General features: G+C 37.6%; 1 protein-coding gene and 1 pseudogene across 2 annotated transcripts; one reads left to right on the top strand and one right to left on the bottom strand.

Moving 5' to 3' along the window:
- Window positions 1-141,998: 141,998 nt before the first annotated feature.
- On the bottom strand, window positions 141,999-275,703 carry OXCT1 (3-oxoacid CoA-transferase 1). The gene is made up of 17 exons (XM_079145079.1): window positions 275,582-275,703; window positions 266,769-266,877; window positions 265,414-265,504; window positions 257,620-257,755; window positions 253,579-253,728; window positions 249,432-249,538; window positions 247,185-247,245; window positions 217,145-217,252; window positions 215,757-215,871; window positions 213,118-213,212; window positions 211,204-211,252; window positions 204,393-204,465; window positions 203,564-203,639; window positions 176,187-176,276; window positions 158,323-158,403; window positions 154,887-154,988; window positions 141,999-143,759 (listed from the first exon to the last, which is right to left on the bottom strand). Exons 1-17 carry the CDS (start codon window positions 275,657-275,659, stop codon window positions 143,718-143,720), a joined length of 1,563 nt encoding a protein of 520 aa, XP_079001205.1. The 5' UTR covers window positions 275,660-275,703; the 3' UTR covers window positions 141,999-143,717.
- On the top strand, window positions 211,259-212,373 carry LOC306664246 (large ribosomal subunit protein eL21-like; annotated as a pseudogene). The gene has a single exon. The product of its transcript is annotated as a large ribosomal subunit protein eL21-like (transcript).
- Window positions 275,704-288,358: the final 12,655 nt, after the last annotated feature.

Here is a 288,358-nt window from a genome sequence, read left to right as displayed (position 1 = left end):
CAAAACTCTCCACTAGAAAACTTCTAGGACTCAAACAAAAGTAACACCCATAAATCAATCACTTTCCTATTCTCCAATGATTGATCTGCTGAATGAGAAATTAGGAAAACTATCCCATTCACAATAGCTTCAAAAGAAATAAAATACTTGGTAATCAATCTAATAAAAGAGGTGAAGGATTTCTACAATGAAAACTAAAGAAAGAAATTGAACACCTTAGAAGATAGAAAGACCTCCCATGTTCTTGGATAGGCAGAATTAATATTGTCAAAATGATCATACTACTAAAAGCACTAACTATACAGATTCAAGGCAATTACCATCAAAATTTTAATGATGTTCTTCACAGAAATAGAAAAAGCAGTCATGAAATCATCTAGAAAATTAAGGATACCAGAATAGCCAAAGCAATCCTTAGCAAGAAATGAAAAGCAGGAGGCATAACAATACCAGACCTTAAATTATACTACAGAGTGAGAGTAACAAAAACAGCATGATTTTGGCACCAAAACAGGCATGAAGACCAACAGAATAGAATTGGAAGACACAGAGACAAACCCACATAAATACAGTTATCTCACAGTAGACAAAGATACCAAAAACATACATTGAAGAAAATACAGCTTTTTTAAACAAATGGGGCTGGAGAAACTGGAAATCCATATGTGGGAGGATGAAATTTAACCACTTTCTCTCACCATACACAAAACTCAATTAAAAGTGGATCAAAGACCTAGGAATTAGACCAGAAACCCCACACCTGCTACAAGAAAGTGTAGCCCCAACACTCAACATAGGGGCATAGGAACTAACTTCCTTAACAAGACTCCTAAAACACAAGAGGTAAAATCAAAAATCAATAAATGAGATGTCATCAAATTAAAAAAGTTTCTTCACAGCAAAGAAAATAATCAAGAGCATGAAGAGAGAATCTCCAGAAGGGGAAAACAATCTTTTCCTCCTGCACTTCAGGAAGGGCATTAATAGCCAAGATATTCAAAAATGCCACACCAAAATAAAAAAAATTAATAATCCAATAAACAAATAGGCAAGTAACTAAACATACTCTTCTCAAAAGAAGAAATATGAATGGTCAACAAATATATGAAAAAAAATGTTCAACATCTCTAGCAATTAGAAAAAGACAAAACTACACTGAGATTTCTCACTCCAGTAAGAATGGTAATTACCAAGAAAACAAATAACAATAAATGTTGACAAGGATGTGGGGAAAAGGGTACATTCTTACCTTGCTGGTTGGACTGCAAATTGGTGTGGCCTCTCTGGAAAGCAGTATGGAGATTCCTTAAAAACTAGGAATGGAACCACCATTTGACTCAGTTATCCCACTTCTTGGTATATATCCAAAGGGTTTAGAATCAGCATACTACAATGACATAGTCACATCAATGTTCATAGCAGCACAATTCAGAATAGCTAAACTATGAAGCCAACCTATATGCCCTTCAACAGATGGATAAAGAAAATGTTGTAAATATACACAGCTGATATATATATATATATATATATATATATATGTAAATGCACTCAGCCATAACAAAGAACGACTTTATGACTTTCACTGGTAAATAGATGGACCTGGAGACTATCATGGTAAGTGAAATAAGCTAATCCCCCAAAACCAAAGCTCGGATATTTTCACTGATATGTAGAAGCTAACCCACAATAAGGGTTGGGGGTTAGGGACAGAAGTTCAACAGAGTAGACAATGGGGATTGACGGGAAGGAAGGTATGAGAAAAGGAAAGAGTATGGAATGAATCTGATGTAAACTTCCTATGTACATACATGAATATACCACAGTGAGTCTCACCATCAAGTACATCCATAAGAAATTAATTTTAAAAAACAACTATAGGTAAATGACAGAAAGATCAATAGAGAGAAGGAAGCAGGGGGTGGGTAAAGGGGAGGGGAAGCAGAGGTACTGTGATCTGAACTAGAACATGATATATTCCATGGTTTTATTATTATGTCCAAACAGATTCTGCCATCATGTTTAACTAAAAAGATCCAATACAAAAAAGAAAATAAATTACTAGTAAGTATAAAAAAAGTAAGAATAAAATATAGTGCTTGACCACTTTTAAGTTCAAGAATTCAAACTGATACTCTATCTTTGAAGAGATATAAAGTTGCAATGGTCAAAGTATAAAAAGAGAATTTTAAGTGTAAAAGGGTGATTTGTTTTCTAAATACAATAATGAAACATGGTTGCATTAGTCAGCTTTCTGCTGCTGTGCCAAATATCTGATAAAGTCAATTTAAAAGAAGAAAGACTTATTTGGTCTCATGGTCTCGGAAGTTTCAGGCCATGGTCACTTGGCTCTGTCGTTTCTGGGACTGTGATGAGACAGAGCATCATTGCAGAAAGCATGTGGCAGAGAAGAACAGACCATGTTTTCTAAAAAATATTTTTAATTTTTAACTTTTTTTAGTTATTGATGGACCTTCTAATTAATTTATTTATATGCAGTGCTAAGAATTGAACCCAGTGCCTCACACATGCTGGGCAAGCTTTCTACCACTGAGCTATAATCCCACCCCAGAACTGCTCATCTTATGGAGGCTGGGTAGTGGAGCTAGAAAGAGTGTGTACACACACATGAGCCACAACAAGTTGGACAAAACACACACTTCAAAGGCACACCCCCATGACATACTTCCTCCAATGAGGCCCCACCTTCTGGAGTTTCTACCACCACCCTATGGAGATGGGGACCAAGCTCTCAGCATGTGAATTTTTGAGGGACATTTAAGATCCAAACCATAACAACAGTCTATTAAAATTTTGAATCCAGATCATGGGACCTATTGATCTCTCTTTCCCCTATGTAGTTCAGTCTGATTAGTCTACTCTGCTTGCAAAGTTATAAGAGGTTTACTTACTTCTCATAGGGGAAATGGAATGTGGTACTGGTTTCAGGCAATTGTGTCTCATTAAAATGAATGCAAAACCTGGCATTATTTATCCTGGAGATGAAAATTAAATGTACAGTAACTTATATTAATTGCTTATTCCTTCTCAATTCTCTTACATCTTATTGCTAATTGGTCACAGCATTCAATTCTTTGTTCTTCTCTCTTTTCCATCTTTCCTATCTTCAATGGTCATTATATGTGGTCTTGTGGCTTTAAATAACATCTGTATATGCTGGCAACTATCACACACGTATCACCAACTCTTACCTCTCTCAAGAACAGTAGCATCTCATATACTAATTTATCTCTCCATGTGAAAGTGTAATTGATGTTTCAAACATAATAACTAAACTTCTTTTCTGACAACCTTCATCCTCTTCCTTTAAAACTAGCTTCTTGTGTTTTCATCCCCATCTAAGTTAAAGGCAACTCCATCCTTCATTTGCTTAGGTCAAGGCTATTGGAGTCATGCTTGACTCCACTGCTTCTCTGATAATTGCAAGGGGGACATGATGCCTGACAGATGTGTGGGTGGGAGATGGAGGACGTGCTTTGACTGAAGAAGGATCCTTTCTTGCTTCAGCACATCATAGGAAGTCTTAGAAAGTCTGTGATTGGAGGAGATGATTGACAGTGAAGACTCATCACATCACGTGAGTGTGCCTTTCAAGCAGAGCTCCGGTAGTTCTGGACACCTGCTGCTCTCGTCAGGTCTGTGGATGAGGGAGAGAAAGGCTTGATAAAAGTTTCAATCTAAAATGGGTAGCCTCCTCCAGGAAAGGTTGTTTTGAGATATTTGAGAGAATCTGACTCTCTGAATACACTCAAGTGTTGGCAACTGTGAAGCACACAGTGATGCCTGGTTTTGGTGACACAGAGAACAAAGCTTTTAATGATGGTTTCACCCACAGTTTGCAATGTAAAACTCAACACCTGTGACTGTTCAGTCTTCTGTTATTGTCGAAGTAATTATACTCTTCACGGAACACAATAATATGCAATATTTCTCAGAGGAAAAAGAACAATTTCTGCCTCTCTTGGTTCAATTTCCAGAGCAAAATTCAACATCTTTACTGTTCTGCAGGAAAAATAAAAGCAAAATCAAAAGCACACTGACAACTAAAATGAACAGAAGATGGCTACAGATCTCACTGAATATATTTATTTTTAATTTTTCTTCATTTGTCTTTTGTATAAAAACAGTGTGTTTTGAAAGCTGGTATTTAACCTACTATAATTCTCTATTGTTCCATGTATAAAAGAAGATTATCCATTTCCTGTATACTGACAGTGCCCTTGTGTGGCTATACTATAATCAATGGGGAGAAAATTGGGGATTTTCATTTGCTCTAAAATTTAGTATTCCAGTGAGTATTAGTCCTCACTGGAATACAAGATTGCCACAATTTACTTAGGGCTAAATAAACAAAAATGTGGTTAAATATCAAGGATGAAGATGTTCTGCCGCCCTCCTCACAGTCTCTACCACACCAGTGGACTTGCCAGTGGGGCCCTGGAAGAACAAAGGCAGCTCTGCTTCAGGAAGTCAGTTAATAACAAGGACTGGAGCACAAGACCAGGGATGTACAGCTGGGAAAAAATTCTGACTTGCCTCAGTGGACTGAGTGAAATACATTTTTGTCCTGGTGTTGTTGAAGATCTGACTGCAATAATTGCCTTCCAGTTCTTTGAAGTTTGGTTGGACTGAAAAGGAATAAAAGCCCCAAAGTTTTGCAATTAATTAATATGGCAAAGTACTTTGATGACATGTTTCTCTCTGACTTTTAAGGTCAAAATTCTTCTTTTCTTATTATTGCCCGAAGGGTCCATTAGATAAGAGAGAATATCAAAGTTAATAGAAGGTCATGGACATATTAGTTATGAGTTTCTTATAATTCATTAAAAATGAAATATAAGTAAATGGCGAAGTCAAAAAATGATTTATTTGTCTCTGTCTCCTTGAACAAATAATACATTTCATTGTCTTTGTGGGCTGTAAATAGAGAAATACGTAAGTGCATTCTCAGTTTTAATGCTTAAGGAATTACATAAGAATCTGATGCAAAGCTTTAAAAAAGCTTAGTTCAAAAAAAAATCATTAAGTTTTATAATGATTAGGAATCATTCATTCAGAACCAGGAGATAGATTTGTGTTAATATTTGTTTCACTGTCACTTCTGTGAAAGTGAGAAATTTTCTTAAACAAAGAGGCCTATTTGCCCAGATAACGTGGACGCCATCCATATAAGAAAGAAACAATTATTTTAATGGATTTTTTAACATTCAAGATTGTATTAGCTCCCCAAAGTTGATATAACATATTTCCACAAACTGGTGGCTTAAAACAGAATTCATTCTTTCACAGTTTTGAAAGCTGGAAGTCTGACATCAGGCTATCACAGGACAGTGCTCTCTGGAGATTGTCAGGGAAGATTCTTCATAGCCCCCTCAATTTTTCTTCTCCTTATAAGGACATTCATCACTGTATGGGGGCTCTGATCCAGCACAGCCTCATCCTAACATGATTCATCTTCAAAAATTCTCTTTTTTTTCCTCACTTTTAATCGGTGCATTACAGTTGTACATATCGATGGATTTGTTATTACATATTCATACAAGCACACGACCTAACAATATAATTTGCCAATTTCACTCCCCGGCATTTCCCCCCCTTTTTCCCTGCCTCCCATTGTTTTTTCTTTCCCCTACTGATCTCCCTTTGATTTTTAGAAGATCCACCCCCACCTGTTTTTCTTTTTCCTATCTAGCTTCCACATATAAGAGAAAACATATGACCCTTAACCTTCTGAGTTTGCCTATTTCACGTAACATGATGGTCTCTATTTCCATCCATTTTCCTGAAAATGCCATAATTTTATTTTTATTTATGGCTAAATAAGACTCCATTGTGTATATAGATTGCATTTTCTTTATCCTTTCATCCATTGATGGACGCCTGGCTAGTCCCATAGTTTGGATACTGTACATTGTGCTGCTGTAAGTATGGGTTTGCTTTTGCATATATCACCATAGTAAGATGACTTTCATTCTTCAGGGTAAACACTGACAAGTGATATAGCTAGATCATATGGTGGTGAAGCCAGAATTAAGGACAGGAAGTTAGTGTAGAAATAGGGGATCGGGTCAAATCGAGGAAATGAAGCCATGAAGCCATCTGCCTCTGGAAGTTGGAGACTGTCCCTGGGAGAATGGAATGTCAAGGATCTCCGGAGCTCATTGATTACCAAATTTACCTGCCTTTATCAAGGAACTGCTAACTAATGCCCCCTGGACCCTTGCCTGCCTGAATCACTTTGGCCCTCCCCCTGCCCATGGCTTCTCACTTAATGCAAAACCAGGCCTAGTCACATAGGCAGGAAGGAGAGATAAGTGGGGAGAGAACTGGAGAACAAGAGACCTTAACCTACAAAAGATGTAGGGTGCGCTCACTTCTTAGGACTTTAGAACATCAGCCATGGCCCTCTTCTTCCTCCCGGAGAAGTCTGTATTATTACCTTTAAATAAAACCTGCTTAATATGCTTGCCTTGGCGTGCTTCTCTAGTGTTCAGACTTCAACATTAGAGGGAGCAGAACTCGTCACTGCTAAATGGCGGTATCAGTGGTTCCATTCCTAGCTTTTGGAGGAACCCCCATACTTATATTTCCATAGTAGTTGTGCTAATTTAGAGTCCCACCAACAGTGTGAAAGTGTTTCTTTTTCTCCACATCAAAGATCCTATTTCTAAATAGTATCATATCCACAGTTACCAGGAGTTAGGATCTGAACATATATTTTTTGGGGGAGACACAATTCAACCCAGTACAGAAATTAAGTAGAAGTGTTGTATTATAAATTATGGAAATAATTATATGGTCTAGTTCTCAAACTATGATTCTGCTCCTTTCTTGTGTATTTGCTTCTTATCAGCTATCCCTCGAATGCCCTGAAGGCTGATGATCCTTCCCCTTCAATATTTACAAAACAAAGAGAAAGAATCAAAGAGATAATAGAGCATATTAGCATTTGAAGCCTCCTATCAAGTTAGGAAAACAGAAACCCATGAGTTATTTTAATATAGAGAATTAAATATGAGGAATTGGGAATGAAAAGGCAAAAAAGAAGCCCTGAGGCAACACAGATCTAAGTATCTGTAGGAGGAGCCAAGCAAAGTGGTTGGAACTGAAGCTCAGCAGAAGGGCTAAGGGGCCCAACTGAGCAGGGTGTCTCTGAAGTGTATAATGAGGATAATTCTGTGAGGGTGGGAAAAACTAGAAACCAGGACCAACTACCTCTGCCCAAGTGAAGGACCGTTGCCGAGATGTCAAGCAGAAGCATCAAACCTGCAGGCTGCTGTAGGGCCCTTCTCCCTCTGCCTTCCATCAGCTTCCCAGAACATACCCTCTAAAAGCTATTCAGTAAAAAGCAAAAAGAAGCAATCAGAGAGGTGAGATGTGGTTGGACCAGTCCCAGCCCAGCATCATGAAGTAGAGTATGGAAAGTTTGCTTTGGAGCTGAGATAGAGTTGAATAACCAGCAGATGCAGATTTGAAGAATGAGATTTTCAGATTTGAAAGATCAGTTAATACTGATAGAAAACAAGAGAAAAGGTAAGTCAGTGAGAACTAGAAAGAAGTGTGCAGAGGAAGGGAGAAAAGGAAGAAAGACATTTTGTTTCCAAGACCAGCAAGTGATATAGTATGAAGTCTGTTGAATACCCACCACTATCCTATATTTTTAACCTCTGAGCTGAGAGTTTGGAACTTGAAACACTTCGGTTGAAGATAAAAACATGGTGAGAAGTCCTCTTCTTCTAATCAGGGAAAGTCAGGTGGAAAATGCTCTATGACCTGAGGCTGCTGCAGACCCTGTATCACTGTACAAATTCCACAAATTGAGAACAACTATTACCTATTATATGCTACCTTGCCACACTGAGGGAAATAGAAAGTATGATCACAGGCACAGTTAACTGATACAGCTATCAATGCAGTAGGACTTTAGAGAAGAAATAACATTTCTCAAGCTCTTTGTTTTTTTTAATTATTGTCCCTCAAAGGAAGCATTTAGGTATTTTCCCCCTCCCACAAAATTTTAATGAATATGTACACTGTATACATGTTCACATACTGAGGCCATTTGGAGAACCACAAAACATCATAATGTCTAAGATTTCCTCCTTCCATACCTTCCAAAAAAAAACTTTCGACCCCAGTGACAATTCATGTCGTCGTGGTGGCTTCCTCAGATCTTTCTCACTGTTCACTTTGTCTTCTGAGTTAGTGCTCTATCACTTTGACCAAAATACCTGACTAGAAAAGGCAGAGGAGGAACAGTTTATTTTGACTCACCCTTTCAGAGATTCAGTCCATGGTTGGCAGGTTCCTTTGCTCTGAGCCCAAATAACGCAGAACCTCATAGCCAAAGGGTGCTTCGGAGAAAAACTTGAAGCTCACGGAGGCTAAAAAAAGAGAGAGGGGGGAAAGGGCCACAGGGAAAATGCACCCTTTCAGGGCATGCCCCCAGCAACCCACCTCCTCCAGCCATGCCCCGCCTACCTAGCAGGACCACCCAGTCAGCACCCTTCAAACTAGAATGGACTGATTAGGTTGCGGCTCTCATGATTTAATTTACCTCTAAATATTCCTGCATCAACACAGGAGTTTCTAGGGGATACCTCACATCCAAACTAAATATCCTGCAGTTGTTCTGAAAATTGCTCTAGGAGAATTCTCTGGAGAATTGCCCTAGGCCAGAGGAAACTTTCCCAAGAACAGCTTTTACTCACTGACTCCTATCAAAGTCAAATGACACCTGACAGTGATCCCCAGCCCTCACAAAGGGAGACCAATTGTTGTGGAATTTGTACTCCAGAGATCTCTGTGGAACCAGAAGGAAGCGAATCTCTAGCCAGGATGACATCTCTGCTTACTTTTCCTCTCCCAACCTGCTTCCATAAATCCTCTTAAGAGAACACACTCTCAATAAATGTTTTGCAAGAATCTCCATCTCAAATGCTGCATTTGGAAACCTGATTTAAGACACACCTTTGTGACAGACTAGTCAAGAAGGCTTCATTAATAGGTTCCATTTTTACAAAAAGGTAAAGAAGGAGTGGATAAAGCATGTTTGTGGGTATCATAATCAGCAAAAATATGGAGGATTTTAAAGATGGTGTAAAAGTTGGCTTGGCTACAGCATGAGATGCAGATTAAGGGGTAAATTTCTAACAGCTTAATACAGTAGCCCTGGGGCTCTTTCAGAGAAGGACTTTTCTGTGTCTTGCCAGGAGATTAGGTAATCAGGGAGTTTTCTGTAGAAAGCAAGGCAATTCAATCTGTTATCTTTGGGGAACGATTTGCTGTGAGCGTGCTTGCTCACTTCAGCATGGGACAGTCAGGCAGACACCCACATGGAAGGTCCAGGGGTGATTTAGAATAGTCCCACAAAATACAAGGTTAAATGGTTTCTCTACACTGGTCATAGAATTGGAGAAAAGGGTATGATTGTGGTGAACTTCATGCAGATCCTGAGTGATAAAGCAGAGCAAGTGGAGATACATAATTTGGTATTTGATACCATTTGTAATTATAAATGACATTACCCCATTAAAGCTGCTTCATTGTAGTGGGATAAGGAGCAGGTAAAAAGAGATACCTATGGAAGGCAACCTTTTCAATAGTTCTTTATTCTCAGAGAACTGCAATTTCCAGAAAAGCAAATCCAGAGTTCCTGAGATGCTCTGCTTTTAGACAAAGGAGATTCCTGCTGAGTTTCCTTCTCCTTTTTTTGGCGGAAAAATCAACCTGTATCTCACAGGTTTAAAGCAGGTCAATGAAGACTCTTTATTGAGGAATCCTATGGCTAATGGTCCTAAACATTTGAGGAACACATCCACTAAAGTGCAGCAGAGACCAAAAGGAGACTGGTGGGAATCAGAATGACCAGAGGACATGGGATTCAAGAGAAGAAACTACGGCATCCAGGAGGGAAGGGGTGAGAATTACATGGTCAAAGAAGCAGAAAATGATGGTTGGCCGAGAGTTTTTGACTTGGTCCAGATGAAGATCCAGTGATTCTTGTTGGTTTCATGTTTTTACCACTTCGCACAATTGTCCCCATTTCTCAATACTCATTGTCCTTTTTGGATGAAGCATTTACCAGTCAGACTGTGACAACACTCTCCCCTTCTCTGCTTCATGCCTTGCCACCCCTCTCCATCGCAATTGATTTCCCACTCTGCTGCCTGTCTTCTTTCTAAAACATTAAACCAATCATTCCACAAATATTGGTGAAGCACATATTATCAGCAAGGCCCTCTGCTGGGTGCTGGGCACTATATACATCAATAGAGGAAAGAAAGAGCAAGAGAGATTTATTGTAAAGAATTGGCTCATTTGACTAAGAAGACAGTTCCAAAATCTGATGATGAGTTAGGAACCTGAAGGTCCTGGCTGACAGCACAGTTCCAGCCCAAGGGCCTGCAGAATTGGGATCCAGAAAGAACTGATGTCTTAGTTCAAGTTCACAGGCATGTAAAAAACACTGTCTCTGCTCATAAGCAGTGGAACGAGAAATTCCCTCTTGCTAAGGGGACTATCAATTGTTTGATTCAGGCCTCCAAGAAATAGGACAAGGCCCACACTCAGGAGGGCAATCAGTTTTATTGTACCAAATAAAGATGAATGTCATCTAAAAACATGCCCATAGAAACACTCAAAAGTGTTCGACCAAATGCCTGAACATCTCATGACCCAGCCAAGTTGATACATAAAATTAACCCTCAGTCTAGGTGGAAGGTTTGAGGAAAAAAAGAAAGATCATGAGCAGATAGATAGGGATCTAATCAAATGTTCATTTTAATAATAAGAAAATAATTATATAAGAAAATTATTACAGAAATTAATTCACTAGTTGATGAAAAAGAAAGTCAAGCAAAACACTGGGTTAACATTTGTGCTGGGAGGGCAAGAAAGCAAGTGACTGGAATCAGAACACTCTTCCTTGGATTATTTCTGTGGATATAAAACATATTGATTACATCTGAACTGGATTAAATGCAAATTTTAAAATATAGAGCATAGTTATGAAGCTGTAGACAGAGATTTTTATTTGCTAGTTTATGAACCTGAAACTCCCCAATATAACTCTACTAAATTAGAGTTCTGCTAAAGTAGAATTGTTCTACTTCTCCTGTGCCCCCAGAAAGAGGAACACAAGATGAAAGCTGAACACTAGACATCATCTGTGCAACACATCTTACACCTGTCCCATGAACAGAGGAGGAGAAACAGCACAGGGATAAAAAAAACTTAATCAAAAAAAGGCAAGAAATTGGGGAGAGGAGCAGAGCAAAATCATAGAACAAAAAAAAATGATAGAAATGAATAAAATGTGTCTGTTATCACAATAAATATAAATACATTCAACATTTGTTAAAAGACATCGACACACAAAAAGACAAATATAAACTGAATTTTTAAAAAGGACAGTTACTAACTCAAAAAAAGACAAGAAATAGGTATATATGTAGTGGACAGGAGAATGCAAAACAATAAAATTCCTCCCTCCAAGTGGAAAGACAGTAACATAGCCACATCAATGTTTATAGCAACTTAATTCACAATAGCTAGATTGTGGAACCAGTCTAGATGCCCTAGGGTGGGTGGGGGTGATGGGGGATGAGAGAAGAATGGAGGAACTTTAGATTATGTAGAGGGAAATGAAGGTGGGGAGAGGCAGGGGTATGAAAGATGGTGTAATGAGACAAACAACATTACCTTATGTATGATTGTATGATTGCTCAAATAGTGTGAATCTTCACTGTGCACAACCATAGAAATGAAATTTCTATGGTGTAACCATTTGTGTACAATGAATCAAAATGCAGTCTGTAAAAATAAAAATAAATAAATAACCCCCCAAAAAGTGAAAAAAATCAGGAAGAGTCAGTATAAGCAATTTCTTCAGAAAAATAAGTGAAGGATAACCCAAGTTCAAAGTGGTTGAGTCTGGGGAGCAGCGGTCACCATAACAATGGGATCTATAGGCTTGTTTGCAAGGCCTCTTAGAGTAAAACTACTGTTTTTATTTTTAAACTATGTACATGTATGAATCTAATTTTTTTAACTTAGTTGCTTTTAAAGTAGAGTGTCTTGTTTCTGACCAAACTTATGCTACCTTCCATTCAGTTTCTTTTGTTTTATTGCAGGGCATGTTTAAACTAAGGTTATGTTTAAGCTTATTCCTTAAAACAAGAGTTTAGGACTCAATTCTACATATTTCCTGATAATGAGAATATATATACAGGGATTCAATAAATATACACAGGAAAATAGGTAAGTGATGAATGAATGAAAACTGAAATGTTTATTTTGCATTGAACACAAAATGTCTCTCTAAGCTCATGTAATTATAAACAGGAAAACACAAGGCCAACTTGCTGGAATTTTCTGTCAAATTTATTGTTTGTCAACATTAGAAATTAATTATCTGGGTATATAATATATACATTTAATTGAAAAAAACCTCGGATACACTATAAATCATATATTTAAGAACTTAGATAAAGATGCAAAGACCTATAAATGAATAAAATCCAGAGGAGGACAATCTCTTTCTGGATGGGCACAGTCTAGAAATTTCTTTCATCCTGGAAGTGAGGAGATAGGGATTAAATAGTAAGCATGGTCTGCATGGATAAATTGCAGTAACCTGAAAAACTGCAGTTAAGATGCAATTGACCTTGTGGGATAATGTTAAAGATTCTTCCAGAGAAGCACCAGGCAGAATTAGTTCTCATTGTTCATGGTTTCTCCAAGGGAATTTTACTCAGTTTATAGCTGCTTTCAGGAACCTGTAAACAAAGGGAAAGACTTGATGAAGCTGGTTCACACCAATGTGAGAACGGATTATGTATGTCTCTTCCCAAGTCTGAATTCAGTAACTTCTGTAGCTCAGACCCGTCCATGGAGGAAATAATTTTGCCATGGAAATCAGAAAATGCTCGAATCAGACTTCCTTTTTTAGTCTAGTGTATGAAGCACTTACCAGCCCACCACCACCATATTCCATGGCACAGAACTCAGTCTCTTGTTTCATCAGAACCCTCAAACCACTTAAATTTATAGTGAGTTTACCAAGCTGTATTGAACAGAAATTGAGAACTCTGTGAAACTACATACATAAACTTCTAATATTTTCTATTGGCAACATTATAAAGATTGCCTAGTTATTTCTATGCACTATTTTTATTGACTCATTCACAGAAATTTCTATTGGCAATTGATTTCTTTGTTACATGAACTTGGGAATGATGCTCCATTTGTGTCTGCTATCCAGGAAGGTGCTACTTGTATCCTCTTAGATATGAGAAGAGGCATGTCTGTGTCCATCCTTATTCCTAGCAAAATTACTTTCAACTTAATTTAATCATATTCAAGTGAAAGTCACTAGTTTCCAATCCCTTTTTTCATGAATGACGGTGGTGGCAATCACAAGCCCCAAAGTACCTCATTCTTCCCACAAGATATGTTCTGGAAAAAATGGTCTATAATTGAAACTTTTGGGTAGAGACTATCATATTGTCATGGACCAAAATAATTTTGAGATGAATCTTTTATCAAAGTGAAGAGTCCTTCTGAAATGAAAAGGTATATGTATTTCCAAGGTGACTCTGAGCATGGAGAGGAAGCATATGCACAGGTGTATTCTCATGACAGTGATGCTTCTTTCCACGGTTGTACCAATTGAATTCCCCAACTCTTTATTGCCAGTCCAGTGGTATCTGTGTTTAGGATGATCAGATTCTTACATATATACGTGGAACCTACCAATTTCTCCTCTCTCTCACTAAGATATCATTGACATGTGAAGGATGAGGTCCTATCCGTCTTCATTCCAGATAGCAGCTGGTTCTGTTGATCATTCAAGCTATTGTATCTATTCTTTATTTAAATATTCAGCAGCAGTTAGCCCAAGTAAAGTCTCCATCTCTCTTTGGGGTCACATTCCTAATGTAAGGTACAAAGAAATATTGCCTCCTATTGATGACTTATCTTTTGATAAGTCATTGAGATAGTTAGCTTGGAGATGATAACTTGTTAATTTTCTTTTAACTACAATCTCCTTAACTTCTAGACTGGGGTCAACCTTTTTGGGACAGAGAGTGTTCTGGGTAGGAGGACAACTTTGATGGGAGACTCTATGTTTTACTCGAATCACTTCTTTCCCTCTAATCCTGAGGTGTTCTTTTTATAATCTTTTGAGTCTCCAGCCCTTTCCTTAGGATGGGTGCCTTCCCAAGGGGCTCCAGTGTCCTTGATGCAAATGAATACCTAGCAAGTCATTCCTACAGAGTTCCAGATGTAGGCAGAATGTCCAGAGAAGACATTAGACTTAAGTTGGGACCCCAAGTATACAACAAGTTATCTCTTGCTTAAACAACATGAGATTTTTACCTTTTTTAAAGACATACACCTAGAGGGGTGTGTGTGTGTGCGCGTGTGTGTGTGTGTGTGTGTGTGTGTGTGTGTGTGTGTTTAAATTCATTTCTATATGTATAAGTGTTGAGGGTACCAGATTATAAATATCAGCATTTTGTATTTCAAATGCTGCTTTATAGCTTCATTTTTTTTCCTGAACTGGATTTTTATACTCAGAAAATAACCTTGAGCCTTCAATTGAGAGTGCCTCATTGCTCACAAAGGATAAATCAGGGTAGTTTTAATCATGCTGAGAAAAACTCTTAGAAATTCTAAGAATTCTGTGTGACTCCATTAACAATCACAAATGAAAGTGGTCTTCACACACTAGTGGACTGTCTATCATCCTAACTGGGGCACATTTAGCACTAAGGGAATACATGTTCCTATATTTTTCTACTAGCAAGTTTTTAGTGTTTGTATTTTGTTATTTTATCTTCATTTGCTTTTTGCTTTAAACCACAAATAACAAAGAAGAGGTAAAATGTTACATAAATTCCACAAATTTTCTGGATATGAGTGTCAACTGTCCTTTGCTATTTCTTTCCCCTAAAATTGAGTTTCATGTTAATATTAAAGAAAGTTAGACATGGTGGCTCAGAGGGAGTTTCAGGTTATCAGGGAAAATTGTTTCATGGAAGAAAACTGATGGCAAAATGGTATTTATGCAGTATTCTAAAATGATTGTGACATTTGAGAAAAGTAGTTAAACATGACCTCCACCAGAAGCCATAAGATTATATAATTTTCATGAAACATAAAAAGACATTAATTATATTGAGACATCTTTTGGGTTGCATTTTCAAATTTTATCCATGACTAGCATTTCAATTTATGAGATAGTTGGACTTTGTGCCATGAAATGTTAGTTAGTGTTCTGCCAAGGTACAGAAATTGCAAGAGTCATTTCTTCTACAGACACTAAAATGATACAGCTGACATTCCAAGGAAATGAAAAGCTATTTTCCTGATGAATAGCAAGACAATAGGTGAACCAGGATACCTAATTCCACTTTTCTACAAGTTTCCCTTGGGGTCTATAGTATGAAGCTAATTTAAAACTGAACATGTCTCCTAACCATGTCCTTCGTGTTTAAGGAGCTGAACATTCAAGAAAAGAGTAAAAGCAGGATGCTTAATGTGGTAGCTAATATCATACTGTTCTCCGTATTCCTTGCAACAATAACGTGATTTTTTTCAAAACGAGTGTAGAGAATAAAGGTAGTTTTCATTCTGTGATTACATGGAGTACTTAGCACTTCATTTCAGAAACATTCATGACCTCATGAAACTAGGCATCTATTGGGAAAAGGCACAAAGGAGAACCTTCCAGACACATGACAACCCAGGAAAATGCTTAGATTAATCCATCTGGCTTATTTCAAAACATAATGAGTTCAAAACATAATACATTAGTCAATTGCTTCTCGTCTTCTAAGTCCAAATAGCTTTTAGTGACTGAAGCCATTTGCTCCTTAATTCTTTGGGCATTTAACCAGGCACAAGTAGAAGCTGAGAAGAATGAGACTGTTGAGAAATGACCATAGACCATCATCTCATAGAGAACAAATTCTCTTCTCAAATTTATCTGACTCTTACTTGCTTGTCTTCCTGCAAAGGAAGTGAGATCCTGAGGATGGAAATTTCCTGAGTTAATATACCAAAAAGGCTGCCTGAGAAGATGACAATGCGTGGCCTAGAATGAGGAGAGCATCAGCACCACGTAGACAGAAGTCCAACCTGTAGGTAGCAGCCCCTCAGCTGGAAGTCACAGAAAACCCAGCTCAATTTACCCAACAAATGAGGACCACAGGACCACATGAACAACAATCAAAGAGGCTGGACCAGTGGAGTGAGCACAGGGCAGAACAGGTGTCTGTCTGTATCCCCTCTCCATGCCTCTCTGTTGCTTCCCTTTCAGAGGCCTTCCTCACCTTGGAAAGACATCCAGAAGAATCTGTTTGGTTAGATATTCCCAGTGCAAATACAGAAGAAACAAGAATGACTCAATTTCATGAAGTAAAAGTCCTGGAATTAATGCTGCTTGAAAAAAAAATCACCTTGATTTAGGTCCTATGCCATCCCTAACCCCATTTTTTTTTCATTTTTTTCATTTTTTACAGACTGCATTTTGATTCATGGTACACAAATGGGGTACATCATTTCGTTTCTATGGTTGTGCACCAGGTAGATTAATACCATTCGTGTAATCATACGTGTACCTAGGGTAGTGATGTCTGCCTCATTCCACCATTTTTCCTACCTTGCTCCCTCTCATTTCCCTAACCCCATTTTTGTGGGAAGGGGAGCTGTGATTGTCAAATCACCTAGGTTTGGATAGCCTACTATTCTGACAGCCAGGTATAGCACTAGTTCTACTGAGAGTACCTAGACCTAGACCTGGAGTGAGTTAAGGATGATGTCTCAGGTAAGGTCACCATGATCAAGATGAAGTTATGGATACAGACAGGCAAAAACAATAACTGCTCACTGAACACTATTTCAATGGCTTTTTAATTCTGGCAGTACATTATCCAAGAACCTTTATGTAAATATTTAAACATGCCTGGGCTTCATACCTCAAAAATTCTGAAACATTAGATTCAGAGTAAGAACTAGAGACTGGTATGTTGAAAAGGCTCTGTAGAGATTCAGTGATGATCCAGGTCTAAATCATTAAGTGGTCTCAATGAACTCACTTGTCAATGAGTGTGGTAAAATAATCTAGCAATTCTCAAACTTTTCCAGTGTGAACCACTTAACACAATGCCAAGAACCCTGCTCGCCCACTCATACTTCACCTGCACTAAACACACCTCCCTCATTGATACTGTTTCAATAGAGTACTACTCAAAAGAATCTTCTTTTTTACAAATTCTAACTAGGACTCTGAGCTCTGCCCTACTTACAATAATGTGCTTGCCAAGGTTACCAGTGTTCCTTAGGACTCATTTTGAAAGTGAATTGTTAATGGAAAATTTCAGCCTAACTACATATTGAAATATAATATGTCGAATTCAGGCAACACTTTGTCTCTTTTTTCCTTGTCCTTCCCACTTAGCCACTCTCACCTATCAATACACCATGGGCCTCAGCATTGCATGAAGCTGCACTAGCCCTAAAATAATAAAATCAACAGAATGAAAAAGCAACCTATGAAAAGGGATAAAATATTGGCAAATCATATATCCAAGAGAAACTGATATTCAGAACATATAAAGAACTCCCACAACCCCACAACACAAGATGAAGAAATCTGACTTTTCAAATGGACAAAGAAAAAATCAAAATGGGCAAAGACTTTAAATAGATATTTCTCCTAAGATGATATGCACATCAACAACAAGCATATGAAAAGATGCTCAACATCACAAGTCTACAGAGAAGTGTCAAAATCAAAATGAACAAAACCTCACAATGAAATTGCACCTCATACATCCCCACCCCAGCCATAGTCTCCCTTCCTTTTTGTTATCAGTTTCCTTGTCCTCACAGAGCTCAAAATCCTTGATAACTCTATCCCATTCCTGTCCATTGGTCTCTATCTGTATTTATGTCCTTTACCCAAATTATATTCTAAAATCAACAAGTTCAGTAATTTGCTCAATATCTCTCTGGCTTTTCTTTGCATTTCTGATACAACTCCACCACCTTCTCCAACTTTGCATTTAGGCAGCTGAGTTTTTCTAGAGGAAAAAAAATCCCAGTGGGCAAAACTTGTGTCACTCCTATGCTTAAAATCCACCGATGTTTTTTCCTCTTATCAAATTTAAAGTCAAATTCCTTTCCATGTTCTAGAATACTCTGTCCTAAAGTTTCCACTGTGATTTCATCTCCTCTTAATGTCACTCCAGCCATACTGATCATAATTGCTGAATCTAAAACAAATCAAGCATCTTCCTGCCTCAGGACATTTGCATTTACCGTTTTCCTTACTCAGAATACTTTTTCTCCAGGTGTCCACAAGTCTTGCTTTGTCATTGCATTCAGGTGTCTGGCTCAAAGTTCTCCTTCCCTGACTGTCCTGTGTAATAAAAATCATCTCAGGACTCAATGATTTCTCTTTGTAACACCTATCACCAAGTAAACTAATATGCATGAGAAACTTATTTAGTTGATCTTTGCCTGTCTTCCTCTCCAGAAATGGGAGTTCCACAATGACATAAAATTTGCTTTTGTTTTCTCCATATCCTCAGTACTTCAAACAATGATATAATAATGTTCAACAAATATTTGTTGTTAACAAGTAAGTCAATAAAGCAGAACTATTTTTACCATTGTAATTTATGGTTAATATATCAACTGGGCCTCAAGACTACCCGGCAATTCTATAGTTTTTACTACTGACTCAATTTCCCACTCTCCATAATGACTATTTCAAAACTCCACTATCTTTAAAAACCTGATTCTTTCTTCAACACACACCTACACACACACACACACACCCTACAGTCCACAGCAGACACTACTTTCTTGCTACTTTACAAAACACAGATGCTCACAGATAAGAAATGCCTGTCCACCCACGACAATACCTACATACCATACTGTATGCATTCTCCTACTTTTCTAACTGCTCATGTTATAAAAGAAAGGGCAAGTACCATCCTGTCTAAGCATTAGACTTCATTTTATTAGTCCCCTATTTTCTCTTATCTTATCTTTTCAGGAACTGATATATCACCCTTCAGGATCTTCCACTAGTGTCAAGTCTTCCCAACCTTAAAACATAAATGAAAATACTCCACTCCATTCAGCCACAAAACCCTACACACTCTCTTCTCCCCTTCACTGTTAAACTTTTTAAAGTAATTTTCCTCCTTTGTTGTCTCTCTCCCCTCTTCCTACCCACTCCTCGGTCCTCTCTCACCTGATAATACACCAGAACAGCTTCTGCAAAGCTTACCATTGGCCTACTTCTGTATTGCCAGAACATGTGGATTCATCTTAGGTGAATTGTGGTCCAAATGTTGCACTATTGTGAATGCCTTCTTTTAAAAATGTGTGCTATCTTCTTCAAACTTCCATGACACAACCCCCTCCTAGCTTGCCTCCTGCCTCTTCAGCCTCCCTGTCTCCATTGTGTGCACAGCCTCCTCCAGCTGGTTTTTAGTACTAGCATGCCTCAGAACTCAGCCCTGGTCTCATCTCTTCCTACTCTATACCTATTTTTTGGCAGTGGTAGGCCACACATGGCTTTAATGATCCCCTCTGAACCACTCATATTCAGATTGATACCTCTAACCCTAACTTCTCTGAGCATCTAAATTGCCTCTAAATGTTTTATGTGTCTTCTCTAATTGAACATCTTAAAGACACCTTACAATCAACCTATCCAAAACTGAATTAACCTGCTTTCTCTTCTAACCTAATTTTTCCCTTATTTCCAGTGTTCTTGAGTCCCACCCCCCCATACATTGATCTGCAAGCTCTATCAATTCTACTTCTAATGTGTCCTCTTCCACTTCATCTTTTCTCTCTAATCCTCTAGCTACATCTCAGTTTAAGATAGTAGCATCTATCAACTTTCTTCCATCTGGCCTCTCCATTTTTCTTTTGTCCACTCAAGTCTATTCTCCAGAGAAGCAACAAGGAGATCTCAAAATGCAGTCTTGTCATTTCACATCTCTGCCTAAAATTTTTTAATGACTCTAGTTGCTCTTAGATAAAGACCAAAATACTTAACATGCCTTGGTAAGCGTGAAGGAGTTGGCCCCTCCCAAGCTCTACTGACCCTCCGCTCCTACCCTGGCCTGGTCTGCAGTGGAAGAAGGAGTTTTGCTCTTCACTGTCCCATAACCTTTACTCACACGAAGATTTTTGCACCGTTTCCTTTGTATCCAAGACCTTTTCTTACCTGCCTTTGCCTAACTCATTCCTACCCTTTCCTCATTTTCTGAATCTCAATTCTTCAACTCAATGATTTATTCACTTCTTTTTTTAGGTGCCAGGCTGGAAAATGTTCTCTTGCTACATATTTTAATAGTTCCCACCATATTCTTTTCAGCCCTTGTCACAGTAAATAATTACAAATGTACGCAATTATATGGTCAATATTAGCCAATTAAGGAAAACTTTCAAAGAATGACTGTACATATACTTTACCTAACCATTACTTTCTAATTGATATTTTGGTGGTCTATGGTTTGGGGATATTATTTTCAAAAACTGTACAGGGAAGAATAACAAAGAGAAAATTATTTTTAAAGTACAAATTTGCTGATTAAACAGGGGAATGGTAATATTTGTTTTTCATCAACAAAAATATAGACACTGTCATTATCAAAGACATCACAGCTTTAAAATAACAGCTGAGGTCTGCCTCTAGGATTTTCTGATTTAACTGGTCTGGAATAAGGTTTGAGTATTGAGGGTCTTTAAAATTCCCCAGATGACTCCGATGTGCAAATAAGTTTGAAAACCACTGTAAAGGAAGATGCTCATAAAATACTTATCAATGCAATTTTTGCAAGTTGGGTACCACCATAATTGAGATACAATGGGTATGAATACCGGTCACATGGCTTTCCAAAACTAAGGCCATGTCCATTAACAACTTTCTGTAGCCCTCAACAGAGCACCACATCATCACAAACTTACGGAGATTAATATCCAAGTGGGGAATCATTGTGTGAAGTGACTTAAGGTGTACTTCTTCATATTGATTTGGAATGTGACTAACTTCTGAAAGAGACATTGCACAGATGCTGAGCCCAAGCAGCAGTGTTGGATCCCTTCAATCAAGGAGCCAGCTCAGTCACAGATAATCAGGGCAACAGACGGTCTCATGCTGCAACAAGGGCAAGAACCCAGCTCTACTCTCAGAATGGCTGGGTTCTAATTTTGACTTTGCCACTTGCTTGGTTTATGATCTTGATCAATTTATTTAACTTTCTAAACCTCAGCCTCTGTTTTTAATTCCAGGAAAAGTATAAGTATATAATGAAATATTTCACATCATTTCAGAGGTGTGGTTTGAGGGTATGTGAACCATCAAGCATAGCAACCAGTGAACACACATAAGCTGTTATTATCTCCTGAAGTTAGAGCTAGAAATTTCTACCAAAGGATGGGAACTTGTCCATTGTGTTTGTTGAAAGCTTATTTGTAGATCAAACAAAATAAAAACTGAAATTACAGAATGCCTAAAATGTAATAATGCCAGTAACAAAACTAAAGAAGACTTCTAAAGCAGTATTCGTTTTCCTAAATCCTTATGCTAAGGAAGACAAAAGACTACATTTGGTGAAATAACTATCCAAAACCAAAAATAAAAACTAATATAGTATCATAAATTAAAGAAGTAAATAACAAAAATTATGGAAAGAATCAATAAGTTCAAGATCTAGTGCTTTAACAATAAAGAATGAAATGGACAAAATCTTAGGTGACCTAATTCCTAAAAGTGGAAGAAGTGGAGGGACCAAGCACAAATTTAGGACTTGGATGGAGAATTTATGTTTATGTTTACCTTTTTATTCCCAATACTGGGAATTGAACCTAAGTGCTCTACCTCTGAGCTACACCCCCAGCCCTTTGTAAATTTTGTTTTGAGACAAGGTCTTCCCAAGCTGCCCAGGCTGGCCTTGAACTTGGACTTCTCCTGCATCAGTCTACATAGTCACTAAGATTATAGGCATGCATCACCGTTCCTGTCAGTCTTTTTTATATTAAACATTGCATCCTGGGCATGGTTTGAACTTGTAGCACAAGATTTACATTTTAGGAGTTTTACATTTACTTTTACTTTTGTTCCTAATAGTCCATTAGTGGTTTGGAACAAGCAATAGTGGTTCTTGGCATCTGTGAGACCCTGGGAGAAAATTGAGTTCTACAATTTTTTTTTTTTTTTTTTTTTTTTTTTGGTATTTTAAGAACTAGTTGCTAAAGCATCCAGTGAATTATTAATTGTAGAATTTTTGCACCAGGTTATGGCTTACATGAATAAGTTTGTCTTTTGGTGTCTGTTACTGAGGAAATCTCAGTGACACACTCTGTAAGCATAAGCACAAAACCTCTAGAGAGGCCGGATGCACTAAAAGCCACAGGGAGAAATATAATTGAAAGGCATCTTTACTGTGACAGCAAAGCAATGGAGAGGCTCAATTTCAAGTTGCAACAGGCTTAAAATATCAGCACTTAAGTTAAACCACTAGTACTGGGGTTGGGGAGAAACTTTTGAGAACACATTTTCAAGTTGAAAATTATAAGTATTACTGTTTCTTTGATATCTGGAAAACTTCCCATTCCCTTAAGGAGCAAAGCACTGTTTTTGTGTGATAAACTTACACCTCACTGGGATCCATAATGAGGCAAGAGAAAGTTGGGATATTTTCCAAATTCTTCCATGCAGATTGGTATTATAACCTTCTAGTTGTCAGAACATGTTATCATCTGAGCAAAACTGTCCCTTCCAGACTCACCACCAAGTAAATTGAATTCAGGGACTTAGGTATTTTTGTCCATAATATTTGGAAATGCACAGGTCACTGGAAAGTGGAATTTTTATTTTTAATTTTTTTTTATTATTTAGATTTGCAATTATATACTTTATAAGAACCAATTGAACTGTGATTTATGTTTCAGGATTTGCATTACTGAATTTTTGCATTTTTATAAGCTTATTTACAAGCTTTTTCTTCTATAAAGTCAGGGTGCATACCCCTCTTCCTTCACCTAGTTTTTGATAAGCATACACAAAAATGCATATTATGCCAGGAACTTAGTGAATCAGTGGGTAAACTGTCTTTATAGGGGAGGGGAAAGCACTGATGTGTACTGTTTGCCAATTTTCATGGTTTAAATAGTCCCACTGTGACCGACTTTAAGCTAATATTTAAAATAAATTCTCATGAGCCTATACCATTGATTGCACCTCTTCTATATACTCTTCCTTACCCTCCAGCATTTAATGGTCAGGAAATATATGAGCTGAACACACACATGCATACTTAAAGTGTGTAACATAAATAGATATGAGTAGCATCACCCTGCTGGATTGATTCCACTAGGATGGTTTTGTTTGGTGTGGAATTAGAATGAAATAGATTCAAATAAGGAGTCTTCTCAAATTTGGAGGTACCCATGGCTGCTGGCTCCAACAAAGTGAGCAATAACCAGGAGGTGTTAGTATAGCAGTAGCTGGACAAGCCAGTGTTAACCTACAAAGGCCTAGAAGGTATAAGCTTTCTCAGAGTTCCTGAACATATCGTGGCAACCATCAAGATCTAAAGAAAGAGTGTAAGAGATGGAATACAAAAGCATCCCACATAACTGTTACATAACTCAACATGGGACTCACATGGGACAGAGAAACAACCCAGAATCAGCTATGGGTAAAAAGGCTGTTGTGAATAGTTCAGACACTTCTGGTGTCTGAGGACACCAGTAGTAAATTCCAATCTGTAGATGGTAAGTAAACACTAAGTTCTAAAACAGGGTACCATGGATCCAGAGGAGTGCACTCCAGTTAGGGCACTAGTAATGTTGCAGTAATGTTTATTCTTCAAGTCCACATTCACCATGAATCATTATACACAGCTGAATCTTTTTTTTTTTATTTATCTTTAAATTTTTTACAGACTGCATTTTGACTCATTGAACAAAAATGGGGTACATCATTTCATTTCTATGCTTGTACATGATGTAGATTCACACCATTCGTGCAATCACACATGGACATAGGGTAATGATGTCTGTCTCATTTCACCATTTTCATACCTCCTCCCTCTCATTTCCCTCTACATAATACAATGTTCCCCCATTCTTCTCTGTGGTCACAAATGGGGGCAAGAGGACAAAGAGCAGGCGAAGGGGTTTGGGGCCATCTCTCTGCAATAATCTTGCTTTGATTCTTTTAGATATGTCTCCTGAGGACTTTTCAATCCACAAAATACAAAATTAACAGCTATTCTCTAATTTCTACAGATGCTAAAATGGTTTAGTCTGGCACTTCAATACCTATACCTATAACCCAGAGACCCAGATCTCTGTTGCATGGTAACAGGGAATGTTAGCTGAAGGTTAGATGGGCATATGGCATCTATGGTTGTTCTGTTGGTCAGTGTTTGTTCCTTTGAGTTCCTGACAGTTTTTTTTCTCTTATATTCATATAATTGTTTAACACATAGATATAAAGGATTAGTTATACTATTCCCAGAATCATTAGAAGTTAGTAGAAGTTCTACTTCTTTTTTTTAATTAAAATATTTTTTATTTTTACAGACATTTTGATTCATTGTACACAAATGGGGTACAACTTTTCATTTCTATGGTTGTACACAATGTAGATTCACACTATTCATGTAATCATACATATACATAGGATAATACTGTCTGTTTCATTCTACTGTTTTTCTACTTCTTTTCATCATTTTCAGACATGGAGATTAAGGCATAAATCATACACAAATGCTGGGTGGGTCAACACACACCAGTAGTTATTGTGCAAAATTTGGGAGTTGGGATTGTCATTAACCCATGTTAGTGAAAATGTTGCAATAAGAATTTGTAAATTGAAACTTAACAGAAATTACATAATACAAAAGCCCTCGCGTGGGAATGGAATTCAGTTAAGAGAAGCTTGGTGATTTTTCCTAAATTTGAAGGCGAGCCCACTTTGTGGCCATCTCTACTCCTCTTTTCCAGTTTAAACTAGCTCACTTCCTATCCTCCTCACTTCCCACACTTTCTCAACTTCATTGCTTCTTTTTAATTTCCTTTTCCATTCTTTCCCAAATGCACCCTATCTGACTTTGGTTCAGAATTTCCTTTGGAGTAGTGCACTTTAAAGCCACTTGGATATAAGGTAACTATGGTAACCACTTGTCAGGTTTGTCCATGAACAGGAAGTAATGTGAAGACTAGATGCCCATGATCTAATTGAGATCTACAGACATGCAGAACTTGGGAATTCTGGGCATCATCCCAGAAACCCAGAACTCCCAAGTCAAGGGAGAAATGGCTACCCATGAAACCCACCTGCAGAAGAAAATCACAGCAAAAGAAACCTGTTTAAAAGTCAACACCAAAGTCAGGCATAGGAAGAAATCACCTCAGCTCTATACAACACTGTGTCTATAGTTAACCATATTATACTGTGCACTTAGAAATCTGTTAAGTGGGTAGGTCTCATATTATATATTTTATCACAATAAAGAAGGAAATAAATTGCCTAATGATGCTAAATATTTATCATTCTTAGAGCCCGAGATTAAGAAAAAATAATTCTAATCCAAAAACTGGTCCTGAGTAAAATTTTAGAACAAACTACTTATAGTTTTATTAATTTCTATTTTTATCAATGTAGCATGCCTAAAATTTATGAGTGAAATTAATTAGTAAAGGCAGTATTGTTTTGTGGGTAAGAGCATGGATTCTGAATTAGACTTCCTGGTTCAAATCATGATTGAAATATTTCTAGCTTTGTGATCCTGGGCAAATTACTTAACTGCCTCATGCCCCCATTTTTCTATCTGTAAAATTTTTAGAAATTATGTATCACCTTCACAAGATTTTGTGAAGTTGGGCTTCACAGACAGGTGGGCTCAATTCTGCCCCCTAAAATTCACTGTTAAGTCTTAACAATCCCCAATACCTCCGAATATGACTATTGTAACATAGGGTCTTTAAGAGGTAAAACAAGGCCATATGGTGGAATCTAATCCTATATGACTGGGGTCCTTATAAAAAGAGGAAATTAGGACACATGCAACTGAGGGAAGATCAGGCAAAGACAATGGAAGAACACAGCCATCCACAAGCCAATGAGAGAGGCTTTCAGAATAATACAACCCTGCTGATGCCTTGATCTTGTATTTTAAGCCTCCAATACTGAGTGAAAAATAAATTTTTGTTATTTAGGCCGCTGGTTTAAAGTACATGTTACAGCAGGTCTAGCAGACTAATACAGAACCATATCTTACATGGTATGGGCTCTACGAGAGTTTATTATTACCACTAAAAGATTTACATTAACTATAAATAATAGTCAATGCTATTGAAGACATGGAGTAAAAGGAACACTTATACCACTTGTACACGGTTAGTGAAACTGTAAATTCATACAACTACTATGGAAATCAGTATGGAGTTTCTTCAAAAAGCCAAGGAATCAAACAACCGTATGACCCAACTATTATTATCCAAAAGAATTAAAGTCATCCTACTGTAGAGATATTATAACAATGATATTCACAATAGCCAATTCATGAAACCAGCCTCAGTGTCCATCAGCAGATGAATAGATAGAGAAAATGTAGCATACATACACAACGGAGTTTTATTCGGCCATAAGGCAGAATGAAATTATGTTATCTGAAGGGAAATGGACAAAACGTGAGAGCATTATGTTAAGTGAAATAACAAACTCAGAAAGTCAAGGGTTATATGTTTTCTCTCACTTATGGAAGTTAGAGGGGAAAAAGAAAAAAGCAGGGAGGCAGGTACTTTCTCATGAAATTAGGAGGGAGACCAGTAGAATAGAGAAAGAAGATTAGGTGGAAAGGGGAAGGGCTGGGAAATTAAATTGAGCAAATTTTGTTACATGCATGTATGAATGTGTCACAATGAGTTCCACTAAAATGTATAGTTATTACACACCAATTAAAAATTTTAAAAGATTTACATTAACAAAAGTAGCAACCATCTGTTCCATTTTTCCTACCTCTTAATCCCTTTCCTTTCAGACAAAAATCTCTCAAATATTGGGCTCTTTATTTTCATATTTATTCTCATCTTTTTATTGAGTTAAAATACCTGCACATATATCTTTATGGAATACATTATAATAATTAGATACCTATGTTCATTTTTATAATAATCAAGTAAGGGTAATAAGCACCTCCATCTCTTCAAAATTACTCATTTTTATATTTGGGAATTTCATACTCTTCTAGTTATTTCAAAATATGACTTTGAACCAAGTTTTACTCCACTGTATTCAAGAAAAACCAGAAGTAACTCTTTCACTTTATTGTAGCCTCATATTTCTAAATTACATGTTTATACTGATATTTCTTGACTCACCACATTTAGACAGTAACTATTTACGTTCTGTTATGGTAAGTGGGACCTTTATGTCTCAGTGCAACTGACCCCCACCAACCTACCCAACAAGAGTATATCACTATTCTTGGTTAATTCAGTACTCAATGGATGTATTACTTTGAGTATGTAAATAGTATCTCTTACTGAGTCAGGTAGTAGACTATGATTGCATTTCTTCTTCCATGTACCTTTTGTTTTTCCTGGAGATAATAATTCCATTTTTCCTTAACCAGTTTACTCTTCTCTATACCTATACCTAAGCAATAGATCTATCGAACTCTTAGCAATAATTTTCATACCAGTCAGAGGAGTTAATTTTCCGCTGCAGCTCTCTGCCCCACAGCCCTCCACCCTTCTGCTCCAATCAGAACTGGTTGGTCTCAAGTTCTGATACACCAAGGGGATTTGCCTTCCCTATTTTCTCATAACAGATCCCTTGTTTCCTGTATCCTATGACTGTTTCCATTTTGATTTAATATCCCCTCCTTCTTTTTTTTTATTACAGAACTTCTTTTGGTGACTTTCAAAACTAGGATGTATTAGAGATGAGGTTTTGCATCTCAACATTACTGAAAGCATTCTTGGGCTAGCTTCATGCTTTGCTGACTATAAAGTCCTAGTTTGGAAAATAATTTTCCTTCAGATTCTGAAGGCATTCTCCAATCCTTCTAGCATCTAGAGTCAGCATGGAAAATCATGATGCTGTTTCAATCCCAGCTTTCATGCTTTTATCCCAGATTTCCTCTCTAGAAGAATTGGGGGATCTTATTTTCAGCTCTCTGAAGTTTTATAATGATGTTCCCTGGTAATCTTTTCTCATAAATTAAGCTGGACATTCACAGCGACCCCCAATCTTAACAGTCCAGTTCAATACCTGGAGACTTGTCCTCAGACCATTCCTCTGAGTACTCTCCTTTCCCCAACTTCCACTTCGTTTCTCCTTTGGGTTTCATATATTGGACCTTCTAGATTCATCTCCTATTTTCAAGAACATTTCCTCAACCTCTTCTTCCAAGATTTGTGTAGACCTTTTTTAAAAAGTTCTTTTACCATAATTTTAATTCCAAAGGAATTTTAAGTTTCCAAAGGAGCTTATTTTCATCCTTCAAATGTTACTCTCCATGGCATCTGATCCTTCTTTGATGAGCATTTTATCTTCTCATGTGAATTGTTTTATATGTCTTTGGTGCACCTTCTGAATTAATGCTATAATACAAATGTTTAAAAGTCCAAGGCCTTGTGATCCAGGACAATAGCACATTGTTTAAATCAAGCTTTATAGTTCATTTATAGTTCATTCATTCATTTATTTATTCTTCATTCTCTTCTTCAATCAGCAAGTCAGAATTTAATGAACATCTAATATGTGTCAGGTTCCATGTTAAGCATTGGGTTTTAAACTAATAAACAATATAAGAATCTTCCCTGGAAGAGCTCACAATCTAGAAACAGAAGAAATAGTTGACAAAAATATTAAAATGAATGCTCATTTGTTTGATGCAAATTCACAGTCTTGACTTCATTCCCATTGTGGAACATGACTCTTATGCTATTTTTTGTATAAAACCTTCCTTAATTATTGCCCCCATAATGCATTCTCTGAATATCTTGATTTTCACAGGAGTAAGTTTTAGTGCCCTGACTAAACTGCGAGCTCTTTATGAACCAGTGTTCACATTTTAAATTTATTTTCTATGCTCTGTAACATCAGACACTCAAACATAATAAACAAGCATTTGTATTTGCAAAACATTTTCATAGATAGTATCTCATATAATCTTCACAGCCACCTAGTGGGGTGAGTAAGGTGGATATTATTATAACTATTCTCTAATTTTGCTTTATAACCAAAGAAACTGAAGTCTAAAAGGTCAGAGTTCTGACCAAGATCTTATGAACCAGAACAAAAACTCCCATGTTAGAACTCTAAATCCCATCTCCCTCCATGGCACCGTAGTCTTGTGAATACTTACTGATTTACAAGTTGCATATAAATATGTAATGGCCCTCAATAGAATACTGATGAAGTTCTTGTTACCGATGACTCTAAAATGTCTGGAATAAGAGAACTTCCCTGCCCTAAGGACCTGTCTACCCCAACCAGCTTGCAAGAGTCAAAAGCAGCGAAGGACCCATTGCCCTACACCACCTATCTTAAGTCATAGACTGATCATTCCTTAATTCATTGTTTCCAGAGATCCACTCCTTACTCTGACAATAACCTAAAGAAATAAAATCCACTGAGTCCTTTAAGACTTATGTTTCTCATAATCCATTCTGGCAGGCCCTATTTTTAAAATTGTGTATCTCTATGAAAAATACAATTGTACATCTGTACAAGAGTTGGATATCTATATAAGAAATGTGAAATAGTAGCTTATTCCTTTCCCTGTCTTCTCTCACTGGCATGTCCAGAACCCAGATGTCACACTGCCCAGTTGCTCCAGGGATTTTTAGAACTGTTCTGAAAGTCAGAGGCAAGCTGACACAATGTGTCTGCTTCAACAGATGCTGGTGATTTTCCTCTGGCTTTTAGATGCACCTAGAGCCTCATTCTACTTCCACCAAAGACCTTGCAGGAGATTTCCATCTGGATATCAACTCTTCATGCTGTCATGATAGAGGAGGTTCTGCCCCCAGACACCTGTCCTGTGCCCTCCCAGCTTCAGGAGCTCCAGCTGGAGGCTGTTGACTACAGGAGCAGACTGTGTGCTAGTCTTAACTTAACCTCTGAAGAGAACAGAAAATTGTCCAACCCCTAAAGTGTATCTGTAACCTGAATGTCCAGGCCTTGTTAATTTGCAAGTATCAGCAAGTATATACAAGCACAGAACAAGTATGAAGTACCTAATATGAAAATAGATTCTCATTAGGAATTTATTGAATAAACATATTATCTGGGCATGCATGCTCATGTACATGTATGTGGAGACAACTTACCTATTTATGTGTGTCCCTTTCCTATTAGACTCTAAGCTACTTGAGTGAAAGGACGATAGCTTGTTGTTGTCCTTAACCTAATTTGGCACAGTGGTTACCCAATGCAAGTGTGAAATTAGCAAAGGAGTTCAGTTCAGTTCACATTAGCATCATTTAAATCTTGCTCTGAGTGTGTTCCTGCTTATACATTAATTTGTGGCCTTTGTAGAAACATCATCATACACATCTATAAAATTATCTGGGCTGCTGCTCCCCTTCTTCTATTATTCAGCCAAGGAACTGTTGTTTCATATAAATATTGTCCCTGCTGCTGTGAAAGTGACTCTGGGTCCCCACTGCCCCAGAGATAATAACATTACATATTTTCTGATGTCTCCACTTTCGCAGACATCTGATCCAGGAGTCCAAGGCCATAATTCTCAATGGCACGTCAGATTTGTTGCTCTAAGAAAAGACATATCAGCCCCACTGATTACTCACAGTCATCACAACCAAAATTCGGTATTTCACAAAACTTGGTACTGACTTCATCACTCCCTACCTAACCAAGATTCCAATCTCTGCCCCTTTACTCAGAATGTAGAAATACTTGAAAACTGAGAATAGTTCCATTCTATGTTGCACTCTGTGACAGGAATCTGACCATGGAATCTCTTGAACATCAAAATGTTACAAGATCAATGTATATATGCCCCATTTTTACCCTGGGCATATCCATGCACAGGCTAGCTGGCTAAAACAGGATCAAGTAACAATTAGACACTCTACTCAGAACCAAGACACCTCTGCAGAACTGAAGTCCTATTATTAAGACTCTCCCCTTATGCAAACTTCTTTCATTTTATTGTAACTCTTCTATTTGCATTCTGAAGGCTGATTTTCATTGTCTCTCTAATTCTCAGTATGACTGTTTAGTCATGTCTGTTTATCTCTAAATCCCTCTTCCAAATTTCCTGTATAACTGTTTCTCGGATTCCCCTGAGAATCAATGCACACAAATAGGTACTTGGGGTTGAGGTGGAAGAAGGGTGTGCTCTTCCTCACAGTTGACTAATTCAACTACACCTCAGCTCCAGCCATCACAGTCTCCACTGAAACACATAGAGTATAGTTCTGGAATTTTTAAAGTGAGGTCCTTCCTTCCAAAAATGATAAAGAGACAAAATAAAGGAAATAGAGCCCCTTCATCTCCAAGCAAAAACTCCACAATTCTACTAGCATGCATCTGACAGGCATGGTTAACAGGATATGATACACCCTGATAAGGTGATTGAAGTGGTCCACTTTTCAGAGTCCCAAGCTAAGTGGGTCATTCAATCCTAGAACAAGAAGCGCTTGCAGCTGGACCTTCCAAAGTAACATCTGGGTACAGGAGATGACTTATACTGACTGGAGCAATCAGGATTTAGACCAATAAATCTCAAACTTCATAGAAATTCTAAGTATCCATTGATGTTCTGAAAACTTATTTTTTGACATGTGTTTTTTAGACATCACATGTTATCATTTGAAGAGTGGGGATGTTGGGGAAAGTGAATAATATCCTGTTTGTTTCATTCATTATATAATCCATTATATCCGGAGGGAGCTACAAGCAGTACCTAAAGAAACTGGGTGAGTGACTCATGCAGGAGAACACTCATGATCAGGTTCACACATATTTCCCTGTATGCTGATATCATTCTCTTCCACTCCATTGACCTGTACACCAGACTTACCTCATCCAGGACAAGCTAATTTGTGTACTTGAAGGAGAGGATTGGGAGGATTCCTACTTTATCATTTCAAAACATAATACAAATCTACAGTAATCAAAATAATGTGGTCTTGGTATAAAGACAGACAAATAAAACATAGAGTAGAATAGAAAGTCCAGAAATAAATCCAAACATAGAAAGTCAAATGATTTTCAACGAAGATGCCACTCAATGGGAAAAGAAGTGTCCCTTCCAAAACAATGCTGGAAAAACTGGATTTCCACATGCAATAGAATGATGCTGGACCCTTATTTTACACTGCATACAAAAATTAACTGAAAAGTGATTAATGACCCAAATTAAGATATAAAACTCTAAAAACTCCTATAAGAAAACGTAAGGGGAAAATCCCATGACATTGAAATTTGCAATGATTCTTGAATATATGGTAAAAGCACAAGCAGCAAAATAAAAGACAAATGCTACTACATCAACTTTAAAAATGTTGTGCATCAAAAGATATTATAAACAGAATAAAAAAGCAACCAATGAAATGGAATAAAATATTTGCAAATCATGTATCAGTGAGACTGATATTTCTCCAAAGAGAATATGCACATTATCAACAAGCATATGAAAAGATGCTCAACATCACAAGTCATCAGATAAGTGTCAATCAAAAACCACAATGAAAAAACAAGAAACCCAAGAATGAAATGGCACCTCATACCTATTGGAATGGCTACTATTAAAAGCAAACTAAACAGCAAAACAGAAAATGGTAGTGAGGATATGGAGAAATGGAAACCCTTATATATTGTCGGGAGACAAAGTGTTATATTCACTATAAAAAACTGTATGGTGAATCCTCAAAAAATTAAAAATAGAACTACCATATTGTCCAGGAAACCCACTTTGGGAACCCACTTTTCCAAAATTGAAAGTGAGACCTCAGAGATATTTGTACTTCCGTTCTCAAAGCATCTCTATTCACAATAGCCAAGAGGTAAAAGTAACCCTAATGTCCACCAACAAATGGATAAATAAAATGTGTTATACATATGGAATGGAATATTACTCAGCCTTAAAAGGGAAAAAAATTCTGTCACCTGATACCACGTGGATAAACTTTGATGGTTCTAAACCAGATACAAAAATATAAATACAGCCTGATTCCCCCTTGTAGTGGTACCTAAAGTAATCTAAGTCATAGAAACAGAAAGTAGAAGGGTGGTTGCCAGTGACTGGAAATAGGGGGAAAGAGTTGTTTAATGGCCATAGAGTTTCAGTTTTTCAGGATGAAAATGTTCTAGAGATCTGGTTCACAACAATGTGAAAATAGTTAATATTCATCTTCTATTTTTAAGAATACAGGCACTTAAAAATATTTAAGATGGTAAATTTTATGTAGTGTTTTTAACCACAATTAAACAAGCAAACAAACAAATGAATAAACAATGACATGTACACACTAAAAGAATGAAGCAGGTCTGCAGTAGGATACCCCCTGGACAGGCCACAGGCAACAGAGAGCCACCTGGAAGTTCTGTAAGCTTGAAAGTGTTGTGAACAGCTGGAAGGCCTTAAATGATTTGTTGTGTGTAAGTGCTAAAGAAAATTTACCAGTTTCGTGGTTGTGCCTCAGGCCAGCCTGAAGCATGGTTTTGCTTCTCTGGAGAAACCAATATTCTGAGTGGGGACTTCCAAGCATTTACAGCTCACTCATCCATTCAGCAAACATTTCCTTCTGCTCTGCTACACCCGCCACTATATAGGACCCAGGGATATACAAAGAAGACAAGGCCCAGACTCCACATTCCCAGCTAAGACTTGAGATTGGTGACCTGAACAATTAATGCGCAAACTAAAAGCAGCACCACAATACTAAATTGATAGAAACCCAGAAATCTGCTAATTCACTTCTTCCCTGCTGCTTCCCCCACTCCCTAGTCTAAATGAACAAGACTTGCTACATCTGTAAACCTTTCAAGAAGTATCAAAATTCATTAACAGAAATTGGTTCTAGTGTCATGCAGCTTCAAGAAGCAGTTTCTACAAAGCCTCTGCAACTGTGGCAACCTGACCTTCTGAAAGTTCTTGCCAAAGAAATGGGTCCTCTGCCTCCATCCTGAAGTTTGATTTTCAGATGGTTCACTCATGAAGATTCACACCCACCCTCCCACTGGCGTGTCAATACTAATAAAAGTGACCAAAACCTTTAATTAGTAGATTAAGAGAACTGACTAGTTCTGTGAGGCAAATTTATCAGAAACTACCGTTTGAAAAGAAGTGGAGAGTTAAGTTTATTATTGACTAACCAAGTAATCTGGATTATACTTGCCTTTTCTAGAATTTTTATTCATTGATCTCTGCCATTCTTAGATTCTACAGAAGGTCCTAGAAAAATTATCCATGGAATCAATTAGTTGGAATTCTGATTTCAGAGATTCTGTCTGCCTCTAAAGCAGTGATTCTCCAAGTGTGGTCCTTGCATCAACATCACCTGGCAGCTTATAGAAATATACCCAGACTTAAATTTCAGAGTTGCTAAAGATGGAGGCCAAGGATCCATGTTTCTACAAGTCCCTAGGTAATTCACATGTGCACTGAAATCTGATAAAGACAGCTGTGAAACTGATAGCTGAATTTAAAACTCTTGCTTGGGCTTTAAACCTCATGGACTGCTATACTTCCAAGATATAATGTACCTTCTATAGTTAAATGCCCCCCCCCCCCAGAATTAACCATTTCTGCATTTTTATTTACTATACTACTCCCTATACAACCATTTGTTACAAAATCTGCTTCATTTTTAAGAACCTATTAATATGTCCATATCCAGTAGAATGTAAGACCCTTGATAGCAAGCAATATAAAAAAAATTTATTTTTTTTTCAACGTTTTAGCTTTAGGACCTAGAAGGATAACTATATTTGCTTTGTTGGTATGGATATCTGGATGGATGGGTAGATGGATGGATGAACATATGCATGGATGACACAGTCCTTCAAAACCTAGAAAGGAAGGGTTAGTACCTGGCTGCAAGAAACTGTTAATTCATATTTTAACAATATAAACCTATTAATGTTCTTAAGCCCAGATAATTTTTTTCCAGTTTTAAAAAATAATCAGTATGGAAGAAAGGACTGATTCTGAGTAAACAACTGAGATTTGCTCCTGAATCACCCAGTTCCCCTCTGAACAGCCTGGAAGCAACACACTGGCTTCCAGTTCTCTCGAATGAAAAAGGCGGATAACACCACCTGTCCTGTGCTTGCCTCATGAGGACACTGAGCATATTAACTAATAATAACTATGAATTGCTTTTGAGGTTCTGGGAGAAGGCTGCTATATAGACATAGAAAATATTAATAAAAAGATCAAATATGTGATAGTATTTAAAACATACTTCACCATCTTTGCCAAGGTCAGACAGAAAGCAGAAAGACTACCTTCCCCTGAATTAGGAATCACCAATAATCCACATTCTGTTTGCTTCATTCATGACAGACTTCAATGTACAGCTCATAGAAATCTTTCCTTCAAAATGGAAATGGAAATGGAACACAGAAAACCTTGTAGGAACAGAATTTAAAACAAAATTTCCAGAAAGAAATCATTTTTATGGTATGATGTGGTAGAGGAGAAAAATAAATTCAAATATTCTCTCCAAGTACTTATGATCATTCTCAAAGGTGATGACATAAAATCGACCTATGCCTGCCTATGATTTTACTTCCTCAATAAAACTGGTAAAATTAAGCTCATCTCCTAAAGATGTTAGGAAGATAAGATGACATAACAAAAAGGATTGCTTTGGTGGCAAAGGAGGTCCTTTGCCAAACACCTGGCTTTTACCTTATATCTGTTGACATGTCACTGTGATGGGCAACTCCTCAGCATAGTAAAAGTCCCCTGAAAATGTCAAATATGAATATTTATTCTTGATTAGTCTATCCAGTAATGCTTTAAAGTAGGCATTATCATTCCCATTTTATACATATGATGGAACATCAAAGTTTACTAAATAGCTCTAGGACATGGTTAAAAGTGGCAGAGCTAAAACATCCCCCACAACTTCTGACTGGACTTCCAAGTCAACTACTCTCTCTACTAGTTTAAGGAATATTCTGGAGGAAGAGAGGGAAAGATAATGAGATAATTTCATGAACTTGCATTTATCTAGAGCAATATTGTCAGCTCTCAGATTGTATTACTCTAAATCCAATTATTTTGGAAAATGTTGTAGTCATCTTTATTTGCTGCTGTGACTAAAGGACCCAACCAGAACAACCTTAGAGGAGGAAAGGTTTATTTGGGTCTCACAGTTTCAGAGGTCTTAGTCCATAGAAGGCCAACTCCATTCCTCAGAGCTTGAGGTGAGACAGAACATCATGGTGGAAGAGTGTGGCAGAGAGAAGCAGTTCACATAATAGTCAGAAAGCACAGACAGAGAGACTCCACTAGCCAGATACAAATATATATACCCCAAAGCCACACCCCAATTCCTACCTCCTCCAGCCACACTCTACCACTTCAGTTGCCGCTCAGTTAATCCCTATCAGAGGATTAATTCACGGATAGGGTTAAGACTCTTATAATCCAATCATTTCTGCTCTGAACATTCTTGCATTGTCTCACATGTGAAGTTTTTTGGGGCCCCCCTCACATCCAAACCATATAAGAAAATCATTTTAAATCCTCATATTTTCAACTTTGGTATAATTCAGAAATAAAGGTTTTAAATGCCATCTTGTTAACCAGATGACACTATGTAAAATCTCAATAAAGGCTCATTGGAATCCTGAAGTCTCATGGTCAAAAGTTATTTTGATAATTGGCAAGTTCAGTTTTCTCATTTTACAGATATGGAAAATGAGGTTAAATGATGTCAAATGATGTGTTCAAGGTGGTTCAGTTTTCAGTCCTTTCTTCAATCTACTTTCTCATGGTGCCACTAATCAACATCTATTTTGGTGGATTTTGAGAGAGGATAAATATAGATGACTCAGGAAATTTATGAAAATACAATTACAAATTATCAAAGCATTAGCACCAAAAAGAAAAAAAAAATCCAGGTTAAACTGGTTTCCTTTCTCCTGAGGAGGAATTATCTCTAATCATATTTATATTCTGCATTATAGGACTGGGATGGGAACATGAAAGACATATAATTAGACCTCTTTTTATATTTGATTGTCTGACCTCCAAGAGGATTGCCACTCTCCAGCATTGGAAGGTCAAACATCTGTAGAAAACTTATAAAATGTGAAAGAAGAAAAGATACCCCTTCCTCAAGATTCTTTGCTGACATCTGCTAGAAAACTATCCAAGACAACATAAAGCCTATGTCCGTAGTGGAAAAGCCACCCACTAGCACTGGGCAATGTTCAGCGTGCATAGTCATCCACAGTGGCCTTATACCTGGACAGGTGAAGTGCTTCTTCCTTCCTTAATGGGAACTGTGATTCCCTTCAGGTCATTCTACTCAGGAGCGCTTGGTCCTGATAGTAACACTAATTGCTGAGGTCTGAATGTTCGTTCCCATCCTAAATTTGTATTTTGGAAATCAATCTCTGAAGTAATAGTATTAGGAGGTATGGTCTTCAGGAAATAATTACCTGATGAGGGCTTCATCCTCATGAATGGCATTAGTACCCTGATAAGAGAAGACTGAAGGAGAGTGTCAGCCCCTTTGCTCTTCTACCCCATATGAGGACACTTACGAAGTACCATCTGTACCGAGTTTGGTGGCACCTGCCTCTAATCCCAGCAGCAAGAGAGACTGAGGCAGGTGGATCACAAGTTCAAAGCCAGCCTCAGCAACTTGTTGAGGTCCTAAGCAACTTAACAAGACTTTATCTCAAAATAAAAAAACAAATAGGGCTGAGATGTGGCTTAGTGGTCAAGGGTCCCTGGATTCAATCCTTGGTCATCACCCCACTCCCCAGAAAGGTACCATCTATAAGAACTTTAAGACTTCAGAACTGTGAGCAAAAAAATGCTGTTGTTTATAAATGTCCCACATCAAGATATTTGTTATAGGAGCCCTAACAGACTAAGCCATTAACCTGTTCTTAACTTTGCCTAAAAGATACATAAGCCTTTTTCTTTTTGAGATTGATCACAGCCTCTCTTTGACTCAATCTTATTCAGGTAGTCAACTCACTAAAATTGCATTAAAAACACACACAATTTTCATGGAAAAACATGTCACTGTTATCTCGAAATCCAGATTATAAAGAACCATGTGAGTTCAGTAAGTGGCATGTGGCATTCAAAGAACCAGCAAGCTATGTAGTGAATTGACAAATTAGGCCATTTTAAGTTTTTTCTTCTTTGTATAGATTCTTCCTTCCTAGGAGACCACATTTTATTCCACAGCTTTAAATACTATCCATACACAAACAACCCCAATATTTTTATCTCCTGAGCCAAACTCTTCCCCAAGTGCACTCCCCTATATAGAATGCCTACTCCAAGTTTCTAATCATATGTTCAAAAGCAGCTCAAACTCACTGAACACACACTCAGTGAAAACTAAATGCTTGACTTCCCCTTGCAAACCTCTTCATCATAAAGTCTGCCATTTCTCAGTAAATAGAAATTTCGACCTCACAGCACTTGAGACAAAACATTAAAGATCATCTTTGTCCCCTATATCGATCTTCCACCATGCATCTAAATCATCAGCAAATCCTACCATCTCTATTTCAAAACACGTCTAGAAAATTTGTCTCTATCATACTCACCTCAAAATATATTTATTTCAAAATATATTACTACTCCTTAATCCTTTTGATTCTAACACTCTGAGTAGCACCTGACATCTGCTGGAAAACTGTCCAAAACAACATAAGGCCTATGTCCATAGTGGGAAATGCACCTGCTAGTGCTGTGCAAGGCTCAGTGTGCATAGACATCCACAGTGGCCCTGTGCCCGGACAAGTGAGGTGCTTCTTCCTTCCTTAATGTGCTCTGTGGTTCCCTTCAGGTCATCCTACGCAGGAGCACCTAACTGCAATAGATACCCTATCTCCCCCTAAATTGTTACAAGAACATCCTAACTGATTTTTCTCTGTGCTTGATCAGTGAACTCCCTTAATATTTGAATGTGGCATAAATATGGATCAGAGTTTATTTTTCACATAACAGCAAGAGTAATACTTTTTAAAATATAAATCATGTTACTTCTCTGCTCAACACACAGTGTGGCTCCTCATTTTCTCAGAATAAATTTCATGGCCTACAAAGGCTCACATGATCTGGCTTCCTACTGCTTCTATAATGTTGTCTCCTATCATTTTCCCTTCATATCAGCCTATTTCATTCACACTGACCTCCTCTGTATTTCCTGAGTGTATTCAACATGCAACTCCAATCAGGGATTTTGCAATTAAAATTCCCTCTGCAGAATTTCTTTTCATCCCTATAAGTACTGGTCTTACTCACTTATTTTTGGCAGTATGTTACACATATGCACCATTTTAGGGAGACTTTCCCAGAATACATCTACAAGAAAACACCACAATTTTTCTTACCACGTTTTAATTCCTTCGTTACCTTTAAAATCACTAGATTTCTTAAAATCTATTTGCTTACTGTCTGTTTTCGCCATCCACATTGGCACTATCGAATATGTAAGCCACTAGCCATATAAATTTAGATATTCATTGAAATTGAATAAAATTAAAAATTTGAAGCTTTCAGTTATCCTATCTATACTTTTGGTGCTTAACAGCAACAGTGAAGCTATGATAAGCTTCAAACATCTTAAATTTTATATGTAATAGAATTTCTTGTGATAGAGTCCAAAAAATAGACCCTTACATTTATAATTAATTAATTTTTGAAAAATGTGCCAATCCAATCAGGAGAAGAAAATGGTCCTTTCAACAAATGGTTCTAGCACAACTGGATATACAGAGGCAAACCAATAAACAAATAGAACCTGGATACATTTTTATACCACATTCAAATATTAAAGAAGTTCATAGACCTAAATCCAAACTTTGAATTACCAAATCTGATAGAAAATAGGAGGAAATCATTGTGATTTTGAGCTAAACAAAAAATACAGCACCAGAAATATGATCCAGAAGAGGAAAAAAATTGATAAATCAAAACTCACAATTAAAAACATGCTCAATAGAAGATACTAAGAGAATGAAAAAGCATGTCACATATTTGAATGTTACATATCAAAGGGCCTTGTGTATAGAATATATAAAGAATTCTCAAAAATTCAATAATAAGAAAAAGAATGATCCAATTTTTAAAAGAGGAAAGAGTTTTGAACTGGCATGTAACCAAAGAAGACATTCAAATGGCAAAAAAGACATCAAAAAATATTCAAACTCACTAGTTATTAGGAAAGGTTCATTTAAACTACAAGGCAACACTGCTATACATATCTTTAAATGTCTAATATTATAAAAGATTGGCAGTATTAAGACCTGATGAGGATGTGGAGCAACTGAAATTCTCATACACTACCATGTTCCTACCATTTTGAGAAAATTATGGAAATCTCTTAAAAATTTAGTATACCTATTATTGGTCTAGTTAATCCACTCCTAAGGCTACAGAGGCAGTGAAATGAAATAACATGTCTATACAAATAATTATTACAAATACTTTTAATAGCTTTAGTTATAATGGGTAAAAAGTAGAAACAATACAATTGTCCATGAACAAGTGAATGGGTAAAACAATTGTGGTACAATCATACTATGGAATACTATTTCTCAACAAAAGAGAAAGTTATACGTGGATAATTGGTGAAATATGATGAATTTCAAGAGTATTTTCCTGAGTTAAATAAGCCAGACAAAAAGGAGTACATACTATGTGATTCCCCTCATATAGGGTTAGGGTTAGGGTTAGGGTTAGAGTTCTAGAAAATTCAAAACAAATTCACAATAACAAGAAACAGTTCCATGATTCCTCAGACAACTTAGAATGGAACCACCATTTGATCCAGCTATCCCACTCCTCGGTTTAAACTCAAAGGACTTAAAATCAGCATACTACAGTGACGCAGCCACATCAATGTTTATAGCAGCTCAATTCACAATAGCCAAACTATGAAACCAACCTAGGTGTCCTTCAACAGATGAATGGATAAAGCAAATGTGATACATATGCACAATGGGATATTACTCAGCCTTAAAGAAGGATGAAATTATGGCATTTGGCAGTAAATGGTTGACTGGAGAATATCATGCTAAGTGAAAGAAGCCAGGCCCTAAGAACCAAAGGCCAAATGTTTTCTTTGATACATGGATACATATCACAATAAGGGAGGGCTCAGAAAGAATAGCAGTACATTGGATTAGGTAGAGGGGAGGAGCTGTGGGGGTAGGAATGATAGTAGAAATGAATAAGACATTATTACCCTATGTGCATATATGATTACAGGACCAGTGTAACTCTACATCATGTACAACCAAAACAATGAAAAGTTATATACCACCTATGTATGATGTGTCAAAATGCATTCTACTGTGAATGTAAGACTAATTAGAAAAAAAATTTTAAATAGAAACAACTCCATGACTATCTATGAAGTGGCTAGAAGTATTTATCTTAATTGTAATGATGGTTTTTACAAGTGTGTATATATATATATACATATATATGTATACTACATATATACATACTACATATATGTATACTACTATATATGTATATATATATATACATATATATGTATACTACATATATGTATATATATGTATGTGTATATATATATATACATATACTGATACTGTACAATTTAAATACAAGAAGTTTATTATATGACAATTATATCTCAAAAAGCTATTAAAATAAATACAGACCATATGCAGCATGCAGTTGTGTCATTGATATTTGTCAAAGAGATAATTTCAGATATTTGTCAGAGATAATTTCAATGAATGGATTAAATTATCACTCCAGGTCACTTTCAATTTCTTCCACAGATGATGTTTCCCTAAATAATTTGGTGGACAGAAATGAGGGATTTTCAACACTCTAAGATTTGCTGATGGTGTTATTGAAACAGACTTATACATTATATCAGTTAGGGAAGAAATGGTAAGATGAGAACCTTAAATCTATTTTTCCTGAATCCTATCATTTATCCTCCATCATGTAGGAAGCAGCCACTAAGGAATGGAAGACGATAGTGTCTGAATCTTATGTGGATTTAAATTGTCGTTTAACTGCCTATCATCTTTGTGATTTCAGACAAGACAACTGAACTCAATTGTTTTATCCCAAAAAGTGATGATAAAAATAACACTCACCAGTAGGATTTTGATGATTAATCATGATAGTAGGTATTTAACATTCAACATGTTATTATCCTTCCTGTTTCTCCATTATCTCCATTCTCTCCTTCCTATTCTCTAGATAAGTCATTTTCATTTGTGTCTCATTTGTTCATGACTATGATTATTCATATGGGAACACATACCTGACTCTATTGGAGTAAATTTACATATACACATATATATACATATAACCAAATTTATGCACCAGCTAAATTAGGGAATTATGATTTGTCACCAAATTGGTACTCACTTTACCAGTTACCAATTACCTCAAGATATCCAAAATCCTCAGAGTATTTAAAATACCACTTTAGTGGCAAAACGTCATATTTACATGTGAAAATTTTAAGTCTAATTAACTAAGTATCTAGGAATCTCTCAACTTCTCAACCAGAATATTTTCCAAAAGTAAATTTGGTATCTCGTATGGTGAAGCAACTAATAATTTGGTATTCAAACTGTCCTCGAAAATAAACAACTCTGTGGGACTCATTCATACCTTGAATGCTGAAATCTGACCCAATGGGAGCAAATAGCTTCCTCTCTCACTGAATTAAAACAGGAAAGAGAAACACAGAAAAATAGCGATTCCGACTCAAGTACAGGAATAAAATAGAAACAAGATTTTCTGACATTCTGCATTTAGGTTGTTTTTGTTTGTTTTTAATTCTGAAATGGAAAAAATTACATAAAAGCAATGAAGCTGAAAATGAATTCAGATATTATACAATCATTGTTAACTCATCAAATTTAAAAGTAAAGGTTGAAATTGTGCTCTCAGACTATGTGTTGAGGCCCCCGTAGCAAAATTCTCTAGGTTCTTATAAAAAATGTAAAAGTTTGGACTTATTCCAGATCTCTTGATGGTCCTGAGGTCCTGAGATTAGAGATTTTTACCAAATACCCCAGGTGATTTTTCATACTGGAAATTTTGAGAACTCCTGTGCCTTAGAGCAGGCCAGTAGCTGGATCATAAAGAGAAAGAAAAGAATTGAAAGACATGTTCTGATTTACAGTCAAAAAAAAAAGAGGATGAAGCCATGCAAAGGACATTTTTTTTCCCTAACACAGTGAGATGTTAGACTGAACCCATTTTGAAAGGTCTATCAAGCTGCCTTTTAAAAAAACTGCTTCAGATGGTTTGGGGATTCAGCTCAGTTAGAGAGTTGTAGAGCACCTGCCTAGCACGTGTGTGGCCCTGGGTTTAATCCCCAGCACTGCAAAAATGAAAATAAAATAAAAATTACTCCAAAGCCTGCTGAAAACCCATTTTCAAACACTCAGCTATTGGATTAGTGTCCCTGCCCCATGGGTATATGGTGTTTAATGTCCTTCAGAAGAAGCAGGATTCCTGTAAGAGCCGTACACTATATTGGAAACTTGAGCACCTTTGTAAGGTAATTTCAGGAACCTCTGTGTCCAGAGCTTTCTGGATGGTATGGTCAGAATTAGGGCAATACAGCAATACTGGAAATGAATGGACAGTTATGCAAGGGTGATATAGTGTGGATAGATAATTGCTGGAAAAGACCATAGTCAAAATGATAGCCAGGTTCCTATGCCTAGCCTGACTGCTTTTGCTTATTTATGGTCAACCTTTGTTCACATCTAAGAATGCCACTATAAGCTACAATGCCACCATCTGTCCTCTGCATGGGAGGACAGATAGATATGAAGACCAGAACGTCCTCCCCATTAGACACCCCACTGCTTATTGCCAGCTGACAAATATTTTCTCAAACCTGAGAACCTAAATGAGCCTTCCTGCTATTCCCCTGTGCCCTCCACCCAGCCTCCATTGCCCCAGGCCACTGGAAGCCAAGGCCTCTCTCCCTGGATGCTGGTTGCCTGCTCAGTTGATGAATCGTCAGGCAAGACTGGTGCAGCAGCCCCTACAGACAGTGGTTTCCAGAGATTGATAAATGCAAATTCCCTTATAACTCATTTCTCTTCTTCCTGTTCAGGAGAGTGAAGATATAAAGCAGGCACATTAAAAAAAAAAAAAAAAAAAAAAAAAAAAGGCCTGTTTTCATGCTTGGTGCTTGCTGTGCGTGGGCAGTACTGATAACCGTTAACTTGTTCTGGGAGTGCTGTCCTTGTGATAGTGGAGGAGGAAGAGGCCACCCAAACGATACCTGAGTATGTGAGGTGATGAGAGTGTATGATGAGGATTGTGCACAAGCCCATAACTTAAGGCCTTCCTCATCAGGAACTAGGACAAGTATCGAAGGTGAAAAGGTTAGAAACCATAGAGACGTTCCCCCCTACTGCCAAGGTGCTGCGTCTCGCCTGATTTAACATCTCTAGACTAGAGTGAGTTTGAGGCACAGTCACTGCAGAAGTTGAACATTCACTGCTGTCTCAGACTGTCCTGTGTCCTCCCAAAGCTGTGAGCAAAAGGGCAGTAGTAAGAAAGAGATGTGACAACCTAAACACTGCCAAGTGTCAACACACTTCTAATCCTACTTCTAAATAAGTACAGATCATCTTGGCCTTGGCCACCCATCTTCTCACCCCCTCTTTTCTTCCTCTGCCTCTTCCTTCTCCTCCTCTTTTTCTGTTCCTTCCACAGAGGCCAAATAGCAGAGGATCATTTCTAGCCTGCAGCAAAGGGCTCCTTTTCTCACTCTTCCCAGTCGGACTGCCTAACTGCATGTGGCTCTTGACTTCCACTTCAGAACGTCTGAAGGAAGCATCTCAGTGAAGACTGAGACTGTGTATGACTTAAGAATATTTTCTTGTACAATACTCATAAGCTATCTATACCTAGAATTCAAGACAGAAATATATAAACATGAATATAGGAAGATAAATATATTTAATGGAAGTTAGATTGATTCCTATGTTAGTCCAGGTTCTCCAGAAAAATAAAAAGAACTAATAGGATGTATACATAGAGAGAAAGAGATTTATTACAAGGAATTGGCTCACAATCATGGAGATGAGTAAGTACCAAAATGTGCTGGGTGAGTCAGAACAGAGACCCAGGGAAGCTGATGGTGTAGTCTGAGTCCAAATGCCTGAGAACCAAGAGAGCTGGGGATGTAGTCCAGCCTAAGAGCCAGCAGGCTCAAGACCCAGGATGAGCCAATGTTTCAGTTCCATTATGAATGTAGGGAAAAATCATTGTTCCAATTGGAGGACAATCTGGCATGAGAAATTTTCTTACTGAGCAAAGTGTCAGTCCTGATTTTTCTACCCAGCTCTTTAACTGACTAGTTGAGACTAACTCATGTTAAAGAGCACAATCTGCTTTACTCAACCTATTTACAATCTATTTAATTATTAACTATTTACATGTTAAGCTCATCAAAAAAAAAAAAAAAAAAACAAAAAAAAAAAAACCCACAAGCACATCCAGAATAATATTTAACCCAATGTGTGGAAGCACAGTGGCCCAATCAAGTTGACACACAAAATTAACCATCACAGTTCCTAAAAACTGAGTTTCTTAAGTACGATGCTTAAGAGAAAAAAAAAATTATTCCATCATGAAAGATCACAAGTTTATTCTTCATCAGCATAAAATCTTACCTAATGGGCCGGGGATATAGCTCAGATGGTAGAGTGCTTGCCTTGCAAGCACAAGGCCCTAGGTTCAATTCCCAGCACTGCAAAAAAAAAAAAAAAAAATCTTACCTAAGGAGCTGTTCACTGGAGTTTTAAGAAAAATGGTAATCTAACACACCACTATCCAAAGGTCACATCTAGAATGATATATACGAAGAGTATTGGTGAACTGGTAAAAATTTCCCAACCATCACTCCTTGGGAGTAATAGCCCTATTTCCTTTCTACAGGTATTTGAAATTGAGAGGTTTTGCTATTAGAATGTCTTTCTAACCTCCAAAACTCCCAGCAATCTCCAAAGGTAATGAAGGTATGATTGACCCAATTTGTCCATTTAATTCTTATATTCCATGCTTTCAAATTGGTTATAGCAACCTGTGACTGTACCTCAGCTTAGGGGTATGACTGGTCTTCCAGGTTGTTTTATATGTCGAAGTCCTCAGGCTGTCCTATGAATGGTTCCATGGGGAGGATATTGACCTTCATAAGAACACTGCTTGTATCCTGATCCGTGTGAAATTTATGGTTTTATTTTTATCTAAGTCTTTGATTCCAAGACAATCAATCTTTATCATACAAGTAGAACTCTAATACCTTTCAGGTCTACCCTGAAGAATATTTTCTAGCCTTTGTGTAAACTTAAAAAAAAAGAAAAGACCCACTTTCAATGACTAAAGAGGGTATGTGGATCTCAACCACCAAGGAAGGTGAACAGGGGGAGCCACTCAGGTGCTTCCCAGGGGCTCCTCTTGACCAAGATGGTCTTGACAATTTTGGCTGAGTGTTTGTGAGTCGAGGACACTAGTGTACTGAGGATGCCAGAACACTGAGCAAAAAGAGGAGTCACAGCCGGCGGCAGAAAGAGGCATCATCACACAAGGAGGACCGCTGTGCCTCCCAAAGACCACACCCTTTATCTACCATAATCAACTCAGGAAATTGTTTAAAGCCAGCTCTGAAACTGAACTGAAATTCAAGAGACATGCGAAAGCCTAGACTTTATTACCACTACATAATAAAATGGCACAATTGATTTATTTATACATTACCTCACTGGCAATGACAAATATTCAGATATTAAAAACATTAACCTGAAGAATGGCAATAAATTCCCTGCAGAGGGACATGTTGTGGTCTCTTTATATCATCAGTAAAACCATGCCATCCGCTGTCTAATGTAATAACATACACCTGGAGTCTGCAATACACTTAAACTACTTTTAGAGGATATGAGAAGCTCTTCTTCTAGTCGATAAGATTCCACTCTGAGAACCATCAGCATCCAGAAAGAGCTGCTCGCCCCTTCTGATTCAAGTCCTAGATATTTATAGCACAAGACAAAGACTCATTGCTTAGGTAAAGAGCTGTTTTCTGTTTTTTCTTTTTTCCCATTCTTTTGTTTAACTCTTTTAAATGAAAAGCAGTCATCCTTTGGAGATGAGATGCTCTGAGATCTACAAAAATTTTGTTTCTTTTAATTTAATTAAAATAGAGTGTTAAAAGCTATAATGCTTTTAAATGTCATCCTATCATTTGACATCAGAAAAGGAAAAGGAGAACTCTGAACACAGCAGAATAATGCAAACAGAGTAGCTTTAGGCTGCATGTAAGGTGGGAGGGTAAGTGGCAAGAGTGGAGAGCACGAGAAGAGGGACCACTGTAGATGAACTAGCTAGCTGGTGTCTGTCTGTGGGTATGCAATAGGTAAGGGTAGGGACAGGGCAGAGATAGCCATAGGAGGAACAAAAGAAAAGAAACTAGAAAACAAAGAGAAGCACAAGAGGGAAAACAATTATGAGACCATCACAACAATTGCAAAGTAGAGAAAAAATGAGAATGAAAATGATAAAGCCAAGATTAATGTTCAGGCACTTCTGATAAAAAGAATTCCCTCAAAAAGTTGAGTCAATGACCATCATATTAAGATTTTGAAATAAGTCAAACTCAGAAGGTTAAGACTCATATATTTTCTCCCACATAAGGAAGGGAGAGGAAAAAGGAAAACAAAGGTGAGGTGGATGGCCTAAAAATCAAAGGGAGACAAGTAGAAGAAAGGGGCCCAGGGATGGGAAGCAAGGGGATTGGTCAGGGAGTGATAATGGTCGAATTATATTGCTGTAGTGTGTGCATGAACGAATATGTAATAACAAATCCCAGCAACATGTCAAAAAAAGAAATATTTGATGAATCGGAACAAAAAAAATCACTCAATGAAATCTAGTACTTGTTCAAACAAATCAAAATATGAAACTGACTCTGGTGGCTTATCAGAAATCAATGTATTTTTAAAAGATTCTGTTCTTTTTCAGGGACAGCACTGTAATAGAAAAGTCAATGCATTAAAAATTTTATCATCAATGAAAACTAACAGAAAATTGCATTGGCAATGAAACCAGTCAAAAATCTTAGGTTGAAAAATATTAAATATGTCTATCCTAAGAACTTATGCTCTGCTTACACATGTTTGGAAAAATAAAATATAAATAAGACTGAGGCTTTACAAAAAGTAAGTTCCATAGAAACATGTTACAGAGAAGAAAAACACTTTCTCAGTTAGAAGAATTTTCATGCAAAATAAATGTAAATCCCAGGAAGGATCTAAGATGCTCTGAAATCTACTAAAGTCATTTTAGGATTCTGTAGCATAAGTGATAATAATCTCAAAAATTATTTCCAGAACATTTATCCTTCTAAAAATTTGCACATGTTATTGGGTATGTATCATTTATTTGTTTCAGCTTAACTTTTTAAATAGTTCTATGTTCGGGGGCTGGGACTTACCATGTTCTCCCTCTGAAGTGAGTATGATATACAATGACATCTTGTGGTCATATACCTAAACTGAAGTTTCCATATTTTGATGAAACGAATACAGTATTCTACAAACTAAATAATGATAAAAGAAATAATGGTAAGTGTATTCAAAATACAAAAACCAAGTGTTTCCATAGTTAATCTTACTAAAAAGAAGGTTTTCTTTGTGTTCCATTTTGTGTGGCCCCGTCCAGAAGAAATTTCAAATTTAACACAATGTTCAGAAGTAATCCATATTAGCTGATCAAACCCTCAGAAAATGATAAGTGAAGTCCTGAGAGTCAGAAATATATATGTAAAATTTTACATATACACACATATGTAAAATTCTCTACTCCATTCACAGTGATTCATTGCCCCTTTTTAGGATGGAACAGATAATATGACACTAATTGATGGGTTGATCTTCTCAAGACTACTGTCATACCAAGGGCTTTGCAATGGTTTCTGTTGTTGAACATGTAGTGGTAGAATAGCTAGATCTGTCTTTTTGAGTGGGAGCCCATGTTCTTGGCAAGAGATAACATGAGTCCCTTCCACCATGACAAAACCATTTAGTGTCCATGAATGGAGTTGTTGAGCGACTCCTGTGTGGTCATGCTGTCTGTAGATGATTAACATAAGATACAGAGATTTCTACCCTTTTTACTCACTCTTGAGTTCATACAAATTCCCCTATTTCTGATTTCCTGTTCTCAATATTCCAATCACTGTTTTTCTAGGCCCTTTCCAATTGGTCAAGCCATTGGCTCTTCTCTTTTCATATAAAATTGTTCACCAGTTATACCACTTGAAGTTTTGCCCATTAAGATAATTTCCCTTCACTGATATTTTTCAAAGTATCACCTGAAGTCCAGTTTGCATGGTGGAAGGAAGGTTTCTATCCACATACCAAGTCAGTTCATCTGTGAGCCAAGTTTGAATGTTTTCTTTCTCCTTTAGCTGGTTATAAAAGACCCCACTTGTGATCATAGGTGAAATAATGGTGAAAGAATGAGTTGATGACATGGAATCCTGGGGAACATGCTCCAGGACTTGACCTATGATTTTTGACCCAGATTATGCCTGATGCTGAATGCATCATTTCCTTCTCACAATGCTGGGCCCAGGGAACCTTATGACATAGTGAGTCTGATACAATCCAGTTCATTATACAATTCTAGCTACATCATCACTGGATAACCCATAGTCAGGTGTACCATCTTTTCCAGAGTCCATTAGCTCATGCTAGAATGCTATAATTCTCTGTTTCAGATGTTATGGTCTTGCTTCATAAATCTAGTGTCTGTTTTGATTATCCTAATGGGTCTCATTATAAAATCCTTATGTCATGATATGTTCTCAAAGATACTTAGACCATTTGGAAATCCTGAAAAGTATTATAGTGATCCATTGCATCAAAGATATTATGTTGCTTAGACTCAATGAACCAATTATTTTGGAAGTATTGGTATGGTACAGGCAGTGGGAAAGATAAGTCCCAGGGCACGACTATAAATGAGTATTGTGCCACTGCAAGTGAATGCAAATTGCTTCTGACCCTCCTTTTTTATAGTGTTGAGAAAAAAAAACATGTTTACCAGAACAATGGCCACATCCAATGAATCTGAGGTCATATAACCTTCCCCAGAAAAGATATTTCAATATCTCATCTGGCACAACAGCCACAGGGAGAATACTTAATTGATTTTGCAGTAATACTCTGTAAATAGACTCTATTGGCTTTTATGAGAGCAAAATTAACTAATCAAGTGAGGATATAACTGGGATTATTACCTCTGCATCTTTAAATTTTTAGGGTTACCACCAATATCTACCCTTCTTGGGAAATGATGTTTCTTGTTTACTATTGTGCAGGGGGTGACAGTTTCAGGAAGATCGACCTCACCTTCTTAATAGCTCTTACCATATATTACCATATAGGTCGAGGAATCAATGAGGGATTGGGTCACTACCAAGGATATCCATTCCAACTGTACATCATTCACCTGGAAAATACGTCTCGCTCCTTTGACACAGTAGACCCACTGTGAGTCAGACCTCAACTAGACACTTATTACCCTTACTACCTGTCACCACATGGTTCTTCTTGAATAGTGTGGCAGAGGGCAATATGCCTCTATTGTTTCCCACAGATCAGCATCAATTTGGACAACTCAAACTTTTGTCCAACAGTCCTCAAAATGTTTGAGTATTCCATTTTCCTTAGCATACAGTTATCTGGGGGAAAAAAATGGTCATGGGTCTCTTTGGGTAAGAACTAAGGAACTCATTCTTGTATGTATGTAGTGTGTCTAGTCTCCTGGAGACCCTGCCTCTGCTTCAGTCAAAGGTTTCCATTGTGGTTGTTGACACAGTGTCACCGTTGCCCAGGCTAGTCTCTAACCTCCAAGGCTGGATTGATTCTCACACCTCGGCCTCCTAAGAGCTGGGGCTACAGGTATGTGCCACCATACCTGGCTAGTCAATGTGTTTTGAGTTTCCTTCTGTCATTGTCAGTTGTCTCAGATCCCAAAGTTGGGCAAGGAATGGTAACTTTTATTTGGGCAGCTGCCATCAGTTTCTCAACCATCTGTCCTTGATATAATTGGGTTAATAGATAGAAAACTAAATACCTAAATATCCTTCCCCCAGAGATGCTATGTTTCATTAACCATCCTAATAGCTTTCTGTGGGTCCAGTCCCTCGATTTACTCTTCCAACTTGCTACTCATTATAATCATTGCACCCACTTCGAATATGATACTTTAGGATTTTTCCCAGTCTCAAATTTTAGGATCTTAACATCTTTATTGTTATCATTAAATCTGGGCTTAAGTTAGAGTTTTAAACTGTTAGCATCACAGAAGAGATTCACCATTAGATTTAGAATTGGAATGGACATCCTTGGTAGTGAAACCATCTCCCATTGTTCCTCAACCTATACAGTAAGAGTTATTACAGGGAGGAAGGCTAAGTAGATATCCCTGAAACTGTGACTCCCTGAAAAGTAGTAAATAAAAAAACATCATCATGGTATCCATCTCAAAAACACATTTCTCATTGTTTTTGTAGATGGAGAATTTTCCAGGCCTTGAAGCTATGTGATGGATTTTCTAGTATCATACAGTATATTCTGTAGTCAGGTTAGTCAGGGTTCTCCAGAGAAACAAAATTAACGGTATGTGGAAAGAGATGCAAATATAATTGTGGCAATCAAGCATGTAATCCCAGTGGCTCAGGAGACTGAGGTAGGAGAATCACAAGTTCAAAGTCAGCCTTGACAACTTAGTGAGAACCTAAGCAACTTAGTGAGACCTTGTCTCAAAATTTACAAAAAAAAAAAAAAAATTTTTTTTTTTTTTTTTTTTTAATTAAAAAGGGCTGGCTATGTGGCTCAGTAGTGAAGCACTGGGTTCAGTCCCTGGTACAAATATATACACACATACACACACACAGTTGTGGAAACTAGCAAACTCAAGTCCAGATTTTGCAGGACAGGCCAGTAGGTTGGAGAACTAGGGAAGAGCTAGTGTTGCAGCTCAAATCCAAAGGGAGTTTGCTGGTAAAATTTCCTCTGCCCCAGGAAACATCAGTCATTTTCCTTTTAAGGTCTTCAATTAATTAGATGAGGCACATCCACATTATTCAGGGAAAGCTGTTTTTACCCAAATGTTAATTTTATCTGTAAATGGCTTCACAGATACATTTGGACTAGTGTGGATACATACAATTAACCACCATACGTAGTGAATCCAGCATAACATGCTCATTTCTCTGAGCCAGTGGATTCCTTCTACCATCATCCACCACAGCAATTATGGCATTTCTCCTTCACTTGATGTCAGCTATAAGCTTCTAAGATTTGCCTTACAGTGTCCTGAGTACAGTCTTCTGGTTCCCAACAAGTGTGTTCCATCTTGAATCCCTGGAGAGTACTTCTATATCAATAAAGTCTCCTATTTCTAATACTATGTTTTGTTCCTCCTTCAATTGTCACTCTCAGACTTGGGTCCTGTAAAGCAGATCCTCCTGCTTTCTGGGAGTGCATTCTGGCTCAATTCTACAGCTCTTTCTGAGTTTGATTCCTTTCATCCTCTACCCAATCCCAGGACATTGCCAGCTAGGTCTGGTTGTTATTCTCATCCTTGTTATTTATCTCATAGCCACAAGGGGAATTGGAGACATTTCTGCAAATTCAGAAAGTTCAGGAAAATATAGGACTTGATCTCTAAAATGCATGATGTTAGAAATAATAAATTTGATGTCAGGATTCCATTCTTTCTCAATCAGAGGCCTAATCTTGGCTAAGCAAATGTGCGGATTGAGAATTCAAACTTCCTTGAAGGTATGCTGATTTTATGCGTAAGTACAGGGTCTATTCTCAGTTTCTATTTGAGAAATTTTATTATTTGTTTGTTTGCTTGTTTTCGTTTTATGTTCCAGTGCAAGATATGAAAGTCCTTTAATTTGCCACCAAGAAGTTCTTCTGGTTTTCACACTTAGACTTTCATTACTAATTAATCACTCCCTCTTTTGTTGTTTTTCCAAAACATCAATCGTTCCAGCAACAATCATCCAATTCCATTGTGCTTACAATAATTTCCTCTTTATTTTTCAAACATTTGGTACACTGCACTAGAGTACTTACATCCAACAGTTAACCTTCTCAGTTCAACACTGATGTAAGTTAATATTTACATCTCTGCTTTACACCAATAACAATTAGAGTTCATCTACTACCATGTATGGGGTTCTATTGCTAGGTGTTTGGCAGTGTGTCCAATTCCAAAATCTATTGTCTACTTTCTGGGACTACACTTGATACCAACTGTTGCAGGTTGAGTTCTCCAAGAGGCAGAATTTAAACATGTGATTAACATGGAGGGAGGACTCTTGAGATCAACGCCTATAGAAGAAAGAGAAGAAAGAGGATTTAGCAAAGAAAAAAATTGGGGTATGATACAGGCTAACAGAAGGTCTCAACCAAATATATAAAGCTAATAATGGCCTTTCAGAATTGTCCTAAGTTTGGGAAAGGAGGCTAAGCCTTCCCTCTGCATTAGATATGTACCAGAAAGGAAATATGAATTTGGAAGGGTCACTTTCTTCACCTTAGGGCAATGGACTGTAGCTAAAAATATTTCCAACAAATAGAGAAATAACTTCTTTATTCCTTAAGGAAAATCTAGACAGCTCATCACAGAATCCACCACAAATACCCTTGTTTACCCATACCCTTAAGATTTCCAAGTGCTGGCCATATTCTTTTTCAACAAAACCCAAGCAACACTTATTAAAAGCATGCTGTATGTAAGGTACTGTACTGGAATGCAGAGGTCATTTTAATGTTGGGTGAAGCATCTGTATAGCACAGCACAAAGTTGAGCAGTTAAAACTGAGTAGAGAATTAAGTAAAGCTTCATGGAAAAGAGTTCATTGGATTGAATTTTAAAAGTCAGTCTCCCTGGCAAAGATAGCACACACCTGTAATCTCAGTAACTTGGGAAGAAACAGCAGGAGAATCACAAGTTCAAGGATGGTCCCAACAAACTTATTGAGATCCTGTCTCAAAATAAAAAATCTTTTTTAAAAGGAGTTGCAGTGTACCCCAGTGGTATAGCACCCAGGTTCACACCCTACTCTTGCCAAAAATAATAGTCTAATTATGACTAATGAAGTTAGAAGAGAAAATGCTTCAGTAAAGCAATGACAAGAAGCTTGGAGAATGGAAATAAACATTAACATTTGTTTAGTCCTAGACTTCTTACATTAATCCAGTTACTCCTGTTTAATTTCCAGAATTAAACTAAGAAGCATTTACTATACTATCTTAAGGACTTCAGATGTCATTTATTTTAGTATATCCAGAATCTGGTTCAAATAAATGCTTCATAAGTGCTGGGTAGATTAATGAGGAAGATGAGGCTCAAGGTGGTTACATAAGTGCCCACAGTTATTTATGAGAGTGTCAGGATTTCACTGCATGTCTGCCTGTCTCCAAAACCTAAGTTCTCTGCAATGCCACAAAGAGTGGTAGGAGATGACTAAAGCATACTTCATTAGTTTGTCTTTTCATGTGATGACCTCCATTACTTAGTCAACTTAATCTGATGTGTAAATCTCTTTCCTTGAGCTGCAGGATACGCAACTGCATGATGTATTTTTTACACAGCATTGGAGCTCCTGGAATTCTTTGGGACGCCTGTGTTCTCCTAAACTCTTTAAAAGGATAAAAGGAAGACTTCAGTAAGAAATTAGCCTGGGTCTTTTCCACATTCTCCCATGAAAATGATAAAATATTTACCTATTTATTTTCTCTAGCTACAAGTGAAATGACTATATTTAGCTTCCTGATGGAATCTTCTCTATAATTTTGTGTCTCATTATGTATTACCTGTTTCTGCCAATATTTTATACTGGGAGATTGAATTCAGTTTCCCATTTGCTTCTGCATGAGTCCACATTTGTGGCGTGAATTTTAGAGTCAATTCTCTACAGACGTATTTCGGCCTTTAGTCTGATATAAACCAGGTCTCTAGATTGTATCCAATATGATCCCTAATTGTTAGAATCTCTGCTCCGCCTCCAGTCTCCACCCTGTTTTTCCCCCATCTTCTCAACTTACCATCCTTCCAGTATGCTCTGCCCAATATTTATGAGGCATTGAAAGAGGCATATAATTTTTAAAAATAAATATTTACTAATCTCTTCTCTATACAGTTTTGCTTAGAGCAATAATAGGCTGAGATTAAAATAATTCTCACCAGCATTGACCTATCTACCTCTCTGGGCATGAGAAGTTACACCCATATTTGATAAAGCCAGTACCATTGGGGTTCCATTACCTAAATGCAATCCATCCTGGCAGATGGAGGGAGAGAAGGGGACAAAGAAAAACACCTAGAATTTGGGTTGCTGGCTGGCGGAGATGGAGTACTGAGCACACAGTTTTAAATGGGAGGGGGAAATGTAGAAGGAAGAAAGCAGAAAATCAATACAAAAAAATAGTCTTCAGGGCTGGGGAGATAGCTCAGTTGGTAGAGTGCTTGTCTTGCAAGCACAAGGCCCTGGGTTCGATCCCCAGCACCGCAAAACAAACAAACAAACAAACAAAAAAATAGTCTTGCTATGCTCGTAACTGTCCCCAGCCCTTTGGAAAGCCTCATGACCACTGACCACAGTGTAATGAACATGGGCTACACAGCCAACACCACTCTCTTCACTGCCTTCCTCCCCATAGAATAAATTTCTTGAGAAGGGTGTTCCTGGCTGCCATTTTTCTATTTTATTAGGTATAAACTCATTTCATAACTCTTTAATTTTGAGTCATTTATCACATTTGTTTCAAAAAGGCATTTTCATTTCTAATCAAGTAGAGGTTGATAAAAATGGCTGGATTCACTCGAATCTGAATGCAATGGATTTTCATTCATGTTCAGTACTAAATCAAAATATAACTTGCCTTGATTTCTGCTTAGAAAGAAAATATACTGATTTTAAATAAACCTCATGTTTAAAAATGCCCAGGAGGAGAGATTCAATGCTCAATAAAAACCAAAGACAAGGAAGTTTACTGATTTCTTACCCTCTCTCCCAGGTACTAGGGCAGGAATTGTCTGCTCCTCACCGTACGAAGGTACAGTTACCTAAATTCCATGAGCATGCATTGAAACATTAGTTTGGTCTATTGCTATTTAAATCATATCCTAGGGTGAGAAAAAGGAGGCACTCACCTCGGGCATAAAATTTAAAGGTAATTTTTAAGAATCTCAGTAATCAAGATAAATAATATTCATGCATACTTTTGAAAAAGTAATGCCCCCAAATCCATGATGAAGAAAATGTCAAAATTTTAAATAAAAGCAGAATCTGATCCTGAACTTGTATGACCCATCTCATTTATCTCTCCCTAATCTGAGCTATGACATCAGCTTAGAATCGATGTTCTCCTCTGGCTCAGATTCCATCCTGTCCTGGTCTTGTGAGATAGAATTGTTGCAAAATAAAAGCACAGAGAGAGCAGGCAACAGTCATTGGGGTGAACCTGAGGAAGGATATTCACTTCTTGGAGGCTGCAAGATCCCATGTGGGTCTTGTTAATGGGCTCCAGAGAACCATTAACTTCACCTCTCATGGCCCCAACTCCAGAACCATGTTGATGTCCACTTGTCCTCTGGGTGTTCAAGCATATCCTGGGGAATTTTTACACGAGTGTGCCCTCCCAGTGGTACATCCCTATCCTACCTATACTAAAGTTGATGTACCCCCATAGCTTTTGGGCTTGGATGATACCTAGAGGTTTCCTCTGAATACACTTTGCTCAGGTCCCACCTTGCCTTGTGCCCAAGACCTCAGGGGCATGTTTTTTTGTTGTTTTGGTTTTTTTTTCAAATTCAAGTCAGCAAGCAATGGTGTACTGACTCTAAAAAAATTTTTTTGCATTTAAAAAAAAGCTAACAACATGTTTTTCTTTTCTATATTCATAAGAATAAGCCAGTGATGTGGCTTCCTGTAAATAGATGTCCTATTCCTCCCTTAGGTGTAGCTAGAACCAGCCAGGCTGAATTGGTCTTCTTTGAAAAGCCCTCATTAGTGCAAATGGCACAAGAGGTAAAAATGGAACTCCACACCCAGTCTTTGTTTTAAATATCATTGCCATATGTGCTCATGAGTCACACATTATGCTTTTAGGCAATTCTGTCAGCAACAATGCTGGATTCAGGAAGGTGTCTGACCTGAGGCATTAACTAGAGAAAATAATTTATTCCTTCAGTTCTGTCCCAGCAGATACTACATTTTGAAAATGAAAACAACCCATGCAGATCACACAGAGCAGCATTTGTTGCTTCAAAAGCAAATGTTTCCAAAAGCTTGCAGATCACATTTGGAGATGATCTCCATGAACTTTAGGTAGTTGTTCTCAATGACATAATTTGACCATCACTAATACCATTTGGTTTAGGCAATATTAGAAGCCTCTAAATCCAAAATGATTTTCAAAGTTATTTTGTTTGAGAAACTAGACACTATAATTTTTTCATACATTCATGTTGAAATGTAATTTGTTGTTGTCCTCCAGCATCTTTTTTGGAAGGTTTTACCTTAGGTTAATCATTAAGCTATATTCATTGGTAAGAATTCTGAACACTTGCTTCTTAGCAGAGATGGTTTCAATGTTGTGATTCCCTTCATTGTTTGACAGACACAATGTCATCTATACCCTTAACTCATATTTTAATTTTTCTTGCTTCTAAAAAAATTGGACCAAATAGAGATTGAAGGTGCATCTAATTTAGTTCATTCCTTTCTTTTTCTGTTAATATGAGTGTTAGTAACCCAATCAACAAATAGGCCAAGGATATGAACAGACGCTTCACAGAAGATCTACAAGCAATCAACAAACATATGAAAAAATGTTCACCACCTTTAGTAATAAGAGAAATGCAAATCAAAACCACCCTAAGATTCCATCTCACCCCAATTAGAATGGCAATTATCAAGAATACAGGCAACAATAGGTGTTGGCAAGGATGTGGGGAAAAAGGTACACTCATACTTTGCTGGTGGGGCTGCAAATTAGTGCAGCCACTCTGGAAAGCAGTGTGGAGATTCCTTAGAAAACTTGGAATGGACCCACCATTTGACCCAGCTATCCCACTCCTTGGCCTATACCCAAAGGACTTAAAATAAGCATACTACAGAGATACAGCCACATCAATGTTCATAGCTGCTCAATTCACAATAGCCAGACTGTGGAACCAACCTAGATATCCTTCAATTTATGAATGGATAAAGAGACTGTGGTATATATATACAATGGAATATTACTCAGCTATAAAGAATAATAAAATTATGGCATTTGCAGGCAAATGGATGAAATTGGAGAATATCATGCTAAGTGAGATAAGCCAATCTCAAAAAACCAAAGGCTGAATGATCTCACTGATAAGCGGATGATGACACATAATGGGGGGTGGGAGGGGGACAAGAATGGAGGAAGGAGGGACTGTATAGAGGGAAAAGAGGGGTGGGAGGGGTAGGGGGAAGGAAAAGATAGCAGAATGAATCAAACATCATTACCCTATGTAAATGTATGATTACACAAATGGTATGCTGTTACTCCATGTACAAACAGAAACAACATGTATCCCATTTGTTTACAATAAAAATAAATTAAAATTTAAAAAAAAATGAGTGTTAGGTTTTTATTGCTGTGACCAAAATACCTGAAAAGAACAACTTTGAAGAGGAAAATTTTTGTTGGTTCATGGCTTCAGAGGTTTGGTTTATGGTTGGCTGACTCTATTGGCCTGGACCAAGGTAAAGTGGAGCATCAAGGCAGAAATGTGTCGGGGAGGAAAGCTTCTCAGCTCATGGCAACCCAGGAAACAGTGCAAGCAGGAGGAGGAGCCTGTGACAAGATATAGTTCTCAAGAGGACACCTAAAGTAACCTACTTCCTCCAGTCACACTCTACCTGCCTATTGTTACCACCCAGTAGTCCATTCAAATTATTAATCCATCAAATGAATTAGTCCACTGATGACGTTACAGTTTTCATAATTCAATCTTTTCACCTCTGAATATTGCTGCATTGCCTAACACATGAGCTTTTGGGGGAACATTCGAGCTCCAACTCATAATAATATATACATCATTATTCTTCTACTGCAGTACAAGAGAAGGAGGCAAGTTCTGATATACTGTAGAACCTCAGAGGGAGGCAGGTTTGTATATGCTATAAAGGTCACTTACTAGCACAGAAGAAGGGGAAAACAGGCCTTAAAATCTGCTGATAGATGACCACTTTGCCCTTCCACCAAGCATCCCTAAGAAGCTGATTGTCCTCAAGGATAAGATTCCCAGGAACGATAAGACTAATGTCTTGTGCATATGCTTGTGAGTGAAAGTAAAAACAAGACCAAGGGAATAGGAAAAATACAGTCACTTACTTTTTAAAATCTGGGCTACATGTGTCAGGGTCTTAAGTCCCCTTGCTCTTCTTGACCAGCGACAAGGGAAGGGGACACTCCCCAACAAGGCCAGACCGGGATAGGTAGGGCCGACTGACGGCCTGCACACAGTCCTCTGGGCAGAGGACAATCAGACGCGTCTGGGAGACCAGTCACAGCAGGAACTAGTTTATTGAGGAAATCACACAGCTTTTATGTAGGGTGGAGGCTAGGCGGGAACCAATCAGCTTAAAGGTCAACGGGTGGGGGGGGGTCACACAGGTGAGAGTCCCATAGGACTATATGGCAAGCAGGAGCTGATCATGTTCGTGGAACTGTTGTTAACCAATCCCTGACGTTGGTCCGATTTATCATCATTAACTATTGAAACTGCCTTTGAGGCCTTGATCTTGGTCACTCGCCAGGGAGTAAGGAGTCAGCCTGAGTTAGTTAACGTGTCATTAGTCCCAACATACATGCTTCTACAATTGCAAGGATGAGACTGGCTTATTTGACCAGAGTAGCTAACAACTCCTCAAAGAACTTAAATTTTAAAAATCACTCCTTCTGGGAAAGAGAAAGACCTAGGACAGAGTCATTAAGATTTGGGATATATCTAAGAATTAACTAACTTAGGGGATTTAATGAAACTAGTCCTATCAAGAGGCAAAGATGAGACAGGGAGTGTTATGGGTCAAGTTGTGGGTCCCCAAAAAAGATATGTTGGAGACAATCCATGGTACCTCCAAATATGACCCAATTCAGGACCAAACCTTTGTAATCAAGTTAAAATGAGGTCATTAGGATGGGCCTGAATACAATGTGACTAGTATCCTTATGAAAAGGAGAAATTTGAACATAAAGATAGACACAAATGGAAAGAATTTCATGAAAGTATGAAGGAAGATCAAAGGAAGCCTGCTGCAAGCTAGGGAATGCTGAAGATGGTTAGCAGGCCACCAGAAACCAGGGGAGAAGCATGGAACAGATTCCTTCAGTGTCTCATGAAGAAAGGAACACTGTGAGGACCTTGTTGTTAGACTTCCCGCTTCCAGAGCTGAGAGACAATCAACTTCCACTGTTCAAGTCAGGAGCTCTCCCAAATTAATGTATGGAGCAAAATGGATACCAACATGGTCACCTCCCTCTATGCTCTTGCAGTCCCCAGCCAGCTCCAGCATGAAACCTTCCCTCCCAAAAACCACACACACTCAAGCACACCAGTTCTTATCCAGGAGATCATCTGCCATGTTTTATTCTTTGCTGTATAAGCTAGGATCAAAGCTCAAGAAGGGACTTTTAACATAGAAATGACCTGCTAGTCAATTAAACAATCAAACTGAGGTTACATTTCTTTTTCTATTCTTATTTTCTTTTCATTTTTTTTGGTACTGGAGACAGAACCCAGGGGCATTGTACCACTGAGCTACATCTCCAACACACACACACCACCCCACCCCCGCCACTTTTATTTATTTATTTGTTTTACACAGGATCTCTCTAAATTGTGTAGGCTGTCCTCAAACTCATGATCCTCCTCTCTCAATTTCCTGAGGTGCTAGGACTTCAGGTGTCCATCACCACTTCCAGCATGCTTGTGCATCTTAAAGGGTGATTTAGAGACTACCTGAAATCCAAGCATTGAGAGTTTGGAGCACTTGACAAAACCTCAGTTTCCTAGTCTAATCTCTGATTGATGGACACTTTCTAGGGAGAAGGTCATACAGGGTACATTTTAATAAGCTTGAGACAGAGAGAGAGAGAGAGAGAGAGAGAGAGACTGAGAGAGAGAGAGAGAGAGACTGAGAGAGAGAGAGAGAGAGAAATGTGTGTGTGTGTGTGTGTGTTTATATTTTTTGTTTTGTCTTCTATACAGTTAAAAATGTGCATGGTTACAAACTCAAACAGCAAAAAATAAAGGTTAATGGTGAAAAGTTTCCCTTCTATCCTATTGGAATTCAACAGTTTCACCATCTGATGCCCTTTCCCATATTATAATTATGTACTTTTCACAATAGCTAATATGGCTTAAAGTTAGCATATATTAACAAATATATTTTTATGTAGTCTAGACATTTTATATAATTTACTTTTTTACATTTTGTACTTATTAGCATAAATAATAACTTACTTTGCACATTTATTATCTCTCCATATTAACACATAGTTTCTCAAAACCATTATTTCAAGAGTCAACATTTCTCATTTATACTTGAAATAGAGGAAACAAAATGGAAAAATTAGACTGCTGTCTGAAGAGAAAAAAGAAATCACTTTCCTTAGATTGAAACTAAGGACAGTGAGCCTAGTGGAGAGGGGCTACTTTTATCCCAGAATTTATTATTATGCCACCAATACAGATAAAAGATCATGCTGTAGAAACAGGGCAGAGCGACAGGGAGAAAAAAAAAAAAAAAAAACAGATGAGAAAGGCATTGAAGTCTTCCTTTCTTAAACCTTGCAGACTTATATTAATGTAAAGATGCAAGGGAGTCTAAGAAGAAACTATGGTTTGTTCTGAGAAATGGTTCTTACTCCTGGCTGTAATTTATAAAACTCTTGCTCAATTGAAAAAAAGATAATAAAGTCTACGTCTGACAATTTCCAAAGTGGTTGGATCCGTTTATGCTCTCACAGCACCGTATTAGGGTCCCAGTTGTTCCACATACTCGTCGTGCTTTCGTTTTTGCTGTCTTTTTCATTTTAGTCATCCAGAAGGGTAGGTGACTGGATCTTCTTGTGATTTTAATGTATATTTCATTGATCATAAAAGAAGTTGAGTTGTCCAATTAGAATGGAAATTATTAAGAATATCAGCAGATAAATGGATGGAATTGGAGAATATCTTGCTAAGTGAAAAAAGCCAATCCCAAAAAACCAAAGGCGAATGTTTTCCCTGATAAGTGGATGAAGATATATAAGGGGAGTGCTGAGTGGGGGTGAGAGAAGAATGGAGGAACTTTAGATTATGTAGAAGGAAATGAGAGGGAGGGTGTATAAGAAATGGTGGAATGAGACAGACATCATTACCCTATGTACGTGTATAATTACACGAATGGTATGAATCTACATGGTGCACAACCATAGAAATGAAATGATGTACCCCATTTGTGTACACTTAATCAAAAGGCAGTCTGTAAAAAAAATTAAAAAGTAAAGAATACAAGCAATAATAAGTGTTGGGGAGGATGTGGGGAAAAAGGTACACTCATACATTGCTGGTGGGACTGCGAATTGGTACAACCACTCTGGAAAGCAGTATGGAATTCCTCAGAAAACTTGGAACAGAACAACTATTTGATCCAGCTATCCCACTCCTTGGTCTATACTAAAACAACTTTAAATCAGCGTATTACAGCTATTCAGCCACATCAATGTTTGTAGAAGCTCAATTCACAATGGCTAAACTGTGGAACCAACCCAGAAGCCCTTCAAAGGATGAATGGATAAATAAATGTGTTATATATACACAATGATATTTCTCAGCCTTAAAGGAGAATAAAATTATGGCATTTGCAGGTAAGTGGATGGCATTGGAGAATATCATGCTAAGCAAAATAAGCCAATCACAAAAAAACAAAAGCCAAATGTTTTCTCTGATATACGGATGCTCATCCATAAGCGGGTGGCAAGGGAAGAATGGAGAAACTTTGGTTTGGGCAGAGGGGAAGGAGGGAGGGGAGGGCTCTGGGGTGGAGGAAAAATGGTGGAATGAGATGGACATAATTACCCTAGGTACTTGTATGATCGCATGAATGGTATAATTCTATATCATGTACAGAGAAATGAAAAGTTGTGCTCCATTCATGTACAATGAATCAAAATACATTCTGCTGTCATGTGTAGGCAATTAGAACAAATAAAAGAATAAAATTGAGTTCTTTGTAGATTTCTTGACTATTCAAATACCTGCCCTTTTTTTTTGTAAAATGTATATTCTTATCTTTCCCTTACTATTAGGTTGTTTTAGAACTACTAGTAGGAATTAATTCTCATGTATTCCAGCTGTGAATCCATTATAGTTTGGATCTGGAATGTCCCCAGAAGGTCATGGGCTATGGGCTTAGTTGTCACCTGCAGTGTTAATAAGAGGTAGTGCACCATTTGACCCAGCTATCCCACTCCTCAGCCTATACCCAAAGGACTTAAAATCAGCATACTACAGAGATGCAGCTACATCAATCTTCATAGCTGCTCAAGTCACAATAACCAGATTGTGGAACCAACCTAGATGTCCTTCAATTGATGAATGGATAAAGAAACTGTGGTATATATATACAATGGAATATTACTCAGCTATAAAGAATAATAAAATTATGGCATTTGCTGGCAAATGGATGAAATTGGAGAATATCATGCTAAGTGAGATTATCCAATATCAAAAATCCAAAAGACAATGATCTCGCTGATAAGCGGATGATGACACATAATGGGGGGTGGGAGGGAGGCAAGAATGGAGGAAGGAGGGATTGTATAGAGGGAAAAGAGAGGTGGGAGGGGTGGGGGGAAGGAAAAAATAATGGAATGAATCAAACATCATTACCCTAGGTAAATGGATGATTACACAAATGGTATGCTGTTACTCCATGTACAAACAGAAACAACATGTATCCCATTTGTTTACAATAAAAATAAATTTTAAAAAAATAAGAGGTGGTACAGCCTTTAGGAGGTGAGCCCTACTTGGAGGAAGCAGGTCATGGAGGTGGGTCTCTCAAGGGCATGTTTTATACCCAGCTCTTTCCTCTTTCTCCCACCTCCTCACCTCCACTTCCCAGCAGACATAGTGTGAGAATCCTTCTTCCATTCTGCCCTTCTGCTATGATGTATTGCCTCCCCATAGGTCCAGAAAAATGGAGGCAAGGAAGCATGGACTGAAATCTCTAAAACCATGATCCAAAATAAATCTTTCCTCCATTTAAGTTGTTTTGATCAGGTGTTTTGTCACAGCAATGACAAGCTGACTAACACAGAGTCCTTTCCTGGTATGTGTTATTTCACACATCACACATTCTGTAGGTTCTCTGTTTAATTTTTAATGGTGCCTTTTGATAAACAGATGGATTTAATGTTCTCTTAAGATTAGTACAATTACTTGCAAAAATTGTTAGGCAATATATACTGAACCTGAACATATGTAGGTATGCAATGAACATATGCAATTCCACTAAATATATTCTTAACAGAAACATATACATATGTTCCCCAAAAAACACATGCATAAGAATGTTCATAACAACATGATTTGTAATAACCAGAAACTGGAAACAATCCAAATGCCCATAAGCAATAGAATGAATAAATTAAACGTGGCATACCCATACAATGGACTATTAGATAGTGATGGGAATAAATGAACTACAACTACATACAACAATATGAATGGATCTCACAAACAATGTTGAAAAAAGTCTGGCTGTAAATGATGCATACTGTGTGACTATTCATACAAATCTAAAGAAAAAAATCTATGAGGTAAAAAATCAGATTAATAAAAATCCTAATGGGAGACACTGAATGAAAGATGGTACCAAAGGATTACCCAAAACACTGATAATTTTCTGTTTCTTAATTTGGGTTCTGGTTACACAGATTTGTTGAGTTTGTAAAAACTCGTTGAACTAAACACTTATGATAAATGCATTGTATGCATGTCATATCTACATACAAAATAAATATGTATCAATATAAAATTAAAACAAAATAAACAAAGCTTCTAGAAGATATTGTAAATGAATATCTTCATGACCATTGGGTAGGGAAGAACCCCATTCCTAAGATTATGACAGTTGATTTTGGATGAGCACAAGAATCTAACACCTTGAATGATTCCAATATGCAGACACAGCAGAAAACCAATGTTCTCAAGTACAGGGGTGATGCACCATGAGAGTATGCCCCAAATCCATACATATAACACATTGAACAGAGTAAAACATGATGCTGAAATTAACCCTAAATTATTAAGGACTAAAAGCTATGAACTGTGGTTTCATTATAGAAAACAGCAAGATGAGACAGATTAACAGGATGTCCTAGAATTAACATGAAAGAACAGAGAAATTTCCCAAGCCTCCCATCTGTGATTTCTATCATAGAAGAACATACCCTATCATGTGTTGCTTCATGGAAATTTTCTTAGTTAGAAATCTACACTCTTGTTAGTGCCTGGGCTTTTCTTGAGGTAAGGTTCTGTGAAGCCTCTTCTTTACCCTTATTCTAAGTTCCAAATGAAGACTCCATAACATCCCACAGATACATCTCAACACATGTACATGGCCCAGGTTTCTTTACACAAATTCAACCAGAAGAAATCCATGTAACCCAAAAGGAAACACTGAGGCAGGACTTCCACCCAGCAGCCCAGACATCACGCTTCCTCCAAGGAACACACTGAAGAGACCAAGTCACTATGCACTATGCTGTAGGCAAGGAGGGTACTGAAGGAATCTAGATTGTCTGAGGGTGAGGGTATCAAGGAAATAAGGTTAATTTAATATTCAGGTATAAAAGTCACTCAGTCACTCAGAAATTTGACTTATTTTCCATCTTTCCTTGGGCTTCCTGTGCCTTGTTTTACTTCTTTCTTCATATCCTCCATCTCTATTTCTCCTCACAATTAAAATACATAGTAGGATGGAAGGCTAGTACTGTCAGATTCTGAGAAGAGTTGGAGGGGAGGAGGATGTCTGAGATTGATGTGTTCCTGTAGTTTTATACATTGATCAGATTCAGGGGTCTACGTGTCCTTTCAGCAAGAAGCTTAAATATAGAACACAAACAATATTTCTGCTTTTGATAGCAAACCTGGCCTTATGATTGTCTTTAATTTCTGGATCAGGGAATGTACTTATTTCTGACATATCACCAGTTATTCAAGTTTTAGCCTGGGTAAACACTTGTGTTTGACTGCAGTTAGCCTGGTGGAGACTGATCCTCTCAGCATGAAACTATCTTTACAGGCAGGTGTCTGCTCTCACTGTGACCCAACTCAGAGATCAAATGCTCCCCTGGAGTTGACTTCTCATTCTGTTCTCTCATTCAGCCCTAGGATCCCTACCAATATCAAAGGGTGTTCCCATAGGGCACAATGAAAAAGGCCAGGCTGTCCCCTCTAATGGAGTTAGCAGGACCATAAGAGTGGAAGTTAGGATTCCTTTGAAATGTGCTTGTCACATGTGGGTGAGCAGGGAGGCAAGAGTCCTGACAACACTCAGTCATCTGCCCCTTGCTTTGTTAGTTTCATCCTAGAACTTCTGCTCTAAAGAAAAGACATATAAATATACTAATTCATTTCATCAGCTCTAAAATAAAGAGGGGCATGTAACATTTTTAATGTGGTATAATACACATTTGAAGGCATTTCCTGAGATTATTTCCCCTTTAATGAAAGCAGCTTAATCAGTTCATTACACATGATTGTCCTCTTAATTAGAGAGAGACTGATGCTAATCAGGTCAAAGACTTCATTGCCAGAAGGTCCAGTTACTTTTATCTCATTCCAAGTCTCTATTACTCACGAATTCCAAGCAACTTGGAAATGAATGCCATTGTCACATGAGGGACAAGAAGATGCATGGTTTTGCACCAACCTTTCATAATACCCATACCATCACCTTCACATACAAGGGAATCATTGATCTGGTGTTATGGTGTTTGCTATATCACAGCATCACAAGATACTCTGGGACAACTGACTGGCAGCAGCCAGAATTAGAATGCATGAATGACCCAGAGGCCTCAATCCATTCTTCCTGTGATAACATTTAGGTTCATGACTTGGGTAAGTCACTCTCCTACTTCTTCATCTGTAAAATAAGGATGATAAAACTAATCTCTGCACTACTTTCTCCACAAGACTGTTTTGAAGTTCACATAGTTCATGCACACAAAAGTGCTTCAAAAACTATAATGTCTTCAAAAAAATTATTCGGTTGTTATTGCCTTTGATCATTTTGTGCTATAGTCTCTCATCAATCATGCATAGAAACCATCTGGGTGCATTCTGAGGAAATACACAGTTCTTTAAGTTCATATGGTCATTGACTTGGAGTAGTGAGAATGGGATCACTCACCTCACATAAAGCCATACTAGAACTGGATTCCAGGACCTCACATCTCCCAAATTAGGTGAACCAGATATAGTAAAACAATGAGCCCTCATCAATGAAGTCAGATTTAGGAAAAGAGCTGATGCAAAGAGAAGCCATCTTGCCAGTCAAGACTTGTATCTAAAATTAATGCGCACCTACTGAATTTGTGCCACAGAGATACAAAGGAAATATAGACCTAAGACAGCAAGGAGTGGATGGAGGCATCTCTGAGTGAGAAGATCTTTGTTACATCAGGAAATCTTTGTCACAGTAATCTGAAGTATTTCTTAGAGGGACACAAGCTGCCGTCACTAACTCTCACTTTTCCTATCATGATGGATACTTTACCCTGGGCAAAGAAAGGATGCATGAAGATGATACCCAATGACGGACCCTGGGGTTCTGAATGACCTTTTCTACACTCCCCAAATTGTGAAAGACTCTGCCAAAGCCCTCCTAGCACCTCAGAGCCTCCATCATGGGCTTTGAGATTAAGAGTAAGCTCAAAACAATGTGTTAAACAGACAACATGATAATTGCCAGAAGTGAAATTTGGTAAGCAAAAGTAAATGAGAACCATTAAAGATTTCTGACTTTAGCTTAGAATAGTTTTATTTTGTTGGTCTTTGGTCCATATACTACTTCAGTATGTCCAGAAAGGATATTCAATTTGGGGAGCTTCATGAAGTACCTACTTACAACCTCACAGATAATAATTTCAAAGCTTTTACTAAGATATTTGAAAACTAAAACCATTAATCTGCTTTTCTCTGGATAATTTTAAAGCACTTATCTTCATAGTGCCCAGGAAGGAAGACAAAGACAAATCTAATAAACAGGGAAGAGAAAAATATCCTCACTGTCTCCTACAAAAAGACCAGGTGAGTATGAACAAACATGTGCTTGCATACCCTCTGGTCTGCCGTAACCTCAGAACACTGAGACATGGAGAACCGAGCTTTTAAGGATATTAAGTAAGATTTTCTCTCCTTAGTTTTAGTTATTTAAATGAGATTCTGCTATTCCACTGAATATATTTGCTAACTATTAACCAGAGTGTCTACGATTTACACAGTTTGAAGAATTTATCTTCCCAAAACTTTCTGACTGGAGGCAACTAGTCAACTGCAAGTATATTTTAGATAGTCTAAAACTCCTATTTTTGGGTAGGTATCTCTCTCCCTATCCCAAATTCCAGCCAGGCTAAAAACAGATGCAACATACTCTTATTAAGTTTAATTTGAGGAAACATCCCATGAATATTTTAACATGTCAATGAAATCAAGATTTTATTATCTGCTCTCTCTAGTGCTCACCACATAACATACCTCATTCGTTTGATTTTATCACGAAATAAGTTGATTCAAATAAATTAATTTTCTAAGTTGCATGACTTATTCATCAGAGCCTTAAAATATGTTTTATTTGAATTATTTTATTTGAAAATGTTTCTAAAATCCATGAATGCTTCTCTACCTCTTATGCAGAGGTTTCTTGTCATGATTTTGCTTCTTTATATTGCTTGACTATTTGGGCTGAATATCAGTCTATTTACTACCCTGCAGAGTTGTAATGGAGAAGTGTTTTCCAATATGAGTAGAGAGGGCAACTTTCCCAAACACAAAACAACCCTAGGCTACTGACTGCAATGTTAGTTTATTTGTTGACCTTGAGTCTGCCTTTTCTGTTTCCCTGTATCCTGCATCGTAATATGATCATCAGTTGAGACTTCTTGCTCAACTGATGTGTTTGTCCTTTGTTTCTAATATACTGTAAGTGGGGAAGACATACCCTTAAGCTAATAAAGTTTTCTATAAAGCAAGAATACACAGGCTCAAAATGAAGTTCAGAGGGACTATGTAAATAAAGCTCATGAACTGAATATGTGGATACTGAGAAATCTATTTTGTTGCTTATAGGCTTCTTAAAATATTATCTTCTGGCTGTTTCTCATCTGAATTTTGGATAAAATAAGTGACCATTGGAAAAGGGAAGTGTTTCCATATTTAAACATGTGAGGTGGCTTTGAGTCACATTTGTTCCTACCACATTTTTTATAAAAACATGGTTCACCAGCCAGATTGCAATTCTGAGTGTCAGGCAGATCTTGGAAGGGGTTTCTGTATTAGAAAAAGTGTCTTAACATTATTAACCCACTGGGTCTTATTTTTGATCATTCAGTCATTGTCATATTATTCTGGCCATTTTCCACTCCTGCACCCCTGGTATTTGTTAGGCAAGTCTTATTAAGGTCATGGGCTCTACAGTTGCCACAAGTGTCCAAAGGAGAGAGTGGCTTCCACTACATACAGCTCTCTGGTCTTCATGATCTGGAGGGGCAGGCCATATGTTCTGTGGAGGCAGGAGGAGAGAAACTACAGCCCCTAGAGTTGGAGTACTATTGTCACCACCAGGGTCACCTCAGAAATAGAGAAACTTGCCTGGAAATGGGTTAAAAGCAGCTAATTTCAAAACCATCAGAATGGGGTTTTCTGAATTCCCAGTTAAATAGATGTCTCTAAAAACAGATCTTGCCTTTTCTCCCAAACATCTGATACCGCAGGAAGCTGGAAATCGGGGCATCTGAGAATAGTTAAAGGACTCAAAGAACCTAACACAAAAGGAAGAAACATCTTGGTTTTGCTCCCCCACTGTTCTTCCTAAATAGCTGAGAAGCTTGGTACCCAAAAAGAAAAATATATATTTAACTTTTTTATTTCACCTTCAATACTGAAAAGACCTCTAATCAAAAATTTGCAGTTAAATCCATTATCTTCATAATTTTAAGCAGAGTCTGAAAAACAAAAATTCTTTTCAACCTATTATAAGCTGACAAGTTTCAAAATTTTGAAGTAATGTCCAAACCACACCCCAGCTATTATATGTTCATCTATCCCAGTCTATTTTATCATCTGATCTTATGCTGCCATCCTCTCATATTTCTCTAAATCAGAAGCAAGTTGAAGACCTATGGAGGGCTGTCACAGATCAGAGCCAACCAACTTATTTGTGAAACATGGCTCAGAAATCTTTATAAAAAATTCCTTTGATTGTATGTGGTCCCTACCTTAGACTTAAACAAAAAAAAAAAAAAAAAAAAAGGAAGATTTGAAGACTTAGTCTTTAAAATATATCACTTCCGCAACAAGGAAGAGCATTCTTGTGTAGAGTAATAGTCATTCATCCATTCTGTCAATCAACAGAACTTTATTGAGCACCGAGTGTCTACTGAGAATGTGCTTGAATATGGAACCAGGAAGAAAAACAAAACAAACCCAAAGTAGGCATTTTCAGGTCTTGCACTCCATATGGACAGAAAAGGATTAACAAAAACAGAAAAGTTAATAATTTGAACATCATTGTGAAAATTTCTGTGGATAATAAAAAAAAAAAAAAGGTCATGAGTTTTGTAACTGGAATCCACAACAAACCGGGAATTCAGCAAAGGCTTTCCAGAGGTTGACAGGTTTAATCTGAGTCCTAAGGTTAAAAGGTCAACCAGATAAAGAATTTACCAGTTAGAGAGAAGGGAAGAGACCTGCCAGGAGTTCTGTTTAATCAGACCAATCATGAGTCATGGGTAGGCATATTTAGAAACTGCATGGCCCTGAAGTACTGTTGCTTATGTCTTGTAGCCTATTCCAATCCCACCAAACCCTGAAGGCCTCCTCTACCACCCCAGCTACTCAGACTTCTCCCACCTCTAAAGCTTTTATTATATTTGTCATCTAATGTGAAGCACTGATTGCCTCGAACACTTTTTTAAAATTATTTTCTTTCTTATATTAGTCTACTTGGGCTATCATAACAAAGTGCCATAGACTAGGTGGGCTCACACAGCAGAAATTTGCTTCTCACTGTTCAGGAGGCTGGGAGTTAGGTATTGGTGAGGCAACTTCCATTGTGAGGCCTAGTCTCTTGACTGGTTTGTAGGCACCACCTGTTGGCAGTGAGCTCACATGACCATTTCCATGTGCAGGTTCTGTCATAGTGAGGGGAAGCAAGCTCTCTGGGGTCTCTTCCTATAAAAGCACTGATCTCGCTTTTTCCACGGGGTGATCCAAGATGGCGGACTAGAGGGTGACTGCATCTCCAGTCGCTCCAGAACCCAGGAATCAAGAAGGGGAGGCATTGAGAGACTTGCACTAAAATAGAGCCTCGGGGTGAGTCTCCCCCACCCGGTGAAGCGGTGAAGCACTGCCCGGACGGCAAGCCCGGATTCGGGTGGCTTATTAGAGTAAGGCAGAGCAGCTAGAGTCCTCCCCAGGTGGCCCTGTGCACTCTGGCAGTGGGCTCCTCCCACAGGGCCAAATTCTCCAGCATCTCGGAGCATGCCCCCCAGTGAGAACCTTTCTGCACAGAACCAAGCTTCAGTTCCCTGAACCAGGGCAGCGAGTTCCTGCCCGCAGGTTGCTTCAGAGACCAGGATAGGGCAGCCAGGGACTTCCCCAAGCAGGCTGCAGCGTGGCCCCCTCCGGTAGGAAGCGCCTTTCCAGGCTAGCTTCTCGGAGCAGACCCCTCAATGAGAGCGTTTCCACACAGAGCCAGCTCCAAGTCCTGGAACCAGTAGAGGACTAGGGGCAGCTTTCCTTGGAAGCACTGCATTATCAAGTAATTCCAAGATTTTAGGCTACTGAAGGCAGGAAAGTGATACACTGGAAATCTACAGGGACAATATAAGCCAATAGAAGAATTCTGAAATATCACAAAGTCCCACTGACATCTGACCAATATGAGAAAACAAGGGAACAAAATGTCCCAAACAAACCTAGATACTATATCAATAAAGCCCAATGACAGCACAGCAGAAGAAATGTCAGAAGGGGAGTTCAGAATGTACATAATTAAAACAATCAGGGAAGCAAACAAGGAGATGAAAGAGCAAATACAGGCATTGAAGGAGGAGATGAAAGAGCAAATGCAGGCATTAAATGATTGCACCAATCAACAGTTAAAAGAGCAAATATGGGAAGCAAGAGATCATTTCAATAAAGAGTTAGAGATACTGAAAAAAACCAAACAGAAATCCTTGAAATGAAGGAAACAATAAACCAAGTTAAAAACTCCATACAAAGCATAACCAATAGGATAGAACACCTGGAAGACAGAACCTCAGATATTGAAGACAAAATATTTAATCTTGAAAACAAAGTTGACCAAACAGAAAAGATGGTAAGAAATCATGAACAGAATCTATAAGAATTATGGGATATCATGAAAAAGTCAAATTTAAGAATTATTGGGATTGAGGAAGGCTTAGAGAAACAAACCAAAGGAATGAACGATCTATTCAATGAAATAATATCAGAAAATTTCCCAAATCTGAAGAATGAAATGGAAAACCAAGTACAAGAGGCTTATAGGACTCCAAATATAAAAAATTACAACAGACCCACACCAAGGCACATTATAATGAAAATACCTAACATACAAAATAAAGACAGAATTTTAAAGGCCGTGAGAGAAAAGAATCAAATTACCATCAGGGGGAAACCAATAAGAATATCAGCAGATTTTTTAATCCAGACCCTGAAAGCTAGAAGGCGTGGAACAACATTTACCAAGCCGTGAAAGAAAATGGATGCCAACCAAGAATCTTTTTTTTTTTTTTTTCTATTCAAAATCAGTCTTTTAATCTGTTTAAAACATTTCTCACTAAGTGATTTCTCATCACAATAACACAATAACATATCCAAAAATAACAAAAACACTTTGATTGTATTTTCAGCATTTTCACCATTGCCAACAACATTCTCATCAGCATTGCTAGTATTGAATGCTGCCGTGCTTTAGGGTAGACAGTTTCATATACCTCATTTATACAAACACATAACTATAGAGAGTGCAAGGACACAAGACACATGAAAAATATTTAATTGAATGGTATCATTTTATATTTATAAGTTTTATGTAAGATATGTATTAATTCATTTTTATAACTGAGGAATATGAGGCACAGAATGATTAATTAATCTCTCCAATAATACAAGTTCTTTACATGACTGAATTCAGAATTAAAATTCTTTCTAGATTTTTATTTTATTCCAACCAAGAATCTTATACCCAGCAAAATTTACTTTCAGATTTGACGATGAAATAAGATCCTTCCATGATAAACAAAAGCTAAAGGAATTTACAAAAAGAAAGCCGGCATTGCAGAACATTCTCAGCAAAATATTTCATGAGGAAGAGATGAAAAACAACGATGCAAATCAGCAACGGGAGGAAATAGCCTAAAGGAATAGCCAAGTAAAGGGGAAACCAAATGATGTCAAAAAACAAAAATGAGTCAAATGACTGGGAATACAAATCATATCACAATAATAACCGTGAATGTTAATGGCCTGAACTCATCAATCAAAAGACATAGAGTGGCAGAATGGATTAAAAAGAAAATCCAACAATTTGCTGCCTGCAAGAGACTCATCTCGTAGAAAGAGATACGCATAGACTAAAGGTGAAAGGATGGGAAAAAACATACCATGCACACGGACACAGCAAAAAAGCTGGAGTATCCATCCTCATTTCAGATAATGTGGACTTCAAGCCAAAACTAGTCAGAAGGGATAAAGAAGGACATTACATACGGCTTAAGGGAAGCATAAATCAGCAAGATATAACAATCATAAACATCTATGCCCCGAACATTGGCTCATCCATGTAAGTCAAACAAATCCTTCTCAATTCCAGAAATCAAATAGACCACAACATAATAATACTAGGTGATTTTAACACACCTCTCTCACCGCTGGATAGACTGTCCCAACAAAAATTGAATAAAGAAACCATAGATCTCAATAACACAATCAACAATTTAGACTTAACCAACTTATATAGAATATACCATCCAACAAAGAATGAATACACCTTCTTCTCAGCAGCACATGGATCCTTCTCTAAAATAGACCATGTCTTATGCCACAAAGCTACTGTTAGCAAATACAAGAAGATAGAGATACTACCTTGTACTCTATCAGATCATAATGGATTGAAATTAGAAATAAATGACAGAATAAAAAACAGAAACTTCTCCAATACCTGGAGATTAAATAATACACTATTATATGATGAATGGATAACAGAAGACATCAGGAGGGAAATAAAAAAATTCTTAGAAGTAACGAGAACAAAGACACATCATATCAAAATCTCTGGGACACTATGAAAGCAGTACTTAGAGGAAGATTTATTTCATGGGGTGCATTCAACAAAAGAAGTAGAAATCAACAAATAAACGACTTAACACTACAGCTCAAAGCCCTAGAAAAAGAAGAGCAGACCAACACCAAAAACAGTAGAAGACAGGAAATAGTTAAAATCAGAGCCGAAATCAACGAAATTGAAACAAAAGAAACAATCGGAAAAATTAACAAAATAAATAGTTGGTTCTTTGAAAAAATAAACAAAATTGATAGACCCTTAGCCACAATAACAAAGAGAAAGAGGGAGAAAACTCAAATTACTAAAATTCGGAATGAACAAGGAAATATCACAACAGACATGAGTGAAATACAAAACATAATTAGAAGCTATTTTCAAAATCTATACTCCAACAAAACAGAAAATCTCGAAGACATCAACAAGTTTCTAGAGACATATGAATTGCCTAAACTGAACGAGGAGGACATACACAACTTAAATAAATCAATTTCAAGGAATGAAATGGAAGAGGTCATCAAAAGTCTACCAACAAAGAAAAGTCCGGGACCAGATGGGTTCTTAGCCGAGTTCTACAAAACCTTTAAAGAAGAGCTCATTACAATACTTCTCAAAGTATTCCATGAAATAGAAGAGGAGGAAACCCTCCCAAACTTATTCTATGAAGCCAATATCACCCTGATACCTAAACCAGACAGAGACACATCAAGGAAAGAAAATTTCAGACCAATATCCTTAATGAACATCGATGCAAAAATTCTCAACAAAATTTTAGCAAATCGCATACAAAAACATATTAAAAAGATAGTGCACCACAATCAAGTGGGTTTTATCCCAGGGATGCAAGGTTGGTTCAACATTTGGAAATCAATAAATGTCATTCACCATATCAACAGACTAAAAGTTAAGAATCACATGATTATTTCAATAGATGCAGAAAAAGCATTTGATAAAATACAGCATCCCTTCATGCTCAAAACACTAGAGAAAATTGGGGTAGTGGGAACATTCCTTAACATTGTAAAGGCCATCTACGCTAAGCCCATGGCCAATATCATTCTAAATGGTGAAAAACTGAAAGCATCCCCCCTAAAAACTGGAACAAGACAGGGATGCCCTCTTTCACCACTTCTATTCAACATTGTTCTTGAGACTCAAGCCAGAGCAATTAGACAAACCAAAGAAATTAAAGGGATATGAATTGGAAAAGAGGAACTCAAACTATCCCTGTTCGCTGATGACATGATTATATATTTAGAGGAACCTGGAAATTCCACCAGAAAACTCTTAGAACTCATAAGTGAATTGAGTAAAGTAGCAGGTTACAAGATCAATGCTCATAAATCCAATGCATTTTTATACATAAGTGATGAATCTTCAGAAAGAGAAATTAGGAAAACTACCCCATTCACAATAGCATCAAAAAATAAAATAAAATACTTGGGAATCAATCTCACAAAAGAGGTGAAAGACCTCTACAATGAGAACTACAGAACACTAAAGAAAGAAATTAAAGAAAACCTTAGAAGATGGAAAGATCTCCCATGTTCATGGATAGGAAGAATTAATATTGTCAAAATGGCCATACTACCAAAAGTGCTATATAGATTCAATGCAATTCCAATGAAAATCCCAATGGTGTACCTTACAGAAACAGAGCAAGCAATTATGAAATTCGTCTGGAAGAATAAGAAACCCAGAATAGCTAAAGCAATCCTCAGTAGAAAGAGCGAAGCAAGGGGAATTGCAATGTCAGATCTTCAACTCTATTACAAAGCAATAGTAACAAAAACAGCATGGTATTGGTACCAAAATAGACAGTTAGATCAATGGTACAGAATAGAGGACATGGACACAAACCCAAATAAATACAATTTTCTCATACTAGATCAGGTGCCAAAAATATGCAATGGAGAAAAGATAGCCTCTTCTACAAATGGTGTTGGGAAAACTGGAAAACCATATGCAACAGAGTGAAACTAAATCCCTATCTCTCACCCTGCACAAAACTCAACTCAAAATGGATCAAGGACCTCGAAATCAGACCAGAGACCCTGCATCTTATAGAAGAAAAAGTAGGTCCAAACCTTCAACTTGTTGGCTTAGGATCAGACTTCCTTAACAGGACTCCCATAGCACAAGAAATAAAAGCTAGAATCAACCACTGGGATAGATTCAAACTAAAAAGCTTTCTCTCAGCAAAGGAAACTATCAGTAATGTGAAGAGAGAGCCTATGGAGTGGGAGAATATCTTTGCTACTCATACTTCAGATAGAGCGCTAATATCCCGAATCTATAAAGAACTCAAAAAATTCTACACCAAGAATACAAATAATCCAATCAACAAATGGGCTAAGGAAAGGAACAGACACTTCACAGAAGAAGATGTACAAGCAATGAACAGATATATGAAAAAATGTTCAACATCTCTAGTAATAAGAGAAATGCAAACCAAAACTACTGTAAGATTTCATCTCACCCCAATTAGAATGGTGATTATCAAGAACACAAGCAACAATAGGTGTTGGCAAGGACGTGAGGAACAAGGTACACTCATACATTCTGGTGGGGTTGCAAATTAGTGCAGCCACTCTGGAAAGCAGTATGGAGATTCCTCAGAAAGCTTGGAATGGAACCACCATTTGACCCAGCTATCCCACTCCTTGGCCTATACCCAAAGGACTTAAAATCAGCATACTACAGAGATACAGCCACATCAATGTTCATAGCTGCTCAATTCAGTATAGCCAGATTGTGGAACCAACCCAGATGCCCTTCAGTTGATGAATGGATAAAGAAACTGTGGCATATATATATACAATGAAATATTACTCCGCCATGAAGAATGATAAAATTATGGCATTTTCAGGCAAATGGATGAAATTGGAGAATATCATGCATAAGTGAGATAAGCCAATCTCAAAAAACTAAGGGACGAATGATCTCGTTGATAAGCGGAGGAGGACATATAAGAGGGTGTAGGAGGGGTTAGTGTTGGGGTTAGGGTTAGGTTTAGGGTTAGGGATAAGGAGGGTGGTAAGAATGGAGGAAGGAAGGACTGTATAGAGGGAAAAGAGGGGTGGGAGGGATGGGGGGGGAAGGGGAAAAAATAACAGAATAAATCAAACATTGTCCTATGTAAATTTATGATTTTTAATTAAAATAAATTTTAAAAAAGCACTGATCTCATCATAAAGGCCCCATCTTCATGATCTCATCCAAACTTAATCAAGCCTAATTATCCTCCAAAAACCTCATTTGCACATATTATCACATTAGGTATTAGAACTTCAACATATGAATTTGGGGAAATACAAACATTGCATCCATAGCATTTCTCTATGGGTATACATCTTGACTCCACAACTGTACTGCCAGCAAGACAGTTTAGCGGAATGTCTTTCCACCTCCCCTACATTTCCAAACTTTCTTGTACACATCAAATGCCCAAATCAAACTGCATATTAGCAACTAACTGATGGCCAATAAGTTATTTGTGGCCCTTTGCAATTAATCGAACACACAAAGTCAATTAAATACAATTTTTAAGTGATACATACAACTCTTCATGTCAAATGATTTAGTATGTGACTAGAAATATTATCTTTTTTTCCCCTTTGGTAGAAAGAGAGAGAGAGAGAGAGAGAGAGAGAGAGAGAGAGAGAGAGAGAGAGAGAGAGAGAGAGAGAGAGAGAGAGACTGGAAGTTAAGTTTTTTCTACCTTATTTTTTAGCAGCTTGCCCTGGCATGTTCTATTCCTTATTAAAATACTCATTTCCATACCTAGTTAGGATTAGAATGATCAAGAAAGGGAACAGACATATGAATGCATACTGAAAACATATAGTTAGATTAAAAAATGTACAGAATAGAAATGACTCCAGTTTTGCATTGTATATGTATTTAAGACTCAGTAGAGAGTAATGGCTAGGAATGGGACTCAAACAAACTTGCCTGTAGTATTTGAATATGAAGTCCACCATTCACTAAATATGGAACTCTGGACAAATTACTTAACTTCACTTATCTTTGTAGATTGTTGTAATAGCTATACATATAGGATTGTTATGAGTATTAGCTGAGTTTGCATATATAAAACACATACAACAGTGACTGGCACTTTGAAATCTTCACATAAGCTTTCATACATAAAATGAAATGGAATTGAATGAAATACAATTAAATAAAATAAAAATGTGCCATATAAAAGACCATAAACAGACTTGCACACTTGTTACTAGAGGTTATCTCTGATGATAAAGTTATTTAATTATTACTCTCTTTGGGGGGATATGAGTCTATATTTCCAGATTTTCTACAGTGAGAAAGTCATATTTTTGATGCAAAACAAAAATACAAATATATTATATAAATTTGCATATGCATATATATGTATTTGTATGTAAGCATATACAATAAATTGTTTCACTGCTCGCCAGTTTCATCTTCTAAAAGACTGGAATAATCAGTACATTGCAAGGACATTGCAAGAAGTAAATAGGTCATGTGTGCAAAGGGCTCTGTGTATCCTTCTGCACATGCTCCTACCCTTCTCTACTTTGACCTGCAGTGACAACAGCAAGAGGCAGGTGAGGTATGGACACAGACCAGTCCCAGTGCAAGGTCATCAAGAAAAAAGAATGAATTTGGTCATGGTCTGTCCAGGGACCCTCTGCTTCAAAGTCAACCTGCAGTCCAATTACATCCTAAGGTCAGATCAAAGCAACCTCTCTTCAGACCTGAATCCTGCAGGTTTTTATAGTAGCTCCTCCTGCCCTCTTCCTTTTACTCTAGGGGGGTAATAGCCCACTCTTGCTAGTCAAGGATACCAACCAATTCCTCAGGGATTCTCTCTGCTCTGTCCACACTTTTGTGATTATCCTCCTATTAGACCTTCTCATGAATTATTCTGTGTTTGCTTTCTCTTTCCTGCTGGGGAGTGCATGACATAGGGCTGTCATCAGCTGACACAGGGTGACTGCTCAGTAATTGCAAGGTAGGTATTTTTGTATGGGTGAGAAGACAAATGCACAGGCCAAATCCTCAGGGTTGGAGTCTAATGATCTGCCAATAGTGCAAGTTATTTGCTCTCACCAGAGTTAGATGCCCAGTTTTTTAAAAAAGAGAATGCATGTGTTTATACAACATACAGAGTGCTTAATATGTAGTAGGCAATGGTTGTCTTGGTTTATCCCTTCCCCAGTGTTGACCGCCTCCTTGGTAACCTGAGGTCTTAGACTTTCTATTGCCTCTGCATAAGTCTTCCCTTGGGGGCAACTTTGTAACTGTATCAGAAACTCTAACTGATTGAAATCTTATTAGTTTGCATTTTCTCATATATCCCATGAACCAACTCTTTGAGAGTTGGATCTGTTTTTAAATTCTACTGGCAACTTATCTTAGTAACCCATCTCAGCACAGCTACTTCCCCAACCCAAGTGGCTACCCCCAAATCAAAGATTCTCATCCTCTGCCCTTTCATCATTTTTTCTTTCCAAACCACCTATTTCTATGAACCAGGGTCATTCTAGCAAGTTCCACTTCTGTGGCCCCAATTCTGAAGGAGATAGGGAAAATCCCAAAGCGTTTTTCCTATTCTCATACAATAAATACGACATTTCTGGTCACCAAAATATATGGAAAAATGAGTTCCACCTACCAGCAACCAATTTTCCAGTGTCCCATAATCCATTTCAATTCTGATGTCTACCTAAAGTGAGATCCCAAAGTGTAAGCTCTCGGTCCCACAAGACATCCCCCCACACTAATTGCATATAGTCACTTGTCACCTATACGTCCGACTGACTATAAATTGGGGTTTGCACTAACCCATGCTTAGCTTCAATTAATATCCTAGGCTAGCCCACAGAACACAGGGAAACACGTTTGTAAGTTTTTTTATATAGGCAATTATGAAAGATCCAGAAAATAGCTAGATGAGGGATGGCTATGGAAAAGTAAGAGAAACACGGAGCTCTGTGCCCCCTCTGGAGTGCCATACACCCAACCCCTCCAAGAGTTCAGCAAACCAGAGCTTTCTAAACTACACACATAGGTATGATGGATTGCATCATTGGCCTTAGTGGTCAACTTAGCCTTAGTCCTTCTTCCTTCCTAGAAGTCAGGGAATAGGGCTAAATGTTCCAACCTCCCAATCACATGGTTGTTTCCCCTGGCAACCAGTCCCCATCCTTAGGCTATCCAGAGGCTTACATATGTTGCCAAATTAGAACAAAAGATACTCCTATTACCAGAAAATTTCAATGGATTTAGGAATTGTGTCAGTGGCTCCTATCACTCAGGAAACTACAAAGATCTTAGGAGTTCTGTGTCAGGAACTGGGGTCAAACACCAGATTGTCCTAATGCCCTCTCTACAAGGATTTTAGGACCTCTACCTATGTCATGAACTGTGAGCAGATACAAAATACATATATCGGTATCACGATATCATGCCAGCCAGTGAGGCATATGGTTTATAAACAAGAAAATGGATACTAGTAGGTTAATTGTCCTGGTTAATAAGGACTACTAGGTAGTGACAGGCTTGTCTGGCTGTAAAATTGAACCTCTTAACATGTACAAAAGCAGCTTTCTGAGTACAGGCCATGCAAATTCAACAGGGACTTCAGCTTCTCTGGCCACTTGAAGCAACCTTCAAGCATAGTTGGGGAAACTGAACCTCATTGGTCACAACTGGCAAGGGTAAGGGAACCCTTGATCTGCAAAGAGAGGACATGGGGAGAACCAGGTTTTTTTGCTTTCATTTTTGTTTTTCCTTTTCTTTTTTTATAGGCCAGTTTTTCTTTGCATGGTGCAGAGTGGTTAAGACCATTTCCTGGTGCAGAAAGATGACATTTTTTCATTGTTTTCCAAGCATGCTCGCTTTCACTTTTGTAGCCGACAGAGTACACTTATGCCGTTAGATTACTAACTCCCCAGGGCAGGACTGAAGCTTTGTTTGACCTAATCTCATGTATTGTGGATCTTATTGTGCAATCATGCTGTTGCAAATAAATAAACCATGTTCATTTTTAATATGATTTATTAACAATGCACAGGGAAGGCTTCCTTCCCACGTGTGCTAGCCAAGCATCCATTCTTCATGCACCCTAATTTAATGAATGGGGCAGTTTCCAAATAAATAAGTCCTGCTATAACCATTCAAGAGGCAGCTGATATAATTATTAGAAACATGCTTTCTGAAGCATGATTAGCGGGTTCCCATTCAATACAACTGTTTTACCTCCTTGTGCCTCAATTTCTTCATGTGCAACTTCAGAACAATTGCAATACCTCTTCATGAAGTGCTGGTGAGGATGAAAAGAGCAGATATATACAAAGTACTTCTAACAGTGCATGACACATATGTTCACCATAGGGGTATTAATCATAACTATATTTGATCAGGAACCAAAGGAAATGCTTCTGGAACCTTGATGAGGCAGGGAGGTGAAGGGTTTTAGGAAGTTAGATCAACTGGCTTTCCTGCATACTTCGATATAAATAGATTTTAATAGGAAGAGAATATCATGGTTTCTCAGATGACCTAATCATAAATGCTTTTGCGGGGGTCTGTTCATTTGTTTTTAAGACAGCATCTCATTGGTCTCAAACTTCTGGGTTCAAGTAATTCTGTCTCAGTCTCCTGGCTAACTTTCAATCATCAAAGTTTTTAGTACAAAATGTGTCCTAGGAATTTTTTATCAAGCATTGGAGATACAGCAACGAGTGAGCAAATCAGGTAATAGAAGATGTGGATGAAATATTCTAATGGAGGAAGATCAGAAATAGCTATATAAATACCTCACTGACTGTATTCAGTCAAGATACTGTTCCAGTCTCTGTGACTGACATACAGTCCTGCCTTACAGAAATTTAATTCTTTCTGGGCAGCCTAGGAAGGCATAGGAAAAGCCATTCACTGAAGGCCAGTGAGTATTACTATGTGTACTGGTGAAGGAACTGAAAAGGTTGAGAAAGAGCCTTCTGGATGGCCAGAAATTCACAGGGGCAACAATGAGAGGGTCAGCCTGCTCCAGGGTGTGGGCCTCTAGCTTACAGATGCAGAAGCTCAGTTTATTCATGATGGCCAGCACTATTCAGAATATGGACTCCCAGTAACCTTATTCACAAGAAAAGATGTGTAAATCAGTCTACCTAGTGTTTATGAGGGTATATTCTTTTCTTATAAATAAGCCCCCTTGAACCATGTTGGGCAGTCTCCTGCTGTTATCTCAAGGTATGTGAGGGAGTGAAGGAGGAAGAATGAGTCTGAATTCATAGTCAGGTGGGTATTTAGTGAGGTGGGATCAAGTAAAAATGGGTTATTTACAGGTCAAAAGAGTTAACCATTCCCTATAAGAGCCTGCTGTTTCCTCTGTCCATCACATTCATGTTCTCTCATCCTGGGCTGAGCTAATACACCTGCTACTAATTTTAATTCCTTCTTGTCTTTCCTCCATGAAGACCACTCTATTTGTATTAGAAGATTTGTGATTTAATAGCTTAGACTAAGCAATTTTTGCCTGATTTCTGTATTTTGTACCTTTTTCTTTTTCTTTCCAGTTCTCCCTCAAGGTAATGTCTGCTAATATCCAATTCTACGCCTTATTGGTCTTCATGACTTTAACATTCAAAGAGGATTCTGAGAATTCTGTGACCTACCCATCATGAGATAGTTTGGGGAATCACTGGCCTGGGACAGCCCTAGAAGATGCCACTAAGGACCTCTATTGAGTGGGACCTAGACATACCCTGACATGAATAAAAAGAAACTTGCATACAGGTGGAACACTTTGAGGGAAGGATGGAGACAGGAAAAGAGCATGACTCATTTCAAGAATGGAGTGAAGCAAACTTCTGGCAGAGAATGGCTCATAAGGAGAGCATGACTCAGGATGAGAGAGAAATGGAAAGAACCACAAAAGGGAGGCTTGAACTCCAAGTTGAAAAGTTCAGAACATACTTTAAATGCAGAAGGAATTTAGCAAAAATTGCTGAACAGAAATGTGATATATTAAAAAGTCCTTGGAAAATTAATCGTCCATAAGGCCTAGAGAAGTAGGGAGATAGATTTAGAGGAAAGAAGAAATGGTAGCAAATTACTCTTCTGTTGGGGTCTTAAGCCCCCTTGCTCTTCTCGACCAGCGGCAAGGGAAGGGGACACTCCCCAACAAGGTCAGACCGGGATAGGTAAGGCCGACTGACCGCCTGCTCCCAGCCCTCCAGGCGGAGGACAATCAGACGCGTCAGGGAGACCCAACACAGCAGGAACTCGTTTATTGAGGAAGTCACAGCTTTTATGTAGGGTGGGGGCTAGGCGGGAACCAATCAGCTTAAAGTCAGCAAGGCATGGGGTGTTCACGCAGGTGAGAGTCCCGTAGGACTATATGGCAAGCATGAGCTGATCACGCTCGCGGAACTGTTGTTAACCAATCCCTGATGGTGGTCCAATTCATTGTCATTAACTATTGAAACCGCCTTTGAGGCCTTGATCTTGCTCACTCGCCAGGGAGTAAGGAGTCAGCCTGAGTTAGTTAACGTGTCATTAGTCCCAACACTCTTCAGACTCAACAAAGAAGACAGGATAACAAAGTGCAAGTTCATTCTTAGTCTATATATACTTATCACCCTAAATAATTATATTGACAGAAGGTGACAGTAATAATATTGAATTTATGACTACTCCTAATTTTCACTCACCTAGAAATTATTAAAAGTCACTTAAAGTTGGTCAGTGACCAAAGTGGACCAGGCCCTCTCATTTTTAATTTCCTTTCCATAAAATCTATTTCCTACTCCCTCTAAAGGTTTCCAAACCTACACTAACTCTTTTCCTTTCAGGTAAGTCTGTGTGGAATAGACCACCATATCTGGGAGAGAAATAACTGAGTGTGAAATCTAAAAATGAATAAGGCATATTGTTTATTTCCTGCTAAACTAATATATCAGAGCTAATCAGCATCTGGGTAGACGTCATAGTCAGGAAAGTTAATTCAGTCATCAAGCTTTGAACCCCATTATGAATTCCCACATTAGTAAAATAAGAGATTGTTTTTTAAAGAATTTAAGCTTTATTTTATTTTTATTTATTTTTTATGTGGTGCTAAGGATCAAACCCAGTGCTTCACCCATACCAGGAAAGTGCTCTACCAGTAAGCTACAACCCAAGTCCCCCAAATAAGACATTTGAGATAAATTTCTGGTATGTATATTCTAGAGTCCATACATTCTAGGAATTTAGGCCATATCTTCAGATTGGGGTCAGAAATGCACATTTATTCATCTGTTTATTGAACAAATGTTTATTGAGTGTGTACTACATACCAGACATTGTGTTGAGGTTTGGGATGTATAAAGAAGACATTGTCCCTACACTCATAGGATTTATAGTCTAGTGAGTAAGAAAAAAGATAAATAAACAAAACCTGCAAAGGAAACAAACACCATGTGATTATGGTGAAGGTGGAGAAAGGAGTACCTAATTTAGATAAATAGTAATAAAATATCTCTGAGAAGATAACATTAAGTCTATGGGAGCCAGAAAAACAAATAACAAGGATAATAGCTTTTTTGACAGCAGATCAGTACTACCAATGGCTTAAATTAAAAAAAAAAAAAAAGTTAATAAAGAGGAAGACAAAAGGGGAGAAGGTAATAATGACATTTATCAGATTCTTTCCACATGCTTTGCTGTAAGGTTTATAAGCATGATCTTTTTTAGGCTCACAATTTTCCTATAGGTAGATGAAAATAATATTCCCACTTCAGAGAATTAAAAAAATCAGAAGCAAAGAAGTTGAGTTCCTGTCTCATGGTCATATAGTAAATGGTGGGGCTGGAACCGGGTCTTTGGAAGGGTGAATCTCACACTCACACTCACAACCATGATGCTTGGAGTACTTAAGGATCTGGAAGAAAGCAGTATGGCTGAAGTACAGTGCACCAGAATAATGGCAAGAGGTGAAATTAGGGAGAGAGATAAAGGCCAGGGCATGAGGAGACTGAAGGACTATGATAAATAATTCGATTTAGTTCAATGTGTAATGAGAAGCACTGAAGAGTTCTATGTGGGAGAATGATGTGGAACGTTTTGCCTATTAAAATATCATTCTGACTGTAGGGCATAGACAGAAAAAAGTCTGGCCTTGGATTAATAGCATGATCATCACCTGGAAGTGATTTATTTATTAGATATGCAGGATCACAAGCTCCAAACTAAGCATATTGAAGTGGAAGTAAGAGCTCTGTCTGAGTACATGCTGATGAAAATTTGAGAAGCACTGGATTACAGCAGTAATTCTTAATTCTGCAGATACATATTAATCAGTTCCAGGGTATTTTCCATGTTCCTCCAAGATATTTTCTATTCAAATTACTTGATTCAAAATTCTGGGAGTTGGGACCTAGACATTTATAGGTGATTCAATGTGCAATTTAGGTTGAGAGCTACTAGATTAAAGGACATAACAGGAAGAAGAAATCCCCATTAAGAGGCCCTTGCACTAGCATAGGGCTTGATTTCCTTGGAAATGGATAGGAGTACATATGCTTAAGATTTCTTTTGGAAGCAGAATCATTGGACTATGTTGCGACTACATATGAGGATCAATGAAAGAGTGGGATCAAGAATCAGAATCTTAGTCTATGATTCTGAATTGAATGGTGAGCATGATAAGGATAACCTTTGGTAAAAGAGAGAAAGGAAGAACCATAATCTTGGACTTGAGGTTCCAAGATGAATTGTGTAGGGACATGTAGATTCCAGTAACAGCATGAAGGTCCTGGTGATGGAGTAAGAATAGGTGTGATGGAGGATGGTGGCAAGATTACAATCTGACTGCACTCTTGGGCAAAGCAGAAAAGATCTCCAGGAAACAGTCAGGGATTCTGAAGGCTTCATCTCAGTTGGTATATTAAGGTCAGAAAGAGAGAAATTTAAGGAGGAAAAAAGGGAAACCCACCACATCAGGATCAGGGTCTGAAAGTGGAGTGAGAGGTGAGAGAAACAAACAAACAAAAAAAAAGCTCATTTGAAGACCTTAAGCTCCTGCTGTGGTCGCTAACTCTTTAGACCCATGTACCACACAGGGCAATGTCACCTTCTCCTCAGCAGGTACAGATTGATCAGAAAGTCATAATCATTGGGAATGACCCAAAGGATTTATTTATTCACCAACTACCTTTCTGTCTGGTTCCTGCCTTTGGTATCTTACACTGGGGGTGGGTAGAGGGAATAGGGAATGTCCAGGGGAGAAGAACAGAAAATAAGCAAATGGATATAAATAAAAGAGGTAATAACAGTACCTCCCTGTACATCAAACAAATCCTTCTCAATTTCAGGAATCACATAGACCACAACACAATAATTCTGGGTGACTTTAACACACCACTGTCACCACTAGATAAATCTTCCAAACAAAAACCAACCAAAGAAACCATAGAACTCAATAACACAATCAATAACCTAGACTTAATAGACATACATAGAATATTCCATCCATCAATGAGTAGATTCACTTTCTTCTCAGCAGCACATGGAACCTTCTTGAAAATAGACCATATGTTATGCCACAAAGCAGCCCTTAGGAAATGCAAAAAAAAAAAAAAAAAAAATAGAAATACTGCCTTGTGTTCTATCAGATCATAATGGACTGAGAGTAGAAATCAATGACAAAATAAAAAACAGAAATTACTCCAACACCTGGAGACTAAATAATATCCTATTGAATGAAACATGGATAACAGAAAACATCAGGGAGGAGATAAAAAAATTATTAGAGGTCAATGAGAATGATGATACAACATATCAAAATCTCTGGGACACTATGAAAGCAGTACTAAGAGGAAAATTCATTGCATGGAACACATTCCAGAAAAGAATGAAAAGTCAACAACTAAATGACCTAACATTACAGCTCAAAGCCCTAGAAAAAGAAGAACAGAATAACAGCAAAAGTAGTAGAAGACAGGAACTAATTAAAATCAGAGCTGAAATCAATGAAATTGAAACAAAAGAAACTATTCAAAAAATTGACAAAACAAAAAGTGGCTTCTTTGAGAAAGTAAACAAAATAGACAAACCCTTAGCCACACTAACAAAGAGAAGGAGAGAGAAAACTCAAATTACTAAAATTTGTGATGAAAAAGGAAATATCACGACAGACACCACTGAGATACATAACATAATGAGAAGCTACTTTGAAAATCTGTATTCCAACAAAATAGAAACTACCGAAGACATTGACAAATATCTAGAGACATATGCTCCTCCCAAACTGAACCAGGAGGACATACACAATTTAAACAGATCAATATCAAGCAATGAAATAGAAGAAGCCATTAAAAATCTACCATCCAAGAAAAGCCCAGAACCAGACAGATTCTCAGCTGAGTTCTACAAGACCTTCAAAGAAGAACTCACTCCAATACTTCTCAAAGTATTCCAGGAAATAGAAAAGGAGGGTATCCTACCAAACTCATTCTATGAAGCTAATATCACCCTCATACCCAAAACAGGAAAAGACACATCAAGGAAAGAAAATTTTAGACCAATATCCTCGATGAATATAGATGCAAAGATCCTTAACAAAATATTGGCAAACCGTATCCAAAACATATTAAGAAAATTGTGCACTACAATCAAGTGGGGTTCATTCCTGGAATGCAAGGATGGTTTAACATCCGTAAATCAATAAATGTCAATAGACTTAAGGATAAGAATCATATGGTTATATCAATTGATGCAGAAAAAGCATTCAACAAAATACAACACCCCTTCATGCTCAAAACACTAGAAAAAATAGGGATAGTAGGAACATACCTCAACATTGTAAAGGCTATTTATGCTAAGCCTATGGCCAACATCATTCTTAATGGAGAAAAACTGATACCATTCCCTTTAAAAACGGGAACAAGACAGGGATGTCCTCTTTCACCACTTCTATTCAACATTGTCCTCAAAACTCTAGCCAGAGCAATTAGGCAGACTACAGAAATTAAAGGAATATGAATAGGAAAAGAGGAGTTTAAGCTGTCATTATTTGCTGATGACATGATTCTATATTTAGAGGATCCAAAAAACTCCCCAGAAAACTTCTAGACCTCATCAATGAATTCAGCAAAATAGCAGGCTATAAAATCAACACACATAAATCTAAAGCATTTTTATATGCAAGTGATGAAACAGCTGAAAGAAAAATGAGGAAAACAACTCTATTTGCAATAGCCACAAAGAAAATAAAATACTTGGGAATCAATCTAACCAAAGAGGTTAAAGATCTCTACAATGAAAACTACAAAGCATTGAAGAAAGAAAGTGAGGACGATCTTAGAAGATGGAAAGATCTCCCATGTTCATGGATAGGAAGAATTAATATTGTCAAAATGGCCATACTACCAAAAGTGCTATATGGATTCAATGCAATTCCAATGAAAATCCCAATGATGTACTTTACAGAAATAGAGCAAGCAATCATGAAATTCATCTGGAAGAATGAGAAACCCAGAATAGCTAAAGCAATCCTTAGCAGGAAGAATGAAACAGGGGGTATTGCAATACCAGAACTTCAACTATACTACAAAGCAATAGTAACAAAAATGGTATGGTATTGGCACCAAAATAGACAGGTAGATCAATGGAACAGAATAGAGGGCACAGACACAAACCCAAATAAATACAATTTTCTAATACTAGACAAAGGTGCCAAAAATATGCAATGGAGAAAAGATAGCCTCTTCAACAAGTGGTGCTGGGAAAACTGGAAATCCATAGGCAACAGAATGAAACTAAACCCCTATCTCTCACCCTACACAAAACTCAACTCACAATGGATCAAGGACCTTGAAATCAGACCAGAGATCCTGCATCTTATAGAAGAAAAAGTAGGTCCAAACCTTCAACTTGTTGGCTTAGGATCAGACTTCCTTAACAGGACTCCTATAGCCCAAGAAATAAAAGCAGATTCAAACTAAATAGATTCAAACTAAAAAGCTTTCTCTCAGCAAAGGAAACTATCAGCAATGTGAAGAAAGAGCCTTCAGAGTGGGAGAATAACTTTGCCACTCATACTTCAGATAGAGCACTAATTTCCAGAATATATAAAGAACTCAAAAAAATCTACACGAAGAACACAAATCAACAAATGGGCTAAGGATAAGAACAGACGCTTCACAGAAGAAGATCTACAAGCAATCAACAAACATATGAAAAAATGTTCAACATCTCTAATAATAAGAGAAATGCAAATCAAAACCACCCTAAGATTCCATCTCACCCCAATTAGAATAGCAATTATCAAGAATACATGCAATAATAGGTGTTGGCAAGGATGTGGGGAAAAGGTACACTCATACTTTGCTGGTGGGGCTTCAAATTAGTGCAGCCACTCTGGAAAGCAGTGTGGAGATTCCTTAGAAAACTTGGAATGGAACCACCATTTGACCCAGCTATCCCACTCCTCAGCCTATACCCAAAGGACTTAAATTCAGCATACTACAGAGATACAGCCACATCAATGTTCATAGCTGCTCATTTCACTATAGCCAGATTGTGGAACCAACCTAGATGTCCTTCAATTTATGAATGGATAAAGAAACTGTAGTATATATATATATATATATATATACAATGGAATATTACTCAGCTATAAAGAATAATAAAATTATGGCATTTGCAGGCAAATGGATGAAATTGGAGAATATCATGCTAAGTGAGATAAGTCAATCTCAAAAAACCAAAGGACGAATGATCTCACTGATAAGTGAATGATGACACATAATGGGGGGTGGGAGGGGGGCATGAATGGAGGAAGGAGGGACTATATAGAGGGAAAAGAGGGGTGGGAGGGGTGGGGGAGAAGGAAAAAAAAAAGAGGTAATAACTGACACTGTCCAGTGGAGTCAATTTGGCGCGGGAGACAAACAGGCAACAAGACTCTTGAATTAGAAGCAGTTTATTGATGATTCAGGAACCCGGAACCCAGAACCCGGAACACCGGTGCTCAAGGAGAGCCGGTTTATATTCCCTCCAGGAGGCGAAGGGTAGGGCCAATGCTAGTTATGCCACGATCAGGTGAGGAGCTAGCTGTCCAATCACAGTAAAGGTCAAACAGGACGATCAGGAGTACTCGGGAACACATGTGCATGTGTTGTGTGCATGGACTTATTTTAATACGGCCAATGACAAAGCACCTGGGTGTGTCTATGTTAACTGAGTTCCTCACCATTGATGTCATCAAAACAGCTTCTGGCTGGTTGCCAGGCTCCATCTTGGCGTAGTCTGTATGGCATAGCCCCAACATCTCCCCCTTCCTTATAGGAAATGAAAATGAAGCTGGCAGGGATCGTGTCTGTCTTAGGTCCCAGGAATCAACATCCTGTCCTTAACCATCATCAAAGGATACCAAAGCGGGGTTAGCCCTTCTGTCAGGTTGGTACAGTGTTTTCCTGTGGTTACCCGTCTTTGACTACTGATCCAGCATACTAAGCCATATGTTGGGAGATTGTCCTGCTTCAAGGGCAGCCATGGCCTGTTTTATGATCACATTATGAGCCTGTTGACTGGTTTTGAGGCGTTTGTAGAATAGAATTAACACAAGCACACCCAAGCTTATTAGCGTGAGACTTGAGTCCCCCAAATTTGGTGCCAAATTGTGTTAGTTTATTTAATGCTCCTATGATAAGTTTTTCCGGTTTGACTTCCACCTTAGTGGAGTTTATGGTGAGGATTTGTTGTCGAAGCCTTGTTACTAGCTTGTCGAATCTATCTGTCCATTGTTGTGCCATCTGTGAAGATAACTGTCTAGAGAGGTTCTCATTAGAAGTCACAAAAAGGAAAGGGAGAGCTAGGCACACAGGAGCATATGAAAAAACAATTGTTTCACTCTCTCTACATATTTCAGTATTAACTCCATTAACCTTTTGATCAGTGTACTTTCCTTTAATAATTTTTGAATTATCCTTTCAGACTGATTTTGTGATATTTCTGAACCCACCTTTTGCTGCTAAGTAAGTTTGATCACTACCTGGCCAGCTATCCTGAGCACTTAACAGCCTTAGAGACAGGGGCTGCAGCTTACCTCGCTACTTACCCTTTGGGTTAGACAAACGCACAGCCAGACTCTTGAATTTGAAGACAAACACACAAGCAACACAAAATACACACACTCCGGAGCTCATTTACTATCCTATTTATTTTTGTATTTCACTACCTGGCCAGCTATCCTGAGCACCTAACTGCCTTGGAGACAGGGGCTGCAGCTTACCTTGCTAATTACCTTTTGGGTTCTCGGGAGGGGAGATGAATGCAGAGCTCCCCGTACAGGCCACCACTTGACGCCGTCCAGCGGAGTCAATTTGGCATGGGAGACAAAACGGGCAGGGAGATTCTTGAATTTGAAGCAGTTTATTTATTTTTTATTTTATTTTATTTTTTTTAATTTTAATTAAAAATCATAAATTTACATAGGGTAATGTTGTTTGATTCATTTTGTTATTTTTTCCCTTCCCCCCTCCCCTCCCACCCCTCTTTTCCCTCTATACATTCCTTTCTTCCTCCATTCTTACCACCCTCCTTATCCCTAACACTAACCCCTCCTACCCCCCCATATGTCCTCATCCACTTATCAGTGAGATCATTCGTCCTTTAGTTTTTTGAGATTGGCTTATCTCACTTAGCATGATATCCTCCAATTTCATTCATTTGCCTGCGAATGCCATAATTTTGTCATTCCTCATGGCGGAGTAATATTCCATTGTATATATATGCCACAGTTTCTTTATCCATTCATCAACTGAAGGGCATCTGGGTTGGTTCCACAATCTGGCTATACTGAATTGAGCAGCTACGAACATTGATGTGGCTGTATCTCTGTAGTATGCTGATTTTAAGTCCTTTGGGTATAGAACAAGGAGTGGGATAGCTGGGTCAAATGGTGGTTCCATTCCAAGCTTTCTGAGGAATCTCCATACTGCTTTCCAGAGTGGCTGCACCAGTTTGCAACCCCACCAGCAATGTATGAGTGTACCTTTTTCCCCACATCCTCGCCAACACCTATTGTTGCTTATGTTCTTGATAACCGCCATTCTAATTGGGGTGAGATGAAATCTTAGGGTAGTTTTGATTTGCATTTCTCTTATTACTAGAGATGTTGAACATTTTTTCATATATCTGTTGATTGCTTGTAGATCTTCTTCTGTGAAGTGTTTGTTGCTTTCCTTAGCCCATTTGTTGATTGGATTATTTCTATTCTTGGTGTAGAGTTTTTTGAGTTCTTTATAGATTCGGGATATTAGCGCTCTATCTGAAGTATGAGTGGCAAAGATATTCTCCCACTCTGCAGGCTCTCTCTTCACATTACTGATAGTTTCCTTTGCTGAGGGAAAGCTTTTTAGTTTGAATCTATCCCAGTTGTTGATTCTTGCTTTTATTTCTTGGGCTATGGGAGTCCTGTTAAGGAAGTCTGATCCTAAGCCAACAAGTTGAAGGTTTGGACCTACTTTTTCTTCTATAAGATGCAGGATCTCTGGTCTGATTCCGAGGTCCTTGATCCATTTTGAGTTGAGTTTTGTGCAGGGTGAGAGATAGGGGTTTAATTTCACTCTGTTGCATATGGTTTTCCAGCTTTCCCAGCACCATTTGTTGAAGATGCTATCTTTTCTCCATTGCATATTTTTGGCACCTTTGTCTAGTATGAGAAAATTGTATTTATTTGGGTTTGTGTCCATGTCCTCTATTCTGTACCATTGATCTACCTGTCTATTTTGGTACCAATACCATGCCGTTTTTGTTACTATTGCTTTGTAATAGAGTTGAAGATCTGACATTGCAATTCCCCCTGCTTTGCTCTTTCTACTGAGGATTGCTTTAGCTATTCTGGGTTTCTTATTCTTCCAGATGTATTTCATAATTGCTTGCTCTATTTCTGTAAGGTACATCATTGGAATTTTCATTGGAATTGCATTGAATCTATATAGCACTTTTGGTAGTATGGCCATTTTGACAATATTAATTCTTCCTATCCATGAACATGGGAGATCTTTCCATCTTCTAAGGTTTTCTTTAATTTCTTTTTTAGTGTTCTGTAGTTCTCATTATAGAGGTCTTTCACCTCTTTTGTGAGATTGATTCCCAAGTATTTTATTTTTTTTGATGCTATTGTGAATGGGGTAGTTTTCCTAATTTCTCTTTCTGAAGATTCATCACTTATGTATAAAAATGCGTTGGATTTATGAGCATTGATCTTGTAACCTGCTACTTTACTGAATTCACTTATGAGTTCTAAGAGTTTTCTGGTGGAATTTCCAGGTTCCTCTAAATATATAATCATGTCATCAGCGAACAGGGATAGTTTGAGTTCCTCTTTTCCAATTCATATCCCTTTAATTTCTTTGGTTTGTCTAATTGCTCTGGCTTGAGTCTCAAGAACAATGTTGAATAGAAGTGGTGAAAGAGGGCATCCCTGCCTTGTTCCAGTTTTTTAGGGGGAATGCTTTCAGTTTTTCACCATTTAGAATGATATTGGCCATGGGCTTAGCATAGATGGCCTTCACAATGTTGAGGAATGTTCCCACTACCCCAATTTTTTCTAGTGTTTTGAGCATGAAGGGGTGCTGCATTTTATCAAATGCTTTTTCTGCATCTATTGAAATAATCATGTGATTCTTAACTTTTAGTCTGTTGATATGGTGAATGACATTTATTGATTTCCGGATGTTGAACCAACCTTGCATCCCTGGGATAAAACCCACTTGATCGTGGTGCACTATCTTTTTAATATATTTTTGTATGCGATTTGCTAAAATTTTGTTGAGAATTTTTGCGTCGATGTTCATTAAGGATATTGATATGAAATTTTCTTTCCTTGATGTATCTCTGTCTGGTTTAGGTATCAGTGTGATATTGGCTTCATAGAATGAGTTTGGGAGGGTTCCCTCCTCTTCTATTTGAGAAGTATTGGAATGAGCTCTTCTTTAAAGGTTTTGTAGAACTCAACTGAGAACCCATCTGGTCCCGGACTTTTCTTTGTTGGTAGTCTTTTGATGACTTCTTCTATTTCATTGCTTGAAATTGATTTATTTAAGTTGTGTATGTCCTCCTCGTTCAGTTTAGGTAATTCATATGTCTCTAGAAACTTGTTGATGTCTTCGATGTTTTCTGTTTTGTTGGAGTATAGATTTTCAAAATAGCTTCTAATTATGTTTTGTATTTCACTCATGTCTGTTGTGATATTTCCTTGTTCATTCCGAATTTTAGTAATTTAGTAGTTTTCTCCCTCTTTCTCTTTGTTAGCGTGGCTAAGGGTTTATCAATTTTGTTTGTTTTTTCAAAGAACCAACTGTTTATTTTGTTAATTTTTCCGATTGTTTCTTTTGTTTCAATTTCGTTGATTTCGGCTCTGATTTTAACTATTTCCTGTCTTCTACTACTTTTGGTGTTGGTCTGCTCTTCATTTTCTAGGGCTTTGAGCTGTAATGTTAAGTTGTTTATTTGTTGATTTCTACTTCTTTTGTTGAATGCGCCCCATGAAATAAATCTTCCTCTCAGTACTGCTTTCATAGTGTCCCAGAGATTTTGATATGATGTGTCTTTGTTCTCATTTCCTTCTAAGAATTTTTTAATTTCCCTCCTGATGTCTTCTGTTATCCATTCATTGTATAATAGTGTATTATTTAATCTCCAAGTATTGGAGAAGTTTCTGTTTTTTATTCTGTCATTTATTTCTAATTTCAATCCATTATGATCTGATAGAGTACAAGGTAGTATCTCTATCTTCTTGTATTTGCTAACAGTTGCTTTGTGGCATAAAACATGGTCTATTTTAGAGAAGGATCTATGTGAAGCAATTTATTGATGATTCAGGAACCCGGAACCCAGAATACCGGCACTGGAGGAGAGCCGGCTTATATTCCCTCCAGGAGGCGAAGGGGAGGGCCAAGGCTAGTTATGCCATGATCAGGCGAGGAGCTAGCTGTCCAACCACAGTAAAGGTCAAATAGGACGATCAGGAGCACTGGGGAACACATGTGCACGCGTTGTGTGCGTGGACTTATTTGAATACCGCCAATGATAAAGCGCCTGGGTGTGTCAGTTAACCGACTTCCTCACCACCCATGTGATCAAAACAGCTTCTGGCTGGCTGCCAGGCACCATCTTGGCATAGTCCGCATGGCATAGCCCCCAACAAATAACAGTACTGTGAATCAAACTATAGCAGTCTGAAAGGATGGAGAGGAACAGGGCCTGTTGTTTTGGATAGAACAGGCTAAGAAGGCTTACCTCCCTGCGGTAGTGACATTTGAGCAGAGATCTGAGCAAAGGGAGAATTAGGACACAACAGCAACTAGGTCTGTTTTAAAACACCTATCTATGAAGGATGACCTTATACAGATTGTCTTGGAAATGCCAACTTTGTTCATTCAGCAAGCCCTCTTCCACATTGATAATTATCTATAATAAATAACTAAGGAACAGGCCTCTAAGAAATTGCAACAAGCCCTCCCAGGCAGTAGCTTAAAGCTCTATCTTTCTGTGCATGTCTGTGAGACCCAGGCAGACGAAAGGGGCTGTCTGAGCCATCAATCAGCTCAGTCTAGACATTGCTGAGTTCTGGGGTACAGAGATGCTGAAGGCACCAGCTCACTCCTACTCTCATAAACCCATTCTCTCCTTTCCCTCTAGCTCTTCATTATGCCATTTTCTCCTGGTAAGTTTTCAGAACCACAGCTCTGCCACAGCACGGGGATAGCAATTCTTCAGCAACGGCTTCCTTATCACACCATCAGCCTCCCAAAAGCACCTAACCAGGCAGAGGAAGGACATGACCCAGCTTCTTTTAGAGGCGATCAGTCTTTTTACATCTATTGAATCCATTGCAAGTTTCTCTACTAGAAGACCCAGACCTAAAAATATAAATGCCTCTATTTAATGGGAGTTGAATTTTCCTCATGGAAATGTTTTTCCACTGTTAATTTTGAGCACACCTGAAAGCTCTGTCAGAAATTAGAATTCAAAGTCAGTTGTTTCTTTCCCATCATGCTTTAGTGAAAATCTATTACAGGAAAATTTATTCCCATTTTGCAGACTTTGAAGGCCAGTAAGAAGTTTGATTTGCTAAATTACATACCTCTATTTTGGCTTTTTGAAAGCTATTCTTTTTCCTGAATTATGCCTAATTTTGAACAAGTATCCTTCATTCAGTTCATTATAACATCAGACCAAAATTGGCTAATAGATCCCTTGGTGCCCCTCTTAGAATGTAAGAGGCATACATGTCTGCCTTAATAAAGTTGAAGGTCTGCAGGTGGGTCTTTTTTCCTTGAAAAAATGCTATGCCTCTGCTGAGTGCAACACATTTACACAAAATGTCCTATTCCAGCCAGTGGAGATTTGTCATGATGTGACATGCTGTACATTTCCTTATAGCATATCAAGACCATCTGAAAAATATATCACTTCAATTAAGTGTGTCAAACCATCTGCCACAAGAAAATGCAAAGTGCCCTCGCTGCCACCTGATGGAACATAGCTGATTTATTCAGAAGGTGACTGGAAAGTTGGCAAAGACTCAGCTTTTCAGTGAGGGAGGAAGAGTTGCTGTCATGAGACACAAAAACAAAAACCTCACTCGTAATAAAAAGGGAAGGCCTGCTGAAGGCCACAGGAGAGAGAATACAACAGATGCCCTTCTTAAATTAGTTTAGTTTACAATAGATTGAAGACTCCACGTTGACTTAATATGAATGAATCTCGACATGATCCCTGGAACTTGGAAACTCAATCAGTTATTCGGCAGCTGTTTTGCTGTACCATCTGTGTATTTTGGATACAGATGATGTGCAGCACCTACAAGTTTCTCATTAAAGGTTGACATGAAAATTACATGTATATGTACCATCTACAACCCTTGTATATTTTGGGTTGAAATGCATAGCAATATCATGAGAGCATGACATGTCAGTAGTTGTTCTGATTTACTTTCTCCCTGCAGGACTATCACAATGTAATAAAGCAAATGCCAAATTCTTTATTTTAGACAAATCAGTAGTGAGGGTGTAAGAAATATATATGTAGTTTCAAGAGGAGATTGGAGTCCTTGTCTTTCTTATAACAGGAATGCTCTAAATCATATTTTATCACCACAAAATCTGACTTTTTTTTAATAACCCACCTGATATGGATCTGACCCAAGCATATAGTTCAGTCTCTGTTCCTTCTGCCAACCGTCTCTGAAATCATTCACTTCAAAGGCAGGTTTTCCTCAACCTTTGCACCTTGTATCTGATAATTCTTTGTTGCAGGAGGCTGTTTTGTGCACCGAAGGATGTTTAACAGCATCCTTGGCCTTGATCTACTAGATACAAACAGCACTTCTATTGTGACAACAAAAAATGTCTTTACACATTTTCAAATGTCTAAATTACCCCCATATGAGGACCACTCTTATAAGGGTTTTGGGAAAGTGATGCTGAAGTTCCTGATAACAAGTCACATGACAATTCTCAACCAACTACATCCAGTTGGCCCTGTCAAGATGGCAGCTGCTTCAGTTACTAAGAAGGAATCTCCACTGTTTCTTCATGCTGGAACTGGAACTGCCCAATCAATGATACCCAATTCTTGGGCTTAATGATGTGTGACTATAACATTACTAGAATCCCGTTTCCTAGTAGTCATGTTAGGATAAACACAATGTTTATGTGAGCTCGATTAAAACGATCAAGGTGATGAAGTATTTTATGGTCCTCTAAGCCAACCCATGGCAGAAGAGTTCAAGAACTCACACCCTTCACTTCTCATTATCTAGTTAACCACAACAAAAGTAAAGCATTATTCAGCACAGATAAGATAACAACTCCGACTTCAGTTACAGGAGGAGTATATCAGGAAGCTGTGAGATGCTTGAAATACATGGATTATAAATACTTTAACACTCAAGATAATAAGAAGGTAACATGGCCAAATGAAATCATAATCTGACAAGTGAAAAGAATATACTTTTAACCAAGGGATACATTACAAATAGTAAAGTTAGTTAAATATATATTAGAAGTTTTTCCTTTTTTTACAATCTTTCCCTTTTCCTTCTTCTTCTATACACACACACACACACACACACACACACACACACATACACACACAAATATGCTCCATAGAATATTTTAACTTAAGATTTAGATTCTGCTTCACCCTGTATATAATATGCTTACAGGACGTAGATCTCTGGTGACCAGTGAAGTAATCTGTTCTTTGTTATGCATAAAACTGACTGAAAAAATGTTCAGATCTCAAGAAATCTTTTCTAAAATTCCATTTTAATCTCTCTCAAGTGTAAGGTATATTTCTCCAGTGAAAAGGAGTTCATTTATTACCTGCCGATGTTTAGATGTGGTTTGTCCTGCAAGGATCTATGTGTTGGAGGCTTGGTCTTCAGTGTGGTGGTGTTGAGTTGGTATGATAGGACCCTTGAGAGTTGGGGACTACTGGGAGATCCTTAAGTCATTGGGAACATTTTCCTTGTTCTCCTGAAGTGAATTTTTGGGAAAGTGAGTTGTGATAAAAACTTGATGCCTGACTCTCTCTTTAGCTTATAGTCTGGCATGTGAACTCTTACCCTTACATGTGCTCCCACCATTGAAATTTACCATGAGGTGACACAGCCAACCTAGGAGCCCTCACCAGAGCCTATTGTTGAGACTTCCAGTCTCTAAAACTGTGAGTTAAATAAATCTTTCTTTTTAAAGTTGGCCTGCCTCAAGTATTTTGTTATTAAAAATAAAAATCTGACTTATACACATACCTATTAAAGGCTCCTTCATTCTTAGTTCTCCTAACACCACAATATAAATATTGCCAGATGATAACAGCAAAGTCCTGCATTTTTAAGCATTATTCCCTATAACACTTAGAACTTTCCCACATATCATCTCAATTGATCTTTGCAGGTACAACTACCTTCACTTCACAATTGGGAAAACTAAAACTGATTTTTTTAGGACCATCTGGGAAGAAGAGGAAAGAGGGAGATTAAACACTGCTCCTCTGGTTTTCATCAAAAACAGCTTCAACCACCTGCATTTTTTTTGGAACCTGAAAGAAACATATTGGTTGCTAAAACTGTTCAATGCTGTAAGCTTAGATGATTGGATCTGAATGATAAAAGATGAGATTTTGAAAGAAAAAAAACGGTTAAAAAATATAAAGTGCTATTATAACTGACTATTGGAGAAATTAAAATATTTGCTTGATCATGTTCTCTAAGGAAAGTAATACCAGTGGTCAAAAAGATACAGGGCCAAGACGTACCAAGTAATGGGTGTTCCTCTTCCTCCTTCCCCATAAATTTACCCAAGTAAAATCAGGTCAACATGAACACCAAAGGTAGCCCTGACATTAAAGGAAAATTATAAGAAAGACAAGAAATATATGCCATTTGGCTAAAGAAGAAAGCAGTTTCCATTATTTTATCTTGGTGCTAATAGAAGGACTGGTAGACATATTATACTAAGAAATCTCTCAGCAGTTTGTAGCACCAGCTGACAGATATCTCCTTATTTTATCCCACACTGCATGAGCAGTTTCTTTTAGCAGCATGCCCAGGCCAGTCCCTGTGCTTATCAATCCAGCCTTTCCCAAACCACTGGAGCTGAGACTAGCGCTCTTACCTTGGGATCATATTGAGATGGGGAGGCTTCCTAGTTCAGTGCCTAGGAAAGAGTGAGTGGAGTTTCATGGTGGCATACCCTCCTCTTCTGAACCAATTTACCCTAGATATATTTTCATGTTTAGTGACTTAATAAGAAAATTAAGGCACATAATATAACCCAGCCTCCCTAAGGTATTATGAATAGCTCATAACAAAATGATCTGACTCAGTCAACGATCAGCAGACAGCCATAAAGAAGAACATGATGTGAACTGCATAAATCTAACCAAACATGGTCAACAATCAAAGTATTGGGAGTTTATCAACTGTTTGCACATATTAAGGTGTGGTCTGGACAAATGGTGCTGTCTATATTTGTTGTCCTTCTTCAGTCACCATACACTAATTATCCCTGCACATTATTCCTTTTACCTTCTTTTTTAAATAATTTATTTATTTTGATTCATTGCAAACAAATGGGATACAACTTGTTTCTCTGGTTGTACATGAAGTAAAGTCGTACCATTTGTGTAATCATACATGTACATAGGGTAATGACGGTTTGTCTCATTCTGTTATTTTTCCTTCCCCCACCCCTCCCACCCCTCTTTTTCCTCTGTACAATCCATCCTTCCTCCATTCTTGCCTCCCTCCCACCCCCCATTATGTATCATCATCCACTTATCAGCAAGATCATTCGTCCTTTGGTTTCTGGGATTGACTTATCTCACTTGGCATGATATTCTCCAATTTCATCCATTTGCTGCCAGTACCATAATTTTATTATTTTTTTATAGCTGAGTTTTATTCCATTGTGTATATATACCACAGTTTCTTTATCCATTCATCAACTGAAGGGCATCTAGGTTGGTTCCACAATCTGGCTATGGTGAATTGAGCAGCTATGAACATTGACATGGCTGCCTCACTGTAGTATGCTGATTTTAAGTCCTTTAGGTATAGACCAAGGAGTGGGATAGCTGGGTCAAATGGTGGGTCCATTCCAAGTTTTCTAAGGAATCTCCACACTGCTTTCCAGAGTGGCTGCACTAATTTGCAACCCCACCAGCAATGTATGAGTGTCCCTTTTTCCTTTGATTATAATCAGAAGAATCAAAACATTCCTATGACCTTAAGTTATTTCCTGATGGTAAAGGAGGAACATTGACTCTTTCAGGTCTTTAGGATGTCATCAAGAGCACAGCAATGATATGCTGAAGGGGCCTCCTGTCCAGAAAAAATCGATCTACTCCTTTTAGAGCCTAGCACAAAACCGTGAGTTTAGTGCTGTTAAGGACAGAACCCAATAATGACTATGCCACATAAAATAGCAATTCTAATCTAAGCACTGAGTTATGATGAGAATAGCCATGGCGTTTAAGGGTCTCTTCTTGCCTACAGAAAAGATTCTAAATTCTCCTGAAGAGTGTTTTTAACACATAGTCAAGCAGAAACTGGTTTTTAAACTCAAATTTCAGGGCTTTTGCTAAAAAATAAAAGCCGTGTTTTATTACATGGTGTATCTTGACTTACATTTCTCCTAAAACACATTTTAAAGAGTTTAAGGCCTTCAAGAAACTAACCAAGAGAAGCAAAGCCACTGGAACTTAGAGACATAGGAGAATATCTTGCTGTGTCTTCTCAGTGAAAACCAAAGCTGAAATGCATCTGTCCTTCCAAAGGGATCACTTTTCTTCTCTAACCAATCCAACTTGTTTCTCTGTGCTGCAGGAATCTCAGCATCTACAAAAGCCCAGCTTTTAAGATGGAAGCCTCTGTGTTCAATGCCCAATCCCTTTAACACAAAAATGGCATTCCAACTTACCTAGAAAGCCTCTTTAAGGATTTTACTGATTTCTTTTTAAGATCCTGACACTTTGGGATGTAAATGATCACTACACTACTTAAATGTTTATGAGTGAACTGGCCCCACATTTGTCCAAAATAGGAATGTGTTCATTTTCTCCCAAACTTGATAATTATATATCAACTGATAAACTTTTAAATGACAGGATGGGGATTTTCAGCTTTTCTTCGATTCAGTTTCTGACTATATTGCTAATATAATGAATTTTATTCCCACTGTTGTTGAATAAACTTGAACAAAAATAATGTAATTTTTACTTACATCAGTGGACTTTTTCTCATTATTGCAGCATACACTTGTATTTCTCTGAATACCACCTCACATTTCACTCTTCACATTTCATAAGTTGAGATCCTCACCTATCATATGCATACAGGGTCATCTCTCCAAGAAACTTGGCTCTCTTTAATCTTTTTGGTATATCATTTTTAAATGTAAATTATCTGGTTGACTGATTGCTTAAGTGACAAACCAAAAAATGGAATTCGTTAAAAATGTGCATAACATTGTGGTTTGATGTCCCCAGAAATCAAAGAATATTCAATAAAAGTCTAGTTTTTCATTATCTTGTAGCTTTGTTCTATTCTTTCTTATAGCTTTAACCTCTGCACTGTTGCCAAAAGAAAAAAAAAAAAAATGGAACCAAAACATAACAAATACTTTAAAAGCTGAGCCTGTCATCAAGGTGGTTAGTTTCCATCCCTTTCATCTCGCCTTATTGTAGCAGCTAAAATGGGGCTCTGGAGGACTTAATAGTCCTGAAGCTGCTTCTTAGACCCTGAGAATCATCAGGTTACTTGAAAAATTCTTGACAGATTTTGATGGAGAAAAAACACTCCATGAAACATATCATGTACTTTGAATCTAGACATCCATGGAATTCCATTTCAAATCTTATTCATGTGGTGAACATCTTTTGAAAGTCACTACTCCAGGGAACTAATTCCCCTCATCTCTACTCCCACCCATGCCTCATGTCTGTGTCAGCTGTCCCCTTGTCCATCCAAGCCACAGGGGAAAAGTCCTCCTGAAGCTTTCTTCCTGGTACTCTTGTGTTATACCTATACCTACCTTCACAGGACATCTGGGAAAGCTCTGATGTAACATGACTGAGTTTCCCAAGCTCTTCTATAAAAAATAGGTTCAAAGACTCTGAAGTTCATAAACCTCTTTTGTTAGTTCCTTTCCCAGACTTGCACAAGAGTTTTTCCTGTCATGCTTTCGAGAAATCCATATATCACAACCATACATGTAAACAAAAATTTTAAAGAAAAAAATTGATTTCCGACAATAGGAATAAATTATTTGTATCACAAACATTACATTTCATCTTCTTAGGAAAAGAAATTTTTAACATAAAAGTTAAAAACTTGGGGGTACAAGTGCTCAGCTATGGTAAAGTGCACATCATTATCTTTAACATCCAGATCTGTAACACCATTCAGGCCCCAAAGAAATGCTTATTCTCAACTTTTTCCCATGTCCTAGAAAGAGAAGACCACTATATCCCAAGTATCATGAAGATTTGGGATTATGTCCCTGTTGACACTGAAGAGGGATACATTACATAGTCAGAAGAGGATTTAGATAGCGTATGTACTTAGGAAAAAGAAAGAAGGAAAGAAAGAAAGAAATAAAGTGTAAATGAATCATGGTTTGTGAGGTATTCCCCCCCAAAAATCTCAGGGTAGTGCAGGAATTTTCAGTGGTGAAATGATTGTGAGAGCTGAAACCTAATCGGTGGATTAATCCATTTGATGAATTAGTAATTTGAATGGATTAGTAATTTGGATTACTGGGTGGTAACTGTAGGCAGGTAGAGAATAGCTGGAGAAGGTAGGTCATGGAGTCATGCCCTTAGAGATTATATATCTTGTCCCTAGCTCCTGCTACTGCCTCTCAGCTTCCTGGCTGCCATGAGCTGAGAAACTTTCCTCTGCCATGCCCTTCTGCCATGACATTCTCCCCTATCTTCAACCTAGAGCAATGAGTCTGCTGACCATGCACTGAGACCTCTGACCATGAGCTTGAACTAAACTTTCCCTCCTGTAAATTACTCAGGTCAGGCATTTTAGTCACAGAAAAGGAGACTAATACAGACAGAAGGAAGGGAAAATTTGCTGAATTCTTCTACTCAGCATGAATGCAATATTCTTGGAAAATAAATCATTGTTTCCTAGTAATATGGAACTTGTTTTTTCTTTTCGTATTCCAGATATTCATAAATTTTGGAGATATACATGAATTAATGAAATACAACAGTTGCACTTGGCTGAAAAGCATTTTATAATATTGAATAATTCACATTTTCCTTAAATGTATACATCTAGCAATACACCAGGAATATGATGCCCCTCTCTTCTTTACATTGCCAAATAGGGGGCTGGAGTACCCACACGAAGCAGCACCCACACAAACAAACAAAAAGCCCCAAAACAAAAACATTGCCAATCAGTGGGAAATTAATGATATAACCATAAATACAGTTATAAGAATATTTAATAAAATTGGATTCAATTTTAAAATATATTTAATATCAGATTTACTTTAAAAATTTTAAATGTGATTTTCCTTTAAATTTAACTGACAATTGTGAATGTCGTTGTATAAAGTTATGTAAAATTAATAACTTTACATGCATTTTTTTAATTTGTCATTATAAGGTTAGATTCAAAAGTTGGAAGACAGAGGAAATTTTATTTACCCCTTTGTTAATTGATTTATAATTTATAAATACTCAGACCATACGAATGTTGGGGGTGGACCTTTTCTTTATCTTTCATCAAGAATTCCAAATTTTGTGTTCAGTTCTTTAAAGTCCATTAGCTGGGCTCTGCTCTCTAAGTTAATATTCTAGAGTTTTCTTGGATTCTCAGACAGAAATATGAATAGAACATTTTCTTCTTTCTTCAAGCATCATAGATATACAAAGCCAGAGCTTTGTCTCAAAACTTTAGGGAAATGAAAATTTGGGAAACTCCTCTTCAAATAAAATCCTAGGTTGTCCCCAATGAATAAAATGAAAGGAATTTCCTTCTTGCCCCTCATCCTGAAACTTTCTAAACCATTTGAAAACTACAAATGACTTATTTTCATTGAAGTAAGTAATGCAAACTTCTGTATGCAAAGGGAGGTTTTCTGATAAGTGAGTCATTCCCTCAGAAAAAGAAAAGAGAAAAATTACTCACGTGGGCTACAATCACTTGGTGACAGTTTTTGTAGCATTACTTTTTAACACTCCTCATTGTATTTTTAGATCTTTCTTCTTGGTCTAAATTTGAGGAGCCAAACATCCCTTTGAACTGTATTTGAAATAAACCACTAGCTAACAGGAGAGGAGGCAATTTCACCAATCATGCTATAAAATCTGCAGGGATCCATCTCTAAAGATGTGTAAAGTATGTGTAAGCTGCTATTAATAATAATTTGTCATGATTAGGGGAAAAATTAGGTAGTCCTTTGACTGTCAGGTTGTTACCCTAATGAAAAGCCGTCAAGATAATTTTATTTTACTCTGAAATGTCTCCATCAATTAACTTTAGTTGATTGCTAGGATTTTAACCTTGGTTTGCCTTTCAGATCTGCTATTCCCAGAATGGTGTTTAAATATAAACATGGTGTCTTAAAATTGATTTGCTGCATTTTTTCCTATTCCAGCTAAATAAAATCTAACATTCTAATCATGAAAAAAAAAATGAATTAAATATTTCCCTGGGAATAAAAGTATATACCTGAAAGTGCAAAATTAATTCTAAATCTTATGGAAGATAGAAGTTCTATTCAAGTTTTCAATGTCCATGGAACTACTATATGATAACATGAAATATTTAACCAAAGAAATCATGGCTATTTGTTGTTGTTATTGTTGTTGTTGTTGTTGTTGTTGTTGTTGTTTGCAGTGCCTGGGATGGAATCCAGGCCTCCTACGTGCTAACACATGCTCTACCTGGGCCACATTCCCAGCCCACATGCTTCGTTATGGTTGCCAAAAGTGACACCCACAAGCCATTCTTTAATGCTGGGGAGGGCAGCCTTCCCAGGAAGGAGAGCTTAAGGTCATACTTCACATGCAAGGAACAGGTTCAAAAAACAGAAGAGAATGGACTATATCAGATTTTTAATAGCTCCAAGAGAACAGAATATAAGCAGGTGTTAGAACTTCAGAACTTCTAGCTCTACCTACTTCTGTTTCTGAGTACCCTTCTCCTGGTATTCCAGCTAAATAAAATCTAACATTCTAATCATGAAAAAAAATGAATTAAATATTTTTCCTTACAGGAACCAAAACAAATTATGGTGTAGGTGCAAAGAATTCTTGCCGCAGACTGAATTCTCAGTTATTCCAATCATGTTTGAGGGAAACACAGCAGAGATACCATGTAATAAGCAGTATTGAACTTTGTGTTTCAATGAAATTTTAATTAAAAGAGTCTTTATGCACTTCCTCCCCTACTTGTTTGTAAGCCTCTCACAGCAGAAAGAGTGTTCAATATATAATTGTTTCTCCCAAATATCCAGCACAGTAGTAGATGTTCACTAATCATCTGTTGAATGAGAGAATATGAATGGCCTTCTGTACCTGATGAAATATTTGGACAGGTATCCAAATGGAAATGACTAGAAAAGATGGAGGAAAGTATGGCAAGCCTTCTTATTTCACTGAAGAACTTGCTAAACTATAAAGATTTGTTAGGCCAAACTCCCCCTGCCGAGGAAAATTCAGAGAACCATTGTTTTCCATGAAAGCATTTGTTGAATACAGGCAAAATTGAACTTCAGTTTTCTTGACCTTGCTGCTAAAGGAACAGAAACCAAGCAAAACTAAACTCAGAATTAGCCAAGTGAGGAGTAAAATAGGAAATCCTCCCCTTCATAAAGCTCCATTCTCAGTTTGTCATAGACCACATGAGTAATTGTTCTCTCTTTTATTTTTTTTTTTTAAGAGAATGACTCACAAACAAAAAAAAAAAAATCTTTTGCAGTTTTTGAAATGGGTCATAAAAATGAAGGGCAAGAGGAAATTTTTTGTGTTGAACACATATCCTGGGATCCATTAGAAAGGGATTTCCCCAACATTCTGGTGAGAATTTCATGGCTTTTCTTTTACTAAATCCTTCTCCCAACATGAGGGCACTTTTAATAAAGTTGCTTCAGATCTTAATAGAGGAGGGAATATCCATAGGAAATTATAAATAAAAGCTGGCCATGCAGATTTGGGAATTAAACTTAAATTCAGTAGGGGCCTATAACAAATGGACCACATGGGTACAGAAGGTTGATGGTAGGGAAGTCTTGGTCAGGGTAGGAAGATATGATAACTCTGTACATTTTGCCTAACTTCGCTGAGACTGTAAAACCACCTAAATAATAAAATCAATTAATTTTTAAAACTAATTAGTGGGCAGCCTCAAAAACCTAAGAATTTAAGAGTTCCAGATTATTGATTCTTCATCCTCTGAAAGCAAATGTAAGTACTCTCTGAAGGAATGCACCTCCATTGTAGACCTTGAGAACTTCCACAAATGCTTATGTAACCACGAAGCATGTGTTAGACATCTTTTCTTTGCTGTGACAAATATGTGAGAAAATCAACTTAGAGGAAGAAAGATTTCTTTTGTCCTATAGCCTCAGATGTTTTAGTCCATGGTCAGCTGACTCCTTGCTTTAGATCAGAAGTGAGGCAGAACAGCATGGCAGAAGGATAAAGTGGAACAAAGTTGCTCACCTCACAGCAGCTGGAAAGGAGAGAGAAAGAAAGGGGACCAAGGACAAGAAATATCTTCCAGGACATGCCCCAAGTAACCTGCTTCCTTCAACCAGGTCCCACTTGCTACAGTTTCCATCCCACTCATGTCCTGACATTATTAGTCCTCCAGTAGATTAATTCATTGATGATATCAGAGCACTTATAATCCAGTTAATTACCCAAGGCACCACCTCTGAATATTGCTGCATTGGAGACCATGTCTTCAACACCTAAATCTTTGGGGAACATTTCAAATCCAAATCATAATAATGCATAAATTCAAAAACCAAAAACAAGGACAGAAGGTTTTTTATGCAAAATCCAGCAGAAATGGACCTCTTAAAATTTCAAATAATGAAATAAGAAGACTCAGTATTTAAATTAAATCAAATACAGGTTTGAAAATATTTTCAGGGAATATGAAATACAAAATACAGTACAAGAGATTTGAACAGCAATGAAATAGTATTTTTAGAAGTCATAAATGTAATAATTGAAATAGAACGCTTAAATGGATTTATCTTCAGATTAGATGCAACTGACCAAACACATTGTAAACTTTAAAATAGGCCAAAGGAAGTGTTTCAAAATACAGCACAGAAAAAAGAAGATGGAAAGGAAGAATAAGCAGCTAAGATGATATACATATAACTGGGATTCCAGAAAGAGGAGAAAACAGCAGGGTCAGGGACAGTATTTGAGGAGATAATGGCTGATATTCCCCACAACTAATGAAAGACATTGATGCCTAACTTCAGAAATCATAATGAATCCCAAACAGAATAAAGATACAGAGACTCATACTATAAAAGAACACATGCATTATGATTCCTCTTATATGAAGTTCCAAAATAGGCAAAAGAAAACAAGACAGTCCCTGATTTATGATGGCCCAACTTAACACTTGGTTTTCTTTTACTTTAAGATGATGCAAAATCAATAAACATTCAGTAGAAATTTTGAATTTTGATCCTTTCCTGAGCTAGCAATATACCCTATTGTAGTCTGTTGAGATGCTGGGTAGGGTTAGCAAACTCCACCAGCCATGTGTTCATGAGGCAAAACCATCAGTACTCTACAATGTACTGTATAGCTAAGTTATTTATGTTCATTAGGTTGCATGTATTAAATGCATTCCCAATTATGATATTTTCAATTTATGATGAGCTTACCAAGATGTAACCCCATCATTAGCCAGTGAGCTTCTGTGGATATAGTTTGGGAATGCATGCATAGGTGACAGTGAACCAAAACTCTTGAGACTGAGAGATCTCTGGAGTGGGTTTATTGAGACTTCACAAATCCTAGTGAGACAGGTCATGATCCTAGGACAAGTTCCTAATGCAACCAGCAGCAGGGATGAATAGTGGTTTGAAAAAAATGACCACTGGCCTTAGAGCTAAAAACATTTTTATAACAGAACTTTGGGTAAAGGAAAGTGTAAGTTGTTTGTACTGAACAATAGAAAAGAGGGCTATAATTAAATAAGGGGTCTATACATTAGAGGGATAATGGAAATGCAGGGGAAATTTTGGGATAGGACAGTCCATGGCAGGAGGAATCCTTGCTTTCGTATTGTTAGGTATAAAAAGGGTGCAGTGGCACCTAGGGATCCCCATGAACTTGAGTTAAGGTTTTTAAAGTTTTTCCTTGGTTTCAGTATGACATAATTACCCTCCCCCATCTCTTCTCCTCCATCCTTAGGGACTTGTAATTACATTTAAGACATATTAGAATTTTTCTCTTTCCAGTGGGGTAAAAATAAAGTCAGGAAATAGCTAGGTAACACCTAGGGAGAAGGGGGATATACTGGGGAAGGGTTCGGGACCCACCATCTAAGGAACTAGTAGCTGTTATATTCTTTATGTTATCTGGGTGTTAGCTTTATAATCATTCTTTTAAATCACTTTATATAGTCAATGCACTCATTTGTGGAGTTCAATAATGAAGGCCATTGACTGAATGAATGATTAATGTCTGTTGACTGGCAATTGCCTTTTCCAGTCCTGCTATAGTTTGTATATGTTAGGTGTTCCCATAAAGCTCCTGTTAATGCAAGAAGTACACCCCTCAAAGTATGCCCTGGAAGTGTTTATTTTCTCCACAGTCCCTTCTCCACCCACCCACTTCTCTCTGCTTCCTGGCTACCATAGCTTTCCTCTCCCACACCCTTCTCCTCCGATGCTCCACCTCACCTTGCCAGAGCAACGGAGTCCGTCGATAATGGACTAAACCTCTGAGACTTTTGGCTCAAAATAAACTTTTCCTGCTCTAAATTGTTCCTGTCAGGTATTTTGGTCATAACAATGAAAGCCTGACTAACATACCTGTGTTTCTAAAAAGAGCCTAAAATTTGCTGGGGTTATGTCTCAGTGGTAGAGTTTTTGCCTGGTGTGTACAAGGCCCTGGGCCCAGCACTGAAGGAAAAAAAACATAATTTTTCTTTTAAAATATAACAACAGCCATCCCTTGGAAACTCATTCAATAGCATTTAAACAACCATGTGTTCCTTTTTTAAAGCTTTTTATCTTCAAAGTCCCCTCTGAAGCTTTGGATTTTGTTTGCTTTTTGTTGCTAAGCCAGGCAATCTGCATAACAACTGTATTTCATTTGAAACTTCCATGCAGTTGCTGGAAGCTGGCTGCTCATCTCTTATGGCACAGTATTGGTGCAGCTGAGGATTAGCCAACTGAGGTGATAGTTTTAATTATTAATGCTGCATTTAATTCCCGCTCCTTTCTCAAGTTGATGGACAGGCTTCAGGACTGAACATGCCTATGGTTGAATTCTACCTTCACCATTTTACTCCTTATATAACCTTGACCAAGTCTATTCACTTCTTTGAACTTTAATTTCTTTAACCCTGAATGGTTGATAAAAAAGATATAAAATAAGACTGATACATAATAGATATTCACCAATTGGAAATACTTATTACACTAAACTTCATTTAACAGATTCAAGGAGGTGAAGAATACAAGAAGGTGAGTACAAGGAAGAACCTTGGAGAAACAGTAGAGTTCATTTCTTCCTGAAAGTGCTTTCTTCAAAATATAGGTAGGAGGTAGATCATTAGCCAGCTTTTGTAGATGGCTGTGATTCATCAATGGTCACAGGCTCATGGGAGCTAAGATAGAAATGCAGGGACTGACACACAACAACAGTCTTTGAACTATGCTTCTGTAGCTCCAAAGAGAACTAGTCATATACTAGAACCTCTGAAGAAACGAGTTGTTTCTCTCAATCTCAGTTAGCAACTATACCTAGCACCTAGGGCTTCAAAAATTGCCCCATATCCCCTATGATTCTTTTCATTACTTCTTTTAGCCTAATTTCCTCATTGACTCCAATGGTCCATCGTGGTTATAGTTTCCTATAGAACCCCCAAATTTCCTCCAAGTGAGATTCTGTAACCAGGAGATTGAATCAACTGTGGAGTGATCCTTGGTCTTTGGACATAATGCCTAACAACAGGGCAATCAATTCAGTGCAGAGACAGAAGTACAGCAAAGCAGATATAGCAACTGGAGCAGGTTATTGCAAGGCAAGGGAATGCTAACAGAAAGTGACATATACACCAGAGAGAGGGGCCAGCTGATCATCCAGGGACTGAAATGCACTGAAATGATTAGGCTTTGGGCTTTTGTTAGGATAAGGGGTGGGAGTTTTTCATAGAGTAAAACCTTGGTAGCAATGTCTCTCCAAGCTACTGCCTATTTGAAGGAAGCCATTCACCTGCACTGTGTGAAAACTGAAGCTATGCTCCTATGTACTAGATTTACTCTCCCTTTTCCAACCTGGTCCACCATCAGAAGTCCATATAATGGTCAATTGACCCTCAGAGCAGCTGCGGGCATCTGTGACCTTGGAAACATGACACGTGCCCTTAAATCTATGGAGAGGGGAGTTGTGCCCACTTTACGGTAGGTAAGGGGGAGACTGGTGGTGCCATTCAGTGGCTCTGAGTAGTCTGCCCAACTTCCTAACATGAATCTCTCCTATAGTCCACCCACACAAGGGAAGGGGGTAGTGTATGTCCTATGGCATCTCTCTGGGTTAATTGACAGTCAGAGGCCCTCTCCAGTCAGCCTTCTGCTTTGTCTCCCCTTCTCCTATTTCTGCTCATTTGTAGCTAACTATCTATGCTAACAGTTCCTGAGGCTGCAGTTCTCTCTGCTACTAGAAATTCCTCAATTTTTGGTCTTACATTATTTCTTCGTTCCCTTACACACCTGTGGACTTACAAATTGATTCTGTTTGGCCCTCTTTGCCTGACCATCAATTTAACCTCAGAGCTAATACAAATTAATAAGGAAATTAATGGGATGGAGCATGATCATTTGAGATAGGTCTCTGAGTACAATTGTGCTCATAATTTTCCCTTGCTCTTAGTTTTTCCTAAGTTTCATTTTTGAAATCTCTTTTTTATATTTTGCTAGGAGGAAAAAACCATGAATTTTTTCACAGTGTGTATAGCAGATCATACCTCCTATGACTCTGTGTGTTCCTCCAACAACTTCCTCCAATGGTCCTCTTCTTCCTGTGCCCTATGCTTTGGCCTCTCATCATGGAATATTTGCTTTGCTGTTATTAAGGAGTTGGAATATTGTAATATGGCAAGGTGTGGAAAAGGCTATATACTCCTTTCATCAGAATATTGTGCTAACCAAGAATAGAACCTAATATAAACATAGTTCAGCTTGTATAAAACCCAGTAGCCTTCCACAGAAGAAAGATTAAATAATGAATTATAAGTATAGAGGAGCAAAAGCATGCTGAGCTTACCACTCAGCTTGAGGCTCTCTGGGTGTAGAAAACCAATGGTTTCCATTTGAGAGAGGAGATAGGAGTGTAGGAAAGTCAAATTTCAAGGAAGTCAAAGAAGTATAGGAACTTTATCACTGAAGATATTTTAATGCAAGTGAAGCTGTAATTTTTTAAAAAAAGTCAAACACTTCAATAATTTAACACAAAAGGAATATAAATTTTTACTCACATGCACACAAACACACTCACACAAAATTATTCCTGCAGAGTATGCTGTATTCTTCATCAAATTTAGATGTTAATTCTTTGAAGTCTCATGACCTAAGAACTCAAAGAGTTCAAGTTATCAACCTCTTTCCACCCCCAGGAAAATGGTGAAACAGGAATAGCGTATTTGCCAGTAAGAATTCCCATCTCAGAAAGGGGAGCCAGAGAAGTCTGTGTTCCATGGCACTGACGCCATCCTTCCGAGCTGGTGTCATTTAATACTCTCTGTCCTGGCTGTGGGGTCAGTTCCCTTGATTAACTTACTTTCTTTTTATCCAAGTGTTTAGACCTGACATTTTCTTTCAGGTTTGAATACTCAGTCAATGACTTTTTCAGTCTCTTTGTTTCTCTGTCAAATTAATTCCCTCAGTCGTATTGAGTCTCTGATCCATTTGCTTCTAGTGGGTTCCATGTATCAGTAGCCATGTCTGCCCAAAGTGCTTTCCTAGACATATGTCAAGTCTGCTTCATTTCTTCACATCCTCAACCTCATTGTTGTTCATGAATGAACGAACACACACTTATAGATCCTTCTCTGTAAGTCAGAAACTTCCTTGAACACTTAGTGGGTAGAATACAAACAGGTCAAAGACGTGATCTCAAACCTCAAGAAGAAATAGGGGTTGAATGGAAGAACATATATGCATAAAAAGACAAACAAAAATTCAAGATATTGTTTTGTTATTGAATGAGAAGTACAAATAGCATCTGATTCAAGGCAGAGAAGGAAATAAAGACTGAAGTGGTGAAAGATAGCACATCAGTGGCCTGGACCAAAGGCCAGGGCTCAGACATGCTAAGGGGATTTGAAAGGACCTACAGGAACTGGAAATTAGAGAAAACAGGGAGATACAAAAACACCTGGTCTGTTCAGAGACACAGAGTACACCTATTTGACTGGTGTGAAGAGTTCATTCATACAAGTATCAGAAGAGAAGTTTGGTGAAGTAAAGAGGAGCCAGGCCTGGCTAAGCAATGTTGAATAGAATGTCATATTTTACAAAATATTGTGGAGATAAAGAGTAGGCTCTGGGTGGAGGCAGACAGTTATCTACTTGAAGCACAGCTCTGTCCCTCATCAGTGCTGTGACTTCACACAAGTTGCTAAATGTGTCCAAGTTGGTTTCCTCATCTATACAAAGGGGATGATTCCACTTACCTCACAGAGTTTAGATAGGTTCAATGACATAATTCAGGTTAAGAGTCTAGCATATTTCCCTGATAGTCTTGCCAGGGAAATTGGGATGGGGGGATAAATGTGCAGATCATAGAGGAATTTTAGGGCAGTGAACTAATTGTATGATACTGTAATTGTGGACACCTGGCATTATATATTTTTCAAAACCCATAAAACTTTCAAAAAACCAAGAGTGAGCCTTAATATAAACTAAAGACTTATAGAGTGTCAATGGGCTCATCACTTTAACAAAGTTGCACTCAGGTACAGGATGTGGATAGTGAAGAAGACTGGCTTTGTGGAGACAGGATGTGCAGGTACTCTCTGTATTTCTGCTCAATTTTGCTGTGAACCTGAAACTGTTTTTTAAAAGTAAAGAGTACTAAAACTAAAACATAAATTAAAAAGGGAACTTCTTAAATTTATGAAGTAGACCAGTGAGATCAAGAGCCCAATTGTCATGTCACCTGCAAAACTATTTTCTAGACTTACAAAAAATTTCCAATAAGGAAAGTACATTTTACTTTGATTTTTAGTAAAATTGTCCATATTTTGGTTTTAGTTGGCTATGAGAGAAAATGATATATTTATGGAACTGTCTAAATTCTAATGTTCCATTGATTTTTCATCCTCATACTGCTTCATACGAAAAATATCCTGTACTGATCTTAAGGAGTGACATCCTTCCAACACCTGTTCATTCCACCAGACCAACACTCTCAACCCAATGATAGGAAGCACTATGTATTCCTTTCCTAGTCTCCTAGGGACCTGACCTTAACTCTATTGCATTAATGTCGTTTCTCTGGAATTCTCATAGAACAGATTTCTAAGTGAGCACAGATTAGGTTAGGATTATACAATTATTATACACATCAGAAGAGTATGCTTGAGAATTTAAAGGACAAAATTTCAGTTCTTAATAGGTATCCATAAGAGACTTCATTTGTCACTGGAATAATAAACAAATACATACAAGGACTCAGCAGAGGAGGACATGGCCTCCTACTTCACTGAGGGGGCTCCATTGTGCTGTCTCTTAGAGGACAGACAGGATTTAAATGAGTAGAAAAACATCCCAGATGGGAAAATAATTAAAAAGTGAGCCAAGGGTGGTAAATGGGAAGGGAAAAGCTCACATGAGTATGAGCAAGGAGTTCAATTCTCCAATAATACCTCCTCACCAAGAAAAAAACCAACATGTACTCTTAGAACAATTTTCTTTTCCCATAGATTTACCTACAACATCCAAGTCATATCACATTAGAAAATTACCATATTAGTGAAAATTACAGTTGCCTTTTCTACTGGTAAGTAGTAAAAGAAAGACTTTTCCCACTATTTCTACACATGTCCTCTACTACCCTTTGCTAATATCTTCCTTGATAAAGTAGAGAAGATCTTTCCTCATGGCTGCAATACAGCCCAATTTTCTGTGCAGGGTATTTGATTATCTGAACATTTCAGTGACTAAGAAAGCCTGAAAGGAACCAGGCACAGTGGTGCAAGCCTGTAATGGCAGCATCTTGGGAGGCTAAGGCAGGAGGATCACAAGTTCAAAGCCAGCCTCAAAATAAATTTCTCAAAATAAATTTCTTTTAAAAGGGCTGGGGATGTGGCTTAGTGTTAAGCACCCCTGAATTCAATCTCTGGTACCATAAAAACAACAAAAGAAAAAACAAACAAACAAACGAAAACTCCTGAGTCAGTCTATCACAGTATCAAGTCCACTGTACTTTAGTAGGTATGAAAATATTCAAAAAAGAAGGCAAATTGGTTATGGAAGTTCTCAGCTATCTAATATGTGTAGTTTGCATGGTCCAGCTGGCCACACTATGATATTGAAGATAATGGCTCTGCAATTCTCTAATGTATCTCCAGTTTCTAGCACATTGTCTGGTGTATTGGTTAAATTTGCCAGCCAGGTTGTCTCTTGAGGTTTCAGTCTCTGAACATGAAACATGAGGACCTAGATACCATAGGTGTGATCTTTCCTCTAATAATGTTTTTTAATGATACATTTATAAAATAGAGCTCACGTGGAGACTCACAGATAGGCTGCATTTGACCTGGAGGGTGATCTAAAGTTGTTTAAATTAAATGCCCCAAACCTGGAAATTCCTATATGAAATCCACTCGAAAAACAGCAGACATGACAACATTGTTCCAAGCAATTTGCTTGACCGATACCAGTCAGCTGGTTTAAATGGGTTGCGATCTCTCCAGATACATTCTCTACCATTCCTTTTCACTTACTACAACACATTTTATACATTTATTTTAATTCTCTACTCCCTTAGATAGTTGATCTTGTGATCTCCTAGATTTTTTCATAAAACATAATAACCCTACCATTCAATAGATAGGAATAGCGACATACAAAAAAAATTTGTGTGATTATATTTAGGTTCCTATTAAGAATAAAAATCTGAAAATTCAAGTTAGGTCTATGGACATACACCATACTAAGCCATCATATACTTCTAGCTTTGAATTTCCTGTCACTGCTCAAACTTAGCTGTCTCTGGATAAAATTCTTATCATGACTCATTTGGGAAAGAAAATATCTAAACTCCATACAACTGTAAATTAGTTTTCATAGAACCTGAAGTAGCAACCCATGATTTCAAAAAAGGATAATTTTTTCATTAAGCATTAATTAGTTTGTAATGCTATTAAATTAGACAGTATCCCTCTCCCTGACCCTGTAGAAAATTGTTTGTTGCATTGTTTGGAATCACCACTGCTGAGGCTCTGAGAAGGTCTTGTCCATCTTTACAGCCATATTCTATTGTCTATTAAAAAATAATAAGCTTCCCCCAGCACATGGTGAATATCTATATTTCACTGACAGAATAGGAAAGTAAGACTCCCAAGACATGGCCCTTGTCCAAGGCCATAGAATAGGCAAGTTGCAGACCTGAAAAAAGAACCCCCTAACCTGCTATTGAGCTCTTTTTCTAACAGCATTTTCACCTCTTTCCCTTTGATGCTGCAAAGAGAATTGTTACCCTGTGGAACAATGAGGATAATAAGTTTAATCAGGGCTCATTCCAATAAGCTTACAGATGTCAACAAATTTGTGGGATTTCACAGTTCACATGGCTTTTTGCTTATTTTTCTAGAAGCCCTCCTACCTAAAACCTGAACTGTCATTCCTTGAACAAATCACGGTTAAATGGAATTTTACTAGAAAAATCTACTTTTTTTTTAATGTTGGTCATGGGCTAAATTTGTTTCATATTTGGAGAATGGTCAAATCATCTGAGAAAATAATTATACTATCAATGTTAACCAATTAATGAAGATTAACCACCCAATTATGAACTCCTCATTGTGTGTCTACACAATGGATATAAGATATCTAAAACAAAAACAAGGACTAGGGAACAATTATATTCTGATAAGGGTGAGACTAGTGAGTTATGCAGTGGGATTCAGTGAAGAGATTGATAAAGCAGTCTGAAGTGAGTTGAGCAGCTGCTTAAAGAGATGAAATTCCACCTGGATCTTAAAGTAGAAGTAGATGCCAGGTAACTGAAGAGAAAAAAAGGTAGTGATAATGTATTATTTATGCTAAAATTAGAGCAAACATAGAGTATCTGTAGTTTTCAAAAAGTGGTTCCATGGGGTGGGGTTGTGGCTCAGTGGTATAGCGCTCGCCTAGCATTGTGAGGCACTAAGTTCAATTCTCAACACTGCATTTAAATAAAAGAAAATAATGATCCACTGACCAAAAAATTTTGTAAAGGTGATTTCACCTAAGTACTGCAGAAGGAATGTGTAGGGAATAGTGAGAAAAATGTAGCAGGTAGGGTAGGATTAGACATTAGAATGTTAGGACCAAGTACAATCAAACTGAATATAAAAATAAAAATAATAAAATTGTAAATATGTAAAAATTAAAGTATAAAAAATAATCAAGTAGCCAAAATCTAAAATAACCATTATTTGTTCATTCTGTTTAATGATGGATTTCACATTGTAAACATTGTATTTTATTTTAGGGAAACCACTCTGACATGATCACATACAAATACATGCTGTTTTTGCCATTACCCATCTCAACAACGCCCATCTGAAAGAACCTGCATCCCATAGAAATTTGATTTACTTTCCACTTGGGAAAACAGGATCCAGGGGTTTTATCTTGAGGCCTTTTCACTCTTAAATTTCCTTAAATTCCATAATAATGTTTTGTCTTCTGTAGACTAGGGAATGATGAAAGGCACCCTTCTCCCATTTTGCTTAAATTGGCTTTGCAGACTTGTTTCTGAGGAAAGTTCCCTTATTGGGTATATTTGTAAAGACTTATGATTTATTTTTATCAGCCCTGACATTTTCTAGATAGGAGAAAAATCAAATGGCATATTTGAAAAGGATAGTAATGGTAAACAGACAATATTAAGTAGCTAGTCAGCTTCCTTTCTCTTCATCTCTCCCTCCTTCCTATCTAACATATCTCTGTAGTTATCTATGTATTAACTCAATTTTGCTATTTAACCACAATTTATGATAGTTACTTCATTGATGGCTTTTGGCTTGGGCAAATAGAGTAGTCCTCCTTTACGAGTGAAAGATGCATTATGAGATCCTCAGTGGATGACTAAAACCATGAACGGTATCAAAGACTATATATACTATGCGTTTTTTCCTGTTGTGCATACTTTTGATAATATCTAATTTATCAATTAGGTACAGTAAGAATTTATACATCAGGTACAGTAATAAAACAACAGTAACCAAGAAAATAGAATAATTTCAGCAATGTTCTATTAGAAAAGTCATTTAAAACTTATGAATTATTAATTTCTAGAATTTTCCATTTAAGGTGTTATGGGCCAAACAGACTCCATTTTACCCTGAGACTCCATGTCTTGTAAGAAATGCTTCTCCCATGAGGAAACCCGCCTCTGCCATACTGATCCTGCTTAGGACACCTTATTCAGAAACCCAAATGTTTCTGTTCTTCTTATACAATGTAAAATTGTTCTCTTCTTGGTTTCCATTTTTCTTGGACAATGTACCCTGTCAGAGAATGATTTTCTAGTTGTTAGTAACCATTCTTTAACTTGTACTCAACTAGGGTCATTTTTGACCCACTTTCCTTTCTGTTTATGATTTTAGATCTCATGATGTTTGTTTGCAGTTTTGAATCATAGTGACAGTCACTTATGATTAATGTACTTACATGCTTTACTTATGATATAAAAGGTGTACTCTAACCCTTGGAGGGGGTCAAAGGGTGTAGACTTGCCACCTGCCCCTCTGTCCCACCAGCTGGTGAATAAAGATGATTCAGTCTTCTACTTTAAGATTGACTTGGTGATTTATTGCAACCTCGCCATAACAAAGGGGAGATGGCCAAATGACTTTAAAACATTGCTGAGCATCTTCCCTATCATTCCAGACTCAAGATAAATCTCAACAAATGAAAATTACTGGTACGGTGGTGATGTGAGGAAATTAAGGAAAGCAAGCTCTCCCATGACTGTACCAAGGGAGTGAAGAGAACAGGAGACTGAATAGGAGGCATGAGTGAGGTGAACAGTTTGAAAGGAAGAAAGAGGTGGAGCATAACACAACTGTGAAAATGTAAGCTCTCTAGCATTTGAAAAAATTTGGAGAGTACATTGCAATTTCCATTGGATAGAAATAGAGAGTTAAAGCAAATTCAATGTACCTCTCAGATTAAAATAATATCATCGGACTTACAGTATATCCCCACACATATCTCTACGCATCCATCTGTACTTTTTTCTGAATATAAATATCTGGATATACTATCTCTTTGCATATGCCTTTGCTCTAAATGTTTAGATCATGGTTTCAAGTACTTATGAGGAAACTTAAGTAATTAATACACAGTCTTCACTATCTATGCATTCCACATCCATGAATTCAACCAACCACAACATTCCAAAACAAATACATGACTGCAGAGCATGTACAAATGATTTTCTTGTCATTATTCCCTAAACAATACAACAATTTATACAGCACTTATATTGTATTAGGTACTATTAGTAATCCAGACAATGATTTAAAATATACTAAAGGATATGCATAGATTATATGTAAATACTAAATCATTTTATGTATGTGATTGAAGTAGCCACGGATATTGATATTTACCTTACAACTCTACTTAGTTCTGTTTCTAAACACTTATGAGTCACCTCCACCTCAGCAAATACAATTTCCCATTTTTTTTCTTCCCTCTTGCTTTCTCCCTCGTATATTTCTGTCTGGTCATTGTATTCTTTCAGTCTCCTAATTAGCAGATTGAAACCTCTCTCCACCTTAATCTTTCCCACTTCTACACGTTCTGTGTTCTTTTTACTTTGGCTCCTTTTTTCCCTTCCTTTGAACTGATCTGGAATTTCTGTTGCTAGTTTTATGCGCTTGCACTGTTTGTTTAGAGATTACACATGTGAGTCTCTAATTTACTCGAGTTTAAGGTAAGAAACATTCACACATCCTGTTGTTCCGAGGCTTTTGTGTTTAAATATGGTAATTTATTATTTAATTTCCATTTGTTCCAATGTTTTATATAACTGTTCATCCCCTTGATTATTTTCTTTTGGATTGATGCTTTTTTATTATTCCATTATCCCTTGTTTTAGCTTATTAGTCATTATTCCACTTTTCTGTTACAGCCCACATTCTTGACTTCTGAGAGTATCACATAAATTCCCAAACAACACAGGATTCTTCAACATACTGATTCCACTTACCATCCGCCCATTATCTGGGCTGTTGTCATGTTCTATCTCTATGGACATTTTAAATCCTGCAAAACATTATAATTCATCTAGATCATCCCATATATTTACTCTCTCCATTACTTTTCCTCTCTATTTGCATTTCTGTATTTTCCTTCTGCCTCAAAAGCTCTTTAGTATTTCTCTAATACAGGGCACCTGGTAAATTCTCTAAGATTTTTGTGTACCTGAAGTTGTCTTCATTTTATCCAGTTTTTAAGGGTATTTTTTACTCTTTGAGAAATTCTAGGTAAGCAGTTCAGCACTTAAAAAATGTGTCATTGTCTCCTTTTCTTTAAGATTTCATTTATTTGTTTGTTTATGTTTTATTTATTGTTAGAGCAGTTTTATGTTCACAGCAACATTGAGGAAAAAGTAAAAAGATTTCTCATATACCTTTTCTCCAATGCAAACATAGCCTCCCACATTATCAATATCCCCCACCAGAGCAATATGTATTTTTATCATTCATGAACCTATATTTTTACATCTTAATCAAAGTCCATAATCAATATTAGAGTTCATTCTTTATGCTGTACATTCTATGGGTTTGAACAAATGTATAATGACATATATCCATCATTATAGTCTCATATAGAATATTTCACTACCCTAAAAATCCTCTGTGCTCCATTTATTCATCCCTCAGTCTCTGGAAACCACTGAAGTCTGATCTTTATGGTCTGGCCTTTTCCAGAATGCCATATAGTTGGAATAATACATTATGTAGCCTTTTCATATTGACTTCTTTCACTTAGTAATATGCACTTGTCTTTATTCCATGTATTTTCATAGCATGACAACTCTTTTTTTTGTTGTTGTTCCAGGGATTGAACCCAGGGACACTTTACCACTGAGCCACATTCCCAGCCCTTTTTATTTTTTATTTATTTTTTTTTTATTTTGAGACAGGGTCTCACTTCAGGCCACACTAGTTTGTTGAGGTTGGCCTTCAACTTGCAGTCTTCCTGCCTCAGCCTCCTGAGCCTCGGAAATATGTATGTGCCACAACACCTGGCTACATTTTTCAGTTCCACCAGTAAGGCTGAGATTTGCTGTTGCTTCACATCCTCAGCAGCATTTGGTGGTGTCGGAGTTCTGGATTTTGGCCGTTCTGATAGATGTTTAGCAGTATCTCATTGTTGTTGTAATTTGCATTTTCCTAATGACATAGATGTGGAGTATCTTTTAATCTGCGAATTTGACATTTGGACATATTTGTTGGTGAGGTATCTAATAAGGTCTCTGTCCCATTTTTAATTGGGTTGCTTCCTTATTTTTCAGTTTTAAGACTTTCTTGTATATTTTGGATAACAGTTCCTTATCAAATGTGTCTTTTGCAAATATTTTCACCCAGTATGATTTGTCTTCTCGTTCTCTTAATATTGTCTATTGCAGAGCAGAAGTTTTAATTTTAATAAAGTCCAGCTTATCAGTTATTTTTCTCTATGAATCATAGTTTTGGTAGTGTATCAAAAGTTCTTGCCACACCCAAGGTCATCTAGGTTTCCCCTGTGTCATCTTCCTGGAGGTTTATAGTTTGCAAAATACATTTAAGTCATATTTTCTTCCATACAGGTGTCCAATTATCCCAACAGCATTTGTTGAAAAGACTGTTTTTGTTCCATTGCGCAGCCTTTGCTCCTTTGTCAAAGATCAGTTGACTGTGTTCTGTGCTTTGATTGATGACATTGATCTGATTCTTTCATCAGTGCCTCACTGTCTTGATTACAGTTTTATGTAAATCTCAAAATAGTGTCAGCCCTCCAACTTTGTTCTGCTCCTTCAACACTGTGTGGATTATACTGGAGTTGCTGTTTTGCTTCTCCACATGAACCTCAGAATCAGTGTTCTCAATATCCACAGAATAACTTGCTGAGATTTTGTTTGGGATTTTACTAAATCTGTGGATCAAGTTGAAATCTTGACATTAATGAATCTTCCTATCTATGAACAGAGAATATCTACCCATTTACTTAGCTTCTTTGATTTCTTGCATCAGATTTGTATAGTTTGTCTCAGATTTTCGTATATTTTGTTTGGTTTTACCTACGTATACTTCATTTTGGGGGACACTAAAAAAATGATATTATTTTTATTCCTAATTCCATTTATGCATTGCTGGTGTATAAGAAACTAATTGATGTTCATGTGATAATATTGTATCCTGTGATTTTGATGTAATCATTTATTAGTTCTAGGATGGATTTTTTTTTTTCCTGTCAGTTCTTTCTGTACACAGGTGACCTCATCATCTGCAAAGAAAGTTTTATTTCTTCCTTCCAAATCTGCATACTTTAATTTCCTTGCTTGTCTTTATCCAATTTTCATATTAGGGTAGTCCTGGTCTCATAGAATGAGTTAGAAGGTATTCCCTCTGCATTTATATTCTGAAGGATATTGAAAAAAAAAATGATACAATCTCTTTCTCATATGTTTAATAGAATTCACCAGAGAATCCATCTGGGCTTACCAGTGTTTTAGAAAGTTATTTCTGATTTTCAAATTTTAAAATAGTTATAGGCCTGTTCAGTTGGTTTATTTCTTCTTGCATGGGTTTTGGCAGACAATGTCTTTCAAGGAACTGGTTCATTTCATCTGTGTTATCAAACATGTGGGCATAGAGTTCTTCAGAGTGTTTCTTTTCTGTTTTTTTTTTTTTTTTTAGTTATTTTCTTTTATTTTTACAGAATGCATTTTGATTCATTGTACACAAATGAGGTACATCATTTCATTCCTATGGTTGTACACAATGTAGCTTCACACCATTCCTGTAATCATACATGTACATAGGGTAATAAGTCTCATTCCACCATTTTTCATACCCCCTCCCTCTCATTTCCTTCCACATAATCTAAAGTTCCTCTATTCTTCTCTCACTTCCTACCCCACCACTCCCATTATGTGTCATCATCCACTTATCAGGGAAAATATTTGGCCTTTGGTTTTTTTGGGACTGACTTATTTCACTTAGCATGATATTCTCCAATTTCATCCATTTATTTGCAAATGCCATAATATTATTCTTCTTTATGGCTGAATAATATTCCATTGTGTATATATACCAATGAATTATCCATTCATCTGTTGAAGAGCATCTAGGTTGGTTCCACAATCTAGCTATTGTGAATTGAGCTATTATAAACATTGACATGACTGTTTTACTGAGTATGGTAATTTTAAGTCCTTTGGTTATAAATCAAGGAATGGGATAACTGGATCAAAAGGTGGGTCCATCCCTAGTTTTATGAGGATTCTCCACACTGTTTTCCAGAGTGGCTGCACCAATTTTCCAGATTATTTCTTTAATATCCTTCTTAATGTCCATGGGATCTATAGTGATGTCCCTCCTCCATTTTTTATGTTAATACTTTGTGTCCTCTTTTTGTCTTCATTAGCCAAAATCAATTCTATTAATCTTTTCAAAGAATCAGCTTTTAGTTTGGTTGATTTTCTCAATTGATTCCCTGTGTTCAATTTCATTGATTTTAGCATTCTTCTTATATCTTTTTTCTTATTATTTTGGATTTAATTTGCTCTTCTTTTTCAAGTTTCTTAAAATGAAAGTTTGAATTATTGATTTTAGGTCTCTTTCTCCTAATAAACATATTTAATATTATAAATACCTCTCTATGTACTGCTCAATATGTTCTACAAATAATGTTAAATTGTTTTCATTTTCATTTAATCAAAATATGTTGTAACTTCTTTTGAGAATTCTTCTTTGATCCATTTTTATCTAAAAATATGTTGTCAAATCTTGACATATTTTGATATTTTCCTATTATCTTTCTGTTATTAATTTCTGGATAATTCTGTGGTCTGAGAGAAGACATTGTATAATTTCTAATATTTATAATTTCTGTTCTTTAAATGTTTTATGGCCCAAAATATAGTCAATCATGGTGAATGTTTCTGATGAACATGAGAAGAATACACATTCTGCTACTCTTGGATGAAGGAGTGCAGAGGTTCACTGTATACGGCTGATGTTGTTGTTGAGTTTATCTACGTCGTCACTGATTTCTGTTGGATCTGTCCATCATGACAGAGAAATATCAAAGTCTTCAACTATGATAGTGAACCAACATATTTCTCCTTGTAATTTTACCAGATTTTGTTTCATGCATTGCATTTTGATGCTTTTATTGGGTACATACATGCTAATGATTGCTATATCTTCTGAAGAATTGACTATTTTATCATTAATCCCCTTCTGTATCCTTCATAACTTTTCTTGCATTGAAGTCTGCTCTTCCTGAAATGTATATACTTATTCCTACTTTGTTTTGATTAGTGTTATCAAGGCATATCCTCCCTCATTTACTTTTAAAAATTTTTTAATTTGTTTAATTACTTATACATGACAGTAGAATGCACTTGCACTTGGATATCTCATATATAATGGACTGCAATTTCTCATTCTTCTGGTTGTACATGATGTAGAATCCTCCCGGTCGTGTAGTTATATATGTACATGGGGTAATAATGTCTGATTCATTCTACTGTCCTTCTTATACCCTTCCCTCTCTCCACTTCCCTCTACCTAATAACTATTGTCCCCTACTCCCCCTACCATTGTGAATTAGCATCCACATATCAGAGAAAACATTCAGCTTTTGTTTTTTTGGGATTGGCTTATTTCATTTAGCATGATATTCTCCAGCTCCATCCATTTACCTTCTAATCTATATGTGTGTTCATATTTAAAGTAAGTTTCTTATAGACAACATAGAGTTGGGAACCTTGATTTGGACATGCTCTGGCAATCTTTGTATTTTACTTGGTACATCTAAGCCATTGATGTTTAAAGTGATTATTGATAGAGTTGGATTAATAGTTGCCACATTTGTTACCTCTTTCACTTTTCTGTCTTTGTTCTTTGTTCGTATTTTTGTCATCTATTCGTTTCTGTCTTTTGTGGTCTTTATTGAGCAATTTATATGATACAATTTTCTCTTCTTTCTTAGCATATCATTTAAACTTTGTTTTACAATTTTTAGTAGTAGCTCTAGAGTTCATAATATACATTTTTAATTAATCCAAGGCTACTTTCAAATAGCACTGTACCACTTCACAGATAGTGTGAGTACCTTATAAATGAAATAATTTTAATTCCCCTTCTACTCCTTCTATCATTGCTGTCATTCATATTGCTTACACATAAGCATATGTATATGTATATATTATATATATATATATATATCTAAGATATATACATAGGCATGCATAGTTGAACACATCATAGTTAAATTATTTCAAGCAAACTGTAATCTGCCAGGTCATTAAGAATAAGGAAAATGTATTTCTTCTTCAATGCCTTGCTTACCTTTCTCACTTCCTTCCCTACTTCCTTCTTTCAACTAATTTTCTGATCTGTATTATTTTCCTAAAAAGAAATTACTTTCATAGTCCTTTCAAGGTAGATAGATCTATTTGCAATAAATGCCCTCAATTTTTATTCGTGAGAAAGTCTTCATTTCTTGTTTACTTCTGTAGGACAATTTCCCAGGGTACGGAATTCTCAGTCGGTGGATTTTTCCTCCGTCTTCATTTTATTTCATTCCATTTGCATCTAGAATGTGTTTTCTGAGGTAAAGTCATATGTAAGGCTTATCTTTGTTCCTCTAGAGGGAAGGTGGATTTTTCCCCCCCCTCTGGCTTCTATTGGGATTTTCTTCTTTATCTTCAATTATTTGTATTTTAGAAATTATATGCCTGGGTGCAGAGTTTCACTTTGTTGTTTTTGTTCTTGGTATTGATTCTGGGTTTGGGTTTTGGGGGTGTTCTTTGTTGTTTTGTTGGTTTGGCATTTATCCTGCTTGCTGTTCTCTGAGCTTCCTGGTTCTGATTTTGGTACTGGATATTACTCAGTCATTATTATTTCACTTATTTCTTCTGTTCCTTTCTTCTAATTCTAATATTCTCATTACGTATCTTACACTTCTGTAGTTTTGCCACAGTCCTTGGATAGTCTGTTCTGGTTTTCAGTCTTTGTTCTCTTTGATTTTCGGTCTTGGAGGTTTCTGTAGATACATTCTGAAAGTCAGATATTCTTTCCTCAGTCATATCCAGTCTACTGGTAAAACCCCCAAAGACATTCATGCTCTACGGTGTTACTAATTGCTAGCTTTCTTTATGATTCTTTCTTAGAATTTTCATTTCTGTGCTTGCATTTCCCTTTTGTGTTTGTTAGTTTGTTTGTAGTTGTTTTCTTTTTTTGTATCGGGGATTGAACTCAGGGGCACTTAACCACTGAGCCACATCCCCAGCCCTTTTAAGACACAGGGTCTCACTGAGTTGTCTAGTGCCCTGCTGCTGCTGAGACTGAGGCTGAACTCAGGATCCTCCCATCTCAGCCTCCCGAGCCACTGGGCTTACAGGTGTGTCACAGTACCAGCGCCCCTCTGTTTGGGTATGCTGTCATGTTGTCTACTTTATCCATCAGAAGCCTTAGCAAATTAATTATGTTGTTTTAAGTTCTCAGTCTGCATTGTGATATATGCATACATGCACGTAGAATGATTTGGTCAAATTCACAATGAATTCTACTTTTATATATTATTATAAGTCACCAATTAAAATAAATAAATATTCAAGACCAATAGATTAAGGGACAGGGATCAGGGGAGGAATGAAGGGAAGGAAATGGAACATACGAGGTACTAAAATGGTGCAAACTATGTTATATGCCTTTATGGATATGTCAAAATTTACCGCAGTATAACTTTAATGCACTAATGAAAACATTAAAAAATAAATCTTCAGTGTGATAATTGCAACATCTTTGTCATTCTGATCTTTGTTTTGTGACATCAAATTGCTTTTGGTTTTTAAAATGCCTTGTAATTTTTCCTTGATAGCCAGACATGATGATGTTCCAGATAAAAGAGGCTGCTGTAAACAAGCCTTTAGTTATGTGGTGGTAAGGTGTGAGGGAAGGGGAACTGTTCTATAGTCCTATTATGAGGTCTCGGTCTTTCTGTGAGCATTTGCTGCTGGACTGTGAATTTCACAGGGGCTTTTGAGTTCCTCCCCGACCACCTTAGGTGACACAGAACAGTTACAGTGAGTTGGCATTGGGTGTTTCCCTTTTGTGAGTTCAGTTAGACCCTGAGAATGCCTCAGAAGCTTTGGGTTTGGTTAGGTGGTTTCTCCAGGCCTTGTTAGGAAGGTTTGTTTTAAACCCTGCTGCCTTACCAACTTTCCTCTAGAAGAAGGAATATTTTTCTCTGATACTTGCTATGAAAATCTTGTTGACCACCTGGAGAACCCCACGGAAATGTGGGAAATCCCCTATGACTGGGTCCTATTGGAGCTTTTACCTCTCAGATTTGTTCACATTGGCTTCTTTTTAAGAAGTCATTTCTCCTTTCTGCTCTTTCTCCTTTAGCAGTAGAATGTCTTTTATTACTCTGGACACTTAAAAGATTTCTTTGACTTTTAGCAGTTGGTTCCTGATATGCCAAGGTTTTGATTTTGCTTTTATTTTTAATACTGCTTAGGTTTGGTGGAGCTTCTTTGGATCTATGGCTTAAGTTCTTTTAATTTCAAATAATCTTTGAAAATTTTTCTAGTCATTAACAGTTTTATACCCTTTCTCCTTCTTTTTCCCCTTTGACATAAATATTAAGGATTTTACCATGTTTCACAGGTTACTGAACACTTTCCTTTATTTTTAATGCTTTTACTCTTTCTGTTTTATTCTGGATATCTTATATTGTTCAACCCTCCTGTTTACAAATCATCTCTTTGTCTCATCTGCTCTTCTACACATTTATTGAGTTCTTAATTTCAATTTATTATGTTTAAATTTCTCTGGTTGGATTCTCTACCTCATCCTCTATTTTCTTGAATATACTAATCAGTTTTTGAGGCTGCATCTAATGATTTCAACATCTGGAACAATTTCATGTGGAGAATCATGACAATAATTTGATGCTCTCCCTGAAGTCCTCTTGAGAAGAGCTTTCTTCTTTCTATTGAATAGTGATTCTTTCCCTCAGGAACTGAGATGGTGTGCGGATGGGTTTCATCTTTAGTGGGTTTGCCTATTCCTATTCTCCCTTACATCTGAGGCAGGGCCCTTCTGGGGAACACACTGGAAATCTAAGGTGTTTACTTAGGAATTTTTCTTCCTGGCTGGCTCTAATGTCAGATTTTTCTCTTGCCAACTCATAAGACAGTTTATCTTTCAAGAATCTCTGACTCTTACCTGTCACTTTATGTTTACTTTCTTGCATTTTGGCTCCACTAATTTTATAAATTAGCAATGTCTTCAAAGGAGAAAATGCCATGGAATGTCAAGCTCAAGAATAACTTCATTCTCTTTTTTGCTTCAAAAAGTTTTAGCTGCATTTTATGCCCTTTGATATCCTCAAACATTGGGTGGGGAGAAGTGCGGAAAGCCGCTGCTGCTTGCCTATGGGCTGCTTCAAGCTGCTCGAGCCGCTCTTACGAAAGACCACGGCTTCTTTGCCTGGCGGCTCCAAGAGGTTCCACTTACGGAAAGCCGCTTCTCATGCTTTCCACCGACCAGTGGGACAGAAGACACGTACTCTTTAGAAGTTCATGAAGCAGCTTCCCGTTTACTCAAATAACACCCTCAATATATAAGCAGTCTCATGCATAAGCAATTGTAACCACATATGTCCATCCAATCCTGTTAAAGGTCAAGCGATCACTGGCTCGAGCATACATGTAAAGTATATCTGTCCTCGCTTTAGGCTGCTGAACCGATTATCATACAGCCAATTGTAAACACATTCTGCCTTTCTCCATGCATATTCAGAACGCCCTTTGCTCTCTGCCAGTCGCCATCTTTGGATGCACGTGGCATAACCCTGGGCCCCAGGTTTCGCCCGCCACAGAGAAGGTCAAGGAGGGCATTTTATTGAGATTTATCCATGGCAATCTACCCTACCATTACAAAAACTAGGAATTTTCCTCTTTACCTTCAAAAATGCTCATTGTCAGATTATGGAATTTGCTGGTAAATGGATGGAGTTGGAGAATATCATGCTAAGCAAAATAAGCCAAACCCAAAAAACTACAGGTCAAATGTTTTCTCTGATATGTGGATGCTAATTCTCAATGGGGGTGGGGGATAGAGAAGAATAGAGTTACTTTATATTAGGTAAAGGGGAGTGAAGGGAAGGGAAGAGGTACGGGGGTAGAAGCATAATAGGACAAAACAGACATTATTACCTCAAGTACATATATGACTGCATGACTGATGTGATCCTACAGTATGTACAGTCAGAAGAAAGAGAAATTACACTCCATTCTGCATGAGCTATCAAAATGTATAAATGCATTCTATTGGCATGTACAACTAATTAGAACAAATAAAAAAAATTTTTAAAAAGAATAAGAAAAAAATACTCATTGTCTGCCTCATAAAAGTTGATGGACTGACTGTGAGGTGTAATTTATTTTAATACAACATCTTATTACAAGGCCAGGAAAAGCTGAGTACTTTTATATTTTTAAATCAACAGGCACCTTGGGTGATAAATGAGAACCGATAGGAGAGCACCGTTAGAATTTACATTCATCTTTAAAGGCTTAATTGTTCTGCATTTAAATTTTCAAATGATTTTAATGCCATCAGTTCTTATTTTCATATGTTCCACTTAGCCAGGAAGATGACAGATAATTGAAAAACACAGATAATTCAATACCTTTTTTTTTTTCCACCGGAATTAAGCTTTCTCTCCAGACATTTTTCTCTTATCTAGAAATTTTGCTGTACATCTATATAGTCACGTTTCCAGGAACACACAAACATGTATGGAAATTCCCAAAGACAAAGGGAGAGAAGTAGAAAAACAAGGTCCCAAAAAATCTAGACATGATGGGCTAAGGAAATGAATAGACACTTCACAGAAGAAGATCTACAAGCAATCAACAAACATATGAAAAAATGTTCAACATCTCTAGTAATAAGAGAAATGCAAATCAAAACCACCCTAAGATTCCATCTCACCCCAATTAGAATGGTGATTATCAAGAATACAAGCAACAACAGGTATTGGCGAGGATGTGGGGAGAAAGGTACACTCATACATTGCTGGTGGGGCTACAAATTAGTGCAGCCACTCTGAAAAGCAGTGTGGAGATTCCTTAGAAAACTTGGAATGGAACCACCATTTGACCCAGCTATCCCACTCCATGGTCTATACCCAAAGGACTTAAAATCAGCATACTACAGAGATACAGCCACATCAATGTTCATAGCTGCTCAATTCACAATAGCCAGATTGTGGAACCAACCTAGATGTCCTTCAACTGATGAATGGATAAAGAAACTGTGATATATATATATATATATATATATATATATATATATATATACACACACAATGGAATATTACTCAGCCATAAAGAATGATAAAATTATGGCATTTGCAGGCAAATGGATGAAATTGGAGAATATCATGTTAAGTGAGAGAAGCCAATCTCAAAAAACCAAAGGACGAATGATACCGCTAATAAGTGGATGATGACACATAATGGGAGGTGGGAGGTGTTAGTGTTAGGATTAGAGTTAGGGTTAGGGAGGGGGGCAAGAATGGAGGAAGGAAGGACTGTTTAGAGGGAAAAGAGGAGTGGGAGGGGTGGGAGGAAGGGAAAAATAACAGAATGAATCAAACAACATTACCCTATGTAAATTTATAATTACACAAATGGTATGTCTTTATGCCATGTACAGAGAAACAACATGTATCCCATTTGTTTACAATAAAAAAAAAATCTAGACATGAGAAAAGTTCTCTCTAATTAGAAGGGAATTTTTTTTTAACTTTTTTTGACTTTTTCTTATAACTTTATTTTGCTTATTTATTTTTTTATGTGGTGCTGAAGATCTAACCCAGTGCCTTACACATGCAATGCAAGTGCTCCACTATTGAGCCACAACCTCAGCTCACAAAGGGAAATTTTTGAAGTAGCTACTATGGGTCAGGTACCTAATGGTATATTTTTAATCCTTACATCAGCCACATGAGAAAAGTATTATATCCATTTGCATATTATAAAACCTACCAAAGGAGGTTAGGAAGCTTCTTCAGAGACATCCAGCTAGTGGGTGGCATTCCTAGGTAAAACTAAGTAAATGACTATTTCTTTTTTTTTATTGTTTGGTTTATATTATAAACAAATGGAGTACTACTTGTTTCTCTGGTTGTACATGAAGTAGAGGCATACCATTTGTGTAATCATACATTTACATAGGGTAATGGTGTTTGATTCGTTCTGTTATTTTTTCCCTCCCCCCACCCCTCCCACCCCTCTTTTCTCTCTATACAGTCCCTCCTTCCTCCATTCTTGCCTCCCTCCCACCCCCCATTATGTATCATCATCCGCTTATCAGTGAGAACATTCGCCCTTTGGTTTTTTGACTATTTCTTATCATTAATACAAAGGTTGCAACCTCATTCTTTTCATTCCATTAAAAAAAAAAAAGCCCAAAACAAAGAATACCACTGAGGTTTTGAAGAGCTTAAGGAGTCAGTCTTTGAATGGCTTAGCTAGTTTTCAACTTGACTCCTAGTTGTAATTTTTATTGGGATAACTTTAGATTCACATGCATTTATAAGAAATAACAGAAACACCATGTATACTTCACCTATTTTCCTCCTATGATTTTGCAAAACTGTATTACCATCCCATGCTAAGTTAATGACAATCCACTAATCTTATTCGTACTTATCCAGTCTTACTTGTGCTCATGCATGTGTGTATTTAGTTCTGTACAATTTTATCACATGTGTAGGCACACATATCTACCACCATGGGTAAGATACACAACAGTTCCATCACAAGGACCCCTCGTGTGACCAGGTCATAGCTATACCTACCCCCGACCCACTCTCCCTCCCATATTCCTAACCCCTGGCAACTCTAATTTGTTCTCCATTCCTAAAATTCCATCATTTTGAAAGTTTTACATATGTGTAATCATGCAGTATATAACTGTTTGTTGTTAGGGTTTATTCACTCAGTATAATTTTGTGGGAGGGGATTCATACTAGTTTGTTGCATATTTCAGTAGGATATTCCTTTATACTGTTGAATAGTATTCCACATAGGATGAACTACAGTTTGGTTAAATATTCACCATTGAAGGGTGTTTGGGATGCTCCCAGGTTTTGAATTTTATGAGTAAAACTACAGTTTACATTTAAGGTATATAAGGTTTTGTAGAAACATAGGTTTTCAGTTTTTTTGGAATATTACCCAATGGTGCATTTTTCAGGGATAATGCCCAATACTAAATTTGCAGGGTCATGCTTAATTGCATGTTTAGTTTTATAAGAAACTAAATGCCAACTTGCATTCCCGCCTGCAATGTGTGGGTGATTGAATATCTCCATATCTCCACATCACTACCTGCATTTGGTGGTGCCACTATTTTTATTTAGTCATTCTATTAGATGTCTAGTGATATCATACTGAGGCTTTAGCTGGAATTTTCCTGAAAGTTAATAATGTTGATTGTTTCTTCATGTTCTTTGTACTTATTTTTATTCTCTTATTTAGCACTAAGGTTTGCAATATAAGTGATTGGAAAGTGAAAATATGCTTGATATAAAGGAAAAAAACCAACTCATATTCTTTCCTCCATTGAGATTTCTATTCTTGAGTAAATCTCTCACCTCAAACCCCCCAAAAATCACTAAATTTTATTATTCAAAATTGTATTTACCACAAAAATGTTATAATGGATATTGCGTTTATACCTTTCCTTTGTAAACTTAATAGGACAAATTTCAAACATACATTAAAGTGAATATTATAATAAACTTCCACATGCTCATTACCCCTAACTTCAATAATTACCAACATCTTGCAGATATTATTTTATCTCTATTTCTTGTTATTATTATTCAGAATATCTGTAAGAAAATTCTCATATCATATCACTTTGTCTTTGAATTAATACTTGTCCTAACCAGGTCAAGTCATGAGATTGCCTGAATTAGGGTACACACATTGGTTTTGGAGCAAAGGTTCAAATTACCTGTTTTTGTATCATTATAAATAAAATTAGTGCTTGCAAAACATGATCTCTGTGATAGCTGAACTTCTTAGAATATTTTAGTGAATTATTTTTGACATAATTACCTTTTCTGGACTAGATATTAGTTCTATACATATGGGTAGCTTGATCGATTCTTCTGCGCTATGGTATTGATGAAATGAAAGAACATCTCCCTATTAATGACAGTCATATGACATAAATATGTGAACCTACTCTCTGTTTAGAACAGTTGTTTTCTTGATTTATGGTCACATTTTTCCCCCTTTAACCAAAAGAAATTACTTTTAAGTTTATGCCTGAGTTAACTTTTGTAAACACGCTCAATTCTACCACCAGCTCAGATGTCCTTGGAACATTTCTGCTACTCCACAATATTATAGATGACAATGAGGTCATTTCACAATTGCCTCTTTTCTGAAAAACACAGCTGGCTCTGTTTGGTTAGCCGTATTTTCATTGCTGCATTTCCTGAGTCACCAGAATATTTCAATTGACCCCTTCAGAACAGATTGTATCTGTGCAATATCCTTCCACAATAAAACATCTATAATCAAATGACTACAATAGCCATTGAGTGGTTATGCCCCCTATTCTGGGCTAGGATCATTTTATTTCATATCCTTTCACTCACTCTATTATCTCACTGAAACTTTAATGTTTAGATTTTTCTCCACAAGCATATGTGATGTTTGATTTTTGTCCTTCAGCCATTTCCCCCTAAGAGTTTTGAGGGTTTTTTTTTTTTTCGGTGCTGGGAATCGAACCCAGGGCCTTGTGCTTGCAAGCACTCTACCAACTGAGCTATCTCCCCAGCCTGAGTTTTGAGTTGTTTGTGGCAGAATTCCTTTTGTGATTTTTGTACAGATCATAAGTCACAAGGTTCTTCATCTCTATGTTGTTTTGTGGTTTCGTTTTGTTTTTGATTGCCAAAGGTCACTTAGATTTTTCTTTTTAAATATACTTTACACATTTTATTGAACAACCTGTGGTATGTTTTAAGAATGTGCTGAAGGGCTGGAAAGTAGCTTGACAGTAGAGAACTTGCTTAGCGTGTGTGAGGCCCTGGGTTCAATCCCCAGTACCACAAAGAAAACAAACAAACAAACCAAAAAACACAGGCAAGTATAAAATATAATTTTAAGGTCATTTAAAATAATTTTTCATGGTACTCATACTTTTTCTTCATAGAAAAGGTAAACTCAACCCAATTAAGAATTAAAAGCCTAATTGTTTGATTCGAAGTTCTTTCCGTCTATGAGGCTGCGAGCTCTGTGAGGGTGGACCATGTTTTCTAACTGCCGTTTCCATAGCATCTGGCACAATGCTGACCGGTAGCAGGTGCTCGTGCCACCTTTCCGCTCTTTCATTGCCTGCTCTGAGATCATCATGATGGGCGCTCCAAATAATACTCCTTTGCCAACTGGTACAAAGTTCATCTTTGTCAACAGAAGGTGCTGGAGAGACGCTGGAGTAGATCTGGTGTGCTTCCTTGCCAGGGTCCCGCAGCTCAGTTTGTCCACAGCCTATAAAGCTTCTTCAGAACTCGGCAGTGGAATCATGATTGGCCTTTCCACTTCCTGGCTCCTGCATCGTGTTGCAATGAATGAGGCCCAGAAGCCAGAAGTTTCCCCTGGGCTCCCTCAGATGCCTGTATAATGAAGTGCCCTGATGAGACACCTCTCTGAGAATGGCTTCCTGGGAAGGTACATCTTCAGGTGGCTTTATGGCAATATCTGAAGGGTGGTAATTCCCTGCTGCCTCCACCAAGACAATTTCCTCTTGCACCTCAGAGACAGATTTCCAGAAACTTCTGTCACTGTGACACCATGGTGGCTTATCTGACATCCAGTGAGTCACAGCTAGATACTTTCTACCAGGTCTGGGTTTCAGTTCTGGAGGCCTACTCCTTGGAAGCCCTATTGTATTAGGGTATTGGCTGTTACTTATAGCTGTTATTCTTAGATTGCTTAGAATGCTCTTTTGTTCTTAACAGCCAACCCTCATAACCCTAATCCCATTAGTTAATGATTCTTTATGTTAAACCTTTGCTATAAAATTACTATGTAATTTCTGTCTCCTGACTGGAGTCTGACTGATAAAGTGCTCTATGAATACCTCTTGAAAGGATAGAAACATGAAAGGGATGTAGGTAGAGGGATACAGAAAGAGAGAGAGTTTAAATTTTAAAAAGACAAATTTTATCTGAATATGATCCTGTCATTGAATGATTTTTCATTAATTCATCCACTGTTTATTCATTTATTTGCTAAAAAATGTATTGAGTATTTATTGTTTTCCAAGCATATGCTAATAGGTTCCTTGGGATGATGAAATAGTTGATAAGCCTACAAAAACCTCCAGATTATAAAGCCAGTAGAAATATTCATGATTCAATATTCTGATTTCATGAATGCTAGATTCCAGAACATTGTTTAAAACAGACTACCCAATACCTCTCCTGTCTGCTCCCTTTCCTTCACCTCCTGCCAACATATAAACATCATATTGTATATCTTAAATATACACAATCAAATTTGTTTATAATGAAAAAGAAAGTAAATAAACAGGTCATTTAATTCCTGTCTTTAAATATCTCATTGTCAAGGAACACCTCTTAGTTTCAATTCTTCCTTCTTCTTTCATTTTAGATATGGGGCATTCTTTATGAGTTATGCATGACATTCTTTAAATTCTTACTAAATCACTTTTTCAACTTCTCATCTGAAAGTTGAATATTCCATGGCACTTTATTCTTTTCCCCCTAGTTTTATCATTTTTAATTCTTCATCTTCCTGAGCTGTATTCAAAGTGATCACATCCATCCTAAGTGGCATCGTTTACTATTTGACAATCTCATATGCAGTTTGATGCTACTGACTTAATGGAAGTATCCCTTCAAAACTTTGTTTGACCTTTTATATCTTTATGTACTTGAGTGTGTGTGATCTGTTAAACAACTTTAATTGCATTATTTAAAATTCTTCACAGAGTATACTTATATAGGACTAAGGTAGAAATCGTGTATACACAATGGCGGTGAGGGGTGAAGGATGGGAGAACACAGAGACATACCTGGAAGGCAGATCATGATGGAAAGATTCTATAATAAACACTTAGATGACTTGGGAGAGCTGTTTTAAAGCACTAACATACACACTAATAAATTTATCAACGGTTTCTTATCTGTAAAGTAGGTACCTGTGGATCTTCTGCAATCAGTACTAAAGGTATTTCGAAGTAATAATATTTTCTTTGAATTATCCTTAAATCAGACTTTATGCTATCTAGAAAGACCTTAGAAGAACCACCTCGAGTTTAGTGATTCCACGATGAACAATTTCCCTCATTTTCAAGTATTCAAAATTGAGATGCATCTCACCAATGATGGCACCTTACGATTGTCTGGGGGGCTTTCACCTTCTGACTGCCCCCTGGCTCCAGAGGAGGAGACAGGTACCTGTTCTCACCTACCCTACCACCTGTCCTCTGACCTCTTCACCACCCTTGACCCTTCTTGTCACCAAGAAGACCCTTCACAACTGGTGTATTTTCTCAGTCATTAACTACTGGTGATTCCTATCAGCTGCAGAAATCATCCATTAATGACTCTTCTTTGCTTTAAATGTGCAGGGAATACTTGGCAAATTCATCAGGGATTAAAAGGAAGTCTTGAAAAAAATCTTATGTATAGATACAATAAAATTTCAAGCTAGTAAGAAAACAAACACAATCAGAGTGCATTTTACAATTGATGGTGTCATATTCAAATAAATGGGACAGTGACACTTAAATGTTCTCATATGGTATGTGTCTTGCTGAGCCCGAATGGCTCCTCACTCGCTCCCACTCCCCTGGCTCCACAAATCTGTGATGGATTTTCTTCTTTCCACAGATACTGTCCTTCCCAATGGAGGTGATGGTACAAGATCTTACTGAGTGATCCTTTCTCCATGTCACCAGTGATATTTCAGGCTGCCAATATCAGCCTTATCTTGAGGGCTCAACTGTATGAGTCTGAGATACAACTCTGACTTTGAAAATTGATAAAGGTTAATGCCAGGGAGGCTGAATTTCAAAGTTGTTAAGCTGCAAAGATAAAACAATGCCTGTCAACCCTTCCTGCTGGGGTCACCTGAGCCTCCTTACCTGTACGTTCCTACACAAGGTCTTTCATGGGAGCAAATCTAGGTAACTACTAGTCTTTTACAAGAACATTTTCCCTGGTGGTGGGTGGCATTATCACTTTTGCTTTGATAGCTATCCATTTCCTTTTAAACTGGGTTGTGCACAAGAGCTGTGTGGACAGAGGAAACAAAATTTGAATACCTGTCCCATTAGGTTTAAAGGTTTTGGACTCTGTTTTATAGCTTACCAGAGAGCAACAAATCTAGTTCTATTCAGGGGATTTAATTCACATCTCATTAACTACCTTGGCAAAATTCACCATTAGTCCTGAAAGGCTAATTTGATTAAAGAACTGGCGGACATTACTTCTCTCAGACTAATCAAGTTAATTTTAATGGAAGTAATAACGTCTCCCTGGCAGGTTATTGTGAAAATCAAATAAGCTAGCTAGCATATTCTGGGTGTTTTATAAATTTTAAAGTGTTAAACAAATGTAGGTGATTATTGAAGGTCTCTTTTTATTTCCTTTATAACAGCCTCCTGCTTTCATCTCTTTTTTTTCCCCCTGCCTCTTCCTAAGAGATCATTTCTAACTATTTAGTTGAGGGGAATCCTCTAAGCCTGGACTCCTATAACTCAGCTTCTCAACTAGTCAGTTGATTGAATGAATATATTGAGAAATGTACCACGGGTCAGTCATGCAGTTGTCATATAAATAACATATAAAACAAAACCAAAAACATTTGTGAGTTGAGCTACTATCCACATTGATGTGGCTGCATCACTGTAATATGCTGATTTTAAGTCCTCTGGGTATAAACCGAGGAGTGGGATAGCTGGGTCAAACGGTGGTTCCATTCCAAGTTTTCTGAGGAATCTCCATATTGCTTTCCACAGTGGTTGCACCAATTTGCAATCCCATCAGCAATGTATGAGTGTACCTTTTTCTCCACATCCTCACCAACATTTATTGTTGCTTGTATTCATGATAACTGCCATTCTGATTGGAGTGAGATGAAATCTGTTTTGATTTGCATTTCTCTAATTGCTAGAGATGTTGAACATTTTTTCAGGTATTTGGTAATTAATTGTATAAACTATGGAACCAATCTAGGTGTCCTTCAACATGTGAATGGATAAAGAAAATGTGGTGTATATATATGATGGAATATTATTCAGCTTTAAAGAAGAATGAAATTATGGCATTTACTGGTAAATGGATGGGATTGGAGAATATCATGCTAAGAGAAATAAGCCAAACCCAAAAAACCAAAGGCTAAGTGTTTTCTCTGATATGCGGATGCTAATTCACAATAAGGAGGAGGGTAGGGAAGAATAGAGTTACTTTATATAAGGTAGAGGGGAGTGAAGGGAGGGTAAGGGGTATGGGGGTAGGAAGGACAATAGAGTGAAACAGACATTATTACCTCATGTACATATATGACTGCATGACTGATGTGATCCTACAATATGTACAATCAGAAAAATGAGAAATTATACTGCATTTATGTATGATTTATCAAAATGCAAAAATGTATTTTACTGTCATGTATAACTGATTAGGAAAAAAAAAATCCTTACCACTGTGCATGGTTTTGAAATATGTGGCTGAGAGTCAGTAAGACAACTGCTAAACTCTTACCCTACATTAAGTGTGCACCAGAGCTGGGTGGAAGCTGGAGATGAAAACAGCATTTGCAGAGATGTGGAGTGTTGGGCGTTCCAACCACAAGAAGACAAAGTGGGAGAAGACAAAGTGGGAAACATAACCTCTTAATCCCTAAATTAAAAAAAAAAAAAAGGAGCTTAAAGGGTAACAATGGGGTTTTACACATTTGTGGAGCTAATTACCTCCCCCAAACTTTATAAAGGGTAGAAGGTGGAATGCCCAGCTTCTAACGAATGAATCAGATACAAAATGACTTAGTTGGACACTGGCATCCCATAGTTCGTAAATACTGACATGACTATGGGTCCTGCTACAAAGAGCCAGAATGTAGTTGCCTGAGGCCCGTTCCAAGGGGGCCATCCAGAGTAAGCACCCCACTCAGGGTTATGATGATCATAATGAATCCTCATGACCAAACCTGATTTGCATTTGAACACTGATAAGGGACTGACTTATCAGTTGGTACCTAGATGGATGCAGGCATCAGTCTCCCAGGAGTTACTGTGTGATCCACAAAGTGCATCTCTGAATGATTTTAACATGGACATGACTGACTTCCTGCAGGCAGGACACTTGAAGCACATATCACACATATGTGTACTCAGATCACATTATATTTATTGGTGTTTCTACTTAAACTCTATTTGATATGCAGAATGGCCTCTCATAGGCAGGTGACATAAAACATTAAAAAATAGGAACAATGGACAATGGATGCCAAAGGAAGCCATCCATTGATTAAACCTCTGCTTATACGTCCAATGGAATACCATTCCAAACTTGTGATGCACATACTGAAATCAGAAGAAAAATTCTCTACCAACAAACTTCCTACCACTAGTAACACCCACAAATGCTCTTCTGTGTGTTCTCTGGGCCCAAGTACAATCAGCTTTGCTCATATTATGTATAACTTCTGTAGGAGACTAGGTCCCTCTCAGATCTGTGGCTGCAGGTGAAAAGAACTAGCTCAAGCACAAGGGGAGATCTGTGGGCTCATGTACAGACATGGATGGAGGGAAGAAGGTCTTAAGTATCTAAAGCTTATTTTCAGATTCTCCATCTTTAAAATGGGGAGAATATGTTGTTTTCCACTGTAGTTCTGTAAGATGTAATTAATTATTTGGTTGCAAAAAGACTGACATCTTTTGAAAATGCTATACCATAATATTGCTCGGACCAAAACATGAAACCAAAATCACCAGATGATTCCTCCCTATACCTCTGTGTATTTGTGTGTCAGCTTCTTTCTTTCCAACAATAGCTCAGCTGGCTGGTAGTGTGTATGTGCATGTAATGGATGATGAGAGTAGGTATTAGAGCCAGACATGTTCTTTTGACTTTGTGGCCAGAGAAGAATAAGAAAACTGACTTCTCTCTCACTTCCTGTTTTTAAATGCAGGAGAAATAATCTGAATGGTACATTTTGGATCATGTGACAATACCTGGGAATAAGCAGAGTGAACAGAGAGGGACCAAAAGTGGCATATCCTGGGAACCTGTACACTCTTTGGCTAGGGGTGAGTCTGTTCTAGAGAGGCATCACAGATATATGCTGGGCAAACAAGCAGGAGACACTCTGAAATGCAACAAAATTCAACAAACCACTGGGAAATTAATTCATGTATGTCTATCATAAAGGAAAATGTTGGATGAAAGCAAAAACATTAACACATGAAACCTTCAGTATTTTTACAAATATACTATTGGCTCTGATAAGGAACAAGGTGCAGACTTTATTTAAGTAATGGTTTATTTGTTTGCTTTAGAAGAACAATATCTCTTCTTTGGAAAGATAAGAAGAAAAGCAGCGACTTGATTAAAAGTGGTAACTCATACCTTTATTACTGGCTATTCTAACAACCTCTGTTGTATTATTTGCACCTTCAGCCCCACCATTTCCAAGTGAGAAACAGGACAAGGACACTGATCTCTATCAATTTGGAATCTTTATTGTATTTCTTAATGCAGTTCTTAACATCACGGTAGTCACTGATCAAGAATATTAAGTCATCTATTTAGGTTTTGCCAATGTTTAGAACATTTTTAGAATCACATTATCTTACAAAGTAACAGACTGGAATGATAAGCAAGTAAGTTTGAAGATGTAACAACCATCAATAACATAATTTTTTTCAAATTATAACTCTAATATGAACAAATATTACTCTCAATGGACCTTGTACATTCTAAGAAGGTTTCTTTTTGTAAGTACTTGTACAGTAAAACAGAAAGGCTGTATTACGTGCGAAGTGTGATACTCATTTAAAAAATCTCTCTTCTTCTTTGACTATTGTACATGACACACACAACTGTAGGCATACCTGAAGAGGAGTGAGTTTCAATAACAGTCATCACCTAAAAACTTGCATAAATTCCTGCCAGAGGAAGGATATATTGCATGTTACTCTGCCTTCATCTGTCCAGAGGCCAGCTGTCTGGACTGGTTTCAGGGTGTTTAGATTTCCTCTGATTAAATGGCCAGGATGCTTCTGAAGCAACCCCCCTGGTACTGAGGAAACATCCCTTACAAGCCTAATCCACCACGTCTATCCCCCAACACTAAAAATTCACTGACTCTTCACATCCAAGGTTTTCCATCTCTATTTCCCCAGTTTGATTAAAGCTGAATTAAAAGTACTTTATTAAAAGAAGTACCTTAGGCAGAATAAAAACCACTGCTCTGTAGAAAAGTCATTCAATATTTAGAATCTTTTCCGAGCAAAAATGAGAGCCTAAAAAGAATGTGTCGTTTAATTTTTTTTTTAATCTCTGCTGTCACTGTGATTAAGGACTTGTGATAAACTACCATCGTCCTTGACCTAAGAGGAGGTACTGTACAAGTAGCTCACTGGGCCTCAGTAATAGGGAAGTAATCTTAAAGATTCTACTGTATAAAAAGGAATACTGCACAGTTTCAAAAAGGGAAAACTATCCAAGTAGATCAGTAGGGTTCTAGCCCTCTTCCCATAGCCTTAGCACCAGGTAAAGCACAGATGATGGTTTGATATTTATTGATGCAACTTCTTGATGGGATATCAACACCAATAGATCCTACACCTTTTGGTCTTTCCCACAAACCAGTTACTTCTCCTGCCAGAGACCTTCGTGCTTGTTTTCTTGGGCAATCTATTTAGCTACAAAAAGGATGAGAGGAAGGGGAATGGTCTAGGTAGACAGGAGGCACAAAAGCAGAGGAGGTTGAAGGAAAAACAGTTGTCAAGAAAGTGTTCTTCATAATCACATATATATTATTTTTCTTTCACAAGTACTAAGTCATAATTTGGGTATAGGGAAAGCATATCAATGAAACTCTTCCTAGGGCCCATCTTAGTAAATACTGTATATAACTTAGCACAGCACAGATGAAAAAGATACATCCAATGTGAGCACCAATGGTAAAGACAACCTTCTAAGCACTTAGAAAAGAATAAGATAATCACAAATGTTTTCCTTTTGTTTTTCATTAAAGTGTCTTAGCACACTTGAGAGAATAAATCTATATGGCTGCATAAATCCTGAAATACCAAAAGAAAACTAGTCAAAAACTGCTTGTTAAATATACACTTGTGATCCTGACATCCTTTCAATTAAATCCTTTGTATTTAAACTGAAAAACTAGCAGCCTGGGGCAAATGTCTACTCCTTATTTCAAGTTGTGATCTGCTGCATTGGCATGAGTTGTGGTGAAACCTGGTAAAAGAAAGAGAAAAAGAATCAAATTATGAAAAACCACATGGTATATACAACTTTAAATCTCCAAAACTGAATGATAAAGGCAGTTATCAAACTTGCTATGGACGTTGTCTAGAATTTCCTTATTATTTTTCATTCTGAAACACCAAGACAGAAAATTCCTGTTCTGTTTGCATTGAGGTCTTTAGTGGTTCTCAACCCTCCTATATTAATTACAGTTCCATATTAAGGACAATCGGGCAAGGCAACAAAGAGCGGGCAGAAAAGGAGAAGAGAGACAGAGTCCTGATAGTCATGCCCTCCAGTGGACAGATCAGGGATCTCCAAGACTGATGGATGCTTCTGAGACTTGACTCAAGAACCAGTGCCAAGCACAAGTCTCTACATTCTCAAAACAGAGCCTGTCAATTTGCAATTTATGTAGTCTGTGGGTCACCTGGATACACAGTAACAAAAAATGTGTGACCAATGATAAATCTTATCAGAAATTCCATGGTTTGGACAGATATGATATAAAAGCATTGAAAGGACTCCAAGTCACTACAAGAAGGTGACAAGGGCACTAAAACTATTAAATGTTGATTGCAATTATGTTTAGTGTCTAGAACAGCAATCTTGAAGCAATCTGGGAATCTTGAAGTACAGAAAAATGAGAACAGGTCTACACCCACAGTAGCATGGTTGAAGCAGAAATCTAGAAATAAGGAATCTGGCTTAACTGTGATAGATCATTCAAAGTATGGTACCAGTGCCAGAGCTCTTAGTTCAGTGTGGTAAAGATCCATTAGATCCCAATCAGGAGCAGACACTGGAAAGCACAGTGGGGAACATGAAGAGGTAGGAGCTGTTCTGAGTGCCTCACGGATGTGGCAGTGGAAGTGCCAAATCAGCATTTCGCTTCCAGCATAAACAATACCTTGTAAAATTAACAAATGAGTGAGTGGATGACTAGGTCAACTTCAAAGAACTAAAAGAAGGGTTCCTCAGAAAGGTGAAGTCAGTATGAAAAATTGAAAGAGTAGGCAATTAACTGACTCCAACGAGGTTAAACATTTTTAGTTCATTTATAAATAACTTCTGTATTCATCTTCACATGTCAGGAGTTAATGCCCTTTCTTCCACTTTTCTACTAAAATGAATAATAACAATAAATAAGAATAAACAAAGTTTTTCTACTAAAAGAAAGAATAAGAATAAAAAAATAAGATCAGCATAGTTTGGCATGTAGTTTAGGATGAGAGACCATCTCTTTCCATATATATATATATACACACACACACACACACTCCACCCATTTGTAGTGTATATATATATTTATATAATTATATATGCATAGATATATTTATTTTTAAATTTAATTTAATTTTTTGGTACCAGGAATTGAACCCAGGGACACTTAACCACTGAGCTACATCCCAGACCTTCTTTAATATTTTTTTTGGTGACAGGGTCTTGCTAAGTTGCTGAGGGCCTCACTAAATGGCTGAGGCTGGTTTTAAACTTGTGATCCTTCTGCCTCAGCTTCCTGAGCTGCTGGGATTACAGTTGTGTACCACCACACTCGGTTCAGCCTTGCCATTTCTAAGAGAAAATGTGTAACACACAAAATATTGTACAGATAATAAATAGCTAAGAGTAACATCCCATATGCAGAGAGCTTCACCTCTACTGAAGAGAAGACATATGAGCTCTGAATATTTAAGGAAGTGTGTCTCACAAACAACTCCTTTTTTTTAACAACTTAGCATTTGTGGAATTGATTGAAATGAAATTGTTCTGTCTTGAAAACAGATACTCTCTAATAGACACTTAATTTTTAATACCTTAATTTTTAATTTTTTTGTTTTAATTAGTTATACATGACAGTAGAATGCACCTTTTTTTTTTTTTTTGTGGTGCTGGGGATTTGAACCCAGGGCCTTGTGCTTACAAGGCAAGCATTCTACCAACTGAGCTATATCCCCAGCTCAGTAGAATGCACTTTGATACATCATATATAATGGAGTATAATTTCTCATTCTGCCTATATATGATGCAGAATCCCACTGGTAGTATAGTTATATATGTACATGAGGTAATAATGTCTGATTCATTCTACTATCCTTCTTACCCCCATATTCCCTCCCCTCTCTTCACTCCCCTGTACCTAAAGTAACTCTATTCTTCCCTAGCACCTGCCATTTACTGTGAATTAGCATCTGCATATCAGATCAGAGAAAACATTCAGTCATTGATTTTTATTTTTAAAACTAAATATCTGATCCCTTTCCTTGTGTTGGTCCCAGTTTGAGCTCATAATATCATTCATATCCTAAATGTGGAAGCTAACTTTTATTGGAAAAGAAGATGATGAAGCTCTCTGTAGACTTGACTTGGCTGGTCTCTTTTGTAATAAAAAATATCTGCTAAACCACCATTTCTCATTTCTGTCCTCCCACAGTCTCATCAACATTGTAAGTCCATGCAAACCAAAGCACATTATCCTGCCAATGTGATCTACAGGCTAAGAAAAAGACACGATTTAAGTGTAGAAGATATGCCAATAATTTGTCTTCCCAGTCTAATGACATCCCAAGAGTATACTGTTTAATTCTGGTATGATGCCAGTTCATAACTGATATTGAGAATATAAATTTATTAAATTTGGCAAAAAATGTCTACATCTGGCTTCTTTCAGATTCCATGGTAAGCATGTAAATAAGCAATGCTCTTATTTAATTTTTTGCCACTGGTGGTTTAGGTGTGTTCTTGCCTGGAGAATATCACCAAGACCCTTGGGAGTAAGAACTATGTCAATTAGTCTTTTTTTTTTTTCCTTTACATTTCACAGCTGGGTGTGACATACACTGAATGATTAATAATAGATGGGCTGTAGTGTGCTTCATAGTAGAGTGCTGGCCTAGCATCAGGAGGCCTTGGGTTCAAGCCCCAGCACTGTGAAGGTAGAGAGATAACTCAATAGTAAGAGGTGGCGAATGACCACTAGAAGTTTATTCTCCACATATATTCTTATATGGTTTAAATTTATTTCAATAAAACAAAAACTATTCTGTTTCAGAAAAGATCCACAGGTATTTATGGTAAAGAAAGCCTATTTCATGTAACTTCAGCATTCATCGAAAAAGAAAGAAATGAGAAAGCGATTGAATCCACTATTTTAGAGATAATGGAATTTAAATGGTAGGATATCACCTTTCCTTTCCGTTTCTTTCTACTTTGACCCATCAAGTTACTGGCACAGTGAATGACGTAAGTATAGATAAGAAACAAAGGAACTTGACAATTTCATTCAATTGTCACAGTTTTAATATGAGGAAATGTGCAATATCATTTTGACTCTTTGAAAATGAATTAATACTTGATAAATATGTGGAAGACAGACTTCTTTCAAAATGTGAGGGTGATGGGAGAAAAATAAGCCAAAGGATTCCTTAGTTGTGAAAACAGTGGGTGCTAGTAGCATAAAAAGAAGTGTCAAAGGAACAATCAACAGAGTGAAGAGACGGCTTATGGAATGGGAGGAAATATTCTCAAATCATGTATCTGACAAGGGGATTAATATCCAGAATATCTAAAGAACTTCTATAACTCAACAATAAAAACAAAAGAATATCGGATAACCTGATTAAAGGATGGGCATTTTGGGCTGGGGGTGGAGCTCAGTGGTAGAGTGCCTGTCTAGGGCTGGGGTTGGAGCTCAGTGGTAGAGTGCCTGTCTAGGGCTGGGTTGGAGCTCAGTGGTACAGTGCCTGTCTAGGGCTGGGTTGGAGCTCAGTGGTACAGTGCCTGTCTAGGGCTGGGGTTGGAGCTCAGTGGTAGAGTGCCTGTCTATCAAGGTTTTATCCCAAGCACTGCAAAACAAACTCAAAACACAAGAGCAAAACAAAATTAAAAAAAAAAAAAAAAAGGCAATTGAATAGACCAAGAAAATACACTAATGTCCAACAAATGTATGAAAACATGCTGACTGTCACTGGTCATCAGAGAAATGCAAATCAAAGTCACAATGAGCTACTAACTCACATCCATGAGGATAGTCACTATTAAACAGAAAATAACAAGCATTGGTGATGATGTGAGGAAACTGGAATCCTTGTGCATCACTGGTGGGAATAGGCATTATGGAAACTGCCCCCAAAATTAAAAGTAGAATCATCCTATGATTCAGCGATTCTGCTTCTGAGTATATAACCAAAAAATTTAAAAGAGATATTTGTATATCCTTATTCTCTGCAGCATCATTCATAATAATCAAGAGGTAAAAGCAACTCAAATGTCTACCAAGAAATAAATGGATAAAGTGTGATATCTACCCACAGGGACTATTATGCAAGCTTTGAAAAAGTTAATCCTGTTACATCTACAACAGGGATGAACCTCAAGAACATGCAAAGCAAAATAAGCCAGTCAACAAAGGGCAAACTGTACTGCTTCACTCACAGGGAGTATATGAAGTAGTCAAAACCATAAAAACAAAGTAGAACAGTTTACCAAGAGCTGGAGGGAGTGAAGAGAGGGAAGAGGTTGTTCAGTGGTACAGAGTTCAGTGTTGTAAGGTGAAAAAGTTCCAGATCTGTTGCTCGAATACATTTACTACTACTGGACTGTATATTTAAACATGATTAAGATGGTAAATTTTATGTAATGTGTTTCTTCTAATCACAGTTAAAGAAAAAGAATGATAGAAAAGCATTACAGACCACCACCATAGTCAAGCATGTGTGGAGCGTGAATGGGGGCCCATGGCTCTGCCACCCAGTAGCGCTGAGGTACAGCATTTATTCCACCTGTCTCATTCCCTTGGGTGGAAGGGTACCCATTAGTGTAACACCCTGGCCTCTAGTGTGACCCCCAGGGACTTAGCTGGCAAGGAACTGCAGCCTGTGAAATTCACTCTGACTCTTCTTCCCTGGGATTATCCTTGTGAGGAACACATGCTGCTTTGCTTTTGGTCTCTTGGAAGGCAGCTCAGCAGTACATGCTCCTCCTGTGTAAGAGGCCTGTGGTTTTCCCACTCCATCTACACATGGGAGCCAAAGCTTCTCCACCACTGGGGTTCATACCTGGAAAGTCTGCTGTGGTTGTATATCTAAGCCACATCCTTCATCCTAGCCTCTATAATGACGATGCTTTTTACATCTCCCTGGCCAGCTATATTCTCTCTCTCAATGGATTCAGAACTCAACACCTAAGAAACAGAGGAGAGTCCCTTTCTTCACAGCAATTACATGTTGAGAGAGAACGATCATATGGAAGCAGATCAATGTTCATCAAGGGGTGCCTCCTCTAGCTGTGTTACCCTTTGACCAGATAAGATTATTTCTGGAATATACTGAAGGTTCTAGAAAGGGAGTCAATATTTGCATTTCTATGACTAACTTTACATGGCCTCCTTCAAAGTTCATAGTAACTGAAGATTTGGTTCTTGTTAGTTTTCTGTCACCTTGACAAAACACCTGAGATAAACAACTTAAAAGAAGGAAAGGTTTACTTTGGCTCACAGTGCCATATCACTTGGCCTTGTTGCTTTTTGAGCCTATTATGAGGCAGAAGTGCATGGCGGGGGAAAGTATGTCTCAACTCATGGCAGCCAGGAAGCAAAGAAAGTGAGATTAAAAAGGACAGGGTCTCAGTGTCCTCTTCAGGTATACACCCCCAATGAACTATGTCTCCCAACTAGGACCCACCTGCTCCCAAAAGTTCCATCAGCTGGGGACCAACGGGTTTTGTGGGGGCATTTAAGATCCTAAGAATGATAGTCATTACAGACATTTTTAGGAGAGGCTATTTCATGTGGTATTTAAAGAACTAATTACACTGTGATAAGTAGGAAAGGTTCTTTCTGTTTGTTTGTTTATTTTTAAGTTCCCAAATATTTCATTATAATCATTCATTTTTAATAACCTGAAACCATAATTTTGTCATGTCCTATCACTTGATGCTGGCATATTTCATCTTTTTCATTGAGATTCTCTATTTCGTCAATCAGCCTATATCTACATTCTGAATCCTTTGCCCTTATTGTTAGGTCTGTAGACCTTTTACAACACATTTTAAATTGTGTTGCACTAGTTTTCACTTTTTTTCTTTATTAGGCAATAACCTGACCAATCATTCCCTTCTAGAATCTTCACTGCAGGTACACATTGAAAGCTGAGTTATTGGGTCTTTTCTTAAACATAATTCTTTTCTGTATATGCTAGAGATCGAACCCAAGGCATGACTTTAGCACTAAGCTACATCCCAAGCCTTTAAAGAAAAATGAGGAACTGATACATATGCAGTGATTAGCACATCTCCTGAATTATGACATGGAATACCTTCTGGATTATCAGAAAAGAAACATTATCCTCATGTGCCTTTATTATTAAATATATCATTACTGATAATCTAGTTATTATGCTTTTTATTAATCAGAGCACTCCAGTCCCTAGCCTCATGGAGAAACCACCTGCTATCTGTGATTTCATCTACCAGGGTCTAAAGAGAAGCCAACCATCATCAGATCCTCAAAAGCTAGCTTTTCTGTCTAGATGAGTCAGCTGGTACCACACCTTTAAATTGTTGGGACAACAGTGACATACGCATTAAGACTGCATCTCAACAGCCTCATATAAGATTGCAGGTCCATGCTGAAAGGTAAGATGGGGCTGGGAGGAAGACGGTGGCTGCGGAGACACTCCAGTGACCACCTGAGGAGGTGAGACTGAGCTGACAGTTTTGCACACACCAGACTACCTTCAGAACAGCTAAGGAAGCCAGGTGAGACCACACAATGCCTAACTTTAGCATAATAAACGAGAAAAGGTGCATTGAAGAAGGCAGGAAGGAAAAAGTGGCCCTTGTTTCTGCTTCCCCAACTTCACATAGCACAGAAAGAAAAGAGATGTCTCCCCGCCCACACACCCCAGGGCGACGGGGAGGAAACTGAGTCTAGGCTTTAGACGTGAAACCCAGCAGCAGGCTCACTGTGGGGAAGCCCAGTGGTAGCCTCATGATACCTACCTAGGCTGGTACCTGCAAACTGAGCCTCTGGCCCCTCCTCTGCCGGATGGCCAAGGGGTTGTCTCCACCAGGATTCCTCTGACTGTGGGCGTGTCCAGAGAAAAGCAACACTCCTTCCCAGGGGGCAGGGCATAAGAGTGAGCACAGGACTGAATCTTGAAACAGAGTGCTGGGCTGGTTGACACCTAACATGGGGCAGATCCTAGCCATCTGTCTGTCCCCAGGCTAGTGCTCACAGACAGAGCCTTTGGTCCTACATTTCTTCATGATAAAAGCCCTGAACAAATGAAGAAGAAAGGTACCTCCACATAATACAGGCCATATATAACAAGCCAGCAGCTAACATCATACTTACAGAGGGAAAAGGCTCTCTCTCTAAGATCTGGAACAAGACAAGGATGCCCACTTACACCAGTTTTACTTAGCATAGTACTGGATGTCCCAGTGAAAGTAATCAGGCAAGACAAAGAAATAGAAGGCATCCAAACTGGAAAGGAGTAGCCAAATTGTCACTGTTTCTATAATGACATGATTTTATGCAGAAAACCCCAAAGACTTCTCAAAAAAAAAAAAAAAAAAAAAAAAACTATCAGAGCTAATAGATGATTCAGCAAAGGTGCAGGATAAGCAAATCAACATATGAAAAGCAATAGCATTGCTATAAACCAATAGTAAATTATTTGAAAAAGAAGCCAAGAAAGCAGTCCAATTTTAATAACTATACAGGAAAAAAAAATACCTAGAAATAAATTTAGCCAAAAAAGTGAAAAATCTCTAAAATGCAAACTATAAAACATTGATGAAAGGATTCAAAAGAGGATAGAAAGAAAATTTTGTTTTCATGGATTGGAAGAATCGACATTGTTAAAATGTTCATACTACCCAAAATTATCCACAGATTCAATGCAATCTCTATCAGCATACCAAACATTTTATTCACAGAATAAGGAAAAACAATTCTAAAATTCGTATGGGATCACAAACAACTCCAAGTAGCCAAACCATCTTAAGCAAAAAGAACAAAGCAACTGCAGATCATCATGTTAAGCAAAATAAGTCAAGGAGAAACAGGAACTGCACATTTTCTCTCATATGTGGAATCTGGTAGGGAGTCAAGAGGGTCAAGGGGGGTCAAGGTCAAGGGGAAGAAAACATGAAAATAGAAGGGAGACTATTAGAGAAGAGGAAGGGGATGGGGTGGGGTGAAGAGGATAGGGAGGGCCACAGGAGGTAGAAACTATTCAAGTATTGTCATATACATGTATGAACATGCCATGATGAAACCCATGGCTCTGTATTGTCAACACGTACTAATAAAAAAATAAAAGAAAGAAAAAAGCAAGAGGGATTACACAACCTGACTTCAAAATACCTTACAAAGCTATAGTAAATTAAAACAACATATGGGTATGAAAACAGGCATATGGACTGATGGAACAAAACAGAGATCCTAGAAGTAAAACCATACATCTCCAGTCAACTGATCTTTGACAAAGGTACCAAGAACATGCACCGGAGAAAGGAATCTGTTTAATAAATAATGCTGGGCAAACTGGGTAACCGTATATAGCGGAATAAAACTAGATCCCTACCTCTTATCAATTCTTAAAAAAAAAAAAAAAAACTCAACCTGGATTGAAGGCATAAAGGTTAGGATCTGAAACTATAAAACTGCTAGAAGAATACATAGGGAAATACTGCAGGACACTGGAATGGGCAAATAGTTTTTGGATAAGACCCCTAAAGCACAGGAAACAAAAGCAAAGGTACACAAACGAGATTACAAGTAAAGTAAAAAACTTTTGCACAGCAAAGGAAACAAGCAATAAATGAAAGAGACAACCTACAGAATGTGAAATAATTGTAAACGATGCAACTGACAAAGGGTTAATATTCAGAATGTGTAAGAAACTCAAAACAAGTCAATAGCAGAAAATTTCAAATAATCCAATTAAAAAGTGGTTAATAGACCTAAATAGACATTTCTTAAAGACATACAAGTGGACAACAGATATATGAAAAAATTCTTAACGTCACTAATAATCAAGGAAATGAAAATCAAAACCACAATGAGATATCACCTCACTACAGTTAGAACATCAAGTGATATCCTTCTCTTCTCAGGTAAGATTATGAGTGAATAGAAAAAAAAAAAAGTGACAGCAAGGATGTAAAGAAGAAAAATATATTAAAGGGATGTAAATTACTACCACCACCATTGTGGAAAACAGTATGGAGGCACCTCAAAAAATTAACAACAGAACTATCTTATGGTTCAACAATCCCACTACTGAACATATAGTCAAAGGAAATAAAATCTGTTGATCAAAGAGACATCTGCATATTTATTGCACCAGCAGTCACAACAGCCACGAAATGAAAACAACCTACGTGTCCATCATCTGATGAACAAATGAAGAAATGGAATGAATAATGGAATACTATTCATCCATAAAAATGGATGAAATCCTGTCATTTGAGACAACAAGGATGGAACTGGAAATAATTATGTTAAATGTAGTAAGCCAGGCACAGAAAGACAGACACTGCATGATCTCACTCATAAGAGGGATCAAAAAATTATTCTCACAGAGGTTGAGAATAGAATGCAAATTCCCAAAGGCTTGAGAGAGTAGGAGAAAGGGAGTGATAAGACAGATTGATCAATGGGTGCTTAGTTACAGTGAGACAAGAGCAAAGAGTTCTGGTGTGCCATTGCACAGTAGAATGACTACAGAGAATGATAATGTGCTCCACCTTTCAAAAAATTAGAAGAAAGGATTTTTAATGTTTCTAACACAAGAAAATGGTAAGTGTTATAAGAAGTGGATATGTTTACCCTGACTTGAACATTACATAATGTAAACATGTACTGAAACATCAAATGCTACCCCATAAACAAGTACAACTTTTATATATCAGTTAAAAATAATCATAATGAAAAGAAGGAATGGTATTGGAATACAAGAGAGAACATAGATATTTTTCAATGTATGAAGATACGGGAATTAGCACATTTTTTGCAAAATTGTAAGAATCCATTTTTTTTCATTTCTGATTTACCTGTATGAATAAAAAATAAATAACTAGGGTCTTCTATTGTATATTCTCTTTTGCAGCAGAAAAATGAAAATTGTATGGACGTTAAAATGCTACCTGACAGTTAACTCTTCCACATAGAAAAGGGGAAAAAACAAAAAACCGAAACAGAACATCAGCTGATTAAAAACTATTTGCAAATAGTTAAAGTATAAATAAATCCCACTTTTCCTCCTGTGATGAAATGGGAAAATTAATTAAAGATGTGCTTTCCAAGCAAAGCATTACTGGGAGACTTCTTTTTTCCAAAGGGAAACTCAGAAAAGGTTAATAGACAAAGACCTTGGTATAATACCAGAAACACTTATTATGTGAATAATGAATTATGCAACAAAACTCTTTTACAGAAATTCGTTATGCACTGATAAGTACAAGCCAAGCATGTAGCACACATAAAGTTACATGGAATCTATGCATGATTATCAAATAATTGTTGTTAAATTTGTATCTTCAAGATGGGTAGTTGCAACATGAATGTATTTTCTTCTCATTACAATAATATTCCATTTTAATTAGTCGATTGGTTCTTTAAAAGGTGCCTGAGCATTGACATTTTCCTCTGTTGTTTCAGAGACATATCACTTTTACTTTTGGTTAACTTTAAGTGGACCGAGTTGTCCTGTCAGAGATGGAAAAAGGAAGCATAATTTTCTCCACCTGTGGCTCACACTTTTGCGTTAATCAAGTTTAATCACAGCTGACATGTACTCAAAGAACAGAGGACCACCGGGGACTCAGCAGCAAGTAGCCTGGAGCTGAAGCCAGCCCTGTTTCCAACAGCTCCTTGCTGGCTCCTTCCTCTCCTGCTTCAGACTCTTGAGCCAAGCCCTGGCCCATGAGTCAGAGCGTGTTCCTGCTCCCACCTGCTCTCATCTGCGGGCACCCTTCCTTCTACTGTTGTACACTGCAAAGGTCAACTCCCAAAATGATCACAAATTAATGGTTCAGGTCCTGTAAACACATACTCACGGAGCCTGTGATGTAGCACAAAAGGCTGGATTAGCTCACAGAGACACTTACAGCAAAATCACACCCGGTGCTCTTTTGTATGTCGTCCACTGTCAATCCTTCCCAGAGCTCGATCAGAGTCAGCCCTTGCTTCCTGTCCACGTCAAACACAGCCTGCGGGAGACAAGAAAATGACAATTTCCACCACGATAATTATTTTACAGTACCAAACAAATAACCTCTCAAGTTTTTTAAAAGACAGACAAGATCTAGGACAAAAGACTCAGCAATGAAAAAAATGTCAACTGTAACCATATAAATGAATGTCGACTCCCTAATCAGCAATTAGATGCGGAACACTATTGGTGCTGGAGAAACAACTCTTTTGACGATTGGTGGCATTTGTTATTATTGTAACCCAAGTCTAACGCTTTTGATGAAATGATTTGAAGAAATAAAAAAAGAATGAAGAAAGGGAAGGAGGGAGGCACCGAATACTTGAAAGGAGAAAGGACAGGAATGATTAAAAAAAAATGTTGATAAATGCTGTTGAGTGAAGAATTACAGGAAATAAAAGAAGGTTTTCTGAAATGCCTAAAGGTAATTATAAAAGAAGAGTTATCCTGGCCCTGAAAAACAAGAGAACCAATCCAGGGAACTGTTAAACTGAACTGTTAAAACTCTCCCTTTACAGTCCATGAAAATACCTAGGTCCTAAAAGGAGGGCATGAGAATCGCCATCTGGAGTAAATCAAATGAAGTTGTTACGCTCAGGGCAAGAAAGAGGCACCAACCTCACCTTGAACATTCTGTTGCTGCATTCTGGTCCAAAGTCCCAGGTGATGGAAGTGACAATTGCCAGAGCCAGCCTTAGTGGAGACGAACCACGAAGGCATTCAGTATGACCTCCCTCGCCAGCATTCCTGTCGACTGATGGGAAGTTCTAACCACAAGAACGAAGCTGCTTCCCTGTGACTTTCCCCTACTTCTGCAGTCCTCCTCCTGAATGTCAGGCACTGTTCCCTCTTTCAGTTCTCATGATTAGCTTCCTCTCTCTCAGACTTGGCATGTTATGCTTCCCAGATCTTTCTTCTACTCTGGATTTAATACATTCAAACATTATTTGCAGACTTAGAATCTTTATTTTCAACTTCCTTCCAAGTCCAATTCTCAACTGTCATTTTTTAAACATGCTCCTGGCTAGAAGGCTAATAGCAAGACACGAAAACACGTACAGGAAAGAATGTTGCCTTTAGAGCTGGACAAAAATCAGCTCCGCTGCTCGACAGCTAAGCACCCCTTGGTGAACCTGTCTTTGCATCTGTAGACATGTATCATGAAAAAACCACTCCCCAAGACTGTGATACAGTCAGATACAATAAGAAAACACACTCGGAGTACCGTGCCAGGGACACTGCAGGGGCATGGTACAGGTGTGTTCTTATTCCTTAGCAGCTTAACTCATCATTTCTGTGTGAGCTAATCAAACCCTGAAATGATTACTGTCTGCAAGTTGATTGATATTTTCCCCTAGAAGCAAAACATCCTGGGATCAGAGAGGCTTGCCTTCCCTCTTTGTTTGATAACCTGGTAGATTTTATTGAAAAAGGTGGTTTATATTAAGAGGAAAATATTTTAGCAAACATTCCTTTAGTTTGCACATTTTTTAATATTCCTTAAAAAGAACTTTTTTTTTTTTTTATAGCAGAAATGTGTTTTAGTAATTTAGGAATGTCCATATATCCCATTAACTTACTTCATCTAAAATGGTTTTTATTTTTAGTTGTGGATGAACACAATGCTTTCATTTTATTTGTTTTTTTTTTTTTTTTTTTTTTTTTAATGTGGTGCTGAGAATCAAACTCAGTGCCTCACACATACTAGGTGAGTGCTCTACCACTGAGCCACAACCCCAGACTTAAAATGACTTTTTAATGGATATTTTCCTTTACAGAAAATGTATCTAGAATCCTATTCAAAATTATTTACTTTTTTCCTGAATTATGAACAACTGTAAATTTATAAAAATGGGAAAATAAGAAAAAAAGGACCTCTGGATTATGTTATTAAGAGCAAGTACAGAACTGATTTAGAGAGAGGGTAACTTAGGCATAGTGAATATAAGGTTTCAGTAGTCAGGGAGATAAAACCTACAGCAAATTGATTTACTGCTTTAAAAAAAACAACATCTTTAGCATCTTTATCAAACCTTAATTATTTCCCAAGATAATATATGTGAGAGCCAACAATCTATTATTTTTAAAAAGAGGGAAACTTACTTTTAAAATATCTAGTGCTATAAACTGTAAACAAAAACTCCATAAAAAATGAAGACTAAAGCCTAAAAGTTACAATGAATTATTCCACTATCAAAAATAATACTGAGCTGGGAGCTGGGGTGCATGCAGTAGTAATCCCAACTACTTGGGAGGCTGATGTAGGAGAATCACAAGTTCAAGGCCAGCCTGGGAAACTCAGCATGACCCTCTCTCCAAATACAAAGGGTTGGGAGTATGCTCAGTGGTCGAACACCTCAGTATTCAATCCCCAAATACTGAATCAAGAAAGGGTTAGTGTTAGGGTTAGAGTTAGGGTTAGGGAGGGGGGCAAGAATGGAGGAAGGAAGTACTGTATAGAGGGTAAAGAGGGGTGGGAGGGGTGGGGGGAAGGGAAAAAAATAACAGAATGAATCAAACAACATTACTCTATGTAAATTTATGATTACACAAATGGTATGCCTTTACGCCATGTACAAGCAGAGAAACAACATGTATCCCATTTGTTTACAATAAAAAAAAAAAAAAAGAAAGCGCCTCCTTTCCAGCTGACTTAATGGGAATTATGACATTCCAACACCTGAGATTCAAATCTGGAACAGAAAGATGACTGCAGTGCTTCTCTGGTCTGAGCAGATTTGGGTTGCACCAATGGCCAACGTTTTCTACCAAGAAGAAAATTCTACAGAGGGATTGAAATGGCAGGTGTGTTTTGACATCCCGGTGCAGAAAGCATGCAAGAAACAAATACATTTCTTAGCTCAGTGTGGGGCCTAAACTGTAATCTGCACCCAAGTGATTAAAACTGAATTTTGACAGTTTCATAAAATGAAACCCAACAATTTGTACTAGGAAGTATAAAACTGGGAAGGCAAGGAAGTAAAGTAGGAATGATAAATGTGCCCTTAACTCTATATATATCATCCAGCTTGACGTATTAATAGTCAAAATGTAAGGATCAATAAAACTCTTCTCTGATGATATACTGTCAGTTACTAAGGATAGCAGTTCGATATTGTGTGTGTATATTTCCAGAGAGTCGCACATGAAAAATTTTACAATTAAAAACATTAAATTGATGAATTTCCCTATTCATTTTACCCACAGACTCAATTAATCCTATGACTACTGACGCAAACACTTTCGGAAGGTAATAAAGAATTCTAAACATGCTTCTAAATAAAAAAGGCGATGGTGGATAGTAGAGGGAATAAAAGGACAAAGCGCCCTACCTTCTCTGTAATGATGCGGTTGACACACTGTTTGCCAGTCAGGGGCAACGTACATTTCTCCATGATTTTGTGGGCATTTCCCTGTTTAAAAGAAAGACCAAACGTCAAAACAAGAAGTTAGGTAGAAATTCTCATTTAGAACTGGTGTGACCTTGGGATATACAGGAACTATCAGAGAGACCGTCTCCTAGGGCACCGGCTGTCTTAAAATCTTTGACAGTCAAGATTTGACTTCCTTTCGGAAAGCAGCATCTGTCCCTAAAATAATTTAGGGAAGGTTCTACATGAACAGTCAAAGGCACACATGATTTCTTTGGGAGAAACTCCTGCCACACATTTGGCCTCTCAGGTCTTGGGTCTTCTGATGTGCAGTCTTACTTCTAATGTTCAGCTTATTTTTTCCTTCCAGGGACAGATCTCTATGAAAAACGTGAGCTCTATCTGCCAAGTACAGGGAGTACACATAGAACACAATGCTTAAGCTCCCTTTAAAAAAAAATACATTTCATTTCATTTGTTAAAAATGTAATACACAGAAAATAGCAGTTAGCAGTGCTTTCTACCCAACAGGAATCCATTCCTCAGTTTTTTTTTTTCATTTCTTATATCCACATTTTAAATTATATTTACCTTGCTATTTATGCCTTGACTAATTAATTTTATTTCTTTTAATTACTACCTGGTTCTAGGGGTTGAACCTGGAGTTTTGCACATGCCTGGCAAGTGCTCTACCACTGAACTACACCCTCAGTCTTTGGTTAATCAATTTTAGACATTACCTACTAATTTCTTACTGTGGCAAAAGAGGACTTAATTCTCTTACATGTGCCACTCCCACGCCTACTGTCCCCTCCATCATCTTCAATTCTCCCATCTGGACAGGTTACAATTTGTAGTTAACTCCACAGTCAAAATTTATATCATTCTGACCTTATGACCATGTAAAACTGATTGCTGCTGGGCCAGGTGGGGTAGCTTATTACGATTATCGTTACTTTTTTATAGGCTCTTCACTGTTCCTGGAGTTTGTCTGAGCTTCTGTTTGCTCATTAGTGAAATGTGAGCTGGTCTAAACGCACATTTTCCGGCTTTCATTTAGTCACAGTACCCTTTCTTCAAACATAAAACAAAAGCAGGATTAAGAGTGGAAGCCAGGCTTTCTGACTTTCAGATAATTTTCTTCTGATTGTGATTAAGCTCCTTTTTAAGTATCAAGCACCAGGAACCTAAATTAATATCTCCCTTGAGACCAAAGGCTAACTGGGCATACTCTGGATCCTCTCTTAAAAATGGCAAATGCTTCCACTGCTTCCTTCCTGATATAAACACACCACATACTATGTCACTGTCATTTTCAGTCATCTCATTTTTCAATCCATTGAAATACTCACCTGCTACCTAGTTTATACCTCTCCCCAAACTGGCATGAGGCCATGAGACCAAGTATATGATCAGAGGCAATGAATTTCTGATAATTGGGTTAAATTAAGATTTTGCTTCTTGAGATAACCTGTCAACTCTGAAACACAGCATTCATTTAAAGGTTTTGGTATACTTAAGTCAGTGCAAGGCATAGAAAGTATTCAACAGGTTTGGAATGAATGCATGAATGAACGAATGGAAAAGGAAAGTGAAGTCTACTGTGAATCAGGGATGGAGTTTTAAAAATAGACACACTCTATTATCTTAATGCAGCCAAAACAGGTGCTAAATACACACAAAATACACAGAAATGATACCTTTAAAAACAAGTTATGTATTTCTGGATCTTGCAATACAAAAAATTTTTTATAGATTTTGAGAGCCTTATTTTCACTTCATTTCTAATTATCTATTTTCCTTTGGAGATTTCAAATCTTGCACATGTCACGGAAGCTAAATTAAACAGCTGAAATTAATGATGAATATTCGAACTTCTACAGTTGTCAGGTCTTCTTACGTTTAATGTAACTCCAATAAGGCATGTCACATTGAATTCGAAGCTTGACTTCAAACAAAGTGAACAATCTGTAGGCCTCTGAAGAACATTTTCTGCAGGGAGTTCTTAACTTTGATCTCATTATGTGAGCAAGGTCTACATCTGGTGTGAAAGCAGCCACTTGGACTTTAATGAACAACCGATTTCATTTTAGGAGAAATCATGAATTTCAGCTGATAGTATTAACTGTGCCCTACTGATAGAGACCTTTTATAGATCATTTTCTTCATAAACAAAATGGCACAGTGGTAAAAAGTATGGGCTAGAGCCAAAGGATCTGTGTGTAAACCCTGGCCCTTTTCCACGCTATCTGTGTAAGATCCATGTGCCCATGCTTTCTCATCCACCTTATTTCACATAGTTATTGGTAGGATTAAATGAACTTCAACTGTCTGGTACTTTGCAAGTGCTCAATAAATGTCAAGTGGTATTGTTTACATAACTTATATTTAGCATTTTTACCCAGACAATTCAAGTTCCTATGTAAAGTCTGACATAGAATTACACAGAAAATGGCCTAAACCCAATTCCTGAGACCCACAAAACTAATCAAAACATGATACGAATTTGGAGGCAAACTGTTAAGGCTTGTCTAGGAAAATGGCGTCAATTATATTCTTATAGTTAGAACAATGTAGCTAGATGATTCCATTCACATTTAGCTCCAAGACACAACAGAGATCAAGGGAAGAGAGAAAATGAGATGCAGAAGGATTTAAAAATGTCACAATTTCAATATTCAACAACAGATTAGCTATGAAGACAAAATTCGACTGACTCCCACTTTAGCACTCTGCTCTAACCATGCTGGGCTGAGCCTTACGGTTGCTGTGTGGCAGCTGCATGTATTAGTGATTCAGAAAGAAGGAACAATTGCTGAGCTTCTAACATTTAAAAATAAACCCTAATAAAGACAGGCAGTGGAGTGTGGCAACAAAGAACACTATGTGAGGAACCCAAGGACCAGGATTTTGCCATTAGAAAGCTGGATGGTCCCTTTATTCCCTGTGCTCTAGTTTTCTCTTCAAGTGCCTCATCCTATGTGACCACTGCAGGAATCTTTCCGTGTCCTTCTTGCCTTCCTGCAGAAGAGATGTCAGAAAAGGCAGCAGAATGGCCAATGACTCCTGTGAAGACTCCTGATTTCAGCCTGCTGTTGTTAACGTCATCATAAACTTCATGAACGCTTAAATCCATTTCTTCCACCTGCTTCCCTAGTTTCTTTCTTTCCCCTTCAATATTTAGAGGCCTCATATAAGACTTGAACTTACACCATTTTAATTCTTTAGGTGTCTGTATGAAATCCTAGGCCTACACTCTGTGCTGACGTACAACTCTGGTTAAATGATAATAAATCCCCTTGCAAGCTTAACAATGTCTCATGCTATCAAGGAGAACTTGATCCCAGATAGCAAGCTCTCTTTTGCATAACAGAACGATTTTTGCATTTGATGTCAACGGTTCATTGACCTGAGGCAAGTGGGCATTTGTTTAAGATGTTGCTTTATATAAAAACTCATTTCATGCTCATCTACTGTGTTAGGTACTTCCTAAATGTGGCTGCAATGTATTTTTGTCTTTCAGGCACTTTTTTAAGGAAAATCTTAATAATCAATTCCAGAGAAGACACAAATTCTAGGAATCAGTTGTTCCTAAAAGAACTAAGCCTTGGTTAATGCTCCCTGCTACCTAGAACATACATGACCTCATGTCCCATCACCCCCGATTCAAATGGCAACACCTTCCTAATTGTCTTCAGGACCTGGCTCAGCTATTATCTTCCCTGGGGAAATCTTCTCCAGTAGCTCCTATCTGGTGTGTGTGCACCAGTGGCCCAGGGACATCGTTGGTCAGGAGCATCCCTCTTGGGTGCTTCTGTGCTTCCTTCCCCCACCACCCATGTTGTAATTGTTGACGTACAATTGACCCTGCCACAGCTCTGGAGCTCCCGGAAGGCTGAGCCCATTCATCTTTGTATCCACAGCCATCAGTAGAGCTCTGGCAAACCACAGTGATCAATAAATTCTGTCTGAACATTACATTTCTGATTCAAGGAACTCCAGAGTGTTGGAGTCATAAAATACCACATGACTACATGCCTCTGGAACACTAGAGGCTGCTTTCTAGTTTTCGGATAGTTACTTGTCCATTCTCAGCATCTCTGAACTCACCAGGAGGAGCATAGCTGACAAGCACACAAAGAGGCTCACAAGACTTTGGGGAAACAGATGAAGTCAGAATCAAGGGGAGAAGCAAAGATAAACCAGGACTGATGCAGGCAATATACAAATTTAAAAGAGTAGAGGAAAACAGAATGAATTACTCTTCTTCTTCCACCCGTTCCTTCCTAGTCTTCAAGGTTTGCCATAATCTGCTAAAAAGAGGCGACAAGGGCTGAACTACAAGGGATTATTTAAAACTTTGCCTAGCACAAGGAAGTCAAGGGAAGGTCTCTCTTAGGACTTGCCAAAACATCACAAGAGAAGCCTGCAAGTCCCCATTCCTGGGTCCTTTCCTTCTCTCCACTGATCTTAATGCTCAAATCAAGTGAAATATTTTCTACATACACAACATACCCCCCAAATATAAAATATCAAAAATACTGTATTACCAAATCCATCACTATGATGATTGATGTGGTGCACAGAAGAGAGAAATGGAATTTGCTAAATAAAGAAAATCAAGGTAAACAGAATAAAAGAACAGAATGAGATGACTCACACTGAGTTCATCCTCATGGGATATTTTTGGCCTTTATACAGCACCTACTCAGTAGAGATTCTAGCAATTCGCAAGGGACTTTGGTGGAGAGGTTCAGCTAACTCAGAGAACATTTGCTGTTACAAATGATCTTTCTATGTGCATGCAATAACTGTTTGTGGTTAGAGGGAATTCACAAGGGAAAGACTAGCCAAATGAGACAATGGATACAGCAAGCCATTTCCCTGAAAATAGTCTTCAGGGTTTTGAGGTCTTAGAATAGAAGGCCCTTTTTCTTCAGCATAACACAAAAATCATTACAGCAGCTGAGCCTTTATGTTCTCTGTAAAGGTTGCATCCTGGAATCTGGCAGAGCCCAGGAGTGACAAGAAATTATTTTCCCCTTTCAATCATGCATTGGTAAGCTACCTTAGCATTAGTTTGCTTTCCATTTTTTTTTTAAACATGGGAACCCATGCACACAAATTCAAAGTTATGGAATTTAAAGTTATGAGCTTAACTGAATTCTGGAAGACACGTTTAAGAGCCCACTGGCTGTTTGACTGTGTTATGCCTTTTTATTCCAGAGGATAACATTTGGAAGGAGGAAGAATTTCCACCAAAAAGAGAAATTCAAAGGCAAAATCATATAATAATTTTGACTTTTTACTTTTATTTTTTGGTGGTGCTAGAAATTAAACCCAAGGTCTTGTGCATGCTAAGGATGTGCTCTGTCACTGAGCCACACACCCCAGCCCACCAGAATTTTCTCCAAATGGATGGATCCTGCCTATTATATAGACTAACAAACTACAAAAGAGTAAAAAGCTTTAAGTAATGGAAAGAAATTAAACCAGTTGAAACTATTATTAATTAGGAATTATCCTAACCAAGGAATACCTTATTTACTTTGGGATGCTTTTCAGTTTAGCTGATAATTATCTCAGGAATGTTTCCCAAGAAAGGATTAAAACAATAAAATTTGCATTTTTTTTAAACTTTTGGTAACACATTTGATTCAAATAAATATAATTAATAAACTTCAGTAAGTTTTTTATGATTGCTCATCATAAAAAATAAAGAGAAAATAGTCTTCAAGATTTCTATGAGACCTGTGCTACCAGACAGTGATTGAACTAAATCAGAAAATTATTCCCTAAGATTTACTCCCACCTTCTTAACAATATAATTATGATTCTTTTATCCCTTGAGAATTCAGACCTACTACTGTAATAAAAATAAAATCTAAACCTGTTCTGGAAATGCAGGCCTTATTTATGTTCTCAAAAATAGGTGGCCAAGCTTCTCTTGTTTACAGTAAGTGACAAGTGTGACTGTTTCTTTGCTTTTTGTGTTCTGGAAGGTATACTCTTCAGAATACATTCCAGTACTCGAAACTGAGAACAAAACCCTCGCTCTATCTTGTTCGTGGTGATGATATTTGCCAGAAAAGTTTGGCAAAAGCAAAATAAGACCCAGAGTCAGGAAACACAGGCATGGTTTGATTTGGTTCACCATTTTCTGTGACACTTTTCTCAGAACATTCAATCCCTATGGAATTCAATTTATCTGTCTTTGGAAGGGAAATAATAAGACCTATGTCACAAGAGTACTATAATGAAAAATGGAAATAATAAACATGCAATAGCTTGGAAAAGTTCAAAAGTCCTCTGTATGTTCAAAATATCATTATTATCTAAAGAATTGATGGATTCAACAAGTATTTATTGAGTGCTACTGTATACCAAGCACCGCTCTGCTTAGTGCTTCTTACAGACAGAACCCCCAGCCATTTCAGGGAGCTCTTCACATTCTAGTGAAGAGGGTGGGAGAAGGAGCGTCAGAAGAGCAATGAAGGAAAGCCTCTCTGGTATTCTGAGCCTGAGTGAAGTGAGGGAGTGAAAGATACAGACATCTGGGAAAAGCATTCCCTGCATGGAGAACAAGTGCAGATGCCTCAGGGCAGGACATGCCAAGAATGTTCCAAAACTTTCTGGGACTATGGCTGGAGCTAAGTGGGTGAGAGGGAGAAGAGTAACAGATGGGACAGAGGTAGGGAATGGAGTCAAACCAGATAAGCTTTGGTGTGGCCTTGAATCTAAGCAAGATGTGCAACCACAGATTTTTGGAGCTAGGAAGAAGTGACATGGCTCCATTTATATTTTTAAGAAGCCACTCTGGCCACCGTATAAAGGACAGACACTGTGCATCTGGGCCTATACATATTTTTCCACTTAAACCTTCTCCCTTTGCTTTCTGACAACAAGGAAATGACTGTAATTCCTCAACACACTGTCCTCCGAGTCCTGCACTGCCCCAGGGTCTAGCTCTCTATCCCCTGCAACCCTGTGGTCCCTCTCAAACTCTGACCCCAAGCATCCCACTGGAAACTCGTCCTTGCTTTGCACCCTTCTAAGTGTTAATTCTTCTCTTCTATGACTTTTTCTCCAAGGGACTCTGAGATGCCTAGAGATAGGACCACATCTCACCAATTTTTATTTCCTCAAACCCTATAATATTACTGGCACATAGGAGGTCCTCAATACATGAACACATTCATACAAGGTAATTCTATCAAACTCCAAGACAAAGGAACAAAAATATTCATTTGGTCATTCATACTATCTATCTAAATGCAGTCTTCAGACAAGTGTTACAATTTTCACAGAGGCTTAGAAATCAGGGTTCTAGGGTTGGCATCTGTCTGCGAGAAGCACCAAGGAGGATGGGTGCTTGGTATACAGTGGTGCTCAATAAATACTTGTTGGTTCAATGAATGCAATGTTAACTGTGCTTGGTGTCAATAGAGCAGGGGTCAAAAGGCAGCATGGGTGTCTTCAGACAGGGACTGGGAAATCACCACTTCTCTACTGGGCAAAAAAGAGGAAGAACATACTTAGGTGAAAGGATGGGTGCATATGGAAATGTGCTGGAGCTGAGGGGGCTCTGGATCAAACCAGAGGAGCTGCCTGAAAGGGAGTAGAAATACAGTGCTAGATCTCATCAGAGAATTCTGATGTGGGGGAAAAAAAAAAAGATGATAGAGCCACTCAGTGAAAAATAATAATTGCTCCAAAAAAATTAGATGGCACCTAGGAAAGGTGCACGTGGTAAAAAGAGTAGGGGTGGAGGATGGAGTTCTTACGAACCCATAAAGGAGGAGACGAGGCACCTATGGACCCAAGCTTCTGGAGGGGAGCCAGTTTTGCAGCCCTCTGCACATGGCTTACAACTTGAAGCCCAAGGCTACTGCTCCATTTACGGCCTTTATCAGACGGACAGAACAAGGACAAAGGAAGTCTGAAAGTCACTGGCTTTATCTTTAAAGGACGTGAATCAGAAATTAGACATCAAAAATGTTCAGATGCGGTTTTCAAGATGGCAGACTAGAGGGTGGCCGCATTTCATGTTGCTCCAGGACTAGAATTCAAGAAGAGGAGATATTGAGAGACTTGGGACCAACTCAAAGCCGCCCGGTGAATCTCTCCCGTTGGGGAGGCATCCCAGATGGGGCGGTAGTCCCTGAACGCAGGGAACTTTGTGAAGTAGAGCTGCCAACGACACACCCCTCCCCGCCGCTGGAGCAGTGAACTCGGACAACTGGAAGCATCCTAGAGGAGGCCGCTCAGCATGACAGTAGGACTCGGAGCAACCACTGGGGCTCCGGCAGCTGCCCAGAGGGGAAGGAGGAGCGCGGCGGGTCGCTTCCATGCGATTAGGTGCAGAGCAGGGTCCCAGGACCTAGGCGGCTTCTTGGTGGAAGAGCTGCACAGTGACAAGCTGAGGGGCAAAGCGAAGGTTCCAGGACTGCGGACAGATTCTCTGAGGAGAGGCAGCCTAAGGAGACTCTTCTGCACAGGGCGAGGCTCCCAGGCCCAGGAGGTAGGTCAGGGCCCCTGGGAACATTGCAGAGGAAGGCTGCCCAGCGCAGGCGGTAGTTGTGGATTGAGGGGAACCTCTAGGAAGGGAACTGACCAGCGAGACCTCCCCACCGGGTGAGTATTCCCTGAGGGTGAGGTTTTCCACAAGGATGGTAAAACCAGAGATCCAGGCCCAAACAGGCCTTGCCTCAGACCGCAGCCTAGTTCCCCTTTGCATGACCATTGGTCAACAAGTGGAGGCACCTCTGTCTACCAGCAGGGAATATACCCCACCTGAAGGCCACCACCCCTAGAGAGGCAGCTTCCTTGTGGAGCACCGCACTATCAACTTCCTCCAAGACTTCAGCCCACTGAAGGCTAAGAGGGGATATACTAGAAATCTTCAGGGACATTGTAAGTCAACAGAGGAAATCTGCAATATCTCAGCGGTCCACTGATACCTGAACAAATGAGAAAACAAGGGAAGAAAATGCCCCAAACAAATCTAGATGTTGCATCAATAAAATCCAATGACAGCATGGCAGAAGAAATGACAGAAAAGGAGTTCAAAATGTCCATAATTAAAATGATCAGGGAAGCAAACGATGAGATGAAGGAGCAAATGCAGGCACTGAAGGAGGAGATGAAAGAGCAAATGCAGGCATTGAATCATCACACCAATCGACAGTTAAAAGAGCAAATACGGGAAGCAAAAGATCATATCAATAAAGAGTTAGAGATATTAAAAAAAAAAAAGAAATCCTTGAAATGAAGGAAATGAAAACCAAATTAAGAACTCCATAGACAGCATAACCAATAGGATAGAATACCTGGAAGACAGAACCTCAGATATTGAAGAAAAACTATTTCATCTTAAAAACAAAATTGAGCAAACAGAGAAGATGGTAAGAAATCATGAACAGAATCTGCAAGAATTATGGGATATCATGAAAAGGCCAAATTTCAGAATTATTGGGATTGAGAAAGGCTTAGAGAAACAAACCAAAGAATGAACAATCAATTCAATGAAATGATATCAGAAAATTTCCCAAATCTGAAGAATGAAATGGAAAATCAAGTACAAGAGGCTTATCAGACTCCAAATACACAAAATTACAACAGTCCCACACCAAGGCACATTATTATGAAAATACCTAATTTTCAAAATAAAGACAGAATTTTAAGGCTGTGAGAGAAAAGAACCAAATTACATTCAGGGGAAACCAATACAGATATCAGCAGATTTTTTAAATTGAAACCCTAAAAGCTAGAAGGGCCTGGAACAACACTTTTCAAGCCCTGAAAGAAAATGGATGCCAACCAAGAATCTTATACCCATCAAAACTTACCTTCAGATTTGACAATGAAATAAAATCCTTCCATGATAAACAAAAGCTAAAAAAATTTACAAAAAGAAAGCCAGCATTACAGAACATTCTCAGCAAAATATTCCATGAGGAAGAGATGAAAAACAATGATGCAAATCAGCAAAGGGAGGAACGATCCTAAAGGAATAGCCAAATAAAGGAGAAACCCAATCATGTCAAAAAACAAAAATGAGCCAAATGACAGGGAATACAAATCATATCTGAATAATAACCCTGAATATTAATGGCCTGAACTCATCAATCAAAAGACATGGACTGGCAGATTGGATTAAAAAGAAAGATCCAACAATATGCTGCCTGCAAGAGACTCATCCCATAGAAACAAATACCCATAGACTAAAGGTCAAAGGATGGGGAAAAACATACCACGCATACGGACACAGCAAAAAAAGCTGGAGTATCCATCCTCATTTCAGATAATGTGGACTTCAAGCCAAAGTTAGTTAGAAGGGATAAAGAAGGACATTACATACTGCTTAAGGGAAACATAAATCAGCAAGACATAACAATCATAAATATCTATTGCCCCAAACAGTGGCTCATCCATGCATGTCAAACGAATCCTTCTCAATTTCAGAAACCAAACAGACCATAACACAATAATACTAGGTGATTTTAACACACCTCTCTCACCACTAGACAGATCTTCCAAACAAAAATTGAACATAGAAACTATAGATCTCAAAAACACAATCAATAATTCAGACTTAATGGACATTTATCGAATATAGTTAAAATCAGAGCTGAAATCAACAAAAATGAAACAAAAGAAACAATTCAAAAAATTGACAAAATAAATAGTTGGTTCTTTGAAAAAAATAAACAAATTGATAAACCCTTAGCCACACTAACAAAGAGAAGAAGAGAGAAAACCCAAGTTACTAAAATTCAGAATAACAAGGAAATATCACAACAGACATGATTGAAATACGAAACATAATTAGAAGCTATTTTAAAAATCTCTACTCCAACAAAATAGAAAATTTCGAAGACATCAACAGGTTTCTAGAGACATATGAATTGCCTAAACTGAATGAGGAGGACATACACAATTTAAATAGACCAAAGTCAAGTAACGAAATAGAAAAAGTCATCAAAAGCCTACCAACAAAGAAAAGTCCAGGACCAGATGGGTTCTCAGCCGAGTTCTACAAAACCTTTAAAGAAGAGCTCATTCCATTACTTCTCAAAGTATTCCATGAAATAGAAGAGGAGGGAACCCTCCCAAACTCATTCTATGAAGCCAATATTACCCTGACACCTAAACCAGACAAAGACACATCGAGGAAAGAAAATTTCACACCAATATCCTTAATGAACATCAAAGCAAAAATTCTCAACAAAATGTTAGCAAATCACATACAAAAACATATTAAAAAGATAGTGCACCATGATCAAGTGGTTTTCATCCCAGGGATGCAAGGTTGGTTTAACATCAGGAAATCAATAAACAGACTTAAAGTCAAGAATCACATGATTATTTCAATAGATGCAGAAAAAGTATTTGATAAAATACAGCACCCCTTCATGCTCAAAACACTAGAAAAAATTGGGGTAGTGGGAACATTCCTTTACATTGTAAAGGCCATCTATGCTAAGCCCATGGCTAATATCATTCTAAATGGTGTAAAACTGAAAGCATTCCCCCTAAAAACTGGAACAAGGCAGGGATGTCCCCTTTCACCACTTCTGGTCAACATTGTCCTTGAAACTCTAGCCAGAGCAATTAGACAGACAAAGAAATTAAAGGGATACGAATTGGAAAAGAGGAACTCAAACTATCCCTATTTGCTGATGATATGATTATATATTTAGAGGAACCAGGAAATTCCACCAGAAAACTTTTAGAACTCATAAGTGAATTCAGTAAAGTTGCAGGATATAAGATCAATGCTCATAAATCTAATGCATTTTTATATATAAGTGATGAATCTTTGGATAGAAAAATTAGGAAAACTACCCCATTCACAATAGCCTCGAAAAAAATAAAATACTTGGGAATCAATCTCACAAAAGAGGTGAAAGACCTCTACAATGAGAACTACAGAACACTAAAGAAAGAAATTAAAGAAAACCTTAGAAGATGGAAAGATCTCCCATGTTCTTGGATAGGCAGAATCAATATTGTCAAAATGGACATACTACCAAAAGTGCTATACAGATTCAATGCAATTCCAATTAAAATCCCAATGATGTACCTTACAGAAATAGAGCAAGCAATCATGAAATTCATCTGGAAGAATAAGAAATCCAAAATAGCTAAAGCAATCCTTCACAGGAAAAATGAAGCTGGGGGTATCACAATACCAGATCTTCAACTCTATTTCAAAGCAATAGTAACAAAAACGGCCTGGTATTGGTACCAAAATAGACAGGTAGATCAATGGTATGGAATAGAGGACACAGACACGAACCCTAATAAATACAGTTTTCTCATAGTAGACAAAGGTGCCAAAAATATGCAATGGAGAAAAGATAGCCTCTTCAACAAATGGTGCTGGGAAAATTGGAAATCCATATGCAACAGAATGAAACTAAACCCATATCTCTCACCGTGCATGAAACTAAACTCAAAATGGATTAAGGACCTCGGAATCAGACCAGAGACCCTGCAGATTATAGAAGAAAAAGTAGGTCCAGATCTTCAACATGTCAGCTTAGGACCAGACTTCCTCAACCAGACTCCCATAGCACAAGAAATAAAAGCAAGAATCAATAACTGGGATAGATTCAAACTAAAAAGCTCTCTCTCAGCAAAGGAAACTATCAGTAATGTGTAGAGAGAGCCTACAGAGTGGGAGAAAATGTTTGCCCATCATACTTCAGATAGAGCACTAATCTCCAGAATCTATAAAGAACTCAAAAAACTCTACACCAAGAATACAACTGCTTATGTTAGCAACTCGGGGGCTCAGACTGATGGAACAGCCTCCATGTCAAACGTGCCACAGGGACGGGGTGCTTTGGGAGAATCTCCATGTTGGCAGTCACATGTTTGATGGAGAAGCAGTAAAATGAAATTAAACCCCTATCTCTCACCCTGTACAAAACTCAACTCAAAATGGATCAAGGATCTAGGAATTAGATCTGAGACCCTTCACCAAATAAAGGAATAAAGGAAAAAGGAAGCCTGAATCTCCATCATGTTGGGTTAGGACCAAACTTCCTTAAAAAGACCCCCAGAGCTCAAGAAATAAAAGCAAGTATCAATAAATGGGATGGATTCAAACTATAAAGCTTTTTCTCAGCAAAGGAAACAATCAACAATGTGAAAAGAGAACCTACAGAATGGGAGGAAATCTTTTCCACACACACTTCAGACAGAGTACTAATCTCCAAAATTTATGAAGAACTTAAAAAACTTCACACAAAAAATACGAAGAACCCAATCAATAAATGGTGTAAGGAAATGGGCAGACTCTTCACAGAAGAAGATATACAGGTGATGAACAAATACATGAAAAAGTGCTCATCATCTCTAGTAATTAAAGAAATGCAAATTAAAACCACACTAAAATTTCATCTAACTCCAATTAGAATGACTATTATCAAGAAAAGAAGCAATAAGAAGTCTTGGTGTGGATGTGGGGGAAAAGGCACACTCATACATTGCTGGTGGAGTTGCAAATTGGTGCAGCCACTCTGGAAAGCAGTATGGAGATTCCTCTGAAAACATGGAATGAACCCACCATTTGACCAGCTATCCCACTCCTTGGCCTATACCCAAAGGACTTAAAATCCGCATACTACAGTGATGCAGCCACATCAATGTTCATAGCTGCTAAATTCACAATAGCCAGATTGTGGAACCAACCTAGATGCCCTTCAATTGATAAATGGATAAAGAAACTGTGAGGTATATATATATATACACATATACATATACACACACACACAATGGAATATTACTCAGCCATAAAGAATGATAAAATTATGGCATTTACAGGCAAATGGATGAAATTTGAGAATATCATGCTAAGTGAGATAAGACAATCTCAAAAAAAACAAAGGTCGATGATCTCTCTGATAAGTGGATGATGATACATAATGAGCGGTGAGAAGGGTTAGGGTTAGGTTTAGGGTTAGGGTTGGGGATGGGGGCAGGAATGGAGGAAGGAGGGACTGTATAGTGGGAAAAGAGTGATGGGAGGGGTGGGGGGGAAGGGAAAAATAACAATGAATCAAACATTACCCTATGTAAATTTATGATTACACAAATGGTACGCCTTGACTCCATGTACAAACAGAGAAACAACATGTATAAAAAAATGTAAAATTAGGACTCTTATGCAAATATAGGATGAACACATGTCATCACATGTCTGATGAATGTTCAGATCCCACTGAACCAAGCCTTGTGGCATGGATGTATTCATATGCAGGAAAATCTGTCACTGGGCTACTGTATGCCCTGGTAAAGCTTGCAAGATTATTATAGTGGAAGAGAGAAAGATCGGTGGGCACAATTGTATTCTCTGACTGTGTTCTTTTAAGCATTTTATGGACATCTGTCTCACCAAAGCAAGAGGGGCTTTGGCCAGAGAAAGCAAGTGCAAAGAAAGGAGTTATTCTGAAACCTGCAGCTTCCTGAAAAGGGCAGAACTGGGAGCTGCGGGAAGCAGCTCTGCGAGGATGTGACACGGCTCTGCATCACGGTCACGGGTACACCAGACTGAATCAAGCTCCTAGCTCTGTTGCGTACCTAGACAAAATTCTGAGCTCTCTACATCCTGCTGGTCCTGTTGACACTTCAGAGGGTCACAGAGAAACTGAGACCAAGCTTGTGCAGCCCCAGCCCAGCACCTCCACACAGTAGGGACAGAGATGTCACTCCTTTCCATCCTTCCTTTCCCTCCCAGTTTTAGAGCACAGAAGATGAGACATATAGAGAGACAAAAAGCAGCTTAAGAAAAACAGGGGTATTAAAACAGCAACAACAAAAGAAACTGACTACTTCACAATTTTGCCTAGAACCCTGATTTCTCAGCCTCAGTGAAAATTATTACATTATCAGTTTGATGCCTATCCCTGCCATACGTCGGAAAGGTCGTCTGAAGGCAGGGTCAATTGAAAGCAGCACCAGTAGTCAGCCAGATTTGGGGTTTCAGAAGCTGCTGGCCCCTAACCTAAAGGAAAGCTATTTGCAAAGGCTTGCAAGGAAAGAATTTTGTTTCTCTGATTAGAACAATAATACAAAAGCATGCTTTTAAAGGTCAGGCAATGCTATATTTATAAATAATATGCACCTGTAACTCTACAGATGAGGAAAAAAGAGCAAAAAGAAAGCTACACCTAAAATCCAATGGACAGGTCCACCCACTTTCAGGGGAAAAAAAAAATTATCTGCCCAAGAATATAATATTGTATTTCTTTACTTGGGTTTTAAACTTGCATTGCAAATTTTTCACTCTCTTTTTAAAATTTTTATTTATTTATTTATTTTTGGTATTGGGAGATTGAACTCAGGGACACTCAACCACTGAGCCACATCCCCAGTCCTATTTTCTATTTTATTTAGAGACAAAGTTTCACTGACTTGCTTAGCGCCTCACTTTTGCTGAGGCTGGCTTTGAACTCACGATCTTCCTGCCTCAGGCTCCTGAGCTGCCAGGATTACAGGTGTGCGCCACCTTCCCCAGCAAATTTTTCACCCTCGTGTCTTACAAAACTCTAGGCATTATTAATTCCTTTGACTATGAACTGGTTACTAACTAGAGCAGTTGCCAGGATTGAAGAGCTCCTCTCTGCCTCCTTTCCAACCTGTAGCCTAGTAATAGATGCAGGATAGATATGGTACAGGGCTGGGATTGTAGCCCAGTGGGACAGCACTTGCCTGGCATGTGCAAAGCACTGGGTTTGATTCTCAGCACCACTATAAGTAAGTAAAATAAAGGTCCATTGACAATTTAAAAATATTAAAAAAAAAAAAAAAAAAAAGATGTGGTGCAGTTCCCATGTAGCCTAGAGCTGAGCCAGTCTCAATGAGTTCAGGTAGACAATACTAAACAGCAACCAAACAAGGAGACCCGCAGGTAAAATTTTGAGGGTGGTCAGAAAAGACACTGTTGGTTAGTTTTCAAGGTTACCTAACTTATGTGCACAAACCATTACGATTCTTTTAACCACAAGTACATTTTTTACTGGTTTGTTCAAATAAAAGTATCTAGGGAAAAATACTAAACTCCAATTCTACTCTAAAACTCTGGGCTAATTTCCCCACTGAGAGGAGAAAAAAGAGGAAAAGATAAAAGTATTTATTCCTTTAATAAGGGATTTCTAGTTAGAAGTATGAGGTACCATTTATTTTATAGATCAGAAATTCTATCTGAGGAGAAAGAAAAGACTGGGGGAGTGAGAGGGAAAGAGAAAGAGTGAGAAGAGAAAATGTGCTAAACACAGGCTTAATGTTTGGAAAACGAATGCACAAAAATAATCCAAAGTAAGTCAGACTTCAGTGCCTATGCGTCAACACTAAAGTAACAACAAAAGGGAAGTTGGAAAGAGTTTTCTCCAAACAGACATTAGGTTCCAGAAAAGATATAGATTTGATTTGCAAGCCTGGCATTCTTTCGCTTCTGAAATTAAGTCTTTTGGATGCTTCTGCAAGGCATCTCAGAAGTCACCTGTGTTGGTTCCATTTCTATTGTTCCATATTTCTGCACCACTGCTCATTCTCACTGTTTACTAAACAATTGATGATAATTCACATTTATTGCAGTTTTCACAACAAAGCCATCTCAAAGCACACATCATTTTGTAACAGAATTCCCCCCAGGGAACCAAGTGAAGTGTGAATCTTTCAGCTCCATGTGCTTATGCAATGCTGCATCACTAAATAAAAACAGGGCAAATGTATTATAGCTTCCACTCGGATTAGCAGGTCTCACAGCGAGAACCAGTAAATTTTAAAACTAAGGATGACCACAAATAGAGGACAATGAACAAGGGCCATAGAAACTGAAGATGGTGCCACCCAATATCAACTACAAAGAATCAGATGTCGATGGTGAAGGTCAGGAAAGTGACTAAGTTTAGTTGGGTCAAAGACACTGATTTTAGAAATAGGAAGAAAATCGTAATGATGGCACCATGGTTAGAAGGGTGGCTTTGGAGCCACACCCAGGTCTAATCTCAACTCCACTCTTACATGACCTTAGGCAAGGGACTTAAACACCCTGTTTCAGGAACCATAGAAAACACCTCTGTCAAGCTTATGGGTTTGTAAACACAAACACTTGCAGAGGAACTATACTGCCGACACATAGGAAAAGCTCATAAAGTGTAGCTCTGATTATTAGAGGATGAAAGAAGAGGAAGAAGGTTGAAAATGAGCTTTCAGGAGATCAGTGATTTTTGCTCAGTTTGGGTCACTGACAAAGCCTAACTGTGCTTAGCACATATAGGTACACAATGTATATTCAATAATTTATTAAAATAAAAGTATAATACTTTTCAGAATAAGAATACTTGATATCACTGTGTCCACCCTTTTCTGACACCTTCTGGAAAAGGCATCTGGCAGACCTGTTAAGAGGTCATACTGTTTATCTGAAAACAACTGCCATTAAAACCTACACTCTGTTGTGCTTCTCATTTTGCACACAGTGAGCAACAACTATAATCATCTTACAACAAGAATCTATACATCTGTCCTAATATTTTTTCACTGTCTTTGAAGACAGTTTACTTTCAATGCGTATAAAAGGGAGTTATTTGAAGAACACCCCTATATTTGGCTTCACTTAAAGTTCAACAACTATTTAGCCAATCAGTAATAAATAACTACCTTTATTGTCATCTTTCTCTCCAAAGTATAAGTGCTATCACCTTAAATGAGCTGAGAAAAACAATATAAAGCAGTCAGGGGACCCTGGGTACCATGTTTTAGTGTACCATGAATTTCCAAAATCAGGATTAGGAAAGAAGAGTACACAGTACCTTTGCAGAATGCTCCATTGTGACCACCACTTTGGTTTTAGCACTGGACACTAAATCCATAGCACCTCCCATTCCTTTCACCATCTTCCCCTGCAAAACAGAAACAAAATAAATAGTTCTACATCTTCTAACTTCTGTCATATGTAGGAGATTAGAATTAATTGCAGGAAGAAGCCACTAGAATAATTGATGTAAAACTCATTGAGCCTCAAGGCTCAGCATGTAAAACTTTACCATCTAATATTTTGTTAGCCTATTATTCTATGATTGAAGGACAAAGTTCAGTGTAAATATTATAACCTGACTTTTATTAAGCATGGTTAACATGATTTTGTTGATGCTTTATTAGCAACAAGACAATCAGTGGATAAGAAAAATTTTAAGACATTTTCTAGAATTCTGGAAAAAATATCAGATTAAAATCCTAATACCCCAGACATTCTCTTGTTTCTTTTTTTAAACACATAACTGATACCACTGAGTTTTTAATTATAAGACACTTTCAAAAGCACTCTTGGATTTCCCATGGATTAAAATGACATTAACTAGTAGGCTGATGCACGAATGGTGTTTCTGTAGTAGTGATTAATGTGAAACATGGATCTGTCTAACACTCGGCATATACCTTGCTCTTGGAAAAATAAAACAAACTGAAAAAAAATTCCTGTTAAGCAAAAACAGAAAATAGAAGCTGAGTTCAGGATCCTATTTTTGTCTGTCCCTTCCCTCATTCATCATACATTTATCAACCACCTTCTATGTGCCACATACTCTGAAATATTCCCACTGTCTATTCTGTCACCTGGTTACAGAGTTTTGGAAAAAGCAAATGCTTCCAGAGATGATGAAATAAATTCTTACTCAAGTATACTGAAGAGAAATGTCTTCTAACATTGAAAGTTCCTTAATATTTTATTTATTTTTAGACATATAGTCCTTTTACTGATTTGACAGTGAACACAAACGTCTCTCAGCTCTTTTCCTCTAATTTCAGAGCTCTAAAGAGATTAGGAAAGGCACTCAACACTTGAATTTAAAACAGGGTCTCAAATGCCATGATTTCAGAGACATTTTAGATGCCAATGCAACACGGTATGAACATGAATTAGAAGAATGGTCCAAAAGAAAGGAGCAAAAAGTCACATGCTTTATGATTTGGAGCCCACTACTGGAGGAGATGGGCGGCAGCTGGCAATCATTAGCTGGGAGGGAGGTGTGTAGGGTTGTTCCAGACATGTAAGTTTGGACCCAAGTAGAGTATCTGTGTGAAAATGTATAATTTTAAGCTTTTATGAGCAATACTCTCATTCTCCATCATCTGCAACTTTAATAAATTGAGCATCAGGACATGATATTTCTGCTGATCCATTTATGATATGAAATATGGGTAAGTCAGACACGCAAGTAATGACTGTCTATCACAAATTCCTATGCTAACGTTTGAGACTTTAGAGCACTGGAAGACACAAAAGCAACTTTTTAATAACAAGTCATGGTAAGAGCATCAACTGTCCCAGTGTCGTGGGCAGACTCTAAGCAGGTGAGTGCTAGAAGACAGAAACAGCATCAAAGATAACAAAACCAAGCCAGAATGTTTAAAAAATAAAAATAAAAAAATAACAACAACAACAACCAACTTGATTCCAAATATAACATACCACAGGCAAATTTTGTCTCCTGTGACACAATGTTTACATAGGTAGAATTTAAGACAGCTTCTAACAGGAAGCTGTCCAATTTAGATAAATCTAATGTACACATTTTAAATCACTGTCAATTAGTTAAGAAATACTTAGAGAGTACCTACTAGGTACAAAAACGGTGCTAGGAGGAATATCACACACTTACAAAACATGGTGGAAGAACCATCCCTATTTCTGGAAAAAAGAACACTTGTTTGACTCAAGGTAAACAAGCAGCCTCCATCACTCAAAGAGATTTAGGTCATTGGATGATTCAGCCCCCAAAGCACATACTAGTTTCAAAACCCCATTTTGATATGTAAATTAAAGGTTTGTCTCCAAGAGTGGAAAATGCACAAGATTAGGTACAGAACACCTGAAATCTATACTGTTAACGCACTACATGCCACTGGCAAAACACCAAATTTCTTTGATTCTGAGTTTACTATTTATAAACCTGAAAGGAGAGTAACTGTTGTAAGATACAGCTGGGTTGAACACTCCATAGAATAATATAGGGAAAGGTGTATAGTGAATTTTATCTAGGAATTCACTTACATCCTCATTTGGACAATTCAACTTCAGTGAGCATCTAGCGTGAGCCTGGCAATATAATATAGACCATCAAAAAAGGGTTCTTTTCTTTGAAAAGCTGATGGTCTGGGAAGGAAAATATCCATGAGTAGTAAGAGATCTGGACCTAACTTTCTTCCTCTACAAGGAGCACTTCCCTCTTCTCACTCACCACCAAGGTAGAGCTAAGTGCCATTTTCCTATGTCCTTGTATTTGATCCTATTACAGTGATTTCAAATGTTCCCTCTCCTCACTCTCTTTCATTTTAAGTAATGGATGAATGGATGAATGAATACACAGGTATGTCTGAATTCTAGCAGAACCCTGAGCATGGATCTGCTAAATGTGCCTGGGAAGCAGCAATAAAAGGAAGAGGTTCAGGGGGATTTCACCGAGGAGCGAGTGCACCAAACTAGTTTGCCAGATGGAAAGAGCAATTCTGTAAAGGAGAGGAGCAGTATCTCCCAGGACAACTCATTTCTAGGAGGTTAACAGTAAAATCATATATTTGGTTTTCCTACTCTTGTAACATGTTCATTGCTTTGGAAAAAAAAAAAAAAAAAGAAAACATCTCCCTCCATTTCAATTCCCAAAGGATTTTTGAAACAGAATCAGTTACTAAAAGGAGACAGGTTATTCTACCTACACCGGAAGAAAACACAGTTATGTAAGGTATACTCATCATTATCCTTCAAACCCAGCTTACCAGGCTTTCTTTTGTGACCCAGCTACTTGCATTTCTTAGCTTTCTATTGCAGTTAGAGGTGGGGTTGACCATGTGCCTAAGTTCTAGACAATGGAAGAAAAGGAGGTAATATTTATGATTTCCAGGCCCATAAAAATCTCTTAAATGCAATTCTTCATGCTCTTTCACCTCTGTAATCTGGATAAGGACATCCAAGGTGACCGGATGATGATTTAGTTTCTCTCATCCTGGGTCCTTAAATGACCATGTATAACAGAGCCCACTTATTCAGAACCACATTGCACTATTCAATATCAATGAAAAATAAATGTATAGAGTGCTAAGTCACTGAAATTGGAAGTTTTATTTGTTATAGCAGCTAGTGTAACTAATATAATGATGTGGTACCCAAATGAGTTAAATGAAGAGGGGAAAATTCTGTGTGGAATTAGAGCTAACTATTACAGCCGCATGGCAGAAGGGGGCCTAAGCCAGGTAGTTAGGGAGTGATTGGGTTATGAGAGCCTTAACCCAATCGGTGAATTAATCCCCTAATAGGGATTAACTGGATGGTCACTGAAGGCAAAATAGGGTATGGCTGGAGGAGGTGGGTCCTTGGGGGCATACCTTTGGGGTATATATTTTTTATTTGGCAAATGGAGTTTCTCTCTGCTCTCTGATCATCATGTGAGCCACCTCCCTCCACCACACTCTTCTGCCATGTTGTTCTGCTTCACCTAAGCCCCAAAGAATGGAGCTGGCCTTCTATGGATTGAGACCTCTAAAACCATGAGCCCCCAAAACAAACTTTTCCTCCTTAAAATTGTTCTTGTAAGGTCTTTTAGTCACAGCAGTGAAAAAGCTGGCCAAAACTGTGGGTGGGGGTACTGCTGTACGAGACAGTGACTATACCAGGTACTGTCCCAGGTACTGCAATCCAAATGTCTAACACACCACTTGACATTTACAGCGGCACAACAGACCTGTTCAGCAAATCAATGAGTGAGGGAATGAACGGAAGGAATTTTAAGAAGTTAAGGGAGCAGCCAAAAAAGGATATAGACCCCACTTCCTTCCTCATCGTCCTCCCACAAATTCAACATACTATTCAACATACACAACAAGAAGCTGATAAAACAGGGAGATTATGGAGCTAAAAATATATTTTTAAATAAATCATGAGCGGGAAAGTGATACTTGGAGAAAAATAGGTCTGTAAAGAAGAGTTTCTGGGCATGGCTGAAGCACTGGGCCAGGGTGACAAAGAGTGGCTTTCTTCAAAATCTCATCAGCAAACATACATTTTTTGAATGGTGCAACTTTAGTTCTGAAATGTATTCTGGCTTGCATAATGGGGAGATGATTGCGGGGTGCTCAGCCCATAGCCAGCTCATCCTTTCGCAGTTTAAGATTGACCCTGATATCAAGTATGAAGAGAATATTGTAATAAAATGAGCTAGAGACGCAGTACGCTCCATTATGACCCTGTCACACAACTTTCTTAAGAAGACACTGATTAAAGTATTATCCTCAATTCACAAATATTTACTCAAAGTCTGTTATAGACCAGGTTCCAAGATAGGAATTAGAAATAACAGATGAATTTGAAGCTAGGGCTATGGCACATGTCTGTAATGCCAGCTACTTGGGAGGCCGAGGTAGGAGGAAAGGTCAAGACCAGTCTCAGCAACTTAGTGAGTCTGCCTCAAAATAAATTTAAAAAGGGCCGGGGATGTAGCTCAACAGGGCACTCCTGGGTTCAATCTTCAGTACAACAACAACAAAAAAAAAAAAAAGAAAGAAAGAAAGAAAAAAAGATAAATATGATTCCTATCTTTTCTGCAGAAATAGATCTAAACCAAACTCAATATTCTCTGTATGCTTCACCTACTTTGATCCTATTTGCAAATGCCAGAATTTTAAAGAAAGTAAAACTATGAAGGCAACAACATTAAAAACCTCAACACATCAAAGGACAAATATTAAATTAGATCACCAAAGAAACAGTAATTCAAGGTCTCAACATGACCTTTATTTTCAGGTAAAATGAAGACATTTGGACAGTGCTGTGTGATGTTACTTAAAATAGAAAGCACAATGGAAATGACCACATCGCCACCTTTTTCATTAGGATATTTAGTAGCAAAGGCTCACTTCCAGATCTGTTACCTCTCAATATTTCAGTCTTAAGTGTGAAACAATTTATAATATATAGAAACAATTTTTAAAGCATTTTAAAATTAATGTTATGTGCCACAGTAGAAAATGTGAATCGATTGGAAGTAAAAGGTAAAGATAGCCATGGAGTGATTTATTAATAAAACCAGGGCTTCTTGCTCAACATTAAACACCAGAACATTAAGTTCCCATCTCAATCCAAATATAAACTTCTTTATTTCTGTCTTACCCATTACTAAAAAATGCTCTAGGAAAGAAAAGTTCCTCTTAACATGCTCCTAGCTACAGAACAGGAGAGAGGCAAACTAAGGATAATAATAACATTTGTTTAAACACACAGAAACAGTTTATAACTCCTTTCTTCAGGGAAAATAAGATTTATGATTTGCCTTAGTTTAACAAAGTTGTTACAAAGTTACATCAGACGATTTCTCTTTTAGGTTTCAGTTTGTTTCCAAAGCAAACAAACAAAAAGTGATTTTCTTTTCATAGATTAAATGTATAACCTGGATGAATAAATTGATTGTGTAAACCAACTAACGTGGAACTAGAAATATATTCTCTACTTCTAGCTAAGTTAACAAAATTGCTAATAATAAATATCAGTTATACATCATAGCATGGGTTTTTTAAAAATGTCAAAAAAGCAGAATGAAATAAACCTGACATTTCATTTCAGAGAGCTGAAATCTGGTTTCTGCCATGACTGCCCTCAAAATAAGCACACTAAATTAGCTTTCTAATAGTTAATTGCCTGATTCAGTAGACATCCTGAGAGTTCACTGTATTCCTGAGCTGATCTACTACATTTAAGAGTGTATTCCACCTACTCCCTGAATCTGCCCAGAAGGGGCTTCCAAGGCACTGTCTTGTCCTGGTTCCTCCCACCTCTCTCTTAAGGCTTTTAGGTTCCTTCCAAGTATCCTTTATCCAAATTGTATTTGTTATGTTGGCCAAATTAAGAGCTCTATCCTTGGACTAGTGCTTGTCTCTAATGTTCTCCAAGATGACGTCCTCTACCCTCAGGATAGACTTCCTCTGTCTCTAACAACTCTTAAAATCACATTTCCAGCTTAGGTCTTCCCTCAGAGTTTCAAACTTCCATGTCCAGAATGCGGTCACCCTGTGTCAATCTGTGGGCTGATTCCCAAAACCGTTCCCTCTCATTCCTGGGCTCAAGGTTAGGTTAGATTTTCTAGCTTTTCGTGAAGTTAGAGTTGGTCGGGTGAATCAATGGTGACCAATGGAAAGGAGAACACAGTGCTGGATGATACTTCCCTGGCTAGACCACTGAGCCTCGCAACACAATCCTCCGAGTTTCTCCACCTTCTAAACTACAAGTTGAAAATGGAGGCGCCCAAGGAAGTATCTCAGTCCAAATTTTCATCCAGAAGAGTATTTTATTTCTATGTGGGTGAAAAATAAAAATTGATTTAATGAATTCATATCTTCCTCACTCAGTCTGATCCAAATTAAATAAGGGATCTTTATGAAGGCAAACATCAAAGGCCCACCTATTAAACTTCCTAGCTCAGTTAACGGTCAACCTCTGCCCCAAAATCCAAATCAGAAACTTCCGGGTCTTTTGCCTCTCCCTCATCTTCACATCCAGCCAGTCATTCAATTGCTAAGAACTCCAGGATTCCCAATATTCCTTGAATTTGACCTTTCCCTGTCCTGGCTAAACCCTCGACTTCTTCCTAACAAGGTGTAATAAGCTGAGGGTATGGCTCAGTGGTAAAGCATTTGCTTAACAAATGAAAGGCCCTGGGTTAGATCCTCAGCACTGCAAAAGAAGAAATGAAGAATAAAGATTGCAATAAGCTCCCTACTGGGCAGAGTATGTTCACCCTCATTCCTCTTGAACCTGTCCAGCTCACAGCTATGAAAACAATCTCCCTAAAATGAGCTTCTGATTGTGTTGATGTACTGCTTTAAATCCCTTAGTGGTTTCTCAACACTTCAGGGTCAATTCCAAGCACCCCTGTCTAGCATACAAGGCCTATGATGACTGGCACCTTTTCCATTCCAGGAACTGTGATTGGATTGTACTATGTCATAAAATCCCACACTCTTTTTATCAAGTGAATACCACCTTATCCTTTATGTATCAAATCATAACTCTTTCCAAAGAAGTGTTCACAGACCTCTGACCCACCTCATCAGCAAGATGGTCTTAAAAAACTCTCTTGCAAATCCATGTTTTAGAATTTATCACATTACCTTCATTAAAATGAGGGCTGATGATCCACTGGCAGGTAGTGGCACAGTCTTACAGTTATTTACCATTTAAATTCTTTCTTATGACAGGAACCTTGTCCCCTCTCTAGTTAAATCACAATAGGGGGCCTCGAAGACCCCCATCCAGCTATGAGTACATCTGTTATGATTCATCAGCCTTTGTGCCTCAACATCCCTGACAGAGTTCACCTGTCACCATGGAAGGCATTATCTCATCCCATATTCTACTCCAGCCTGACCATGCAGTGACTGATACATAACAGGTCCTTTCACTATGTGTTTAAGTAAACTAATTTCTGTCTTCAAGTAAAAGTCTTATTTTCAAAAATATAGGATGAGAAATGAAAAACTAAGATGTACAAATGAGGCTAATCAAAACTTGGGGTTTTACCTACAGAGAAAAAGAACAGCAAAAAAAGTTATAGAGTTTAAGCTATGATAGGAAGAAATGAGGAAGGCACAGAGAAGGCCAGGTGGAAGACAGGCCAAGGGTCGGAATAGCCACAGCTGACTCCGACTGTGAGAGCTGAGTTGACCCTTTCCTCTCCCCCATCTACTTTCCATTTTCAGAAGAACTGCAAATGTCTAGAGCAATGATGAAGGGGGAATACGCCTGAGGAAGGATGAAAAATGAAGCATACCCCAAGAGTATACGCACTTTAATGCTTTTTAAAGGTGATGATTCAAATTATGAACACACACAAGTGCAGCAAGTCATTTGCAATTCAATCACCTGAATTCCCACCACTCAGTTCACATTTTCTTCCCATATGCAACCACCGTAGCTGGGGCTGGGAAAGACGTCTAAGGTGGCAGGCACTCTTACAGGTCACCTCCAGAGAGCCTGGAGACTGGCCCCTGAACACACTCAACCTAGGTCAAATGAACCGGTCCAGCAAGAGGTGACTAAAACAATATGTGAAATTAAAACTTCACCTTGCAACAAAGCAAAGTTAAAAAATCCAACAATTCCATGGCTTAAGTGGAGGGACCAAGGTGGGGTAGAGAATATGGTACTTTGATCTTACAGGAACATTTAACCTTTTTATGTCATTATTAGTACTAAATGCTAAATAAATGTTATTTAATAAATATCTAAGTATTTTTTCTGATGAGGAGAAATAAGTATTTTATAATATACTCAAAGGGGGAAAAAAAACAACAACAACTAATAAACCTGATGATACCTCAACTTTTAGTCATTAATTAAACATCCACTTAACACACATTACATGCTCTGGGATATCCCTGGGTATACAAACCCTCTCCTCTGAACAGCTCACAAATATTAAAAGCCCTCTTACATTCCTGAGACTGAATGAAATCAACAATGCAAATTCTAAAATACTAATACTGTCACCTCTATTTTCTTTCAAAGATTTACAAAGACTATAACCCATTCATTTCCTCTAGAAACAAAGGAATAAATTCTACTATAACATAATTATAAAAGAACCAGTACTATGTAAATGTAAAAATATTTAAATAGTTTTATATATACATACATATATATGATTATTTGATAAATATGTACATTTCCTAATTCTAGGCAGAATATTTTAAAATAAAAATTGATTCTGTAGAGAAACTGTCTCTACCAGTTTAGACCAGAAACTGCATATAACAAAACAACAGACTTTCTTCAAAACAATGTTTATTGCAATTAAACTTGAAGAAACAAAATCCTAATGTAAATGAAACTCATTTCCTTACCCTGATCAGAATCTTTATTCATTCATTTATTTTTACAGTCTAGAGCAAACACTTAAAACAGGTCAAAATGTAATAGGTTTGATTTCTAAAGAAATCAATTAACTTCAAATAAGAAAAACAAGTTCTGTTCTTAGCTATTGACTACACTGAGTTTCTCATTTCATAAAAGTGCAAATATCATTATGAAGCTATCCATAGTTCACTTAAGAAACCTCATCACTCCAACTAAAGAAAAAATACCAATATATATAAAACTGATTGCCATTAATTACACAAAGGCCTTTAAGTCACCTTTGTACAGGAAATTGATAAGCATTCATTAAGTGAATAGTTAGAATTATGAAGCTATTTTCTTTTCCTAAGGTACAATGTGTGTGAGATTTACCATTGCTGTTGTTATAAATGAGGCATGTTGCATAGGCTAAGGTCTTTGTTACAAGGTCAGACAGATGAGCTTTCTGATCTATTTGCTGAATTAATAAAATGGACAGAAGGGAAAACTGTGTTATTTCTAGCTCTGTTTTGAAGCTGTGGTTTCAGTTTTCATAGAGTCTATTCGTAATGCTGCAGAGATGAAAACAAACATCAAAAAAAAAAACACAAAAAACAAAAAACGGCTGAGTTCACCTTGTTTTCTTAGGCCTCTTACAAAAAGGCTTCCAAGGAAAGTGCTTGAGCAAGTGTTTCAGAACAGATAATAAGGGGATCTGAGTTCATTTAGAATGATTATTACACCCCAAGTAAGTTATTTAATTGAATTCATTAAATATGGCTCAGCACTGGAGCTTCTGGCTCTGTATGTTACAGAAACAGAATAAATACTGTATTTAAAAACCCAAGAATTATTTTTTCCTTCACAGAGAGAGAATTTTTTAAAAATCATATGCCACTGCCCACATATGACCATGCATGATGTACAAACACAGGAATTCCACATACTAGGTTCAACCTAATGTTCTAAAAGCAGAGGGTGGGGAATGGTGGTGGTAATAAAAGACCCCATTTACTAACAGAATTTTTTGAAAGGCTTGTTATTTTTAGGAGGTCCCTGACAGCTAAAATACAGAGGAAAGCTAACAATCATTTTTATGATCCTGCATGTACTACATCAGTCCCCTCACCAACTCATTCACGTGGAATATGGAATTACTACTATGCTATTTGCAATCAGAAAATAGCCATTCTCCGAAATTTTATTTTCTGATTTCTCAAAAAAGGTGTGGGTTTCTGATTCCTTAGAGAGGGAGTGAGAACTAGAACCATGGGCAGAAGCATATTTGCTCCATCACCTCCTCCTACCGTCTGAGAAGCTCTAAAGAGCACGATTATGGAATTACTGTAATTACACTGCCATTTCTGACAGCTGGATGGAACTTTTAGAGAGAGAGAGACACGGTGACTGAAAGAACATTAAGAAATACATCAAAATCATTACCAGTTGTTTTTAGCCACAGTAGAAAGGATCAAAAAATAATGTAGAAGATAATTTAAAAGTTAAAAAAAAAAAAAAAAAAAAAAAAAAAACCACCAGTAAGGGCAATTGTGGAGAAGCATGAAAGACATATTAAATCTAGGTGTCCTATTAAGTATTAAAAGACTGGGTGGAAGAATGCACCACCAATTTGATTTTACATGAAATTAATAATAACTACTCAGATGTCCTCTGGATTCAGTCGATAAGCCAGTTTAATGACCACTGAGACCCTACTTGGGGTTAACAGCTATGAATATTCATGGCAATCTTCCATCCCTTTTGGTCATTGTCCAAGAATCCTTTAATTTTTACCTCATGTGCAAGTCTTCTCACATGAGAAGTTAGGTCTAATCTCCGGATGCTGAGAAAGCCCTACTTTCGAGACTAGGAGAACCATGGGTACCTGGAATAACATCTTTCCACTGGGGCCAATGGAAGCCGAGTACCCAGAGGGAAGCCATTTTCACAGAAGGACCACCCAGTTGGAAGCAACAGAGGAAGCTAAAGAGCCTGAACCCTGTGGGAGGGTCCTAACATCACAGGCAGTGAATAGCGTTAGAAATTTAAACTAGTGCTTCTAGAAGATAAAAAGGGCTCCTTCTCAAACTGGGGAGTATGAGGCGAGAAGAAAGAACTTTTTCAATCAGCAAGATGGGTTAAAAGAATTGCTTTGAGCAATTTACCAAAAAGCTAATATTTTTGAAAGACATACAACAATGTAAATAGAATATTAGTTTCTACCTTCTTATCTTTTCAAGCCAAATGAATATCTTAGTGACACAGAAATAAAAATACTAAGAAGAGAATCTAACCATCAGAAAACCCAAATGAGGGACACTCAACAAAATGTCTCACCAGGACTCCTCAAAACTGTCAAAGTCATCAAAAACCAGGAAAGAATAACAAAGATGAGTTATGACAACGAAATGTAAAGTGGCACTTGGGATGAGATCCTAGAACAGAAAACAGGCACTGGTTGTAGAGCTCACAATAATGCAGTATACTTAAAAATTAAGTTAAATTTCTTACCATATGCAGGGGAGGAGAAGGAAGAAGATAACTGTTAGAGGCGACGGCTAAGTTTACAGTATTGTTTATCATGATGCTTTTGCAGGCATACACTTACCAACAAACTCATCAAGATGTATACATTAAGTATGAACCCTTTTTGTATAGCAATCTTCAAAAATTTTAAAAGGATTTAGGGAAAAACTAATAAAATTCAAGTAAGGAGTTTCATTAGTAAAAAGAATACTGAGAATGGGATGAAAATACAGAATTTTTTTTTTTTTTTCCAAAATGAAATACAAAGGAAGGTCAGTAGACATAGAGATATTTCAGGACATAAACCTTAACTCATTTTCTGATATGTCAGTGTTTCAACTCCCTGAACTTCATAGGAAACCTTTTAAGTTTTGATCTTGATGGTTTCATTAATTTTCCCTCTTCACTGTTCATAGTACCAGAAATGGATGTAAAATACATGACTAAAGAGTAATAAAAGTAATATATAAGTGAAAATCTGATCACTTTAATTTCATTTATAGACCAAAGATGAGAGGCAGGGTTCCAGTAAGCAAGAAGATTTTACTACTTGAATGTCTCAGCACAGTTGATATGCTCTCTTGGAGCTTAAGCATGACAAATATTCAAAGGTGGGGTATATTTAATAAATCAATATTTTCATTACAAAGAATGCCATTTTCTAGGCCTAATACTTGGAAGAAGACACATTCTCTTGATGCTACCTTGAGATATAGCTATATAGGAAGGAGTTATTTTTTTCCCTCTATCTTCAGTGATAGGTCTAAAGAGGAAAGTTGTTTAATATTATTCACAACTGCATAAGTCTGGGTTAGTATGAAGACATATGTTACACATCTGTCCACAGAGAAGACCTAGAAGCTATGATATCCCCCCAGCAATAAGCACACCCAGCATCCAGGTATTGGTTTCTAAATACCATTCTCCAATAAAAGAATAAAAGATCTTTGAAAAAATAGCTGATTGTAGGATTGTAGGGGCGGGAATATATTTATGTTTATATACATACATATATTTAATATATAACATTATATATATATATGCAAATGTGTATATATATATATATATATATACACACACACACTCACATATACAAATGATGAACATTTGTAGTGCCAGAAAGAAGTGCTCAACAAAATAAATAAAAAGAATGGAAGCATGCCGAAGAAGTTTAAGAGCCAAACTGAAGGAGCTCCCAAGGGCCACTGCTAGAATAATATGAGCATGAAAATAAATAACATGGTATTTCATTACAACCCAAAGTACTAAATATGCATGAGACTATATTGATACAAATAAATGACTACATCAATAAATAAATGAAAGAACAAATCTCTCCAAAAGAATTGCAAAAAATACATAATACTTCCTCAACTGTATACTCATAATAAGACTTATAGGATTGAATCCTTAACCCATGGGTGCTGTACTAACACCAGGTAGTTAAGAGTCAGAAGTTAATTGAATTCATTGACACCCAGCTGGTGTCAGGTGATGTAAAGAATTCACTGGCATGAAAAAAACCCACACATGCTGTCTTCAGAAGCCAACTGCATATCTGGAATACACATACTTCTGGTCAATTAGCTAGGAAGCCAGCAGATTCCCATGACCCCCCTCTCAGGTTTGATAATTTGTTGAACAGCTCACTGAATTCAGAAAGCTGTTTGACTTACTATTATTTGCTTATTATGAAGGATACAACAGAAGAGCAGCCAAATGGAAGAGGTAAATAGGGTAAGGTATGGGAAAAGGGGTGCAGAGCTGACATGTTCTCTCCACCTTCTGGGAACCTGGATTTAGCAACACAGAAATTCTTGAACTTAGAAACTAGTATAAACCAAAGAAGACTAGAGAATACATTATGAATATTTATGACTTTTTTTCTTCTAATTATTCTATTAAAGATGTATATGCTTTCACAATTATATCAGGGTGCGTCCTAGTGTTGTATGAATTTTAAAAACTGGATAAGAAAAAGACCACAATATGGTACCCTGAGTTGGATTTTGAACAGAGGGATGATTATTATGGAAAGACTGATGAAATCCAAATAAAGTCTGGGGATTGGCTGATAGTAATACGCCAAAATATCCTTCTTGGTTTTAAAATATACCATGTAATGTAAGATGGTAATAATGGGAGAAACTGGCAAGGGGCATATGAAAAGTCTGCATTATCTCTGGAACTTTCCTTTGATTCTAAAATTAATCTAAAATAAAAATCTTATTAAAAAAAAAAAAAAAAAACTCAGAATATGGTCTGCTTCTGTGGTTTTTGTTTCTCCATGAGAATGAAAACAACACAGAGAACGGTGCTGAGATTTCCCTCTGCAGGACTCTCCCAGTGGTGACTCTCAGATTTTTCAACTTTGCAAATCTGACTTGGAAAATAAGTAAATTTATGAAGGTTAGATATATCCTTGCTTTCCATTGAACCACGATCCATTTTCTGATAGTAGCTAAACTTTATTCCTTTACAGAATCCAACATTTAGCAATGCAGAGTGGCTAACAGAAAGGCATGAAGTAGTTTCTTGATAAAGAATCAGAAAGACAACTCTGAGAACTGCATGTGTGGACTTTTTGGGTTTTGTTTTACTTTTCCCAATAAATAAACTTTATCATCCAAATCAATACTGATTGGATCAGCCCATCCTGATGGTAGACATCTTAGATTTCTTGATAAAGATTAAAAAAAAAAACATGACAATAAGGACCTTTTAACATAAACCACATTACTGGCTTCAAAAAATTAAGAATGCGCAGTGGGTTGTATCTGCCACCTCAGTTTCAAGTGGAAACTTTTTTCCATTTGAATGCAAACTAGACATTTGTTCTATGACAAATAAAATGTTATTTCTCTTTTACTATTCTTATTTCATTTTTCCTGTTAAGATAACTTTATTCATACTTACTACCTAAACAGTACTACAAAGAGTAAGTATAACAGACAGCCTTTACAAAAAAGAAAATAGAAGGAAAAGTTAACAGAATTACCTAAAGTTATAGAAGAAGTCAGGAAAAAAAGATAATAGTTTTTTCTCCAGTTACCAGAAAGATGTAATTCAATCCCCATACAAGATGCTTCCTATTTTAAAATACCCATTATGTTGGACTCATTGCACTATCTTTCTTTCTCATTGTTCTTCTTAAGCTGTTGGATAGTGTTAATTAATTTACTTGAGAGGCAGATGGAGAGCCTAGAGATGTCCTGTGCAGCTTCAGTTTAGACAATTTCTAAAAATACAGTTAGATTCTCCCAGATTAAAATTATAAAACTTTCCAAGGTGCATATAAACAAACCATGCATCTTTCACAAACCTGAAAGTCATGATTTAAGAAAATTAAATTTCCTAAAGTATACATGGTTGTAAGCAGAAGCTACATTCTGGATGGAAATACGTTAGCTGATAAAGCTCCTAGGTGCCAGAAGAATATGTCTATTTCTCATAAAGTTCTGGCAATAAAAAAAAAAAAAAGAAAAGAAATAGAAAGGAAAGAAAAATATTGCCTTTTTTAAGGGAGCTATGTCTGTTTTATTCGTGGATTAAGTTTTCAGGTATGATTATTTAGATATGTTCTAGGCTATAGCTACAATCCAGATACAGGCAAAACAGAAGAGTAGCTAAAACATGTCATAGCTCATAAGGAGTCTGTGTCAGGCTTCATGCTAAATAATTTGCTCTTTTTATGCACAACATAACAAAACTGGGGCTCGGATATTACATCCAAAGTTATACTTAGAAATTGGTGCTTATATAGCCAAATTTTGATAATCTGAAAAAATAGGATCTTATTCTTTACTAATTCTCTTTTAATACAGTATTGTTACAAATACTCCAAAGGCCTACTGAAGTTACAAGTAATAATACAACATTGAATTGACTGGATACAACCAAGTTAAACTCTATTTGCATTTTACTTGGGGAAATTCCACTGTACTGGCTGAGGGAGAAGAGGGACAAGAGAAAGATAAATATAAAATGGTAATGATTTTGCCTCGCATTGTATTTAGACAGTAAAGGCCTAAATGGGAGGTGGAAAACCCATATTCACTCAATCTTGACCTCACATTCCTTTCATATGTAATGTGAACTTCTTATGGTTTGGATGTGAGGTGTTGCCAAAAGCTGACGTGTGAGACAATGCAGAAAGCTTAGAGGTGAAATGATAGGGATATGAGAGCCTTAACCCAATCTGTGAATTAATTCCCTGACAATTACTAACTAGTGGAAGTGAAGGTGCGTAGGGTGTGGCTAGAGGAGGTGGGCATTGGAGGGGGCATGACTTTGGGGTCATATTTTATTTGGGGTTATATTTTGTATCTGGTGAGCGGTACCACATTTCCAGTCTCTCCCCTCTGCCGTACACTTCCATGATGTTCTGCCTCATCCCAGGCGCTATGGAATGGAGTCAGCTATCTATGGACTGATACCTTGGAAACTGTGAGCCTCAAAATAAACCTTTCCGCCTCAAATTTGCTCTTGTCAGGTCTTTTGGTTACACCAATGAAAAAGCTGACTAAAACTCATCAAGAAAACTCTAGGGTTTAAAGAACATACATCAACATTTCATATGGCACCTGAATGGAAGTCAACTACTCTACCTGACCCTTCACAACAATAAGCACAATCTGATCCAGCAATGTTCTTGAGGGTCTTACTGATACACATCAAGTGCTAATATGACCCAGTGCTGGACGTCCTTCAGTCCACCATGGGCATCACACTGGTAAAGAATGCAAGTAAGCAGGAAACCAATAAGGTACCATTTCTGCAAATAATTAAAATCATTTGAGGCTCTCCATTTTTTTTTCTGAGAATAATTTTAGTTGTACTTCACAAGTTTTGACATAAAGTTCTTATTTTCATTAATTTCTAAGTAATTTATAATTTCAGTTTTGATTTCCTTTTTGATCTGCAGCCCTCAGAGGAAAGAATATGTGATAGATTTCATGGGTTTACCAACCTTTGATGAAAAAGTAAAACATACTTATAAGCATAACGTGATTTATACCTTAGGGTTAACATTTAGAAACTAACCCTCACTAAAATAACTACATTTCAAAGTCTTTAGATTATCATAGCCTCAATTCTGAAATGTAGATGATTTCTAAGTCTCAAAAATATTACAAGTTTGAGAGGTACAAAAATTTTGGAATTTTACCATCTCTCAACTACTAAGTTTTCTAACTATTCAACTTTCCCATTTTGTCAGAGTATTTTTTAAATGTTAGAAATTTCTTTATTATTATTCATTCTTATTAAGTACCAGCTTAATACTGCAGAAAATTTCAAATTATCCTTCAACAACACCCCACTCACTCCCCACCCAAGTCTTGATCAAGAGCTTTTCAAGTAAAGACATGCTCTCTTTCTCTCCTGAATAAAACTTTATGAAATAAAGGCAAAGGATTGTATACATCTTGTAAAATGCTTCCCAAGGCACTGAAGACAGTGGTTGCCCAGGATCCCCTCACTGCCCAGGTCCTGAAAGACTCTTGTTCATGAACTGTCTCTTCACAAAGCAAGTCCACCACTTGCTGGGTTTATCATTCTGAGGGTCAAAAACTCGCTCACAAAGTCTCAGTCCAGTCTCTTGCCTTAGCTGCTACAGACAGGCTTGTATGACTTCATCTTCTTGTTTGTTTGCAGGTTTGGCATGAATTGCATTAAGTGGAAAACCAGGCTTTCCAGGAATAGGAAAATTAGTGATTCGCAGGGTATACATTTCTTTTTCGCCTGGTTTTTGGAATTGCACTTTTGGAGTTTCTTTAGAAACTCAGAAATGTAGAGGGTGATATATATCAAGGTCCTATCAGCTTCATGCTTAATTTCATAGTTTTTGAAGAAGACATTGGCCTTGAAATAATAGATGGCTTTGCCACACTTTAAAAACAGGTCCTGCCGCTCTGGGTCCAAATCCCAGCACTACCAAGATGTTGGCATACCACTCTTCTCTCATGGACCCCGACACCAACCTCATTGGAAACATGGCCCTGTTACTTGTCATAGTATTTTATAAAGGTATAAAACCACAGCTTGAAAGTTAAGATTTCAGAATTGGGTTCCCTTAGGATTTATGGTGTCCAACTTTAATGTCACAGATTATATCTGTACTACCCAATCATGTAGACTAGCTATATGTGGTTATAAATCTGAATTAAGAAAAATAAAGACTCAGGTCTTTAGTCACACTACCCATATTACTTGGGCTGAAAGGCCACATCTGGCCAGTGGCTACCATATTGTACAAAGCACCTCCAGAGTATTTCACCATCACAACAAAAATTTTTGGACAGTATTATATTTGACCGAAGGAGAAAAAATAGCGTGCATAAGATCGCAGTTTACTAGTAGCAAAGCTAAACCTAGAATTTAGGTGTTTTAATTCCTATTCTTATTTGCTTTCTACTAAACCACAGTCTCTAAGAACTAATAAAGAAAGTAAAGAATCTGAGTACAACAAAGCTCAATGACAAGCTCAATCTAATACAAAACTGTTTTACACTCATGTAAAAGAGTTTAGAAAAATCAAACATGTATTTGGGCACCAAGAAAATATATTCCAAAAAGCAGCACAAGGAATTACTCCCCATACCTTTGAAATTTGGTGGGGGAGAAACTTGTAAAAAATTCTTGAATAGAAATAGAATTCAAAACTGAAATAATGAATTACCTAGGAAATAAGAATTTTACGTTAAAGTTTGTCGAAAGCAATCAGAATTATACTCAGGAAAACATGGAGACCCTTAAATGTGTCTCTAAGTTATAATAAAAAGACTGTAAATAAATCAAATATTCAGTTTATGAATCTAGAACTAGCATCACATAAGCCAGAGGAGAGAATTAATAAAAAACAAAATTAATAAATCAGATATTTCTTCAAGTAATGATTAATTTAAAAACAACAATTTCTGCAAGCCTAAGAGAGAAAATGAACACCTATAGTACAGGGGATGACAGTTTCATTATAGTAAGTTGCAAGAAAATTAAAGAAATTATACAAGAATATTACATGTTGTTCTAGGCTGGTCAATTTAAGAATCCAAAAGAAATGAATGTTTTCTAGAAAAATGCAGATGAACACATTACAGATTAAAAATTGAATTTATTAAAAGAATAACAATGATTTCACATCATCGATTTAAATAATGACATTAACAAATTAAATGTGAAGAGCTTTTGATCAATAGATGAAAATACACTTAATAAAATTCAATGTCATTCAGTTTAACTGTAAGCAAGGGTTCATGTCCCACTTGTTGTCAAAAAAAGAAGAGCCTTGTGGTGGCACACACAGATAGTTCCAGCTACCCAGGAGGCTGAGGGCTGAGCCAGGAGGATCATAAGTTCAAGTCCAGTCTCAGCAATGCAGTGAGACACTGTCTCAAAACAAAAAAATATATATAAAGGGTTCAAAGGGCTGGGGATGTAGTTCAGTGGTAAAGTGGCCCTGGGTTTAATCTCCAGTATCCCCTAAATAAATTTTAAAAAACCCACAAGCAAAAGGCCTAGAAGAAAATTTCTAGGACAGCATGAAGGACACTTACCACAATCAGAAACAGCAAGCACAATATTAAAAATTAAAATTCTAAATGAATTCTCATCAGTATCAAGAAATTCTTCAACTATTATTGTATAATCACACTGTTTACTGAGTTATATTAAAGAAAGAAAGAAAATAAATTGTATGGGTATTAGAACAGAAATAAAGCTATTATTTTGAGATAAAAGAATTGTATAGAATATCTAAGAGAATTCTGAAACCCTTACAGCTATTAAGAGAATTAAATAAAGGATAAATATGTAGAAATCAGTAGTTCTCCTTTATACTAATATTGACCATTTAGTTATTTTGTTGTTGTTGTTTTTTGGTTTGGTTTTGACCATTTAGATATCGAAATAAATTATCCAGCTTAAAATATTGACAAAAACTATAAAATGATGTAACAAATATAATGAAAAAAATGATACCAGAATAGAGAATATGGCATGCTCCTGGACAAGGAGACTTAACTATTAAAAACCCATAAGCTCTTTCCAAATCAACCTATTTAAAGTTGGGTATTCAATAAGTTTTGCATTGACAGTACTAGCTCTCATCCTTCTTTTATCATCATCACAGAAATAATATTCTCTGTAAGGAGGAGAACATATTGGGTTTGCTTACTACTCTACCTTCACCATTAATACACCACCTAATATAAAAAGAAGAAAAAAAACCTCCTAATAAATTTTATTGAATAAAATCTATCCCATCCATTACATTTCAAAAATAAAGATCAATGTTTAGGAAGGCTAAGTGATTTCACGGAGACACAGAGCTGCTTTCGGTGTACTTGAAAGAAAAACAGAAGGTTCTTTTATTGGGATGATGTATTTTAAAAGTAAACATTTCCTGGGCCATGGTGCAGGCCCATAATCCCAGTGGCTCAGGAGGCTGAGGCAGAAGGATCACAAGTTCAAAGCCAGCCTCAGCAACTTAGCAAGACCCTAGGAAACTAGCAAGACCCCCTATCTCAAAATAAAATACAAGAAAAGGGCTAGGGATGTGGCTCAATGGTTAAGTGTTCCTGGGTTCAATCCCTGGTACCAATAAAATAAAAATAAATAAAAGTAAATTTTTCCTTGTGTAGTGGAAAGAACATCCCTACAAGACTGAGACAGCAGATAAGTTCAAGCTCTGGCTTAGTTACTAATGGATTTGGGAACCTGGGCTCAGTCACTTTACTTCTCTGCATTCAGGTTTTCCATCAATTAAGTTAGGGTGCCGTATGGCTCACTATTAATCACCTGCACCTTTAATACCTTACTTACAGGTGGGATAACAGAATTGTGGTTTGTAAAAATAATCCTTTCTAGGGAAATCTAAAAGGAATCTTTCAGAGACAATGTGGAGATGTTTATGAATTGACTGATATGATGTGTGGGATTTGCTTCAAAATAGTCTCGGGTGGAGGGGAAGCTGAAGAAGAGTACAGACAAAACAAGACTGGTTGTGAGTGGACAGCTGTTTAAGCTGGATAGATGCATTCCACTCTTTCCATATATTTCTAGAATGCCACTATTCCAATATTATATATATATATATATATATAATTATTATATATATAATATATATGTTATATATATATTATATATATAACATTTTCCCTAATAAACTTTTTCAAAACTGTTGATCTAAATGGCCTCTAGACCAAAAAAATTCCCCAACTGAAAATGCCAAATTCAATGATTTAATAACACTTACTGTTCCCGAGTCATTAGCCTGTAGCTGCAGGGTCATGTTGTCACCAGCCCTTTGGTTTCATTCCCTGCTAAGTCTTCTCAGCAGCACCATTATTTGTCATATTACTAATAATGGGTTTCTAGGAGGCCTCATTTGTCATTTTTAATGTTTCTTCTCCTCCTTTTAAGTGGGCTGTTTAATGAGAAGAGGCTGCCACATTCATACAAATGCATCATTAGCCAAAGGGATATTACTGCAAATACCAACTCGCTCATTGTTCAGTCATTTTATAAAGAGAAAGAAGAGAGAGAAAGAAAGAGAGAGAGAGAGAGAGAGAGAGAGAGAGAGAGAGACTGATTCAAAGATTTACAAACTCCTAAGGTCTGCAAAGAAGTCCACCTTCTGACACCAGAGGAGATGGAAATTATTTAATCAAATTCTTACAAGAACTTCTGGGGGGCTGTGGAGCACCATGGCTTGGAATCAATCAGTTGTCCAGTGCACCATTCATTCAGTCTCTGGGTTGAATACATCAAGGCCCAGTGAATAGTCAAAGTTCTTAGAGGTAAGCAGTTGTTCACAAATATATCATATGAAACACAGGAAGAACAGAAACTCTTTCTTCCACAACAAAAACAGGCTCAAACAGCCATCAAAACGCAAAATCTCTTTCAGTCCACTGAAAATTGAGATAAAGAGGCTGTTTCCCATTCTCATATCCCTTTGCTTACCTAAAATGTTAGCATGTGTAGGGATGTGAGCTGGGTGAGCTGTCTTGCTAATGGATTTGCTTTGGTTCCTTTCTAAGTGCTAATATTTTTTTAAAAACTTGTATACGGCATTCCTTTTTGCAATTGTCTCATTTCTACAATTATGCTTCAATGTTTCCCATTTAAGTAGCACAGAAAGCTGATTTTAGGAAAATCCTAGTAGAGCCTGAATCCTTTCAAAGAATTCTATTGGTAGATTATAAAAAATAAAAATGGATAAAGCACTTCATAGACAAACTTCAGGTTAATTATATGTGATGAGTTAGTGGAGATTTAGAACTTGAATGAGAGCCTAAAGGAAACAGGATGCAGAAGGCAGAACATACAATCATTTCTTTCTAAAGCTTATATTAGGTACAAAATCCCCAGAACTCATACAAGTCTGGGAATAACTCACATTTCTATTATTCAGTGAGGAAACAAAGGGTCATAAAAGAAATAACAAGGAAGATAAAATATTTTGAAGTCAATGAAAACACGACATATTAAAAAAAAAAAACACAGGATGTCACTGGTACAGTACTTAGAAATACATAGCAATTCCTTGCTAAGGTAGGAATTGACAAACATTTTCTGTAAAGGGCCAAATGGTAAATACTTTAGGTTTTGCAAGTAATACAGCTTTGTCTTAGTCTGTTTTGTATTGCTATAACAGAATATCTCAACCTGGGTAATTTATAAAGAACAGATAGGTATTTCTTACAATTCTGGAGATTGGGAAGTCCAATAACAAACGAAGTGTCTCCCTGATGAGGACTCTCATTGCATCATGCAAGGGTGGAAGGCAGAAGAGCAAGAGAGCTCAAGCAAGAGGGAGCAAGAGAGAGGCCAAACACGTTCATGACAAATTCATTCTCAAGAAAACTAACATATTCCCACAACACGACATTAATCCATTAATGAGGACAAAACTTTCATGATCTCTTCACCTCTTGGTAGGTCCCACCTCCCAACACTGTTACCTTGGGGATTAAGTTTCCAACACATGAACTTTGGAGGCCACACTCAACCCACAGCAAGTTTTTATTCCAACTATGCATCTCTGTTGTTGCAGCACAAAAGTTGCCGTAAACAATATGTAAGTTAGTGGATATAGGTGTATTCCAATAAAACTTTATTTATTAAAAAAAGGGGGGGGGGAGTGGGCCAGATTCAATAAATGGGCTATAGTTTGCCAACCCCTGCTAGAATATAAATAGAAATGCAAGAATTTTGTCTATTTTGTTAACTGTTGAATTCAGAAAAGACCTAGAGGAGCTCATGGCCCTTTAACATATATTACAAAATACTTACTGAATAATTGAACTAATTTAATCCCCAGAACAAGCAACAAGTTAAATATTATTGTCATTTGACAAATGAGTAAATGAAGAGAAAAGGATACACCACATCACCAATAAATAAAAGAACCGGTATATAAGTACAGGTGCGCCTAATTCCAAAATTCTATGTGCTTTTCACTATATTGTACTAAAAAGGCAAAAACATTACTGAATAATGATAAAAGTTTCATTCCCTCCCTTTGATTCTCCCTGCTCTTCCTTACTCAGTTTGTACTTTCCTGAGCCTTAGGACCAAATGAACATGACATATGTTTGTATAGGTTAAAACTCTATCTAGATCTGAATTCTTTTTTTTTATTATTTTTATTTAGCTTTTAATTTTTTACAGACTGCGTTTTGATTCATTGTACACAAATGGGGTACATAATTTTGTTTCTATGGTTGTACACGATGTAGAGTCATACCATTCGTGTAATCATACATGTACATAGGGTAATGATGGCTGTCTCATTCCACCATTTTTCATACCCCCCTCCCTCTCATTTTCTTCTACATATACTAAAGATCTGCATTCTTAACTGTGATAATCTATGGATTTTTATATCTCTGGATTTAATATTTGAACTCCACAGTTGATGAAACTAACCCACCAGAATGACTCTTGAACACCAAACTTGTTTTAGGGGGTTTAATAAGAAAAACCAGAGACTTTGCTTAATTTAAACAGATGTGCAGAGGACCTGCTAGAGAACCCATTCAGCTTTATGCTCTCACACATGTAGCATACATCCATACAACATTAATTTTTATTATCCTTTTCAGATACACAGAAAATGGAAAATGTGAGGGGAAAACAAATACCCAAAATGCCCTGTTCTTCTTCATCTCAGGAACGCCTCAATTCAACCCTTTCCACAGGTAAAGAGAGGGCCCTTGCTCGGTACCACTTGTGTATGGCTGCTCTGTCCAGTGGCCTGTTATTTCACATGTTCAGTGCCATCTCCCTTACAGATCATACACATCTGCTTCCCTTCAGCAGTCAGTAATCTACGCCAGCTGTTTTCCAAAAATAGGAAATAGGAAGGCAGCAGAGCAGATCTGAATGTAGATTCTGTGGACTGCACATCTTCCCACCTTTTCTTAGCTCTTCTGGGGTTTTACCATTATCACCATCATGCTACGCAGGGAACTTGAAGGAATGAACTACTATTTTGTCAAATTTTCCTTTTTGAGATGCTCAGGAAAAAAAAAAAAAAAAAAAAAACTGTTAAAAATCTGTGTATGAGGGACCAATGCTGCACACTAAGAAGCTGTTGAAAAGTAAGATGGATAGCATCCACACCGTTTGCTTGTCTTAAAGGTTTAATGTGTATTGTAATATGACAATGTAATGATTGATGGTGATGTCAGGATGCTGAGAATCCAAGGCTTATACAACCATTGAAAAATTATTAAACTCCGTAGAAAGATAAAAGGAAATGAAAAATGATGTAATAAAGATGAACTTTCCAGCTTCTTGACTGTCAGATCTTGCAATAAAAATATATCTAAATTTTATAAATCAACATAAATCTTCAGAACAAATAGAAATAGATTGTCTGCTGAAGCTCTTTAGGGAGGGTAGGCTATATATCTTATCTATGACCAACAAAAGCAAGAGATGTATTCTCAAAGGGTTTAATTTTCAATTCCAGAATAGGAACCTAGGCTACACAGGTTGAACTGGCTCCCACAAAATCATCTCGCTCACACTGGTGCATTTTTAGGCAGACGCTCCCTCTTTAATGTTAAGCAATAAAGCATTAAAGAAGATGAAAATGATAGCCACTATTTATGGAGTGCTGCAGTGCTTCACTTTTCATTCTTTTCTCACTTAATCTCAACAAAAACATGTGTTTCAGATCATATAATTTATAAGGGGTAGAGCTGAAATTCAAATCAGATCTCTTCTAAACTGAACCTCATGGTCTTGACAGTGAAGCTTTCCTTAGTTCCAAAGAATAAAAAGATACACTGTGCATCACATGCAAAGAAGTCAGGAAGAGATTAGCAGTTACTAAAAGAAAAAAAAAAAGAAATGACAATCAGAACTGACATACCCTAACCCTCACCCCCTCCCCTTCCAGATGGAAGAATGCTTTCATCTCCATTTTTCTTGGATCATAATGATGCTCCTTCAGGATGCTCCAGAGTTCCCCATCATCACTCTACTCTTTCTGTTCCTTCAGAAACTCATGAGCTCCAAATTGCATTAAGAAAATTACAAATTAACAAACACTGATGTTTTAATCATTCATGGGAATCTTAGAAGAATATATAAAATATGATACACATAGGAAAGTCTTACAAGTGACAATCACATAGTGCATCTCACTAGAACAGCTTCTATCCACCCAGAGTGCTGAATCATAATATAGACAAATCTTACATATACCAACTTTTTAAAGATGCTCAAGTTCTCTGAAAGGAAGAGCCTGTTGAACATTTTCTATTGTACTGCCCAGGACCACTGTGCAAATTGACTTAAAACAAAACATTAGTCCAGAGAAACAGACAAATTAAAAACCCTTCTGCTTCTCTTTACAAAACCAATGCTATTCCCTTCTCTGCCAGGTATTTCAAACCTCTCCTTATCAGAATAATATCCCACTTATTAACCATATATATGTGTCAAGCTCAGCGACATGTACCCAGTATGCATTTCCCCATGTATTCTTTTATATAGTCCTATAAGCAGGTACTACTCTTTCATCCATATTTTACAGATGAGCTCAAGTTACACTGATAGGAAGTAGCAAAAATAGGATTTCTACTCAGATTTATACCACTACAGAGTCCTTGTTCTTAACCACTATCTTAGGAGAGCCAGACATGACCCAGAAAATCATCTAGTTTCAAACCTTCATTTTACAGATGAGGATGCTTTAACCCAAAGAGCTTAAGTGCTATGTTCAAGTCATACCTTGATTACTGGTAGAGTGGGGGGAAAAAACCAGCAGGGCTTGCCTTCCTACTCTCCTTCTACTAGCCCATACTGCCTTTTTCTAAAATTTGAAAAACAGAAATACATTACAATTTCCTGAAACAATAAGCAGTCCCAGAAACTATCTGTCTGACCTACTATGATGCTCAGGAGTCCCGCTCTGTTTCTTTTGAATACACCAAAAGCTGCCAACTCTTACAATCATAGCTTCATTAGAATGATCAACTTTTTTGACCAATATTTTTACAACTCAAATAGCAATATAATCCATGATTTGCTAAGAATTTGGTATTGTTGAGTCCCTGGTATTTTTCCTTTGTATTTTAAACACTAGTGAATTGTGATTATTCTGTAATGTGCTTGCTTCCAAACTTGTTCACATACCGGTGTTACCTAGGTTGTTGTAAACCACCCAGTACCCAGGCTACATCTCAGATAATTAAATTGGAAAGCCTGGGGTTGGAATCTAGGCATCAATATTTTTTAAATATCCAAGGTGATTGATTCCAATAAGCAACAAGTTTGAGAACCAGGGCTTAATAATTACTAAAACTGCAATAATATTTTAGGTCACATTAGATCTACATGACTAAACTAACATGATCACTAAAATTGTTATCAACTGTGTTAATCAACCTTCCTCAAAAAATTATTACAAAATATCAAAGAGATTTCAAAAAACAAATTGGAAAATCATAGAATGCCAACCTTGGTTATTTAACAAGATTCCTTTTAGCTGATGCTATTAAGAAACACACAGAAATCCTTAAGCACACACACAAAGAGAAACCTAAGCTACCAGCCAAAATGAGCTCATAATCATGGACACAGATCCACTGTTATTTCCATGTATATAATCAGAAAATAACAACCTGGAATATAATGAACAGCACTTATGAATTAAGTTACTGATTACAGTCCTTTTTCCAAAGGTAACTCTTAGGAGTTTTCTTCCTTGATTTAGGTCATTGTTAAATGAAAACAGTTTTTATTTCACATGCATGTTTAACTATCACAGAGTTTGCATTCCATAATAGAAGACAATGTGACTGATTCGTTATGGGGTCACAAGCCCAATCAAGAGAGGATTTTAATCACTGTGAAGAATAAAAATAGAATCAACATAAAATTAATAAATTTATTAGTTGTCCTTTCTATTATAAAATATTAGTTATAATAAATATTTGTTATTTCTTAGTCTCATCAGAATATAATGAACCTAATATTTTTAATCTTTCCCAACTCTGTTTTCTTTAAAAGAAAAAAAAAAATGACTTTGGCCCTAACCTTGCCTATTTTAAGTCTAAACTGTATAGTAAACTGGAAACACTGAATACTTCTCAGTGCTTGCTTACTAAAAATTTGATTCCAACAAGAAATATATACAAAGCATTTATTTCTTTTTAAACAATTATATTGTAGTCTCATAGCAATTTGAAATCTTTTTTCCTCAATAGTTGAAAAATAATTATTCTTACCCAAGCACAATTAAAAAGGAAAACAGAAGTGTCAACTTACAGGTATCATCCAGTTAGCCAGGTCACCATATTTGGAAACCTGCATTGCTCCCAGCATTGTGAGATTGACATGACCCCTGAGAAAGAAAAAGAGGACATATAAAGCAAACTTCGCACGTTTTTTGTCTCCTTTGTTTGAAATTGCCAGCAATTAAAATACCTCTATCCCCCCACAAAACACATTTGCTTTTCCTTTCTCCACAACTGATTTCTAAATAGATTAGCTTCCAAGTTGATGCAGAGAAATAACCATTAAGAGTTCTTTGGGAAAAAAAAAAAAAATTATAGCCTATACTGTCTCCAAAAACAAACTAAACACAGGTGTGCACAGTGAATTTGTTTCCTTTGGTGAGGGAGAATTTAACTCCATTTGAAGCCAATCGGTAGCTAGAAAGTAAATACACAATTTGAAGAAAATGTGGAGATTCTCAGAAAAGTTGATTTCAATCAAGTTGGCACAAAGATACAGTTCCATTTTGGGAGTTCTTTTCATAACAGTGGGCTGCATATTTCTTTTTTTTAAATATATTTTTTTAGTTGTCCATGGTCCTTTATTTTATTTATTTATATGAGGTGCTGAGAACTGGACCCAGTGCCTTGCACGTGCTGGGCAAGCGCTCTTCCACTGAGCTATAACCCCAACCCTGGGCTGCGTATTTCAATGCCCAACCCTCAGTGGGAATAATCTCACATCTTCTTACAGCCAAAAAAGCCTTGAGTGTTTCTCTGGCTGAGAAGTGGGGCTGTCTCAGAGCCTTGCTCACATGCTCAGGGGATGACTCAGCTCCTTCCACACTCTGTGAAACATGAGGGGCTCCGTTATTACATACCCTCTAATCATTGCGAATGACTCATCGCTGGAGAAAAATGAGGCTCCTGGAAGAACAGTAACTGTTTCCTTGCCTAAACACAAACAAAAGAAGGATTAAAAAAAAAAAAAGTAAGAAAAGACTGTATTATACTTGGAGAGTAGCATTATAGACGGAAATGTCTGAATCTTCTCTGTTTTCAAAAAGAAAAAAAATGTATGCTCCCTTTACCAAATGCAGTGGCATGGGGTGGAGGGACATAGTGCGAACTGTCCAGCCTGTGAAGAGGAGTATTTTGTCACCAGTATTGTTCAGCATTGCTCCTGCAAGGTGGTCAAAAAGTAAACCGACTTTCAGTGGTATTATTATAGGCAATGCACACTTTAATGTCTATATCAATCCAGCCTCTCACCACCCATTCCTTTCATAAGTCACTGCAAAATGTTTGTAGGAATGAGGGAATTCTGGCAAGACGCTGTCATAATTCAATGCTGCTAGAAGTCACCAGAGGAAAGAGCTGATGGAATAATTATGAATAGAAGAAGAAATATCATTTTGAAGGGAATATGAGATGCCCCTCAGCTTTTACTTTTTTTTTTAAAACCAACAAATAACTTTCAGTTTCAAGATGAATAAGTACGGGACAGTGGCTATAGCTAATAACACTGCATGCGTACATGAAACTTGCTTAGAGAGGAAATGTTCCCACCACAAAGAAAAAATATAACTGTGAGGTGACAGATATGTTAATTAACTTGATTGTGGTAATCATTTCACAAAGTATATATGCATCAAATCATCACCTGTTACACACTAAATATGTATCATCATTATTTGTAAATTATACCTCAATAATGCTGGGGAGAAAATAAATATAAAATAAATTTAAAAATCAAAGAAGAAAGAAAGAACCTGCCTAATTCCTCAAAACCATTAAATCCGAACACTCTTCTTTTCATCTGTCTCTGATCAATGTTGTTCTTATAAGTTTCTACTAAAACCACAGGATTGGATATAATCAGGCACTATGGTAATGCCAATAAATGTAATATTGACTTCTAGGAGACCCTCTAGAAAGCACTTATAAAATTTATATCATGTAATAAATAAAAGTTTGGAGCTGGAAAATAATCTTCGAGTTTATTCAGTCACCACACTACTAATAACATCACCTGACTTGTGCCTAAGCTGCTCTCATCTAGTGATCTATTTCCTGTCTGTTCAGGAGCTTCAGGTACCCAGGAACAGCTTTTGGATTCCACCAGAAGAACACACGCATGCCACTTGGCCACAGGTAAGTCAACTGCCTAAGAACCCTACACATGGCCCTGGTGTAAGAGGGCAGATAGAAAGACTGGGGAGAAAATCTGTGATTCCAAGACTGGAACACAGAAGAGGTTCTGCAGACACGAGGATTGGAGTGGTGTGATCATCCCCAGCTGTGAGACACAGCTATACCCCAGCCTCTCACCTTGCTGAAAGACAACTTTTCTATCAATATCCTCCTCCATTTTAGATGAATATGGAGAAAGAGTAAATCTCTATATTAGGCTGAAATATTTACTCCCCAAAGAAGTTTGATTCTAAATGATAAGAACAGTTTCACATTTTTTCAAAGTACCATGAAAACAAAAGCTTTGGAAAACACTTTCAGGTATGGTTAGAAAGGGCTTTTAGATGGCACATAAGACCTGGGGGATTAAATGATCTAACCCATGTGAAGACCTTACTCTAGAGTCTGGTATGGAGAAAGAGCTCCATAAACATCAGCTTGTATTATTGTCATTATCATCATTCCTCTCGACAAACCTACTTATAGAAAGGACAATGCCATTTTCCTTCCAGGTATAAATACCATAGGACCCAGCTCTGGCTTAAATGGTGGGGTTTTGTAGCTGGCCTATGGGAGCTCAGCATACAACACAGTTGGTCCTTATCCTATCACAGCTTCTATGTCCAATAAAATCAGATCCTTATCCATTTGGTGAGGTAGAGAGTTGAGGAGGAAGAATTTGTAGAATAAGAAAGGAGAAAAACATAAAATTCCGGTTCTTTGTTTTCTAGGTATTAAACTGCAATAACTTCCAAAGGGTTCCGCTGACAGATAATACATAGAAGATAGAGTTCACCAAGCATTGGAAATGTCAAGATCAAGGGGGAGACCTCTGGCTCCCCCTGTATGATTTAGGTAACATAATTTTATTAATGAGTCCAAAAAATAACTCTCAAGTAAAACAGTTATCAGGCCCTGCTAATGCATCCTAGCATCTCATAAATGTCTGTTTTTGAAGTAAAGTTAATTGTCAGGATTTTTCAATTAAAATTGATTTTTAACTGCTACATGAAAACTGTACCTTTATGTACACATTATGTACATTTATGTGATGTTTAAATGCATGCATACATTGTGAAATGTTCAAATCAAGGTATTTAAATGTCTATCTCCTCTAATACCACTTCTTTATGATAGAAATATTAAAAATCCTTCCTTTTTGAAATGTACATTATTGTGATCAACAGTCTCTGCAGTCACCCCACTGTACAATAGCACACCAGAACTTCTTGGTCCTAACTTTAACTTAGTATCCACTATCAACCTCTCCCTCCCCCACCCAAATGATTCTGGTAATCACTAATCTACTCTCCACTTCTACACATCAGCGTTTTTGTATTTCACATCTGACAGAACATGTGGTACTTGCTGTTCTGTGCCTGGCTTATTTCACTGAACATAATGATCTTCAATTCCACCCTTGTCACAAACAATAGAATTTCATCCATTCAGGCTGAATAGTATTCCACTGTACATACATATCATATTTTCTTTTTCTACTCATAAGTGTTGGATACTTAGGTTGTTTCCATTTTTATAGCTATTGTTAATAATGTTGCGACAAACATGGGAGTACAGATAGATGTCTTTGACCTATTGATTTCCTTTCCTTTGGCCATATATATATATATATTCTCAAGTGGGACTGCTGGATCATGTGTTGATTCTATTTTCAGTTTGTTTGAATTGTTGGCATCTTTAAACATCCTATATCTAAATAAAAATAAATATTATAAAGTTGAATTCATGATTTTCTAATAAAATGTTTAAATTTGGTCCAGGAAAGATATATAACAATAACCAATAAGAAAATCAATATAAATGATGATGACTTTTCTTATTTAGTTATTCCTGAATTATTTCTGACTCTTTCAATTTTTCTATAAGTAAATCTGAATATTTTCATAATATTTGGTCAATGAAGTGACTTGATTTCCTAGTTACCCCTGACCATAATTTAATGGATCTTCACTCAACAGGGAGTAAATATATACTATACGCCTTGAACAACACTATAAACACAATTCAGCTACCCTAAACTATTAATTCTCAAACTTGAGCACCCATCAGAGTCACACAAAAGGCTTATAAAAATGCAGACGAGTGTTGTACCAAATTACTAGAGTTCCTAAATCAGTAGGTGTGTGGTGGGCGCTAAGAATTTCCTTCCTAAAAAGTCCCTGGTGATGCTGAGGCTGTGGGTCTAGGGCCATGAAGAACTAATGCCCTAAGCAAAAGGAGCCTACTATCCAGCAAGAGAGGCAAACACAGACAAATAATTACAAGGAAAAACATGGTGTGCTTATGAGAAAGACACCAGATATGTTGGAGACTCAGGCTTGGGGAAGGACATTTTTGAGCTACAGAAGGATTAGAAAAGGAATATGAGCTGAAATTTGAAGGATGGATGTAATGCATTTTGATACCAAATTACTAGTAGGGAAATAGGGATGAAAAAGGAAGGTGGTAAAATAAAGTTGTCTGGTAAAGGGCACAGTAAGAGCAAAGGTATGCAAGAAGGAAAGTTATGAGACATGATAAGGACCTCCTCAGCAGTCCAGGACGAGTAGACAAGACGTCCCTGTTGAATGCAGTGAAATGGAAGGCTGCAAAGGCTGGGTGCAATCATTAGAGAAATGTAAGATGCTATGCAACTTGAGCCTGCTGGGCTATGATTCTTCAGATGTGGTCTGGATACCTCTAACCTAGTTGCTCCTTTCTGACACTACTGACCTTTGGGGCTGGATAACCTTGAGGGGTATCCACAAAGTGCTAAATAACTTGTGGAGGGGGGTAGTCTCATCATTGTAGGATGTTTAGCAGTATCTCTGGTCACTACCTACAAGATCCCATTTCTTCCCCCAAGCATGACAATCAAAAATGTCTTGACATTGCCAAAGGTCCCAAGCGGGGCAAAAACCACACTCCCGCCCCAAATTCATTAAAAACTACTACTGCAGAAGGTAGAAGGTAGGGCAGGCCATGAGATTAACATGGTTTTTGAAGGCAATTTTAATGAAAGATAAATCATTTAAAACATCAATCTCAAAATAAGAAAATAGCATTAAGAAATGGAGAAAGATGCAAAATACACATTAAGATAGAAGCAAAAACCTGAGACTTAGTAAAAATTTCAAAATACAGGACTCTTGAAATGTTCTAAGAACTGCTGTCTGCACCTCCATAAAAGTCAGGTTATCAGCAGGCAATGCTCAGTGTACAGAGACAGAGGTCAAGGAGCAGGAGCAGGAGACTGTGGGAGTTCAGTCCCTGCAATGTTAGTGGAGCACACCATTTCCCATCTGGGCTTTTTTTCTGGGCTTCAATTTCCCATCTGTGTAACAAATTTCACTTGAGGTTCAAATGGTATAACACACATGAAAGAGCCATATGGTACTAACCCAGTGTAATTCATTTTTAGATAACCATGTGAGACTATTATTTAGAAAGAGAATTGGAAATAATTCTATTATTATTTTGAAATTTTAATTTCAAAATCATAACAATTATAACCAGAAAAATATCTCTTTGTATTCATTCAAAGGGATTTATATAAAAGTAAATTAACCCAATCTAAGAGATTTATATAAAAGTAAACTAACCCAAACAATGGGTTGATCTTTCAAGTAATTTCCAGGTAATTTGGGGAGTTTAGGAAATCATCAATTTATATTCCAGGTTCTCTAACTCAAAATTTCTGCCAGGTACAGTGGCATATGCCTATAATCCCAGAGGATTAGGAGGCTGAGACAAGAGAATTGCCAATTCAAGGCCAGCCTCAGTAACTTAGCAAGACCTCAGCAACTTAGTGAGACGCTGTCTCAAATAAAAAATAAAAAAGGGCTGGAGATATGACTCAGTGGTTAAGCACCCGTGGGTTCAATCCCTGGTACCAAAACAAAAAACAAACAAACAAAAAAAAAAAACTCCTCTCTATTTTAAATAGCACCAAAATCAAAAGCAACAAAAATCCCCAAAAGGACTACAGTGAGAGAATATTATTAAACTGATTTGCAGCTGGGTTTCTCATTACCAATGAATCCTTGTTTTACAAAATAGTTTAAGATTGTATGTGGTATTTCAGAAGTTACAATATAAAACTGGTGGCTTCATTAGGACTGAGCTACTTTTAAGCTCAGTGGACTCAGAAACATCTACTGTCTACCATCCAACAATGATACTGAAAACTATTTTTCCAGGAAAAATGGGTCTTTTGAACTCGAGCCTGAAATCTGGAAAATGGAGTTGTTCATTTTGCAAATAATTCCCTAACATCATAAATTAATTAAACCAAGCAGCAAATATTTTCACAGATCAATGAACTATTGCTAAAGGGTACAGTACAATTAAATTACAGCCTTGGTTAAATGTCATTGCTTTATCACAGTGAGTCTTTCAGAGTTGAGTCGTGTTAACTAATTCAACTATTCAACCAGAAGCTGTATTACTTCCAAAAACTCCAAGAATCAAACATCAATTCTACTTGGCAGCTGGCTTTTATATTCAGATCACATTACTTTTGAGATTTACAAATACTAGTTTTAAGTGCAAAGGAAGAATGTGGGGGTAGAATAAATAAAAGAAAATAAGGCTAGAGTATAGAATTTAGCTTATAATGGGCAGTCCCAAAGATGAGCTGCAGCCCCAACACAATGGCAGTGTTGGCTCAAGCACAGGCCTGACCTGTTCTTCTTCTGGGCTGCTGAAAGATGTGGTTCTATATCCCAGTCAAATAACAGACAGATGACAGCAGGCAGCGCACCTGATTACATGAGCAAAGGAACAAAGCAGCTCTGGGGCAGAGCACATCCTTGTGCAATGCTGTCCTGTGGAGGATGCTGTCTCAATCCCACAAGGACTAGAAGACAGTGAGAATCACCTACAACAAAAGCCCCAGTGCAGTAGGCCTTTTCTTTCGGCTACTAAGAAAAGACTAAGGCTACTAAGACTTCTCCATTCAGAGAAGTCTTGCCTATTTCAACTTGGGATTTGCCAAAGGGAGGTTCAGGCAGAAGACCCAGCACAAGAGACTTTCATCCCACCAGGCTGCTGTTTGTTGATCACAGACCACAGTTCCTGTTAGGGGCCTCTTTTATTACTGCCCCTTAAGATCTAGAGGTGATAATAACTCCCTGTAGGATTTTACCATCCTTTCTGGGTTTCCCTGAATCCTGTCCATACTTGTAAATTAACATTTCTGTTAACTCTCCTCAGTTATCCCCTTGGAGAGTGTTCTTCAGTCATAGGCAAGGCCTTATGTGAACCACCAAGTTCTTCTGTTACGTGTGCTGCCTCCTGCACTTCCTCCTTTATCTTAGCCCTGGATGAGAGGTCTCAAAGAGGGACTAGAAAGGCTTAATTCCCCTGCCAGTGGTAAATGGGGTGGAGGACTCTCCAAGAAGAAACAAAGAATTGAGTACAAGTCTTTACTGTTGTTTAGCACAGAACTAAGTTAATAGCAAAGGAAAATGCTAGAAAACATGTAATAAATGAGTTTACCTGCATTAATGAGATCTGCATCAACTTCATGTTGAAATGGATATGGACCCTGTCAAATATAGCACACAGTTAGGAAAAGAAGATTTTCCGGAATCACATACTAAAACTGTAATTTAAATAACTTCCAGCCTTTTAGCCAGAACCGCCATCTTCCAGTAATTTGCCAAAATGACGAACACAAAGGGAAAGAGGAGAGGAACCCGATATATCTTCTCTAGGTCTTTTAGAAAACATGGAGTTGTTCCTTTGGCCACATATATGCAAATCTACAAGAAAGGTGATATTGTAGACATTAAGGGAATGGGTACTGTTCAAAAAGGAAAGCCCCATAAATGCTATCATGGCAAAATTGGGAAAGTCTATGATGTTACCCAGCATGCTGTTGGCATTGTTGTGAATAAGCAAGTTAAGGGCAAGATTGTTGCCAAGAGAATTAATGTGCGTATTGAGCATAAACACTCTAAGAGCCGAGACAGCTTCCTGAAACGTGTGAAGGAAAATGATCAGAAAAAGAAGGAAGCCAAAGAGAAAGGTACCTGGGTTTAGCTGAAACACCATCCTGCTCTACCCAGAGAAGCACATTTCGTGAGAACAAATGGAAAGGAGCCTGAGCTCCTGGAAACTATTTCCTATGAATTTATGGCATAATAAATGTAAAAAAAATAAAATAAAAGCCTGTGAACTTTAAAAGTGAGAAATAAATAAATAAGTAAATAAATAAATAAATAACTTCCCTAAAGCCCTAGGAGTTATCATCGAAAGATGTGAAGTGATTCTCTTAAAATAACTCCAGTGTTTTCCTGGCTCTGTTTTTCATATTGATTAGTCTTTTCTACACAATAGTTGTGACTGGGCAAATGAAAAATATTTTCTAAAAATTATCAGTTTTAAAGAAAATCTATGCTATTATATGTCAATAAAACAAAAAAAATTATTTAAAACCTATAATGCAGCCAATGTTATTCATTAAACCTTTCCGGTAGGATCAATAAACATCAACTACAGAGATACATTATTTGGCTAGAAGAATGAAGGCAGCTGCAGCCTTCTGATATGCAGCACTAAAAGAACCTGAATTGGTGGTTTTAATGTTATGTTTCTCTACATCTAAATTGAGATATCCTTATGTTCTTTTGCCCAGTTATTCTCAGCTAATTTTTTTTTTTTTTTTTTTTTTTTTTTAATGCTGGGATTGAACCCATGGCCAGGCTAGTAAAGTGTTCTAACACTGAACTACACCCCTAGCCAATTCTGTACATATTTTTATAAAGCAATTCTAATTACTCAAAAGGGGCAATTAGTTTTATAAAATAACATATATTAAACAAAAATGGAGAAAAAAGAGATAGCTATAATATAAGGTGAAGAATAAGAAATACTTGCTATGAAAGTTTTTACATACCTTCAAAAGAGGAATCAAAAATTCATACTATAAACTGAAGTGGCAACTAGTGTTTGAGACCTATGTGAATTTGCCTTTAAATGTTGGCTATGGATAATTCACATAAACTTATTTCCCCTTTCTTCAAAATGAGGAGTTAACCACTCTAGGCAAACTCTAATTACCTTAAAAATGTAAACCTTTTACTGTCATGTATATGTAAAAAGAACAACTTTTTTTAAAATGTAAGCCTTTGACTTCAAGAGGAGTCTGCTTTTATCCAGATATACAACATTCTTATGTCTTTGAAAATGGTCATGATTATTGCCTCAATCAATATCAACTAGATGCCCATGATCATTATTTAAATAAATTTTATGTACTGGATATACATGTCCCATAAGTACAATTTTTATTGCATTAATAACTAAAGTCTACAGAAAAGTAAAAGATTGGAAATATTGTAAAAATGGCAAACTATAAACAACCCCTGTAATAGTTCATAATTAAGAAAACTTTAATTTCCATCTTACCAAACCCAGGACTCCATTTTCACTTTGAAGATGAACAGTCATATTTGGGCTGATGAAGTTGCTGGCCAGAAGAGGAATTCCTATGCCCAAGTTAGCTAGAAAAGATGTTAAGGCCCAACATATCAAAGGTAGAGGGATCATGCCATAAAACTTCTGTACATATAAATCTGAACAGAATCCTTTTTAAAAGGGAACTTGCTGTGAATGTAATAACTGCATATATTCTCTAATCACCCTCTGGGCACTCGTTTGTAATTTTCCAAAAAGAAAATCTCTAATTAGTCACAGCTTTCTCAATAACAGTGATGTGCTTTCCCACAAAGATATCAAAGGGGTAATTTCAGAAGCCAGACAAGAGGTCAATTTAACAAAAGTGTGTTAGACACTTGTTATTTTCATTAATATTTTTCGTTTTTGAGGTCTTTTTGGTACTGGGAACTGAACCCAGGGTGCTCTGGACCACTGAGCTACAACCCCATTCCTTTTTCTTTGGTTATTTTGAGACAGGATCTCACTAAGTTGCTGAGGCTGGCCTTGAATTTGTAATCTTCCTGCCTCAGCCTTAGAGTAGCCAGGATTACAGGCATGTGCCATCATGATGTATCATGACTGATGTATTATTATACAAGGTTTGACCTTCATTTAAAAATTATTTTCACTCTATAAAACTATCATTAAAAATAAAGATGATTTAATATTCTAAAGAGGGGATACTAACTTTAGATTTTCAAAAAGTTTTCTGGCAAGGCCAAAATGTCTGCCTAAAGCATATCAATCCTTTGGGGCACCATGGTGACGTTCAATAGTGACTGAATTGTCTGGAAGACACAGGGGAAGGTGGAGAGGGAGGTACATTTCACAAACACACCTGAGGCCAGATAAAAAAGTAACTACAAAAAAGGGCATCAAAGAACTAAATGAGGGTGTTGAATGTTCTCCCTTAAATGATCAAAGCAGGGTCAGGCCTGACTCACAGGCCCTGGTGTGGAGGTCTGCTTCTCACAGGCAGGCAGAGCAGCTTAGAGGCAGTCACACTGCCAAGAACTGCTGTGCACTGCTGTTCACCATCACAGCACACCCAAGATCTCTCCTGAATTAGTACAAACAATAATGACACTCAGATGAGATTCCATGTACAGCAAAATCTTTATGAATCACGACTAGAAAAAATAAAATTTATAGTTGGCACTATATTATAAACTACAAAAGCCAGCAGGACAACTCGGTCACCCAGATCTCACGGGTTCAGCTCTTCCCAAATCACAATCTAAAATAATGTAATGCTATTTGTACTTTGTCATGCACAGAACACACTGAGATAGTAATTTAAGAACAGGTATTTTCAGAGAAGAGCAACCCAAATTACAAGCCTTATGCCTCAATTCCTTCATCATATTCTACTCTTTTCTTGGTTTTTAAAATACTTTTTAGTAAGCCATATACCAGGGAGAGAGAAGTCTATGTCGAAAAAGTGAGTGATATGGAAAGACCATGTAGATGAACTGACTTGCATACATTTTTCTTAGGCAATACAATAACAATGAATAAAGAATATTTATAAGTCATTATTATTAAAATTATTATCTAAAGTCAGTGTTGTAGCCTGTGCTTAAATATCAGTGGGAAGTCATTTGACCCAAAAGAAAGTTCAGTGACTAACTTTCACTACAGGTCAAGGTTGATTCCATATCTTGACTATGCAGGGTTTGGATGATTGGCAACATTCTCTCTTCCCTGATGTGAACTGTCACCATAGCAGAAGGTACAACTGGGGAAACAAAATTAAAAAGGAGGAGGTAGAAGTAAAAAGAAGGAAGAAAAAGAAAGCTCTTTCAGTCAAGATCACAATCTAAATGACTAAGTTAACAAACTCTAAATACCTTCTAAATGATGGAAGCTCGCAGGATGGAGATACTCTGTCACATTTCTAGTTCTTCCTGTCCTAGAACTTTAAGTATGGATTTACTCTATCCACAGTTCAAGCAATATTTATTTATTTAATCACATACTATTTGTGTTATACAGTTCAATGCCTTGTCTCTTGAAATACTAGCATGATGGTGAACGAACTCACTGCTATTTAAATGCATTCAAAATCTGAATGCTAATTGTACTAAATGATATTTACTCTAGCTCTTTTTTCCGAAGTAAAGCAGAATTTGAAGCAATCATTGAATACCCTTACAAAACATTAGACATAAAATGGCACACTCAGAATCTCTGTCAAGCAAAGTAGAGATTCATTAAGAAGCTGGATCTTACGTTTCAGTGAGTATGCAAATGTCACAATATGGAGAAAATAAAACCGACTATCGCTAGTAATTCTGAGATTTTAAATTCTCATCTTGGGGAACCTCTTTTCCCTACAACCTCTAAATAAATGCCACACTGTACTGAAATCTGTAGTAGAGTAGAAAGTAGCTAAGCAAATTTTTGGCTGAAAATTTGTTCCAAGAAGGCAAACAGGTCATAATCCCAATTTCATTTACCAATATCTTCATGTTAGATGCCATGTTTTATATATAAAAAAAACAAAACAAAACTGATCAATGGTTTTAAAAGTTACTGTGGACCAGAGAGGAATCTTCAGGAGGGAAGTAAGGGCTGCCTTTGGCAAGTCTTAGAAGGACAAAGGATACCGTACATGCCATCCTCAAATTCAAGAGCTGCTCGCTTGATGATACGTTCCCTTACATTATCTCCAGGTTTCCCAGATTTGGCTTTTCCATCTTCTTCCTTCCGAGTTGAGAGACGCTTTAAAATGAACAGAATACATTATTCATGGTCGAAGATATGCTGCCATACAAAATTTTACTGGGAAAGAAGTGAACTCTCTCCTTACTACCAGGAGGCAAATTTGCAATGTAATGAAGGATTTTAACACAGAATAACATGGGTGATATCTGATGACAGAAGTAATTCTTTAGGAAGTAAAATGAAAGCAGTCAGAATTATTTGAAGAGGAAGATATATACCTATTCTGTCTCTTTGATGTAAACAATGCCCCTGTTACTGTCACACTGTCACACTGGCTGCTACTACTGTTACTCACATGACTCCTACCAAGGAATTCTCCTCAGGTGTTCTGAGACTGAGCCAGAACAAAGAAAAATGAATAGACCTTAGAAATCTGTTTTTCAGGGCTGTCAGAATGTATTTATCAGGTGTTGCTGCTGCCAATTGCCTATTTCCACCTGCACCGTCTAGACTGGTTCTGCTACATGTGTATCACAGGAATCATGGAAACATTCAGAAATCTGCCAGAAAACAATTTTCGTTACTAAATCTCCTTGACACAGACTCTGGTTTCTGTTTGCAAATGTCCCATTCTTTCTCTCAAGCCCCTTGACAATCATTTTAGATTGCAGAACATCTTTCTGTTTGATGTGCACAGAGTAGTGGGTATCTCTGATTCCCTAACATCGCCTATTAAGTGTGTATTCTGTGGCTGATCCCTAGACACTTTTGAATCTTGACATCAATGCTTGCCCAGCTGGTCATTCTTTACGCTCTCACAGGCCTTGGAATACTTCCAATGCTCCTGGTACCCAATTCATGCACAACCTCATACCCACCAGCTGCTCAGAGCTCAAAGATAATTAAAAATGATATTCTTTCTACATTCCATAAAAGTACAAAGCAATTTCAAGATAGGCAGACATTTTGGAGCAATCAAACATTAAGACTCCAGCAGGGGTAAAGCCACCAAAGGCCTGATTATTCTTGGCTTCTCTCTAGGACAGCCAGCCAAAACCATGCATTATTCATTAAAACATGACAGAAGTCTAGCAGACACAGCCTGGACAGTCATGGGATGTGGTGATATGTGCCTCATGCACACAAGGCATGTCAGGCTGGACAGTAGCATAGATGATCAAGTTCCCCTTACAAAAGACACACGAGAAGTTCTTAGACTATGACCCAACGAGAGTCTTCCTGCTTAGCTCCCATCTGCTGTCTTTAGGAATAGACAAATACCTCTGGTAATCAGATGCATAAATACTAACAAAGAAGTCAAGTCAATTACCTCAATTCGTTTCTCATATTTTTCTCCCTTTATAAGGCGATGTACATAAATCTTAGGAATGTGGATATCTTCTGGAGCAAATGATCCAATATCCACAATTTCTTCAACCTAAAGGGAAAAAATTTTTAAATTAGGTAGTAAAAGCTTAGATTAAAACAATGCATCTTCGCTTCCAACTTAGGTTGGGAAAACAATGTAAGCATACATAAGAGAGAATATGTACACAGTATCTGTGTATATGCAATGTATATCATACTTCCAGACCTACAAAAGGAAGGAAATTCAAACACATGTGTCAGAACATAAAATACAGAACATAAAGCTCCAAAACTTAGTCTTTTCCTAAAAGAGCTTCAGTTACAAATTTATCAAATGGTTGTCAGTACAGCTGCTTGAACTTTCACAAATTGCAGCTCAACTATGCAAAACTTTCGAAAGCACATTTCTTAAACACAGATTTTCGAAATTAATGGAAAATTTATCATATCAAAGAAAAAATCTGTAACAACATCTGCTTGGTCAATTGGAGAACTTTTTAAATATAGATACAAATGCTATTTGCAACATTTTAAAATTATTCCTGTGGTTAGCTTCCTAGGATCACGATGGAACTGCAATTGCTGAAATAATTTAACTTAAAGATGGGTAATTAATTTTAATATGGAAATTTCAAGAAGGAAACATTAACTAATAACTGGAAATACTCAATTTAATTGGAATTAATGTTATTCACAGAACATAAAGGCATTTTATAGCAATGTGAAATGCCACAAGTTACTCTGCTATTTCAGAATTCGTAAAAGAGATAGTTTTTCTACATCAACATTTTTTAAAAACTCAGAATAACAAGGATAAAGGCAAGTTAATCTCAATACCATTATGGGCAAAGACTCAGAATTTTTGTTTTGTTTTGTTTTTGTTGTTTTGCAGTACAAAACAATGAATCCAGGGCCTCGTGCAAGCACTGTACCACTGAGCTCCAAACACAGCTTTTTGATGACGAATGTGTGTGTGCATATTTCTTTAAATTATGAATACTCAACTTAATAGATTACACACCTGTTACAATTTGGATTTTGAATGCCCCCCCAAAGCCCGTGTGTTATAAAGGTTTGATCAGGAGATGGTACTATAGGGAGGTGGCAGAATCTGAGATGTGAAGACTTGTGGGAGGTCCTTAGGTCAATGGTGGTGTGGTCCCAAAGAGCACTGTGAGACTATGGGATCACCTTTGTCTCTTCTGTTTTTCTTCCTGGCCATAAAGTGAGTGGTTTGTTCCATTATATGCTCCCCACTATTTCCATCCAGCACCCCTATAAGGGTCCTAAAAGCAATAGGCTGGAACTTATGGAACCATGAGTCAAAGTACACCTTTTCTCTTTAAAGGTGAATTATCTCAGGTATTTTGTTATAGTGACACAAAGCTGACTTAATAGCCAAACCAAATAATTATTTGCTTAAATGAACTGATGTATATAAACAAGATGAGCTGTATTGAACTTGGATCCTAAAATATTAACTGCAGAGGGATTTGTGAGGTGAATAGTCCTCCTTATGCTATCCTGTCACTATATGCCCTCACCAGGTTCCTCCTACAGTGAAGGAATATCAGAAATTATAGGAGATATTTTAGTTATTGTGCAATGCTCAAAAAATATGCAAAAAAAAATCACAGGAGATGGTAGATCAAAGCTATATTCCTTGGAAAATGCAAAGACCTGGACTAAAATCAAACAGAAACCCCAAGGAACAGTCAGTAACCATGTGGGCATCCCAGTTGAGCTAGTGGGTAGAGATGTACCTAAGGATGAATTAGGGAGAAATAAGGGGACTCCTTGCCCTGCCCTCAGTGTCTTCTTTGCAAACCGCTCTGCCCTTCTCTATCCAAAATGGGCACCAGGTAAAGAGCAGGCAGAGCCAGGAAGTGCAGAGTAGCTAAGCACTGTTGCTATGTGTGGGCTGGAACCTTCAGCCATCAAGACTTACTCACATCTTATGCTTTTCAATTTCAAGCCTTCCAAGAAGTTCTTGACTTTAAAAACATGTTTATTCAGTAATCCATTATTCTGAGGATCTACATGAAGACTTATTCATGAAGATATTGACCATAGCACTCATTATAATGAGTTGGAGACAACCTAAATGGTCAACAGTGGGGAAACAGTAAAATAAATATTGTGCCTCCACATGACGAATCAACATTCTCTCTCATAGCGTTGAATGACATCTCATAATTTCATGTTTCATAAATGCAAGATTTTGTATAATAGAGATATGTTTCATCATAATTATTTCTTTTTCCTTTTATGTTTTGATAAGCATGTGTTAACTGAACGTAGTAATGGGGTTCAGTGTGATATTTCAACACATGCATACAGTGCATGTGTACTGCTTCAATCAGGGTAATTAGCATTTCCTTTTGGCATAATTATTTCTATACCTATGAAAAACTGGAATACACTGAAATGTTAATAATCATTATCTCAAGGTAAAGTGCAAGTAGCTTTTTTTTTTTTTTTTTTTTTTTAATTTCTCTTTTAAGGGGGAAAACCTACAAATGTTTGAGTTGAGGGCTTGTGCTGAGGACTGAACCCAGGACCTCACACATGCTAAGCACTAAACCATTAATCTATATCCACAATTTCTCATAGATATTATTTTTTTGAAAAGATACAATGGTCACCAAGTGAGTGGTTTCCAAAAGTAGGAAACACATAAGTGGAGCATGTGGTATTTCACAATTATATATGTACCAAAGAAGGCATGTTAAAAATTTCTAAAAAGACTAAGAAAAAACATAGAAAGCAGTTACAGCATTATGAAATATGAAATAAACTAAGGAAACCCTTTTTGCTTAAGTGTTTTAAGATAACAATGTGAATCATTTTCCATGCCTAATGCTGCTCCAGAAAATCAGGCCCTCATATCTCTTGCTTGAATTATTACACAGAAGCTTCCTAATTAGTTCCCCTGCCTTGCTCTTCAGCAGGAGCAAGGAATGTGGTAGAGAAGAAAGAAAAAAAAAGGAAGAAGAAGTACTCCTCACTCTGGAGATGTCGATGGTAACCAGTCACTATTGATTTTTCTCACTGCCCCAAAGAAAATTCCCTCAAAAAGCACCAAATTGAGACAAAGTTTCATTATGAAGAGCAATTACATCATAATTTTCACAACAGATAGAATAAACATGTTTTTGTTTAAAAAAAAGACTAGAATTTAGTTAAATGTAATCAGTTCCACACTTTGTTATTCTCATTCGAATGATTTTCATATTGTAGAAAATGCATGTACAGCGTTTGTCAAAACAATACCAACACTCAACAGTATTGAAAATTTCTATACAAGAATCAAAGTTTTCTCTGAGTTGGTTAGCAAAGTTAACAGCAAAAGAAGAAAATATTTAAGTACAAATCAAAAGAAGAAAACATGTTTTCAGACAATCTGTGTTAAGAATTAAAAAAAAAAAAAAAACCTAAAAAGGCACAAGTTTCTTAATGGTCTCTTGGCAGTAAGGGATGGAGGGTGGTGACGATTTTGTGTAACCTTGAGAAAGAAGAGGAAGAAAGAGGCAAGGAGATGATTAAAAAAATCTCGGGGGCTCAGGTGATAACATAGGGGTCAGAGGAAATCTGAAAATGATGAATGAAATGAGCTTGTTAGGGAAAAACAAATTAAAGATCACAAGAGCGCTCACTAAAGATGGCAGAATGCACCTCCTAAAATTAGAAGAGAGAAGAAAGCACAGAGAAAAGTGGGCAGATGTCAGTGTCCTAAGACAAAATCGAGATGGAAGAAAGGTAGCAAGGAAGAACCCAGACTGGTCCTGGCACTATGAATAGTTCTCACGAGGCACCATCTGGTGCAACTAGAAATCCAGACACTTGAGGCTTCTCTAATTAGTACTTGTCTTCAGTTATTAGCAGGAAAATCGAGGCTAGCAAATGTTAATCATTATTGATTTAAACTTTGTTTTAAAAGGTTGTTTTCTCTGCCCTGCACCCTCCCTACTTTATAATTCTGGGAAGTTTTATTTAAAAGCTCAAAGAAAGATAGGTATTCATCCCTTGGTGGCAATGCCTTTGCATTTACTTGCAAACATTATTTATGTCTCAGGTAAGGGAACAGAGGAGCTGCAAGGCAATAACATTCTTATTTTTTATTTTATGTTAGTGACAACCTCAATCTGTTACAGCCACAAAAGAGGGCCCGACCCTAAAGGTTATTAGTGAAAACGGCCGCTGCACACCTGCCAAGCTCCCAGTACTGCGCTAAAGGAGGGAGGGCTCTCCGGGGAGGGAGGGAGGGGGACACTCCCATTCCAGGTTATTTTTTTTTTTTTTTCCCTGAGTCATTTTAACTTTTAAAAAGTTTAAGAGGAACATTTTTCTTTTGCCAAGAAATAAAAAAGCAGACAACAAGCAATAAAATCTAGAATCATGAGAAACACTAAGTAACCCCAAATAGCAAAAAGCTGTGGAAGACGAGAAAAATAGAAGAGGGAGTCATGAGCAATGACAGAATGTTGCAAGTCAGATGCAGAGGTGCTCTGGATGCTAATTTAACCCAGAGAATGAGTAAGAGGAAGAGGACATGTGGAGAAAAGGGGGAGGACAGCAGGTAAGACATCGGTCTCAAAAATTAAAAGGAAGGGGAAAACCACCTATGAGCAACAAGGTGATTCTTCTTAAATCTCTTGTGAAGGGACGATACAACCAGTACAGAAATATATGAGAAAGTAGAAGGGAAGCTAAAACAGCCAAGAACAAATGCATACGGCCAGAGACGTCTATACAGCAATTTACAAAGAATGAAAAGATGAGTGCCTATCATTGAATGTGCAAAACGCAGAGCTAACCAGGTTATAAGACTCATTTCCTTAAGCACAGTTCCCTGCAGCACCAGTTAAAAACGGTGACCAACAGGAGCACAAAGTCATTACCAAAGCCTGGTAGATCAGATCTCACGCCAACAGACGTTCTACAATGTCCAGGGAAAATAAGTTAACCAAAGAACATACTCTGTCAAGAAAACATGCTCATGCCCAGGAAGCCACAGACCTTGGGATGAAATGGGGCAAAGAATATTTAAAGTGAGAGAGTGTCACTGATGGCCATATAATCAGACCATTCACCCAACCAAAGATGTAGATGAGGGGCTGGGGAGATAGCTCAGTTGGTAGAGTGTTTGCCTCACAAGCACAAGGCCCTGGGTTCGATTCCCAGCACCACAAAAAAAAAAAAAAAAAAAAAAAAGATGTAGATGATATGTTCTTAATAGAAGTGACAAAACAGCTCGGAAATAAGACAGTGATGTCATGAGAGATGCAAATTATTTGAACATCTTCTGTTCATCGTATTCTGCTAATGAATTCTATATTGCCTTCTGACAAGTTCTATCTTTCAGAATGAAACAGTGACAGAAACTATGATTCTAGACTCCTCACCAGTAAGGATAAACCCCACTTGATAAAGTAGAAATGATGGGAATCTTGACAGAACATTACAATGTAAAATTGGAATTTGTAATAGACCAGGAAGTGAAAACTGGATATAGATAGAAATATATTCTGGTCTTTGAAGAAAAGCAGATTTCATCAAGTTTGGAGAAAAGACAAGCAGGATCCAGTGGGTCAGAAACTGAAAATGGCAAATGGGCTTGTGAAGCCCATTATGACAACAAGAAAATGAATCATTCTGATGACGAAGATGATCATATACGAAGAGACAAGTGTAGCTGGGCACGGGAGCACATGACTGTAATCTCAGCTACTTGGGAGGCTGTCAGGAGGATCACTAGTTTAAGAACAGACTCAGCAACTTAGTGAGACCCTGTTTCAAAGAACAAAAGGAGGTGGGCCTGCATCAGACCAGTGGTAGAGCACTCCTGGGTTCAATTCCCAGTACTGGGGGAAAAAATGGAAAGAAAAGAAAAGGAGAAGAGAGGAGAGGAGGGAAGGTAGAGAAGAGGAGAGGAGAGGAGGGGAGGGGAAGGGAGGGGAGGGGAAGGGAAGGGAGAAGAGGGGAGGGGAGGGGAGGAGAGGGAAGGGGAGGGGAGGGGAGGGGAGGATGGAAAGAAAGAGTGTGGTAAGTATAACATGGGTACCTATGTGTCTCTTCATATTTTCAAAGGATTCACACAAAAGATAGATATGTCTGACCTTGAACAAATAGAAGTCACCCTAAACCTTAAGAAGAATGTCAAAAGATATAAAATTGGAATAAAATGAGGCTTGTCCAAAATGATAAAGATGATGAAAGGGTGGCCTTTGGTAAAATTTTGTCACTGCTGCGGGAGAATTGGGAAATTAAAATCATCACTGCTTGGGCAGACAACAGGAAAAAACGAGCAACTTAATTCCATTTTGTTTTTCTCGTTGCCACCAGGGAGAAGGAAAAAGACAGAACTAGTATGGTTAAGGAGGAAGTGAATTCCAAGAAGAGCTAACCTAGATTTTCTGAAATTAGACCGTAGACCTCCCCCCAAAAAATTATCTCCCAGGATTCTCAAAGAGCATGAAGATAGGATTGCATAATTACTGTCAAGTGCAAAATGGTGGAAACATCAGCACATGGAGAGAAGCAAATATACTCCTTCTCAGAATGAGCGCTCATGCACAAGAGCATTCAGAATGGATTATTAAACAGATGGTGTGTGCAGCCATAAAAAAGAGAACAGAATATTATTGAACAGCAGTATAAGATTCTCCCCAAATCGAGTCATGCAAAAGGAACTTCATTAATTTGTGATGGGAGCAAGCACATAGGTAGGCCAGGAGAAAACTGTGTGATATCATAAAGCACTTGACCAAATTCCTGGTATAAGAGTTTTATAGACAGTGGGAAAATGGGACTCGGGTTGATCTACTTCAAGTCAACAAATAAAATTTAAGCACCCATTAGATTCAGCAAGGAAGAAAATTGGAAGCCTGCTGCTGTGATGTACAGATGCATAGATAATAACAAGTGGAAGAAGCACTTCCACTAGTTATTTGATGGTTTGACAGAGTCTTAGAAGTCTCCAGTGCTGTTTTTAACTTTTGGAGAAACATGAACTTCTTTAAAAATCTGATGAACCACAAAATCTATTCACATGCACTGAAAAAAAATTCTTTACCGATAAAATCTTTTAGGAAATAGGTCCTTATACCTCTTACCATGTCCATCATCTGGCTCCAAGGATAGAACTCAGACTAGAAGAGAAACCCCTGATCCAGAGATTTCGTGTCTTTGGTTGTACCCTTCTCAATAACTTTACCAAGGTCTTAGAAGAAGAGAGGGTGGTCCGCATTCTGGTTAAAGGCCAAAGGTTTCTGAATACAACTGGCAGTTCTGAACAGATGCATTCCTGCCTGTTAGACAAGAAAATCTCAGCCTCATGCCTCCAAATATTTACCAAAACCACCTGAGTAAGAAAAACCATATTCAGGAAGTTGGGCCAAGAAGAGTATGCCCCTAGACCAAACCAGTATCTTTATACCACGGTTAGGAAGAGTCAGTTCTTCTTTTTTACAATCAGGGCTTCTCTTGCAATTAAAAGGATGCCTGAGACAAAATTCTGTCCAGTTTTAGCAGCAAGAACAGTTGTACTTCACCTGATCATTAGGTTTCCTTTTAAATTATAGGTATGCTAACTACGTAGTTATATACTCTAATTTATGTTTGGCATTTCATGGCTCACTCACATCTGCCATCAATATTATCGTGTTTTAGTTCAATCCTGGCTCCCTGGTACAGCCCTACCATTGCCATTTCTTCTTCTTTGAAGCTATCTTGCATATTTTCTGTCTTATAAGCTACTTTATATCATCTCTTGCAACAAATTGGCTAAAAATTAGACAGAATAATTAATCAAATTGGAGAATGATAGAAAGCCAGAAAGAAATAGCTAACATAACAATGACAGAATGTGATGTCTCCTTGTAACAGGGCCATTCCTTTGGGGGTGGCAGAGTTACTTCTGCTCCCCGTCTCTTTGCCATTCTACTAGCCTATTTCTCTTCCTAATCCTTTCGAAAGAATTATGTCCTCTTTCCTTTTGCCTGGCATAAATTCTGAGATATTAACTGCTAAATAGTCTTTCTTCAGGTTTAGGGAACCCAGAACATCCGGTGGCCTTTGCAACACCCCTCTTCAGTCTTCAGTTCACTGCACGACCTAACACAAAAGTTTACTGCTGTGAGATTTAACGTGCAGAAAAGAAATATGTGTGTTTTAAGAAAATTCAGGAACTAGTTCCAAGAGATCAAGGTCAATTCTGGCCAGAGAAAAAAAGGAGACATATACTTTTTGGTGATGAAGAGCCCACTCAGCACGCAGCCTTCCTGCCCACCGTCTCACTTCCTTTCCTTCCCTAAAAACCCTTCATGCCTCAAGTTCCCCAAAATGGAACTCTGAGGTTGAAAGTCCCTCCCAGCCCTAGGACCAACCTGATTCCTGCCTACCTACTCTCCTCCTGAATATTGGCCCTTGAGCAGCGAGCAGTCAGACCTTAATCTGGTAATATAAAAAATAAAACCAGTCTAGAAAATAAAACAGGTACTGTTACTTTAACAGAATGAAATTCAGCAGGGGGTTTTAATCATGAAAATAATAATAGGCATTTTTGGAAAAGATAACAAAAGGGGTTAGTGAAGCACCAACACAAAGACATAATGAGTCAGAGATCCTCCAAAATGTCAAGGGTCTTCCTTCCTCCACCTGCTGTCCAACCTCAGAGTGGGCGATAACCATCTTCACCCATATGTCTCTCACTACAGAGCAAAACCCGTCCTTCCTCCTGACAATGTCTAGCTTAAAACATGGGCTGAGCATGAAAATAGATAATATAAGTTTAAACTCTTCAGAAGAAAATCTTTGCTTAAAATAACTCAAATTTATTAAAACTATGACTAGAAACAAAACTCATGATCTATTGATTTTTTTTTTTTTTTTTTTTTTTTTTTTTGGTACTGGGGATTGAACTAAGGAGCACTCAATGACTGAGCTACATCCCCAGCCCTATTTTCTATTTTATTTAGACACAAGGTCACTGAGTTGCTTAGCCCCTCGCTTTTGCTGAGGCTGGCTTTGACCTCACAATCCTCCTGCCTCAGCCTGCCAAGCCACTGGGATTTACAGGTGTGCACCACAGTGCCCAGCTGACATTGATTTTTTAAAAAAGGTAGAAATGTTATCATTGACCACCCCCCCCAAAATTTTTGTAACACAGAACTGCTTTCTAAAATAAATTCAAAAGTATTTATGATAAGTATTATTATCATTTCCACTGTCTCTAACAGCAAGTTCAACTGCCTAGTCCAGGCTGGTATTTTGCTTACACATTTGTTTGACCAAAAATGTGACTTAATAGCACCCAGGTAATATTCTAAATATCCAAACTTTGTCATATCTTTTTCTAAAAGAAAATTTCATTAGGACTGTGCCAATCTAGACAAATAAGTAAAATGAATACACTTTCCCAAGGGAATTAAAATACTTCTAACACATTTATTCAAAGCACCAGTCTTATCTATAATAGTAAGAAAAAATTACACCATTATCACATACCCCAAGAAAAACAGGGAAGCATGATACAATTAACAAAATTAAACAAGCAACATTTTTTTTTCAATGAAGAGAGTAATGGAGAAAAAGAATTTTGTGTTGAGTTTTATAGTCACAGAAAAACCTGACTATTAGTGTTGCCAAATAAAACTTTAAAACTTTATTCTTTAAGACTTGTTTCCTTCAATGTGGGACTGTTAATCATTCTTGGAGCTTTTTATAATGCAAGAACACAAGATTTAACACATAAACTGCAAAGCAGAAGTGAGTTAAATTGAGTATTTGCAGAACACACTAATGACTGCCTAATCTGAATGTGCCTTGAATTCGGCCTGTGAATGACTCAATAATCCCTAAATTTAAATTCATTTAGCATGTGAAGTAAAATAAGAGCTTTCTTTTTTCATTTCATCTTTTAAACATTCTCCATGTTTTCATTTCTATGGAACAGTAAGCAAAATGCAACCGTGTTTAATTCATTAAGAAAATTGAAATGTTGTATTTATTTTCCTGATTTAGTATAAGGTAGATATAAGAAGCAAAAACAAACTTCAGAAAAACATACCCTCTCTCCTCTCTCTCTATAAGTTAATTTCCAAGTCCTAGAGAAATTCATCACATTCTCAGCTGTGATTTTAGCATTAACATCAAATTGTTCTTCCTTTAGTACAAATAGCAGAGCCAGTTTTGGCTCTTCTTGGCATATATAGCTCATCCTTGAAACTCAACACAATAATTGAAAAGTTGAAAATGATGAAGTACACACTCTGATCTTTAAAGCACAATTTTTTTCATTAAAGAAAAGTGAATGTGGTTGATTGATAAAGAACAATAACTAATTGATGTTGAAACTTTGCAAAAGAGAAACTTGTCCATATGATTCTAATGTCATGTATTTCACTGACTTCTATAATTAAGAAATAAGAAGATAATAGAATCTGATATAAAGAGAGCATCAGATTTGGAGGCAGAAATATAGACTCTGGTTTCAGCCCTAAATCATTTAGGAATATTTTCTTACATGAATCAGTAAAGTTCATTTCCTCTCCAAAATGTGCAAGTTGAATTGCAATTGATATCTAATAGTCCTCCAAGCCCTTGCATGTTTTAAAGTCTACATTGGTTTCTGGATGTTCTATATAAAACATCTGTAATGTACACACATTATTGGACAGTATCTTTCCAATTATTTCTGGGTTGTTGAGCACTCTAGACCAGTACCCTCTTACTGGGCACACACTGTCAAATGCAACACGTGATTGTAATTCCATGCCACTCCATTTATAGTCCATTCCCTTTGAACTCATTACTTGCTATGCCGTTCTCTCTTGCCTAACCAGGCTGTTGCATTTACAAGGCCAGTTATTTGCCACCAATTTATAGCCCTTTGCATATCTAGTTCACTTCCATATGGCTTGTTCCACTTTAGCTGAGTAATAAAAGCCTACTGAATGAGACACACTGTCTATTCCAGCCAGCATTAAAAGGCACACCTTGAGATAAAATGATCCCAGAGAAGTCAGAGGAAGCTAGTCACAGTAATAAGGAAGGGAATTACAGAACAGCTGGTGGCAGATTATCACATCTCTCAATGCAGGACCTGACAAACATAAAGCCAACAGGAAGAACCACTGAGCAAAAGGCATTTTTGCTTTCTTAGACCAACACGGGATAATGATGTCAATCAAATAGAACGGGCAGAACATTTCTAAGTCTACAAAGTGGTGCTTATATCACAAGACTGCTGGTTTGGTGACTCATACATCATTTAATGAGCATCTATTATATGCCGGGCATTGTGCCATGTGCTAGGAATAGAGAGATAAGTAAGACAAGGTGCTCAGAGGTACCCACAGATTCACGGAGGGAACAAGTAAACAGTTAGTCATAACAACACGATAATAAATGCCATAAAAGAGGGAAAACTCAACTGAGAAAACAGAAAGGGAGCAACACAAGGGACAGGGAGTACACTCCAGGCAGCAGGACTGGTCAGGGACGACAGGGGTCAGGAAAGGACAGGCCCTACTGAGGGAATGTAGGGAGATGTTACCTGTGGAAGTTTTCAGGGTGCACAGGAATGGAAGTGCCAAAAAGAAGTTTGAGGTTTTCATTATATGGAATGAGGAATCTGATTTTGGAAAAGTTATTAGAAATGGCAAGAGCTACCTAAACCAAAAAGAAGTGTGATTTCCTTCATACTTCAAAAGACTCACAGAGAATTCACCTTAGATGATGCTGCTGGGGCAGTTCCTCTGGATTTTGGTGGCTTCTTGCCAGGAAGAAATTCTTAACACCTTGGCAGTTATCCTCTCTCACTTTTATTAATTTTTGGTTGTACACCTGGATTTTCTAGGTGTCTAGAAAAGGCCACTGGCATATTTGAATATTTTCTAATTTAGGAGGCTGCCATGTGCTGCATGCTCATAATAACGAGACATGCAGAAATGTGTTTACAAGAAATATAACCAGTAACACAAAAAAGATCAGTGAGTAATGTTTATCATTTTTGCTCTCACACATTTCTTACTAAATCATTTATGTAAGCCATGACTTTAAAATGCCTTCTTCTTTTAGCAACATTCTTGAACCAAAAAAAATGTGGAGATTAACTCCTTACCAAAAAAAAAAAAAAAAAAAAAAGCAGCTAATTTTTAAAAAGAAACAATTTTACACAAGCCCTAATTATCACTTCAGTATTTGTAGACAAGGTCTATATTTGAAGTGGAAAAAATAACATTTTTTGACAAGGTCTCTGGAAGGAGTGAGGAAAGCCACTATTATTTTTAATCAGAGTGACTTTAAAATCACAAGCTAAATTCTTAACACAAACATGGAATGAACTGATAAGCAGGCCAAAAGTTGTCATTTAAACTGAAGGGAAAAAAAAAAATCAGGAAACAGAATCTTTGTTCTTTTTTGCAACAAGATCATTTTGTAAGAGAGCATTCTCTGGATTTATGTCAGTCATACCATACCTTGTTATTTAGCAATCTTTAAGAGGAGAACATCACAGACAGAGTCCAAGACCACCATATCATGTTAAAATAGCCTCTGGTCCTTTCTACTTTTCTGTTTGTGAACACAATCTATGTCCTCATTGCAACAAGATTTTTCTGTGGGAAATCACGACCGTGAGATTTCGGGAGCTGTCTCAAAAGAGTAAAGCAAGGGAGCACTTGACTGGCACCTTATTTTAGGAACAGGTTCTGTGGATGCAGCTGTCGACCACAGTTCCCTTCTCTCTGAAAGTCTAACCCACCCTTACTTGGATAACTGGGTTGTTGCTGCAGGTTCATGATGCTCTTCCTTTTCTAGTCTAGTATCCTCGGCCTTCCAAGTTCTTGTCTTGGGTCAAGCAGCCAGAAGGATTTTCCAGGAAGGTGGTTCAAATGTCAAGTATCTGGCTCCTGAGCACATGTTTCAGCCACAGCCCTTGTATTTCTCCCTCCTAAACAACCTCTCATCTAAGTAGGGAACTCAAGAACACTTGGGAATAAAAAGCAAAAGACATTTCCAACAAAATAAAACCAATACATACAACCACACATAAAATCACTAAAGAGATACAAACAGCCAACAAATATATGACAAATATTCAACTTTCCTCCTCATCAAAGATGCAGAAATTAAAACCATAGGACAGCATCTCTCACCTAGCAAATGATCAAAATAGCTTAAAGTTCAATATTCACGTTATTGAAAGGGGTTCAAAATCATGCTTTACTATATCACTGTGGGGCATTACTGTCTTAGAGAACTATTTAGCAATATTTAGCAAAACTTTTAAAAATGATACACACCCACACATCCACATACATACAAGCAATCCACCCCTAGGACTGTGGTCAAAGAAAACAGGTACAAAAACAAGGATATTCACTAAAGCATCATGAATAAAAGTGAAAGAAGGAAAACCATGTGAAAGTGCAACAATGGAGTTGTTAACATAAATTTCATCTATTAAAATACCCTTCTTTGTGGAATATTTAGTGATCTGAAGAAACATTAAATGGTTGATATACAAAAACATATATATAATATGGTCTTAATTTTATAAAAGGAAACATATGCAAACAGGAATTAACAAAATCAAGCCAAGACTCTGACAATTCCATTTTTTCCTGTGTCTTGGTTCCATGCAGGATGTTTCTCTGTGTCCATCCACTCCATCCCCACCCAAATGTCCTTAGACCTGTGAGCCAAGAGGAAAAGTGTTAGATGCTTATTCCTGTCCTTTTTTCACAATCTTCCACATGCAAATATCTGTAGAATCAAGGCCAACAACTCAGGAGCCTCACAGCCTACAATAAACCAGATCCCACAGTAATAACTACCTTTATTATTAAACTGAGCACTAGCTGCTCTATGGACAACAGAAGGACATGATGGAGGAATGCAGCTCAGGATGTGACAATCAGGAAGCATGTCTCCTCACCATGACAAAATATAAAACCCAAAAGTATACCCCCAGTGACCCACCTCCTCTAGCCACATGAAGCCTACAGTTACCACCCATTAATCTACATCAGTGGATTGGTGTACTGTTTAGGTTAAGACTCTCCTAAGCCAGACACTTCACATCTGAACTCTTGTGTTGTCTCACATATGAGCTTTTGGAGAGCACCTCATATCTAAACCACAGTACCCAAACATCTAAAGATCAGTACTATGTATTGATTTAGAAAGAGGCAAACCTTTTTATTTTTTCAAGAAGTCATTGCATGTGTGATTATATATAGATAAAAACAATACTTCATCTAATCGTGGGAAATGCCACATTCTAGAAGAGAAGTCTGTTCTAGCTATACATTAAGTTTATAGCTTAAAAAAACTACAAATTGCCCCCACCAGAGTTGCTTGGGAATATAGTAAGACTCATGACTGTCATGACCAAAAATGGCAAAAATCTCCCACATGAGACCTAGTGACTTTCTCAGACCATCTCACGATCTAATTGATAAGACAGGACTTACTTGAAAATTAGAAGTCACCTAAATTTTTTTTTTTTTGGTTACTCTTTGTGTTTTAGGTTTGTGTTTTACTTTTAGGTCTATGTTCCATTTTGAGTTATTCTTTCATCAATTATTTTATAGAAATATTTGAAATAAGGAATCAGGAGCTGAAAGAGCACAAGGTGGAGCTGACACAGATCAGGTAACTAGCAAGTGAACAAAGACAAATGGCTGGAACTGGTGCTCGGAAAGGGGCTTCACAGAGCTAAGATGCAGTCCCCTATTCGAGGGGACCCTGAGGTGCCAATGCTGGTATTCTGAAGTGCAGAATGAGGCCTCTTTTTAGGAGGTAGGGGATTAGAAACCAGGGTCAACTGCCACAGCACACACATTAAAGATTACTGTGTCTCATTATAAAACACTCTCTTTATCCCTGACAGTTTTCTTTGCTCTAAGTCTGATTTGTATGAAATCAAGATAGCTACTCCTGCTTTCTTTTGGTTAGTGTCTGAATTGTATGTCTTTCTCCATCCCTGTGTGTTTAATCTGTGTATGTCTTTACACGGAAAGTAGTTTTCTTGTAGAAAACATAGTTGGATCTATCAGTTATCTATTGGTCATTTTTTAAATCAACTTATAAAATCTAGTCCTCACCAAAACACATATAAAATGCTATTGTGTACATTAAAAATATGTACAAATAAAGCCAGGCACAGTGGCACATACCTGCAATCCCAGCAGCTCGGGAGGCCCAGGCAAGAAGTTTGCAAGTTCAAAGCCAGCCTCAGCAACTTGGTGAAGCCCTAAGTAACAGTGTAACTTAGACTGTATATCAAAATAAAAAATAAAAATGGCTGGGGATAAAATTTACCTGGGTTCAACCCCAAGTACCTTAAAAATAAAAAAAAGATATATATTACATACACATATATGTGTGTGTGTATTTATATTTGTGTGTGCGTGTATATATATGTGTGTGTGTGTGTGTGTATATATATATATATATATATATCTCAACAAAAAAGAAAAACAAAAGAAAAAAACTTGTGGGATACAAATACATTTAGATACCAAAAGCACTGGGAAGAAAAAAAAAACAAAACTTGTATATGCATTGCTGGTGGGACTGCAAATTGGTGCAACAACTCTGGAAAGCAGTATGGAGATTACTTAGAAAATTTGGAATAGGACCACCATTTGACCCAGTTATCCCACTCCTCAGCATATACCCAAAGGACTTAAAATCAGCATACTATAGTGACACGGCCATATCAATGTTCATAACAGCTCAATTCACAATAGCTGAGTTATGGAACCAACCTAGGTGTCCTTCAATAAATAAATGGATAAAGAAAGTACGGTAAATATACACAAAGAATATTGCTCAGCCATTAAAAAGAGTGAAATTATGGCATTTGTAGGTAAATGGATGGAACTGAAGACTATCATGCTAAGTGAAATTAGCCAATACCAAAAGAACAAAGGCCGAATGTTCTCTCTAATATGCAGATGCTGATTTACAGCAGGCTGGTGGGAGGGAGGAGTGGAGGTTCAACAGATTGGATAGGAGGGAATGGGGGAAAAAAGGGAGGGTGGGCATAAGAAAGACAGTAGAATGAATTGGACATAAATTTCCTATGTTCATATATGAATACACCACCAGCATAACTCGACATCATGTACAACCACAAGAATGCGAAGTTATATTTCGTGTATGTGTGAAAATACATTCTACTGTCATGAATAACTAAGAAGAAAAAAATTTAAAAACCTATATATGAATAAAACAACAGCTAAAATACTCCTTTTTATAGTAGGAGTTGAATTATAGAACTGCCTTTAACTAGTAGTTAAACCCAAAACATACAGTCAGTTTTATCTATTTTGGGAGCCTCTATCTTTTAATGTTAATGAGTATTTAGACCATTAACATTAAAATAATTACTGATAAATAGTGAGACAATATCTACCATATTGGTTACTATTTTTTCTTCATTAGCCCTCACTTTGATTTTTTTCCATCTTTACGTTCCATTTTTTGTCTTTTCTAGTTTCAATGAGCCTTTTAATGAGATGCTATTTTCTCTTCCTTACTTTATCATATGGTGACTATGTTTCTTTTTGCCTTTTTCTAATGGTTATACTTCAATATGTAGTTCTGCTAATCTATACATTAACAACTAAGTGCTTTAGAAAATAACACTAGACTGATATATACGAGTAGCCCACACACTTAAAAGTATTCCCAGTTCTCTTTCACATTCCTCATAAAACTGTGACCATTCACTTCACCTGAGAGCAGTTCTTGTCAATGAACAGAACGCTCTGGGCATATTCAAAATGGTTACTTTCTCCCTCTCCCTGACAGAAGCACAAGGAGGTCTTTCTCCTATCTTCGCTATGAAAATCTGGTGGGGACCTAGCGGTGAAACTCATAAACTGCAGGGTCCCTCTGAACTTCTCCATGTAGGCCTCCAGCAGTTCACCGGCTTCAGCCCAGCTTTCCCCACCTGGGTCCTGTTCTCCTGGAGGTTCTGCTCCTGGGCTTCTGCTCCAGTAGGCCGTGATGCCTCTATTACCCTGTCTTTCTTGGTAGCTTCTGGGATTTAGGGGGAGGGTTGGGGGTGGTAGGCGGAGGCAGCGGCTTGCCCAGCCACATCAATTTTCTAAAGGATCTAAGAAGAACTGTTCATATGAAGTTCACTCAACTTTTTTCTCATTGTAAGGAGCAGTAATGACTTCCAAGATCCTTGCATAGTGGAACAGAAACAGAAATGCCTATTTTTTTAAGTAATAAGCATCACCAATAGTTATTATACTATTACCATTAAATTCCTATGAAATTTAGATTTCTAAAATTTCTATCTTGAATTCTAACAATTGTCTGAATACTATCTCCTTCACTTGGAGAGGGGGTGGGTGGGGTGTATTCTAGCTTCAGAAGTGTGAAGGCTCTCGTTTTGTAGCTTTTGGGAGGTTGTCCTATTTTCTAAGTTCTTAAAGGCTAACGTTACTGAATGGTTTTTAATTTTGTGTTTATGGAAGTATTAACATTGTCCCAGGGCTACACTTTGTTAATTGAAAACACTCGATTAGGTACAGCTCTCTGACCCTGCCAGTCAGGAAGCAGTAAATTATATAAAAGTGTTAACACTAAAATGTCAAGTAAAATAGACCTTAAAACAAACCAACCAGCCTTTGCTTATGCTTAAGAATAGAAGCTTTGGAGGCCAAAAACAAGGTGTTTAAATCTAAACTCTCCCCCTTACTGGCTTTATTACCTTAAAGTTTTTCCTTATCCCCTTTTACCTCTATGAAATAAGGATAATAAACCTAACTCACTGAGTTATTATAACAATGACTTAAAGCGCTTTGGACATAAGTACATGATATAAATAGCATTTGTTGCTATTTTTGCTGTTGCTGGTTTCATTATTATTAGGCTATAACTCCTACCCTGCTATTACCACTGTTGAAAATATTTCAGTTTTAGTGCCTACCACACTCTGCACAGGGCATACCTCAGCTGTATATAGCCTACTTGGCCCATTTTACTGGACCCTCCTATTTCCTGTGAATTGATCTCATAAAGAAAGTTTTCCATTCCATTTTCTTATTTCCTTATAATCCCAGTCCTCAACAATCCAGACATAAAATGTTACCTTATATGTTAAAAATATGAATCTCCAAAGAAGAAAAGTGAATGAGAAAAACTTTGGGGGTAAAATATATTTAGTTGCCAGAAGCAGTAGGAGAAAAAAAAAAAAACCCTGCATATAAATAAAACAGCAACTAAAATACTCCTTTTTATAGCAGAAGCTGAGTTATAGAACTGCCTTTAAAATTCTACTTAATGTCTCCTTTATTTCTAAGGATCTAATTCCACTTCTAAGAAGCCAATTCTCAAAATGAATGAGCTCCTTAAATTCTTCAAACTGGCAGAAATTTAGATTATACCAAAACTTTCAAACTCTTAACAGCCTTAATCCTGTAGCTTTTTATAGCCAACCTATATTCATCTGAGTTTGGTAATGATGAATATTTCTTCCCTGAGTTTTGTCTATGCCTGCAAAGCTTTTCCAAAATCTAAAATGAAATTCTAAACTGAACAGAAGTTTCTCATAATACAAGGCAAAACTCATATGCTTTCCCCCAATTATTAAGGAAACTAAAATAGATTCTTAAATAAATGACCTAGCTCCTTTTCACAGAAAGTACAGAAAAAAGCAATAGGGTTCTTCACATTCCTGTTTCACTTCTCTTGCAGGGGATTTGGATTTAGAATTCTCTTCAAAGTACTTGAAAGTGGACTTAAGTTACCAAGTGACAGAAACACTGTATATTATCCTTAAACATCAAATGCTTAATCGGGAGAAGGTGACCTATGCTCTAGGGAATGAGTGGTTTTTAGTTTCTTCATGGAATGAACCACTGAGCAGAAGACCACCACTTGTTTCTAGTCTTCCATATATTTTCCCCAAATCAACCAAATGTTCAACTATCTCATCTAAAATCAAGATACTTTCTCATGATTCCATGAAAATTCAACAAGGCAAAGCTTTCTTTGCCTTTTTCTTTTCTTTACATCTAATTTATTTACAAGTAACAGCACAGCATCCTAAGGAAAAAGGGAAAACAATCTTGAGGTTCCTCTCATGTGTGCAGGCCATAGTGTTCCATGATCGAACAGAAATCATCATTGCATCTGAGGCTTCCCCCTTCATTTGTTTCTCCTACTACCCAAAGAATAACAGGTGTTACTTTCATTCCAAAGAAATCAAAATGGATATTCAGTAGAAACACACTTTAAGAGGGAAAACACTTAAATTTTCACCCCAATCCAGAACATCTAAACCTTCTGAGCCACAGTACAGAAAGAGATGAAAGACATTGTTGGCTTAAAATACAAAGGCAGAGGGAATTCATCGATTGTGAGTGTGTGCAACTCAAGCTAATGAAAGGACAGAGTCACACGGACCTTTCTTTCTTCAAGGTGTCTGTAATTCTCCCCTCAACAGTCATCACAGTTTTTACTTGATGTAAGGAATCAACACATTTGGGCTGATTTTGAGAGACTTTAAATATTAGCTAAGTTGCTGAAGATTGAAGTCAGCAATATTTTTAAGACACAATTTAAGTTAGGTTTCTGATAATGCCCTAAGACTTTAGAAATCAGGGGCACTGTGGAATTTTCAGTCCCCTGGATCTCAAGAATTTTAGAAGACAGGAAAAGGATAAGAAGTGACGTCGTGCCAGCTGCCATTCACAGTATAGTTCAATAGTCATCATCATCCAGCCAGTGAGAAAAGCAGCAGTCACCTGAGGCTCATTAACTGCAGCAGCGGGAGGGATCGGGTGAGAATATAGCACTTTGAAGTTTCAAAACCATGTTCAAATGACCTTTCCTACTAATGCTCAAAAGAGACTCATGAAATAGGCAAGCAGACAAGAGATGCTCTAAAGCTAGAGTACTAAAGTTATTTGCCCAAGGTCACAAACCTTGTGAGAGGCACAAATGTGATTCTTAATTTTAGATTTTGTTTAAAAAAAATTAAACAATGAAAAAGAAAGGAAGGAAGGGAGAAAAAAGGAAAGAAAAGGAGGAGACACCTTGGGGATTGGTCCAGGGACTTCTTTTCCTAATTGGTCTTTTCTATTCCACAGTTCTAACTCATCAATAAAATGTGGATTATTCCCAACGCTGTAACTTCGGTCTAGACCTCTCCTCTGTGCACCATATATACACGTCCATCTACACCTGCAACATCACATGTGAATGACTAAGGGCCCAATCAATCCCAGTAGAACCCTTGATCCTTTCCCCACATCCCATGAAATCTGTTCCTCCCAGGTTTCCCCATCTCAGTAAGTGGAGCATCAGAAAGTGAGATAGTCCTCAAGAACTGGATCTCCCTCATCACCTCTCCACCCTTTCAAACCCCAAGCCCAAACCATGTACTCCTCACCTGGATCACTACAATAGTCTCCTCTCTGGTCTTCCTACCTGCCATCTCACCTTTGTGAAATCCATTCTCCACACAATACTCAAGCTAAAATCACAACCCATTCATCTGCACTTAGTATGAAATCCAAGCACCTATTAAAGCCCATATACCTACCCACTTACAGAGTTTTATATTTCTCATCTAAGTCTTGATACCCAGAAATAAAGCCTCAATATTGGTATGGCAGCTACAAAGTGACAGAGAGAGGATGGAGAGTAAGGACTTCAACCAAGTCTTCCAGGTGTCTTTTCATTGAACCATTCAACTTCCCAGTGATCTATTCCATGAAATGGTAAGTCTCAGTTTTCTCATGTGTAATACCACAATAAAACTGCTTCTCTTCCAACTTCACCTGGTAATTACAGGAGCAAATGAGATACTCTATGTGAAAGTGCTTTGAAAAGCAGAAAGCACCATGCAAACAAAGTAAAGGCGAATGCACACTACTACAGAAATGGCACTCGAGTGTGGAGTTCTCTGAGCCTTTGCTTACGAGAGAGAGAGAGGTGCTAAGTGAGTCCAGCTAAAATACCTGCCTTTTGTTGCTAGAATCTCTTCAGCTGGACAAAGCCTTTCCTACTGTTTAAGAGGATGGGTTTGAGGCAAGATAGCACACAGCTACCCTAGGTAACTTCCTGATTTAGGGCTTTACTGCAACAATAAATAAGAAATAACCAGAAAAATCTTATAAGCATGTTTCTGGCTAAAAAGAAAACAGGCAGCTAAACGCCACAGTCTGGGAAGTTGAGAAAATGAGCCTTACCGTCCTCAACGTCTCACCACCTCCTCCTTCCTGCTTCTTTTCAGGATGCAGGCGTACAGAGGGTTCAGATAAAAAACAGCTCTGTGAGGCCCTTTCGAATCCCAGGCACATAGGATGCCTCCAACCCTGGATTATTTCCATAGCTCCTGGAAACTCTACCAGCCAGCCAGAGCTGAAGCCACAAGCTGGACTCTGGTCTGCCTGGAGAAGACCCCAACCCATCATCCCAGGGTACTGACCTTCACCTGGCTGTCTACCTGTGTACATAAGAAGCTGGCCTTCAAGTGTTAGGTAGGTCAGATGTGGGGGAAAAGGCTTCTAATAAAATTATTCTATCAGTATGTGATTAACTTCTGTTTGAGTCAGATTTACTGACAGAGGCACTGAAACTTTAAAGAAACTGTAATAAAGCTGTTGTATCTCATCTTCCTCTGCCCAAAAAGCACGCCTACAAAATCGCATGACCATTTCATATTGACCCTTTTAATATTTCATTGATTCTCTTCAAACCAGTTATCGTTATTTCAACTTTGCTTAAGCTCATTGGTGTTTAAGTAATGCTAAGTGACATTTTATATATTCAGACTATAGAAATGGAAATTATGCCATGAATCGAGAGTCTGAATTTTTTTTTTTTTTCTGTAAAGGGTTGGTTAATGTTTTGGGCTTTTCCAGATATACAGTCACATGCTTTCCTTTTTATTTTTTTTTAACAATTTTTAAAAACATAAAAACATTTTTGAGTTCTTAGGCGGTACATGAATAGGCCACCTTTATTGTAAATAATAACAATTAGGAACTAATAATATAGAGAAAAATAGATACAAAATGAGTCAGCCTTTCATTTAAAACTATCACACTCCAATAAAATTAGGAACACTATATAATAGAGAAAGAAAAGGAATATTCCCTGTTTTTCATCAGGCCAGAAATTCTGCTTCAGAATTCTTTTTTTTTCCTTCTCTATATGGTCAAGGATAAAAGATGCTCAGCAAAAACTAATGAAGCATCACTTTTTTAAACTTTATTTATTTATATGTGGCACTGAGGATTGAACCCAATGCCTCACGCATGCTAGGTAAGCACTATGCCATTGAGCCATAACCCTACAGCCTGAAGCATAACTTTTAATGTACGTATTTATAATGACACTTAAAAGCTAGATTTATATAGTACAGGTTGCTAAAACACAAACTTGTGAAGCTTCAAATATTATAAATAGATGAAAAGTCAAAAATCCAAAAATAGCCAGAATAAAATTCACCAATCTGTCAAAAAAAGAAGGATATATTATTAAAATGACTTCTTCTTTCAGGATCTCTGCACTAACAATAAGAAATAGCACCAAACTTTTGTGAGGATAATGGCATACAAATGACTTGCTGTAATTGGTGTTTCTACCCCACAATGCAATGAAGTCCATTGTACCTGAGATAATGGGACTCTCTCACGAAGTTGCTGCATCGTTACCAAGCAACAAGAAATAAAATGTCAAGATTAGCACTTTGTTTAATATATTTTTATCATCAATGAACTGTATTTCTATTCTGCTCTTTTTCTGGATGTAAATGGCCATTAGGTTAAGAATTATATTCAGTAATCGACAAGAGTATACCAAAAAATAAAAATGCAGTTAAGTAAATAATAGTCATTCACCAAATCCATATCTTTCTATTTAGTGACATAATACTAATTCTGTTATTGAGAGGTTGTTTTCCAAGTTGCTCAGCTACGATAAGTCTTCATGAGCATCCAAATAGTTTCGAATCAATCTCACATTTCATGAACATTCAAGGGAATGAATGGTCTTTCAATACTTCAATACTTTGAAACAAGTAGAACCGATCAGTTCATTTAACATAGCTATGTTAGAAAACCAATATGTGTTCTGTCAAGGCATTCTACACCTGGCAAAAATCTGTAGCACAGAATTTACAGATATTACCTTTTTTGAAGTGATTTAGTAACGAATAGAAACAATGAAATCCAAATGCATGCATAAAACCTTATAACTGAAACTGTCAAGGTAAATTAAAGATATATAATTTCACAGGTCTAAAAATCAGTCCATACGAAGGATAGCCATCACTCACCATATCTATCCCAGAAGTTAACCCTGGAAAGACAACAGCATTCTGTCTTAGGAATGAGTGTTTTTGAGGCCCATAGCCTGGTAGAACAATGGCACTCCTTCTTTTTATGTTATAACAGACAGCTCTTTCCCTTCTTTTTTTCCCCTTTTCTTTGTAAGAACTTGTATTGAGCGTTTGTCACAGTGGTCCATGCAGTTGGACTCAAGAAGATTGGGATAAACTATTTCTTGCTGGCCTTCAGCAACTGAAGTCGAGAGGTTTGCCAATTTAATACTAACATGTAGTGAAGGGCGTTTAACCTATTAAGTTTCACACAGTGAATGTCAAATTTGGCATTTCAGCCAAGTTCTCATAAAGATCATGCCTCCACGTGTCAATCAGAGATATTTGTGTGTGAATGAATTCCACACAGGCGTGCGCAGCAGTTGCTTGTGATGTGATTGCTTGAAAGTAGGTCTAAAGAAGTTTCTCAGCATGGTTAGAAGTAACGTCTGAGGTGAATGGAAGCTTTATTATTTTTTTTTTCCTGAGTTATACCATTATTTTTCCCTTTTACTGTCTCTTGAAAACAATTTGAATTTCACTGCTCTTGAAACTGTAAATCAAGGCATTAGCAGTCTAAAGATTAAGAATAAAAGAAATTTAAGTGGAAAGGAATTATGTTTATCCTTTAGGCATTTTCAATTTCTTTAAAGCAGGAAGTAAGATAGCCAAAATCTCTAAAATACTGATACATTAATTGGCCTGCTTGGTGGAAATTAAATATTCACAGGATCCAATGAAGTGATTAAGTCCCCTGGTTAAAATCCACCGTGTGTTCCCACATTCTATTGTAAAGTGAAACCAATTTGATCACTTACTTTTTTTTTGTACCAGAGATTGAACCCAGGGGCACTTACCAGTGAGCCATATCCCCAACCCTATTTTTTCTTTTAATTGTTTATTTAGAGATAGGGTCTCACTAAGTTGCTTAGGGTCTTGCTAAGTCTATTCAATCACTTCTGCCAAGACAATGCATGAGGCATTATCAATGCAAACTCCTCCAAATAGGGATCAAGAGTCACAAAATTCAGGAAGCTCTAATCTCAAAAATCACATTTCTCCGCTCACCTGTTTTGACATTAGATTTAAGCATTAGGGTGTTTTCTGTTGGAATAACAAAATACCTAAAGCTGGGTACCTTAAAGAAGTTTATTTAGCTTACAGTTATAGAGCTGAAAGTCTATGATCAGGAAGCCCCATCTGTTCTGCCTCTGATAAGAGCCCCTTGGCTACATCGCACCACGGTGGAAAAGCAGAAAGGGAAACAGTCACATGCAGAAGAGGCCACGTGTGTGGGATGACCCTGTATCATTACAACCCACTCTCTAGGAACTCACTCTAAGAGACCAGCATTAATCCCTTCCAAGAGCATTGCCCCCACAACCTAACCACCTTCCACCAGACCCCATCTTTTAAAGGTCCCACCACCTCTTAATACTACCACACTGGGAGCCAAACTTCCAGCACATGAATCTCTGGGGAAACAAATCACATTCAAACCATAGCAAGGCCTAACCATTTCTTGGAAACTATTGTAAAATACATTAGGAATAAAAATCTTATTTCACATGGCGTTGAAGATGATACTGCTTTGACTCTTAAGAAAGTAACTCTCATGTAAGATTCTGGAGCATGTTCCTCTGTCTTGAAGAAAAGAGAACATACCATGCTATCCTGCAAACCCACCAGGATGCTCCCCTATGGAATATTCAGGTCTCTGCAAATCTGAGTCCTTCCATACCCCTGCCCCCAACTCCCCTGGTCAGCTGAAAATCTACCTTCCTTACTTTCTTGAGTTCTTTACTCAACAGTCATCTCAACCAGGCTTTTAACTGACCAACCTGTCTAAAAGTCAAACTTCCCTGACATTTTGTGTCCCTTCCCATGTGTTGTTTTCTTTCTCTTTAGCATTTAACAGGTATTTAATATGTGAAGCATTTTGCTCCTTTACCTTATCTTTTGTTTATGTGGACCATCAGAAGAAGGCTCTGCGAGGGCAGGGGTTTTTCTCAGTTTTGTTCACCGTTTTCTCTCCAGACACTAGAAAAGAGCCTGGCACGCTAGACTTTCTGAGTATCAGTGTACTGTACACTGATCTGGTACCTGTTTCAAGATGATATGAGCGCAGAGAGAAGGTGATGAGATGAGGCAGATGAGGCAGGAGCGATCATGGGGTGATTGTCACATGGGGTGTTGGGTTTGGCTGGGTTCATTACACTCTTCTATTTATGGTTACATAAACCTCCTAAACAGCATATACAACAAAACTTTGTAATATCATTTACACTGCAGTTTTCACCTTTCCTCACTTGCTCACCAAAAGACACAACATGCTTGCCTCATGGGAAGGCAGATGTCCCCTAATCTCTTCCTCAAATTAATCTCCTAACTAGAGATAGAATGTGCCAGGTAGGCCCTGATACAGAACATAGAAGTCACAGTTCTCAAAGCCTGGCTCTTAAAAATATATCAAAAACTCTTAGAATATCTTTTCAATAACTTTCCATGTGCCCATACCATAAGACCCAGAATTTGTTTAAAAAAACGAGACCTGACAAATATAATATTCCTGATGGTGGTTACCTCTGGAGAGGATGTGGACTCTTATTCTTACATTAATTAGGCAGGTTCATAGATGTTCAACTTATTATGCTTCATAAACCACACAGGCTACATGTCTAGAATAGCTGTGTGCATTAAACATCATACAAGCAGGTATGTATGTCAATATTCCATGCTATAAATACTGCTAAATAAAAATAATTTTATTTAAGTCATGATAATGAATATACCCATTTTAACTAAAAGCTGAAAGTAACTAAAATAGGTGAAGGGACTTTGTGTAAGCCTTTGCTGTCTTAGGACACCAGCCATGGCACAAGGCTGACGGCACAAAGAAAACCACACCAGCTAGGTTATTTCAGTCACAGGCAGCCTTGGGTGGCTGAGTCAGAAGACCTTTTCTGAAAGCACGTGCATGCCGGGCTGCTTCCAGGAGACAAAGCATCAACAGTCTCCTGAGTGAAGCACTCCTGGTCTCCTCCTAGGGTTTCTATTATAAGCTCCTAACAAAAAAAAAAAAAAAGTAGAAATAGGCCATTTGCCAGAGAAGCCCAGGATGGTGGGACTGCCAGAGGAGACTGGCAGAGGGGCTCACAGGGAGCTGAGAGATTAACATGTCTCCTTCCAAGAAAGAGCCAAATGAGTTCCCTTCGCAGTAGTCCTTGCTGCTCTCATTACACACATGTAATACAATACCCAGGAGTCATTCTTGGCTGGTTTTGCTCTTAAACTCATGAAGTTTATTAGGGAAGACTTCACCCACTCAAAGAGAGGGAGGTCCAGAAATAACACTGGCTGGGTTAAAAAGAGAAACCTCTTTCTGGCATGAGTGTCAATATGTGCACCCACTTATACTACTTTTCCCAAGTAATGACCCAGTTCTGTAAGAGGACTACATCACAACTTTGGGGAAAAAAAGCATGCAAACTGCTGCAGGCCTTGAGAAAGAAGAGTGTTAATGTTCATATTTATTTTGCTAAACACAGATATCATTGGTAACCACCTTGGTTTTTTTCACAACGCACGTTTGCTTATAACACATCAGAAAGAGACAACTTGTCCAAAAGGGAGTAATGTTTCCCATTTACAGAACCTAGAAATAATTGATATGGAAGGCAGATTTAATTTTCTTTTTCATTCAATATAAACATATTAGCTTATTTCTTGACATAAAACACATTAGAAGGGGCTGGGGAGATAGCTCAGTCGGTAGAGTGCTTGTCCTATAAGCACAAGGCCCTGGGTTCAATCCCCAGCTCCCAAAAAACAAAACAAAACAAAAAAAAAAAAAAAAAAAAAAAAAAAACACATTAGAAATTAATTACCATATAATTAGAAAAAAATGAGCAAAAATTACTTCTAAAAAGCAAGAGTTGTATTGTATGTTCCTTTGCCATGGCTACTTCTAAGTCCCACAGAATTTTAAGGTATCTGAGGTAATCATCATTTATATTTTAGACATTTATGGTTTTATCTTCCTCAAAACTCAAATTAGAACTCAAGTAAACAGAGAGAAGCACTGAGAAGATGCAGCACTATGGAGCTTCCAGAGACAGGTTATAAACCAGATGCAGTTATAAAAAGCCCTCCATTCCATATTCCATTTTGTCCACCAACAACTAACTTGTTGAGAAAAGAATCAGTAGTAATTGATACATAACAAATTCTTGATCAATACGTAGAAGAATATAGAGGTAATGCTTCTCAAGTTTCCTTTTAAATACTATACTTCAGACCAGCTCATGATCATTCATCCCACAAAGACCGTGATTTAGAGCAGAACATGGCTAGAAGAGAAGGATCGTAGACACCTGGAGACCAGAGCAGGCAATGGTACACACAGAGCACTGCACAGACCAGGGGCAGAGGTCCAGGTACTCACTCGACTCCAAATAATTCAGAAATCACAAAGTCAAAACAGAGTTTTCACACCAGAAAATGTCCAAACTAGGGCATCCCCAAATCCCAATTATTTTCCACTTTTCTATGCACATTTCACTTTTCCTCTGAGCATACAGAGAGGTTAGGCTTACAATAATCCTTTGCCTAAATAGCTGTTTTGCTTAAGTTCCTAAACTAGAATAAAATATTGATTTCACCCCAACTCTTCAACTCCAGCTCTGACCAATGTACCTTTTTGCAATGATGATAACAATGTTCTCTCTCTCTGTTGATCAACAGAGTCGGCACAAGCTACATCCAGCTTAGTGAGTCCTAGAACTGGTACTACTATGACTGAGTAGCTTTGTATTGTATTTAAATTTTAAAAGTCACATGTAGCTAGTGGCTACCATATTGGACAGTGCAGTCAGTTGGGAATGGCTGTCTACAGCACTGTATCAAAAAGGATCCTAACGTGGGTCTGGGCCCACCACGATACAGTGTGATGATAGATCAGAGATTTCTGTTCCATGAAGCAGGGAAGGATGGCTTTTATTATATTCGCAGACTCAGTTAAAGAATTTTTTTCTCCCCTTATGCCAAAAGAGAGCCTCTCTTTTCTAATACCTACAGTGACTCTTGGACACTAGAAAAATCATTCTTTTGCTCTTGCAAGAAATAAGAACAGCTGAAAAGAACCAGATTATAATAGGAAAAAATTCTAAACAGAACTTCACCCAGGATAATGCATAATGGTCCTCTGTACTCAGGGAAGAAATGTCAGTTTCTAGTAGTTTTACAGAAGTACATAAAATCAGTGGAGGGTTGACCTATCCATTATTTGAATCTATATAATAGATCTTCCTTCAGTAATGCTATAGATATGTGCCCTGGACAGGTCGTTACAATAATTGAAAAAAAGAAGAAACAGATTACACAGACAAGGTAAACCACATTATCCATCTTTAATGCAGAAAATATACTAAAGTCATTGCAAAAGAAACCACCATAGCCAGGCTGAAAATACCACATCCCCCAGCACTAAAAGTATGCACTTCACTTTCCAAGAGTAGAAAAGAACAGGAAGGTTTAACTGTTTCAAAAATATTCCTGAACTGCCTCCAGGAAACACCATCTTGACCAACTGTATGGGTAAATCAAAAGATGCCACTAATACCAGCACCATCATACAAAACACCAGGACACACAGTCTCTTTTTCGAGATCCCAAAGTGGCCATCTACAAAGTCCTTCCAAGGGAAAGCTATCTCAAACTTCCATGAACATTTGTTTTCAAGTTGATTCTCAAAGACGCAACTAAAGAATCATTTTGAAGTCTCCCTTGGAGTTCAAATATGTACATTCAAAATGGCAGGGTTTTGGTAAAAGTACCTATTTCCATTCCAGGGCCTTAACTCTGGGAAGGCTCTAGAATTCTTAATGCCTCTTCCAAACCCTGACACAAAGGAGTCAGTCAGTGACTCCTGAATTCAACTCCTCCAAATGGAAACCCATCACAGCAATTATTTGTACTACCCTCCTGCCTTAAAGAATTCACAGCTAAGGGAGGGATAGGGATGTAGTTCAATGGCACAGTGCTTGCCTAGCGTGTGCAAGGCCCTGGATTCCAGCCCCTGCTCTGCAAAAATAATCAGAGAAGACGTACTCGCAGCATTGATCTCAGAAAGATAATAAACTTCTGATATTATTTACTATTGTCCTAGAATCCTGTAAATAGTCATGTACCACATAATGTTTAAGTCAACAGTTGACTGCAATATGATAAAAGGGGTCCTATGAGATTATATGGACATCACAAACACCTTAGTATGTGAAAATACATTCTATGAGTCTGCACAATGACAAAATTGATAGTATCTCTATCTTAAAATGAAGCATGACTATATAAAAATGTATCTTCAGATTTTTACCTAATTTATTCCAGGACTAAAGGACTTTTCTAAGCTACTCAATGGTTAGATTCCAAAAGAGAACATTCTAGCAGAAAGCTGACCAGAGATCTGCCACAACACCAACTATTACATATTTAAAAAGAATCCTTCCCTATCCAAAACCAAAAGGCTGCTATTGCTTGTCCTCCAGAGAACGAACAGATTGTTATGCTTCTTCTTGAATTAATATATAACATCAAGTTTAAAAACTTATATGAGGAATTCAGAAATAACCTCTTCTCTTACCTCTACCACTGTGGTCTCTGCAGCTTTGCACATCGGAAGGTTGAAATTCCTCGCACTTTTCCTACATTAGAGAAATAAGGATGTGAAAAAAAAATCAAAAAGCATCTTTCAATTTTAAAATGTTGTAGAGTGAAAGAATCAATGAATCTTTTCCAAGAATGTATCATATGTTTCACTAATGAAATTTTATAAATTTCAACATGTGGCCACTTCATTCAATTTACACAGTTTCAGGGACTGAATGAAAGAAGGACTATTTTTCACATTCAACATATAGCTTATTCATGAAAAATAAAATGGATTTTAATCTACTCTACTGAAACACAATTCCATTAATCTTTTAACAGGAATGCTACTTTGCTTCTATAGTTAAGTATTTCACTAAACAATTTGCTGTCATTAAAATATTAAGAAAGGAAAAGTAAGTACTATGTATGAAAAGGTATAGTAATTACATTCTTTGTTAAAGAGAAACCTATTACAGAAATTAAATGAAACATTCACTGGTAATTTGTGAGTCACCTATAAAGGCTCTAGAGAATGCTTTTCTTTCTTCTTTCTTTTCTTTTTTTTTTTTTTTTTTTTTTTTTTTTTTTTGGTACAGGAGATTGAACCCAAGGTTGTCTGCCTCTAAGCAGAGTTTCACTAAGTTGCTGAAGGCCCTTGCTAAATTGCTGAGACTGGCCTCAAACTTGCAATCTTCCTCCCAAGTTGCTGGGATTATAGGCACGTGCCACTCTGCCCAGATGGAGAATCAAAATTTTCTTATGAAATTTTTGGAAGCATAACATGATGTGTAAAAAACTCAGAAAGGTGTTAATTTTGCTGATGATTTTGCTTCCCACATTCCTCAATTGTTAAACTTCCTCTAACCATAAACATTAAAATCTATTTTTGTTTCAATAGGCACTCCTGGGTGGAGGGAAATCAATCACAGTCATGTTTTACTCACTTTTTTAGGCCGCCACTCTCCCACTTTAGCAATGGCTAAACAGACCTCTGGACTAGTTGTCCTACTAAGTATCTTAAGAATCTAGGTTACTTGACCATTAGTGATGGAGAGTTTTCATTTTATACCAAAGTTCAATAACCATGAGAATAAGTCAGGGCTTAGAAGAGCCCCTGTGCAGCCCTTCGAGCCAGGCAATGGAGCACAGCACAAACTCCTGGGAATATTAAAACAAGTCATTGCTATTTGCCACTATGCAAATTCAGTAACCATTTTAAAAAAGCAGCAAGATTTGGAAACATTACACCAATGTGTCAAATAAAGTAAACATGATGCAAAATGTCCCCTGTAATTGCCAGAAGTAGTCACACTGTAAAAAACTGCATTCAGGAAATCAGCATGTTAATATCACATATATTCTTCAGGAAAAAAAAAATGAAAACAGGAGAGTGCCATTGAGAATTTAACTGTGATTGCAGCAAAGCTGCATATGCTAAGTATAAAAAAAAGTTAATTAAATGCAGCAAATGGCAATATTATAAGAAAATGATTCCTGTAACTTAACAGGTGCTGTCTTCAAGAGCACACATTTTGAAAAACTCATATGTGTAGTCAAAGGCGGCACAATTGTCAAAACACAACTATACAGTCTATAAATCTAAGATGCTAAATACTCAGAATTCAGTATGCTTGGGATAATCAAGATGCTAAAATCTATTAAGCCTGTGGCTATGCAGATAATGAGAAGGAAAGTTCAGCATTATTAAAGATAATCAACTTTTCCAATAGAATACTAAAAACATTTCCTGGGAGACACGAATAGGACTGAAAACAACTGACCTAAATTATCATTAGCAATATCTTTCCAGAATAGCAAAGGAATTTTCATGTTATAAGATAATGTACATAAATAACAGTATCAAAATTAAATTGTGTGCTCTTGTCATGCTTTCTAAAAATTGGTCTTGACAACTAAAATACATAGGGAAAAATAATTGCTCGTGATTATGTACAAGAGAACATAGATCCAAATATTTAATTTATGAGCAGTGCAACATGGACATAAGCAATCAGAACAGACTCCCACAGGTCCATTGCACCAACAAGACTGCATGGCAGTAGCCCTGCATGCACATATATGGAGATATAGACCTGGGTGTGTATGATCATAACTCATTTTCTAAATGAATGCTTAAATAAAAACTCACTGTGATACCTTTTTTTGCAGTCATAATTTAGGAAATGTAGAGTTGCTGCCATGTCTTGCATTCATATATTTTTTTAAACCATCACAATACCTGAAAATCACGTTTCCTGCTCGATCTGCTTTCCAGGCTTTCACCAAAGCAAAATCCCCAGTAATTGCTTCCTCCAAAATAAAATGCTGACCGTTAAACTCCCTCACCTGTAGGAGACAGAGAGACCAAGATCAGGTGTTTGCACATGTTTTGTTTGTGATACGTTCTCTGACAGAGGCAGACAATAGGGATACAAGCCTAGTGAAGAAGGGTCTACCAGAGGGAGAGAAATCTCAACGGAGACTTCTTAAGTAAAATTAAGCAACTAAGACTTCATCAAAAAAAAAAAAAAGACTTCATCAAAATGGTCAAGGGGAGCTTGGGGTACAGAATGTGCCAAGGTCCAATGAAAACAAAGTTAGCTGCATTTGAGGGACTGAAAGTTCTACAGGTCTGAGGGATAGACTATCGTAATACTCCTTTTATTTTTTGTGTGTACAAGTTACATATGCAACATAAAAAAGGTCCATTTTCCCACTACCCCAGAAAATACCTATTTAACACACATGAAACAGCCTAAGCATTGTTTTGAAACACAAAGTAGTTATAAAAATCCATTCCTCTCTCCTCATTTATCTGTGATCTATAATCACCTGTTGAGATTTTAATTGGGATACACAGAATTAGTAAATAGTTTTAAGAGCACTGACATATCAACATTATCCCACCCATGGATATAACATATGCCTCTTTCGAAGTTTTCATTTACCTCCTTCAATAGTTTTATCACTCTCTCCATAAAATCTTGGTGTATTTTTCTTAAGTTTATTCATAGGTATGCCATGGTTTGTGTTGCTACTATGAACATAACACCTCAATTTATTATGATTTTCTGTCATTACTGAGCTCATGAAATGCTATTGATTTTTGTATGTTTGTCGCCTTTTGATTCTGCTTTGAACTGGGAGGAGAAGAAAATAAGGTAAATCTCTGCCTCAGCAGTATGTTCCCTTCTTGTTGGGGATTTTTCTCTAGGAATTAAGACAAAGGAGAGTGGGAGAGTGGAACCAGCCACCACTGACACACTCCATCTCTGCACAGGATGGAGCCACAAGAACCTCAAACTTGCTCCTACTGCACCCCCTAGTGGAAAAATGGACTCAGTGCAGTTAAAAGAAGGCTTCAATAGGAATTTGGCAAGTATAATTTTTAACAATGGTTTAAAACAGAGATCCTTTATTAAAGAAAAGCTTCTTTAAAGATATTAAACCAGTTTCCTGCTAGAAAATACTACAGAGCTTGGAATTCATTGATGAATTAAGACCTTTTTAATATGAACTTACATAAAAGAAATATATAAGCTGCATATGGATAAACAAAGCTTTTCTTGGTATATGTACTTCAAACACCATCACCAATGATGACATTTGAGTGTTTTATACACAGATCTGGGGAAATGAAGTAAATATTTGCTAATGCAGGGCAATGTCAAGAAATTGGCTTTGCTTTTACAATTATATAACTTCCTGATGTTTGCACACTAGCTGTTGCTCAGTGTTAGTCGCTCTAAAATTTAAAAAGGGAAAGAACTAGTTTGGTTGAGCTAGTTATTATACTCACTTGGAAGAGTTGTGAAAGTCAGTCTCTACCTCTTCATCTAGGTTCTTTCTTGAATCCACTCCAATCAGATTTTCATCCCCTCTATTCTAGAAAAACCACTCCTTAAGGTTGTCAATGACTTCCACTTCTGCGAATCCACTGGTCAATTCTAGTCTTGGTATTACCCAGCCTTATCACACTCTCTGACTCAGATGATCCCTCCCTCCTTTCCAAACCATCCCTCTTCTTCCAAACCATCAGAAAGCCCTGGGTTTTCTCTTCATTTATTAGACCCTAGTCATTCTTTTCTTTATTTCCCATCCTCCTTCTCCTGACCTTTAAGTGTCAGAGAGGAGCTCTCTATTTGCATGCAGGCCTAAGCTATCCTTCTAGCCCTGAGGGTTTAAATGCTTGTGCCAATGCTTCCAAAGTTCCTATCTTGGTTCTAAACTCTTCCCTCAGTGGGAGACCATCTACCAAGCACCCTCTCTTGAGTGGACATCTCAAAAGCACCATGTCCCTGGAGAGCTCTTTGCTTTGCCCATGTCTTGTCCATTCTTAAGCTCACAATCAGCCCATCAGCAAATCCGGTTGCAGCTCCCTCATCAACTTCTATTCTGACTCCAACCACTTCACCCAAACTCCACTGTTAGCTTTTATTAAGTCACCTTCCTCTCCCATCAGGATTAATATCACTGCCTCCTAACCTCTCTCACTGTTCCTGCTCTCAGTCCCCAACAAAACAACAAAACCCATAAAACTCACCACCCAAGAGCCACAGTGATGTTTACAAGAAACAACTTAGATCACATCACATTCCTACCCTTTCAAAACTCTCACTGGTTTCTCACCACACTCCATGAACTCCAAGCTGTGTGGATCTGGCTCCTGTCTTTCCTCACTCTACATCTGTACCCCTCTCTGCCTCATGTTCTCTGCTCCAGTCTTCAATGCACTGATGATTTCCAAACAGGATAAGCCTATGGCTGTGTCAATCCCTTGTACTTACTCATTCCTCTGACTAAAGTCATTACCCTCTGAGAATCTTACTCATTCTCTTACCTGTTCAGGTCTCCATCAAAAACTACCTCCTGAGAAAGGCTTTTCCTAATCACCCAATCTGGAACATCATCTCCCTACTGATCATTCTCTTTGCCCTTAACCTCCTTGGTTTTTCTCCATGACACATACACACGTTATGTGTTCGTTCATTCACTCTCAGTGTCTTCACTAGCAGGTGGACCTGGTCTACACCCTCCATTGCCCCACAGTGCTTAGATCAGTGCCCCGCAAAGGCAAGAGCCTCAATAAACAACCTTAACCTAAGGAATGAGCTCACTTCATCTTGAAACCATAAGCCAACAATAAAGAGATGAGAAGAACTGTTTCAAAGAATAACCTGTCATATTCCTGGAGGATGCAGTCAAAATGACAAAACTACTAGATTCGTGCACCTGGCTCCAGGCATAAATGAACTCGGGGAAGAATCTAGTTTACCAAATTTTTTCAGAGTGAGTTAATGATACAATTTGTAGCAGCTACCAAAGTGTTAACCTGATTTTTCTAGGTACTTTTGTACTTGTTTTATATTACTAAGATTCATGTTTTAAATTTGGCTCTTTTTTTTTCTTTATTGAGAAATGTTTTAAATCTAATTAAGTAGCAAAGGAAAAAGCAAGATTGAATATGAAAATTATTTAATAAAAGCTTTCAAGCCATATAGGTCACTCTCAGTAGGAAGGCAAAGCTCCAGATGGAGGTCATGGTTGGAGATAAACACTGAATAGTGAGAGGCATGTTCAGTGACCCCGTACCGTCCCCCAGAAGAGGAGGAGCAGAGCCAGCATCCCCACATGTACAAAAATGGTGAGAGATGCTTTCACTGACTACTTTCACTTCCCTAGAGGTATAATCTTAGCATTTCTGCAACACCCCCTAGTAGTTAATTCCCTTGAGCCATCTGGAAAAAAAGAATGAAAAGATCATAAAAAATACAGTAATGAAATATTGACCATATAATTTTTAAAATTATCTCAGATCTGAGTAACTTAAATACCTATATCCAGAAGTCTACTCTTTCCAATTATATGACTAAAACAGACCATTATAAAGGTAGCCCATCCAACACAGCATTTTAAATCAAACTGGTTTATTAAATGAAAAGTTCACAGATGTCCAAGATACAAAATATAAGGGTGATAATATGAACTCTGTATTCCATCATTTAATTTTACTGGTCCCCTGCTTTTCAAGATTTCAGATTAACTTATGATTTACCTTTTCCTTTTAGCTCCTTCAATCACAGGATGGGTCCACGCATATTAAACAAATTTTCCATTTTTCATATAAGCAAAATCAGTAATCGTAACGTTCCTAAATTTGTTAAAACCATCCATAAAATAAACCAACTAATCTTGCGCAGTATAGTATATATGCCTCACAGCTTCTTTCTGTATGTGATTTTAATCACAGCAGACACCCAGATTTAGCTAGAAATGTCACCAAATATAATGATGAAAGTGAAATTTTTGTTTTCTTACCACAGAGATTCCACCCAGAATCCCACGTGGAAAGGGTTATTGGTATGGTCTGGATGAGCTGTTCTTACCTCTCTGGGCTTACTGGCAATAGCAATGCTGCCATCTTTGTTGTATTTGATGGGTGCTCCCCCTTCTTGAACCAGGGTCCCATACCCTGTGCTGGTGTAAAACGCAGGAACTCCAGCACCACCCGCACGAATCCGCTCTGCAAGTGTGCCCTGCAAACGAGCACCAACACTCAGTAAAAAGTTCACTAAGCACGCAGCTGTCCGAGCACCAACACTCAGTAAAACGTTCACTAAGCACGCAGCTGTCTGGGGACACAAACATTTACAGACATGATTCCCACTCTCCAGAAGCTTATAATTCTAAGAAGCGCAGAGCACTATATTTTGACGTGCATATTTCCCTAACCCCACATGCTGAAAGATCAAGTAAAAGAAGTCTCTGTGTCTCTGGACAACAACCGGTACATTCTTAATCCATACTCAAAACGTAACTGCTTATTTGTCTAGTTATGCTTTCAGCTTCTAGACCTCCCGCGGGTCTCCTGACATCATTCTACATATGCCTAGTTTTAATATTTTTAAATCAAATTTCAAATCCAAATTAAATAACTCTTATATATACTTCTAAAATAGCTTTAAAATTTGTATGTTACTGTGTGCTATGATTAATAAGCCAATACTGTGAAGTGTTCACATTTATTTTAGAATTTATTCTGAACCATAATTATAAGTGTTTTGCTAAATGGCCCAAGGAAAAATCCAAAGGTAAGCAAAGAGTACAGTATACAGGTAAATGGGGTTTTAAAAACCAAGAGTACTTCAAACTTTGTTTCATAGTACAAACAGCTGAAAGCAGTTTCTTTGTGTCTCCTTTTGGTTACCTTTCCCATAGATGACCCTTCCCTCTTCTTACTACCAGTGATTTCAAACCTGGTTTCCCTGGGTCTCTCTCACCCACAACCAACTTTCCTCCCAGATTTCCCCTAGATCTATACTGGCCCTGACCATGTCCTGACACCCTCCCTAACACTGAAACCTATGGGTGGGGTCTTGCTGCATCATGTCTTACTAGGTAACTAATGGGCTAATCATTAGTAAGAATTAATACAGTTATTAGGCACAGTCTGTTCAGATTGACCCAATTTCAGAACTGTTCTCTATACAGTAACTGAGGCCTATAAGTATTTAACTCAAAGAAGAGACTAACAGTTGGGATCAGGTCATTCAAGTAGATGGGATATTCTGGGAAAGGAGGAACTTGCAGTGTAACTGGAAATCTTCCTGATCACCGGTTCTCTATTCTGTCTAATGTACAGAGACAATTCTGCTTTGTGTTGCAGTTTAGGTTAAAAGTACGTTCAAAAAATTAAATTATTGAAACAGTCATAAAAATATTCCCTACTTCAAAATATTTATGTACACCCTCTCTGAATACTCTACTTCTCTGTACAACTGAGCAAGAGCCTGAGAGTCGAATATTTCTGCAGATGGCCCTTCTGCAGGTCTCACCGCACAAAGGAGTCCTGATCCCTACCACCATCAACACTTCCCCTTTGGGCTATTGGGCTTCAAAATAGGCAGCCAGAGCCACTGACCCATAAATGAACCACCAAGTTGAGAAGGGAAGCATCTACCTTTTTTAGCTTAAAAAAAAAAAAATAAAGAAAAATATTAAGGAAGTTCTTCCCCCTTATTATGTCCTCTGACAAAATAGGGTGTAAGATAGAAGATACAAGGAGCACCTGAAAGGTTAATTTTCAACAGCTCCACAACCCACAGGATAAAGTATCTCGTCCTATGATGTAAAAAGGTGCCAGGGTCCAGCCCTAGCAGTGGTCAGGGGTCCTAGGTGGATGGGAGGTGTTGGTGCGGTGGAGAAACAGCACGCAGAGACACCAAGTGTTGAGGCTGGATCTGAATTTTTATTGTTCACAGAATCTTTTTGTATTTTTTTTCTTTAGTATTGATTACATCATTTCATGGTTAATACACGGAAATGTTAAGTAAAAAATCTTCAAGAGTATAATTAATTATCTTATTCAAGACACATGTTCTTACTGTATGATGGCTTAAATAAAAAAAAAAAAAAAAAGCCCAGTTCCCAGCAAGGTAGAGGGTACCATGCTCGGTTTAGTTTTAATTTCCCTGGAAGAATACGTCAGTAAGTTTCTATAGAAGTTACCCCTTCCAAGAACTCTAAAGTTAGTTATTAACAGTGGAAAGTTTTTGTTATTACTAACAGAGAAGAGAGGAATCAGCTTATAGTTAATATTTATTCTATTTCATATACTCAATGGCAGACTAAAACCCTATTTTGATCTTTAAAGAACTAGACATAGGAAGAATACAAATTGTACTTATGATTAACCTATTTATTTTTTATTAGGTGGGAAAAATATCCTTAAACTTAATCATACACTAAGAAAGCAATGAAGACCAAACACCACATCAAAGCTCAGAGGAATACATTCTCATATACCTATATATAACTTTTAGAGAATTTGTAGACTAAAGAAATCACAGGCTCCTTACAGATTTGAAAAAATCATAATTGCTTATTTATGATTTCATCTAAGTATTAATATTAAACTTTATTGTATGTTATTTTGTGTCCCAGCACCATGAAATCGCCCCAGTATTCTCTATAATCTGAATCTAAGGATATATTGATTATTAGTATTAAAAGCAACTGCACATGGAGACATGCCACGCCTATGGCCCCCAAGAGGGAGGATGATCTTTAACAGAACCATGTCAAGTGCTGATTCCTCTACCCCAAAAGAACCGTGTCAAGTGTCGGAGTGGTAGGAAATAGATGAGGCAAAAAGGAGAATATGCCACAGACTGCACTGAGACCCTCTTAAACTCCTAAGTTGAAGCCCTCACCCTCCCATTGTGACTGTCTAGAGAATGTGCCCAGGAGGAGATAATTAAGGTTGAAAGAGACATAAATGATCTTACAAGAAGAGACACCAGTGAGCTTGCTTACACTCTTGCTCGCCCCCCTCAGCTCTTCACCCTTCATGTGAGAACTCAGCCAGAAGTCAGCCATCACAAGCCAGGAAGAGAGTCCCCACCAGGAAATGAACTGACTGGCACCTTCGTCTTGAACTCCCCAGCCTCCCAAACTATAGGAAATAAACTTCTGGTGTTCAAGTCACTCAGTCTATGCTGTTTGGTTATAGTAGCCTAAACAGACTAGGGAAGCACATCTTTGCCTTTTCACAAAATTTTAAATGGAAACTGAGTAAGTACCATGTAGTGAAGTGCTATGATAAATACAGTCCAATGTTGTAGGGTGACCAGGTGTAACTGTAATTCTGTGAAACGTCAATTAGAAAGAACAGCCCCCTGTGCTCTCTCTAGGCCAGTGTATGCCTGATTTAATTACTGAAATATATTTTTCAATATTCTGCTACATTATTAGCATCTTGGTGAAGTTGGAGGTAAGGTCTTTCAAGCAGAGCAGTGGGTTCCATATCAGAGGCAGAAGCAGAACATGTCCAGGTGGAAGACCAGCACATGGAAACTCACTTCACCCAAATGGCTTCCAAAGACTGACTTCCTTTACGTCAAATTCTTCAATGGATTAAGAGATGAGTCAGCAAACAAGTGGACAATTGTTAGATAAACTGGAGTAACTGCTTGCTTCATAATAACATCAGTCCCCAGGGGCCTGGGCTCTGATCTCCACACTTACTCTGTGATATAGTCAGTTTCACCCTCTGTGGGCTTCATGCTCCTATGTCTCAGCAAGACCTGATCACTCACAAATTCTAACTCTGTGATTTGTAGAAACTGACTTTCAGGACAATTCCTGACCGTTTCAAGACATTTTGCTGGCTTCAGGCACAATGTATACTATTGTATCGAACTTGGAATTTACCCTGCAACAAAGATATTTCTACTATACCTCATTCTTCAGTACACAGGGGCATAAAATATTCATTCTCTAGCAATCAACAGATCTGATTTATAAACAAAATTCCTTGGTTTGGCAAATAGCATCCCCTCTGTCTCATACAAAGAAATTTTTAAGGAGAAAGAGCAAATGTTTCAATAAGCTAGTATTGTGAAAAGCAAGTAGAAAAATCTTCTCACCTGAGGTGTCAGCTCCACTTCTAATTCACCAGATAAAAACTGCCGTTCAAATTCCGCATTTTCTCCTACGTACGAAGAGACCATGCGTTTTATTTGCTTGGATCGAAGTAAAAGACCCAAGCCGAAGTTATCAACCCTAGAATGAAAACAAAGAAAAAAGGTAGCTTAAACTCACAGGAACATCTGACAGGACATTGTTATCGCATACATTTATTTATTCGTTCATTCATTCATTTATTTTTGCAGTGCAGGGGATTGAACCCAGGGCCCTGGGCTTACGAGGCAAGCACTCCACCAACTGAGCTATATCCCCAGCCTTATTATCACATTTTTGTAAAAAGATGGAATTTCATTTATTTGGAGAAAAAGAAATTCTCCTCTGCTAAGGAATTTCTTCCAAATTCTCTTTCTAACCCCCACCACTCAAAGAAATATGCAAGGTGGCTATTCTTATTTTACAGTTGAGGAAACTAAAGCTCAAAAGGTTTAAGTGAACTTTTTTCCCTAAAATCTCAGACAGTAAAGGACATAGTCAATATTTAAACCCACATCCATCTTCCAATTCTAGTCTATATTTTGTTCTTTACATTACCACAAAGTGATCCTGAATTGGAACCAAAGCAAATTGGTTTTTGTCATGTGCTTTGGGGTGGTGATATACTGATCCCAAAGGAAGATTTGAATGGAGAAACTGTGCAAAAAAAAGGGAGAGGGCTACTCTTGTATTAAAGAAAGAGAAGAATGACATACTCATTGAAATATGATCCCAAATCATAAGTTAGCTATGACCATTTTTACTGTTTCACAGTTATTTTGCTCAATGACATTTACATACTTGTATATTCTTTCCCCCCAAAATCAGCATATTAATAATAAACAATGAAAATATAATAGTAGCAAAATTAATCCTGTATCTATTAAATATAATCCTGTATCTATTAAATCATATATACTTTGGGTTAATATCTTCTATTATTTTAAAGTTGGAGTTCAATTTATTCTTAGACATGGTACAGGTATTTTGGCTTTTTTTTTTTTTATATTAGGTAAAGGATGAGCACAGTGATGAGAATGAATGCTTCGTAACCACCAGCCATGCATCCTGGACAAAATGCTGAGCAAAATATTGTCAGACACGAAAGGGAACATAGTGCATTATTTCTTTTATATGAACTTCAAAATCAGACAAAACTAATGCATGAGATCAGAAGAAAGGATAAAGATTAACCCTGGAAGTAGGAAATGAGAGGAAATTGGCTTTCTGGAGAACTAGTCATACCCCATTTCTTCATCTGGGTGTTGGTTACAAGGGTGTGTAACTTGTAAAACTTCATCTATAGTTGTGATATGTTCACTTTTCCATATTACTACCTACTAACTTCAATAGAGGGTTTCTTAAAAGACAGAAATGTAACCAAGTACAGCAGCACATGCCTCTACTTCCAGTGACTTGGGAGGCTAAGGCAGGAGGATCACTGGTTGGAGGCCAGCCTGTGCAACTTAGGAAGACCCTGTCTCAAAAAGAAAAAAGAGCTGGGGATATATCTCAGTGGTAGAGCACCCCTGGGTTCAATTCCCAGGATTTTAGAGAGAGAGAGACAGAGACAGAGAGACAGAGACAGAGAGAATGAATAAAGGCCCGAACATCTCCTAGAAACAAAAGCCTTTACTTACTTTTCTTCCCAGTTCCTTCAGTCCTCTGATGGTTCCATCCCTGTGAATCTTATATTGCCTACACATTTCATTTACCTAACAATCAGGGTTGGATGTCAGGCTCTGGGGCTACAACCATGAATAAGTCCTGGTCTTGTACCCTGAATAGCTCTGAGAGTACAGAGGACATAAACATGCAAACCCATCATGAGAGCAGAGGGAGACATGCTAAGAGAAAAGTGCACAGAGCAGGATGAGCACACTGCAGACTGAGAACCCCAGACTGGAGGAGAAACGGCAGAAAAGGCCTAAGTGAAGGAAAAGGCCTTAGAGAAGAAGATAGCACGTGAGCAATGGAAGCAAAAAACACATTTTGAGAGTAGAGTGGAAGATGGAGTCTGAGGGAGAGAGGCAACCAGGCACCCTTGCCAAGACACACAGGGGGCACCAAGCTGAACATGACTGGGATATTGCTATGGTTTGGATGTGAGGGGTCCCCCAAAAGCTCACAGGTGAGACAATGCAGGAAGGTTCAGAGGAGAAATGACTGAGTTGTGAAAGTCTTAACCCAATTAGTGAATTAATCCCTGATAGGATTAATTGAAGTGGTAGGGTGTGGCTGGAGGAGACTGGAATTTGGGCGTGGCTCTTGGGTATATATTTTTTATCTGGAGAATGGAGTCTCTCTCCTTCCTGATCACCATGAGGTAAGCTGCTTCCCTCTGCCACTCTCTCCCTCCATGATATTCAGCCTCATCTTGAGCCCCAAGGAATGGATGGAGCCAGCATTCTATGGACTAAGACCTCTGAAAATATAAGCCCTCAAACAAACCTTTCCTCCTCTATAATTGTGCTGGTTGGGTCATTGAGTCACAGCAGCGAAAAAAAGGACTGAAACTGATATGAACTGGAGGCAGAAGTGAGGCAGAAGTAGGGCAGGAGGGGTGAAAGAAAGACCAGGTTGGGGTCTGCCTCATGGGACTTCATCCAGAAGGATATGGAGGGCCTGTGAATAACTTGAAGCAGAAGAGTAACAGGTTATAGTATTAATTGAAGAGATTCAGAAACAAAAGACAGGGAGAACAGTTAAAAGGTTTGATATAGCTCAAACAAGCAATGACGAGCATCTAAACTAAGGTAGAGGTAACTTGTGGGAATGAAAAAGAGACAAATCAAGAAATATCTAGGGGAAATTATTCATTCATAAGACTTGTTGCACATCCTAATACAGAATTCTGGCTTTGGCAATAAAACAACAGTGGGACGGTGGACTGGGGGAATTTAATCTAATAGTCACTGGTGATATCCACTTGTTGGACCAGCAAAGGTGCTAAGTGTGGCAGGCAGTGTGTCAAATCACTGACATTTCTTCAAACAATCAATTTCTCCACTTTCACCCCACTCTCTAGCCTTGTACTGTTCACGCCCCACAAGTTCCCATCCCAGCTCAAATGCTCCTTCTTAATTCTTAGAATGTATCACATCTTTTAACTTCTTCTATAGTCTTGCCCAGGTAACAGGTAACTGTCAACCTTCTATTAAACTTGTTTTTTCACTTGTGGCCTTTAAATATTGAATCTGATAAAATTTCACACTTCACATGTTCATAAAAATATCTATATCAATTATAATTTATTCTAAACATGCTTCAAATGAAAACTAAAGTCTAAAGAACCTAAGTATTTTCAAGAGTGAACTCTGGAGATATGGCAATTCCCTGTAGGTTAATAATACACTTGTCCACTAGAGGTCGCCAGATCACTAAAGATGTTCCATCTCCCTGATGTTTGAGCATGCATACAATGCCTTCCAACTATTCTTCATTTATATATTTCTTCTTTTAACCTATTTCTAATACCTGACTAGGCCCCCAGTTCTTCAGGTTAACAATTTTACCCCTCCAGCTTCCTTTAGCCTTCTTCAGCTCACCTGATGGCAGATCTATACAGATATCAGTACATCTATACAGATACACAATACAAAGTAATAAACTGATCTAACTTCTTTCTCACATTCTCATCATCAAATCACTAGGAAATCCTGACTCTACCCTCAATATTTATCCAGAATTGGACCATTTCTCACCCTCCTCTGTGCCTTTGCACGTTAACCTTCTCTGGTTCTGTTCCTGCCCCCTACTATCTACTCATAGCATGGTGGCCAAAGCAAACCTTATAAATCCTGAGTGCAACAGGCCACTACTCTGCCCAAAACCCAGCAAGGTGCTCATTTACTCAGAGGAAAGCAAAGGTCCCCAGGACGACCTGCAAGGCACATGTGCTCAAATGCCCTTTTATCTCCCACTTCCCTCCTCCCAAGCTCCTTTCTGCTTCCTGTCTACCTCTGCTACCTCTCAAATAAGTCAGACATGTTTCCACTGGGGCCTTCGCACTGGTCTTTCCCTGTGGTAGAAACTCTTTCTCAGTGTGTCTGCATGGCTCACTCCCTGGCTTACTTCAAATGTCTGCATGGCTCACTCCCTGACTTACTTCAAGTGTGCTCAAATGTCACCCCACAGAACAACGAATCCCACCTCTGCTCGCGTGTTCCCAATTCCTCGCCTGCTTGCCTGCTTTCTTTTTCTTGCTTGCTTTCTTGTTTTTCTTCTCTCTCTCTCTCTCTCTTTCTTCAATGTATACATAACTTTATAACACACTAGAAAATGTACTTATACTGACTACTTATTGTCTGCCTTTCCCTACTAGAATGGAAGGTGCATGAGGCAGGGATCTTGATCTGTTTGTTCACTTTTGTAGCCAAGCACCTGCAAGCACCTGCAGCACATAAAGAGAACTATACAAATATTTGCGGAACATTTGTTAAATGAATTTACTGCTCAGTTCCACTTTGCTTCTCCTCACTGACTCCTCTCTAATAAAAACAAAAACCACCAAGTCATCATCATTTTCTGTTTGCTGTCTGGGTCCACTTTCCAACTTCCAGGTGGCTCTGTGCTGGGACATCTGACCTGCAAACTTTGTGAACCTCCCTTGCAACTGACTTCTGATTATGCTCAGTCAATGGGAGACACCATCAGGATGATTGAGGCGGGGGTGGAGGGTGAAAGAACAATGATGCAGGATTTATCTCTTCCTCACATATTGTAGCAAGTTGGACAGCTTTCTACATAAAGCTTACTTATAAAAACTGACAACGGCTCCTTCCTTTCCTCACTTCTAAATCAGAGCTAGTGGTAACAGCTCTCCTCTGTTACTAAACTCAGGGTCCCCCCACTTTTTGTAAGAAATAATTTATTGGTGGAATTTAAATTATTAACTCATGATTTTTGGTATAATATAAACACCTTGAATAATACAAAAATTTTAGCAACTCTAGTGGTCTCCCACCCATTTTGTCTTAGGAAATAATGTAACAACAGGAAAAAGTTTTAAGACCATCTATCTATATGTATTCACACATATATATGTAATTGAGGATAAATAGATAGAGACAGAAGCGTAACTACGGGGGAAAAAAGATACAGAGACAAAATAATTTTCCCAGGAGAATATTTCTGATTTTAATAAACTGACTAGCTTTTTAATTCAGTCAAGAAAGTTTACTGTATTAAATCTGACACAATAGAAATGAGAATACAGTTAGCAGGGAGGGAGGAGGAAGGAATAGGGGAGGGGGAAAGGATTGAAATCAAATTCCTTGCATATATGATTTTGTTACAATGAACCAAAATATGATGTACAATTATAATGTTCTAATGAAAAGAAAAGAAAAAATGTTCCCTTTGGTAAACTCCTCAATTACCCATCATCAGGAGTACTAACAATCTTATCTGGAGCTGGCTAATAAAGTCATAACCATAAAATAATCCAGGAAGATAGATCTGCCCATTTGCTTTCTGTAGTTTTAAATTCTGAAACCCCCTCCAAAGTCTACAGGTTCAGTCTAGAAATCAGAATACAGTTGGTCATTCACTGACCTGGGAATTTTTCTAACCTCTCTTTCATACTTCTGTTTGGCTTTCCAACACATTACATATTTGAATTGGCTCTATTTAAAGATGACCTCTCTGTATTTGTTGATCTTGGCTCTGGGGAACATTGTGTATTTGGCCTTTGCTTTGTTTTTGGACCAATATCCTAGCGTAGCAATCAAGCAGTGCCTGAGATGCTTAGCCCAGGCTACCACTGAACCAGATAAAAAGTCAGTTTTCATGCCTTGAAAAGTACTGTTAGATAGCTTAAAATAAAAGTGAATACCTTGCAACATGTTTCCCAATTTACAAATCCAGTAAACACATCAGACTCATGATAAAAAATGAGTAAGGCAAGTCCCTTTCCTTTAAGAGGTCACACTATAAAAAGAGAGGACATATGTGATCTTTAGCAAAAGAGGACTATATTGTTTCTATTAGAGAAATATGTATATAAGAGCATCTCATAGCTCTTTGATACTAAAGATAATGCTGATATTAGGTTATGCTATCTGCCTTCAGTAGTCAGTAATTTTCTAGAATACCTGAAGAGAAAGATTTGTTTTCTCTGTACCACAATAAACTGGGGTTTCAAACATTTCACTAGTTAAAAGAAGTCTAAAGTCAATAATTCCTTAAAGAGATATACTAATGTAAAGCAAAAAGATTGCATGGAATAAATTAATGTTCTGCAAATACATTCATCTTCTGAATCTGAAATTTAATTTACTGAATTTTCATTTTCTGACATTTCATTAATTGGCAACCCTTGTCAAATAAAACTCCAATAAAAATAGAACTCTTCTTCTCCTATTTATTTTTCACTTTAGACATATTTCAGTCTCAATTATACAATCTACGTTTACTCTGATAACATCAGAAGTAGTAAAAGAAAAGGCTGTGTTTGAATATAAGGTTAATTTATGTCCTGGTTTTATGGGACAAGTGAGCTAAGCACAGAAGTTCAAGTACACATCCCAGGAAGTAGTTAGTCCTTCCCAGAAAAAAGAAAAAAAAAATTCTGGAGAATGCTCATAATCATCCAAGGTGGCCTATTAAGTCCTTCAGAGCTGCAGCTGTATCAACAAAAAGGAAAGAGGGAACAGCAAAGGGGCCACATGCCTCTATCTTTAGGTTCAGTCACTGGTACAGAACCAGGAATTTTATTTAGAATGAAAGACAGCTAACTGGGCCCTCAATAAACTCCTAGTATAAAACTCTATAGAAGTAATCACAAGTACGGGAACATAACATTATCAGATAATACTGATTAGCCTTCCATATGTAAGTGGGGCCACCAGTGGAGTTATCTGCACCACACCCTTCCTGAACTATGAGTCCTGAAAAAGGAGGAATGTGCACAAGCAGAGGAGAGGAAAGAGAGGCTCCCAGAGAAAAAAGCATGAACAAACTCAGAAAAGAAGCAACGAGAACAAACACAGCATCAGTTTTCTTTCCTAAATAATCTGTATTATTTGTTTTTGAATACGTTTATAAAAATAGGCTGAGTTGCCGATTTGGCTAATTTTTAATTTTTTAAAGCTCTTTAAAGTCTTTCCTTCATTGTTTAGGGGGGATGATTTACTATTTTCCATACAAATGAATTTTCTAACAGCTAAATGTACCTGATTGAGCAAGCCTTTATTAAAATTATGGCTTACTGTTAAATGCAATTTTGAAATGCAATCCTACTGCTTTAAGTGCAGGCTGCATATATCCTCCACCTTCCATCAAGGCCAGCAACATTTTTGTGATTCACATTTTCTTTACATATTCTTTATAGATCATCTAGAGTAATGGTATAGTCAAAAGAAATAACTTAAAACCAATTTCAAATTGATGTCCACTCTGCTTTATAAATAGTAATATACAATAACAAAGTATACACAAAGGACCATCTTTAAATTCTGAAGTACAAGAGTCAATATGAAAATATATACTCTAACGTTGACAATACATTTTAAATTTAGAAAAATAAAAGCACATCAGATTAGGAAAAATCTTAATTTATATATTTATACTTATTATGAAGGATGTTACCAAAAATATTTGAATAAATGTAACCTCCACTCCTGATCCTGTTACACTGTTTGGATGCTTGGACATACTGCTCATTGGAGGAAATTTTAATTTCACTGATAAACTTGATTTAAATACTATTAAGAATTACCATTTCTTTCAAGTCAATTGTTTTTAAAATTCATACTTACCCTGCATTATTGCTGACTGCAGTTAGTCCTCTGACTCCAGTCTTTAGTAAAGCTCCTATCAGATTCTCTGGAATTCCACAGAGCCCAAAACCTATGTGGAGCCCAAAAGTAAATAATTTGTGAAGATGATAATGTTCTTTCAGGGAAAATATGTGTTATTCTTCTTTAAAAAAAATTTTTTTTTAAAGAAAAATATACAAAGCACACTATCACATCTACTAAGCAAAATACACAAATATAACAAAACAATAAAGGTTCAAATAACTAGATTCAAATGTTTCGCACCATAATATAGCCCCAGACACCTCTGTCAAGGCTTTGACTCATATGTGAAGGCCAAATGTAACCAGTGTATATACTTACTATATACCAAATACTGTCCCACTTTACAATTCAACCCTTAGGCAATTACTTCATGAAGCAAGTTTGTTTTACAGGCCTGACTAGAGTTTATAAAATTGGAAGCCTAAACACCTATAACTTCCATTTCTTTACAACTTCTCAATTTTTTTTTTTTTTTTTTTTTTTTTTTTTTGTACTACTAAGGATTGAACCCTAGGATGCTTAACCACTAGCCATATCCTCAACTCTTTTTATTTTTCATTTTGAAACAGGGTTTTGCTAAGTTGCTTAGGGCCTCACTAAGTTGCTGAGGCTGGCTTTGAACTTACAATCCTCCTCCCTCAGCCCCTCAAGCTGCTGGGATTACAGGCTTGCCCCGCTGCACCTGGCACACACCTTCCACAGTTCTTGACATAGGACTGCATTTAAAACGAACATTCAATGATTTCCCAGTTGAATAAGCGAATGTAGACGAGCCCTAATAAAAACCTTGATTGATTTATAAGAATCAGGAAGCAAGTTTACTGAATGTGAAGCCGTGGTTCTAAGAGACATTCAAACAAAAAGAATCAACAGAATGTGGAATGTCTCAAAGCAGACAGATGCTGATGTACACAAAACAAGGAGTAAGAAGAGAAGCTAAGGGACACTGATAAGATCAATGCAAATGTTTCAGTTAAACAGAAATCCTAAGGACCCAGGGATTCCTCAAAGTTCCAAAGTGGTTATGAGATCACCACTTTGAAACTTTACCTTTTAAAATAATTGGGGGAAGGAAGCCACAAAAGAAGTAAAATATGAAGTGCTAAACCTTGCTCAACTTTCAGGATAGGACATGGTAATAAAGTAAAATAGTACAATGTGCACAAATAAATAAAAATAGTACATGAATAACTAAGTAATAAAAGAACTAGCACTTCTGAACTACACAGCTTTGACCCTGTGGTTTTCCTGCTTCACTAGAAGCATAAGGACTAATTACCATAAAAAGGAAAACAGTTATTATTACTCACCACCAACCAGAATGGTCGCCCCATCAGGGATGTCTTTTACAGCTTCCACTGGATCTGTATAAAACTTGGTATGGCGACGAGAACTGATAGAGAAATAGCACATACTTCCCTGAAATATTTAAAAAATATTTTAAGTGGTAATATTTTAGATACATCTTTACTCACATGTACAGCAATTCAGTTTTAGATATATAATGAGATATTACATCATTATGCACAATATGTACAAAATATATATTTTCACTTGTCAGTTAAAAATACCCACAGAGTTGAGCCCCTGATCTGATCGTAGGTGGCAGAGAATGCCTACAAAAAGGGCAAGTAAAGAACAGCACACAGAATGACTTAGCACCCCAGATTTGGTTCCCAATGTAAGAGTGTTGATGGGAATTTCAAGAGGTGTTTGGATCCTCATGAACAGATTCATGCTGCTCTTCAGGGGCTGGGTCAGTTCTCACAGGAGTGAGCTCTCACCCTCACAGGACTGGAGTAGTTGCTACAAGAACAGATGATTATAAAGTGAGACTGCCCCTTGCGTTTCGTCTCTTCTGCATGCACCAGCTTGCCCTTCCACTTTTCCCCCAAGTTATCATGCACCACAAGGCCCTCATCAAAAGCAGTCACCCGATGTTGCACTTCTAGCCACTGGATCAGTGAGCAAAATAAACTTAATTCCTTTATAAATTAACCAGTCTGGGTATTTTGCTAAAGCAACAGAAAACAGGCTAATACAGGTCCCAAATGAGTCATCTGGTGGGCCTTCATAGACAATCAGTTGTACGCTATTTTTTTCTTAATATTTCATGTGTGATATGGACGATTGATAGGAGGAGACAGAGTCTGTGGCAACCAATTGCTCATATTCAATGTCATCTCTCCTTTAGTTTCAAGATACAACAACCTGAAAAGAGAGGGAGTAGAGGGACTAATACCCGAATCCTGATGTCTGCCACCTTAGCAAGCCCACCTGAAAATGTACATACACATCACTTCCTAAAAGTCCACCAGACAGATGTGGCCAGGTGGTCAAGGTCACTGCATTATGAGTGTCTTCTTTTCTTCTTCTAACCACTATTTTCATGAAAAGTAGCAATTAGCACAAAGGACTCTTAAAGAGAATTATACTGAGAGAAAGTCAAATGAGAGAGAACGTAGCGATCACACACATGACTTCTGTCACTTTGAACCTCCATTGTGGTCTAGGTCAGGTGAGGACAGTGTATAAACTGGCATGCTGCCCAGACCCGGGAATGTTTGTGGAGGCAGAGGCTGAAGGGAAGTGGCTGGAGCCATAAAGAACTGCCTTTTTACCTGTCCTCAAACAGCAAGAATTCATTTCTTCCATCTTAAATGCACACATGCACAAACACCACACTTTTAGTCTTAGAAATTAAAAATTTGATAGAGTGAATAAACAGTCTAAAGATTGACTGTAAAATAAAGCTGAGGATATCTCCCGGAAAAAAGAAAAAAAGAAAAATCCACAGATATCTAATTTAACCAACTCATTTTATAGATCTAGTTTCTGAAGCTTAGAAAGATCTTGCAAGACTGGATCCAAAGTTTGGGCCTACTAACACCAGTTCCTTCTATCACAATATGCTCCTTTCTGTGTTTACTGAAAGACTTCATTGTATTCTACTTCTACCTCATTGTTTACACACAACAAATCTTTATATGAGTATCCTATTTTTCCATGTATAACTCTTCTGTCATTATCTCTACCTAAGAATGAAGAGTTCAGACCTCAGCAGGAAGGGGAAGAAAATAAAAGAATGTGTCAATACCCAAATGGTGTGAGAAGTAAACTATGTTTCTAAAGAGGGAGAAACATGCATCTCAACCAATAGTAAGATGGAAGAAAACCCATTTCCCTCACACACCTAGAGAGGCTTTTCAGATTCACTAGTAGAAACAAAAACACATAACCATAGACCTAGGAAGAATCCCATCCCTTTGTTTCAGCTGAGAACTGGTGTTTTCATGATAGTCAGAAATTACCTGGCAGCTTATCCTACTGTCCCCACATATAAAAAAAAAAAAAAAAAAAAAAAAAAACAAGAATTATTTTTAAAAAGCTGTTAAGTTGGGCTGGAAGTATAGCCAGTGGTTGAGCACTTGTCTAGCATGCTCGAGGCCCTGGGTTCTACCCCCAGCACCTGAAAAGAAGAGAATGGAACAAAATGGTACCCTTACACAGATAGCAAAAGTTAAAAGAGTGACAAGTTCCCAAGGACTGTGAGAAGGACTCAAGATAATGAGCCGTTCTGGTACTCAAGTGTTTGTTTTCATTATTCATTCAATTAAGAATATGTGTTGACATTTGTTAGATGTTACATTGACATTTGATATCTATTTACTATTTACTGAGAAACCAACTTTTACTACAATAGTTTTGTCCTCAAAAAATTAACCATCAAGCCAGGCATAGGAGGCTGAGGCAGGAGGATCAAGAAGTTTAGGGGCAGCTTCAGAAATTTGGCAAAGTCCTAAGCAACTTGGTGAGACTCTGTTTTTAAATAGAATATAAAAAAGACTGGGGATATGGGCACATTGGTGTGGGCTTGTAATCTTGGCAATTTAGAAGGCTGAGGCAGGAGGATCGCTAGTTCAAAGCCAGACTCAGCAGCTTAGCAAGGCCCTAAGCAACTTAGTGAGACCCTGTCTCAAAAAAAAAAAACAAAAAAAAAAAAGGCCAAATATGTGGCTCAGTGGTTAAGAGCCCCTGGGTTCAATCTCTGGTTCCAGAACAAAACAAAACAAAGCTAACCACCTAATTTGGGAGACACTGTAGCCTGAAAGGCTACACTCCTAGGGTGAGAAGTACCCTCGTGTTGAGACCCAGCACAGTCACAACTGTGTGGATCTGAGCAAATTACATTTTTTTCATTCATTTTTAAATTTTAATTTTTTAGTGCATTATAGTCAGACATAATATTAGGGTTCATTTTGCTCCATTTCAGTTCCCAGTACTTCTCTTTTCCATCCCCTCATCCTCTCTGTTCTCTTTACTGTACTGGTCAAGGCATTTTTCACTGGGACTAAAATTTCACGTTGACAGTCAATTTTCCTTGAGCACACTGAAAATATAATAGACTTCCTCTTTGTATTGTGTGGTTGCAGCTATCAGTTGCCATTCTAATCTGTTGATCTTTTATGTTTTCAGTCCTTTTTTCTAACTGATTTTAATTTTTTCCATCTCTGGTTGTCTCCACTTTCACTATGCTATTTCTAGCATTTTGCTTTTAATTTATGTATTGCTTCAGTGCTGTGGCTCAAACCTAGGGCCTTGTGCATGCTAGGCAAGTGCTCTGAGCTGTATTCACAGATCCTGGTATTTATTTATTTAAAAATTTTTTCCTGCATCAGATTCATTATTTTGATTTGTAGATTCATGCCTTAAATCAGCTTTGAAAAATGCTGTCATTATCTTTCTTTTGTATTCTTTTTAGTTATAGATAACACTAGGATACATTTTGACATAATCACAAGAGCATGGACTATAATTGGGTCTAATTCAGTTGCCCCCCCACCCCCCGGCATTTACCCATGCCTCCCCAAACTACTGATATTTCTGCAATTTATTTAGATTTTTTAAATTAGTGTCTTGTGGACATACTTGAAGTTGAGATTCACTGTAGTATATTCATGTATGTACATAATGAAAGTTCAGTCAGATTCATTCCACTGTTCCCTACCCAATCACTCCTTCCTCCACCTCAATCCCTTTGTCTACTCAAATGATCTTTCCTCTGCCTTGATGGAATTCCCTCTCCCTTTTGTTTTTTACCTTGGATTAGCTTCAATATATTAGAGGAAACATGCAACCTTTCACTTTGGGGACTGGTTTATTTCACTTAGCAAGATAGTCTCCAGTTCCATCCATTTACAAGCAAATACCATAATTTCATTCTTGTTTATGGCTAAGTAAAACTTCATTGTGTGTGTGTGTGTGTGTGTGTGTGTGTGTGCACGCATGTCACATTTTCTGTATCCATTCATCTGTTGAAGAGCACCTAGGTTGGTTCCATAGCTTGGTTATTGTGAATCATGCTGCTGTAAACATTGACGTAGCTACATCCCTGTAGTATGCTGATTTTAAAAATTTTGGATATATACCAAGGAGTGAGAGAGCTGGGTCATATGATAGTTCCATTCTTTGTTTGTTTATTTAATTTTTATATATTTATTGTACAGGGATTGAACCCAGGTGTGCTTAACCACTGAGCCACATCCCCAGCCCTTTTAATTTTTTATTTTGACACAGGGTCTCACTAAGTAGCTTAGGTGCTTCCTAAGTTGCTGAGGCTGGCTTTGACCTTGTAATCCTCCTGCCTCAGCCTCCAGAGTTATAGGTGAGCACCATCACGGCCAGCCCATTCCCAGTTTTTTAAGGAATCTCCATACTGCTTTCCAGAAGAGTTGCACTAATCTGTAGTCCCACCAACTATGTGTGAGTGTAACTTTTCCCAAAACTCTCGCCAACATTTATGAAATTTGATCCCTTTCTCTCACCCTACACAAAACTCAAAGTGAATCAAAGACCTGGGAATTATACCAGAAAGTGCAGCAGACAGAAGAAAATATAAGCCTCCAGCAAGCTGACATGGGAACTGACTTCCTTAATAAGACTCCTAAACCATAAGAAATCAAATCCAAAATCAATAAAAAGGATGATATCAAATTAAAAAGCTTCTTAACAGCAAAGGAAACACTTAAGAACATGAACAGAGAGCCTACAGAATGGGAAAAGATCATGGCCACATGCTCCTCAAATAGGGCATTAATATCCAGAATACACAAAGACTCAAAAAACTTGACATAACCAAAAAAAAAACCAAATAACCCAATTAATAAATGGGCAAAATAACTAAAAAGACACTTCTCAAAAGAAGACATACAAATGGCCAACAAATATATGAAAAAATTTTCAATATCTCTAGCAAATAGGGAAATGCAAATTAAAACTACATTGAGATTTTATCTCACTCCTGTTAGAATGGCATCAGAAATCATTTTTTTTTTTTTTTTTTTTTGAAGGGCTGCAGGGAGAGCTTGATTTTATAAAAAGATGACAATTGTCCTCTATGGACTGAGCAAGGTTAAGTAAGGATATATACATAAGTTCTGCGCCTGGAACACAGAGGATACCCAGATGTTAGCTTCCATTGTAGAATGCCATCTTTGCTCCATTCCCCACCAAGAAAGGAAGACTAACTTGTCATTAATTGTAGTTTAATATTATTTTTAACCTTGCCATTCTGCCTTACACACACAGGCATCACTGATTACACACAATTAAATATTTTTAATGACCCATAATACAGTAAATTAACCCATGTAATCTTTGTTAAGCATTTAAAAAAAAAAATGGGTCCTAGCTTTGGAATCACTTTAACTTCTTCCTTTTCCCTTTCCTCTCCTTTCCTTTCCTTTTTCTGGAGCAAGGGGATAGCTGTTGTTGCCCAGGCTAGTGTTCTGGAATTCCTGAGCTCAACTGATTCCTCCCACTTCAGCCTCCAGGGTAAATGGAACTATAAGTGTGCTCCTCTACACCCAGGAACATGTTCCTTTTATTTTTAATTAGGTCTGGAAGTCTGGATATTCAGAGATGACTGGGCAAGACAGCAGTGTGAAAGCAGACCGTGGGGCAAAGAGGAAGCAGGAGGTCTCGCTGGGTGTGCTACTGAGGATCTTCAAGTCAGAAAATTGCTTAAAGCAGCTCCTTGGAGGAAGGTTTTGGATTTGTTCTCTTCACTGGTTTCCTCCCTCACTCCCATTCTCCACCCACACTCCCTGTCTCTGGGAGTGAAGCAATATCTGTGTCACTGCCAACACCTTCTAAATTAGGCTACAGGGAAAGAGTCTGTGATAACCATCCACCATTTTTTTTCCCTTAGATAACCAGATTAAAAGAGCAGCTTTAAGCTTCTTCAAAACTAACCTCTCCCTTCCAAGATTTTACGTACAAATACAATGATGTTTAAAAAAGCCATGTACCAGTTGCTACCAAAACAAATAAACAACTTTAAGTTTGCAGAAACTACCCAAAAGAATGAAGAATGAATTTTAACATCTATTTATCCTGGGGATGATATTTTTCACTCAGGTTTTCTTTCATGTTCACCGAAAGTACTTCATTTTGCTTTCCCATTCTCCTGCCTTCAGCAGAACTCGATGCTATTGTGAGTACTAGTTTCTGTTATTACAATCGAGGGAGGGAAATAATGATAATTGAGCACTGGAGTGAAAGAAATAATAAAAAATTTCACAGTGAAAAATCTTCTTTGCATAATCTATTTCTCCTTTTAACATCTTCTCTATCTTCACCCTTGATCCTTTTCTTCAAATTCTTACACCTAACTTCTAAATCCTATTTTACTCTTGAGCCTAACCTTGATCTAATCATCAGGACTTTCTAACCCATACTCTTCCATTCCAACCACTTCCACCATTATCCCTCTCAACTCAATGTCTCTTTTGTCCTTCAACACTCGAGAACTTGAAATGCACTCCTTTGTGATAATCTCTCAATGAAAATATAAAAATCATACAATTGTTTTATTTTTAAATAAATATTATCTTAATGATATACTCAGGTGATACTAATCTTGCCACATTGCAGTTAAATCATGAAACAGAAAGATTGATTTTGACCACTTTGTCATCAAAGTTTGTTAAGCAGCAGTAGGAAGGGAAGGCTCTCAGAAAGAGGTGAAGAGACCCACGTTAGAAGGAAAAGGCAGTAATATATGGGTGGATATGCACAAGGACAGGCTTGCCAAGGAGGAGCATGGCATCACTGCCAAGGGAAGGTAATGTGTGTTGAACACAAACAAGGGGGCCCCACCCAAAACCTACTAAATTTGAAACTCTGGAGGAGGGCACGCAAACCTGTTTTACAAAGGCTCCAGGAAATTTTAATGCATGCTCAAGTCCAGAGACATTGCACTTACCCACCACTTGCCCACTGTTCTTAAAGGGAAAAAAAAATTATCTCATTGTACCTGTTAGTTAAATTTAGCAGAAAAACTCTCAAGGTTAATATTTAAGTTACTTGCAGAGTTCTCTCATCCATGCATTTAACATGTGTTAAATGTCTGATTTTTTGCAGAGTAGTAATGTTGAGGGAGACAGAGAATAAGGCAGACAATAAGGTCCCAAAGTTAACCAAGTACACAGATACTAGAGTTTAACAGAAGTGGAAGATGGGATTTAGATGCTAACTAAGCAGTGAAGGCCCTCAATACCATCAGCTGGGGGAATACTCTGGAAATCAAGAGTTGGACCTAATCACACAGGAAAGGTGAAAGCTTGAACTCTGATATACACTTTCAATAAGGTACAGCTAAATTGTAGCTCATCCATCTTAAAGAGGTTTGCTCGGCTTGAGAAATGGTTTAATGATTATACTCAAGGTGAGGAAGACTGGAAGTGAATAAATAATACACAAACAGGTGACTGCCCATGGTGGAAATGGTATCGTCCTTGGTTCAAGGGTACTCCTGTGTCCTTGATTTTTCATCACCTTTAGCACAAGCAATAAGATGACTGAAGGTCAACTTCCCTTTTAAGTAATGTTCTATATATCCAAAGCTACCTGCAATTACCAAAATGTCTCCTAAAAGGAATGTATCTAATGATGCAATCCAGTTATGAATTATTCCTTCTTACAGGAGATTAGTTCTCAATTCTCTCACCTGGAAGCAGGAAAGAGAAAAGCAGTAAGGTGGACCAGGAGTTCATGCCGGAGTTCACGTACGGTGATCACACACCATGTCCAAGGTACACTACTATCAAGCTCAGAGCTATTATTCAATATGTTACCAAGGAAAACATTTCATCTTCTTGTTCAAAGAAAAGATTCCCGAGGTTACTTAAGTGACCAAGGTAAGGTCACCCTCCTGGACCTGGCGTTCTGGTCCAGTAATTGGCTACTAGGACTCTAGACACGAATCCCACAGGTACATGGGCTTACAGGAGGGGACAGTGCATAGGGCAAAAACACATCAACCAACAGTCCGCTGCGAAACTGTCTCCAGATACCAAACACTTGGTGGAGAATTGCCAGTTAAGGGTTGAAGTTTTCAGAGGGCTTTGAAAACAAAAAGCCCATACCCCAGATCCCAGAGCTCTCCAGAGAAATGGCATCTGCGCCCGCAGTTAATACGCGAGCCGCAGCCAGACCTCAACTGGATTCCCCGCTTGGCGGGCTAGACGCCCAGGCAAGAGCTCCAGTCCGGGTTCCCTTTTCCACCGCTGCGGTGCTGCACAGCCATATAGGGAAGGCGGGTTGGGGAGCGGCATTCCACCCCCGCCGCGCCCAGCATCCGCCCACTTGGCTGTGAACTTGAGCCAGCGGTGGTTCGCCGGGTCCCGGTTCTGGCCTCTAGCGGTGCCTAAATCCCCTAGAAGATACCCTACCCCGGCTGCCTTCATCCCTTCCCCCCTGTAAATTGGCGCCCTCCTCGCGCGATTGCAGCCGCCCGGAGGTCTGGAGGCAGCACGGTGGAGACGCATGCCCGCGGGGACCCGGGCAAGCCCCGAAGGGCGGGCGCGGCGGCGCTGCCCGGCTTCCTCCCGCCCCTTCTCAGGCTCTCCGCGCGCTGCTGGCCACATCTCCTCCCAGCGCGGAAGCAGATGCAGAACGGAGCCAAAGCGGTAATCCCAAGAGGCGGCGAGGGCAGAAACCCATCAGTGCCCAGGGCGCCGTGCAGCAGATGCAGGGTGGGGATGGGCAGAGGACGTATCGTGGGCACCGATTTCGTCCGCGACCTTCCCGCGCGTGGCCTTCCTCTTCACCGGCAATTTACCTTGGACCAGGCGCCCCCGGAGCTGCGGGTGGAGGCGCAGAGCCGTAGCCCCGAGGAGAGGAGTTTGAGAGCCGCCATCTTCGGGGCTCGCTGTGGAAGACTTGGCGGGTTGCAGCGCGCGTGAGTGTCCAAGCGCTGGTTGCCGGGGCCGCCGCGGCGTCACAGGGAAAGAAGAAAGGAAGGCGCTCCGGGGGCGGGCTGGAGGCTCGACCGCGCGTCGCTGACGTCCTCTGGGCCTCCAGCGCGTCACCGCCCATTGCCTGCTGCAGACTCGTGGAGAAGCAAGGCTGGGAGGGGCCGGCGGCCGGGAGTGGAGGCTTGCACAGCCCGCGCGGGGCGCGGGGAAGGCCCGGGGGTCCCGGTGCGTTTGAGGCAGCGGTGTTGGCATTCACTTGCTGCCGCAGTCCCCAGGTCAAGCGCTTTAGCTTGGAGCGGGGGCTGGTGTCTGTCTGCCTTCCTTTCCTGTGGGTGCAGGATGAGCCTTGTCCCAGGTTTCCAGCTCGCCCTGGAGACCACCTGCAGCTACTCAACCACCTGGAGGGTCTTCCCATTTTACTATTTCTCAGCCCCTTTAAATTGCCCTGAATTGTGCAAAATAAGTTTGCTCTGAGAACATGCCCTTAGCTGTCATGAGATGTGACTAGGCAGACCTTCAGGAGGACAAGATTATAACTGGGCCTTGTTCCTCATTATCCAAGTCTGCATGTTTTAAGATCTTTTTGGCAGTGGAGCCCAGAAACTCCGGATATACATAGCAGATGCAGACATAGAGGTGTGTGTCCCTTTGATGACTTTAGCCTGTTACATAACTCTCCCAAACCTCTGTATTCTCAGGTACAAGTAAGATTGCTTTATAATACTCAAACTGTTTATATGAGATTGTTCATGCAAAGCTTCGGGTACATTGTGAACACAAAGTAAATATTAAGCATCATACTAAATTTATTCCATTTAAAGTGGTTGATTGGCATGGCACATACATACTCTCCAAACCTTATCTTTTGACCAGCTCCTTAAGGACAGGAGCCACGTCTGATTTCTTCAGAGCTTTCTATTCACTCAGCAGAGTAGAAACCAGGTGGAAACTTAATAAGCAGTTAATGGATAAAAGACTGACCAAATCCTGGGAATATGGCTCCTTATTTTGAGCCATTGCAAACACACAAGAAAATTAAATGAGACTAGCTTCCTTGGGAAATACACTAAGACAATGAACAATCCAATTTAAAATTAAGTCTTCATAAAGGCATTTGCCCTACTATTCTTTTAACTTTGAACTCTTTCCTTGTGAATATTATGATTTTAATCAAAATCAATCTGGGAATGAAACACCAAGTTAAACTATCCAGTTAAATAGGAGAAAGTAATTTAGTAATGCTGGGTGTTTCAACACATTTTTAATGAGTTCTATTAAGAGGAAACTCAAGAATTAGAACTGAAATCCCATATCTAGTCCTAATACAGCATATAGCAGCTATTGTAGTGCAATTTACAGATTGTGAAAAAGCTAACATTCCAAATGAGTCTGCTTTTTCAATTTTTCCCTTCCACAGGCATGTGAAATGGAAAAAAAAAAAGCACTGGCAACTCTCTGCACCATCATATGACTCACTCTTGGCTGGTCTCACTCCATTGCTTCTGGCTGAGGAAGACACATATTTTGAATATTGTGTTCTGTATAACTAAGTCTCTTAAGAAAATCAGCCTTACTGTAAGGTCAAAACACATTGGACTACATTTTTTGATGACTTAATAGCTTCATTTTCTACTTTTTCAGTAGTATGAGTGTCTTCAACCTGAACAAATTATAGAAAAAAATCCTGCATACAAATATCCCTTCTAGTTCCACCAAAAATATTCAATTTTAATCCATGTGTAAAATCCTACTTCTTTTAAATCTCTGACTAGTAAGTACATTTCCCCTTTTCTTGGGACGGTCATGTATGATAATTATATATTCTGGAAACTTTTTCCTGTGGAGTCTTGCAGGGCTTACCTTCTGCTCTCTTAAAAACTGGGAGAATTGCATTCAAACCCTTTAAACAAAAGGTCTGATCCCAGACAGACAATGAGGAAATGGGGGAAGTTTATTTTGTATTGTGTTATAACGTGTCTGTATATGTGTATGGCACCTTTTTATCAGATGAATGTAAACAAGGTGTCGGAGTTCCATTGTAAATAATTTTCTGCTTGAGAGATTTTGTTTTAATTTTAAAATATGATGCATTACCATTTCTCTTTATTGAAAGATAGGACTTCTTGACCTCATAGTTAACAGTGTATTCCTTCAGTGATATCTGAGGCATGTGAAGATTTGTTTTTCAAATGTTGTTTGACTGGCTTAACAAGTAATAGGAGTTTTTCATCTAGGTCCTTTGAATCAGTTACAAAAATGCATCCATGCTTCATTTTATACAATGGTTCTTTAATAAGTAGAAAACAAATTACTTTAAACAACTCCTTAAAACAATTTTCCTCCAATAACTTTGAAAGACATAAATCTGAAGTTTTACATGTCTGTAAATCTAAGTATTGTTTTATAATACAAATCATTCCTTAATTTGCCTAATTTGTAAGCTTGTTACTTTCATAGATCTTTTGAAGCAATAATGTATACTTAATATTTATTCAAGTAACAGTTTTTAAAAATTATTTAATTTTTTTTTAATTGTCATTTTCTCAGGGGGAAAAATGCTTGATAGAGAAATCTCAACTTTGGGAATGAAAATGAAAATTGGTAAGATGCTATGAAAACTTAAAGCAGCAAAACATACCACAGTGATTGAGTATACATTCAAATCTGATTGTATTGTACTTCAATGTTTTCTTCCAGTGCCTTTGAGATGCAAAAAGTATGGATCTCATGTCCACACTTCTTAACATGGTGCATAGAAGGGGATCAGCTCTCCTGGTCTTCCTCCCCCATACAGCCTCTGATTTATATTCCAAATTATATGTGCCTCTGGATTTTTACATAATAAATACAATTTCAAAATCAAGTGTTAATAGCAAAATGATTTTAAAAAATCATAGACTCTGTAGCTAGACTAATCAAATCTCAAGTTCTGCTGTTCCCTTGTTATGTGGATCCCTATGGTAAAACAGTTAAGAAGAACCTGCAGAATGTCAAGATATAGGACAATATCTATACCAGTATTTGCACCTAGTGGTATGTTTAAAGATTATACCTTGTGAATTTATTTCATAGAGACTGTCCATCTGTTTGTTTTGTTTTTGGGTACAAAAGATTGCACTCAGGGGTACTAGACCACTGAGCCACATCCCCAGCCCTAATTTGTATTTTATTAAGAGGTAGGGTCTCACTGAGTTACTGAGCTCCCTTTTGCTGAGGTTGGCTTTGAACTCACCATTCTCTTGTCTCAGCCTCTGAAGCTGCTTGGATTATAGGCATGCACCACTGCACCTGGCTGTCCAACTGTGCTTGCTGGTGGGAAAAAAAAAAAAAAAACACCTCAGACTGGGTAACTTGTAAAACAGAAATTTATATCTCAAAGTTTTAGAGACTAGAAAGTCAAGATACCAACAGATTCAGTGTGCTAAAATAAATTAAATTTGACCTAAAGTTCCCTGTGTGTTTTGAATTCCTAGAAAACTGCAGTATAATTGAGGAATATATTCTTATGACAAATAACTTGAATCCCAGTTAATCACAGCAGCCAAAGGTTAGCAAATCAGACTGCCAAATGATCAGACCATTTTCCCATAAGGCAAATGACTCATCCCACCATGCCCCAAAAAAGACAAATGCTGATTTGTGACCAGTCAAGCTGTTTCTGTGTGGCACTTCCATTTTCTGTCTTTACTGCCTGCCCACATTGCCTGGAGCTCTCTAATCCACTACTGGTTCAGAGTGCTACCAGATTCCTGAATTGTTTTTTGCTAAATTTAACTCTGCTAAACCTAATTTTTCTAAAGATTTTCTTTTAAGAGGTCTGGTGAAGATCTGTTCTTCGTAGAAAGCACCCTCTTTGTGTCTGTACACTTCTGAAGGAACAAACAGCTTCCTCTGACCTCATTTATAATAGCACTAATTCCATTCATGAGGGCTCCACCATTGGTATAGTCTGGATATGGATTATCCCTCCAAAATCTCCTGTTAATGCAGGAATATTAAGAGGAATGATTACATTATGCTGTCACCTAATTAGTCCATCCTAGTTTGTTTGGACTGACTGGGTGGTTACTGTAAGCAGGGTGAAGGGAGTGATTGGTGAAGGTGGATCACTGGGGACTTGCCCTGAAAGGGTGCATCTTCCCTGTGGTCTTTCTCCCATGATGTGCTGCCTTTCCTTGGGCCTAAAGCAATGGAGTTGGCTGAATATGAACTGAGACCTATGAAGCCCTGAGTCCCAAATTCTTCTCTCAGTTGTTCATCAAGTGTTTTGGTCACAGCTTTCATCAACTCCAACAAAAATTGGCAAGAACAACCCTTGCAACTTAATCACCATCTAATGGCCCTACCTTTTAATTCTATCACAGTGGGAATTAGGTTTCAACTTGCATTTGCAGGGGTGGGGAGATATTCAGGCCATGTCTGTTGCCTTCTCTTCTTTCATACTCTAGAAAATATCAGGCAGGATTCAAACCCTGTACTTTATGACATTAAAGACAGCTTTTACCTTTACACATCCCTCTTTCTCAGATATTTTTGACTCTCACCTCAACTCTCCAGTTTAATTCTGCACTAATTCAGAACCAGAGCTTTAGTTTCTCTAATCTGGATTATTATAATTCCCTCCCTAAATATATGTCTCTTCTCCCTCAATGTAACCATCTTAAAATTATCATTTCAAACAGTTCAATCTCACATCCTTTCCTAAAATACTTCAAAATGTTTTCATCGGCTTCAAGTTGAAGCCCAACATCTAGGCATAGCCAAGATTTTTTAAAATATGGTCTTAATATACCCTCTAATTATAAAGGCTAAGCAGAGGTACTTTAGGAGCTGAACATTTGAAATTAAATTAATTTATCTTTTATCAATTTTTAAAAATTTTTTGTAGTTGTAATATGGACAGAATGCCTTTATTTTATTTGTGTTATTTTTATGTGGTGCTGAGGATTGAACCCAGTGTCTCACACATGTTACACAAGCACTCTGCCACTGAGATAGAACCTCAGCCCTCTTTTAACTATTTTTAATTTTTTAACTATTTCATCAACTCCAACAAAGAAGTAGCATGTACACTAAATTATAATTTATCTCCAGTTTTAGCATGTTAAAGATTTCCAAATTGTTCAGTTAGGAGATAGACATCAGAATGGAATTCCTATTATCCAATTCTTATATGTGAACTTATAGAATATGTCACTAATGAAGAGAGTTGTAACTCTGAATTTATCTTTTTTGATATATCGGCATCTGCATATTGACTTAATTAAGTTTGAAAACATATATAATACTTAGATGCCCTGGTCACACACGTATACTACTTAACATTATTTCTCATCACAGCATAGTAATTTTTCAATAAGAGTACATAAAATACTCATAATAATGTACTCTAGATAGTTTTAGAGGGTAGTTTTAATTTTGGATAATTCCTGTCTTATGAAAGTCATATTTTCCATTCCCACATGTAAATTCACATCCAACTTGACTATCCCCTATTGAAAATGCTCGGGATCAATTTTTGTAATTCTTGTCTAACATTTATATATATGTCAACAAGCGATGTTGATATTATTGGTGTTTAAACACTGAAGCAAACATTTCCTGTTGCTTTTTTTCAAGCTTATGATCTTATTAATTGAAGCATGCACTGAGAATCTAAGGCAAACTGCAGTATGAATCAGAATTTTCTTTATATGGTTGTAGTCAGGTAGAAAATAATAAGCAAACCATCAGATATAACCCCACAGTTGCAATTTTTATCAGAAGAGTTTTATTATTCTCGTTGATTCCATTTGTAACAGGAAATGGTCTCACAATTAAAATGTTAAAATACTTATAAAATATCCCTTTTATCTATTTTATATGTTGGGGTTCTAAATAGGATTTTAATTGAAAAAAAAAAAAGGCCCTTACTAAATATGTTTGGGAAAAAAAAATGGCTATAGCTTGGTCAGCCTGCTCTGCTTCCTGCACACACCAAGGACTTCTGCCATAGTCTTTTCTCATGCCTTTTCCTGTGTCAGCTGAGCAAACTCCTACTTATCTCTCAAGACCCACATCAAATGTCATTCCTCTGTGGAGCTTGACTGCTCTCACCCCAAACTCTACCTCCTAAAGAATTATTTTCTTTTACTCCATGTTCTCAGGGCCCTTTGTCACCAAGATTATGAGCTTTTCAAGGGCATGCTTGTTCCTTTTTATATCCAGTGTCCTAAGATTAAAGTTAATCGTCGAGCAGATGTTCAACAAAGACCATTGTGTTGACTTGATTCAAATTGTCTTTTCTCTATCACAAAAATACAAGCTATGAGCTTTACTCTGTGTCTTCCAACTCAATTATTTAAAATGAAAAGTTCCTCTCTGATCATGATGTGACAGTAGCAATTATTACCTCTGCGTTCTCTTTACAGTTTCTTTTGTGCCCACCTCCATCCCCTTGGCTTTTCTGCTGTTGGGTAGTTCTTGCATGGAGTCTCCTGATCACTAATGCCACTGGCTGTCCCCACAGAGAACCTGCAATCAAAGGATGTGTGTGAGTTCAGTAGTCACTGTCAAATTGTTTCATGCTTCCCTGTTTACCTCCAAATGGCCTCTGTTTCTTTAATTATTACTTTCTTCCCTTCTTTTGAACATTCGATTTGGCTGCCTTTTTGTCACAAAAAGTAACTGAAACCACCTGCGATTTTTTGGCAGCACCCTCCCACTGGTAATGGTATAAGACAACCATTAATGCTTGCGAATAATACAATTCAAAAGAAAAGCTGCCAAGACAGTGTGACATACTTTATTTATTTTCATATCATATTCCACATTTATTATGAGAATACAAATATGAGGTCACTCCAGAGAAACAAATTGAGGTCACTTATAAATATCCAACCACAGGAAAACGATTCATTACATTATAATTATCATCTTGAAATAATACATTGCTACCACAAAAGAAGTAAAATTAGGTGGAAATATTTAGGCCAAGCATAAAAGGCAGGACTCAAGTTATATAATGATCATAACCATATGTTAGATATTTTCACATAAGAACTGAAAAGGACCATATAAAAATGTGGGGTGGAAAACATCATGGTAAGGGCATGATTTCAAATCTTTTTCTCATTGTTTAAAATATTGTACAACTTTTACTTAACTTTTAAAAACATTAGACAGTTTGAGTGTAAGAGTGCTAAATATCCATTTTAGGGTCTCAAAGAGGCATTTGCATGTCCATGTTCATTGCAGCATTATTCACAATAGCTAAGATGTGGAAACAACCCAAATGTCCATCAGGGGATGAATGGATAAGGAACATGTGGTATAAACTTACAATGGAGTACTGTTCAACCTTAAATTAGGAAGAAATCCTGCCAGGTATGACAACATGGATGAAACTTGAGGCCATCTATCCTAAATGATATAAGCCAGCCACAGAAATACTGTTTGATTCCATCTAAATAAGGTATCTGAAATAGTCAGTCTCTGAAAACAGAACTAAATAGGAGAAGGGGACATGGGAAGGTGCTATTTAATAGGTATATATTTCAGTCATACAAAAATAAATTCTATAGATCTGCTGTACAATGCTATACCTCGTTTATAATACCATATTACACACTTACAAATCTGTTAGGATAAATTTCAGATTAAGTTTCCTTACCACAGAAAATAATAAAAATTAAAAAATCATATATACATACACACGTGTGTGTGCGCATGTGTGTGATTTGTTTGTAAATTTTGCCTGCTCTATTCTCAAACTGGGAACCCAGGGTATTACTCAGTGGATTAGATGCTGTATTTTGCCATCACACATGTTATTTCCTTCAACTGTTAGGTCAGGGAATAGAAAAACAGGATAATCTTCATTATGGTTTGGATCTTACCAACTCCCCTTGGCAATGTATTGAGGATCTGGTCACCAGCCTGTGGTGCTATTGGGAGGTGGGGAAACCTTTAAGAAGTATTCCAAGCAGAAAGATGTGAGGTCATTGGGGATATGACCTTGAAAGGGATATTGGGACCTTGGTCCCTTGTGTCACTTACTTCCTGGTCACCATGAGATGAGCAGCTTTGCTCCATCACACACTCCCTACCATGATATTTTGCCTCACCACAAGCCCAAAGCAAAGAGTTAAGAAACTGTGGACTAAAACGTTTGAAATTGTGAAGCAAAACAAATTTTTTAAGTTGATTCATTTCAAGTATTTTGTCACAGCAGCAGAAAGCTTACTAACACAATCTCCCAAAATGCACTTCTCCAGAGGTGAGCGAGGAATCAACAGATAACCATCTCCTCACTTGGAAATCCTTCATGGACATTAGCCAGTGATAGTAGTTTTGAGTTGTGGCTTGAAATATCATTTCCACATATGGTTTCTTAGTTACCTCAGATTCACCCTGCAGCCATTTGTTCATGTCTAACAAAAATACTTCTGGATGTTAAAAAATGGTAGCATTGACTAATCCACTGACTAGTCTTAGAACACAATAATCCTGAAAGTATTGAAGTGCTATCTACTGCAATGTAACTGCGAAAAAGAGGCGCTATGGTCTGAATGTTTATGTCCCTTCAAATTCATATGTTGAAATCCTCAATTCCAGGGCAATGAGGTTAGGAGGTCAGGCCATTGAAGGTGATTAGGTTGTAGGGGAGAGCTCTCATGATGGAATTTATGCCCTTTATATGCCCTTATCACCAAATCTACCACCAGATCTTGAACTGGGTCTTCCCAGTTTCCAGAACTATGGGAAATAAATTTCTACTATTTAAAAGCTATCCAGTTTATGTTGTTTTGTTTTAGCAGCCAGAATGACTAAGACAAGAAGGGTCACAGAATTTATAACCAATGTTTAGTGACCAAATGTGGAAGAAAGGCAAAGTAAATTTTAATGGACAGTATTCAGACGTCATTCCTTGTTTTGGAAAATAACCTTGAATGAAAAATTGGTTTTAGAACAATATCTTAGGACAGTTAAGATTCATCACACTCTTCATTCTCTTCATGTTCTAGAGTGGTCGTCTACTACCAAACCAGGATTCCTTTGCCCAGTGCACTGTGTGCCAAATGCTGAAGTGATGATTTTTGCAAAAGAAAATAATAATGTGGCTACATGTGAGTAGGGGAGCCGCCAGACTCAAGTCTGCCTCCCCAATAACATGATTTAGGGGTAACTTATTGGAGAAAGAGACAGTGTTCTGAAGTGGGGATGACTGGAGGTAAGGAAAGGTGATGCAATAGTTGGTCAGAGTATGTGTAACTGAATGTCATGGCTCTGTAGAATGCATGCTCAGAAAATGGCAGCATTGTCATGATGCGGATAGAGCTTTTGGTCTTCTGATATCAAAAGATCCTCCATCAGACAAGTGTGCGAGTCCACATAAAGGAGTTGGTGGTTTCCATCAGTTTAAGCCATCCCTAATAAAACAAAACAATCATTACCAAAGTGACCATACATCAGAGGGGTTATCTATAGTAAAGCTAACAAGGGTCTATTATTTTGTTGTTCACTTAAACAACTTCTAAAACCAGTGATGAAAGCAGGTGGCTAAAAACAAGTGAGGTGAAGGATGTATTCAGGTTCTCTCTGAGTTTCAAAACAAAGGATGAGCCCCTTGGTTCTTAAATTTCTTAATTAAAGAGGGAGAATGGCTTAAGCTCCTACAAGAGGTGGGAAAATTCATCAATTTAAGTATGGGGACTTGGTTATAGTAGAGTAAATATATTTTGAAGTTGCCCCCTACACATACATGCATATGTAGGTGTGTATGTTTTTATAAAACAAATTTTCTACAATATAATGTAAACACAGTATTTGTTTAAAGACTAGTTAGGCTATGGAGTAATTATTAAATGCTTTCTTCAACGTGCAATGTGCTAAGGGATAGGGAGTCTGTTGTGTGTAAGACTGACAGACATAGTCCCAGACCTCCTGAAGTTTACTGACACACTGCCTGTCCCCGCAAAAGACAAAACACCTAAAAATATAAATGGACATGTTGTATAAGAAGTGAAAATAACACCAGAAGAAGAAATGGTCAAACTCAATAGTAATCAGGGAAATGCAATTTCAGCAGGATACCGATATTTTGTTAATTAGGCAAAAATTAGAAAGATAAATGATTAGTGTGGTCAAGGATATACAAGAAATAGATACTATCATTTTTTGAAGTAAAATGTCAAACTTCAAATCTACTTTTCTTTAGCATATTATATACTTACTATGGAATAATACACAGCAGTTAAAAGGATGAAAGAATTGATAAATCCATTCAGGAAAACTGTACTAGGATATAATATTATATAAAAGATTGAGTGACAAAACAACGTGTGTGATGCGATTCCATTTATGTTAAAAAAAAAGATGAACCCAGATTATATATTGGTTATATTTTCATGGAAACTCATTGAAAAAAATGTGAAAGGAAAGTAAAAATGATGATTATCTCTAGGAGGTTGGAAATGGCAGTTTAAAATGAAAGATTTTAAAAGTTTCAACCTATATGCATTGCATTGTTTTAATTTCTGCTTATTTAATTGAATATTATATATGTAGTTTTTTAAAGTCAAGAATGAACCAACAATTGTCTGGAAATTTCTTAAACTTTTTAATTTCATGAACACAGCAATATTAAAAAGAATGATTCATTTCAGTATCTTTAAGAATCCAAAAATCAGATTAAAATCTTATGATTCCAGATGTGAAAAATTGATTTAGTTTATGCATAGATGCCTGGAAGAATATCCACAGAAATTTTAATAGTGGTTACTTCTATTTTAGATAACTTTTACTTTATTGCTTATACTTTTATAATCAATAATCCTTTTTATTTCATTGTGAATAAAATACATGTTGCCTCTGCCCCTCTGTTCAAAATATTTGTCTCTGAAGAGGTGATAAAAGCAGTTTTAAAATTTCTAGTCCTTAGACATTCATTACAGAGTACATTTTCTTTCCGCCCAGCAGAAATATAGGAATGAGTGAGATATATTGCCTTCTTTCAAAGAATAGAAATCTAGTTTTTGAAGAATTATTTTTTATTTCTTAGAAAAGAAAATTTGATCATTTGGAAAGTAGCAAGTCATGTTTCTGTTATTTAAAACATTAAATGGACAAAAGAAAATAAAATATTTTGTGCTCTAAAATAACTGACTTGTGGCTCTTCTTTCTGACTATAATTAGCAGAATCAATTATCTCTAAAAGTCAGTCCTAATAATAAAATCAGACTATCTGCATGTCAAAGAATGCTTTACCTTTACATCCTCTTAGATGAGGGTAGGGAAAGAAGGACATTCCAGATCATTTATAAGAAACCATTGAAGTATAAATTAATAAGACTTTTGGATATTACCATCTAATCCAGAGATTAGCAATTTTTTTCCAAAAAGGTCAGAAAGTAAATATTCTCACTGGTAGGAGTCACACCATCTCTTGTAGAGTGGAAATAACCATAGATAGCATGTTTATAAATATGTTATAGAACTTTATAAAAATAATTTAGCTGACTAGATTTTGCCAGCAGGCTATATCTCACCATCCTTGAATTATAAGCCAAAAAAGAAGTTTTTCAATCCCAATATGAATTTATAATCATAATGCACCAGTGAAAATGAAAAAAAAAAAAAGCTTTTCTGGTAATCTAGAATATTAAGGTGCAGACTCTGCATAAAAATCAGTAACCAGAGGAGAGACTTATGGCACAATAGTATAAGAAGCTCACAGACCTACTCTCTAGACAAATGGGTGAAAAAATAATTTTAAACCAACCATTTACAGTCTCTAGAGATGTCCTTAAGGACATACAATAAATGAAGAAACATTTATTCAAGACAATCTATGAATATTCAGAATGAATGCAGTCTGTGTTACTTGAACCAAGACCTGTTCTCTCACTCTATTTCCCCCACCTGTGCCCAGACTATAGCAGACAAGAACACATGACTCCCTTTCCCCTCAACTTCCAGTCAGAGGGCTATCTTCATTGAACATTTCTCATTCTGTCCCAGATACTTGTTGCTAAGTCTAAATTCCAGGCAAATACTACAGAGATGTAGGGTTGCCTTCATCTGCCAGGCTCCATTTGGGTATAGTGCTGTTAAGAACACTGGGGACATTGTCACCTCTTGCCCTGACTCAGAAGGCAATGGTTCTAAAACTGAACACAATGGTTTTGCATCTTGAGTGCCAAGCCAAGAAGCACAAGTAGAAGATAGAAGAGTGGGAAAAGATATATTACCTACAGCAGATAAGGAGAACACTGGGATTATTTGCAAAGTAATGCTCTCGCTGAGAAACAGAAACTCAGGGGTTTTATTCAGGGAATGTCTGCATATTTATAGAGGAAATCAATTTATGAGCAGGCACATTCCCAAGCAGGCTGTTTAAGGTTTATGTTTCTGAGCATGCTCAGTTTAATATTACAATGAGCCAAGTTTACTCTCTGAGGCAGGAGGATCATGAGTTCAGGATCAACCTGGGCATTTGATGAGACCCTATTTCAACAAAACAAAACAAAACAAAAATCAGTGGATGTTGTGGCAAAAGGCAATAAGGAGAGAACTGGTAGATTCATTGGTAATAAAAGATAAAGACAATTAACAGGTTGGAGGAATGGAGTGGCCAATTATGGACTAAGACCTCTGCAACC

The sequence above is a fragment of the Sciurus vulgaris genome (assembly GCF_902686455.1).
Source record: "Sciurus vulgaris genome assembly, chromosome: 6".
NCBI classification, from domain to species: Eukaryota; Metazoa; Chordata; class Mammalia; order Rodentia; family Sciuridae; genus Sciurus; species Sciurus vulgaris.
The sequence above is the reverse complement of the archived record's forward strand: the minus strand, read 5'-3'. Positions and strand labels throughout refer to the sequence as shown.

Coding starts and splice junctions, on each gene's coding strand:
- OXCT1 (XM_079145079.1), bottom strand. CDS start 275,659: ATGGCGGCTCTCAAACTCCTCTCCTCGGGGCTACGGCTCTGCGCCTCC. Junction 203,640..204,392: donor TCATTCGCAATGATTAGAGG/GTATGTAATAAC, acceptor TTTCTTTCTCAG/GGGTCATGTCAATCTCACAA. Junction 143,760..154,886: donor GCACCGGGTGTGATTTTGCT/GTAAGTGTCTCT, acceptor TTCTTTTACCAG/GTTTCACCACAACTCATGCC.